This window comes from Perissodus microlepis, chromosome 17 (genome assembly GCF_051167445.1).
Source record: "Perissodus microlepis isolate ML-2025 ecotype Zambia chromosome 17, ASM5116744v1, whole genome shotgun sequence".
Classification (NCBI taxonomy): Eukaryota; Metazoa; Chordata; class Actinopteri; order Cichliformes; family Cichlidae; genus Perissodus; species Perissodus microlepis.
The window spans coordinates 9092407-9379078 of record NC_140477.1 but is presented as its reverse complement, the minus strand read 5'-3'; the positions used below and the strand labels follow the sequence as shown (position 1 = coordinate 9379078).

The window sequence follows — 286672 nt, the reverse complement described above, 5'->3', positions numbered from 1 at the left end:
ATGTAGATGAAGAAAGAAAGTAAAGATTGTCTGGCAATCAATTTAATAACATACGGGGACACAACAGAAACATAGAAGGGAATTCTAAGAATTCAGGCAAAGTTTACATCTGTTTGAAAGTACAAGTAAAAATCATTTGTGAACATGTAACAAAAGTGTTGTAAATCAAAGCAGTTTGCCATGACACAGACACAGTGAGGACAAATGTTTTCACTTCACCTTGTCATCCATCTTACGGTTAGCTACGGTTCCCCGGATGTAGTAGATCAAAGAATCGATGAGATTGTCACAATTCCTCATTGCTTTCCTGACATTTTGGCCTGCGGAACTCAGATTTCTAGAAACAAAAATGTGCCAATTAGATAAGCCCATTTTAATAAAGTCAAAAGTGCTATAAAATATTTTTCTGTCATCCACACAATTGTGCAAATTAATGGATGCACTATTTTGGACATCTTTCCAATGCCCGTGGCAATCACAGAAAAATTATATCACAGACTAGTAAGACTAGCCTGTTCTTATGCAGCCCAACCAACAGAGGGAAATAAATATGAAAATTAACATTCAGAATTCCCACAAGAGGCTCTTTGTGCAGCCATGGGGAACTCCCTTATTTCATCCACTGGGTGCTCAAAAGGCTTTAGAACATGATAAGGAGAACTCGATAACACTGGGTCAGAGAGGACTGAATGATTTCAGTTCAGCAAAGCCGGGGAAAGAGAGAACTCAATGAATAATTGAGTCTTTCACTCTTTTCATCTGGCTATAGTTGCCAGGGGAGCAGTGGCTCTTATATCTCCTGCTTTGCAAACAGAGAGATGATGTGTGTCTAAACAAGTCCAAAGCAGAAGTACGAGGCATAATCTCAGACCCCAGTAGATAAACTGTGGTTTGACATAATAACATGATAGTAAAGAAACTGTATAAAAATGGATGGTAGTTACTCTCTTGCTTATTATAATTTTAGTGACTAGGCAGTTCCAGACACTTTCACAGAGCTGCTAGATGAACCCCAGATGTTTCTTAAATCAACCATCATATGGTTCTTCTGCCCTTTGCATGCTCCTTCAAATTCTTGTACTGTTCACCTTTCTCCATCGGGGTCTCTACACATACCCCTCTAATCTACACCAATGAGAAAATTGACAATAGCATTAGTTCAGGTAGACCAGAGAGCCAAGCCTAGTGTCCTATCCTGGTAGATCAGCAGTCTACTTTGTCTGATGGATCAGCTGATACTCTTTGTTTAGGTTGCTTTTGCATCTTCAGTCATTTCCATCCTACATTGTAAACAAACAGTAAAAAACAGACAGACAGACAGACAGACAGACAGACAGACAGACAGACAGACAGACAGACAGACAGACTATAATAACCAAATAACTGGATGCTACTGCAATAGCTTACTGGCAATGTCAGAGTTTAGCCAGATCCAAAAAAAGCTGGAAAGCATTTTAAAAACACAATGTAACTATGAGCAGATCTAACAAACAAACAAACCTCTTCCGTTTAGAATCAGCAGATTAAGTGACACCTACAGTAGTTTTTGGTTTATCCCAATGAAAAACATCCCAGCAAGTACAGTTTTTTCGCAGCTAACAAAAGAGAACCTACCGCAGGCAGCCGGTGGCATTGATGAAAGTTTCATCATCCACTAGCAGTTCATCTTTCGGATTCTCGCCTTCAAAAATGCCAGAACTGGGAACAAGAACGGAGCGGCTGAGAGTGGATAAGGCACGTTCTGGAAAAGCCTCCTTCAACATGTCATGAGAGGAGAGGTTCCACAAAAGACCTGTGAGAGAGATTGAGATTTATTTTTTTGCAAGGAGATTAATCACAAAAATATAAATAAGCTAGTGCTGCATTGCATATATGAGTCTCAGAGCATGATTTCATATGTATCAAAGGCAATGGTTATTTAAAGCGAGCAAAACCAGTTTTGACGAGAGCTTGAAATTTGCAAACCTAATCAGATTAAAATTAGGACATGTAGCGTGTTTAAACACAAACTAACCCGTAAGATGCCGCCTGGTCTCCTTATCATGGCTGCTATTCAGTACAGTAGGAATCAAAGACAAGCCTGCGTTTTCCTTAAGTTTAAGCTTATTTCTATCGTTCTCATAAACAGCATTACGCAGTGCCCCGGCAGTGGCACGCTGCACTTCTTCGCTGTCATTGTTAAGTAGAAGCATGAGCTTCTCAATCCCGTTCACATGGCAAATCTGGAGAAAATAGAGAAAGCAAGAGTGGACCAACGATTGACAAATTCATGTATCAGGATTTTTAACCGCTCTGCATCCTTAACACATAAAATACCTGTGATTGAACATACCTTGCCTCTAGCAACGGCACTCTTGAAACATTGATTTTGTATGAAACTGGTTGCAAAGATCAGTTTTTCCTCTTCATTCTGGGTCAAAAGCTGCACAGCCTTCTCCATTGTCATCATCGGAGTCTTGCTTATTGGCATCCTGTGTGAAAATCCACAAATGTTTCAAAATGTAGATTATCAATACAGGATCATATTGAAATAATGAATGTACAGAACAAAGGTCTTACAGTTTTGTGACATTCTGCGTGTGCATCTGCTTAATGGGTAACTGCGTTGCTGCCCGCCTGCCAGCATCCGTCTCCACACTGCTGACAGAGGGCGGGTATGAGTTCACTCTAAGGGATTTATGGTGGCCCCTTTCCCTCTTCTGTTTTAGCCAGAACATGCCATCCTTAGGCTGGATAGAACTAAACATGGTGTCACCATTTCTTCTCTGCATTTTTTCTGTGAAAGTTGGTTTCACAGTACTTTGTCTGTAAGTCCACTTAGAACCATATTCTCCATTTTTCCAAAATGCAGCATTTGCAGGTACAGATTGCAATCCTAAGGTCTGTCTAAACGTCCTTTGCTGGACGTTCCCTTGTGCAGGTGTGTATGCACATCTCTGTGTGCTATGAGGTAAATCTGAAAAAACATGGTGGTGAAAGGAAGCCGACTTTGCCAAGTGAGTGCCAACTTTGGGTGAATGACTTGGTCCTGAGGGGGTGGGCATCCCAGAATAAGTACTGCATCTAAAGTACCTATGAGGTTGCTCTGGGCTTGACTGAGGGGACACTTCCAGCCTCCTGGATGGTTTGCGCTCATGGTCGCCAGAGAAGGAGTGACTGGAGAAGGGCGATCTATTTACCTGCGAGAAGGAAAAACAAAAACAGCTTTAATGCACTGGCCTGGTTACCCTGCTCTTTCACTGTATGGGACTTTGTACTTCCATATATATACTTGGATGTCATTATAGTCAGAAATACACAGCACAGCAACTACTTGTGCAAAAGGTCATTATGATGTCTTGGTAACCCCACCCCAATGCATTTATCACTGTGCACGAGTGAACAGAACAAACTTTAGCACAAAGAAATACTGATGTGGTTTAAAATATATGACTTATTCCTTTAATGCGTTATTGTCAGAAACAGCTCCATATGTTGTATATAAAGAGAAACATTATAGTCCACAATTAAAATCTATAGTAACTGCCTATTTACGCAAGCTGCTGCTACTTGTTTTTCTTTATAATAGGTTGAAAATACAGAAGTCACTACCCATAGACTTTTGTTAAAATGACCAACTTTAAACAAGACATAAGGATGTTCATAGACTCTTGGATTCATTTATTATTTTAATTTGTTTCTTTGTTTGTTTAATTTTAGCTCAGCTTTTTAAATTGTATGAGTGACAAAGTTGGTATTTGGGGTATGGCCTCGATGACTCACAGTGTCACTCATCAGCTAGGATTTATCTCACTGAACTGGAACTCTGATGTTAGAGTCACACAAGACTCACAAACTAGTACAAGTATAATCGAGACTTTACATTCAGAGTTCAGCTAGAAACTTACAGATCTGAAACAGAAATTTTAAAATTCCTCCACAAATCATGACTCCATCTGCGACATGACAATCAAACAATTCAACTGGTCTTCTTTTGCTAGTTTCCAAGTCTTTTTAATACCCTGAGCCATAATGCGGTTTATGTGACAAGTAATATGTTTTGATGTGCAGTTAATTAAACTAATAGTCTGTTCAGGAAGTCTGTGCTCCAGTTCTGGTGAGTAAAATGCTAATATTTTATTTGCATGACACTTAGCATTGGTGTGTAACGTAGCACTTGCTCTTGTTCAAATACACTCACTTTTGGCTCCAACAACCAAAGATGCCGATCGCTGTAACGCTTAATGCTTGTCAACAACAGGGCACGTCCATGTTTTTATACATAATCTATCCTTTTACCCTTCTTTTACTTTGTAAGGCAAAAAGAGCTTTTTATTTTTTCAGTATTAAATTGCTTTTTTTTTTTTCCTTCAAGCATCCACGCACATAAAGTAAACACTGTTGCATAACAGATAAGATACAAAAAGAATACAATGATTTATTATTCAACAGACTTGGGTTCTGTGAGCATGCATAAAGCAGCAGCAGGATACCACAGAGAACCATTTGCCTGTATTCAAATTATGGAGTACAATATTTAAAGTGCAGTATGAGGCCACAAGTTCAAGTAGTTTGTCCTTTTATAATCATTCTGTACAGGGACGACTAAAGCAAGCATGCTGAGCTGAATGCGCTTAATATCTGTGGAAGAATCTGCATAGTTCAGATCTGTATTAGCTCTAAAAAACAGAAGCAAGATGAATATTCTAGTGATCGATTAGGATGACAAATGTCCCCAAAATGTTTGGGTGCATGTGGCGTTGCGTAAGAATAAATAAAGGAGAGTCTTACCTTCGTGTTCGTTAAAAGTCCATCTGCATCATTTAAGCTCGCTGTTTCATATTTCTGTGAACAGACACCACCTGAAACAAGTCAAAGAGGTTTGGTTAGTCCGTATGATAATTCCCGCCATGCCTGTTAGTGTTCTCATATCTGGATCGTGATTCCGACTCTGGTTTCCTCAGCTTTGAAAGGACAGTGCACACTCACGGTGCACAGCAGACATCTGTGCAACCTGCAAAATAAATGGCATCTAATTTAAAAAGAAGATGGAAGAGAGATGGCAAAGCAGTGAGATTAAATGGATCGGACATTAAATGCTATCTGTTAAATAATGTTTCGTGACACATTAGGCACGTTTGTATTATGTATCATTGAAAAAGTCCTTGAACTCTGAGCAGGTGTAACATCTGGTTTCCACTTGGTGACTATCACAGCAGTAGAGCATGATTCACTTATCATTATCAGTGACCACTTGTGCCCTGTGCATGGGATTATTGTGATTCTGGGAGAGAAAATTCCTAGATATATTATTACAATGCAGCAGATATGTCAGCAGTACAGTGTACATTTTAGGACATCGCCAGGTCTCAGGAAAAAAGTTGTAAGGTATCAGGATAAAAGTCGGGTCTCAGACATTTTTTTGTCTGATACGTGACGACTTTTTTCCTGAGAACTGAGACCTGACATTTTTTTGTCTGATACCTGACAACTTTTTTCCTGAGAACTGAGACCTGACTTTTTTTTTGTCTGAGACCCGACAACTTTTTTCCTGAGAACTGAGACCTAACATTTTTTTGTCTGATACCTGACGACTTTTTTTTCCCGAGAACTGAGACCTGACAACTTTTTTACTGATACCTGACGACTTTTTTCCTGAGACCTGACGATGTCCTAAAATGTACACCGTACAGCAGACTTATTATAGGTTTGTATTTTCTAATTAGTTTGGTTTTTATTTCCATTTGGCGTTTCGTTTTTAATTTGGTTTAGTTCAAGTTGGGATGGATTTTCTTGTTTAGTTTAGTTTTTAATTGTTGGAAAATGTTTAGTTTTAGTTGGGTTTTTTCGTTAAGTATTATTGTAATAAGGGAACATTTTAAAAGCAGTTGACTCTCAGTCTTCTAGACATTCAGAGTAATAGTAACTTTGAAATAATAATATGAAAATTCTGAGCATATTTTAATGATGAATAAATGTGTGAATTTTACCTTCCACAATACTTAGTTAAAACGCACACACAGACACACACTTTTCATGTATTTTGAAAGTTGTTTTTTGGAGAGCTGGAATGTAAATGTGCCTGTCTCTAAATCACTTTGGATCAACTTCTGTTGTTTAAATATTTTCTAGTCTATAAATAAAATAAACAAGACAGCAGACACAAAACAGTTCAGAGATTTTCCTTTTTTTAAAAATGTAATCCATCCATCTTTTTCTTCTTATCAAATTCAGGGTTGTGGTGGTGCTCACCCTGAACCCATCACCAGGCTATCACAGGGCGCATACACAGAGACAACCATTCAGTCACATTAACACCTGCAGCAAATTTAGAATTGCCTGTTAACCTAACATGAATGTCTTTGGACCGTGGGAACACCTAACACAGCCACAGGGAGAACACACAAACTCCAGAAGAAAGGACTCGGCCGGCCGGTGAATCCAAACCCAGGACCTTTTTGCAGTGAGTTGACAGTGCATTATAACAACGAAATATTTTAGGGGGAAGAAGTCACAAAATAAATAATGCAAATAATAAAAAGTCTTGCAATCCCCTTTAATAGCACTCTGCAATCCGCAAAGACTTGAGGGGAAGCCAGTAAAAAAATTCTTTCATTTTTATTTACAGGGTAGTGTTGACTCATGTGGTTAACCATCCGTCTAAACACACCTAACAAACCTTTTAATAGTCAGCGATGCTTCATAAATTCAACCAAACCTGTCCAGATACAGGCAATATTACTTTTAATTTTTTATAGTTGTCAAAATTAAATAGAAGACCTCTTTATTTTTGGCTACCAATACTTAATAAATAAGGTCATCAGTGGATGACATAGTAAACTTAGGTTCTGGCAGTTATCACTTTTAGGGAACTGCAGAAACCTGTTAGACAAGAGGATTAACTAGGAAGTGTGCATTCCACTTACAGAAATGTCTGTGTTTACACTAACTAGACTTCTAGTAAGCTCCCCTTAATGCAGAGCACAGCCTCGGGACAGACAAAGCAGGGTCTGGCAAAGGAAAAGGGTTTCATAGTTTACTTTAGGGGTTTCCAGCTTGGACCCTTTTGAAAGGGTAACATAGCCACCAGGGTGGGAAAGGAGGAAAAACTCTGTACTTCTATTATTATTATTCATATTAATATTGTTTGTGGTTATTATTATTCAGTAAAACAGTTGATAGTTCACTAATCTACCTGTACATGTCCCTGACATCCTAAAGTTTAAATATTAGATTTGGAAAGTGGGAGGAAGTTATTTTTGCTATCACTCTCATTCACTTCATTCATTAGTACTACTTCATTAGCTTGTCTTACAGTGCACCCGGTTTCTCCCAAATGCGTCAAAGTATGATGCTGATTCATTTTCAAAATGAACATTACCATTTGACTGAGTCTTTTTAGACTTCCTGGACATTGTGAGCTGAACCTGCCGGTGAACCCGCTGGTTCCGGTCCTCATCGGGCTGCGTTGAGGATCGCAGATCGGCCGGCAAAGCCAGGCTGGTGTCATCCAGCACAGAGGAGTCGTGTGCAGGTAACGCCGACTTAAAAAACGGATCGTCCATTGTGAACAACAAAAGAGAGCAAAAGAAAAAAAAACTTGCCAAGAGTCGAGAGGTCAGTTTTTCCTTTTAACCATATAAATAGGGATCCTGGAATAATAGTCGACGCTGCTTTGTTTCTCCCACTTTCCCTCAGCTAGGTACAACCAGGAGGGCGGGGCTAAAGGCGCACCTGAGGTGTCAGGTGTCACCACGAGAGCACGTCAGGTAACAATGTGTGAATGTAGCTGTGTGCTTTAATTATTTAATTTTATTTCCCTGCAGACTTTTTTAAAAAAAAAAAATTCTAGCAGAGTTTCAGTATATTTAAAGGTTTAACGGCCGTTTTGAAATTGTGAACTAAATTACTCAACACCAATCAACATTTTTAAAGATTCAGCTAACACTACTTGGGAAAACTGATATATTTGTCCAGCAAAAGTTTTGCCTCTGTACACCACCATGATGGATTTTAAATCAGTCGATCAAGATGGGATTATATGACTTTTAGCTTGAACTCAAGAATAAATGTCTGACTCAGGTCAAGTGTGTCATATTTGACACCTTTTTGGGTGAGTTTTTTATATCTCTACATCATCAGTGTGATAAATTGCACTCTAAATTGCAAGGTTCAATAAACACTTGAAATAGCTGAATAAGCTACAAGCACTTTTTTAAACGAAAAACGGATTTTCTGGCCATTATTTCATGGTTCAGCCTTCACAAGGATAATTTTAAATATGGAGCTTTTTTTAAATAGTTGGATGAAAATCCTTTGTCATCAATAACTGCCTGAAGTCTAGAATCGATCAGATCAGGTGACCAGGCCATAGAAGAGCATCCTACTTCTTTGCCTTGGCACAAAATTCATCGTGCTTCTTCCATCAGCATTCACATCATCAGCAAACACTAGTGGCCCACTTCTACTTTCAGCCATGTCAGTGCCATCACACTGCTTTCACCATGTTTGACAGATAAGGTGTTATGCTTTGGATCATGAGTGCTCCATACTTTTCTCTTATTCTTTTTTTCTCCAAGATGGAAGAAAATCCTGTCACCATCCACTTTTATTAGCTGAAAGCGCATAATAAACCTAATGAGGGCCATCTTCTCACGCATAGACATGCCTTTGGGTAACTTATTTAAAAAGCTATAGAACACAAATTCAAATTCGGTTTTGTACTTTTGTTAAAACTCTTGAATTAATTTTGACGTATTTTTTACTCCTCTGTGATAGTGTAGAGAGTCAAAAAAAAACAACAAAACTAACTGTTAGTACGTTGGGGACTTTGTCAGCAGATCTCTGTGATGTGCACTGCGCTGTTGTGTTCAAAGGAAACTGCTGATGGCTACGAGGAACTGGGTCCAGCAGGTATGCCCTTCCAGACAAAGGAGCCGGCGTTTGACTTTCACAAGTTGTAAATTACGGCTACTAAAAAAAACTTTTACTGCCTTGACTTTGATCAGTGAGAGCTCCCTCACAATCATAAAAAGCCTGAGATTTAATTCTGTGTGAGTCTGACTCGATTCTCAGAGACATTAGCCTGTATTCAGCTGTGTTAAACCTTATGGTAAAGCTGCACTCAAGACTCAGGTACTTTGATGAAATGTGGATTTGCTGTACTCTCCAGACTGAGGGGCTCTGTAATAGTCACTCCATCGTGAAACTTGTTCTAAAGGTAATTTTTCAGCTCCTGTCATGTGAAAACTGTCCTACTCTAGTATATCAGCTAGCAAACACACATACATACATATATAAACGCACACACAAACACTATGGATTAATTTGACAAATAATTCTTGCATATAAAAACATTTAAAAAACAGTATATGCTGCAATCAGTTAAATAAATCCTCAACAACTGTTGAAATAAGATTTTTCCTCTTTAATGCACTCTTCTCCAAAGGTCTTTCCTCTCCAATTCTTTAACCCACTTTCACATGAAACATTGCTGTGCATATTAAGATAAACAATAACAAATCTTTAGTTTGCCTTGTTTACAGTAAGACCAATCACAGATCAGCAAAGATCCAAGCATCCAACAGCATCTCAACAAGCGGAGGGAGATGTGACTGGGAGCTGTAGAACATCAGGATTAATGGATTCAAGTTGGGCTCACGTTCAGATTGTGGTCTGACTCAGTCGCATGTGTTCAACTTCAAAACGGTGCAAGGTAAAGAATCACCGCCTCATGAGAATCTGAACAATGTAGGGTGCAGTTTGGATTTAGAAAGAGATTTTTCACATTATAAAACAATCATATTCTGAAATAACACAAAGATTTTATCAAACAGTGTTTGAGATGTTTTTTTTCCACCCTCTCGCTCTACGATATAGACGATTAAAACACTAACATCAAGTTCTTTTACCTCCCATAAGGATACAAACTGTTTTCCTTTAATTTGGCACATCATATTTCTGTCCAGACACACATAGAAACAGGCCGAGACTTTACGCGAGCTGAACCGCTGTATTATTTTACGATACTGCAGATAAGGTTTTGTGAAAGAGCAGCATCTACTGGGAAGATAAAGTGAGACGTGGCATGAAATCTGAAGATATGACTGAACTCCTACAAAAGAATGAGAAACGCCTAGATTGTACCACCGTTTTCATTTCCAAATGCATTCATCTGATCTTTGATGTTCGCACCAGCCCTCTGCATGTCTCATACATCTGCATTAAAAAATAATACTAATAAAAATAAATCCTTGTTTACTCTGGGTCAATACTTGTGTGACGTCTGTGTCTGTTAAAAAGGTTTTCAGCTTAAAGTTTCAGATTATCATCCATATAATCTCATTCTTTGCTGTCAGTCATTTTAATACAACTATTACATGATGCACCCCCCTCCATCACCTCAACACAAACACCAGCTGACCTTCACATCCTAAACCTGTGGCACGTCACTATGTTGTGATACAAATACCCTGTAGTGTGCGTACTCAGTGGGGGGTCAGGGAGAGTTCCTACAGGTCTTCTTTTTCTGCCATTTGTACATTGTTAAAAAAAAAATATATAAAACATTAAAGAGAGAAATTACAGCTTCATTTCGGTTAAAAACACATTGTCAGCGGTTCTCCTCAAAACTATTTACAAATCGGGTGTGTGGTAACTAGTCGTCATTCAGCCGTCAAAGCAGGAGAGAGTGGGAGTCTGTTTTCAGGGAGGAAACGTGACATTTAAAAGCTGGGGTGAGCCACTTTTCTTTGGCTTTTGAAAAGGAAGATGGATTTCTTTTATTTTTATACATATGTATGTGTATACGTATGTATACGTATGTATACATATGGGTTTTTCGGCAAAGGTTGTGTTGGAAATGGTAAGAATTATCACAGATTAAAAATGCACTGTTTCTTTCTTTGAATCAAACTATGTCACTGGATCATTTTACCTTTGCTTTGCATCACTTAACTCACTGATCCAGTAGATATTCGCCCCTCCCCCGGCAGCATTGAATAAACCAAGACATTAACAGATCAACAGGGGAAAAAAATGTCATTGTCAAGTCATTTGATGCATTAATTGCAGCCCTGTGCAAACACAGGACAAAGCAATCATAGTTTATGTGGAAATGTAATTAGTGGACGGTTTCTTCAAACAGCACCACGAGACAAGAGAGAGAAAACTGCTGCTGGTTAAAGGAAAAGCAGACAATCATTCAATTGTTTTCATTCAGCACAAATCACAGCAATGCACTTCCCTCCCTCCAAGCATCTCAAGTTGAGCCCGGCCACACGACCCCAGCAAGGTCGTAATTTGCACTTCTGAATACTTTTCAGTGGGGAAACACCGAGCACTGATAAAAAGGTATGTGGTCATAAACTGACATCAGAGCAGTGTTTGATCAGTCAAGGTTGGCTGACACTCAACTTCGCAGACACTGGCTCATGTTTAACTATAAACACAGCAGTGCTATCATTCTGTGACATGACCATGGCGATCATCATATCCAGTTTAGGCTCACTGAGGTAGAAACTTTTTTTTTTTTTTTGTTTTTTTTTTTGTTTTACAGGTTAATGGTTAACTGAAATACTCCAGTACCTTCACTCCAGCTGCATTTGTTAACACCAACATCCAAGTTTAAGTGAAAATACTAATTTAGATCAATTAACTGTATTTTGTCATTAGTTAATGGTTAACATGGTGGAAAGGAAATCACGCTTTAACATTAAAATACAACGTGTCAGTCTCTTACCAATTAACACTGTCGACTACGCTTTATTAGAGTTCACGCAGCATATTCGTTCAAATAAAATGACATAAAAAGGACCATCAGTGAAACAAAACAACCCCAATACCACATTCATACAAAGTTTCTGTAAGGCATTCCTTCACGAGGTCACTCGTACCAGCAGAGTCTGCAGCTTCTTCGTCCCAAACTTCAGCTCCTCATTCTGACGTTTGCCAGCAAAAGAAAAGTGTTCGATTTAGCCACAATCACAGTTTCTCTGCCAGAGTGTTCCCAGCTTCTCCTGCTCAGTCTTTAACACAGCTCTGGCAATGGCTTTGGTCTGTCCTGCAGCTAAGATTAGAAACTATACATACAAGAAGAGCCACAACTCTGAAAAAGTCTTTAGATTCATGCACGAGACTGTACAGACTTTAGGTGAACTGTCTCAGCTAGACAGGACAGGAGGTTGAGTTGCAGTCCTATCTGCAGGAGGAGCCCAGCACGCTGCCCGTCGAGGGTGTGGTGGGTGTAGCGCTGTAATGGGGGTAGTTGTCGTTTGATGAGGGGCTCGGGAGGATGGAGTTTCCATTGGTAGGAGAGCAGCTGAGCTGGAGCCTCCGCAGGTACTCTGCGTGAACGGGTTTGTGGCTCTGCAGCACTTTGATGGCCTCTTCCACGGTGAACCACTCCCGCTTACGACCTGCAGAGGGAGACAGAGAACTGAAGATCAGGTTTTCTTAATCACCAGCAAAGTGCACTGTCACACAAACTGTAACTTTTGTGCAGAACAAGCCACGTAACCCCTTCTTTCTCTTTTCCACAAGCTGATTTGACTTCATATCAAAAGACAAAATGGACTGAGCTTTAACAGCTTCTGCAGGTTACCCCATTTTCACTTGTTAGAAGAAAAAAAATTAAAAAACACAGTGCCACTGAATTGAAACATTTCACAGAATGTCACAATGAGGCAAACTTGCATACTTAATAAGATGCATTAAAGTAGGGTGAAGATACTATAGATATAGATGGATGCTGTATCTTGAAACTCAAATATATATATACCTGAAAACCTTCAAATATTCATGTACAGACCAAACTGACATCTGCTATAAAGGTTTTCAGAGTTCAAAGCAAGAACAGAGGGGATACATTAGGCTTTGGATTACACAGACTGGATACTGACGTCCGCCGCACTGACAGCTGTAATATACTGCAGCTAAGTACCACTGCAGTAATGATCAGTGGCCTAGATTTATAGGCACCTGTTGTAACTGCCAGTGCCTGTGTGGTTTCTGTGCAGTACTCTAGTCTTCACATAAATAAAAAATACAGAGTACGGTGTAAGCAGCAGCACTCAGAACCGCAAGTATTGATGCTTAAGGGGAGGACATGAAGCAAAACTTTACCTATGTTGACAGAGTCTTCCCAGTCCTCTAGGGTTTCCGTCACAGTCAATACGTACACGTACGTTCGGTGCTTACGATCTTGGTTTTGCTTTAAGGATCAGAGACAGATGTATATTTAATTACAATGCAGCGATGCAATAAATCATGCAATTCACACCTACATTTATTTGCCAATTTTAAAGTAAATAATTGCAGATTTTATACAATTTGCACATTTTGTCCTGTCCTGTGAAAAGCTTACCTCAAATACACCAAGCAAGCGTCCTAGTTTGCCCTTCACACCGGCCTGAGGAAAAGATAAAGGAGAAAAGAAAATCATTCATTTCTACTGGCTGTAGTGTTTGGGAAGCACAGAGTATACTTCTTTGTTGGAAGGCTCAAGTAGCTATGGCCTCTGTAGAAGGTCAGTCACAGAGATGAATAGAAAGTGAAAACAACAGAAAAGCAGTGTTCTGCATCAACACAGCGTTTCAACATTCAGGACAGTCCAACAGATAACTGCCCACAAATAAAGAATACATATATCAGGACTGAACAAATTAAACCCCTATGACAGTTTTTGCAGAAACTAGTAGCAAAGCTACGAGCTACACAGAGTCAAAGGTCGACATATAACATCAATATAAAAGATTTCACTGTCATTTATACTGTACTGGGTCATGAACTGGGTAAGAATACAATAATAATAATAAAAAGAATCTTGCTTGAATTCTGCAGATTGTTATTACAGTAATATGAGAGAGTCCCTTTCATAACAGTCATTTTATTAATTCAGATGTACTGAGTTCTGTTCACAGGCCTCAAATTACTGTTAAGACATATGACATCTGCTCAAGTGTCAGTCTGCCCCACTGATGTGTCCAGAAGGAAAGGCTACAGGGTTTGTGAATGCACAGGAATCCAGTGAAGAGCCAAGTTTAGACCACTGACGTTGCTGAGAACACAAGGTTCTCAACCAGGGGGAACTCTGAAATACCATCAGGCTCCTCACTCACCCAGCTGCTGACACTGTACCCCTTCAAAAACCTCTCACCCTTACCTTTAGACTTCAAACCTATTTCACTTTATAGACTTCAAACTTGACTTATATAACATTAAAACAAAGTCAGGGCACACAGATTTATTTACCTCCTCAAACACTTCTCGCACTGCTGCACCACATGGCTCCTCCTCTGGCTCCATCCCTCCTCCGGGGACGATCCACTGGTCTGGATGCCGACTGCTGCTGACCAGCAGAACCTGTCAAAGAAAAAGAAAAACTTTAGGAAATGCAGACTGAGTTATTATTTTTACCTTAAACCCCAATAAACCAAAGGAGTTAAAGCACACAGGAGCATACAGAGTTTCAGTGGCCTATATTGCAACTTGAGGACATGAACCATGACCCTTGGGACTCAAAACATCATTAAAAAAATGACTGATGGTTGGAGTTGCCTTAGCGTCGCTCACAAGATGCCAAAGACAGGATTACACTCACTCGCAGAACTGAACGCAGACAGCTGTGGACTATAGGGAGACACAGGTGGTCTTATTTCACTACTTTCTGATCTCTTTAAGAGGATCCATGCACATTTAATGCTCTTAGTGGAGTGACTCCATGGTGCATGCTTTTTTCTTACGAATGAGAAACACCAGATTCAAGACCACGAGACAACACAAACCAAGGCTCAGGAGCTACAAGCTAGTTCATAGATGGGATGATTGCTTTGTACCAAATTAATCAATCCAGTGTGGACTGATCCATTGTAGCGACCATTTAAATAAGGGACCAGGTGAAAGTACTTTCAGTGTAGTCCATATCCCCTTGACTTTATACAAAAGGGGTTTTTTTTGTCACGCAGACAAATTGAGTTGCATAAAGATGCTACACACATTTAGATAAATATATATTCCTTTGAGCAAATAATCCAGTTTTTACTCCTTTATTTACTCTTTTTTTCCCCCCCACCACTTCATGTGGATGCCCATTCTTGAAAATACTCAACCCTAATTAATACCAGTGTCCATGTGGTCCCGACACAACATGAACTCAGCGGACAATGCTTGTAAACTCAGCTGGGGGCCCCTAAAATTCTGTCAGTGCTCCCGAGCGGCCCGCTGGGGTTTGAATTACACGACAGTTGCAGTGTCCACTGATACGTACAGATCAGATGTGCCTGTGTGTGCGGTTTGCGGCAGTATCCACATACGAAACACGAAAACAGCTGCTATGAACATTATTGCATTTAGCTGTGTCATCATCATTAACACATACAGCCAACAAGTATGTTTAAAAAAAATAAACAAAGCAGGATTCTGTCACAGTCTCTGATGGTTCATTTAAGCGTGATTCTAGCACATTTTAGCATTTTTCCTTTTTCTGTCATAATCCAGCATCGACAAACAAGCGGGGGCGCCGGTCAGGGCAAAGGGGCCACACAGTGAACGTCCATGAATTAGTGTGAGAAATCTGTGAAGCAGCATGTGCAACAGATGGTGAACAACGCAACCTAACTGACTTCATATGCAGTAATCTGTGAGAGAAGTCAGCCTGTCGCTTAATCCCACCTCAGCTTTCGTATGGCTTCCCTTACGTTCTCTAATGGGATTGTGGCCGCGGCTACACGAGGCTTTCTGAGGCTCTTCTAAATTGCCTGGGCTGAAGACCAAACAGACTGTCTGACTGATACGGCACATGACTGGAGCCCTATCTGTCAGTTGCCGGCTGGTGTCTTGCTCACATGCCCGACTCAACCACCTGCTTATTCCCGGACTGCAGGTTAGGGTGGGGGTGAGGGGGAACTGATGTTAAGTGCATGTGTGCAAAGATTTCCCTAGTGATGAAAATGTTAAGAAGAAACATCACACAACAGATTTTTATGTTATATGACAGGTGTACAGCTTACATAATGGACAGTAAATGACGCGTTAAAAGAAGAGGCATTTACACAAATAGTACAAGCAGCATTGGTGCAGGGCCTGCCGTTCTCTCAGGAGGGTGCAAACTATAAGAAATGTGCAAAGCTGAACCTGGTAACCTGCCTCGGTAAGCTCCCTCAACAACAGGAGGGCTTTTGCCAGTGAGATCTTTTATTGTGTTTGTCAGTGTGCAGCAGTGATTTTATATGTCCTCCTTTACAAATGTGAATGTCACCTGCCAGAAGTCATTACTGTGCCAAGAGGTTCCATGCAGGCTCACCGACTTGGCGACTTCACGGGTGTGCCAAAAGGTCCTCACGTCTTAACAGTGCGTGTGCTGAACTGCAGCCGGCGAGGATTAAGGGGAGATCGCTAAGCAGTGAGTGCGCGATGTATACAAAACACAGTGTTTCCGGGGCAGCAACAACGAAGCTGATTTTAGCGTTTAGTTGTTGTTGAAGAGGAAATATTCATCCACCCTAAGAAAAGAGGGGTTGGGTCAATTTTGGAATGTAGAGACTGGAATCTACATTTTACAAACCATCTTTAATTAAAGAGGTTTCCTTCTTCACACTGCTCCATATTTCATACAGAAGTGCAGCAGTAGGGCACAATTTCACCTGTCCAATGCCAAATATGGACCTGCAATCTCTTTAGGCCATTCACCTACATTCAAGAATTTAGAGAATTTCCCAAACACAAGTCCTTTTGATCACAATAAAAAGAAACCATGTTACATGTTGTAAAAGAACTGGCAAAATATGTCCATTTCCTTTATATAATTATCATTATTACACTTTTATTTGAACCGTTTGTTCATTTATTTTCAGTAACTTGAACAGTCACGTGAACTGGTATTCCCGTTATCAACTAAAAAAATAATATATAGTATAGATTAACTAAGCTCCGCCTTCTGAGCTGTATAGCAACCCACCGAACAAAAAGACCAGTTAGTACAAAAACAGCACACAAGCTACAATTTAAAGAGGCCAAAAAACTCAAAAAACAAAATAACTCACACCTGGATGGCAGGTCAACAGTCAGCTGATGGTGAACTCTGAGCACTGAAAACCCACTTATGTTCAGAAAGAAGGTCGGGCTAGAGGAGAGGCCTCTGGGCAGAGTTATTACAGTTCCTCCAATTTGATTTTTTTGTAATTTTAAAAAATAACAAGCAAAACTAGACCGATTTTTCCAGGGTTAAGAAGTCAAAAACAGGCAGGGTATTTTAAGCCATCAAATGACTATATAAATAAACTTTACTTACTTACTTAAAATGGGTCTTTAGGGGCGGAATAAGCACGTAACCAAGATTGGTCAACATACAGTTCAAGCAGGGAGTCTTTCTTACCTTAGTTAACAGAAGCTGTTATTTTGCATAACATAAAAAACTGGAAGACTAAGACTGAAAACATTTCCTTCATGTTTGTATTTTATTATAGTTTTTTCCACCAATACGTATTTTTACTAACCTTTCCTTACACTGTTTACATTATTTGGTTTACATCTATGTTTACTCTCTAGCCATAAAAAAGAAGAGAAAAATTGCCTTGGGGGAGGGACTGTTTACTGCTTTTTTCCTCCTTTGACAACGTAAGACATCATAAAAGCATATTCCAAGTTTTAATTCTTTTATAGGAGAAGGAAGAGTGACAAACCTCCTTAAAGGTGGCAGGGCAACATTATTGATAATTGATGTACCATATGCATGTTAGTATCAAAAAGAAAGTATTGTTTGGTAAATATATGCCAATGGTGACACTACAAACGACAACTACAAAACCCTTGTGAAACCCTACAGTGTAATCTGGCGTGCATCTACCTGGAAATGTAAATAAATGAAAATGGAACAAATGGAACTATTGTGACTGGCCTGTTCGAGCCTATACATTTCCATTTGCTTTTTCGCCACAGTCTTTGATCAATGAGATAAGATTTACGCCCTAGCATGAGGAATAATAATCAAGCTTCGATATAAGGACTCACATATGAGGGACATTGCCAAACCAAAATCACTGAAATGGATGTGAGAGAATTCACAAAGAGGCAAAACATGAGGGACAAATCCATTAGGGAAGGGGAAAAAAGAGAGAGAAAGAAACAGAAAAGTCCTAGGATTTTATTTGTTTCTATCGTGGCTGGCATCACATAAAACAGTGGGATATGACCACAAGGTAATTAACGCCATGCACAAGCATGAATGGTTATATAGCTTACGATATAACCCCTACAAAGATTCACCACAGAAATCCAAATCAGCCATAAGACATGAACTGTTTGGGCACTTTGTAACTTTTTGCATGGTGGATGCAAATTTAGCAGCAACTTGCTCAGAGTTTTTACCATGTACATATAACACTGCATGTTTACCAGTGGCATACCACTTGTGTGTTCCACCAGTGTGAAAAAGGAAACAGGGTGTGTGTCTATAAGTCTCCTCTGGATAGCGAAATACACATGAGTCATCTTTAAAGACTTCAATGTAAAGACGTGTATGCTGTAAAGCCCAGAAGTCACTGATTACACAACCTCACTGAACACTAGTTAACTTCATGAATAGGCAAAAGATTTTCAGAACCACTGTTAGTTAAAAACAGAGTCGGTCTTCTGGCATGGCCTCAAAACAGAAACAGCAGGGAGGAATATTCTGGAGGACATAAACACCTCCTCCCCATGGGGAACCGCCTGTAGCTGTCAAATAAAGAAGGCTCCACATGCCAGGCAGGCAACCGGAGGACAGAATGATGTAAAGTCACAGACACCAAAGAAGAGGAGCGCAGGAGACATGATTGATGGTGCTGACACATTAATATAGTGGCTGCGTTATACGACAACTAATAAGAGTCATAAACAAGCGACTTCAGAGGAAAACAGCACAAAATACAAATGCAGAGAACACATGCGACTTCATTCTTGACGTTAAGACGTAGAGTCTTCTCAAACTGGTAACCGGCCACCACCATTTCCATGATGACAGCATTTGTTACTTGCTGGGATACTTTCAATATCAAACCACGGGGTACAATCTGAGAAACACAGAGGTTACTGCTAAAACTGTTATCCTGATAACACTTATGGCATTAAAATTCACTGTGTTAAAAGCCTCTGACGGCAACTGCTAGATTTGACATGGGGGTGGTGGCTTTCAAGCAAGAATACCATGTGACATCATCACCTTATAAAACTGCTTTGCATTTATATGGAGTCATAGTTTGTGACACTCAGGTGAATGCAAGAATATATTCTTCACTCTAAAGTAGGGATGGGTATTGATAAGATTTTCACGATTCCGATTCCATTTTCGATTCTGTTTAACGATTCGATTCTTTATCGATTCTTTATCGATTCTTTTTAAAAAAGGAGAACACTAAGGTCGATTAGCTTAGAACTTTGTTTTATATCTTCTCTTTGAACAAGATAGAAATTTAGGAGTAACATGGCCTTACAAACCCAACAGTGAGATCTTAAGAGATCCAGCCTACGGCTCTTCAATGGGGTGTCACAGGGTCCCCAGGAAAAAAAATTGTAAATGTAAAATAAATATTCTTCTGTAGCAATAACAAAGTATAAGATAAATTATTCTGTAGCAATTACACAAGAATATCCAGTAATGTCCCTGCCTACAATTAAACACATTCACTTACCGAAAATCGGGGCATCTGCTGTGGCAAATGGGTGCAAGCCTTTTACCACAAACTTAGTCACTGCTCGGTGACATTCGTCTATCCTGGCCTGAAAGGAGACGCTACCGGTAAACTGCAGCAAGAACTGGCAGCATCTGAGCCAGCCACTCTCTCTCTCATCATGGTCACCTAAATGCACAGTAATGGCAGGTTTTGTAATAAGGCAGATCGCGCTAACATAATATGCACTGTTAGTTGATTATTTACCTGCCGCATTAACGGGAGAGGACGTACAAACGTTACCGCTGCTGCTGGGTTGAGATTCACGAGTCCGGAGCGAAATTAAAAACACGACATTCCGACATTCATTTAAGGTCATCGCGTGTTTTGTGAGCAAATGCCTTTGCATATTCGTAGTGTTTCCTCCCTTAAATGAAATATCTACTTTTCAAGTATTGCAAGTCGCCCTGTTGTCATCCGTTCTGGTAAAGTATAACCAAACTTTTGAGCGTTTGAGCCGCCGTGTTTCCTGCCAGGTAAATGACGCTCCGCAACGTGGTGACGTCATTCGGGGCGACTGGAATCGATAAGGGAATCGTTTGCAAAAATGGCAAACAATTCCAAGGAATTGAAACAGTGGGAACCGGTTCTCAACAAGAACCGGTTTTCGATACCCATCCCTACTCTAAAGTGTTGATACTACTCCATTGCGCACACCTTTGAATAGCTGTAGCTCAGGGCCAAACAGCCAAGTAGTTATTCCTGTTATATTTCTGAGATGTTAGCTTAAACTTCACCACCTGGGGCGCACTGTAATGTAAATTCTCTGCGAACAAGTCAGCGCGGTCACGGAGAACCCCCAAAACTGACCGAAGAGACCCTGGTGCTAACCATGAGATAATGGTAGGTCACTGGAACCCAAGAACTGAATTCTGGCTTAGACAAAAGGGTCGACAGAGCAGGTAGCTCCCCTTGTTTGATTCGCCACCAGTTTTACTTCCCGACACAACCCCTGAAGAGATTTTTGTCTGCGTCTGGAAACGAACAAGTGACCCTTCGCTCGCCGAGTGAATGTGTTAAACACTAAACCACTGGAAGCACATTAAGAAGGTAGACAACTAAATTAGCAAATCTGAGCAACTGTAGCTCTAGTAGTTGAAGATTTTATGGCCCAGCTAGAAAGTATTGTACAGGCCTTTCTGTTAGACCAACAGCGGCAGACAAAAGGCTGAAGAAAGAGGGAGGACCAAAGCAAAGCAAAACAATGAAAATTTCAGGCTGGAAAGCCAAAATGGACTGAAGGTGACTGTAAAATAGCCATATTGCAGCTTTGAGGCAGCACGGACATTACATAATTCAGTGAGCACACAATTTGATTGAATTATACAAAGCGATGACCACTGGGGAAAACAGTGCTGAAATCCTTTTACTATGATGCATCACATTAACCACATATGTTAGCACACTAACATATGTGGCTTTCATATTACTGACATGTTTAGACTTAGAGTAGACACACATAAAAACACTGGCTCTTCTTGCTTAATTATTCGTTTTGACAACTTAGCACTGTGGTGATGAAATGTAATTCCACCAGCTCAACCAACTTGTCTGTCTCTTTGAATTATCAGCTTCCCATTTTTCACTGTTCAAAGTTAAACTATTGCTATCACAGAGTATCTGGCCTTAGGGGCCCTGCTTTCTCCTTTCCCTTCCAAAACAAAAACAGCTGAGCAGATCTAGAGCTCCTGTTCCACCAGAGTTAGGTATCCAATGTCTACATGTCTATATGTAGTGTATATGTGTGTTACTACAAAGCCTACACTACATGTGAATCGTCTTCAAAAATCACCATTAGTGCCAACCCAGTTACAGTAAGAGCATCACATCAGTTCTCTTACTTAAAGCTGAGTCATGTTTGTGGTTGCGAACCCAGACATGCTTGTTAAAGTCCTGAGGGTAGTAGTCACCTACATCCTTCTGTTGTCACAATATTACAGTACACTAATGCAAGTAAAAATGGCCAAACCAAAACAATTCTAAAGAAAGCAAAACTGCATCTCTGCACAGTATCTCTATTTCTTTTATGGCTACGCATTTAAAAAAAAAAAAAAATCTTACATAACAACAGCATACCACGTCCACATGTGCAAACAAGCAGATATACTGTTTGCATGCTTGTAAAATTCCTGATATAGTGTGTTTAACAGCCAAACACTGGAGAGCCAAGGCAGAGCTCTTAGTGGCTGTCTAGTGACAGCAGACAGTGATGTCTTTACTGCACATTGTGTAACACTTTGTTTATGCCAGGCCAAAAAAGGGCTAAATATAGTCAAGCCAGAATATGCAGGGGACAGCCTTGACTTTTGTCACTTACTGGTGAAACATTCATGCACGTAAACCAGTTAACCAGACCAGTTAGCAGACAGAGACATTATATAAACTCCATTTTTACAGCTTTTGATATTTATGGGTGGGGGTGGGGGGGGGTTTGTAGTTACAAAAAAATATTGCAAAAAAAGGGGGAGGAAACAGTCACCCCACAAAATAAAAAAATAAAATAGAAAACTATGGTAGTTTAAAATCTGGCAGACGTCTCACTAAAGCCCTGCTTTAGGTTACCTTAAATCTCCTTTGAGGTGGGTCTAAAGCACTGCCCATCAGAGCCTGTCACATCCATTCATTATTTACATGTGATGGTCCCTTTAAATCCTAATCAACAGTATTGCTACGCAGCAGCCCGCCCAAGGCCGGCGGGATGCAGCATAACCGTGAATGAAGCTGCTCGGTCATGGACGCTTACATTATTGTCATATTAAAATGACCCTACATCTGATGAATATATTTAGCAGTAGACCTGTGGCATATATTGTACCCCCCGCTCAGCCCACGCCACTGTTAAACCCTCTACTAAAGGAAACGTACAAGTGAGCGCCTCGCCCCCTTCTGCTCGTTGCTTCAAGCTAGCGAAAAGCTAACCGGAAGTTACTTTCACAATAAGAGCTCCGCCTTACTTGAGAGGGCAGTTTCACATTGCGCTGCTGCCCGTGTGTTTTATTTTGAAACAAACATACTATAATTCGTATGATGCTAGGTGAAGGTGGCTCGACAGCACCGCTTTTCCCCCCCTTTTCTCTACGTGCTCCTCAAACTAGCCTAAACTGGATGGCCCAAGGCACATCAGCAGCACTCAAACACAAACCAAAAAGACAGCGGCTTTGCCAGCAAACACGTAACTACACCTAGTAGGCAACACCATAAATCAAAGCCCGTGTGTCTTATTACGGATCGTTGTGCGTTTTGAAAACGAGCATCCCTGTGCACTTTGAATGGCTGCTAGATGCAGATTGATTAGGCCACAAAGTCACAGCACACAAACGCTGCATATTGTTGATAAGATGCAGGAAAACAGCGTCACACTGGGATAACCTTTCTTACCTCTTCTTCACGTTCATTCTTGAAACACAGACATGCCGCTCTCTTCTTGAAACCGTCGCCATCGTATGTCCTGGTCTGGTTTGGTTTGAGCTTCATCATTGATTTGGAAATGTGCCTCCTTGAGTAAGAACCGGCAAAAAAAGCAAAATAAAAGAAGAAGAAAAAAAGGTGGAGGGGGTGTCCAATTAGTCAACAGCACAGCCGCCGCATTGTACTGCTCTCTGCACCCGATGGGCAGATCAGGAACGGAGGATGTATGAAAGGTCTCGTCAGACAATCCTGGATTTAAGCTTGTCCTTGTGAAAATAAGCACAAATCAGAGCCTCTGATGTGTAAGTCAAGCCCCCAGATGCTACCTGTGATCTCCAGTCGGCAGTATGTGCGCGCAGTCCCGCAGGTTGAGAGCTTATGTAGAGTGCAGCCTACATAGCACAGCCCTCCTCTGGATCGATTTGCGTATGGCCGCTGACTCAGTACAATGAACAAGCAGCCCGGAGTTTCGGAAATACAGATCACTCCTCTGAGGAGGGGATGAGCTAATTGGATGGGCTTGTGTAAAGTGGGCGGGGCTAGGCGTCTACTAAAACATAGATTGATACGTAAGTTTATTATTTTGTTTCCAGTAGTACAAGAGGGAGCTTTTTTTCAAACATCCAGTGTGTGGTTCCTGATGAGAATTTTAGCAGGTCCTGGGGATCATTTTGTTGCAGTGAAAAAGAAAAAAATCATGCTGATTAGGACTGCCCCATATCCTAATCCAACAAAAACAAATCTTGACCAGGCACAGAGTATATCTACATATTTTCTGGTACCTTCTCCACAGACGTTTCGTTTTTTTCTTTCTTAAAGCCCAACACAGACACAAATGCAGATGACATGACCTCAGTGTCCGCAGTAGCTACAGCCTTGATGTTGGTGTGGCGGAACTTCAAAAGGAACGAGAAAGGAAAGAGAGAGACAAATCTGTCAGAAGACAAGATAACAATATTTATGCTCTGGTGGCAGTTTTACAGTCCATCGCAGACATAAGGTAAACAGTATTATATACTCAGACTCATGTGCGAATGAGAACCAGGGAGGAAGTAAAAGTACTGTTTAAAATCTAACTGAATTAATGGATGACTTGTCCTTGACAGAATCTAATTCTAATAAAGTGAAATGACATTTTTGATCTTTTGAAGTATGATATTTTGATAGAGGACATTACTGATTTCTGGCCTTTACATTTTCCTGGTATTGTTCATTGACTCACTGATTTCTGATCTGGGATATAAAAGACAGACTGAAAGTTTAAAAGTCCATCTTTTAAGGAAACACTCAAATTGTGAAATCACAGTTTTAAATCCCCCAGATATGTGCTAATCATATTAGTACCAGACCCACCAGACCTGGAGCTCTCCTTGAATTATCATGGCTCGGCTGAGCAATACCACCTCTCAGATCCCACAAAGGGAATGGATTTACAAAGCATTTTCCATGATATAGTCAGCTGTGTCAGTTTTATTGAATTGGATTTTATGGGTTTTCTTTTACAGGTTCCACCTTTTGTACAGCCACATGTAAGAAGTAGACATTCTGTCTACTTCTATGTACCTTACACAGTCTTCTTGCTGTAGTAAGTTGTTTTTCTAGTTCAAACGAACCAGCTGCTTAAAAACCTCTTAGATTTCTGCTTTTTGACAAAAGTGTGCACAAGATCACGTACAACACATTCTGTCCAGTGTTGGGAAATCAGTGAGATACTCCCTGCTTTCACTGACTTTATGTCATTACAGAGGTCATATTCTGAGTGTGTTATTCCCACTCAGCAGGAAAACAAACATGTAGGTATCAGAAGTATTTTTCTGAGTTACTTCTGAAAACTGGAATTAGGCATCTTGATGTTGCAACTGTTTTTTTGTCAGAGGTTGTGACAGCAAACTCCTGACCTGTTCTTCCTGGGAAGACTATCAAATAGCAGTTGCTCTCGTGTACCTGTGGGAAGTGCTAAGTTATCAACTAAGTAAATGTAGTCATTGTTTAAATGATGTCTTTTAAACTCACTCTAGATAATCAAATTGCAGTCTAATGGTGACAGAGTAGAGCACGTGTGCTGATGGCACACATTAACTGAGGGGAAGCCTGGCCTCGGTTTACCTTTGACCTGCAGGCCTGCATGCTGTATGCCTGCAAATAACAACATCAAAAGCAAAGTCAGCTCCGGAAGATAAAAATCCATAAATTAATGAAATTGATCAAAGGGGAACCGGCACTGTGATATCCGACTTGTTTGTGAAGATTTGTGGAGATAGTCAAGTGAATCTTTATTCTGTCTTTAAAGTTTCAGGAGATAAATGCTGGCAAAATGAAATTGTGTATCATAGATCCCTTTGACTCTCAGTTTTCTGGCAGTTAGGCCTTTGTGTAGTCATTAGGTCAAATACTTTGGCATTAAAGGAAATGCTACTTTAGCTTTCACGTGGCTTGCCATTCAAGATTTCCTTCACTCCTGTACTTTCCCTCAAGATGTAACTTATGGATGCAATGCAAAAACATTGGCTTCATACATTCTTGTATCCCTCAGGTTGCACTTTGAGAAGCGTTTTATTTGTTATAAACAGTTGGAGCAGGCTTAAGTTCTGCATCCACTAAGATTGCAAACAGGCTAAATACTACTTCTGATAAATACTGTTATGTTTAGCTTTTTAGGTTTGTCCATGGATGTCCTGATGTAGAATGATGTAGTAGAACGTGAGGCAGAGCCCTGAGATATCAGACCTCCAGACTGGATTCAGGAGACATACACTCTCTCTACTTCTGCACTCACATATTTTCACTTCCCATGTGTTTGTAAACCACTACTGCATCACATTAAGCTGTACCTCCTCTCTCTTATAATGTGTGTCACAGGGTTCTTCCTGTTAAAAGTGAGTTCTTTCTTCTCACTGTTGTCCATAGGGGACTGTGCGATTTTTGGGGTTTTCTCTCATATATGGTATGGCCTTAACCTTACAATATACAATCCCAATAATTTTTTTTTAAGTTTAAATGCTGTATGAAAGTGTCAATAAAATCTCTTAAACTCATATTCTATTCACAACAAAAGATAGGAAGATAACAAATCTTTACACTGAGAAAATGTAATGTAATGCTCAACTTTCCTGGCAGGCAGGTTAGTTCAGCACACAGACTCTTCTACTAAGCAGTGCTGTTGAAATACAGGGATAGACACAGTGTGCTGCTTAATATTGTCTTTCTGAAATATACAAGGTCTTCCCTCAACAAGATGTCGCTGGAAGGGAATATATGTTGCTCTAATACTTGCACACACCTTTCAGCATTGATGGTGCCTTTCCAGATGTGTAAGCTGCATACTCCATAGACAATATGTCTGTGAAGGTTCTCAGTCATCCAGGTCATCGTAGTCAAAGGAGCTTGCAAAGAAAGCGTCTGGACTTCTTTAAGTTGCTTGAAGACGTTTCACCTCTCATCCAAGAAGCTTCTTCAGTTCTAAGGTCAAATGGTGGGGAGTCCCAGATTTAAACCTAGTGGGAGTATCCCCCCAAAGAGGGACAAAAGGACCCCCTGATGACCCTCACACCTTGGCTCAGGCGATTAGGCGATTAGATTATGGGTCAGGCGATTAGAGGATCATCAGGGGGTCCTTTTGTCCCTCTTTGGGGGGATACTCCCACTAGGTTTAAATCTGGGACTCCCCACCATTTGACCTTAGAACTGAAGAAGCTTCTCGGATGAGAGGTGAAACGTCTTCAAGCAACTTAAAGAAGTCCAGACGCTTTCTTTGCAAGCTCCTTTGACTCCATAGACAATAATGCACCCCCTTTTCATTAGAGACAAAGGTCTTTGAATTGAATGCTTAAAACAAGCCAAATGGTCCTTCTCTGGAGGATGTGGCATCCATGTTTTCCAAAAAATGTCCAATTTCAAATTATCTGACCACAGAACAATTTTCCTCTTTAACTCAGTCCATTTTAAACTAGCTTTGGCCCACAGAAGTTTCTGAATCATGCTCACATGTGGCTTCTTCTTTGCATGACGGAGTTCCAATCTGCACATGTGGATGGCACGGCATCGTATTATGTACTTTAGATAATGAGATATTCAAAGTCGTTACAATTTTGTTCACAGTCTTCAGTGACCTTTGTCAAGAATCTCCGCCTCTCTAAGATGCTCTTTTTTGATACCCAGTCATGTTTCTGAGCTGTTTCAAATTAACCTAATTAGCTGCAAAATGTTCCTTCAGCTGTTTTGTTTTAGTACCACTTGCTTTTATAGCCTTTTGTTGCCCCAGCTTAACTTTCTTGAAACATGTTGCTGCCATCAAATTCAAAATGAGCTAATATTTTTCATGACATAGTCAAATGTTTCAGGTTAAACAGTTAATATGTTTTCTGTGTTCTATTGTGAATCATTGCATTATATTTATATTTATATTTTTGACTTTTTGGAGGGAGTAAAGCAACTTGAGGTGATAGTTGGGAAATGGTGCAGCATAACCACTATTCTGTTTCTTTCAGTTTGCTGATTTACTGAAAATCATTGGGTGTAGTTTTGAGATTGTGCAGAACTAACTGATGAGCTCACTAATGTCATGAGACTGATACTCAGTGAAACAGGCTAATCATGATGATCCCAGTGACCCCTTTTCACACGTTTTCCCCCATGAAATTGGGAGGGGTATGGGGACAGAGAACTCTTGACTCCCCCTTCTATTTAACCTAGAAACTTCTGTGTGGAAAAAAACAGGTAAACCCCAGTCATATTATCATTCAAATCACTGTTGTCATCAGTTGCTTCAGATGTAAATACAGCATCAAATGCAGGTCATCGTGTTACTGCAAGTCAGACAGCATCATCATCTTATTTTAGCAATGGTTTCCTGGCTTTGCACTGATCTGATCTCCTAGACCATAATTGCAGAGCAATTCCAACATAACCTATAAATAATTTAAAAGATAATCATTTATTTACAATATGCTATTTAAAGTAATGGATACAAAGGGGAAAAGCATTGTAGGGAATGTGTGGATTTCTTTAAATAGTCCAGATAACTGCATATCCAATGGCTTAAGTGGTCATCTTAAGTTTACAAATGACTACAGAGTTTCTGCAGGTTGTCATTTGTATCCATACCATCAGGGTAAAGGAGACGTGCTAGAAAATTTATGTATTTATAGACTCTTGATGTCATTTGCATGATATATTATAAGTGATTTATAATGGACTAAAATTAGAAACAGACCAGCTGAACCAAATCTTGCTCCTTAATATAACAACAGATGTTATCATCCTGATGGCATCAGTGGAAAATAAATCTTTCTGTCATCATATACTTAAAGTGGTTTATCATCGCCGTCTTGCATAGCAAAGGAGGGTAATTAAGAGGTCCCCATTTAGCCGAGGTGTGAGGGGAATATACGGATCCGGTTTCTTCTGGCTCATGCTGAGACAGATGGATGGACACAGAACTGACTGTCTTCACTTTATCAGGAGAGTCTGCCACAACATGCACACATGGATACACGTGTCACTTTTTTTAAATACAAAGAAATAGTGTATACATGTTGCTACATCTATAGATGCACACACATACACCCACGCTCTCACACACGGAGTCCAATCTGCCTCTTCATTTGCCTGTGATCCGCTAAGTGTTTGCAGCCAACTGTGATTATGCCTATAAAATCCTGAGCTGATTAGCTCACCCATAAGTCTCTTCTTTGACCTCAGCGCTGAGCCTTCAGTCATGAGCCATGTGAGGGACTGGCTACTGGCCAGATAGCACAATCCTGAAAGGATCTCTGATATAAAAGATGGAGATGTCCTCATCCAGATAAAGACAATGAGACATCATTTATCCCTTTCCTAAGTTTAGCTCATGGATAATCGTCATGCTGCAGCTATCAGGATAATTTTAGGTCCAGCCATCTGTTTTCCCATAAGGTCTCCATTATCGAACACTTAAGTAAAATGAGTTTTTTGCAACACATCCTTCCCTTAAATACAGTCATTATTACAAGCAAATATGCAACAATAGTTTTCAGGTACTGAGCGTGAAGTGAACGTTTAATGAGATGAAACTTATCTGATAAACTCCTGCTGGCTGGCCAAGGCTGACAAGATGGATGTGTGCTGCTATCAGCTGTTGAATATGAGCCTGTGCAAAGGTAGATCTATGCTGTATCTTCACCAAGGCAGAAACCGAGAACTTGAATCTGACTCAAGTTGGGAGTGCTGCCACTCCCAGGAGTGACTCCTTAAAACTTGAAATTTCTGACTTCCAACTTATTTAGGAATGCACCAAAAGCATTGATTTAAATCCAACTGAGATGCTTTGGCACAACCTTAAACAAGTCAATAATACTTAAACCTCCCTTGGCTAATATTAATATCTGTTTCATGATCTAACCATCTAAGGTTGACAAATACGTAAAAAAAGAGAAATCAGAAAAGGGTCGAATACTTTTTCACAGGCCTGTAAATGCCAACAACCACAGATATTGACATGATTGGCTGAACTGTGTGAAAATGTCTGATATGGTGAAGTGTATGCTAATGAAGTGGTAACTCTTCAAAGTGTCTTCCTCTTACAGAGTCTCAGGATTATTCTCTGATTGTGATTGCTCACTATGTTGTCAATGAGCCTGTTCTTAAAAAGTCGTTTAAGAACAGTAAATGTGTGAAGAAACAGTACTTCACACATTGTGGCCAACCCGTTTCACAGTTCAGTCATACAGCTAGCTCTTTGGTATGTAACGAGCACAAACATCTACTCCATTGTTGTGGGACAGAGAGTTTGCTGTAGAAGCAGTAATGGGTGTTTACAACAATTATGCAAAATAAATTCACAGGTCAGCCAAGGTAAAAGTCCCTCTACTCCCACCCCACCTTCAGCACACACACACACTCTCGCACCCATAAATAAACATCTTTGTCTCCAGAGTAGTTTAGTACCTCTAGCATTACCTGACAAGTAGCTATTATGTGAACAGAGTCACACAGGCAGCTGGAGGTTTGCTATTCTCTGAGAGAAGTCTGTCTATGTACTGTGCTTAGAAAGGGGTAACATAAGTTTCTCTAGATGTAAGTGTATGTATATGTGCCTTGGGTGAAAGAAAGAAATCTCAATTCCAGATCAGAGAATTCTAAAAACTTTTGATGACTAAGTGGAAAAGAGGAGCACACACGAGCCCTTTTTTATGATTCGTAACCTGTCCTTTCAGAGAATAGTGGTTTTTGTTGGGAATGTCACTTTTGTTTATGTCTACATAAACAAAGGAGATGTATAATATGTAATATATAATCTCTCCAGGGTACACTGGAGAGATTATATATTTCATTTCACCTGGAAATGCCTGGAATAACCCGTTAAACCCGCTGTCACCATGAACCAACTTTAGATAAGAAGAAGCTGATGGATGTGTACAGCGACTGAAACCCAGCTGTATGAGTTTTAGCTTTAGTCTGGACAGGAAGTCTGGATGAATGAAAAGTGCCCTTGTGCATTATTTTATTGTTATTTGAGGGCCACCACTGGCCCGCGGGACACAGTTTGAGAACCCATCTTTTAGATTAAACTGAGTGGAAACATAAAGGTGCATTGTTGGTAATGCAGCAGAATCTTAAAGGCTATGTTGACAGTACACTGATAAACTGTTTGCAGTAAAAGCCAAATCCACATTACCAGGATTCAGAAAAAGTAGAGATATCTTCCAGGACACAATGAAGCTTTAAAAACAACACCTGTCATTAAAAGCATGAAGCTGATATGGCATATGTATAATAAAACACAGCAAAGAAGACACAGTACAACACTAGCATTTATTAGGAGTTATAATTTGAGCCAGTGTATAAAAAACGTTCCCCAAATGTACATTTTTATCTCCCTCTTTAGTCTCCACTAGCTTCTTAAGAATTTGCCTGACCTCCACTGGGTTATTTAGCTATTAACTAACTTGATCCATCTTATCCTTATCGGATGGTGGTGGGTTGGCAGTGTTTTCTGGCCAAAGACTTACGCAATTGGAAATTTAACAAAGGAGAGTTAGCATTGTGTAAGTGTGCAACTTTATAGCTTTAAAGTCTTTTTGCAATCTTCACCCAAAAATCACATCAGCATCTTTCCTCCAGTCTATACAACAGGATAAATACAGGTCTCAAAGCCAAGGATGGAAGAATGACTTGCTTGTGAAGGCTGAAGGGCACAATGGGGACTTGTGGCTGCATATTCGAACCTGTCATTATGCTAGCAGGGGATAAAGCAGACTCAGTGAGAGTAAACATCACTTATGATGAATTGCTCAAAAAGACACAGAGAGATCTTGCCAGAAGATTAATCTGAAAAGGAATTATATATTAGGCATAGTAATTTACACAATGTGTAAATAGTTTTTCATGCTCTAGAGCATCACATTGAAGATTCATGAAGAATAAATACTTCACAATGATGTTATCTCACTACGTTAAACTGTTGTGGCTACCTGTGACCAAGTGTTTCTCTAACAATAATGCCTCTGTCTCCTCGAGGTAGAGCAAAAACACAGACACTCTATAATCATGTGAAGATTAGGCTTTAAAGGGGCATAAACAAACCCAGACAGTGACAGCTTGCCCAAATGTGGGAAAGTCGACTGAAACAAAACCCCACAGCCACGATGACACAAAGCCTGACAAAAAGAAGCAATCCACCCAAACAGTTCAAAATGCGTCTGGGAGGAGGGCATATGGCGGTAACTGACAGCAGGGAAGAGAAAGCCAAAGTTACTCATGACCCTTAGGAGTCATGTGAGTCAGTAACTTGAGCAAACTAAGTGCATCATGTTTCAAAAAGTTGGATATTCAAACAGATCTTCATCATGTGTTCATCTGGACTGCGCTGCTCTTGTAAGTTATGCTGAGAGAACGCATCGACCTTGTGTTTTGTTTTGTTTTTTACAACGTGAGCAAACACCAGTTTATTGATTTAACCCACTTAATCCCACTGGTCACAAAAAGGACCTGTAAAAAACCATTAAGCCATTAGAAGTTTCAAAGAATGTTTCTGAATTATGCATCAATACATTTTAAACAGGTACTGAAATACGAAAGTGTTTCAGTTAAATTTATGCAGCGTCACATGTTCAGCAGAACTTCTCACATGCCTGGAGCTGGTTATTCTCTGGTTAAACCATGAGAATAAGGTACAGCAAAGCGCCCAGATGAAAGGTTATTAAAGCATGTCAATATAAACATGTGGCCATTTGTTTTGGTACACATCAGGCGTCCAGTATTAAGGTCTATAGATGTTCAGTTCTTCACCTTCGTACATCTCATCAGCAATAATAGCGACCACACTCATGATGCAGTGTATCCGTGTACATACATACTCATACAGAGGTTTGGTTCTTGTGCTTACCATCACAATCACTGTCCTCAGTGACTGCGATGGCTGTGGTTCAGATATGGAGCATGAAGGGGACGTATGCATGTTGACATCCAGGTTGTTGAACTGCTGCAAACAGATCGTGATAGGAACAACATTGTCAGTGGTGATGATGCCCCCCTTCTCCCCCATACATCCCTCCCCTCCCCATGGCTAATAATGAAAAGGTGTAAGCCTCTACCTACCAGCCAGAAGCACAGCTGCAGGTGGTCCCTAAAATATATCTAACTCCACCACTTTGGGAAGCGACCCCTGAGTGGGCATTTCACTCAGACAAGGAGGAGCTAATAGTCACCTCAGGCACTTCACACGTGACTGCAAACCACCTCAGTGCAAACTGAAGGTCATTGCTCAAAAGCCGACTAAGGCTTCGTCCACACTAGCCCGGGTAGATTTGAAAACAGAGTTTTCGCCTGAAAACGCTCCGCGTCCACACTATGTTTTCAGTCATTTTCACAGAGTTGTGCGTCCACATTGAAACGTCCAAAAACGCTTACGTTCCAGTCCTGCACATGCGCGAAACGCAAGAAGATTCGGTCTACCTCATTTCTGTCTGCCGCTTATTTACTTTCCGGCTCTTTGAAACGTCGCCGCAAAATGTTGTTGAAAAGCACCGAGTTTTTTAAATGGACTAACAATGAGGTGGAGTTATTGCTGCGAGTAACACAAAAGTACAAAGTTGCAAAAGCGAATGAGAATTAAAGAATTTGAAGAAAAGCTGTCTGGAGCATGGAAAAACTGATAATAATCTTTAATAGGGCTGTCAAAATTGAAAGCAAACAAAACAACTGTTGTATAATGCCCTCCACTATCTTTGTTTAATTGGTCACATGACTGCATCACACGACTAAAATGCGTCATCGTTTTCGAAGGTCTGCGTTTTTGCTGTCCACACTGCAACGCGAAAGCACCGTCTTCAAATGTATTCGTCTTCGAGAGCGTTTTCGTTGAAGAAATAAACGCCGCCTCAGTGTGAACGGGAGGCCAAAGTGGAGAGAAAACGATGCGTTTTCAAACGAAAATGCATTAGTGTGGACGTAGCCTAAACCAGCGGTCTCCAACCCCCGGGCCTCGGACCGGTAGCGGTCCGTGAGTCGTTTGGTACCGGGCCGCGAGAGTTGAGGCTCAGGTGTGAAATGTATAGTTTTCAGGGTTTTTAATCGGTTTTCAGTGTTATTTTGTTATCGTTTTTATCGTTTACTCGGTTTTCCTGGGTCTTTTCACGTGTGTTATGAATAAATTTTCTTTTTTTCGGTACCGGTACTAGTTTTATTTTGTTGTATTTATCCGCGACACCTTAAAGGCCGGTCCATGAAAATGTTGTCGGGCATAAACCGGTCTGTGGCGCAAAAAAGGTTGGGGACCGCTGGCCTAAACCACATCATCTGCCAAAAGCTGAGGTGAGATCCTAAAACCTCTGAACCCAACACCTTCCACGCCTTGGTTACACCTAGAAATTCTGTCCATAAAAACTATGAATAAAATCAGTGACAAAGAGCAGCCCTAGTAGAGGCCAACACCCACTAAGAATTAGTCTGTTTTATGACTGGCACTATAGTGACGGGATAACTGGAACGGATAAAAACTGTCACAAAACCGTGATTACTTCAAAGGTTTACTGATGGCACATAATCTGGATATTCTTATGTTTGGGAAAAATCCTGGATTAAATGGGTTACAGGCTGCTGGGGAAAACAAAACACTGACACACAGTAGGAAGTTTAAAAAGATTTGGAATTTTTAATGGATAATGTGTGTTGAATTTTCATTAAAGTAACTGAAGAAGTAAAAAAAACAAAGCCTGTGTTCTCACGTGTATAATAAGATGTAATAAGTGGTTTTAAAGAGGAAAAACATAAGCAGACAGGAGGTTTTCCGCAGACAACATCAACAGGAAAAGTAGGTGGTCTGTATTGTCATTGTATGATCCAATGTTTTGCATTTAAAGTGCTCTATTAAAACCCTGTGATAAGTCATGATGAGCTAGGAATGTGATCTGTCAGGCCTTGCTTTGTAAGTTGCGGAAGTTAAGTTGGTGAAATTGGTATCATCTTCTTTTGTTTTATTCACCTCCTGACAGGCTGGGCTGAGAAAACAGCCAGGCCTGTCAGAACATGTGTTCTGAACATGCCAGTGTCATCAAAAGCCATGATATTGTTCATCCATATGCAAAACAGAACATCCAGACTTCTGATGTTGATGAAGAAGAGAAAAAACAACTTCTTTGTCTATTATTTGCACATTATCTCATCGGTCCTTTCTGTCATAAATGAATATTTAATATTCACTTAAGCTTTTGTAGTATTTTGCCTCATTTTGGAGTCTTTTTTCTGTGAAATCTCCGCACCATTCAGGTCTTTTCTTTTTTATCATGACCACATGTTCCCAGAGATCCTGGGCATCCAAAGCATGTGTATTATTTGATTAACCTCACATCCTTAAAATTCAGTTAGTCAGTTTATAAATTTCATTTTATGCTTTCCCCACTCCAAAATGTTTAGGCACAATTGTGAGCAACCCAGAACCTAATGCATTTTGTCTGGTGATAAAATTAGTAAATATCATCACAGACTCACTACAGTGAGAGTTAGAAGCAAATGTTTAAATGTCTCAGATATGCAAAAATGATCATCAATGTATGTTAACCTTTGCAGAATTTATGTAACCATGAGGTCTATGCTCAAATCAAATCAAACATAATTCAAATCATATCATAAAGCAAATATAGAGTGAAAAGAAGCATATCCCCAACACTAATCTTAAAATAAATACAGCAGTATAGATACAAGGAATCAAAGTTGCTCCACACTCCACATGACAAGCCCCTGGCCAATGGCCAGCTTCTTCTATCTTCACTTAAGATACAAGAGATTTCTGATCCAGCAGTTACAGTACAGTACATTGCACCATGACCTGAGAAAAATTCACACTGCAGCAAAACCCTCCCTCTGTAGACGTATTCTTTTTACGTCTCAGCACCCATCCAGCGTCTTCCCCTTATCCCTTCCCCGAGGCGCGGTGCTGTTTTATGAATGAGCTGTTATGCAAGAAAAAGTGACCTGAATACAGACAGACAAAGAGGAGGGAGGGGGAGAGGAAGGGAAGGGAAGGAGGACTAAAAGTGCTGCGTGGCTGCATTTCAGGTGACATCACTCTGTTACAAAGAGAAAATACCAAATCATATGATTCATTACAGCTGTAATTGTTAGTACTATTTGGGCATTGTTATAAGTACGTGTTTCACCGGCTGGCATAATCCTGCTAAAACTGGAGATTTACAGATGATTATCATAATGTTTAAGGTATAATCATCACAGTGACCTGATAAAGACCAGCACAGATTCCTGTGGTTATCACTGGATTTCTGCCAGGATGCAGTGACACAGGGTTTGGGCCCATGCATCTATTAGTAAGAGGGCAGCAGTTGCTCTTAAAATACAGTTTTTCATTGTAAATCCAAATGAGTGAGAACACGATTTTTTTTTTATCTTGAGAAGATAAAGATTTGTCTGTGAAAATGTGGAAATAGATGAGAAGTCGAAGCATCCTTTTCTGAACCGCTTATCCAGTTCAGGGTCATGAAGTTGCAGGGGCTCATTGAGTTTTCAGAAGGCAAAAGGTGAAGCGCAACCAGGCCATGTTATCAGTCTATCGCAGAACTAAGATGAAACGCTTTGCTCCAAAATCTTCCAAAATGAATATTTGTTTACAACAACTTAGATCCCTGTGGATCTTAGGATTACCAAGATGACAATAAAGCGTCCAGCTTCAGGTGCATAGACACATATCAAAAAACATCCTGCATGGCAGCAGCTTCACCAAAGCTGACAAAAAAAGCCCTTCAGTGTGTATTAGAAACAGCACAGGGTATTATTGGCACAGAAATGCCATCACAAGTACGTCCTCAAAGCACTCTCTGCATGATGAGGACAGAGGACATCATAAAAGACATTCCACACCCTGGACACCATCTGTTTGAGCTCCAGGTCAATCCTCACATGCACAACCAGGCTGGAGAAAAAAAACTCCAAATTCTGCAGCATGATTGAACTCCGAGTCTCCTCTATCTGACACGCTTATGTTTTGCTATCATTGAAGTGTGTCCAACTTTTACTATTTGACATGCTTATGTGTACAATGTGATCCCAGCTCAAATACACTTGATACTTTTCTACATCCTGAAGAGCTTAGTTGCATTCCTCTTTTTCAAAGCTGTATTTATACTTTTAAAAAACACTTGATTTGATTTATATCTCTGTATCATTGGTCTCTTTCTTGCCATGTCGTGTTCCTGACTTATTTATTTATTGAAATATGCACTAAAAGTGAGGATGACACAACTGGCTCTTGAATCCCAGTAAATGGACACCTGCTTTTTCTAACTTCAGTGCTTTTGCACTCGCTGTGTTATCTTCCACCTTATGGCACAGCTTATCTCTGATGATTACGAGAGTTCTGGGTTGAGTCAGTTCTCTGTGCAGACATTTGATTGTTGCGCACTTAACCTTTTCTAAAAGTGACAAACACATTTTAATATCAGAGCTGAAATATTAACTTAAAAAGTGATTAGTTGAGAAAATGACAGAAAACATGTTTGATTATCAAATAGTTCTGCAATTTTCTTATTAGTGAAAACACCGCAGATTCTCACATTTCACCGTGAATATCTGGATTTTTTCTTCTATTTGGTTTTGATTTTTGTTTTTAGATATTTATTGCTGTTGAACCATTTATTGGATGGACTGAAATAGAAGGCCATAAAGGCCAAGTACCTGTGGTTACCAATGTTATGCTAAAATTTTCCTAAGTTATAAACATAGCAAACAATATAGCTGCTAAATTATTTGCATGTGTCTGTGCCTCACAGCACTGCTGTAGACCATAGACTGATAACAAAACATAGATACGGCCACCAAGACATCACCCAGTGGTTTGTGGACTACTTATCAGAAACATCGAGTTGGCATTTTTGCAGTAGCCATTAGGCCTTTTACTGAAACACTAGAGCAGTACAACTGCATGGTCATATGATAATAATTAGCCAGACATGAATCATACTGCCTTTTTGTTGATTTTAATCTACATGGGGTCATAAATTAGAAAATTAAAATCATGTAAGGTTAAAGAATATTAGAAATTGGAGATCATGAACTCATTACCTTCACCAAAGAGGTTATGTGACCGATTCTGTTAGTCTGCCTGTTAACCAGATTACATAAAATGTTATGCAGCGAGCATGTTCCCAGACATTAGGACCGGCTCACTTTAAGAAGGGATCATGCTTTTGGAGTGAGTGCAGGTCTGGATTCAGGAATTTTTGAAACATAACTTCACAAATACATACTGAATTAAAATATGTAAAACTGGGAGACGTGCTCTTCTCAAGAAAATATCTAACGCATTTAGATCAAGCTACAATTCTGTATCCAGGCACTTGTTTCATTTTTTTGGCCAAGAGTTATGCATTCTCGGACTCGGAAGAATAACTCAGACAAATAAACCAGACGAGTGACAACTGTTAATTGATATTGAAGCAACAAGCCAGAACACAGGGGAAGGCCTCAGTGAGGGTCAGCAGCAGCTCCCAGTCGATGACTAACAAAGAAAAGGGACTGGGAGCGTGGGGCATCGAAACAATAGCAAATGGGTGTGTGCACTGATAGACGTATAATTGGAAGAAGAATGTTTGATGTGGTTCAGCTCCTGATATTCACATATATTATTATATATTATTTGCAGTAGGACTTCTTCGTCTCAGATGTTGCATATTGAAGATACTTCAGCTTTATGGTTACTTTTACATCCATCTTTTATATACAGTCTATGCCGCAGTATCCCTTTTTAGTTCTTTGGTTAACATTTTACAGCCCCAATCTGGAAGAAAAAACTGGATTAATCTGTACAGTAAAAATAGATTTTTAGGTTAAAAATTTAGAATATCACTCCTTATCTCTTCCTACAAGATGGTCAAAGGTCATAGGTCAGAATCTCAGGTATGCAGGAGCATACAGATAACTGATAAAATGCAGGCAGGTTGAACGTCCACTGCCTGAGATTTGAGCAGTACAATGGGGACACGGAGGAGGATCAGTCTTATTGATCCTGAAAGGGTGAAACATGGAAAACCACTACAGCTCAATTTTTCAACACAAACGTTGTGACTGCTAAAACCTCACTGTCAGCACTGTCTGGCAGGTTATCGATCAGCACTGTCACCACAAGGATGACTCCCTCTGATACAGTAACACATTATCTTTTAGCACACAGTTGTAGGTTTGTTTACCAGTCTGGGTGGAGGTTACCTTGCCCAGGCCCCATGAAGAAATTCAGTGAATGGAAGCTATTAATTATTTACATTTAGCACTGCTGAGTTGGACTACCAAGCCCCATCTGATTCTATCTATAGTCTATGAGTGGGTGTGGCTGTTTATTATCTGATGAGACAAAATTAAATGAACTGGCACAATTTCAGGGTTGAACTGTTTTGTTCCATTAACCTCAGCTCCAGCCACAGGGATCTGTGTGTGTTGGAAATGATGAGAAGTTAAACAAGTTCAGGCTCATTTCTGAGCCATGCTCTCCTGTGCCAGTGTCCATGCTATCATAAAGGCTGGCATAAATGTTTTTACTATTAGTTAAAGTATAATGGTGTTACAGGTCACACAATATTTCACAGCCACTACTGCTAAGTCAAAGTGGCATCAGTGCACTGGTATCTTGGTTAAATTCAGCGCAAGGCTGTCTTACATTTTGGAGCCTCAGCAATCATTTCAAGACACACACACACACACACGCACACACACACACACACACACACACACTTCACTCTTTCTCTCCAGTAGCTGTTACAAATAGATATCTGGAAGGATGGCCTGCAACAGCCTTGTGAGTTATAGATGAAAAACCCACAGGAATAGAAAAGCAATCCGTTCCACTACCTCACACAAACACGCAAACACTCATGGCTGCAGATATGAGAACATGCACTAGCTCATTTTTACTTGAGTCAGCCATTGAGATGATCTGTTTTATGGTGCGCTCTTTGCACCAGTACAGCTAAATGATGATACAAATGCATTTGGGTTAACAATTTCTTGAATGATGTGACAGAAAATGTGATGTACACTGTGACAAATGGTGGTTTAAAGGTAGAATTTGTGCAGTAATGCATTCTTTTGTGAATATAGTGTGTCTCGATGTGTTGTCATAATTTAAGGAGGTCGAACTAGATTCAGAGTACATGAACTCAGACATGAAGATGCAGCATGAGGACTGATGCTTAGGTATAAGTCTATAGTTCCTTAATACATTTTATTTTAATAAACTATTGGGACTGGAATGTACTGTAAAATTTATATTCATTGCATACAGTGGATACTGTAATATATTTTACTGTAACTGTTTAGATTACAGCGAGTAGACTTCCCAGCTGCCAGGACTTTGCCATAATTTATCCATAAAATAAATTACAGTAGCTGTTCATGTACTTTGTTAGGTACAGCCGTGCAACAGCTGATTGCCACAAATGTCTAATCAGCCAGTCAAATGACAGCAACTCAATGTTTTAGGCATGCAGACATGGGTCATATGATGTGCGGAAATTCAAAGTGAGCATCATCATGAAAATGAAAGGTGATTTAAGTGACTTTAAAGGTATAGAGGTTGTTGGTTCTAGACTAGTTGGATCGAATATTTCAGAAACTGCTGATCTTCTGAGATATCCCTCCATAACCATCTCTAAGGTTTACAGAGAATAGCCTGAAAATAAGATAATATCTAGTGAGCAGCACTTCTTTGGCTGAAGATGCCTTGTTGATGCCAGTCAACAGAGGAGAATGGCCAGACTGCTTCGGCCTGAGGAAGGAAGGCAACTGTAACTCAAATAAACAACACATTGAAGCAAATGGGCTACAGCACATGACCATAGTGAGTACCACTACCATCAGCTAAGAATAGGAAACTTAGCTGCAATTTCCAATGAATCACCAACATTTCGATGGCAAAAGATTGGAAAAGACATCCTGGTCTGATGAGTCGTGATTTCTTTTGCAATATTTCAGTGGTAGAGCCAAAATTTTGTGTGAACAACATTGCCTTGTTTGAATGCTTCATGCTGGTGGTGGCAGTGTAATGGCATGGGGAAATCTGGGCACACCTTGGGTCTCTTAGTAACAACTGAGTGTTGTTTAAATGCCACAATGTACCCGAGTATTGTAGCTGACCATATCCATGCCTTTAGGACCACAGGGAATCCATCGTGTGATGGCTGCTTCCAGCAGGATAACACACCATGTCACAAAGCTCAAATTATCTCAAACTGGTTTATTAAACATTGTATATAAACACAAGGATGTCAATAAAGCCTATGAGGCATTCTTAAGCATATTCATGGCCTTATTAGAGGAAAACAGCCTACTTATTGAAGTCAACAGGAAAGATAAGTATGCAGGAAGACCATGGATGACAAAGGGACTGCAAAATGCCTGTAAAAAAAAGAACACCTTATATAGAGAATTCATTAAAAAGAGAACTACAGAATCTGAAAAGAAATATAAAAAGTATAAAAATAAATTAACTAACATAATGAGAACTTGTAAAAAAGAATACTTTATCAAAAAGTTAGAAGATAATAAAGATAGCATGAAAGGGATATGGAAGGTATTAAATAGTATAATAAAAAATGGACCAAGGACTAATGACTACCCTGGGTATTTTATGGAAGGGACAAATACTATTAGTAAAATGAACGAAGTAGTAAATGGATTCAATGAATTTTTTGTAAATATAGGGCCAAAACTGGCTGCAGAAATAAAGGTTGATATGATAGAAAGGGAGACTGGAGGAAACATTGAAAGGAATGCAAGTTCAATGTTTTTAAGAGCAGTGGAAGAGAAGGAAACATATGATATTGTCAGTGGACTTAAGAACAAAACGAGTACTGACTGTCATGATATTGATATGGTAACGGTAAAGAGAGTAATTGATGGTATTGTAAAACCACTACAATATATTTTTAATTTGTCTTTCCAGGAAGGGGTTTTTCCACAAAAAATGAAAGTTGCAAAAATGATTCCTATTTATAAATCAGGTGAAAAGCATTGTTTTACAAATTATAGACCAGTGTCGGTACTCTCCCAGTTTTCTAAGATACTGGAAAAACTATTTCTAAAAAGATTTGATAGCTTTGTGGATAAACATGATTTGTTGGCAAATTGCCAGTATGGGTTTAGAAATAATAGATCAACAGTTTTGGCATTGATGGATTTAATGGAAGAAATAACAGAATGTATGGATAACAAGAGGTATGCACTTGGAGTCTTTCTAGATCTAAAAAAAAGCATTTGATACCGTTGACCACAAAATTCTAAAAATCAAACTGGAAAAATATGGGTTCAGGGGTGTGGTACTGGATTGGATAAACAGCTATGTGATGAATCGACAGCAATATGTACAAATAAATGAGTTTAAATCTAAATTGATGGATATTGAATGTGGAGTACCTCAAGGATCAGTATTGGGTCCGAAAATGTTTATTATGTATATAAATGATATTTGTAAAGTATCGAAGATACTAAAGTTTGTCATTTTTGCAGATGATACCAATATACTTTGTTCAGGTGCGGAATTTCAACAGGTTTTGGAGGTGATCACACAGGAGTTAAAGATATTAAAGAAGTGGTTTGATAGAAACAAATTGTCCTTAAATTTAAATAAAACAAAATTTATGTTATTCGGAAACTATAAGAAAAACATTAACATTGAAATTTGTGTCGATAATATATATCTAGAAAGGGTTAATGCCATAAAATTTCTTGGTGTGATCATTGATCAAAAGGCCTGTTGGAAATCACACATCACTTACGTGAGGGGAAAGTTAGCACGGGGCATTGCTGTCTTGGGGAAAGTAAAAACATTTCTGGATAGGAAAACATTGTATATGTTATATTGTGCTTTGCTATTACCATACATGAGTTATTGTGTAGAGGTTTGGGGAAATACATATAAAAGTAATATTCAGGCTATAATCATAATGCAGAAAAGGGCCATTAGACTAATAAATCAGGAGGGGTATAGGGCTCACACAAACGCACTCTTTATTAGGACGCAAGCTATAAAATTCCAGGATCTGGTGAAGTTTAAAACAGTGCAAATAATATATAAGGTAAGGAAAGGGATGCTCCCAATCGAAATAAGTAAATGGTTCTTAGAAAGAGAAGGGAGGTATAATTTTAGAGGGAAGTGGAATTTAAAATTACAAAGAGTAAGAACAACATTGAAAAGGATGTCTATTTCAATAGCAGGAGTTAAATTCTGGAATGAGTTAAAAGAAGAAATAAAGGTCAGTAGTGATATAAACCAGTTTAAAATAAAACTCAAAAAAGAAATATTAAATAAGTATAAGAATGAAGAAAATGCAATTAACCCAAGACAGCAGTCAAACTCATGTTTATTTTCTTCTGCAAATTAGCAAATCTAAATATAGTTTTAGTTGAACATGTGAAAATATTTTTTTGAGATGTTATGTTCTAAGTTGAAGGCATTGTATACGTTTTTGTTGTTCAAATTTAGATGATGAGGATGTAAACCTGAGGGGGTAGGGCTAAATAAGTATATACTTACTCCTTTTCAAACAACTCTATGGAATGATTTTATGAAACGTTGGTGAATGTATATGTTTGAAATAAAAACGAACTGAACTGAACTGAACTCAAACATGACGATGAGTTCACTATACTCAAATGGCCTCCACAGTCAGATCTGGGATTTGGGAAGTGGTGGATCAGGGTATCCTAATTATGGCTGTGCAGCTGACAAATATGCAATCATGTCAATATGGATCAAAGTCAATGAGGAATGTTTCCACCACCTTTTTGAATCGATGCCATTAAGAATTCCGCCAATTCTGAAAGCAAAAGTTGTAACCAAAACAGTGTAGATATACAAGTCTACTAACTGTGGGAGAGATAATACTGACTTTTAAAGAACATATGCATTTATAACTTGGTGGTCTCGTGTTTGTAAATGTCTAATCTGAATATCTTGTTCATGTGTGATATAAAGTAGCATTGTTTCATGTCATTACTTTGGACCCACTTATGCTAAATTATTCAGAGTAGCCCATCTTGTCCTGAAAATGAAAACCTGCTAACATGCCCAGCTGAAACGTGGGTTGATGTAAAAATGAAAAGAACCCACGAAGCTACTTCAGGTTCAAAAGGTTAAGGATTTATAAAACCCAATTATTCAAAAGTGGTTTTAAAAAAATGCCAAGTCCTAATTTGTATTCACAACAAGCTCCTCTAATCACTGTGTTCATTAATATTCCACTGCGGCTGTCTTGTATAACATCTCCTTTACCTAAAGCTCCTGGTTGGTTTTTGGGTACCTGCAGTGGCCAAAAGGAGGGATTCCCTTTTGGGAAGCTGACGTTTGTTTTTTACGCATGGAGGGTAACAAGAACAGTTATATAACTTCAGGAGGGTTCAGGTTAGATGACTCTGACTGCAGTCTCCCTATACTTCATTTGCAGTGGGATAGAGAGGAGGCGTGGGGAATTGGGAAATAGAGGAGGGAAGATGTAGGATGAAATGGGGAAAAAAAGGAAAAGGGAAGGAAGAGGAGGGGAAAAGATAGGGGGCGGTGAAGAGGATAGGGAGAATAAAAGTGGAGAATGAGAGAAAGTTGGAGAAAAAGAAGAAGAAAAGTATAAAGGAGACAATGTAAAGGGAGAGAAGGGAAAACTCGAGGACAGGAAAGGGCAAAGAAAAAACAGGAAGGAATGCAGAAGGAGGATGAAATGCAAGTATTTACACAGTGTGGAAATATGAGGAAGAAATGGAAAAGTAAACAGAAAAAGTAAAAGAGTGAGTGATTTCAAAGAAGACCAGCAAACTCACCACTTAGAAAACTGAACCATATCCTCTGAGTACTGACCGACACGGGGTTTGCGTTTCAAGTTAGCGGTGATTCCGATTACAAGCAACAGTCAAAACAGGAAGTCTGCCATCACCTGTTGGTTCAACATCACCAGCATGTGACCGGAATGTTTTCACCTGCAGTCAGCAATCCCCGTGAGACATGATCCGGTGTGTCACAGGAGCAGGGCTATGTTTAGGATTTTGGCTCCATGTCCTCTAAAGCAGCAATCACTGTAGATGTAACTCAGTATTGTCACGTGCTTATATCTGTACACTGTACTTAGTGCCAGAATAATGGCCTTTTGTAGTATAGGTGTACAAACAATTGTAGCTCCAAAGTGCAAAACAACAAAACCAAAAACCAAACAAAAAACAGAAAACATGACATTTTGCACAACACAATATTAAAATACCCAACAAACATGTTTGCTGGGCTAATTTTCCCTCCCATAACAACAATTATTTGCGGCTTGGTTGGTCTTGGACTAAAAATGAACACCATTATCTAAAGCCAAGAGCCCGCTGAAGTTTATGCTGCACTGATTTTTCAAATATTTTATCCATACATTGTACTCACTACTAATTATGAGGTATCTGTGTGATGCACCTCCAGAATTTACAGATGCATCTTGCTAAGCAGACATGCTAGCATTGGCAGCTAACATAGCTTTCCATTGACAGCCCCAAAATGGCTATGTTCGTCTTTAATAAACTCACCAGCCACTTCATTAGGTACACACATTTACCTGTTCATTAACTCAAATATTTAATGAGCCAGTCACATGGTAGAAACTCCATGGCACGTAGACATGGTCAAGACAGCCTGCTGAAGATCAAACTAAGGACTAGAATGTGGAAAAAGTGACTTTGAATGCAGTAAGGCTGCCGCTGCCAGACTGGCTTGAATGAATTTCATATTTTACTGAAAATCTTCTCGAGTTTTATCCACAAGATCATCTCTCTGGTTTACAGAAAATGATTTAAAAAGAGAAAGGATCCGTGAGTCAAATAATCACTACAAATCACACCAATATATTTAAAAATCTCATAAGTAGTAAAGTCTTTCAATATGTCCTATAAAGCTAGCTACAACAAACCATAAAATGTGGTTCAAGTAATACAAGGTCATATGTGAGGTGATGATTAACCATGTCTCAGAGCAGTAAACCGGAGAAGGAACCAGAATCTTAAAATCATAATCAACCAAAATTATATATATATTTATAAGAACATGTAATGCTTTTGATGCCGGCATGTTTGAACTCATATGTAAATGTGAGGCATGTGACAAGTTATAATGATTAAGACTTTGAAATCTGACTCCGAGCAGAGATTTTCTGAGGATGACCGCTGCAACAACAAACCCTTCCCTTTCCAGAGACAAATGCCTCTGTAACTGGTTAATGTTTTGCAGAAGCTACAGATAGCAAGAGGGGATCGTTTACTGCACATTCATTCAGAGAATGGCTACATACCCGCCTGAATGACTCACAGTTGTCATATAAACTAAGCCATGGAGTCATGAAACATTGTGAAACATTTTTCACAGGTGATGAAACATGAGGCCTTCAAGACAGGTGACTCCTGCAGGTAGTTAAGAAAAACTACTGAATGCATTCCATCAGGTATTCAGATGTTTAAAATACCTGTTAAGATGTGACCAAACTGAAAAGAACACAAATCTTGAGGAAGAAGTCTCAGGCTCCAGGTACCTTTGCTTGTAGCGCCATCTGGTGACAATGGTGATAATAAATGGCTGGCTAATACACACACAATAAATGATAATAATAAATTTAAAAGATTTTCTAGGCTTTATAAGATGCAGTAACCTTTGGATTATGTATACAAACTCTATGCCCACCTATTTATCACAAATCAACCAATCACATGGCAGTAATTCAGTTAATTTAGACATGACATAACTGCTAAAAATGCACATCAGAATGAGGAAGAAAGGTCAAGTGTCCTGATGTGAGAATTTCAGAAACCATTTGTCTTAAACTTGGACGTTGCTCACAGGGTTTCTGACTCAGTATTTCTGTGTGTGCCCACAGCGAAAAGGTTTTGTGGATGTGCATGCTCCCCCACCCCGAGTTATGAGTAAGAGTAAAGAGTTCACTTTGTGTAACTCAGCATGGTTAAATCTGTGGTTGTCTCCCTCCGCTGGACATGAATGGTCCTACTGCTTGCAAAAAATACGAAATGTCTTAAGGATGGAGTATTTAATACGCTGTTCAAAAATTAGCACTCGGTCATCAGAGTATACCTCAAACTTAAAGGGCGTCCAGTTATGAAGCAAAAACCAGTGTGAATCAGTTTCACCTACTGTGGACCAAAGGAAAGTGACAACATGTGCAGTGGAGAGACAAGAAAAGCCAGCTAAGGGAAAGGGGATTGTTTTACAGGTGTTGGCCACAGATCATTGCTTTCCCTTTATCCTAATGAATTTTTCTCTAGTTTTGTTTTTTCTCGGTGTGCTTGTCACATGCCGGACGATCTGATATCCTCGTGTTGGTGTTGTTCCCTCGTCATCATAAAGAATGTTGTTCCAGGTTCAACATTGCAAGTGACCAATCACCTTCTGCTGAATAAATACCTTTAAAAAATCTACTTCACTTGCGAGAAGAGAAACCGCCTCTGTAGGGACAATATGTATAATGCTTACCGTTTATGAAAGGAAAGTATCCTGAAATGCAAAGAATTCAAGTTCCTGGATCGGCGGACAGAAGCGGTTTCTCTTCTCGCAAGTGAAGTTGATTTTTTTTAAGTTGGTATTTTTCAAAGGCACAAAAGGGGGACGTCACAGCAATGTGATTGGTCACTTGCAATGTTGAACCTGGAACAACATTTATTATGATGATGTGGGAACAACACCGACACGAGGATATCAGATCATCCGTCAGATGCTATCCATGTGTGTTGTCACAAGGTTTGCTGTGTCTCCCGGCAGCAGGGCTGGTAACAAAGTTCCCACACGTGGGACTAATAAAGGTTATCTTATCTTAACATGAAAGAAACTCATAAGCCTTGAGCTCGTTTTGTGTTTTTTAGAGTGTAGAATAAATCTTAGCTGTAAGCTTTCAGCTCTGGGGTCTGTTTCAGAAAGCGGGTTTAGAAAACTCAGAGTTAAAAATGATACTCAGGGTTGAGTAACCCCGAACTGTCCAACTCGGAATATTCGGTTTCAGAAAGGCTGATAACAATTAGTTCAATCAACGCGGAGTTGCTTTAACCCCAAATTAAGCGCGCGCACGAGGATACATAAAGCCCTGATTAGTGGAGCACAGATTAAGCGAGTCACCATGGAGACGGAGGGAAAGAAGGCGCGGTCAATGTATTTTACAGCGCTTGAGGCCGAAATTCTGATGGCAGCATATGCCGATAACATGCAAATTTTGCGGAAAAAAAGTAACACAGCCTCAGCTGCAAAAGAAAGGGAGCATGCATGGCAAAACATAGCCGACAGAGTCAATGCGTGAGTGTTAATTTAAACATTGATCTAGGGATTTCCACCCATTTAACACGTTATTTTATTATATTTTATTTTATTTTGTATTTTATACATTTTATTTTGTGACGTGATGTGAGCGCAGGTGCAACCCAACAGGCCCCAAACGTTCCTGGCAACAACTAAAAATGAAATATAAAAATATAGTCCAAACAGGTAAGGTGTAATTGTATTATGAGCCATAGTGCTTGGTCTGTTTGTCCTATGTAAATCAATTGCAGTTTAGAGGCTACATTAATTTTCTTTCTGTAAGCACTTATTGAAATTATCTGAGCACATTACAAGTACATATTTGCTTACTCTGTATGCTCAAATGTGACCTGTTATAGCCAACAGAAAAAAAGCGGAGGCCCGAAAAACAGGTGGGGGTCCTCCACCACCACCACTCACAGAGGCTGAGCAGTTGGCCCTCAGCCAAAACAGTGGGCGCCCAGTGGCTGAAGGCATCTCTGCGGGGACATCCTCTGAGTCAATAACCCCGCAAGACACAAGTGCCTACATAAGAGGTAAATTCAAAATAATACATGATGTGCATACATCCTTTCTTCACAGTCACCTTTGCAGTGCTACTCATTCATTTGATAAACTCTTTACCATAATGAATTATTTTGTAGTGAAGTTATTTTCCTACTAATTTTGCCTTCCCTCAGTCTTGGTTGTCTTTGAGAGCATAATGACAATGAAGTGTAAGGTGATTGGTATATGTTTGTTAATTGCCATCTGGTCCCTTGTAAGTTATAAGTGACCTGTATAAACCTCGTATTCTATCAGTTGATGGTGATGGTGTACTGCATCTGGTGCAGCCTCCTGTTGAGCCAGACCAACATGCAGTTGTGAGTACTCTTAATACTCCACAGATTATATGAGTTTACAGTAGAACAGCAATGTTGTTAATTTCTTTACTACAGGAAAATAATGAAGAAACATTGACAGCTGTTACAGAGGAGGAAGCAACAGAGACACTTTATGAGGTTTACATCTTACAATGGAAAATATAACAATTGAATAAAATGTGGTACTATAATAAAACCATGGACTTTCTATGTCTCTAACAGAGTGATGATGGAAATGAAGAGGAAGAGGGTCCAGCCACTTCTCCAACAAACCTTTCCTCAGTAAGATGTTCAGCACTGATTTACAACCAACCTAAGTAGGCATGTACTATGAATGTCAATGCTATTTTCTGTGTTTCAATAGCTCCCTGTAAAGCAGCTGTACAAGACCTATTTGATCAAGAAAATAAAAAAATGCGACTTGGAAATGGAACACTTCAAGCAGCACATCCAAAAGACCAAGATTGAGATTTTACTGCTGGAACATCAGTTAAGGGTGGGTGAAGTGGTCAGAGATGGACGAATTATTTCAGTGTTTGAACAACATAATAATATACTTATTAATACTTTGTGTACAGGAAATACAGGCGACCAATAAAGCCAGTTGAACAAAAAATCTGTTTATTCTTCTTTCAACATGTTGAGGTGATGGGTCAAAGGAAATGATTGTGACATATGGTGTCTCTGACTGCTCTTCCATCTTGTATGTCCGTGGGAGGGTCAGGATGTTCATGGTTTGGATCACTGCTGATGTTTGGTTCAGAAGGACAGTGTTCTCCTCTAATTGTGGCAATGTTGTGAAGAATCACACATGCCACAATAATGTCACATGCCCTTTCTGGGGTGACCCTGAGTCTTTGAAGGCACTGGAACCGGGCCTTAAGCATTCCGATAGTCATTTCAACTCTGGCTCTTGTCCTGCAATGAGCCAGATTATATCGCTGCTGTGGGCCGGTTCAGGGTCAGGGTAAGGGGTAAGCAAATAGGGTAAACATGGATACCCCCTATCACCAAGCAAGTAGCCAGTGAACTCTCCTCAGACAGAAGGATACACTTCAGTTCAAATGTCCCTGTAGCAATTGGTCTTTATATATTTTAAAGTATTTTCAACTCACCATGTCCAAATTTTGTGCTCAGTGTACATTCACGAAAAATTCGTGAGTCATGACCAGAGCCTGGCCACTTGGCTTCCACATTTGTGATAATGTTGGCAGCATCACATATGATCTTCACAGTGCAGAGAACACAAATTAGCATCCATTACTATAATGAAATAATTTGTTAGTTTGAAATGCTACAGGGAACTATGTCCCTGTACATTAATGCTGTGGAAAGACTTCCTGTTCACATAGTCTCCTTCATTTACTGAAGGAGCAATGATTGGAATGTGAGTGCCATCTATACAGCCAATCATGCCTGGGAACCCTGAAAATAAATGTCAAATTTAAGTAGTAGTTCAAGTATCACCACATCATGAATTAAGTTTTGTTCATCCTGATACCTGCAATTTTGTGGAATCCCTCTTTGATAAATCTTGTGGGTCTATGACCGGGGAACACCACAAACGAGTACAGGAGACGTTTCAGTGCAACTGTAACATTCCTGACTGCCCGACAGACGGTAGCCTTGGAAACGTGCTCAGCGTCACCAATATTATACAGAAAGCTCCCGTTTGCAAAAAAACGAAGTGCAATACAAATAATATGTACAGAACTGAGAGAATGTCCGCGATGTGTCACATGAGCAATATTAGGCCTGAGGATGTTATTCAAATGAATTATAGATTGTGCTGAAAAACGGTAACGTTCACACAGAAAATCATCAGGAAATGATAAAATGTCCAAACGCGCTCTAATCACTCTCTCCCGGCGGAGAGCTCTGCGGAGAATTTGGGCTTCAACATCTACTGGCTCTTCAAGGAAGGGGCACGCCATGTCTGACACTTCCTACAGTCAGGTTTCCGACAGAGGCGGAGAAAGTCAGGGTAAGTTGAAGTAAACCTGCTAGGGGACAGGTTAGCTTCACGGAGTGTGTTGTCATAGTAACTCACTCAGAATTAATCTAAACTCGCTTTGTGAAACCGAAAACCCAGAGTTTTCGTTAACTCAGGGTATACTTACTCAGAGTTTGCACTAAACCCGCTTTCTGAAACAGGGCCCTGGAAACATCCATCCATCCACACATTAAACAAAGACTCCTCTTACTTACTCAACTCAGTTTATTACCAGAGTGTTTGAAGAGCCATGTATGCAAATGCACTGAAATTACTGACAGAACTTTTTTTTTTTTTTATTCATCACATGGGGAGTTGATTATTCAGTTTGAGCTCAGTATGTTGATCAATATATTTCAAAAATCCAGTGACTGTTTTTTTTTCCTTTAGATTACCATCAAGTCCCTCAGGGAAACAATAAATTAACCAGGTTTTAAGCCGTGCTCCATCTTCCAGGCTTCAGCAAATATAGCAGTTAGAGTTAATATTTCTGGACACCATCAAATCTAAGCAAAGCCTGTGATAATCCAAGAAAAAAAAATAAAATGAAAAGCTACAAACAGGTTTCGGTCAGTCCTCTCTCAGATGAGCCACAAGGAAGCAACATGAAGGGTACAGGCAATGTAGCAGTGAGCCTTTAACGTTATTTGATCCCTTTTAAAAGGAAAGTTTCTATATTTTCTGAAGTGTTCATCAAATTGAATCACACCCTGTGGGATTATCGTACAGTGTGCGTGACATCCATTCTCTTTAGCCAATCAAAAATCCTTTTGAAGTTGAACACGTTTTATTTGTAACACCGCTCTTCCTGCTTCCACAGTGACCAAATTTACCCACGGGAACTGATTAAATGTAAAAGCAGAAAACTCTGAAAACAACCCTGTAATCAATGGCAAGAACTGCAACTTCCCCCTTAAAGAAAACACCCCCCTTCACCTCTGGCGTCTAGTTTGAACCGTCCTGTTATCAGCTTGGTTATGATACATGAAGTAACACTGAAAATAAAATCGAAAACAGGCAACAGATACAGCATGGACAGATAGTTAAAAATGAACATAAAACCAACAAGTTAACTTCCTACACTCTTAAAAAGCTGACGTCATTTTCAACACACGCTACTCTGCTATGATATTTACAGTTTCTTTCAACACTGACCATCATCTGCCTCCCTTAATGTGTTGGGAATGACTTTTTAAGGCTGTGGAAGTACTCCGCCCACCCTCCCCAAACTAAACAGGTTCTGAAAACTGAGAAGGGAAAAAAATGAATAAAAGAAAGATTGAATCAAGTTTCTGAGACTTGTTGAAGCTTTCGGACAACAGGCTTACAACCAATCAGCAGCACTTGGATTACTGCAGGAATCCCCATTCAGTGGATTCTAATCAGAACATTTATATCATCTTTTCTACACATCTGACTCCAATGGTAAGGTGTGAATGAATACACAAAACCTGCAGGATACTAGGCACTGACTAAATTCTTTAAAACATGAGCTGTGGCTGTGAAGGAATATGTATTCCCCATTAGCAAACCCGGCACTTACATTAGGGGCAGCTTGTATAAAAGTTTGAGGAAGCATTTCCTGTGTGAAATCCTTCAGATTCACCCCTGCTGTGCATTTAAACTGCTGTTTTTGCTTTCCCCCCCTTCCAATTCTTTTGGGTCCCCCCCCCAAAAATCAAAGTTTTGGGAACCTACATTATTAATAGTTTATGTGTCATTTACTATTTCTACCGGTGCAGTGCTGAATTAACACATAAAGACATACAGATGTGTTGACAAATAATGCATGTGTTAAAAGAACGACAGCTTTAATGCATGTACACTTTGCAAACGTACCAGTATGTGCCTGGTTAAAGACAACACATTGTATTGTGAGTTTTAAGACTGTAATGGGGAGGGTCTCATTCTCTGTCCATGCATTTAAATAGCAACACAGGGGAAAGAAAACAAACAATCAAACAAAAAAAAAGAAAGAAAAGAAAAAAGAAAAAAAAGGCTAACACACATTTAACGCGTCTTAACATATGTCACCCAGAGGTCTGCTGCTCATGTCATTTCTTTCAGATAGATTTGGACTTATAATATTTTTTTTCTCTTTTTTTGTGTCCGTTAAATTCAAATGACAGAATAGGAGTATATTTTGTGGATCACATTCAGACGCCTCGATTCTCTTCTTCTATACTTCACTGTTGCCTGCGTAGAGCCTGGTCCATGTTCGGGCTGGGGAGGAAACAAAACAAGAGGGTTTTGTTTGGTATGAGGGCCATCAGCTGAGTAAATAACAGTAAATAAGTAAAGTGCTGCAAGGTCCCAGAACAGGCAGCAAAAGCACCTGAGAGGTCACAGGACTTCCAAATACAAAATTTTAATATTTAGGCTTTTCATTTCTGTGTTGCTTGTTTTTGATGCTTTACATACTTTACACTTTATTATGTTTAGAGTTTGGATTGTAGATAGAGGAAAACAAGAACATCATGTTGAGCCACGCGAAGCTGATTTCACACAAATAACTATTGATATCCTAAAACAAAACCAAAAAAGGCTTCTGATCTCATTATGTGTTTCTGCTTTTACAGTCAAACCACAAGCAGAATATTTAAATGATGTATTGGTTTGGTTAGTCACAAAGATTTCCATGGAAACTGGCAGAGAAACCCTGTTTTTACAGCCCATCTCAGACTGCCTTTAACAACACGTAAGAATTTGTTTCATGATTGACTGCTGCGCATACACGCATGCATTTTATTATCTCTCTTATTTAGCGGGTTTCAACTGATACCATCAAGTTAGACACGACCGAGGAATTTCATTGTCATTGTACACTCAGAAGTGGCATATCAGCCGAGACAAACCAATCAACTTCTTTTACTAGACTCTCCAACAAGATCATTAGGTGCAGACCTCCATAAGCATCAACTTATTTTCTTAAGCTGATAAAATATATGCACCACAAAATGTTTGGAGAATAACAAATATATGCAGCTCTCAAGTGCATCATCTGCCAAGCAAACTTGAGAACTGTTACTATCACCTGGCTTTATTTACAGTAGGTCAGCGAGCTGACCCCTCCCACAAAGTCACCAACAGGTTTGTTGTTTTGTTTTCTGGTTGCTATTCTTCTCCTCCCAGGAAATGAACCATAAAGAAAACCATCATCTCAGCTTTGGCTAATTTGCAGCTATTTGTAAAGTGGCTGACAGTTAAGGTCAAGACCTAAGCTGTTGTTTGTTACCATCTGTCACAGCACTTCTCACACTGAAACCTGTGACCACCTGTGGCAGCAGAAATACAGTTTAACAAGGCCCATCCCGAGTGATCTAATAGAAAAAAATAAATCTTCTCCTCACCTGTCTCAATGGCTTGGCTTTCATTTTTCTTCCACTGCTCTGCAACATCATTTGCCAGTGGATCATCTGGATTGGGAGCACTTAATAATGCCTGGATAGATAGCAACACTGTACGGATCTGCAGGGCTGGAGACCACTTGTCTGTGGGAAGATCAGGAAAAAGAGGAACAGGTTGGTGGGTTTAAAGGGAAAAGAAACAAATCTGATGGCAAACCTAGTGTTAACAACTTGCTAGTGGCAGAAAAGGAAAGCAGTCAATATCAGGGCTCAGCTGATCAGAAAGGCAAGGTAAAGAAAAAAAACATGAGGGAGTAGCAGTCCTTTAGTGCTGATCAGTTTGCTAAACAATCTCTTCTATTTTCCACATTCCCTTCTAAACATATATGCAAACACAGCTGCATGCTTTCCTGATACATTTTATATACCAATTTGCTTTCCATTACCACATAATATCAAGATAATAAAAATTAAATCCATGATTCTATCATTGTATAATAATGCTTATGTGCTCAAATAAATTCTAAATACATTTGTTTGCTCAACAGAAAATGCAGAGACTTTGGGATTGTCATCACCTACGCTGCATATGATTGTTAAAATAATCTAAAGAAATCAGTGAACACAAGGCATGAGAGAACTGAAACAGACTCGATTCTGCAGCAGAAATCAGTGCACGGGCTCAGGAACAACCACTGAACAAATTTTGTCTCTACACTCATAAAATAAAGAGAAAACTCAGCTGCTTAAAGAAAAAGAATTTAGAAGCAAGCTGTCGAATGGCAGCTTTCTTCCTGTGGACCTGAATTGTGAAATTTTATTTCATTTTTTTAATCAAATACACCTCTAAAGAGGAAACACCTCGCTTGTCATCGGAAAAGCTGATGCAAAACAAAGGCTTTGTCTCCAATTATTTAAAATGTGTTGCAGATATAAAACTTAAAATGAGCCTTAAAAAAATCTGATATATTGTCTTTGCAACAATTTCACTTAAATAAAATAGTTTAATCATAATGAAATCATCACATAAAATATGACTGTACAGTGCTCCAATCTAATGTTATCTATCCCATCCCCCAAATCGTGATCTAGAACACATGTCATGAATTAATCTTCCTTTTTCTTACAAATACAATTTAAAAACTCATATTTTGACGTTAACAATAAATCAGTTCAGTATAACATGAAAGTGGTTCGTATTATTTCCACGCCCTACTGAAAGTAATCACCTAACTTCATTCTTCTTTCAGACGGTGAGTTCTTTATATAAAACTGAAGGCATACTTTTCTCTACAACAGGCTTTAACATGTCGGACGTTCACTGCCTGCTCATTGCAAAAACAGAACAATGCCAATGCAAACAAGTGTTTCCTAAAGCATTATTATTATCTCTCTTATTCAGTGGGTTTCCACACAGGTACCACACATTTGTACTTGGAATTGCAAGTAAATGAACCTGTGACTGCTATAAAGGCATAAAAGCCATAAGCTTTAACTGTTTGATGCTCCTCACTTTTACAAAGCAATAAGAAAAAAGCTGCAATCAAGTCCTGCAGAATGCTGTCAGTGTTGTTTCCCACCAACATCAACCAGAAAAAGAAAACAGGATGCAAATATTTTAAAAAAAACAATCATGTAGATTATTTTTATCTCACGGTTTTCTTACCTTTCAAAATGTCTAAACATATTCTTCCCAGTTTGTCAACATTGGGGTGATAGATTTTGGTCATGAATCGCACTTTGGGAGCTGCCATGGGATACTCTTCTGGAAGAAATAGTTCAAGTTTAAATGTGCCTCCTTCAAAGGGAGAATCTTGAGGCCCTGCAATGAACACATGGAAGTAGCGTGCATTCCCTTCATCAGGCGTAGCAGTGATCCCTGGAACAGGCTCTGCCATCAACCGCTGCGTTTCCTGAGCAAGGTCATAGTGAGAAACACAGTTGTTGACATTTTGAATTTAAAAAGGAAGAAAAAGTGTTGCATGAAGAACTGTAGGAGGGTGTCAACAACAGACTTAAGTGCATAATGGTTCATAATACACAATTTCACCCCGCTTAGTCACACAAATACTTTCCACTTTACCCTATATATAGACAAGAAAACATTTCCACAAGTTTTTTAAAATGGAAACTAAAGACAGTCAAGTGTTCGTGCAGTGCCTCGCACTGACAAATAATTCAGTGGCTCCACTTTATTTTAATCTAAAAAAAATATTCGAAATTGAACCAATCATTTCACAATACCTAAAACAAGCCTTCTCTCTCCATTGCCTCCTTAATTTCTTGTAGTCTTTTTTCCTTCCTCACATTGTACTTCTGTTCGTGCTTTAGAGAAGTGGTTCTTATCTTTAATATGGAAATATTTTTGTGGCCGAGTACAAACATTTTTTTAAGCAAAAAACACAGTTGCAATAAAGAGTATGTGAGCCAAAAACTGTGGTTTCAGACTGCTCTAAACAAAACTGCAGTTCAAACCTTCCATTTACGAGGGGCAGCCAATCAGAATCACATTAGCTTAAAGGGAGCTCTTCAAATAGCTTTTCTTGCCCAAACTCTGAGACATTAACAAACAAACAAATTAGCCAATAAATAATCGCTGTTTAAAGAAGCAACCAGTTATCAGATTGACTGCAGATTTTTTTTGCCTGTCAGTCTGAACAAATTTGTCCAGATTACTTTTAGAAACTGTTTCAGTGCAAGGATTGTTCCACTTTACTGGGTGTATTAACAGTGTATCTGCTAGAGTTTTACCGCAATGAACACTGTGCGAAAATGAACAAGGAGGAAGTAGACAATCTATTTAAGATTTCTGCATTCGCTTGAGCAGGTGCACCAAAACATCTGCAATAAACAGGAAGGAAACTGATTCACTCTTAGAATTAGAAAAAACAAAAACGTTTCTTTGTTGTGAATGTAAAGAAAAATGCCATAGGTTTATAAACAGAAGCTGATTCCGGTTTTCCCACTTTGCCTACGGTCGTGTTACTGGTTGTGAAAACCTGTTAAACCTGAGAAAGAGCTGCTAGACGTAGCGGAAAAAGCTGATCGCGCCCACTGCCGGGCCTGGCCCAGCGAAGCTGCGGTGAAGCTAAGGGAGGAGACCGCAGCCCTTAAGGCCTTGCATTTCTGTTTTAGTTCCATATATTTTAATACAAAAACTAAACAAACGATGACATGTTGACATGCTCGCGTAGTTGAGCTGTACATATGCTTCGTGAGCACAAGGGCAGCGCTTCACATCAGCATCAGACATGTGTACGAATCGGCAACGCTAAAACTGCTAGCCTAGCTCACTTAGCAAATCCATTCATAGGGCGACTGGGACAAATTTCTACAATCAGTCGATTCATACTGAAAATGTAAGAAAGCAATAACTTTAACATTGCAAATTAAGCGAGTTAAGAATTCCTCACGTATAAAAAATTCAACCACCGTCACAGCAGAATTCACTAAACGGAAGTGGCAAACAAAACACAGACAAGCGAGCTAGCTCGACAGGAGCTAAATGTGCTAGCCTTGCTAACGCCAGGCTACACGCGAGATGACTGCACGTCTATGTCCATATTGGTACTGAATAACCGCTATAAAATACATTCAACGGCTCATTATGATATATACATATTGTCCGATGACAGGAGTACCTTTACAATCCTACGAGGCAGACCGGCCATCTTGTGTTAGCTATTATATTTTTAGCCGTTGACTCGCCTTCTCTTCAGGTTGGATTGACTGAGCTGCTGGGGCGGGGACAGATAACTCACGCTTCCGGTGGCTTCAGATGACGTAGACAAGTATGCTGATGTCTAAAGACTTCCATGTAAAAATATAAATGCTGCAATACTAAATAAATGAACACATAAAACATATTATGAATCTGAAATTTTAGTTAAATGTTTTCAAAGGGTTCTGAATATATATATCTTTTTAATGCTGCTATTATTATTTTAAGAAAACAAAAGGGCCATTCTACAATTGCAGGAAAATACACAAAATACAAAATACTAAAACTTTAATTTGTTGTGTAAATCACAGCTGCTCTTGTTAAATAAGTGGTTCACACATATAGTTTAAAATACATAACAGCCTTGGAGAATTCCCCAAATCCCAATTTGTCCCAACGTCTTAACAGCCAAACTGGTTGTAGCATTATTTATTATCTTTTCTGACTGGATTGCGTGTATTACCTTAACTAATGCAACCCTATTGCCATATTACCAAAGGAAGCTAAATGAATTTCAAAGATTTCTTCCTTTATTTGTATAACGACATTCATCTTTGACTTTCACAGTCCATTTCACTCCACAGCTTACATCTTTTTATGAGAAAACATTAATGCTAGCACAGATTTGCAACCTTGTTACTTATACTTGTTTCCACGCAAACTGCCATAGAGTTCATCTACCAACTGGAAGATAGATGGTTTGATTCTCAGCTCCTCTAGTCTGCGTGTCAAAGAATTTTAGGCACTAAATCCTGAGTTGCCTTGATGCATCTTTTGGAATCTAAGTGTGTGGACAGCAGGCTAAAAAAAATCCTCAGCTTGTATCAATATATGTATCTGAAAACAAATTGGTAACAAATGAATAGTCTTACCTGAAATTGAATGCGTGTTCAGTATGAGAGTGACTATGTGTGATATAAAAATAACTTATTAAACAATATATATTTAAATCTGTTTTTTTTTTTATGTTCCTGAGCATTTGTAAAAAGGTTATGTTACTTGAGATGGATGTATACCATTTTTTGATTTTTTTTTCTTAAATACATAACAGAAAATTATCAACTAAAAGAGAATATTGGAAAAAATAAATTGCAGAGTGGCCCAAAATCATGAATTAATATTAAAATTTTAAAACTGCCCTTAAATGGATGAGTGTTTGTTTTAATGTTTCTCTCCATCTTCCTCACAACGCTATATGTAATGCGTAATAAACAAACACACAAATAGAAACTCATTTGCATAGAAAACTAGAACTACCACCTCTCAGCTGCATGCTTCTGCTAAGCTCTGCACTACAATTTCCACCCGTGTTTCACACTAGTATACAAAAGCAGCCGACACATCAAAACCATCAGCCTGTCCAGCCTTGTGCTGATGGATTCTTTGGGCACTGTCAGGTGGAGAATTCAGCTCTGTGGAGTGGGCTTCTTCTATGTTACACTCAACAAGATTGCAAAACCAAGATGTTGTTAAAAAGCCTTAAAATCAATAGAGACATTTTTCACCCTGGACACTATCTGTTTGACCTGTTGCCCAACAGACTGAAGAACGTTTTTTATCCAAGTGACACATCATAGCCACAGATCTACCAAATGTGGATCAGATGTGAGGTGCATTATGACATTTGCGTTAAAACTGACACACTCATCACTTGCCACAACCCGCTTCAAGCGGGTGACATTCAGGCCACAGTTCACCCACAAAATACATCCAAAAGAGAATGACCTTTTCCCCTCTTCTTCTGCTTCTGTGTTGTACAGGTAGTTGTGATTTGAAAGTGATTCACTTTCCCCACACACGTTGTCTTTTATGCTAACCGTTAGGTAGCAGAAGTAGTGTCTCTTTAACGGGTTCCTATATTTTTCAGCATAGCTGTTCAGCGTACCTCTTTAATGAGAGCTAAATGTCTGCTGAGCACAAATATAGTACATTTAATTTTCATTCATTATGTTTACGTTGCTACAATACTGTTTGGTTGCTAGGCAACATGTTGACATCATAAATCGTTATTCATAATTAAAGTTTCAGGGATATGAACTAGATGCTACCATCATGAAATGAAAATGATACGACACCTTTATAAAAGGTGTTTACATGTGCATAAAGGAGGTTGGTAGGTGGCTGCTAGCCAACATAATGACATCACAATATCTGATATGGATCTGTACACCTGCACACCTGGAAACTCTGAAGACACACGTGTGTGACTTGCCAGGCTACTTGAGAACCCCTGCTTTATATCATCAGTCTAAAGAAAATTCTACTGCAACTGAAGTCCAGTGTAGTGGCTGCATAAAAAAAAATAGTAACTACTAACTTATTATTTAACAGTTTATTTAACATTATAGTGACAACAGAAGGATATCATTTGCTGTTTGGTAGCTATCTGTCCTTCGGTGGGTCCTTATTTATGCGTCGCCTTCGATACCTGTGAACAACAAAACAGAGGACGATCAATACAGAACAACAAGTACAGACGCATTTTTAAAGAGAGAGCACATTTTCTTTCAGCTCTTTTACACAGTTTCACAATCATCCAATGAATAAAAACAACAGAAGGAGCGACAGAGTCTCCTCATCAAAGTTGGCAACTCATCTAAATCTGCTGTGCTAACACTGTTAAATCAGCAAACCAGACGAAACAAGGTTGAGTAACCCACTTTCAAGGGAAATTTCTTCAATATGTTATTTCTGACCTCCAGCTTGCCAGTAAATATGGTGATGAAAAGCTTAAGACCACTTGAAAAATTACAAACAAACATGGTTGGATCTTAACAAGGTTCCAGGTAGAGCTTCCACATGCAACAAGAAGAAATGACAGTGAGACAAAACCTTTTTTGAGCATGCAAAAAAAAACAAAAGACCTGTAACCACCCCAAAACAGAAAACCCAAACTCAGTAATAAGTAGCTCCACCGTTATTGCTGATCACGTCAAACATTTTTCAAGTGGTCTTAAGCTTTGATCGGGACTGTGCAATACCAATAATACCTGTAACATAGATATAGCCAGATAAACAATTTTCTATACATAATTCATCTTGTTGATCCAAATGTAAACTTTGGAGGAATAAATCAACAATAAATTACTAAAGGGAGACCAGATGAAGAACATCTGGGCAAATCTCCCACCAACCTTTTCATCACAGACCTTTGCCTATGTGTGTGTTACTTGTGTACTTACTGTCCAATTGGATAAAAGCGGTGTTTTGTAGTGAAGAACATCTTGCTCAGCTCTTCTATTGTGGGGCCATTGTCCTTCAGCACCTCCTTGCTGAGGTGGGCCTTTAAAACCTGGTCGTGCGTCTCGACCTGGTTGGCCATTGGGTCTGGTCTTTCTATAGGCTGCAAAGATTAATTTCCCGTTTTGTAAATACACAGTGTTTTATTGCAATCCTGAAGCTTTTTCACTTGTTGTGCACAGAACAGTTACATCTTTTCTAATGGCTGTAAGTCTGATACTTCAAGTTTATTTGTTATAAAATAATAACAGGTCTAAAACTATATCCAGAATACTTTTGAAAAAACCTACACAGTAGTGCCTTACCTGGGTAAGCTCATAGGGAATGTCCACAGTGGGATGGTAGCACACTATGGTTTTTCCATCTGAGGTCACACCAATTTCCACATTACTAAAGCCAAAAAATTGAAAGATTAGTATCTATGTCAAACTTAAGCACTTAAGTAGTTCTCACATTTTTTTTAAACTTCATTAATTATTCCAACAACACAACTACAAAAATGTTAAATATTTCTGCAGCTACAGTGCTTTGCAAAAGTCTTGAAGTAACAAATTCTTTATATTTTGCTAGTTAAATGGGAAATATGTACACCAGTTTTAGGTTTGTATAATTCTAATGAGCTTGAAAGTCATTATTTTGTATGAACACCTTTATTCTTCAACACAGCCTGAACTCACTTAGGCAGCTTTCTTGCAATTTCTTTAAATATTCTTCAGGAATAGTTCTCCAGGCTTCTTGAAGGAAATTCAAAGCTCTTCTTTGGATATTGGCTGCATTTCTTTCACTAGCTGTTAAAATGATCCCACACTGCTTCAATAATGTTGATGTCTGGGCTCTGGGGAGGCCAATCCATGACTGATGGTGTTCCATTGTGTGTTTTGCCATACTTTTTCTGCATTGGCAGTGTGTTTGGGATCATTGTCATTAGGGCTGCACGATTAATCATTAGAAAATCGCGATCTCGATTCATACTTATGTGCGATCTCATTTCCAAATGACAACGATTAAAAAAATAATAATAATAAAAAAAAAAAAAAAAAAAAGACGACGACGATTGTACCGCATTTTGATCCGGGACGTAATCTGCATGAAAACAAGCGCTCACTCTTCCTGCTCAACAAATGACAAGGGCGTAGCCTTATACCACGTGATACAGAAGCTGTGCCGTGTGATGCTAAAATTAGCAGGGAAAAACAACGGAGAACACGTCAGGGATGACGAGAAAGTGACAGGAGAAAATCCGTCCCGGTCAACCACCCAAACATCAATAACGGGAACCTTATACAGCGCTTCCCTATACCCGTCGAACTCCCGCAGGCACAAAGAAATTACGGAGGCTATTACTTATCACCTGACCAAAGATATGGCTCCCATCAACACTGTGCAAAACGAGGGATTTAGGAAAATGATCAACACCCTAGACAAACGCTACACAGTGCCGTCCCGCAACTATTTTTCTATTGTTGCACTACCTGCTCTATACACGCAACGGTGGAGACGGAATTTCAAGCAGTACATTTTGCGGCAACCACAAAACGTGAGACATTTGTTTTTATGTTTATTTATTCTTTTTATGTTCAGTTTCAACTGTTACGAAGTTGATGTGCAGTTAATAAGTGCAATAAATATTTATATTGGAAAAGAAAATCGTGAGAGAATCGTGATCTCAATTCTAAGCCAAAAAAATCGTGATTCTCATTTTATGCAAAATCGTGCAGCCCTAATTGTCATGCTGAAAAGTCAAGCCGTTGTCTATCAGACTCCTTCCTGATGGTATTATGTGGTAGGCCAAAACATTATGATGCTTTTCTGAGTTTGTTTGTTCTATTTTGAGAAGATCCCCAACACCCCTAAACAACGACAGACCCTCCACAGTGGCTGTTGTACTTCTCTTCTGACCTCCTCTGCACATATTGATGATGATTTGAACCAAAGATTTAAAATTTGAATTCATCATTCCATAAAACCTGATGCCACAAATCTTCAGTCCAGTTTTTTTGTAATTTGGCATACCTCAGCCTTTTCTCTTCCTTAAGAATGAACTAAACTTCCACTGAAACCATTTCTGATGAGGCACTGGTGAACAGTAGATGGATCGACCGAGGCATGCTGTGTCAAGTCTTTGCTGGATTTTTTCTCCACTTGTTCAGTTTCCGTCGATCTTTTAAGGATACACTTCATCCCTTGAGTTGGTTGTCTTTATAAGGAATTTATGTTTCCTTATGTCAAGCACAAGAAAGGGAGTGAATTTACTGTGAAAAAGGCACCAATGACCAAAGAAAAACTTTCAAAGTCCTTCAGAAAGAAGGAGAACTACCAATTGAGGCCTCTTTAAAAATTACAACAAAGTCTGGCTGCTTGGAGTCAAAATTTAAAGTAATGAAATAAATTTTTGTTCACGACTTTTGGACAATACAACACGCAGTGCTAATTCTAATCCACAAGGTAAGCTAACTACTTTCGTATTTGTTCATCTCATCTTAATTTGACAAATACAAACCATTCAGGTCCATCAAGAGAAGTAGTACCAACACTGGACTTCTGGCGAGCTGGGACCAAACAAGCTGCAGCAGGAAAACAAACACAACCAACACAGATGTAACACAAGTCCAGACAACTAATGACACAAATGGACACGGTTCAACTTCTTAGCTATAAATGAAACTCTGAAAGCTTAGAGACCATAACACAAGGATGGAGGCAGCAGCAGGAACTACTAAACACAGATACTAGACATATGATGCTGCTACTGTGCCCAACATGTGTCACGTTTACAGTCACTAGGAAACGTATAAACTTTTAATATATTAAATTATTCGTAGCGAGTTTTTTTTTTTTTTTGTTTGTTTGTTTGTACAGACACACTGTGCTTTGGACAGTGAAGTCAGACTCGCCACCTAAACTGTCAAGGTTAGCCCGTTAGCTTTCACCGCTGCCATCGCTGTTAACCAATAAATCTGTAAACTCGCGTACACTCACATGACCGCCAAAAATGACAAATAAAGCATAAAACTTACTTTGTACACACGATAACCGAGTGCGACCGGAGAGTCGCGTTAGGAGACTGTTTAGTCTGCACAAGCGACCCGACGCCATGCTTAATTATTTTGTATGTGCAACACTGTAATATTTCCGTCTCTGCTTTCTGACTCGGCTTCAACAGTTCCGCTGCTACACCCATCTCCTTCAATATTTCTACTCTGGCTTTATTTGTAGCTCCTGCATTTCACTTCAAATTTCTTTGACATCTAACATGTTCGGATTATTTCAAAATCTCCAAAATGAACTGAACTTCATGCTGTTACATATAATCTTAGAAATGTTTTGTTTAAAATACAATTGAACCCTGGGATCCCCACAAATACTCACAGTTCAAATTCCCAGTGCGCACATGCATCATGTAGTACTTGTGATATCTTTATTTTCTATGTTTTTCTTTAATATGATTTAAAAACATTGATTGCTCATAGTCTGTTACTACTCAGCCCTGCTGGTGACTAACAGTAAACTGAAACATTTATGAATTCGTACGTTTCATACTTTACATTATAGGTGGTTATTTTTCCATATATTCTTAGTACTTGATCCAGTTTTTAAATGCACTACATTTTAGCACAAAACCCAAAAGAAAGTCTTTTACTTTTTTTTAAAGATTATAGGCTAATAATGTACAGTACAACGACATAAATATTTAAACACCGCACATCCATACACATCCTTAATACATCCATCTAGTGGTTCATAAGTGGTTTGAAAACCAAAGAACAAAATCAACACAAATCTAATGAACTGTGTTTATTTCTTGAATATATGACAGTTGGATGAGTCCATTAATTATTTATTTTTACACTTGAGCCAAATCAAATAACTGTACAGACTTTCCCCCCCAAAATTTTTATCTATTAGCAGAAAAGGGTATAAAACCACTGTTCAGATCAGTGTGCATGGCTTTCTTGAGAAAGTAACCTAAGCAGCATATTACATTGGTAATGTACATAAAAAAAACTGCCTTGATTTTAAATTTCACCCAGTCATTCAAAAATCCAAAGAAGTCCACTTATATTAATATAAGAGCAACTGTTCCTCGACTTTCCTGAACAAGTCTTTAAATGTTCTTGTCAGCGGCCTCATATGTGGAAAGAGAGAAGCTGAACTGAGCTCTTTGATTCCTTTGGGCCTGGTTTTCAAAGGCTGGCCAGCCTCTCAGTGGAGCTTCCACAAAGAAACCTCAAGCATGGCAGCTTGATGTGTTTCCACATTAGCTCAGTTTATCCATTTTAACCAGACTGTCACTAGGAGACCTCCATGTCAGATGTGGCTGCAGCGCTGGATGCCTGTGATCCCGTACTTGCCACCAAGCGTTCTCGACTGCCAAAGACCTCGGCCACTAAAAGCAGTCACAACAACATTATAGCATCATTAACTGAAACAGCATCAAAAATAAATGTTTGCCACTTTAGATAACCACAGAACAAGTCGTGCAGTTGCTTTTGGAACTAACTTCACATGATTTAACTTTACCTGCTGCAACATCACTTATATCCCAAACTCGCAGACCTTCCTTCTGTCCCCCAAAGGCATAGATGAAGGGCAGGTCGGGGCAACATGACCCGCAAAACAGCACACCCTGATCACAGGTTACAAAGTCAGGTTAAACATCTTTTAACAACCACTTTTTATACACATGGAAAAATAATCCACAACACACCACAAACTTACCATTTTCATATCCCGCGAGTGCACCAGGTTGGGTTTGTTGCCTAAAATGTCCCAAATCTTAACATGTTTGTCAGCTGAAGAGGTGACCATGCATCCTTTAATCTGGCTGCTGAGGGCCAACCCTGCAGGAATTCAAAGGGGGTTAGGCGTGGTTTCTATAGCACAGTCATTATTGTATCTTTTCAAGAACACAAGGAAAGGAAGGCTCCACTTGGTTGGGCTAAATCAAAGAGCCTCAGTGTTACCCAACTGTCTTCATGATTTCCTCCAGAAAGGAAGTGGTTTTGAGATGATGATGGAAAAAAGCCAACCACGAGTTTTCCCACATTTCTCTGGTATGTATGAATAATGTCAAAGAATGCTTTCATATGTTCCCAAATGACTCATTTCCAAGAAAAAAAAAAGCCACTTCTTCTTCAAAAGAAAAGCTTATCTAGAGTTTAAACTGAAAAAAAGGGACTGAACACACACACACCTGACACTTCTTCATCGTGTGCCCTCAGTGTGAACACCGGTTTATCTGAGCGTGCATCGAGGCAGTAGACAAAACCATCCTCTGTACTCGCCTGAAAAATAAGAAAAAAACCCCACACGTAAAGCACAAAGCTTATGAAGAACTGACAAAATCAACAGAATGAGATACGCAAAGTCATTTGCACAATGACCACACACCAGCTGGAGTCACAGCTGCTCAGCCGGGTTTTAAAAGGAATGTGATTTAATGCGGTTAAGCTTTGATGCTTTTGTATGATTTTTTTTTTCATCCTCTGATGAAAAATCCAAAAACTGAGCAGAAAAAAAAATCTGTAATTTATTGTCTGGTGAAAACAATGCGACTGAAACAAAAGTGGTTTCACTAGCATAAACCACATCTCCACATGTGATTATGCTGGTCGAGCTCTGAAAATGACCTGGACGTCAGCCAAAAACATCAATGTGAAGCACCAGTGCTGGGAGAAGGCGTAACAGATGGGTCATTCTGTGTCAGCTGAACAAATGCTTCCCAAGCCTGACCACCTTACATTTCCCTGAAAAATTCCAAGGGAGTGACACACTTCTTAATAGGGAAAATGCCAAATTTATCTCTCTACTGTTATGTTATGTTATGTTATGTTATGTTATGTTATGTTATGTTATGTCATAGCATAGCATAGCATAGCATTACTCCAAGTCAGCACCTTTTCAGGCCCAGGCAAAAGCTTCACCTTTGATGTGAGAGTCATTGTTACAGTTAAAAACAATTTGTATGTAAAGAAAATTTAAATAAACTGTCTTACAAACAGTGGCGATGACACTTTGCATATTCAAACATGCCCCCCAAAATTAAAAAAATGACATTTAATATGAGCACTGGCACTTTTATGGGAGCTGAGAATAGCACTTGTTTCTTAGAAAACTTGGGATGCTCTGTAAATTGAAATGCATTTTACTGTGTTCTGCACAGCTTGTCTACTAAAAAATTCTGGAGGATGTTTTAAGGACTCACCAGGAAATTGCAGGGTGAAAAGTGGTTCCAGACCAAACGTTCCACTTGGCCACTGAACCTCCACGTCCGATAGCTGCTGTCTGGACTACGACAATCATAAAGTACAGCTGTCCTGTAAAGAGAACATGTTAAGCCTCCAAACTTTTGTCAATCTAAAATTTTCCTATAAAATCTGGTGGTGAGGAGAACAAATGACACGAACTTGTCGTAAGATCCCGATAGCAAAGTCTGGGCTTCAAACGGGTGGAATGTTAACGTCTGGACCTGAAAGACAAAAATGTTTGTTACCCAGCAGCTCAAGGCTGTAATTTCTGGGAATGCAACACTCAATATAAACTGTGAATTGTATTTTTATTTCTCACTGAATACCTTATCAGTGTGTCTGCGCAGGGTTGTGGCTGGCTTGCCTTGAGACATATCCCACAAGATAACAGTTTCATCTGCAGAACCGCTAGCCAACACGTTCCTAAGAAAGAGGGGACTGTGTTTCAGGAAAGACCCACTGATGTACAGATACGTACAGTTATACCACATGCATCTAATATAAACAAAGTATATGCACATCTCTCAGCCTGACCCAGTATGAACCTTCCAGATCCCTCAGGTCATCTGGATCCGGTCTTTTATCAGTTCCCAGAGTCAGAACCAGACACCGAGAAGCTGCATTCAGCTTTTATGCTCCTTATATCTGGAACAAACTCCCAGAAAGCCTCAGGTCAGCTGAAACACTCAGTTTATTTAAATCCAGGTTGAAGACTCACCTATTCTCAGCTGCATTTGAATAAAGCACCAAATCCACACTTTTAAGCTTAAATTTCAAAACTTACATTTAACTACTGATTTTATCTACTGTTCTGATTTTATCTGTTTTGATTTTATATACTGTTTTGTTTGTTTGTTTGTTAATTAGTTAGTTTGTTTGCTTGTTTTAATCAATTTTAAATCATGCTTTTTATTTGTTTTTGTTTCTAATGTCTCTGTAAAGCACTTTGAATCACCTTGTTGTTGAATTGTGCTATACAAATAAACTTGCCTTGCCTAAACTTGCCTCAAGTAAAGGAATTCAAGTATCTCTGGGACTTGTTTACAAGTGGAAGGAAGAGTGGATCGTGTGATTGAAAGATGAACTGATGCAGCATGTTCAAGTCTGTTGTGGTGAAGAGAGACCAAACTGGGAAGGCAAAGCTGTCAGCTTACTGGTTGACTTGCTTTCCTACCTTCACCTATGATAAGAAGCAGGGGGTAGAGACTGAAATAATAAAAGCTCAGATACAAGCTGAGGAAATGAGCTTCATTTACAGGAAATCTGGGCTCTCCATTAGAGATGGGTCAATTTTCCGAGAGTAAACGGAGGCCTGTTCATCTCTGTTTAGACTCCTGGCACCACAACCCACATGAGAATAGGTGGTAGAAAATGGATGAATGCATATTAATGCAATCTGATACTGACCTGGCCAGCTGGTTCCAGGATAAATCCAGCACTGCATCTGTGTGCCCCTCAACAGGTTCTGCTGCTGCCCCCTGTTATTTTTAAAAGAACAGACAGAAACCGTTAATTACTAACTCAGTCTCAGCCTATATTAAACCCATCAGAGTTTACTAAATGGACTGGTACTAATATAGTGCTTTCTACTAGAGCTGGGTATCTATTTGATTTCTATAACTGAATCGATTCAATTCAATTTCGACTCAAACAGTCAGACATATTATAATTATGATCATTTATCAGTGCATATTCATATTTTTATATGTACAAAAACAAAGCTGTTGCTTGTGAGACTTCATTAGAGGTGCCAGCATCACAGCAGATGCCTTTGTGTCAAAGTAACTGAGGATAAAACACAGAAAAACATGAAGGAGATTTTCCTGGCCTGACTTTTTATAGCAGATAACCGCCTTAAAAATATTCTGCAGTAGATCAAAAACTGAAGAAAACCACAAATCAACATATGAATATTATCTGATACTGCTAAAGTGAAGCAGAGCAAGGTTACAACGGCCGACAGCACTGTACACAACGGTAGACTGGTGCGTAATGAGCAAATGAATAACGCAGAAAATGGAGACTTTTGATGGTAAACTGGTCTCTGAGTACACTGAGAGAGAGGGCTGTGCAGGAAGTGTGATTTTTATCTAGGTGGAAGCAAAACAGTGAAAGTAAGAGGGAATTCATGACAATGTTTTTCAAACGTGAAGCGTAGTTTTGATCTTCTTTTGCTGCTGGTTCAGTAAATTTTGGTCAGAGAGTGACGAAACCTGCAGCTTTCGAATCTGTAAGACGTCAGCTTTCACCTGATGGCGTGTCTATGTACGTGCTGTCCGGTGAACAGGGGGGGGATCCCCACTCTGTGTTTACATCTTTTTACCTGCTCTCATTTCCTTATTTAGTTGTTTGGCAGTTGTTGAAATAATTTTGTGAGTTTTAACCTGAGATTCTGATATTTCTGGTAAAATACATTTATATTTAAAAATCAATTCAGGATTTAATGAAAGCGATAGAAATTCACACACTCTCACTCTGATGGGCATCTGAGGGTTCAATTTCTTGCTGAGAATAAAACCACTAATTAGGTTTTTACCTTTTTGCTCTTCTTTTTCTTCTTGGAGGCTTTTTTGCTCCCCAGAGAGAAGGCCGGCTCTAAACAGTCCACCACATCCAGATCCCACACGTCTATCTGAGGGGTCATGTTGCCCACAGCTGCATAGTTAGCTGCAGGGTAACACACACACAAACAGGAGACAGTGTTTGCTAAAAGGTCCTATACAACGAAACAAGAGACTTTATCTATATTGCATTTATCATTGATGTTTTCTTACGTGTTCCTTCTGCAGGATTTGGGTCAAAATTTAGCCACTCCACACACAGTGGATAGGCTGGCAGCAGAATATTGTGATGAACATAAAGGGAGTCCTCCTCTGAGTTGTAAACTGCAAAGTAACACATTTAGCTTATTTTAAGCCACAGCAGCAGTATCCAATGAACAAAATTTCCTTCTATTTGCTGAAGAAAATCCTCTGTTATCTGTCCATTGGGTCAGTAAATGAAGGCATTTACCAAAGATTTCCAAATTGCAGCAATCCTTCTCTGCTTTGCCTGCCAGGATCAGGTTGTCAGTGGGTTTGATTTGAAAGTCCTCACGCTCATACTGGTCCTAGGAAGGAAGTTATCCAAAATAATTAACACAAATTTCTTGCACTGGAAAACAAATGAAGGGTTTTAAAGTTTATAGCAGCTCCTCAGGCACAACACAGAATGCATGCACTTATTTTTGGAGGCCACTCACTGTGTCTTTGATGGTGATGTAAGGATCCTCCTCATTAGAGCTGAACACTGTGAGTCCAGCCAGGCTGTCACCAAGATTAGCGGTCACTAAAACAGAGGCAGAACACCAGAAGATATGGGATGAAGCGGCAAATCTACTCAAATAACCAAAGAGCACCTTGCCCCTTCCTCACCTGCGTCCTCTTCATCATATTTATCCAGGCCATACTCTGCTAGCTCATCCTCCTCCTCCTTTCCTTCTTCACTCTCATCCTGTGGCACTTCAGCAGTATCACTCTCTTCAACAGGTACACCCTCAGCATCTTCTTCTTCGTCCTCAGCTGCCAGTTCCCTGGGGGCATTCAAAGAAGTAAACAAAAAGTACATGACAGCAGGCACAGTGTGGTGGGATACACGGGAGCAGTGAGCCTTTAACATACCCCAATTCTTCTTTCGCTTCAGTGATGATTCGCTGGAGCTCCTCCTGGCTCAACTCAACCTAGAGTTAAATTTTAAAAGTGTCTTTATTATTTTAAAATATATATGCCATTTGCTCGAGGTTAAATACGTGTAAAAGTTTGGGCACTGCCATGTTGACAGATTAGCCGCCGGTCGGCTAACATGCTAATGTTACTTACTTTATCCGGGGTTTCCTTGGCAACGCCTCGTTTTACCCACCCGATACAAGTAATCTGGGAGCTCATTGCGGACAAACTGTACGGTTTATGTACTCAAAACTTTATAAACTACACACTAAAAGACCATTTAACCTCAGGCACGCACACTGGGGGCGTACATGTGAGTTTCACTGGGTCCTGCGACGCGTCTTGATGGCGTTTGAGGAGCGTTGAAAAATCTGCCTGATCAAAAATGTAGCAGAGAAACTTGACACACAAAGACTTCTGAATTGAGATTTCTAAGAGGAATCCCTCAAAAGCAGAATGTCAAAGTAAGCCCACTTTGAAGAAGTTTAATTATACACGTAACGCCTAAGATTTATATAACAAAAATAGTGTAATTTCAACAGTATGTTTCAGTTTTCCTTCTTCATCAAGAAATTCTGCTGTAGTACATGAAAGAAATCTGTCAGCACGACTTAAATAGCAAGAAATAAATAAGCTCTAGTAGCTTTTTTTTAAATTCACAAAAAGAGTTCTCTTAAAAAAACCCACAAAAACTCTGGACCCATTGCTAACACAATTTCCATAGCAGGTAGTGAAAATGGGAACTTTTCTGTCATTTGTTTATCAGTTACTTAATTTGGTGTAATACGAATTGCCACGTGGGAGCCATTTATCAGTAGGGGAAACTGTAAAACTTAAATGAAAAAGTAGTAAAAATTCTTAACATTTTCCAAAGCCGTCTAGTAGGCTGGATTGTCTTTGCAGGCCAGGTCAAGCCCCCTGGCCTTATGTTTGACATCCCTGCTGGTTATAGAGTTTATTTGGTCAGGTGACCATTAAAATTAAGGATAATTTAGACAGTGCTGTGAGGCGTTTCTGCTAAGTATCACTGAGTCTTTGATTTGCCTTTCTGTTGTGATTTAAAGGTGCACCCCCCTCATCTCAGTATAATGGCCGTGCTTAATTTTACTAATGTGAGCACTACACTTGTATCCGTATCAGAGTTGAGGGCTAAATGAAATGTATGACTTAAGACACGAAATATGCTTTTTATAGATATATATAAAAACAATTTAATGACCGTATAAAACAACAAGACAATAAAGATATTGATATATGATACTGTTACTGGTGATTATACTTACATTCAGGACAAAGTGGATTAAAAGAGGTACTTTCATGACTGACACGGGATAACATAAAAAGGCCTGAACATTCATTTCAGAATAAAAAATGAAGTGCAGTGGTCATACACAAGACTTATATTCACCAAAGTTTTTTCATAGGATATATTATGTTTTCTCCACTTCAACATATTTTTTTCTATACAAAACTTGTTGATTATTCTCCTTACTAGAACCCCCACCTCACAAAATAAACACATGTAAAGTTTAAAGGGGACAATCTCCTGCACATTTATGCCGTGCAACATTGTGAGTTCTTTAACAGAGGTGACAAAAGCAAATACCAACACTGCATTCAAAAGTGGTGCAAATCTGTATTTTGCAATATTGGTGATTATTAAATGTGTGTGAAAGCTGTGCACACCCATGTGGAGGAAGGTGGACAGAGTGAGATGCTAAAGTGAGAACTGCTCTAGCCTGATATACCCAAAACAAGCAAAAAGAATAGCATAACTAAAAAAAATGCTTAAAATTAATGTATCCTTTGCTATGACTTGAAAGGTCATCTCTGTAACAGCCAAGAAAAATATGTGAAAGAGCTGAAAGAAGGGGGAAAAAACCAAACGATTCACAGTTGAAAGCACTGATTTGATGTCCTTACCTGCCTTTCCCCCCTTTTGAATAAATCCAGTTGCAAAAGTCAATGCATAAAACATACACCATGTCATTTAATTTAAAATTTAAAAAAAAAAAAATCACCAATGTGCTAAATGTTACTTTTTTCTTGATTTTAGTATTTGTGTTTTGGTCTTTAACATCAAGACGGATTTGTGGTTTTTTGTAATAAAAAAAAAAAAAAAAGATTACAATTCACATTTCTTGAGCCAAAAGTTCATATTCGGCATTCTGCTGCAGCCTTTTCCACCTGTGCTGTTATCTTTATATTTGAAGGGACAGCTAAATTTATTTCACTAGAAAAACAAGACTCTTAAAGTGCGTTTTCACCAGCAAACACATCAAGGCAGTCCAGGGCAAGAAAATAGTGGTTAGGGAAGACTACACATCAGTGGTTTTTCTGGTTTTTCCGTTCGCCGTCCTGCAGTTCCTCAAGGATGGTGTTTCCTGTCAGGCAGTTCATGCTTTATTAACTTGGTAATCATAATATTATTGTAGGGTCTACATTACAATATAAAGCCCCTTGAGGTGACTGTTGTTGTGATTTGGTGCTGTATAAATAAAACTGAATTGAATACAGAGAAAGAACACTCTTCTTGTGACACACTTAAAAGGTTCTGCTTTCGTGTCCCATCCGTTTTCATCCACCTCCAAGTCCCTCTTTTGTAAATGCTCAGCTTTCAGTTTCAGTTTCAGTTGCCTTTAAACGTTTGGACACCAGCTTCAGGTTGGTCTCGTGGAGGATCACCTGGGTCAGGTATTTTTCCCGTTTGATTTGTTCTTTAACAGCATACGGGACGTCGGGGATTATGTAGGCCAGGATGAACTTGGTAAAATAAACGATGTGCTGCGAACACACACACACACACACACACACACACACACACACACACACACACACACACACACACACACACACACACACACACACACAAAAAAAGAAGTGAACACCTCCATTGGCATGTTCTTAAATTATCCTTTTCTGACGTGATCGGTTTCTATTTATTTAGTTTCTACTCACCTCCACAACAATTATAAAAGCCATTTTGGCAGCGATCACATGCCAGTAGAACATGTTGTATTCGTACTGTTTTCGGTGCCCGGGGGGAAACCGATAATCTCGATACCTGTAAGAGAAAAGTTTTCAGTAGTTTTCTTCAAACCCGCACTGATTTGCCACACATTTGTTTCTGTATTTCTCAGCTTTAATCTTTTTTTATGACTGCAGAATATAATTTGTCTGTGCTTGATTTTAGGAGTATAAGTCAGGCCACAGCTGCTCTTCATCCTTCTCCACTCTTTGGTTCGAGCTCAACAGTTTTTCAGTCGTTTCTGGAATGTTTTGAAGCTCATTTGTGTTCACACGCTACTAAAGCCCGTCTCGTCAACCTCCAGCATTACTCGGTCCATTCCTCGGCTCTGATCTGGACTCTGTCTTTGCCCTGCTGAAACCAAGCCCTGCCCCCATGCCTAATACCAAAATAGCTTTGGTCTGCATTCCTCTCTTGTGCTTAGTCTTTACTCCCTCCCTCAGCTTAGTCATTCTCCTTGCATTTTTCAAGGCTACAGATAAAACTTCTTTTCAGTAAATCTTATAACTGTGATTAAAACAGGTTGTCTTGCACATACTTGCAGGGACTGTTTGCTATTTACTTGCACTTAAACATAAACACATATGCGTGTATAGGTTTCTGCATGTTTATGCATATATGATCTAACGAAGGTTAAATAAAAACTCACAGTCAACTCACTTAATTGGAACCTTTTTTTTCCCCAAGTTACATACATTCAAATACGCTCACTGGCCACTTCATTAAGTACATATTTTTCAACTCCTAATTAAGGTAAATATCTTATCAGCCAATAACCTGGCAGTGACTTACTGTATTTAGGCATATACACAATATCAAAATGCCCTGCTGAAGTTCAAAGTGAACACCAGGATGGAGAAGAAAGGTAATTTAAGTGGCTTTGAGTGTAAAAGGTTTTTGGTGCCCAATGGGATGATCAGAAACTGCTGATCTACTGGGATTTCCCCACACAACCATTTCTAGCTAGTTTAGAAGATGGTGTGAAGAAAATAAAATATCCAGTGAGCTGGAGGTCTCTGGGGAAAAAGACACCTTTGATGTCAGAGGTGACGAGTCAGACTGCTTTAGAAACTCACGATATTGGAAAAACATTTCCTGGTCTGATGAGTCTCCATTTGGAGGGTACGATTAGAACTGAGCGTAAACAACATGAAGGTATTGCTCCATCCTGCCTTTTGGTCAGTTTAGGGTGCTGGTGGTGTAATGATGTGGGAAATATCTTCTTGGGACACTGAGCGTCATTTAAATGTTACATCTTACCCAAATATTGTTGCTGCGGTCTCTTCTCATCATAACTAACCATGTCACAAAGCTCAAGCAATCTCAAGCCTAAAAATGACAATAAATTCACTGTACTCAAATGGCCTCCACAGTTACCAGATCTAAATCCTATAATGCACCTTCATAGTGGAGTTGATCAAATCTGCTGTGTGATGTTCTTATGTCAAAATGGACTAACAAACAAAAAGTTTAAGCCCTTGCCCTTCCAGTCCACCTCGCACTGTCTAGAAAGTGTGGAAGCTAATTTTAAATGAAAATGATGATTCAGTCTTTGTACCTGCAAGTGGTTAGGTTGGGAGGCGTGTGGATATATTCATCATCAACTGGGTGAAAATCGTTGGTACTGAATACCGACAGCGAGCTGTTGATGTAGCCCTTCATGGTGTTTTCAGTATTATTTCCGTAGGGGTACACTGAGAAAGACCAGTAGTAGACCAGCCGTGGGATCATGTCCGACGTGAAAGCAATGATCATGGCCTGTTGAAACAGACAAACATCAGGGCACAAAGTTAATGCAGAAAAAGCAGAAAACTGGTTGTAAAAGTTAAAATGTGAGACTTTTCTTTTTGCACAACATTTTTCTTGTTTTTTGACAAACATATAGTCATTTTGGGCTGCAGATAATAACTGTGGTACAGTTATAGTAGTTAACTAAACCGAAGGGCTGAGATTGTAATCGCCTGTAAAATGAGTTAAAAAAAACTAGCGTCTGGGTGTAATTATCAGCTTACATTTGTTACCACAGCCAGGATAGTGATGCCTTGAAGAATGGGCTGCCAGGCTCCTATGTGCTGTGCCTTCTCTGGCACATCACGGCGAAACTGAGTGGTGATTTTCCAAGCATCAACCCGAATTTCTATTATATTGTTGAGCAGCGCCAGGGCCGGAGCCAGAGGGAAGGAGGCCACAAACAGGGTCACAAAGCCAAACTGGATGGCTGTAAGGAACAAGAGGTTTCCCAGTGCACCAGGTATTAATAACATAATCGATTATTCTGTATATTCAGGTTCTGTTATCAACAACAGCAGCTGCAAATATAACAGACAAAGTGCCAATAATGTATTGCCATCTCACCCATCTCAAGGTATTCATAGAACAGTCCTAGTTTTGAGCTGGGTTGGAGCTGGTAGTCCTGCTCCCAGCGAGGAATCACTTTCTCCGATGTCACGTGGACGCAGTGGCGATAAATTAAATTCTTCAACCACCTTGAAAGGATGAAACAGATGGCGTAAAGTAACAGTAAGTAAGTATCGTTGCCTATTTATCTAGTCGATTTGAACACTGTTGTAAGCGACATATCGTGTTTATTGAGCTAAATCTTTCTGTGAAGTCACGACCTTTGAAAAGACATCCCTTTGTCTAAATTGAAAGAGATGCTCATGCCAGTTAGCAATTTTCTCTTCATTAGAGGTTTGGCAGCTGTCCAAATGGTTGACGTTTTAGTTCAAGCTTAAAATACGTAACAGATAAAAATGTAGTTGACATATAGACCACATCAGCTCAAATGGATGGGATTTAATTGAAAAGTTCGAGGGTCCCTTAACTTTTCAAGCAAATGTATACAGTAAAAGGACAGTTTTTTAAAAGATGGCTAGTTAGCGTTCAACCTAATCTCAACAAAAACAGGTCCTAGATTCCGAGTCCTTACGGTATCAAGACCTCCTGGATGTTGTTCCAGATGGCTTTTCCACCCATGATGATTGCCAGCTGAGTCGTCAGCTCAATCAAACAACCACCCGGATCACACTGCAAATCGAAGACACACATTGAGAGCCATGGATATCTAGCTATTTACTTGGCTATGTAAAAACTTTATGGACTAATAGTACCTCCTCATTTCTGTATTTTCCCAAAAGATAAACAGGCTTTCCTGGATAGCCAACTGCTTTCCCCTTTGCAAAGGCGATGTAGAAACACGAGGAGTAATAATTGACAAATTGAAAGAGGAACATCTTCAGAGTCAAGCTGTTCTCATAGTCCGTCTTGGTTCGTGGAAGCTCTGTTATTGTGTCGGATATGAAAAGACTGGATTAGGTTATTTTCCATTGAGGAAAGAGAGTACAGTCGGATGTTTAACTCACCGAAGTCTGTGATCCAGATGGCGACCCGCTCATATAGAATATTGAGGATCATGATTACAACAAAGCTAATCAGTGATGCTGTGACAGAAGTGGCCATCTGAGGTGTCACATACTCCTTTATTGGCTCAGCAATTGTCAAGTTTGTATTCCTCAGTTCACGAGAAAAAGTAAAGAAGACAGCCAGGCGGTATACAGTGATGGCCACAACAGATGCCAGGATCAACATTATCTAAAGGACAAAATCAGTAAAAATAAATAAATAAACAAAACAAAATTATTACAAATTCTTTCTGAGATGTGAAGAAAGACAGCTGGAATAACAGGATGCTTGAAAACATGTGGAGTCAAAGAGGAAACTGTTCCATGTACCCTAACTACTTTTATAGATCAATACTTCCTGCTGAATATTACATTGGTTAAAATGGACATTTTATTTTAAAGCAAAATTTGTTTTTTTGTGAACTGAAACCACATTATATAAATAATAGTATATAATTATTGTAAAAAGGAAGTAGTAAGTGAAATAGTTCCGTACATATCTTGCTGCAGCAAGAGTCCTGACAGGGACTAGAAAGAGAGAGCATATTTCTCCTGTTTTGGCTTCCCTTCATTGGCTTCCTGTTAAATCCAGAATTGAATTCAAAATCCTGCTCCTCACATACAAGGTCTTAAATAATCAGGCCCCATCTTATCTTAATGACCTTGTAGTACCATATCACCCTATTAGAACACTTCGCTCTCGCACTGCAGGCTTACTTGTTGTTCCTAGAGTATTTAAAAGTAGAATGGGAGGGAGAGCCTTCAGTTTTCAGGCCCCTCTTCTGTGGAACCAGCTTCCAGTTTGGATTCGGGAGACAGACACTATCTCTACTTTCAAGATTAGCCTTAAAACTTTCCTTTTTGGTAAAGCATATAGTTAGGGCTGGACCAGGTGACCCTGAATCCTCCCTTAGTTATGCTGCAATAGACGTAGGCTGCTGGGGATTCCCATGATGCATTGAGTTTTTCCTTTCCAGTCACCTTTCTCACTCACTATGTGTTAATAGACCTCTCTGCATTGAATCATATCTGTTATTAACCTCTGTCTCTCTTCCACAGCATGTCTTTATCCTGTTTTCCTTCTCTCACCCCAACCGGTCGCAGCAGATGGCCCCGCCCCTCCCTGAGCCTGGTTCTGCCGGAGGTTTCTTCCTGTTAAAAGGGAGTTTTTCCTTCCCACTGTCGCCAAAGTGCTTGCTCATAGGGGGTCATATCATTGTTGGGTTTTCTCTGAATCTAGTATTGTACGAACTACTGTACAATATAAAGCGCCTTGAGGCGACTGTTGTTGTGATTTGGCACTATATAAATAAAATTGGCTTGTAGAACAAACTTTCACTACAATAATTCATTTTTTTCTTTGTGACTTTATTAGTGTCTCACAGCACTGTGGAAGAATTTTGGCCTGCTCTTCTTTACAACATTGCTTCATTTCATTGAGATTTATGGACATTTGCTTGTTTACAGTTCTGTTCAACTCCCACCACCGCATTTCAATGAGGTCTGGGACATTGTGACACCTTGATTCTTTGGTCCTGTGGTTGCAAAACAAGCCCAAATCATCACCCATCCACCGCCATGCTTCACAGTTGGTATGGGGTGTTTGTGTTGAGATGCTGTGTTTGGTTTTCTCCAAACAATTATCTTGTGGATAATAGCCAAACATCTCCACTGTAGTCTCATCTTTACAAAAGGGATCGTTACAGAAATCATGTGGTTTGTACAGATACAACTTTGCAAACCTAAGCTGTGCTGCCATGTTCTTCTTAGGAAGAAGATACTTTCTCCAGGCAACCTTCCCAAACAAGCCATACTCCTTTGTCTTTTCTTTGGCTTTTACTTTTATAGTAGCGCTCTCACTTGTGTTATGATCCAATGTTGTCAGTGTTTTGTTTTATGCGTGACTCCTCCCACCAGAGGATGGCTGTGGGTTTTTTCCCCTTTTCTCTTTTAGGAGTTGGACACCTGGGCGTGCCTGCTGAGTAGTTGGGTGGAGTGTTTTCCTGTCCTTGGATTGGATAATTGGCTAATCACCTCCAGTATTTAGCTACCAGATGACAGCCACCTGGCCCTCTCTACTAGCCTCCACCATCCAACAAATAGCATGAGCTTTTGATTCGTTTTTTTGATAGTGTCTGTGCCCAGTGATTTGCAAGTATAACCGTGTGTGTGTATGTGTCTGGTGTTGGTATCTTAGTTTTGTAAATAGCTGTAAATAGATTTGTAAAGTAGCAATTGAGTATTTTGTTCACCTTGTATATATTGTTCACTGCAGCAGCCTAGTAGGCGTGAGAAGCCATTTTTGTTGATTAAGTTTTCTCCTGTTTTTCATGTAGAAAGTTAGGTAAGTGAGTTGTCTTTTGTTTGGTTTTCATTTTGTGTAGGAAAGCGTAGGGACCATTAGGGAGTTTTGTTTGTTATTTTTGGCACTGTTCACTGCTGAAGCAAATAAATGGCTGCTTAGCATTTTAGAAGATACTATTGTTTGGGTTCCTGCTTTGGTGGAGCGGGAGTGGGCCAATTTCTTGTTGCGTTCAATACACGTCTAGACAAAGAACGTAACACTTGCTAATGAGCAGTTAATAATGCATTTGACTAGCAGCACCTGGCTATATATTTAACCTCTTAATTCCTATAGAAACAATAAGGTTGTACATAGTTTTTCAAATACTGTTTCTTTGTTTGGCTTACTTTCTGTTAAATAAATAATAATCATTTTAAGGCCTTCTAGGGATTAGACGTTTTTCTTTCCATGCTGTTATGTAAAATAATAAAATTAAAAGAAGGGTATACCTTAAAAGGAGTTTATGTATTGTTCTCACTATTCCTGTTGTGTATTTCTTCTTCTTTGTAAAAAAAAAAAAAAGTGTTTCCAAAATAGACACAAAAAAGACATTTAATTCATGACTCACCCAGAAAATGACTGTTGTCATTCCTATCGACACACGGACACATCGTCCACAGGCTGTGTATGGCACCTTTTCCTTCACCTAAATAGCAGACATAAATAAAATGAAATTATGAACCTCAGTAACAATATTTGAAGAGGTGAAACTCACTGATGCAATGTAAATGGAGAAAATCAAAACTCAAGCTGAGATTAGCTGGAGAAAAAGTATGTGGGATTTACCCCTGTAATGGGGTTTTTCCTCTCATAGATACATTTGGCTTCATATTCTGGGCGAGGTGGCTCTTCCTGTTCCAAGAACTCCACAGTGTCCCACTCGTACTCCAGCTCTGCCTGGTAGCGCTTCCAGAACTCTAGAAACAAAGTCACTGCACAAAGCGAAACAAACACAGGAAACAACAAGCCAGGCAGTTATAAGAGAAGGAAGCGCAATATAAATAGGGTGTTCTATTAATAATACCAAAGATGATGCTAAAGCAAAGATAATAACAGAAGATAAAATCTGGTAGAAACTGTATCAAACTTACCCCAGACTGACATGAAAACTGCAAACACTAACGTTCCAAAGTTATCAAATATGCAAAGATTCTAAAAAGAGAGAGAAAGAGATAAAATTCCAATGGCAGCTGCAGCTGTGTTACAAAGTAAAACAGCAGCCACACATTTCACTATGCAAATCTGGCAACAGTGCTACCTACTGTGAGGTGAGCGCTGTGCTGCAAAGTATACTGAGCAACATTAAAGACAGGTAAAGATGCATTCAAATACAATGAAACAGAACTCACTTTCGAAGTGTTACAGGTGCTGTTTAATGTCCAGTATTGGCACGTGTCACACTGTGGACACATGACTATTTTTCCCCCAATATCAGGGTCGCACACTTCTTTGCTGCAGCATTTCAAAGACACAAGACTGTTAAGAAATATACTCTAAAACACTTCTTCAGTAAAGACTCAGAGAAGAGAAACACACAGATTATACTGACTACTAAGTACAATTTTCCATTGACAAAGACAGACCATTAAAGAGCATTTTTTATATATATTTAAAATAATTAAACAGAAATAAATTGTTTGTAGTACCTCCAGGTGCTGGTGTCCCGGGTATAGTACCCGTAGATGAAACAGCCGATCCCAACAACAGCAGCCCAAGTGAGCATTCTCGTGTAGAAACCCAACCAGGCAAAGTAGATGCCAATCTTCTCCCCGTAGTAGTTCCTGTCGATAAAAATAATTAGAGTTATTAATAATTACTACTAATTTTTCTTGAACAAACAGAGAAGACAATTTTTTATGCACAGAAAAAAGATTTACCGTATGAGGTCCAGCGGTTGGATCTTGTAGAAGTTTTTGGGATGAGCCCATTCTTCATAGAGCAGGTATCTTTCATTGGGACACTCTGGTTCTTGGGACTTGACATTGAACTGACACTGACATGACGAGCAGTGAAGCCATTAACATAACATAGTACAGCTTGGCTAAACAAGACAATACGCAGTATGCAAAATAAAGCAGAAAATATTATGGCTTACATCGTGGATGGGATAGGCCGCTTTGTAAACTCCACTGTCCAGCAGTTTGGTGATGCCAAACTTCTTTATGTTTCCTCGTATGTCATAGGGGGCTCGGCTCAGGATGTAATACGCCTAAGAAAAGAAAAAGAGTCAAAAAGTTATCATTCTACTATTTTATAATACATTCAGTTTGTCAGTGATTTTTTTCTTCATAGACAACACCATCTCTGTCAATCTAAAAGGAGTTCTTGACTTTTTCAAATCAAATAAAAAACTATAAGATAATTATATAATTTCTAACAACGGATATTTGTTATTTTATTTAAATGAGTGTCTCAAGTGTTCTAGGTTTGGAATCATCACTTTGGAAAAATAAACTAATGAGGAAATTGTCCAATTGCATGCAGTTCTTTCCGTACTGCAGTTGGGAAAAAAAACTGGATTCGACAGAGCACCCTGCGTCTCTGACCTCTTTGCATTTAATCATTAGTTATTGTATATCTCTGGCTCTCTTCCACAGTGTGTGTCTTTTGTCTTTTCTCCCTCCTCTAACCCCCAACCAGCAGATGACTCCACCTCCTTGAGCCTGGAGGTTTCTTCCTGTTAAAAGGGAGTTTTTCATTCCCACTGTCGTCAAGTGCTTGCTCAAAGGAGGTCATCTGATTGTTGGGGTTTCTCTGTATTATTGTAGGGTCTTTACCTTACAATATAAAGTGCCCTGAGGCAACTGCTGTTGTGATTTGGTGCAATATAAATTCAGTTTAACCAGAGCAGATCACTTTCCTCCACCTCTACTCCAACATCCTCCTCTGTCACACAAACCCTCTGCATGTCCTTCTTCTCTATGGTCTTGCTCTTTTCCTCCTGCCTCCCAGCTCCATCTTCAACTTTGAACAATGTGTCCACTATCCCTCCAAATGCAGAAACCACCTTCCTCTCTAGTTTTGTCTCCAAACTGTTCAACCTGAGTTGTCTATTTGACATACTCATTTCTAATCCTGACCATTCTGGTCACTCCAATGAAAATCTGAACATCTTTAACTCTGTTACCTCCAGCTCCACCTCCTGTATTTTTGGAAGTGCCATAGTCTTCAAACCATACATCATATCATCTTGTAAATCTTCCTTTTCACTCTTGCTGCTGTGCTTCTATCACAAATCACCCCTGACACTCTTCTTCACTTGCCTTGTGCACTGCCTGTTGCCTTGGATGCTTGAACCCAGGTATTTAAATTCATGTACATTTAATATCTGCACTCTTTAAACTTTAACATTTCCACCCGTCTCTTTCTCAGTCGCACATGCATTCAGTCTTGGCTCTACTGATCCCTTGTATCCGGTGCATACCTCCACCTCTCCAGAGTCTCTTACGCCTGTTTCCTTACATACCACTTCAAAATAAATTGTTATGACAGCAAACCATTTCTAAATCATTCACCTAGGAGCATAAAAGCTTTTGTTCTTGGTCCAAACTTGTATTTTCCAGTCCTGCTAACTTTTTCTCCACTATTTTAATGTGCGATTTGTGAAAGTATACGTAATATGTTGTACATAAGACTTAAATACAAATTCATGGAAAAAGTTAAGTTAAGTTAAGTTTTAAGATGACTATTATATCAAATATAGTTCCTTTAAAAATTAAGGCATTTTAAGGTTGTCTATGAACCCTGACTTTAATGATTTTAACATGAAATCCATAAATCCATTGACATATTTATGTGTAGGGAGAGTTGCAGGCAGCCTGAACTTATGGCAGCTACATGGAACAACCTACCATCCTGCTCCTCATCGATGGAGTGAAGAAGAGATCTTTGTCCTTGATACAGAAGAGATCTTGTCGATCCTTCTCAAAGGGGGCGGTGAAGAACTCGGACTCCTTACTGATCAGTTTCTCATTGGGATAGAAGTGCTTGGTGATGCAGGAGAAAAAGCGCAACGGGGAGGGGTGGGCCGGCATGTCGTTGGGCTGTATGGGAAGCTTGATATGCAGGACCTCGGCATAGGTGCACAGCACATCCCATGGCATGTGAACTTTCAAAAACATGAGTTTTTCATCTAAAACCTGCAAACAAAGAGAGAATTCAGTTAAAGTAAGATATACGGGGACAGAAACAGTAACTTCCAGGCAAGGACATCCACTTACAGACTGTGTGGCCTCCAACTCCATGCCCATCTTCATCAGGTTGGCCTCAAAGAATTCTCGCCGTCTCTAAAGAATAAGACAATAAAAAAATAAATATCAAATGCAAATTAATCGCTGGATACAGCAGATACTTTCATGGCCCCTTTAGTTGACTTGATTTATGTATTTATTATTCAAAAAGATGTACTAAAAACTCGATATAATACTGTAATACTGCATCATGTTGCTCTCCTGGTGCAGGAACTGCGCTCTGTCTTCGGTGTGTTCATTTGGTGAATAATTTGAGATCGCTAAATTGTCACATTCAGCACCTCATTGTTACTTTCAAGGAACTGTTAACGAAGCAAAGCTAAAAATAGCTTCAGTCTTTATTACTGCTAACTTTGTTAGCAGAAAGATTACTCATTGAGAAACAGGAAATACCACAATTGCATGCCATGTATATAGACAATCATAATAATTCCATTTAACCAACAACATGTGAAAGAACCACGCCTTCCCAGCAGTCAGAGCAGAATAAGGTTAAGCAACCTGTGTTTGACCAAAGTTATGCTCTGGAACAACAAAGTTAATCGAGTGACTTCTAGAGACTCTCCGCTTGCTGGATTTTTTATGAACATAATGTTTCCTCAGTTCTAACAGACTTAGGAAATTTGATTTCCTGTCATGTGCTAAACAAGGGATCAAAATAGGGAAGATATCAAGGGATGCTACAGATTCCAAACAGGAAAGCTCCCAGTAAGCTGCTACAGAGCTAGAGGGATGACTAGACAAATGTTAAAGGGAGACAATAAATACAACTAGTAATGTAGCAAGTGGAAACAAGGGAAGTATAACTAAACATAAAGTGCAAGTGACAAGACTATCAAAATGAAAGAGGAAGCAACTAAACACAGAGACAATGACCCTGACATCTGAACCTGACACAGAAGGGAAAGGCTAAAAAAAAACCCTCGAGACCAAAGCAAACAACCTAAAGCAGAATAGTAACTAAATCACTAAACACTAAATCAGCATTAACGGAAACACAGAACTAAGACTCAAGATATTCAGGAACGAATCAATCAAGAATAAACAGTCAAACTAAGAAACAAACGTAACATTAATGAATAGAGAGGAAATCAGAAGTCCGCAAACTGAGTCCAAAGCCCAGGACTGTGATACTTCCAGTAACTTTATAGGCAAATCTTTTCCACGGAACTCAGTAAAACTGCCTGATCAGCTTTTACGGACGTGGAGCAGGGTTGCAGCTGTCTACACCCACTGCCTGTATTTATTCACAGCTCTCATCTCAATCAAGTGGAAAACATGTGGCACTTCTTTTCTAACAACAACATATTCATTTCCAAGCTTTACATTATATACACACCTGACTGTAAACCTGTTGTGAAAGAGGACAAACAAGCCTGGATATGCCAGTTCATACTTCAGTCTAATACTAATAACAGAAACCAGACCAGGAAGAGTTGGTCTTCTTTCTTTCTATTTTTCCTTTTCTTCAGTTACAAACCAACTGACTTTGTTTTGTGGCGGTTTAACATTTTTGCACCACAAAATCTAAAAACATAAATTAAAAATTACTCATGACCAAACAGATCTGTTCTGATGATGAACTTTGAGCATCTAATTGAAAAAATGATGCTCTTCATTAGCTCTCTCAAGAAATATAGCCAGGAGCACCTCACAGTCAGAATCTAATGCTTCATATCCTGGATAATTAATATTTACAGACAGAGGGGAATAATATGAAGCCACAGACTGACAGACTAATCCAAGTGCAAACAAAAACTCCATTTACAAATAAGAAACAGACTCTGCCATTTGTATGAGTAATAAATCAAACACTGAGAAAATTTTGGCTATATACATTCGCATGCATGCACTCTGTGTATACGTTATGATGTTAGATTATTCTATTAGAAGAATGTTGTTATATAACTCATTAGGACAAATAAAGTGCAGTCAGATCTTAAAGTTAAAATGAAGGCATTCAGATAAAACCCATTGGGAATCGAACCAGAGAGTCACTGGTGAAAAGAATAGACGCTCAGAGATCAAATGTCAATACTAACACTCTAAATCTAACATCATAACTACTCTCTGTCGATTCTGAATGCTGGCATAGCAGGCTGTTTGCAGTCCCCGAGCCTTTAACACCACTGATCACACCGGTCTTATATGACAGGTTGTTGAACTAGGTTGGCATCACTTTTCTTAAATGGTTTTCATTATATTCTGATAGCTAAAAAATCATTAATAGCTAAATATTCTCACTAGAAGCGCTTTGGTCCAACTCTCCAACTATCTGCTACTCTCCTGGCCATCTACTTAAGAGCTTTAAAGGCATCTCATATGTTACTATGTTGACGATGACAACCTTAACATTACCATTAACAGTTGGATATCTTTAAATGTCCTCCATTGCAATTCTTTTTCACCCTGACAGCTTCTTGAAGGTCAGTAATCACACTGACATAACAGCTAGGCTTGCCCGCACTCACACGTCACCTCTATTCTTGCTTCCCTTCACCAGCATCCAGTGAAATTTAAAATTGATTTTATCATTTTATTAATGGGATATAAAGACCCGTATATCCAGGCTCCCACATACATACCAGAAACCACCGTGTTTTACAAAGAACTATGCAAATTAAGCTTTTTATTACTATAATGTCATCTCTCTGCTATGCACTATTTACTCCACTTCGCACCGTTTGCAGTACACCCAGTACCTTTGGATTTAATAGCATGGTGCGGTTTACTAAAATGCTCAATAAGGTTAAAAGAAAAACAAGCTTACCTTGCGTCTCTGGAACACATGCCTCTTCTCATACTCCTTCTTGTCCTCATCTTCATACGCCAGGACAAAGTCAATCCTCCTTACACCATCATTGAAGAACAGGGAGTCTGGTTTGTCATTAAACTCTACCTGAGGGGAAAAACAAGGCTCACTGGGTAAATCTACAGGATGAAACTCATACTCCTCTTCCTCCATAATGTCATACTTGTTGAACATAATCACAAGTAAATGTCCAGCTTGGAGACAGTCGCAGCAGAAACAGTGTTAACGCTGACCTGGACCTGCCTATTCAACGTGTAACGTAGGTCAACAAACACTGTAACGCCCTGCTCTCCTCTCCCTCCCCCTCTCTCACCACACAGTCCGACCCACTACGTTTCAGTAAAGCTCATAATATTATGTTGGGGGTTTAATGTTACTTCATTGTCTGTTGACTCACCTCTTGTGCTTTAATTACGTTTCCTCCTTCTTTGATAGAGTGATAAGTTGGTAAAAACTCCTCTGGGTATACTGCAAAAAAAAAAAAAAAAGAAAGAAGAAGAAGATTGCATATAAATAGGAATGCAAATGCAACAATGAACAAAGAACAGACATGCAGTTTTGGACAGAGGTTTGCATAAACTTATCATGGGCATGAATATCAGGGAATTTGGGGCTTTTAATGATTTCTTTGGCTTGTTCTTTCTCCAGAGTGGAATGGTGATACAGCATTCATCTTTAAAAACAAGAGTGTGGTGCACAAGTTTGAGTTTTTTTTGGATTTTCTCACAGAGTAAAAATTATACATACAGACTCAAATATTCAGATACTCAAATATATAAATGCGCTTCACTCTTTTAATAACTTGGCAGAGGTTATGTGATCGTGATTGACTAGAACTGGTAAATAGACTGATTGGGTGAATGAGGATTCATCATTCATATAAGCACTTTAAACAGTGGTTAATTGCTTTCTGTCTAACATTCACACTCCGATGGATGCATCATTGAGCAACTTGGGGTTAGTATCTTGCCCAAGGATATTTGGCACATAGACTGAAGCACCAACCGATTAGTGGATGACCTCGTCTACCTCCCGAGCTACAGCCACCCCAAAATGGTAGTTTCTCTTTGCTAGCACAACAATAATTTGTTTTTGTCAGCAATCTTGGACCAATACTTAAAACAAAATTGAAGGAACTCTGAAAATCTAAGTGTCACAGTCCTGGGCCAGTGACCCAGTGTTTTGAATTTAGTTTTTTCATTTTTGATTTCATCGTGGTTCATGACTATTAGGGGTTTCGTTTCTGTTTTGTATTTCTAGATCTTTAGTTCTTCTGGCTTTGTGATTTCTAGTTCTTCGGTTTAATTCTGCCCTCGTGTTTATTCTCTTGTTCCCCTGTCGGTCGTGTCTCATGTCATTCCTGTCCCTGTACTCCGTGTTCCCTCTGTTCAGTATCAAGTCTGTGTGTCTGTGCCTGTCCTGGTCCCACGTCTCCTGTCTAGTCATTTCTGTCCTTATGTTCCCTCTGTACCGTATCAGTTTTATCGTAGTGTTAAGCTTGTGTCTCTGAGTACGTGTCTGTGCGTACATGGTGTATTTCCTGTTTTATTTTGATAGTCTGTCTCCTATGCCAGTGTATCTAGTTTTGCGTTCCCTCGTCTCATTATGTCTGATTTGTCCCAGCTGTGTTTCTTCCTGTTTCCTAATCCTCACTTCGTGCTGTGTTTTCAACCCTCATTTTCCTGTAAATTTCCTCACTCTTAGTTCTGGTTTGTTTCCTCAGGTTTTCTAGTTTTAGGTTTCAGTGCCCAGTTTAGTGTCTAGTCCCGTATTGGTGATTTGAGTTCCTTTGGTGATGTTATTTCTATGAAGAATTTTCCCAGCAATAAACCTGCACTCTGAGTTTAACTCGCTAGTCTTGACACTAAGGAGGAAAACTGTCATTGTCACTAATTGTCACAACTTTGGAAAGACATTTCTAATTAATTGCAGATTCCAAGATCATGCAAATGCGCCCTTCATTTCCCCAGATTTGAAGGATGGGTCGGGTGTATACTTCGTGGCCCAACCTATCCCAGAATTCATAGCGCGGCCCAGCGCGGCCCTGCTCAGTTTCCAGCTAGTTAGTTTTAATATTACTCTTATTATTCTTTCTGGGTCACAAAATAAACGTTTAACATATTTTCAGGCGAGAATGTAGCTGTGTGAACTTCAAATATCTGCTCAGTTTATCAAGACACCACATATTTTCAAAAGCGCTCCGACGTTTTCGGAGGCGTTTGTTACTCACCAGCTCGATAGCTAGCCGGGGTTCAAGGCTCACTAGAGCCGGTGAGAACACCGGACTCCCGGTGTTGTGCCAAAAAGTGATTTCCAATGTTTCTGTGTGTTTTTTATGTGTAATATTGTTACGTATGTTGCTAAATAAACTTCGGGGAACAGGTATTACAAAGGGGTTATATATAAAATTAAAAAATTACCTGTTTCTCAAGTATCTTTGTAACTGTGTTATTGTACTTACATTATAATCAATCACCTTCCTTTTGTCCACTTAAAATATCTTAACAGAACTATTTTTGCATTTGTTGCAATTTCAACTGTCCTCTTGGCCAGATTACTCTTAAAAGAGACATTTTTAAAGTAAACAAGAATTTCTTTTAACTGCATAAATAAAGGATACATAAAAGTCACTGCCAAAAACTGATTGCAGCTTCTACCTTGTTACAGGAATGGTAAATGGCCTGTATTTGTATAGTGCTTTACTTAGTCCCTAAGGACCCCAAAGCGCTTTACACTACATTCAGTCATCCACCCATTCACACACACATTCACACACTGGTGATGGCAAGCTACATTGTAGCCACAGCTGCCCCAGCTTGCACTGACAGAGGCGAGGCTGCCGGACACTGGCGCCACCGGGCCCTCTGACCACCACCAGTAGGCAACTGGTGAAGTGTCTTGCCCAAGGACACAACGACCGAGACTGTCGGAGCCGGGGCTCGAACCGGCAACCTTCCGATTACAAGACAAACTGCCAACTCTTGAGCCACAATCGCCAAATGTTTGTTGCTCAAGATGACTTGATATAATTCATGAGGGATATATTTGACATATGTTTCACATATTATTAGGGCTGCCACGATTAGTCGACTAGTCACGATTACGTCGACTATCAAAATCGTCGACAACTGATTTAATAGTCGAGGCGTCGTTTGAAGCTTTGTAAGATCACAAAAGACGCAGGAATAAGTGGTAGGATTTAAGAGTGTAATAATGGACTGAAACAGAAGATGGCAGCAGTGCATGTACAAGGATGCCAGCTGCCGTTAAACCCCGAAGAAGAAGAAGTAGCTTTGTCCCAGAATTCATAGCGCAGCCCAGCTCAGTTTCCAACAATGGCGGCAGCTACTTAGTTTTAATATTACTATTATTATTCTTTCTGGGTCACAAAATAAACGTTTAACATATTTTCAGGCGAGAATGTAGCTGTGTAAACCTCAAATATCTGCTCAGTTTATCAAGACACCACATATTTTGAAAAGCGCTCCGAAGTCTGTTACTCCCCAGCTCGATAGCTAGCCGGGGGCAAAGCTCACTAGAGCCGGTGAGAACCCTGGACTCCGGGCAAATCGTTTTCAAACCCACCGCTGTCTTTCGCTACTCAGGTTAAACATGATATATAAGTCACTTAGATAACTTAAAAATTTTATTGTTTGGCTTTTTTCAGTATTTTATTTATTCCTGAGTAAATCAGTTTGGCTGAGATTAAAGTTATAGTTTTTACACAGCTGAATAAACGTCAAGCAGACAACTGATTATCAGAAGTGTGAGATGCTCGAGAATATACTCCGGTGTCCTGTTATATTTTAGATAGCAAGGAGTTTATTAAACTTCACCGAAAAAATCTGCAAATTTAATTAAAATTTAATAAACTATCATCTTGCCTTTATTTTTAGTTAGCACATACCTTAAACACTTAAAGCTGTAAGCTAATGATAGTTATATAAGAGCAGATGCATGCTGGTGCAATAAGCTGTACGTTTTACGTCCAATGGATGCATGCTCTGATTAGTCGACTAATCGCAAAAATAATCGGTGACTAGTCGACTATCAAAATAATCGTTTGTGGCAGCCCTACATATTATAGACCAACAAGTTTTTGGCAAATACCGGAAATCAGTTTTTGGCACAACATCAGCAAATCGTTTTCAAACCCACGGCCGTCTTTCGCTACTCAGGTTAAACATGATATATAAGTCACTTTGGTAACTTAAAAATGTTATTTTTTGGCTTTTTTCAGTATATTATTTGTTCCTGATTAAATCTGTTTGGCTGAGATTAAAGTTATAGTTTTTACACAGCTGAATAAACGTCAAGCAGACAGCTGATTATCAGAAGTGTGAGATGCTCGAGAATATACTCCGGTGTCCTGTTATATTTTAGATAGCAAGGAGCAGACGGCTGAGTTTATTAAACTTCACCGAAACAATCTGCAAATTTCATTAAAATTTAATAAACTATCATCTTGTCTTTATTTTTAGTTAGCACATACCTTAAACACTTAAAGCTGTAAGCTAATGATAGTTATATAAGAGCAGATGCTGCTGGTGCAATAAGCTGTACGTTTTACGTCCAATGGATGCATGATCTGATTAGTCGACTAATCGCAAAAATAATCAGTGACTAGTCGACTATCAAAATAATCATTTGTGGCAGCCCTAGTTAGGATTTTCAGGAGAACATACAAACCAAGGCGAAACACTGCTTTGAACTGGAAACTGCTGGAAAACCACAGTAAAGTCTGTTTTGCATTGCCATTGACTGAGAGGAGGTACAAGGTCAACTGAAATTTGCACCTGCCCACATAAACCAGATTACTCCTGGCGAAAGGTTTTATGGTCAGAAGGGGAAAAGTTGTATAGCCATGACAGCAATGACAAGAGGTGTGCTTGGAAGAGTAAAGGTGAGGCTTTCAAACCTAAGAACACTGAACATGCTCTGGGGGCTGTTATGCTGCCAGCGGTACTGGTGCATTACAAAAAGTGGATGGAACAATGAAAAAGGAGGACTACCCCCAAATTCTTTAACTTTACCTCAAATCTGTGGCTGGATTATTGAAACAATTGGGTGTTCCAACAGGATAATGACGCCAAACAAATACAGTAGCCTGTTTTTGAAATGGATAAAGCGGGCTAACATCAAGCTTTCCATAGCTCTCAAACCTATTGAAAATTTGTGGGCTATGTTTAAAGGCTGGATACATGCCATGAAACCAACAATTTTAAATGAATTCTAGCAAATATACCAAGAAGTGTAGTCAAATATATATATATATGTGTGTAATTTTCACCATGTGTAACCAGTTCTTGTTTATTTTAAAGCCATTAAATATGCATGGTCCATGTTGCCTACTGGTGGTGGTCAGAGGGTCCGGTGGTGCCAGTGTCTGGCAGCCTCGCCTCTGTCAGTGCGCCCCAGGGTGGCTGTGGCTACAATGTAGCTTGCCATCACCAGTGTGTGAATGTGTGTGTGAATGGGTGGATGACTGAGTGTGTAAAGCGCTTTGGGGTCCTTAGGGACTAGTAAAGCGCTATACAAATACAGGCCATTAAATACAGGCCATTATGCATGCTGTAAAATCATTCCAGTCAGATAATTCACTGAAAGCCTGAAATTATCCATGTCCAGCCAAACATCCAAATGTCCATGATTAAGTGGATGCAAACTAAGTACTGCAGAAGATGCATTACTAGCAGATTATATAGATTTTATATTGTAGCTTTTTTTCCAGAAAAGATTTGTACAGAGAATGTATTAACTTCTGTTGCATTTATAGCACAGAAGTTATGCTGCTACTATTTCTCTTTTAGTCTTTTATTTGCAGTTTGACCTGCATCTCATGTTTGTCCTAATACATATCTTTGTCAGCCACAACAGAGAGGATGAGTGTGTCTGTACGCCTGCTGGGGCATGCACATAAAAACAGACACGGATGTTCATATGTCTGTGAGGAGATTTTGATTTCATTGGAGTTCCACAAGATAAAATCATGGGAGGGTGCAGCTGTGAAGGCAATGACAGATATGGACTGAAAGAACGGTTACAACGCTGTTCTTTTACAGCTTTGTCATATGGTCATAAACCTGTTATGAAAGGGCTGATGCTCATTTACAACTTTTGCAGAGTAGCGCTTTATGATTTACAGTTTAGAATGGTCCTCATATATCTCTATATCCGAACTCTCTGTCACTCCAGTGTCTGAAACAGGCCATTTTGCGTCCCTTTAAGTTATCTTTGGCCAACAGGTGGGTGGGGACAGCCATGACTGTGTGAGGGGATTCCCCTTAAAGTAGAATTAAACAAACGTAAAAAACAGAATAAAAGTGTGTGCCCTAAGCTTTTGACTCATAGGGACTGGATGCACATATTCTGACCTTATTTTGTGAGACTTTTAGCCATGTTTAATGTGACTATCTCTCATAGTACAGCAAAAATGTGCCAGAGAATAAGGAAAAGCATTTGTGCCCTTTAAACTAAATGTGTCTAAAATATCAGTTTAGCCCATAAACTAGGTAAATTATGCTCTCTAATAGGTGTACATATATGTTTATGCATATACTACTGATTATAACAGTTCTGTATAGTTAAGTACAGTACAGTAACTTATAGTTACACTGAGTTAAGGTCCTACAGTACAAATGGTTTAGTCAACTAAGGTAAACAAAGCAAAAGGTAAGATCGCATATATTATATTAAGAAGGTATCTACTTATAGGAGCTTATTGTTGATGGAAATATGCATCAGTAGGCTGAAAGAGCAGTTATTCTTGAACGTTTTTTCTGGCATTCCCCACTTTAGAGCCCAGAAACAGCTCACATACTCCACCCAACCACTTTTTCAGATGCTGTAGAAAATAACTGAAGTTCATTTTCAATTAAATCAGTGAACTCTTGTTTGTTTTGCCTACAAAATGACTCAACTGAGCTTCATTCCCTATTTCATTCCAGCTTTTTATTCCCCACCAGTCTACAGCATTCTTAAGGGCTACTGACCCGCTTTTCTTTAACCTTTGTTTTCCACTGAGTTATAGCTAATGCTCTAGCTCTGCAGTGCTCACTGAAGCACCACAGACTGCTTTTCACTTCCTTTAACATCACACTCTCTCGCTGATTTATTGCTTGCACAAAACGTCCTACTCACCACAATTGTTCTATAAATCCCCTGATACAAAATAGCTGCTCAACATACATACTTTCCCACCACAGACTACATCAAAACAAGAAAATACATAATAAAAATAACACTGCAGCCTCTCCCATTTGCCTCATAAATCTTTTGTCCCTTATGTCGAAAAAACAGATGACCTAAAAATCTAATATGGGAAGTCTTGCAGTGTTTCCATATAAAGCGGAAAAGAAAACTAACTGGAGACAGATGTTGTTTTCATAACACAGGCCATAGTAACATGCTGAGGGAGCATGAGGAAGAAACACTGCTCTTAAAATCAACAATTTCTCCTTTGAAAGTCTTCAAGTAGGCTCACGGTCTGACTTCTATACTGCAGTCATCCCACAAAGTGCAGTGACATAACATACAGCCCGGGTTTTAAGCAGTTTAGACAGACACACATTCATCTGAAATCGTCAGTCTCCGAACACAAACGCTGTTACAGAACCTCTGCAACCATAACTGATTCAGAAAGTGTGAGTCATTTGAAAAGCATGCAACTGAAATCTTTTATTTTGTCAGAAACCACTAACCCAGTTGCAGGCTACTTCCTTCCTTAGAGTACATCCGACACATCAATGTACAAAAAAGAAAAAAGAAAAAAAAGGCACATGTAACAATGAGAGGAAAATGGATTATTCCTTAAAAGAAAAAAAAACAGCTTTTGAAGCATTGTGGTGCCTAGGTATGTGACCTTAAGGCGTACATAATAATAATTTTGAAGGCCGGAGATGGTTAAAAAAAAGTATCTTACGAAACGGCAGGAGTTGCTTTTCTGCATTGAGCTCAGGGGAGGTTTCACAACAGATAAGAACTGAGCACCAGCTCTATTGCAAGTCAGGACACAAATGTGGCTGTATATTTTACATGCAAAATAAATAAATAATTATTGGTTTTCATGAAAAGTACTTAAACCAGATTTTCTCATCTTCGTTCAATTGGTTCAGTAAAATACAGTACATCCAGTGCAGCTTCAGCAACTGTGTCAAGCCTGGATTGAGATCAAGCCTCATGCTTACTGAAGCATAAAAAAGAAAGCTGGGTAAGAAGCCAAAGTGACTGACACCACCTCAACCACAGCCAGTGTGACCATTTTACATTTGATTGATTCTAATGAAACGAAGCCTCCATTAGAATAGAGTGCCTTTACAGTGAGATGCTCTTTATGATCTATTTTATGATCTTATCTTATGATCTATTATCTAAGACATCAGTGAACAAAGGGAGAGAAAAAAAACATGTCATCGATAGGCCTGCGTCACTTTAGATGAGACAGACATGATATAGATTTCACAGAAACACTGCAGCAGAATCTACTCTGGGTACAGAGATGAAGACGAGCCCAGGAGACATTCTGTTCAGCAGCGGAGTTATGGTTTCGGTTTGCAGAGTCAGGAATGTGAAAAATCCGAACAAAAGCTCGCTGAGAGGTGTTTCTGTGTGGTAGCAAGGGAGATCTAGGAATACCGAGAAACTATAGTCATTTGTAATCTTAGGTTCTTGGAGATGTCCGAAGCTGTATTGTGCACCACACCTCCACTGGTGCTCAATTGTCTCTCTGCACATGCCCATTCCTGATCAATCTGTAACACTGCACACCGTCATCTATCCTTGAGCAACACTGTATTTGCGCCATACTGGGACTACATATTATAGAGTAAAAAGTAAATATCTTAACTATACCGGAGTGCAGAATACATAAGAGAAAGGGGACTTTGTTTAAAGGAGTTACAATAGTAATAATTTCTCCACTACAGAGTAGCAAAAGATGAGTTCCCGGAGATAACGTGGCCTAAGAATATCGACAGCTGTCTCGATAAGGACCCACAGCATCACGAGGATAAAACCCAGACCGAGTCCGCGCTCCGGAATAGCATGCAGACAACTGTTGCAAAAGACCATGTTCTCTCACCAACTTCCTCATCTATCATGCCCAGCTCTATATCCCCCAGATCCTCCATGTCGGACTCCATCTCGAGGATGTCGTGGTCGCTCATAGTCCTGCCGACAGCTCCAGTGTCATCACTTCCCAAACAAAAAGTTCAAAAAAAACAAAAAAACTATACAGCCGGAAACCAACAAGCGTGCCGGTTCTCACTGTGATTTCAAGGCACAGCCTGCGCGCATTCTTGCTTCAGTTCACAGCGTTGGTTCAGTGCGCGTAAAGTTTTCATACAGTGACTTGTACGAGTGTGAAACGGGTGGGGCTGGAGGGGGGCGGGGGAGGAGGAGGAGGAGGAGAGTGTTCAAATAAAAGTTGGTTATCTGGCCCTGTGTAGCTTTCTTCTGGTTTATACCCATCAACATTTTCATAATTAATAATTCTGCGCATGGACCTCAGCTCTCCAGGCCTTGACCAGATACTTGTTGATATAATACGCATTCAGTTTAAGAGAAAATCTTCTATCAGTTACAGAACTTTCTTTAAAAAAAGTCTCCAGTGTTTTTTTCCCCTCTAATGAAACCTTTTATTAGCAACTACAGTAAACAATGTCAGCAACTAATACAGGGACAGGGGAGTAAATATGTGATGTAATCTTTTATCATAATGCTCTGTTTCCTTTTTAAATGCTATAAACTGTTTGGAGTGACTGCATTTGGGTTTGCGGATATGATACAGCGCTGCGAAGAAGTAATTCCAGAGCATCTCAACGTGATTTAAGTCCAGATTTTGATCAGATCAGTTCAAAACATTTTATTTAACCGATTTATTTAACCTATTTAACCCAGGTGTGCTTGCGCTTCAGGGCACAAACTGATTTCAAAAAGTCTTGAGCATCATCAAGATGTCTTCTGGCAAATGTGAGACAAGCCTCTGTGGTTTTATTCTTGGAACTCTTCCATGGATGCCATTCCTTCCCAGCCTCTTTCTAATTGTTGAATCATGAACTCTGACCTTAACTGAGGCAAGTGAGGCCTGCAGTTCTCTTGATGACGATTTTTGTTTTCCTTTTTTTTGTTTTTAAGCCAGTTTTCCAAAAAAAAAAAGAGAGAGAGAGATTGCCAATATTTATATGGGCTTTTTTTGCCCATCCCCAGTGGCTCCCTGTGGCTTTGACTAAAACAAAAACAAAAACCCCTAGATATTATACTTAAAAATAATAGTATTTACTTTACATTTTTTTAAAGACATTAAGCTGCTATATGTTTTGTTTATTTATTAAAGTATCATACTTCTAATTTGATTTCTTTGCACAAATACAAGTTGGATTGAAAGTGTGCCCTTAGATTTTTAGGTGGGCTCTTGAAACAGGGGGCTCAAGGTAGGTGGTGGTGCATATGGTATTAAGGTGTCAGAGATGTAGCTGGGAGGAAAGGCCTTAAAAGTTCCAGTATCAAAAAGCTAAAACAGGAGTGATGTGATCTCTGAGTTCTGCACAGCCTGCACTCATTAAACATATTCTTTTGTTTTCTTTTTCTAAAGAAAAAAAAGGCTGTTACCACAATCCAGACATGATAGATCTTCAAAGTAGATCTTATTTGTGAAATATATCCTAAGATGATAGAAAAATGATTTGAAGAATTTCATGGTGTAATAATTTTTTTCTCAGGCACTAAAAGAAGTATATAGACTCTATATTTAAAGTAAAAGTCATATATGACTTTACTGCATTATAATGCAGTAGTAGCATAAATTTATTAGCATCAAAATACGCCTACATTAAATTACAGAGGAATTTGAACAGGGAAAATTCAATTTAGGGACAGACGATTGTTAGAGAATTGTGGATCAATATGGTTGTCATTACTACACATGTTCTAAACTATTATAGAGCAAAACAGGGCCCGATGGCTTGGGGCTAGAAGCTCCTCTTGAGTCTCTCTGTCCTTGCCCGGATGATGTGAAACCTTCTACCGGATTGCAGAAGTTGGAACAGTTTGTTGCCAGGGTGGGACGGGTCCTTCAGTATCTGCGCTGCTCTAGTCCGGCAAGAGGGGGCCAGGCCAGAGTTGGAGTCGTCTGAGGTTGGGTGCAGAGCTTGTAGCTCTGAGATCTGGGCTCCTCTTGTCCAAGTTAAAACCAACTGATCTCTGTTTGTCTTGCTTTGTTCACGGGAATAAGTCTCTGAATCAGCAAGGCCTGCAAGCGCAGACCTAAAAATGATTATGGGATTATATGGAAAGTGTGTCACTCAAACAGTGTTATAATCTGTAGGTGAATACTTCTGGAGTCAGTGCACATGAAAGAAAATCATAGCAGGATGTTGTTTACTACAAATTACAAAATAGGATGTTTTGATACCCAAGGATAACTCTGTTTCCATGCTGTATAGTGTAAAATCAGGCACCTGCATGTATGTATGTATATAAGCCAATCCTAACATTAAGTGCCTGCAGTGTTTTCATGAGCATTGCAAGCAACAAGAAAGGAAACAACAAGCCGAACCAACAACCAGCTAATCTGCTGAAAGAGAAAGGGCAATTCTAATGAATATTAAACTGTCCAAACCTGATGGGGCAGTACTGGAATCAACAGACAGAAAAGAATATGCATGGCACCGTGTTGGTTAAGAAACAGAAAAAAGTAGGCCTTAAAAAGTTTATTGGAATTTGGTGACCTTGAGAACTGGTCTGTCAATGAGAATTTTAATATATCTTGAAATGCTGATTTACTCAGAAAAAACTCCAGATTTCAGGATACTTGGTCAGTTAGTCGACTTTTGAGAGCTATATAACTCATAACCTTTGAGTTATGAAATTATATATCCTTATATAGTATATATTCTTTAAGTTACATTTAAGTTTTTAACTTACTGATGATGAAAAAGCTTTTTCTTCAGTGGCTTCCATAGAAGATAGAATGAAGAAGAAGAAGAAGAAAACTATACAGTGCACATAAAAGAAGTTTCAGAAGCTTTTAGTAATGACTTTCACGTATTAACACATTCCTTACGTTCACACAAGGGATTATAAACAAAACAATGTCAGACAAGCAAAAACAAACAAAAACAAAACAGACAAATAGGCGGGAAAAAAACTATGCGTGTGACTAATAAATCCAGAAGATGGCAGTAATATAGCGCCACCTCTGTGAGCTGCTTTAGAACGTCAAAGAAGAAGAAGAGGCGGAACACCTCTCAACACATTTCCGCCAATAACAAACCTGCTAGCTTGTAGCAACTTGAACTGTATTGTTTGTGCTTTTTTCCCCCAAGTGTCTGCAAAAAAATTGCTAGGCAACGGTTGTTTGGAAGTTGGTTAATTAGAAGACGTGTTTCCTGGAATTACGCAAATGCTACCATTAAATGTTTAAACCGCCGGTCATAAACGTGAATCAGCAAATAAATGGTTGCGACTGGTGTTAGCTGACAGGCTAACGCGCTGCTCGGTGACATGCTCTTTTTAGCAGGTCGTTGGACGTTCGCATATTAATTAACATGTCCTGAAACGCGTCAGGATCATCGCGCTGCAGACGGAGAGGGGGTTTAACAGTCAGAGTGTGACCTAGAAAAATACAGATACCGGGGCTTTTCAGACGATTCATGTTGTTTCCAGACCGGGAAGCGTTACCTTCCCAAGTTTTCCACCAGGTGAGTCAAAATAAATAGCAGTAAAACGGAGGTGGAAATTGACCCAACCTGAATATGAACAGTCATAGAGATTGCTTGTAGTAATATATAATCTATGCTGCCTACTTGGTTTAGGTCATATGAGGTCATAAATGTATTCTTTGTAAGGTTAGTGCATAGGTTTATTTCACTCCAAAGACATCTGGGTTATTTTATCTAGGCTTCTTGGGATGTTTTAACCAGGTTTTGTTTATTAGAAAGCTTGAGTAAGTGTATGTCCCAATTTAGAGATCATTTCCGGTCTTGTGTCTAAATAAGATACAAGACAGGACAAAACATAACAAAACAACTACTTCTTCTGGGTGCTCATCTTCCATCTCACCCTATTGCTGGCATTCTCGTCTGTGTAACATCAACCCTCTGTATCGCTAATCCTGTCTATTGTCTCACTTAAAATCTTAGCACCTTCAGGTCTGCCACCTCCAACTTGGCCTTCTGTCTTTTTGTTAGAACCACCATCTTTGAAAAATACATCATAGCAAGTCTCAATACCTGTGAACCTATCCTTCTCACCCCTGATACTCCATCCACTCCACCCTGTCTGCACACTATTCTTCACCTTCCTATTGCACTTTTAATTAAAGAAAAAAAACAACAACAAACAAGCAGGTTGTATTGGAAAGTGTTGGACTATGTAGAACCACAATAGAGGTGTGTGGCACACTGTCTAAATGTCAAGTGTAGGTGTTTTATACTGCTGAGATGTGGTGATGTTAAGGATAATAGTAGCCCCAGATCATGCCAGAAATAGACCCTTCTTGGGTTCTTCTAATCTCCTCACTGTAGGGGGTAGGTTCAGGTTGTTCCTTTAATGTGTCAGGGGCCTACATGTTTCCTAACAAAAATAAACAAACAACAAAATATATAGACAGCTAACATTCCTGTCTGGCTCTGTTTTTCTTATGGTTTATCTCACTCTGCAGATTTGCAAAATGAAGATGTTCTCTGTGGCACACAAGACTGTCTTCGTAGTGGATCACTGTCCCTACATGGCAGAGTCCAGTCGTCAGCAGGTGGAGTGTGATGTGCTGACAAAGAGCAGAGCTCAAGGGGTCATTCCTCTGGCCCCGGTGTCAAAGTCCCTGTGGACTTGCGCTGTGGAGTGCTCCATGGAGTACTGCCGGATCCTTTATGATGTTTATCCAAAGGACAAACTGGTTAGTGTCTGTTTTTTATTGTTTGTCCATCTAAGTGATATAATTATGAGACTGGGCATGCTGGATGTCCACCTTTTGATGTCATCCATGCCACTGACATTTTCTGCCTCCTCTTTATTTTCCAGGTTAATTACATTGTGAGTGATTCAGAGTTTCACATACTGAATAGCTGGAGGAGGGAAGATCAGAGCACTCACGAGGTAATCCACTGCACATTTAAACGGAATAAGCTGCCTGAATTGAATTAGTTGCAGTATTTAACATCAACTTTGTCACAATTTGGAGACATTTCCTTTGAACTCAGTCTCCCATCTTTCTTCACAGCTCATGTCAGCTCTGGCAGCTGTTGGGCCACCAAACCCTCGCGAGGACCCGGAGTGCTGCAGCATCTTGCATGGCCTGGTAGCTGCAGTGGAGTCATTATGTAAAATCACAGAGCTGCAGCATGAGAAGCGCATCGCTCTGATGGACACAGCTGACAGAGTTGCTAACAGAGGCCGTATTATCTGCCTAACTAATGCTAAAAGGTAAACAGAGGCCACGTGTTCAGTGCTTCAGCTCTTTATTTTGTTTGAGTCATAAGAATAACTTATACAACTGTATCACTGAAAACCTTGCGCAATGTGAGTTAAAGCCATAATAAAACTCTCATCTATATTTGAATGAAGGTTACCACACAGCTAATACAGTGATGGAAAGCCCATAACAGTCAGCTAGAAAAACAGTCCTTTTACACGCGGGATACTAAAACATATTAGCTTCACTTATCTGCTGAAGAAGCATGTTTTACCAAATGTGCAAGACATGTTGCACTTCTGGCAAAAAGCATTGTCTGCATCAACTCTAGTGAGGTGTAACCAGGCTTTCTAAACACTTATTTTTTATTTATTTTTTGTTTCCTCATTGTCGCTAAGAGAAGAGTATGTGCTCTTCCGTCACAGGCTCAGAGAGAGAGAGGTTTGAATGCATCAAAACAGATGCTGAACAGTTTCTGAACTACCCTAAGTCATTTTTTTTTCAAACCAGTTTTGTCAGGTAATATTTATTTAATTTTTTTAATGATAAGAATGTATCAACGGAAGAATTTTGTTTATAAAAAAAAGAAACTGCATTTCTTTCTCTCTGAGGTAACATAAAGTAACAAGAGTCAGTCTTAGAACCTGCATGTTCAAAAGCTGTCAGATGGATTGGAAGGAGTGCATGTCTGAGGGGGGCTTACATGGAAAATGGGTCCTTTGTCAGCAGATTTACAAACACATGTGCCTCTTTGCAGCCATGTACTCTTGTTACACTTGTCATTTTACTTGTCCATAAATGTCCATAAATTCCTGCTCTTTTTGTTTTTTGTCGTGCAGCGACACACATGTGCGCATGCTGGAAGACTGCATTCAGGAAACTATTATAGAGCAAAACAAGCTGGCAGCAGGCTCAGACAGGTCAGTACGCAGCAAAGAAAGACTTGTCCAGGTGATCCTGACTTGGTTATAAAAAGTGAAACTCTGGTATTGCTTGTAATATTAAAACTCATTGTTGTGGGTTTTAGGCTCATGGCCATCCAGCAGTGTGAGCTGGTTCTAGTTCACATCTACCCACAGGGTGAGGACACACTGGTGTCTGACCGGCCCAAGAAAGAGGTGGGTGAAAAGCTTGATGGTCAACGTTTAATTAAAATCAATCACAATAGAAAGTGAAGACGTGTTAACACTGGATTTCACCCAAACCCCATTTAATCTATCACAATCCAGCTTTTCACTGTGTCCCTCTCTTTGTGTCTCAGATCTCTCCTCTGCTCACCAGTGAGGTGCACAGTGTTCGAGCTGGGAGGCACCTGGCCACCAAACTCAACATTTTGGTCCAGCAGCACTTTGACTTGGCCTCTACCACCATAACGAACATCCCCATGAAGGTAAACGCCATCTTCGTCCTGCCTTTTATCTGCTCTTGCACATCTTTTGCCAAAATGTTGATTAAAATAACATGTTTGTCTTTCCATTCTGCTAGTATAGAAATCTTTTTTTAGAATACAGTGCACTTCTCACTTTTTTTTTTTATTGGACTGATTGGTTTTATGTTTTTTTTTATCCTCTTTTCTCACTCATATCCACATTTTGTTTCTTTGCTTGCTTATAAAGTGTGAACCCTTGCTTCACTAAAATAACCCAATGCACTCTAGTCGCATCTTTTGTTTGATCTCATCTGCATGTCGATGTGACTGTGAACCTGCTGCTGGTTTCATGCTGTATTTTCTGTTTTGCTAGCCCACATTAAATGTTTGCGAACAGGTTAGTACTCTGATCACACACACATCAAACTGAGGAAGGGGGCAGAGTTTGCATCATGTAGTGTGTATATTTTGAACGTTAGGGTCATGAATTTATCCTGATGTGTCAGTTGGATCAAGTAAAGGACGGGCAACTCTGGTCTCATGTGGACTTACAAAGTTCAAATGTAGTTTTAAAGGGATTTGATTTGTGGGGAAATCTTTTTGGTCTGATTGTAGAGATTCTTTTTATGACAAAAACTAAAAGAAAACTTCAGAATTTGTTGCATTCAAGTGTTCATAAGTGGAAACATCTGTGACCAGCGTTGCCTCTTCTGATTTATTAAATTCTGTCAATGTGTAGATGCCCTAAAAGTGTATCAGACTTCCCCTGCTCTCTATCCACCCCTTGAAAACGGTCTCTCTTCCCGAGATCTTCCATTTAGTGTCTCAGTGTGTTCCATTGTGCTTTTTTTTTTTTTTTTTTTTTTGTAACTAGTTTTTGAGCGCATCTATCCCTTCAATCTGGATTCCAGCTTTTCCAGCTATCCATGTACTGACTTTTTTTTTCAAATTGATAGTAATGTTGCCCATATTCAGAAGTAAACAAGTCCTATTATCAAAACAAACCTTTTAAACACATCAAAGCATGTTTAAACTGAATAATAATTTCTGCTTTAAAACTTGGGTCATTGAATGAACCAACATTTTTCCTTTTACTTTGTTTATCATTTTGCCCTTTGGGACATGAAATCAGCAGTGTCGATGTGTGTTTGTGCATTTGTGTGAGTTTGAACCTTTTAGGAGCTGACTTCACGCTGACCTTTGTTTGTTAATGTCTCTGTGGGTGGACAGGAAGAGCAGCATGCCAACACATCGGCTAATTATGACGTTGAGCTCTTGCATCACCGAGACGCCCACCTCGAGTTCTTTAAAAGTGGTGAGTGCCCACGTTACAGGTCTGCCTAGCTCTAAATGAGCCAGTTAAACAGGTCAGGAGGTTGAAACTGTTATTTTCCCATTGTAAGAAATGCTGTTGAAACCTCCAAACCCTGCTACACAAAATAAAGTATTTCAGAAATCTTGCAAGAATTAGGTGGAGCGTGTGCGTCCTAGCTTTAGTTGGGAGGTGAGGTACAAGCTGGACAGCTCAATGGGCTCCTTGTTGGTGTTTTGAGTTCTTAATCTTCGAAATAAATAAAATGTGTCAATGATGTGTTTGTGTTGTGTAGGAGACTTACACATGGCGGGGACCAGCACTAGAGAAAATGGACTCAAGGAGACGGTTACGTTAAAATGGTGTACTCCACGAACAAACAGCATAGGTGGGAAAAATTGCAACAAAGAATAACCTCACTCATTCTTCATTTAAAAGGTTTTACAACACCGTGATTTTGCAACACCATGCATTGTTTTTTTGTTTTGTTTTTTTAATCTCATAAATCTATAACTTATGTACAAAAGTACACAGAAAAAATACCACGTTTAAACTGAGACATGGTACTGTCTCTTCAAATGAATTCGCTCATTTTCAATTTGATGGCAGCAACACGTCAGTGATACTTAAAAGAACAAGCTGGTTTACAGCTATTTATTTTAACTGACTAACAGGTCAATTTTCAGAAAATTGTAAAAACCTCCACAGTACGTAAGAACAAAAACATTCCGAAAATGTGGAGAAATCTCTGTGCACAAGAGACGAGGCCCTCAGGAACGCCACTAGTTATCAGCCTTAGGCCACGCTTTCTTGAGTTAGAATATTTATCCTCAAGTCTAATTTAAGCAGCGACATTTGTTCAGTTTATAGTTTTAATGTATTTGTTCTGTTAATTTGCAGACTAGGTATACACAGTATATTTGCAAATATTGGGATTGTGGACTGATATTAGCATTTAGGCAAATAAAATAGCTTTTAATGATGACAGTGGCTGGTCCTAATATGTTGTCTCAGTGATTTATAGCTGGAGAAATCAATAAGAACAGAACCATAAGAAACAAAGAAAAACAGAACAGTATCTGACCAGAATTGTACAACCTGTGCATCTCTGTTACAGTGTCCTTCTGGGATCTTGTTATAAAATAACAATAATGGTTGTAATAGACAAATAGTTACCATCTAGGGGGAAAAAAAATGAGTCATCAGTGAAGGAGGCATTGTTCATGTTTTATGTTGTAATTAATGGTGGTCAAAAGATCTGTTTTTTTTTCCACTTCAGAGCTACATTACTGCACAGGAGCCTATCGCATCTCCCCCACAGATGTCAACAGTCGTCCCTCGTCATGCTTGACCAATTTTCTCCTTAATGGTAAACTGGATTCATCACAATTTGTTTATTTTTTGTGTTGAAGTCTTATTTTTTGACTGTTCCTGCAAACCGCTGATTATTCGTGTTGATGTGCTGATAACAGGTCGGTCCGTGTTGCTGGAGCAGCCGAGGAAGTCAGGTTCAAAGGTAATCAGCCACATGCTCAGTAGCCACGGAGGCGAGATTTTCCTGCACGTGCTCAACAGCAACCGCTCCACCCTAGAGGACCCGCCCTCCATCAGTGAGGGCTGCGGAGGCCGTGTGACAGACTACCGCATCACTGTATGTACAGCTCCCATCAGCTGTTCAGAAATATTCAGCAAAGTTGATCTGATCCTAAATGTTTTTTGTTTTTTACATTTTTTCCTCAGGATTTTGGTGAATTTATGAGGGAGAACCGGCTAACTCCTGTGTCAGAATCTTCCCACGATCCCTCAGGGAAGCTGCCAGCTGAGAGGGCCAAAGCTCAGCTGGAGCGCCACACTCGATACTGGCCAATGATCATCTCCCAGACGACCATCTTCAACATGCAGGCAGTGAGGCACCATCCAGGAATACTAGTCTTCCTGATTATCAGTGTTATTTCTTATTTCTACCAAAGATTTGTCTTTTTCCAGTTGGCCCACATCCCCCTTTAGCACACGTCTGTGTCGTTTTTGCTCTATTAGGTGGTTCCTCTGGCTAACCTGATAGTAAAAGAGACTTTGACAGATGAGGATGTTCTCACCTGCCAGAAGACCGTTTACAACCTGGTAGATATGGAGAGAAAGAACGACCCACTCCCCATTTCCACTGTAGGATCTAGAGGCAAAGGCCCCAAGAGGTATTACCTCAGTTTTGATCATTTTACACTCCCCAGTCCTGGCTTACCAGCGGAAATCAGCATTAATATTTCCACATAATTATTATCTCCAGGGATGAGCAGTACCGCATAATGTGGAATGAGCTGGAAACATTAGTGAAGACTCACTCCGGGGCGACTGACAGGCACCAGCGAGTTCTGGATTGCATCATCGCCTGCCGCAGCAAACCTCCAGAGGAGGAGGACCGGAAGAAGAGAGGGAGGAAGAGAGAGGAGAGGGAGGACAGGACAGAGAAAAATGGCAGCAAGGAGACGGACGACAAAAGCTGGCAGGACTCGGAGAGGTCAGTAGTGCCCGAGAACCTTCAGTTTGTTTTAGCAAAAATAATTTAGTCTATCATTTTTCCATGTGGATTCACAGCTTATTTTTATTGAGCTTATTGGATACAACAGAAGAAAGAGATAAAAGAACCTAACTTTAATATTTGTGATGTATGCTTCTCTGTCTCAAAGACTAAAGGGTTTGATGGATAAAGATGAGCAGGAGTCGGAGGTCATCAAGGATTCCCCAGATTCCCCAGAGCCGCTCAACAAAAAGCCTCGCTTAACCTCAGAGGAGATTCAGCCTCCAGAAAGATCGAAAGGTACCAACAGTTGACACCTGATCTCCTTTCATAACACGACACAGAAGCGCGGATACATTTTCACTAAGTTATTGACATTTTATCACAGTATAAGGCACATTTTTGAAGAAAATAACACCACACAAACTATTTGTATGTTTTTGATTCACTGTCTTTGCAGGTCCTGTCTCACTCCTCACTATGTGGAGCAACCGAATCACTGCAGTCAATTCCAGGAAGCACCAGGAGTTTTTTGGAAGAGCCAGCTCTGTGAACAGCAAGTTCGAGTTGTACCAGCACCTCAAAGATGAGAACGGGTGTGTTCAGTCATCTGTGAAAGTGTCATTATGCTGAATGAATACCATTCTTGTTAGTGCGGTTTGTGTTCATGCTCAGGATTTAAAAGAACTTGACATTGTCCTTGCTTACAGGATGGATGTTCATGAAAATGGGAAGGCCACCAGATGATGTTTCCACAGCTCCAGTGCGTCAGCCTTTCTGCAGATGAGATTTTGGACCACAGTGATTTTAAGACTGCCCAAAAAAGGACATCAAATTAAAATAGATGGTGAACTCTTAACAAGGAATTTCTAATTTTTTTACTCCTAATTTTGTAGTTATGCTGTTCACATGTTGCGTAACACAATAAAAACTGCCAGTAGAGAATGTTGCTGTTGGCTTTTGCACAAATCATGCTCAGTTTTATCTTGTCATTACTTCATTTGTCTATAGAGTATTTTGTTTTTCATTGAGGAAAGATGTCTGCAGTGTTCAGTGTAAGACTCTAAGTAGGAATTCATAATTCATAAATGTGTGTAACCGTCTGTAAAAGCCAAAATCAGAATAGAATTTGGCCATCTCATTTCTAGGTCATCTCCTTCAAAAAGCTCTGGAAAATAATTTTAGATTTCTCTCTGGAAATCAGGCTCTGACCACTTACACTTTGCCAGAATACCGAACCAGCGACTGATTGGATAGTTAAACTTCTTTACAGAGACGGGAAAAAAAGAGTTTCACTGGACCAGCCGGTTGAAGACCAAAGAGGCTGCACGAGTTTGACGTCTCTCCTCTAGGCTCCGTGTCTGAATGCAGTGACCGGCTCCTGAGCAGTAGGGGGAGCCACTGAATCAAAACATCCTTCAGATATTGGCCTTCTACTCCAAATTATTGAAGCTGCACAAGTTGCACTCTGCACTGCTTATTTTGAAAGACTCGTCTTTGAACATTGATGAGAATCAAGCCATTTAAAGGAGGTTTGATGAAGAAATGCTAATTGGCAAGACATATTACAGTAATAGTGACCTGAAGCCCTGAATTTAACGTCTGTGTGCAACAACAGAGATGATAGTACTTTGAGAGGGGCTACAGTTAATACCACATTTGGAACAGCAGATGTCTCAGGCTGTTCACTAAAAACGCCAGGCTCTGGGGGTAAGTTGGTTTAATTGTCCTCTATCAGGCCTTCCACTCTGTGCATGGCTGATTTTGAGATTAAAGGCTCCAGCTCAGTTTGTCTAGACACGTTCAGCTGATCTAATAATGTGGGCAATGACGCATCCCGAACATCAAATCCTGATTTGTCCCAGATGAAACTGAGGATAGATTATGAATTGTATCAGAGTGCTCATCTGGAAACAGCAGAGTAGGTGGTACATTGTTTTATGATGACAGTGCCTGTCATCCTCTTTTGAAAGTAGATGAGAAGCAGACAGGGTCTGTGAAGGGTGGATTTGGCAGTGTTTTAGTCTTTGGAGAGAAAATGCAACACTTCAGCTCAGCCCACTACAAACAGAAAGAGTGTAATATTATATTTAACCCTGGAATTTAGACTTTATAGAGTCAATGTTTTTACATAAATTAACACAGAGAAATTGCTTTTAATTCAACTCGTACACCTTGAGTGATTTTTGGAGCGTTCCAGCTGTTTGCTATTTCATCAACTGCTCTCATTTTTTCTTTGGAAAAAAACAAAAAAAAAATTAGCTCAACTTATTCCAACATGATCGTACTGTTCATTCACTATTACAGGTTTCACAGCATAGGTTAACTATCATTTTATAACTATTTATTTTATTATAAATCAACATTGAGAAAGACTGCCATCTGTTATTCACCAACAAAATGTTTGCTGGGAAGTGTTGGAAGATATTTTGTCACTCCTTTGTTTTTCTTTCCCCCTGGCAAACATTTCAATGTTGAATAACTGTAGGCTGTTGGTCTGCTGACATTACCACAACGTCGGTTCAAGGTGGTCATCCACCCATCCATCCATCAAAATTCCCTAACTCTCATGCTGCCATTATAATTACTAGAATAACAACTCAGTGGTGCAATCGTAGCTTAAAAGTGACTGTGTTAGTGTGGTAATCAATCTTTATGTGATTCTCAATAAAAAGGCAAGACTCTAACACAGTGATCTGTTTTCCACGTGTCCTATGCTTGTCGTATTTTTCTGACTACATTAGGCCACATATGTGCCTCCATTCATTCATCCACTGAGCTCCATTCAGCTGTGGGCTCTCTTTCAAACAAGGTCAAGTCATTACAACATATGATCTGAATGACTAAGAACCTGGAACAATCCTACATAGTCATATAGAAGTCAACAGCAGCACACTTACCACGTGAACTCACTGTGGATTGGCTCTCTGAGTCAGTGTGGGTTGTTCTGTAAGATTCTGTCTAGTGGGGGGTTTCCATCTTATGAGGTCCCGGGGTCAGACAAGTGGTGAGCGGTTCTCCGCTGACTGCCCTCTGTGGCAGCTTGGAAGTAAGAGGTTGAGGTCAGCGGCAGTGAGGGGTGAATACTGTGTGGTCTACAGGATGGAAACAGTGTTGAGAGAGCTTTGGTATTGCAACTTTCCCAGTCATTATGTGAGTCTTGGACTTTGAAATTGGAAACTTGAATTCCTGCCTTTTGGGGTACATTTAGGTACAAAAAAAGAAGCAAATACCTTGGGTCTATAGTGTGACTGTAATTTCTTCTGTGCAATAAGCTGGCTGATTGAGAGTTCTTATATTTGCGTGGACAGTGTATGTTGGCTTAGCTAAATCAGACAGTCATTCCTCATCTTAGCAATGAGAAGGCCCCAGAAGCTGAGCAACCCTATCTCCCATGGCATCTTGCTTCTCAGCAAGCTCACCTTGCCTATAAACTCGGGGTTTCTCTTGTTTTAGTAAGTGAAAACAGGGAGACAAAACTGAGGAGCAAATGCAGGCATAATTCAAGAGTTGCAGAAGGTCGGCCCAGACCAGGGGTGCCCAATCCCAGTCCTCGAGAGCTACCGTCCTGCAGCTTTTAGATGCATCCCTACTCCAACACAGCTGAATCAAATAGTTTGATTACCTCTTCAGCATGCCATCAAGTTTGGCAAAGGCCTGATAACAAGCCATTCATTTGATTCAGGTTTGTTGGAACAAGGATGCATCTAAAAGCTGCAGGACGGTAGCTCTCGAGGACTGGGATTTGGGCACCCCTGGCCCAGACGATCCTCTCCCTCTCAAAGCAGGACAAAATGTCTCTATTAGAGACGGAGGCAAAACAAACTTATTTTTATTGACTTTAAATATCTCTGGCAATATTCCAAAGATAAAGTGATGCTACTAAAAAGTATTTTATAATTTCCCACCCTCTTACCATGCTGAGCTCTTCTCAGTCACTCTTTTGTTCCGCATTAGCTAATAAAAGTGGGCAGTGCACTTCTGTCCATTGCAAGACACTTTCATGTGGTATCCCGCAATCCTTTATCAAAGGCAGAGCAGATAGACTGTTGGTTTATTGACTGAATATCATCCAGTGGGTCAAAGTGTTACTTTCATCAGCCAGTGATAGCTGGAGGTCAAAGGTAAACTTGATGTTTAGCAGTCTGGGAGACCAACACTTCTGGTTTCAAACCTCCTGGTGATCAGTTAATCAATTAACAGCACCTGGCTGCTACTTACCCTCTTAATTCCTGTGGAAGCAGTAAAGGTGTACCTATTAATTATTTATACTGCATTTAACGCCCATCTACTTGAAATTATATCAAGAAATATTAACATATATGGTTGCTCCTGATAAAATCCTTTTTGGAGTTCATGGCTGCGACTGTATATTCCACTGGCTAAAGATGAGACGAATCTGTCTTGTGTGAATGCTTCACCACATTTGTGGTGGTACGAAGTTGCACATGGCAAGGCTAATTAGCACATCCATTAAGGCACCATTAATAATGAATGACATATACTGTCATCCAGGTAACATCTTTGTTAGAGAAGCTGCTGCTTATTTTCAGCAGGAATGGGAAACACGGGAAACTCTAGCAGTTGGTCTTTTAAGTTTCTAAATTCTTGGAGTAGTTTGGAGTTATATTATATTTAGAGGTACGCAATAAAACAATAAACAGACAAATAGAGTTTGAGCTTATTTTGGGACTTGCTGGTCAAAAACAGAATTTTGCAAAGGAACCATTAACCTTAAAAATTAGTTTTTGAGTTTAAATCTTGTTGGCTGCATTTCTAGTCGAAAATAGGGCAGTATATAAGATATAGAGAGAGTAAAAACAGACAGACAGCACTGTGATATGAGAGCATATGAGAGCTTGCTCCTGTGCTGCCATGATTAGTGTCTTTCAGTCCAGCTTTGTCCAGCCATTGGTAGGATTTTTGGATGTCAGCCACTTCCTCTATCTACCGGTGGTACATACCGTGTAGGGGCTTCCATGATGGTTCTTGGGTTTCTGCTACCTGAGGTATTCACTGAGTACACGGTCGGTTGGGGCCATCTTCCTGATGTATTCGTGGATGTTCGTTGTCTCATCCTGGACTTTGATACTGACATGAAGCCCTGGTCCCTCGACAACTGACACAGACCTTGTTGATCCGGGCGACGTCCATTCTTGGCATCCCATCGCTCATCATTGGGGCAGTGGCGGCATCTACCAATACCTAGTCATTTCTTTCTTCTCATTGTCTTTAGCATCGCTGTCAGCCTGAGCAAGCCTAATCAACAGTTACAGCTGTAAGCAGTTGAAATCAGTCTATGCTTGAACTCTTTAATTACGTAGAAACAGAACACAGAAAATGGTGTTGAATAAATTAGATTACATTTATTTTAATCATATATGTTTTCAGATTGGAACCAGACCACATATGGTTCACCCAGCTCATACGAAGAGGGCAAAGCTGGCATGATCTTGCCAAATGCCCTTCGGCATCTTTGTCCCTTCTACATGTCACTGATTTGCATAGGAGCGCTTGCTGCCGTTGTGATGTCATCAGCTGACTCTGCACTTAGTCTGCTTCCTCTTACCTAGGCTGTAATATCTTCAAGAATGTGATTTACAAACAGGTGGGTATCAGTTTTTAACATGACCAGTATTTGTGGTACGGTTTGGGGGTATGGTAATTTTTCATAATGGGCAAATTGAAAAATGTTGCAGCTCTGTTGTGTCAAATCAAGAGTCTTCATATGCATTGCTGCTACAGCTTCTATATCTATTCCCAATGTCATCCATAAATCTAAATTTTAGGCATCAAAAAAATGGATTGTTGTGGTGGTTAAGGTTTCAGTCATCCTGTGTGGACTGGTGGGAGCAGGCCTTGCTATGACAAGTTCTGTTCATCTGTTCTGGATCGTCAATGCAGACGTCTTGTATTCAATGAGTCCCCCCCCCCAGGTGATATGTATATTCTTCTTACCCTTCTGGGTGACCCGGTACTGGGCCTGTTGTGGCTTTGTGTTGGGTGTATTGCTAAGAACTCTGGGTGGGGAACCTCTGATAGGCCTACCTGACGTCCTGCCTCTGCCATGGGACAACATCCAGGACGGCCACCAATATCACCTGTTTTCTTTTCGCACTGCCATTATGCTCATCAACACTGGAACTATTTTACTAATATCACAACTCACTGAGTGGCTGTATGAGAAGAGCTTTCTGAAAACGAATCCTCATACCGACTACAACATACATTACACAGCACCAGTCCAAACAGATATAGAGGACAGTGTCTCGCTGATCCTCTTAAAAGCACTAAAGAAAGGGAAAATTGTTGTGATGCAATTTTCATGGCAGGAAATAAGCACAAGTGGAAAGCAGGCCCCTGAAATAAATCATTGGGAGACCTAAGAGTCACATATGTTTCACATTTTTCAAACTGCTAAAATTTATTAATGTTTTTATTATACAGATTAATGATTCAGAATGTGAATTTCTTTGTGTCTTGTTTTCCTTTGAAAACATTGTGTTGATGAGACAAAGAGAAGCAGCGGATCAGATGTTGAACCAGAGATTAAGAACATCTGTGGAGAATCTTGATTTAGATATTAGATAGTTGACTATTTAGAGATTTTGTTCTTATAATTTGGCTGAACTTACCTTCTGATAACTATACACTTATGAACCCAAATAAAATTGACATTTAAACTTTTGTTATTTGATTTTTACTCAAAGTAGCAACAGCTTTTATTCATTAACAAATAACTTCAGTTTGTAGCTCACACAAACTTTTAAAGTTACCTGTGTGCTAACCAGACTGCTTATGGAATATTAGCTTTACATAGTTTTCAAAAACTAGCCTAAAACCCAACAGATCCCCAGTTTGAGACCAGGAGGAGACACAAAATGTGCCCTCGGTATTACAGAAGTAGCCGAAAGAAACACAGAGTTACATTGTTTCCAGCAATTAAGCTGGTTCTTTAAGCAATAGTGGAGTTACAATAAGTGAATGAGAACTTTTAAACTCAACTGCTGAAACTAAAATATTTTACACTGCCATTTTTTTAAAGGGGACCTATTATGCTCATTTTAAGCTCCATATTTTTAATCACAGATACTGTTAGAGCAGCATTGAATGACTTGTAGTTGAAAATATACATTATATATCTCTGTGCAGCCTCTTAGTTTAGTCACTGTTAGCTCTCTGTTGGCTCCTCTGACTGTTTGCCCCTTGTGGGTTTGCTCTAAATGACATCATAAAGATCCAAGAGAGGAAAAAAAAACCCCATTGGCGCAAGCCAAGCATTTATAGCAGTCTAAAGCCTGAGGTTTTGGCTTCTTTGTCTGTTTGAACGCTGACCTCACAACTTGAAAATTTGGACAGAAAATAAGTAGTAGCATAATAGGTCCCCTTTAAATCATTTGTGAGTCTCAGCATGTGTTTTGAAAGTTTCCTCTTGCCGGAATATTTTACCACACTTCAAACACTGGAAAGACTTTTTGCTCGAGTGTATCACCAGGTGTCTTTTCTGCGCTCTCAAAGTGCGGAAGGACTTCGGACACAGCGAGCACCTATAAGGACTCTCCCCCGTGTGCTGGCGGGTGTGAACAGTCAGCAGGCACTTTGCGATGAAGCCTTTCCCGCAGTGTTTGCACGTGTACGGCCGCTCGCCTGTGTGAAACCTCATGTGAAGCCTCAGCTCCCCAGAGGACAGAAAAGCCTTCCCGCACTCTGTACACAGATAGTTCTTTTCCCCTCGGTGCATGCGCATGTGTCTCGACAGATGCTGGATTGATGTTTTTCCGCATATGGGACATTTGTATCGGCGGTCTCCTGTGTGTATACGGACGTGCAGAGCAAGGATATTTGAAGACCTAAAGCCTTGACCGCAGTACGAACACAGATATGGAGTCTCGCCTGTGTGAATCCGACGGTGCACTGTCAGCGACCACTTGGAGGAGTACTTCTTGTCACACTTGTCACAGTGGAATGGAAGAGTGTGTGTTTTAATGTGGCTGGTTAGGGCTGATACATCCTTAAAGACCTTCCCGCAATACTCACAAGTGTCCGTTATCCTCCTCATCTTAGGAGTGAACATTTGATCTTTGACTCTCTGAAAGACGCAGTCTTTCCCAGGATCTGTGATGGGAAGATGGCTAGATTCCTGGATCAGATGCTCCTCTCTGATGTGCCTGAGAAGTCCTGACACATGGCTGTCAGAGTAGGGACACAGAGAGCAGGTCTGCAGCTGCAAAGGTGCACAATTTAAATCTGAAAATGGGAAGATAATGAGGACTCATAAGAATGTGGAAATTCAATGGAAAACAGTTATTCTCAAAGGCGTCAGTGCTTGCATACCTGAGCAGTATGAAGATGCCATGCCATCGCTTTGTTCATGTTTTAACTTTAGGCCTTTAATTTCTTTCCCACAGTCCTTCACAGGTGCTTTGCAATCAGCTGGCTCTTCGGCCTCGCTGTAATCAAACTGTCTTTCATCTTTGCTGCTTGAAAGCTCATCCAGATGTGCTGAAACATGCTGGAAGTTTCCTTTGGGATTAAACAACAGCTTTGGCAAAAACATATTCTCATCAGCCTGAGAACAGCCTACGAGAGACAGAAAAACTCACATTAAATACTGATGTGCAGCCTTCCTAATACAAGTTTTGTTGTATTCCAATAGATTTAACTTCTGAATATTTTTATTTCCAGACTGAAAATTTAAAACTTGAGTTAATTTTGAAGCTTATTTACTTATTAACAGTTTAGCAAGCCCAGTCAGCTGATCATATTTTAACCACGGTAGTAACCTATTCACATTTGTTTGCGTTTCCTGACTGTTGCTGATGGAAGTTCAGTAGCGCCTTCAGCTGATCAGGTTCCAGAATAAGCCGTGCACATTCTTCTGTGAGAGAGGGAGCGGAGCTGAGCCACTGTGCAGTCTGTGAAAGGTTTGCAAAACACTTCATGAGAGTGTGGTGCACAATCAACAGAATAAAGCATGCTGACACATCGATGATCAATTTGTATTCAGTAGTTTGCTTAAGGTCATGGAGCACTACAGTGTGTGTGTATTGATATGAAAGGCCACACATTTAAACCTTACCTGTCTAATATCAGGGATTGGTAAGAGATTATCCAGCCTGGAGATGAATTTCCACACCAAAGTTTGCAATGTGACATCATACTGTTTGCCATAGTATATGGAGAAGACCTCCTAGAACAAACGGGAAAAAGGTCATTTCATCTCACTTTACCAAATTTGAAACAACTCACCAACTCAGATTTGTCCAGTGGATAGACACTTCTTCACAGGAATTTTGCAAAATGTCTGGATAATCCAGTTAATCAAGATAATCTAGTTTTCTAGTTAAACAACATCATTCTTCCATAGTGATAGCAAGGACTGGAAATTTTTGTGTAATTCTTATTAAGACGTGTATCTTTGTCCTGGATGTTTTTCATGAAAGTCTGAGATGGTAAAGTGGAAAGAATTGAACTAACAAACTGAAACATGAACTTGTTGCAAAAACTGAAATGGAAAAAATAGTTGAGCTCTTTCTTCTCTAATAAAGTTCACTCGTTACATATTTTTCAATTATGATAACTGTGTTACTGTGCGTCTCACCTTATAAAACCTCTGTCTCTCCTCTGGGTCCTCCAGTATGGCATGAACAACCTCCACAAAGTTGGACTTTGAATTTTCCAACTCGGTGGCATCCTGTCAAATGGTGTCAAAGACAAACATGTTTAACATGTGCATGCTGGGTTCTTTAAACATTAAAAAAACAACAACATGTTTTTAATCATTTGATAATTGATAATAGAGTGTGAGAAATGTAGTTTAAAAAGTGGCTGCTGAGATCTGGTCAGTGTGTATTATAGCTGAAGGACACAGCCCACAGTCTCAGGATTAAACATTTGGAGGCTACTTTTAATTTGTACAGAAATATTAAATAAACAGAGTTTTCAATTTGAATATGTGAAACTAAACTAGGATTTTAAAAAACAAACAAACATCAAAAGAGTTTATTCAAAGCTCAAAAGCTCAGTGAAACATCAGTAATAAATATGCTATGAAAAAAGCAGGGAAAAAAAATCAAAGAAGCTCAGCATAACTGAACAAACATGGGACCAACGCTGAGCTTAAATGGGAAAGGCGTGTTCAGTGTCTCAGGCGAAGTATAGACTAGCCCTACTTTTTAAATGTTCAAGGGGGTTAAGGAAGGAATGTTACTTAATTTGAGCAGGCAAAGAGCAAAGGTGCAAAATAGGGGTGCAAAGACTGAATGAATGCATGTTATACACATGTTAATTTACCATTTGATAACAACGGGGCATCCATTTAATGACCACTGTGTTTGCAAAATGGGAAATCGAAATAACTAATGCGACTACTTCTTTGTTGTTTGTTTATTTTCATATTTCACTAAGGTCAGTTGAGAAACACGATTGTTTTGATTTAAAAAAAACATGTTGCCCAAAGTTACTAAAAGCTCAAGGCTTTCAGCAAAGAGCTGGAAGCCAACCTAATTTCATCATTTGTGCTAAATTCTTTGGTAAAGATGTTTTTAAAAGTCTGAAAGAAGATAAAATGTATACAGAGTGAAACTGTACCTGAGAAACCTACCTCCTGTTCACAGCTTAAGGTGAGGTCTCGGATGACATTCAGGTGGGGCTGGATATTCAGCAGGTCAGTCGTGTTCTCGCTGAGACACAACTCCAGCACAAGCTGAAAGAGACATTTTCAAATGCTAATTAATGATCTACACTAATAAAGTATTTTTCCCCTTAGTTTGTTGTTGAATATTCATAAAATATACTCTAATGTGGGCTTCTCACCCTGGCTCTCAGTCTGAGTAGGAGTTGCACTCTCTCTCTGGTTGTCAGCAGCTCTGGAGCCACCTCCGTCACTAACTTCACCAGCTCCTCCACCTTTCTGTACTGCGCCACATTACAACACTGAACCACCTGCCAGGCAAAGGCGCACATCAGTCGCAGAGTTGGAACCAGGAGGCACAACGAGGAGACGGACAAACGGCAACCTGCAGAGAGAATAAGAAAGACTGAAAAATCTAAATTAACAAGCAAACGAAATTGGCATATTTAATTATCAAGCTATTATTTTGTGTCTGTAAAGTCTAAAAAGAGCATGTTTTAAATTGCAGGAAGTGAAAGCGGAGTTAGTGGATTGAGAAAAGGTTAGTTGATGTGTATGAAAGCAGGGGGGGCTTTGAGATTTGCTCACTGGCTTGTTTTTAATTATTACCGTGTTACAACAAGGTTGTTTGGAATTCACAGGGTGAATGCTTTGCAGGAATGCAGCGTTGAGTTTCTATTCATGGATCCTGCATAGTTTAGGTGGAGCTGATCTTGCTTAAGAGGTGTCTTCAGTTGTGGAAGGTCATTTAATCCGTAAAAAATTAATTGTAAAAATAACACAAATATTTGATCGTACTGTAACTCACTTTACTGAAAGATACAGCAAATTTAGTCATCTTGGCTGCGATAATCCCTTCCACACAGAGACCCACATCCCATCATGTTTACTGCAGCTGCCACTGTAAAGTGAATAAACAGGAGCTCATTTTACCCTCCGCTGTGTCAGGTAGGCTCTGCTGTGATGTCTGCAGAGATGCACGCTGTGAATCTCTGACTGGTTTAGTTTCAGTCTCTGTCTTGCTGCGACTGAGGACTTTATCCATGATGGCAAACCATCTGCTTTTTTGCTTTTCCGGGTCTTCCTGTGCCTTGATCCTTCTGTACTTTTGTGTCAGGAGTGCTATTTTCGACCTGCATTGACTCGTGGTCTTATCAAAACCCTGAGTGGCGAGCTCGGAGCTCAGCTGAGCGAAGGCTCTCTCGTTTCTCGGATTTGATCGAAGCTGCTCCTGGACGCTTTCCTCTGCCCATCGACTGAGCAGAACTCTGACTTCGTCTGGTGTCCAAACAGCCCGCAATTTATCTGCTGGAATCAAAAAAAGAATATAGCAACAGATCACCAAATTTTTTTCTGCACAAAACCATTTATTATTAAGTTTTAAACAACTTACCATCCACGTGCTCATGTTGTGGTGATTTAGGCTTTTTCTGCACAGCGCATGAATTCACCTCTTTCAATGTCGCTCCATCAGCATCAAAAACACTATCCAAAATAGCAAACCAGTCGCCTTTAACAACTCCATATGGCTCCATGTGCTTAATTTTTTTGTACTCCTCTTTAAGCTCATTCACTTTGACGCTGCACTGACGTGGTGTCTTGTTAAACCCCACCAGTGATAGCTCACTGCTGAGGTACGTGAAAACCTGATCGCTCGCTGCGGTGAGAAGCTTTTTCTGAATGTTTGGTTGTGCCCAAAGTGTCACCAGCACTTGGACTTCATCAGGCAACCACGGTGTTTCATCTGAAAATGCACAGAAATTTAAGAATAAAAAAAGTGCATGAATTATGACTTATGTTTACCTAAGAAACACAAAAATATTATTTATTATAGAATTAAAAGTAATCAATTTGAGAGATAACTTGTCAAAACCACAGTTATGAGGACACAGTTAGGTCAATAACTACTCTTAATGGTTGGAGTTATTTCATAGTAGTTTATTTCCAACTTACCATCTGTATCCACATCCAGGACAACTGCCTGTACAGCTAGGGAGTGCACTGTAGAGGAATTCTGCACTGTCTGTGAACGCTTTGCTGTGAGAGCCTGGGAACTGAGGACTTCATCCATAATGGCAAACCACACACTGCTGCTTCCACCCCTGTATTGGCTGTTCTTGATCCTCTTGTACTCCTGCTTTAGCTTTTTGATCTTCTCCCTGCATTTCTTTGGTGCTTTGTTAAAACCGAGCAATGCCAGTTTGGAACTGAGGCAAGTGTAAACTTTATTATTTCTCACGTTGAGGAGAAGCTCCTGTTGAACCTCGGGGTTTGCCCAAAGCGTCAGCAATGCTTGGACCTCTTTACTCGACCAACAGCACAAGGGGGTGTCTGTGAAAGTAACAGAAAATTATTTATTCAAGCCGTAAAGCAGCCTTACTTGTAAATATGTTTGGCTTGATAACTACTTGCCTTTGATTGATGTTTGTACAGCAGTGGAGGTGACTGGATTGCTTGTAGAAGGACCATCAAATTCATGAAGCTGAACAGAATAGAAAGAAGATACTTGTGGGGTCCCTGCAGGACAAGCTTCTGGTCTGGGCAGAGTGAGTTGCAGTGAATGGGTGGATGTCGTACAGCTTTCTGGAGTGTCTGTTACAGCAGGTGGACCTTAAAGAGACAAATAACTAATTAAAATTGGCAAAGCTGGGAAGTTAATGTGTTATTCAGTACTGTCCAAAAGTCTTGAGCCACCCTCAGTTTCTTTGTTTTTCTATGTAAGTGCCTTCTCTCTCAAATTCACGCACATTCATAGTCCGATGGATGCATCGGAGAGCAACTTGGGGTTACTCCAAAGACATTTGGCATGCAGACTGAGGATTGATGATTAGAAAGAGTAGTAGCTCTACCTCATGAGCTACAGGCACCCCATATAAGGCATAACAGAGTTTGTACATTTCTAAGGTGCTTGAAAGTCAATATTTGATATGACCATCTTTATTCCTCAAACACCTTTTACTCTCTTACGCAAGCCTTCTTTTGGAAATTAAATGAAGAAAAAACTTTTCCTCTGAATATGGTCAGGTCTGGATTCAAAATAAGTGAAAAAGCAGCCAGTGCCCAGAGAAAAAGTTCAGAAAACCTGGAAAACTGTTGCTAAAGACCACTTTTAAAAAAAATTAAGAGGTGAGGAGTGACTCAAGCCTTTTGCACAGTAATGAGCAGCAAAAACATTAAACAGAAACTATAACAAAACAGCTTGCATCAAGTTCAACAGCTCAGTATACTAAAATACAATATAACATACAAAAACAAACTAAACAGACAGTAAAATAGAGAAGAGAAGCAAGAATCCATATAAAATCTAACTGCTGTTAGTATTTGCTGTACTTTGCATCTGTATTTAATTTATTTCTCTCCAACTTACTTGCTTCCACATCAGGAACCATGACTTCCAGTACCACAGAAGACGGCCGCTCTCTGCTCTGTGTCCGGGCACTCTTGTCACCCATGATAGTGTCCATAGCATCATACCACCTGAAGGTCTTTGTGACTGCCTCACTCCTTTCACCGTGTCTCCTCGTGTTTCTGTATTCTTGTTTAAGTTTCTTTATCTTGGCTCTGCACTGTTTAGCAGAGCGGCTTATTCCCAGAGCAGCCAACCTGCCTGACATCTCCCTGTAAACGGTCTCGTTTCTGAAGGATTCCTCCAGGTCACGCTGGATTTTCTCCTCTGACCACACACCGATAAGCGCTCGGGTCTCTTCATGAGACCAGTGCACCAGCGGCTCCATGATCTCTCCTTCCTTGCAGTTCAGAAATCCAGAGCAACTAAGAGAAGCTGGAATGTTTTCACTTTTTTTTCCAACATGGCGCTCCTTCCTCCTGTCGCCTAAATGACGTCACCTCATTGGAGCCAGTGAAGTAGAGCGTTGCCTGGATACGGCTCGGCTGAGGGCGGAGATAGTGGTTGATTACGGTTTGGCTCGTATAGCGGACCAGAGGCGTGCCATCCTGGGCCAGTGGAAATGCGCGGTTAGGTGCCAGATTGGTGACGGAAACCGCCCCGTAGTTATGGACTGAACTGAGACCAGTGTTGCCAACTTACCGACTTTGTCGCTATATTTAGCGACTTTTTTTTTCTAAAAAGCGACTAGCGACAAATCTGGCGACTTTTTCTGGTGTTGTTGGAGACTTATTTATGACGACTTTTTGGCGTGAAAGCGCGTATCGCTCTTACTCTCAATAAGCAGCGGGTGCACCTCGCCCGTGCCAAAGCGCTCACAGGCCGAGGATAGTCCTCCCCCAGCTGCTATCAGGGCAGGAGATGTTCACACCTATGCGTCCAAACTGCAAATGAATCGCGCATGAGCGAAGCCGCTGCTCGCGCACTGACTGTAACGCAGTCAGTTCTTCTTTTACTGTTATGTTGTTTTGTGGACCACAAGGTTTAAAACTACTTATAAACACACACACACAAGGTAACTCCACCAGAGTGCCTATTTCGGGTCACTTTTGCCGGTCCAAGCCCGGAAAAGGAGCAGGGTTGGAATTGTTACATAAAAAAAAAACAATAATTGCTAAAAGAAATTTAATTTGTAGTTCTAAATAAATTATAGATGCATTTAAGACGTTTTTTCTTTACTGACTTTATGTCTCTTCCACGATGTTATTTCTCTCTCCAACAGCGTATGTTACAATTACATTAGCATGACCAATTATGCTAATTAGATGACGATGACGTCATTTAGCGACTTTTAGGACAGCCAATAGTGATTTTCCTTACTGAGGAGTTGGCAACACTGGACGGCACCGGACAGGGCGTTTCCATGAAGTTAAAAAAGAGCAAGCAGCATCATTTTTACGATTTGGTTGGAAGTGGCACACTTAAAATCCGACGGTTTCTTTAGTTATGGTTCCGGCGATATAAATAAATAAAATAGGAGGACCTGTAAGCGGTTTCACCGTGCTGTCGTACAAATTGTTACAAGAAAGCGAGCTAGCTGTTCCTGGACCACTGTCTTTAATAGGAGGCTTACTATAGAGTCACATAAAACTAGGTTTAAAACATTTTAACATACTTTAATACACATAAAAACATTTGTCTCAGGATAAAAGAAAACAGAAAACTAAAAAAGGAGTGGCATTTCTTTACATTTTACTAGGTGAATGGGAAACGGTTGCAGCAATTTATTGAAACATATGCAAACATACTTGGTAATACAATAAAAATAAAAAAAAAAGCAAAAACAGAGTTCAGACACAGTCTGAACGCTCATAGGCAAGCCTTTTATTTTCTTGAAGTAGTCTTCAGGAATAGTTCTTTAGGCTTACACATCCCAAGCGTTTGGTTATTACCTCTATTGGAATCACAGTTTTGGTGAACAAGTTTTGTTTGTGTAACAGTCTGCTAGAGTGTCTAAAATTCAGTTTAAAATTGTTTCTTTGCTAACGTGTCTGTTACGTGTAGATACAACACTGGTTCATCTCTTGAATTAGGTGCATTTTGATGCTTGAATGACTTGAATTGATGAAGTGGCTTAATGGAAGAACTCATTTGACAATGGTCAGACATGGTCAGGTCAGAGAATGGTGGAAAATGACTGAAAATGCAGCCAATATCCAAACTTTGAAAGTCACTTTAAAAAACTCAAGAAAGCCTATCTCGTTGGAAACAATGAGGGGTACTCAAGCCTTTTGCACAGTACTGTTTTAAAAAAATGTAGCTCTTATACTTGTTTGAATACTTGGGCAATTATTTTGAAGTGCTGTTTAAAGAAAATCCTTAAAATGCCCTTAAAACTAAAACTACTATAATGGTTACTAGGCTATTAAAACTGCTTCTATGCATATGGAATCTCATTAGTTATACTTCTACCATTTTTCCTTACATTTAATAACATATTCTGCATCTCTTAAAGCCCCCCCCCCCCAACTATATTACACTAAGAATATAAAACAATACTGAAACTAATAAAAAGATAATATATACTTAGTATAGTAGTTCAACACTACTAGTAAGAACTATAATAAATCTCCTGCCTGTATATTCAGATACACTAACAGAGGCATATTTCTTTATTATAGTTATTTTTGGTTTTTTAAAGCATGTTATTTACATACTAAAGCTATCTCAATTCAGGACATTCAGAAGACTGTATGGTGGGCATATTGTTGTCGTGAATTAAAATTTAACAAAATACACCAGTGAGAGATATTTGTCACACAAATATTTATTTTACTGAAAAACATCACAAAAAATACTGAGAGTAGGTATATTTCTTTGGGGGTTACATAAACAAAATGGAATTCACAGAACAACCTCATCACACATTTGCACAAGGTTAAATGGTTGTGCACAGATGAAATAAAGGTCGTCTATGTTTCTTGATATTACATGAACACACACACAAAACAACTATCAGTTTTAAATCACAAATACATGAATTATATCACTAAAACTATTTGAAAGGCTTACAGTTCATGTTTCATTAAAAAAAAAAAAAAAGCATGTGGTGGAAGTAGTTTTAATTACTAAAATTTCCACAAGAATAGGACAAGTTAAAGTGTTTCGTGGCAACACTACAGCATTTTATTACACAGCAGTTTATCTACAGTCACATGCGCTGAAATACTTTTATTGTTTATATGATACTCATCTCTTAAGTGTTTGCTATATTTAGATCTCTTCAATAGCATGATGCTGGGAAAACATTTTTATCAATGAACATGACTTTTTTTCTACATAAAATGATTAACAACATTTTAATTCACAATCAGAAATGCTCTTGGCTACCTTAATTTCCAGATAATGAGACATTTTGGCTAACTTCATCACCTAAAGTCAATTTGTCACATTGCCTTATTTTAAGAACATAAACAGTGGATTCTTCATTAAGATGCTCCAGCTAGTCAGGCACTGATTATAGCACGCTATAACTCTGGTCTGTAGAGTCAATGACTCCTAACATCACTTTAATGACTCAGTTGCCTCAACATTAAAAACACTTTTATTTAAATGTCAGCGTTTCTTCAGTTAATAATCATCGCTGACCTCCTCTTCCTCATCAAACTTCCTCTTGAGGGAGAGCTTCTTTTGCTTACCCCTGTGCCTCCGCTTACCGGAGAAATCAGGGTTGGCTTCCCTCGTGTGCAGCTGTTCGTGTTTCTTCAGAAGCCCGGGGACAGAGAATCCCTTCCCGCATGTGTCGCACGTCCAGGGCTTCTTGCACGTATGTGTCCTTTTGTGGACGTTCAGGTGGGATGCCAGCTTGTAAGTCTTCCCGCACACATCGCAGCTGAAGGGCCGCTCATTGGTGTGCAGCCTGATGTGGACCTTTAGATTTCCAACCTGAGTGAAGGTCTTTTCACATATAGTGCACCGGTAGGGTCTTTCTCTGGTGTGGATCCTCAGGTGAACCCTCAGGCAGTACTTGCTGGAGAATTTCTTTTGGCAGACAGGACATGGGATCTTTGCTTTGGGGACATGGTCCTGCTGGTGTCTCTTCAGGTCAGACAAATAGACAAAGGTCTTTCCACACTGGGAACAGAGATACTGGCGGTCGCCAATGTGGTAGCCCATGTGTCTCTTCAGCAGGCTGGGGACGAGGAATCTCTTCCCGCAGCGCTCACACATGTGAGGGCGATCTCTGGTGTGCCAGCGCTCGTGGTTCGACAGCTTGAAAGCTGTAGGAAAAACTTTATTGCAGTGCTTGCAAGGAAACGTCATCTGGCTTGTGTGGCACTCCATGTGTCTTTTGAAGTAGGTGGACTGCGTGAAACCCTTGTTGCAGATGTTACAAAAAAATGGCTTTTGCCCACTGTGGGCGAGAATGTGCTTCGTCAGGCTCTGGAGTTTTGTGAAACACTTCCCGCACTGCCCACAAGCGTAAGGACGAGATGCGTTGTGGGTCTTGAGGTGGTTGTTGAGGAAAGCCTGTGTTCGGAAACTTTTGTTGCATGCTGAGCAGAGGAAAGGCTTCTCTCCTGTATGAATTCGTTCGTGGTCCATCAGCTTGGACTGATAGGGGAAGCTCTTATCACACACGCTGCAAGTAAACCTGTCGCCCAGAGGCCTAAATTGCTTTTTTCTTCTTATGCTTGGCCTTGCGTCATCTCCAGCACTCAGCCTGGGTGGAGGAAGAGGTGGCAGGGCAGGGAGTGACAGAGAGTTGGAGGCTATCTGTGACACCCACTGATGCAAAGTGACACGCTGAGTCTGGGGCTTCTGGCCATCTTTTGTTCCCGCACCATCTGCATTTGGTAAAGTGGGAGCAGTTTTGCACGGCACCGTAACTACCCTGAAAGGGATTGATTTCAAAGGCAGTGGCTGTGGTGCTGGTTTCTCTGCTTCTGATGGTGGCGGTTGGGGTGCATTATTCTCTTTGCTCTGTGGAGTTGGAGCAGGCTGTTCTTGTGCAGAACTCTCTTTCTGCACCAAATTCTCCTTTTGAGCTGCTGTTGTGACACTCCTTTCCTTTGATGCAGAGCTATAAAGTGTTTTAAAATCATACCGCCCCCTGAGCGGAGGACTGTAAATGTTGACTGCTGGGCTGTCAGGGTCATCTGAAATTACAGCCACGTCTTCGGTGTCACTGACAGAAGTTTGGTTTGTTTCTTTAGGTGTGACCTCTACTGTTTTTGGAGATTCTGGTGGTGGATCAACAGGTTTGGGCCGGAAGGCAAGCGAAGAGAGGACACAGTCGCCCACTGAAGACGAGATAGTGGCTGCACAAAAAGAAGTGCACATTTTTTAAATTGAACTGAACGAGTTATAATACCAACAAGCTTAGACACCCATATATCTGTTGTTATATTTTGATAAAAAAGGAATAAAAATTAAAAAAAAACAAAAACATTCAATCTTTACACAGCCTAAAGTATACCTTTAACACCAAGGAGTCCTTTGGCCTGCTGGTGTAGAAGGAGTGTCTTCAGATCCACTGGATCAGGGATAAAGCCTCCACATGCCTCCAGAACACTGGGCTCCGTTGAAATCATGGCACCAAGCTGAAGTTCAGGCATTAAAATTAATTAATGCTTCTTTCAGTTGCTTCCTTATAAGAAAAGACTCAGCACAGTGGATGGATGCACATTAGGGCTGGGCTATATCATACCGTTCACGGTAATACCGGTGTAATTTTGGGCAATGATAGGAAAATGAAATATTGCGATAGAATATGGGTAAAACGCGCATGCGCAGTGCCTAGGTTTACATACGCACATGGCGGCGACGTAGAATGAGAAAAGCGAAAGCGGATCGTTAAATGAAACGGATGAACCAGAATTGGTTTGTAAAAATGCTGCAACTTCAGTGGTGTGGAACTGGTTTGGCTTTCGTCCGTCAGATACACAACAAAGCACTATTTTTGGTAGCGCATGCTAGCGGGCCGTCGTTATTACCGTGTTGTTTGGAAAATACGGCACACTTAAAATCAATCCTTTGATTTTTCTGAAAATCGACAGTGCCCCTTATAATCCCGTGTGCCTTATGTATGAATTCTGGTTGTGTTTACTGACCTCGTTTTATGTGGTACACGGCGCTCGAAAATCTGTCAAATGTTTTAGTATGACTTTGCTAAGCTACGAACCCGCACCGCTTGATGGATTGTCGGAGCATTACGGCTATCGTAGGCAGGCGCCTCGCGGAGTGATACGTACTGTGCTTCAACACAATATTACCGTATTTTGTGTTTATCACCTCTTTTTAAGTTTTGTGGATATTATACATGGTTATGCTGAGGATATGTCGGCCAATTTCCACTGGAAATGCCTTTTGGTTAAACTGTCAGTAAGGAATTTGCACTGTTACATTTTTATATAACTTTAATGCACATAAAAAACAGCTGCTTGTTTAAGTGAAAATACATTGATGGGTTTTTTTGCACTAATAAAGTTGTGGAGTTGTAAAGTATTTTGTCTAGTGTCAATTATATCGTCAGTTATATCGTTATCGCAAATTTTCAAATGTATATCGTGATAAATATTTTTGGTCATATCACCCTGCTCTAATGCACGTATTTGATTTGGCACAGATTTTTATACCAGATGCCCTTTTTGACACAGCCCTTCCAGGGATTTGAGTCTCCTAAGAGTCCTAAACTGGGGGAGCTTTTGTGTATGCAGTCAATGTGTTAAACGTGACACTACACTTTAATTCTCAGACTAAATCACATTTGTCTACATTTTCACATTAGACAAATAAAAACCTTTAAATAGAGACTTTAAAATTTCTGTTATCAGTGTCAAACAGACAGACAATTAATTTTCTAACTCTGACCTACATTTATGATAAAAAATAAGTGGGTGCTCCATTATGCATGGCGTAGAGACATACAGCAGACACCCTAGCGTGTCTGGACACTTTAATGAGTGTTAAGATGAATAAGAATTACATTCTGCTTTAGTTGTGGCCAATTACGGCACCGGATAAACACTCTGAAAGTCTGCAACAGCATGTTTTGCAACTGAATTTAGATCCTGAAGACATGTCGGATCTCTAAACAGTAGCCCACCCTGCTGTGAGAGCCCTGGGATAAATGTCATAAATGTATCACAAAGGCATACCTGGGACAAATTGGGCATAGGAAGAAGTTGCTCCAGCTTGCACACTAAGCCTGCAATCAGAGTCTGCAGTGCTGTGTCAAACTTTGTGCCATACTGAACAGGGAACACTTCCTATTGAGGGAAAAAAAATGTTCAACCATATTGTAAACAGTAAATGGCATATCTCTAAACACTATACTGACAACAAAAGAGGAAATACAAGGGTTACAACCAGTGCCTGTATAATACCACATTAGCATGTTTACCCTGAAGAAGCGCTTCCTCTCAGTAGGGTTTTTAAGCAGATTCTGGACCAGTACCATGAAATTTGTTTGCGATTTCTCCACTTCTGCATCCTTCTGCAGCAGAGGAAACACTTAAACTCAGATTTAATCCATGCATTTAAAAAAAAATTGCAAATGAAACTTTCAAGCAGAATAGTTTTTTCACACCTACCCCTGATAATGTGGAGACCTTTAATTTATTTATAAGAGTCTGTATCGCCTTAGAATCCGGTGGACCGTCTTTACGAAGCAAATCCAAAATGATCTGCAGCACAAGAGCACATTAGTCACCATACAGATTGTATTAACTGCCCCCCGCCACCACCACCAATTGTAGTGTAACGGAGGCTTGTAAAAAATAAATAAATAAAAAAAAATCACTAATCTAGACTCATACAATTTATGGATTACTCTCAGCTTCATAATCATCAACTAGCATTTGATGCAGACACACAAACAGCTCACCCTTGCTCTCAGCCCCAAGATCAGCTGGGCAGTCTGTTTGAAACTCATGAGGTCAGGAACAGTCTGTACCACCATGGTCACAAACTCCTCCACTTTCCCATACTGCTTAACGTTTTTCTGCCGTACGACCTGCCAGATGTACGAATACGTCAGCTGCAGAGGAGATGCCATAAGGCGAAGGGAGGCCAAGGGAAGGGCACCTGAAAACGAGTTTGAAAACATTACGTTGCACAATGTGGCTCTTACTGTGCTGTTATGAGGCCAATATTAAAAAAATTTAATCTCCGGCATCCACACCCACAAACTTGGCACAAATCCGCCCTGTGTCAGTGATAGCAAATTGGTGAGTTTTGGTCATAGAAAAACTTCAGACGTTGTGCCATTTGTGGGGTTGTGCCATTGCTGCCTGTAGGGGGCGCTGTAGCGCAAGCGGGAGGCTTTTGAAGGCTGCAGAGAAGCCGCAGAGGGTCTGAAAAAGTGCACGCCTGCGTGTGCGTGTGCAATAGTGTAGAGAATGAGCGCCAATTTTCTGCAGAGCTGGATTCAAACTTCAAGTAGATGTTGGGCTCATCTTACCGTTATTCGTGGGAGTTAGCGTAAACGATAATATACAAAGACAAACGAGTGCATCCGGAGGATGGATGTTTTAATTTAAAAGCTTTAGCCTCCTGAGCTAGTTAGCCATGTAACTACCTGTCAAACAGCGCTCAAAAATATCCTGAGAGATGTAACTGCATTCAGGGTGGCTATAGGTTTAGAGGAAAGTGTCTGCTTACTGCAACAGATGGATGGCGTTGCATCTTCTTTTCTCACCGCCTGTCTCGGTGGCGGATAGCGACAGATAGCTTACAAGCGTTAGCTTAGCAACTTACTTGTAGTATGAGAGCGTTTTTCCATACTGTGCTCAGGATGCGTCACCACTTCAAGAGACGGTCAACCGACAGCACCAGACAGACTGTAACAGTTTATCTCGAAATGTAACGTTTTTAAAGTAATAAACCGTCTTTAGCTTGAGCGTCAAGCCAGGAAGAATAATGGCGACCGCTTAGCAGCGGCTTTCCAAAACAAAAGTCCGGGTACATCCGGCGGATGTTCCTAAACAATATAAAAGCACCAAAATCTTCATTGTTCAGGAGGAGGAAGAAAAACTGAAGTTTCTTTAAATTATTACATTAGTGGGTCAATTGACAAGGAGGCGAGCTTCATATAATAAATCCAGTGCAGTGCAAACCAGCATTAGGAACAGGCTGTGTATAAATATTTAGTTGGAATTTTTTTTGTTTTTGACTGGGATAAAAGAGGAACAAAACACCCCCCCCCCCCCAAAAAAAAAAAAAAAACAAAAAAACTAGCTGATCATATACACTCACTTGCCCCTTTAGTAGGTACACCTGTTCAACTGCCTGTTAACCCAAATATCTAATCAGGCAATATAAACCAAGCATTATATTGAGAGTCAACAAAGCAACGTAATATAAGTAACTTTTGCATGGTTTTTGCTACCAGACAGGTTGTTCTGAGTACAGAAACTGCTGATCTGTTGGGATTTCCCCACAAACATCTCTAAGGTTTATAGAGAATGGTGCAGAAAATGAGAGAAAATAACCAGTCAGCAGCAATTTTTGTTTTTGCACAATTTGAACCTTGAAGCAGATGGGCAACAGCAGCAAACCACACCAGGTACTAATCCTGTCAGCTAAGGACAGGAAACTGAGGCTATAGTTCACACAGGTTCACCAAAATTGGCCCAAGATTGGCCAGTGATGAGTACAAATGCCTGGGTAATGTCACTGATGACTGTCATCAACATGACAGTCATCAGTGACATTAATTAATTTTCATTAATTTTCAACATTTTAGATTTTAAATATTCTAAGCAAGTCTCTACCAATTCTTGCTAAATCATCACACCCTCCAGCAGCGAAGGGCTGCTTCCATCTGGCTGCAGACACAAATTACCACGGTGCAGGACTAACAAGTTTTCCTTTGTCGTTGCTGCCATTAATGTTTTAAGTGACAAACTGTGGAGTCCTGTTGTTGTTTTTCTTGTTTGTGTCTGATATTTTTCATTGTGTGCTTGTTTGCCGCTAGTGTACCACAAACTGCCCTTTGGGGATAATAAAGTTGACCATTTTTGGTACTCGGATGATATAGGGTCAGAGTTTGGCATAAACAACATAAATCCATCCAGCCTTTTATTAACAGCTCAGGCTGCTGGTGGCAGTGTAGTGCAGTCAACAAATCTGCAGTAACTGTGTGATGCTGTTATGTTAATATGAAGCAAAATCTGAGAGGAATGTGTCCAGCACCTGATGAATTATTGCCGTGATGAATTAAAGCAGTTCTGAAGGCAAAAGGGGGTTGAATCCAACACTACCAAGGCGTACCCAAGGAAGTGGTGATTTAGCATATACACTATTTGCCCTATAAATTGAAAGGCTGAATAGAATATTTACCTAAAGCGTTTCAATATAACCCAATTTCTGCTGGCCATGGTCTGCAAGTAAGAAAATTAAATGGTCAATTAAAAGTTAATTATTCTATATTATGTGTGTCTTAAAGACATGTAAACGTCAAGTAATTCATCTTGTGTACACCAAATCTTACAAGATCTTAGGTGCTTTGTCGAAAAATGTAATCATTTATAGTCTAACAACATTTAGCCCAAATGCACTGTTTTGTTGAACATAACAACTTCATGAATTCGTTTTATTGCAACAGTCACAGAGACATTTTATGGGTGGTAGTGTCGTTTGTGAAGAAAAACAGAATGTGGAAAAATTCTCCAAATAAACCTCTGTCCCTTTGGAATAACACCATTCTCTCTGAATACAATACTTTGTTCAGAGGTCATGCATGTCGAAATATTCCCCGAAGAAGAAAAAAGAAAAAAGAAAAGAAAAGAATGGAGGCCTTTTATCAAGCCCAGTGTTAAATAAACTTCACATGCCTAAACATGAAGTCTACCATTTCAATTACAAAGATTTCAGGAAGGCAACAAACTTCACTTTGATGACAAATCAGAATATATGCACAATACTGGCAGAACATCTGCTTAGTAGCCATTTATATGGATTAGCAAAAATCCATAAAGTTCCTTAAAAAAAAAAATCTATTGCAATGAAAACTACAGTAAAAGGCGACAGTATCGTATACAATTTATGCTAATTACAGATGTTACATCCAGCTTTTCCCCACTTTTGCCTCCTCAACAACAGAATAACCAAAAAAAAAGGGTGAATGACACGAGGGAGATAAAACAACATTTTCTGATTATTTCACTGCGGTCACCCTATAGACAACAAACACAGCCACACCTTTACACACCTTTGCAGCAAGGTGCAGCATTGCCAGTTGGCCACTCTGCTTTAACTATGTGCCTCTGGAGGAACAGATGCACAGACATTCACAACACAGACAGAAAGCAGAGGAGAGAGACGGAGGCGTGTAATGTTGTCACCACGTTTCCCCACCCTCAAAGCCAGAAAACTTTTATTGGTTGGGAGTTAAACACCCACTGCTGGAGGGCTGAAGCCCAGAAACCTCCTGAGCACAGCAAAATGTGGAGAAAATAAGAAACTACAAGCAGAGGAGAGTGGAAAGGCTCTCTGCAAATAATTACACTGTAACAGACTTATAGTAGGTCCAATGTGGTGACTGACATCTTGTAAAATTTGCTTTCGTCTGGGTATAAAAGATACTGAACAATCAACAATGTTGCATGTGAATTATCAATATGAGGGAAAAAAAAAACAGTTAAAATGCTCCTCCCAAGCTGCAGCCATGTCAGTCAGATGAACTGTATAGGTGAAAAACCTCAGGAAAAAACAGAGGAAATCCAAGACAAACAATTTTCAAATATGGGGACAGTATCTAAATATAGTAATTTGTAAATGTGATCAGACCCCTGCAGTGCAAAATGATGGATTTCTGAATTTGGTGAGAGTTATAACGCGCTTTCCTTTCTGCGTTCACAGTATTTTGTCTAGCTCCTGTACATTCACAATATAATTGGGCGTGTTCATCATTTGCATCACTAAAACAGCTGGAAACATTTTTGTAAGTGAAACACGTAACCAAATAACTTAAATACTTCACACACAAATAACATGTTTTCACGAAATACAAATATGAAACCTTTACAAACGGTTCACTATAAAGACAACACTGTTTACACGAAGTCTACGACAGAAAGACATTTTACCAAAGATATATCCATATTTCATGGGTGTGTTTTGGAAGTTAATCATTCAAATACAGTCAACTGTTATTGAATACTAACCGGGCTCTGTAGGGTGCTTAGCCTGCGGTCTAGAAGGATTCTTAGCCTGTTGATTCATAGGGATCTGTGCACATCAGTCGTGTTTGTAACTGGCATTTCCTCCAGCCTACGGCCAGTTCTTTTGTGACGAGAACAAGCCCTCCTTATGCTTCTCACTGAGCTCATCCGTCCATCCATCTATCAGTCCCTATCTCCCTCACTTTCCCTCGTCCTGTCTGCACTGTCTCTCGCTCCGTCTGTGACACATGCACTACAAGAGCGCTCACACTCGGGGAGTCATGTTCTCATGACTGAACATGATTGACCCAGTGAATAAGGCATTAAAACCTCTAACACACTCACTGCGGCTGAGCAGCAGCTATAGATCACTGGGCAACGGCTTTGAAAATACAATGACTGGATTCAAAGTGCCTCTGGCAATGGCTATCTGCCATCTGGTCAGATCTTTGATACACAAAGTGGGACACTTGTTGAACTGCTCAGTGTGTTGTTTGTGAGTAGCAGGTTTGCAATTTGCGACAGATCGCAGATCATAATAATGTCAACAAGAAGTGAGATAAAAGGCAGCAACAGCATTTTAGTTGTTTCCTTTCAAGATAGCATTAATGTGACTGTACGTCTTTTTCTGCTTGTAGAAATCAGGTTGTTGGTTGCGAAGCAGTGAAAGGGCGGTCTTGGCAACCGCCCGGACAGAGTCAACAAGTGGATGACGTGTGATGATTACATGATTTTAAGCTCCAGCGATACTTTTTTTTGATTGCAGCTTCAAAGTGAAGCATAAACCCCTTAAAGATATTAGTCCAGAGTGTGAGGAAAAACAAACTGAATCTGGTTGTCACAAAATAGGCCAGCGGAACCCAAGGCAGGAAAATCTGTGCTTTGCCAGCCATTTTGAAAGATAACCAGCTACCATAGAAGTGCCGATGGGGAATTTTGTAGTACACCTGCCTCCACAACAGCTTGGGTTTGCTCTTGCAGAGTAGCTGTGGACCCTGCGCTCAGATGAGTGAAAGCAGAGGAGACCACTCATTTATCCAGCTGACTGGAGAGTGAGTTGGTATGCTGCTGTCCGAGTTTTTCCTTCTTTATTAAACGTCCTTCATCCACTTTCATGTTCAGCAATCGCTTCCCGCTCTGGCTGAGCGTCAGCAGCGTGGGTGAGTGTTTGAAGTGGGATGGAGATAGACACAGTTGGGATCGTGTCAGAAGGTTCCATTTGGCTATTTTCAGTGTTGCATACTGGTAAACGCTTTCCAGACTTGACCTAAAAATTTAAAAAACAAGGAAAACAAGAAAAGCACCAAGCCTGTGTTGGTCATACAGTTTCATATGACAGAAAGTAAATCTGAAAAGTGGGTTTTATTACGTTAACAGAGTCTCAGATTACTAATGAATTTTTGATGAGCTGTTAACCTTACAACTTCCTTCCTGGAAGTGCTCAATATAATGAGGGCACATTAACAGCCAGGCTTTTTTGGCCTAACCCACAAAGACCAGCAGACGCAAGCCTCAAGTCTAAATTCACTTACCAACCACACTATGAGAGCAACACAAGTGATGAAGGGGATGAGAACCAAAAGCAGGGGAGATCTTCTCGACCAAGCATCCCCACGATTCCCTTCATGAACCCCTGCAAGGAGGACGTTATTGACAATGTAACCAATCACACTTACACCTTAGAAATATGATAGAGGGCAGACCAATCCCCTTATTGAATGTGTGACAGAATACTCTGATGGAAATCAATCTTAGTTACAGCTAGGGACTGGTCATTTCAATACCTTTTGTTTTTGAGAGGTCATCAAATTACTTTTTTTTTTTTTTTGTAAAGAAAAGCTTCTGCCTTAAGGCTGCATATCTGATTACTGTACACAGCTGGATTCCTAATCCTAAACGAATGCCTCCCCCTCCAATAATCTACTTTATTTTGGAAGCTTTCACAAAAAAAATCTGAACTTTAAATGCAAGTGAGGACTGTACCTGGTGTTTGTTCAGTACTAAGGCATGGTGGTGGCTCACAGGAGAAGTCAGTTGGTCCTTGAGCAGCAGTGTGTAAAAAGTCTCTGATGTAGTCAAAGTAAGGACCAGTCAGTAAGCCATGTTCCTGATAGTGACACTGGAAGCTCTGCATCGCCATTTCCTGTGGGAAATCAGACAACAAGCCAACCTTAAATACCTCAGTTATTCAATTAAATGTTCCTTAAAACAGTCCCTCACTGTCTAGGTTATTACATTAATTTGGCCTAAAATTAAGCTGCAGGGCTTATTTGCAAAACTAGCATAGTGTTAGTGTGTTTCCACATGCCCTGTAGGCCTGAACATTTCTAAGCGTTACCTGATGGAGATATACATACGAGTGCAGGCACCCAACGGTCTGCACAATATCACAGGTAACTTTGATTTTACAGCATGTCGTGCTACACGCACACCAACACACTGCCAAAAGGGCTTTCTACCTGATCACTGATACTTTAAATTTTACAATCAACAAAGGCACAAATTCAAGTACTGTTTGCAGAGAAGATGAGCAGCATACACCACAGTGTCTGATTACCCACCAGCCTCTCGTGGTCTAAGGTGAAGCGTAAACTCTTGAGCATTGCAATGAAGAGCAGTATGTTGTCTTTGTTGGTGGAGATGGTGCCAAACGTGCTGGCCAGCTTCCGAAGACTTTGCTCCAGTGGATAGATATTCAACACCACCCAGCAGGTGCCAGCCTGAAGACGGAGAAACAGAACTATGAGCAGCTTTGATTCAATTCAAACCAATTTTATATTTGATTCTCTCACGTTGCCTTATACATACCACTTCTTTGGGAATGTAACTAACAGGAATCTCATAATCATAGGGGATATTCTGCTTCTACAGAGGAATTAATGACAGGGAAGGATTTTTGTTTTTACTACAAATGATCAGGAATGGAAGCTCTTACAGAGATAATAATTTAACATGAAGCACAAAACAGAAGTTCATGTGTCAACGCACTATAAATATGATATGTATCAGTCTTGTAGTAACTCACCAATACTGGCAGCTTGTTCACATCATCAGTTATTGGTGACCCAAATTTTCCAGAGCAAAGATTCAAACTTGTTACCAGACTCAGGAGGAGACAAGGTGCTTTCAAGATCTGAGGGGGAAATGTATACCTTACATTACATAAGGTACAGCAATCGACATCTGCTGCGGTGTTGAGTTGTTACTGAGCATTGATTTACCACATCCCTGAAATGAAAGTTGACCAGTTCAACCTCAGTGTTTTGTTTGAGGGTAGTGTGGTTGTATTACAGGATAATCAATTTCCCCCCTTACTTAAAGGTGAGGATTCCAATGTCTTTGCCAGGCATAAAAGCCATTAAATAAAAGGCTGGGCAACATTTTGAGACTAGAAATGGAGCTAAATCTGTGGATCCAATTATTATTATTATTATTTTTAAATTTGATCTATAAACTATTTTAATGATCTACTTTACCTAGTATAACCTTTTTCTCATTTTTGTCAATATTACAGTAAATTTACGATACATATATTTTTAGACTGTCAGTGAAGTAAAGTGACACTCCCAGTTTAAAACTCACTGCTTCAAACGATAAACAATGAATTAATAAATAAATGCGCAAACTCGTTAGTGTTACATTTAATGCAAAATGCATTTGATCCTTTTAAAAAAAAAAAAATCAATTTTTTTTTACTCCTCTTAGCGTGTCACGTTACTGCCTCTTGAAGAGTGCTGCAGCAGCAGTACGTGCAGCATTTACTGTAGATCTCTTAATAACATTCAACTGCTTTTAAATGCAGCTCCAAAAAGAAGCATGCTTCATAACATGAACTTTTTGATGTAGTCCTGTAATGTTATTTGATTGTAATATTCCCTTTATCAGTTTAGCACTTATCAAATAAAACTGTCAGCTTGACGAAAACCACAAGGCTACATTTCTTTATAAAAAGCACACAGTGGCATTTCATAACAAGTAAGCAGCTGACAAAAAACAAAGAATGCAGGAAATATTAATATAAAATAATATTCCTGTTATTTAATGAGCAAAGATAAGAAAAATCAATGCCAGTCTGGAAGCGTATACAGTTACACATATTACATATGTTAAAAACATAAAAAAAATAAAGAAATTAAAGGACATACTTACTTTCTTCCTCATATGGAGAAAGAATCCCAAGTTTCTCAAATGCAGTGCATGAAATTCAGTTTTCTCAGTCCAAAGACAGAGCTCATCTCTGTGTGTCTGTGGGTGTAATGTCCAAGCGTGTAGTGAAACTTGAGGATGGGCCGGCAGTCTGCTTTCACTTCAGACAAACTGGCGGACTTCTGACGTGTTGGAGTGGCCGCCTACAGGCTGAGTCATTATGTCGCACACTGACGCTGTCTGAGACTTTTCCATAAACTCCCACATATCAATTTGTTCGTCAGGATAAAGTGGGTGCTTGTTCTCTCGAGAGAATATTTCGCTTAGAATATGTCAAGGTTATTCCTCAAGCTGTTGTTTGGAAAGTGAAAATCAGATGAGGTAGTTCAGACGTTCAGCCGTGCTCTTTGATGCAGTACTTTTTGCTGTAACCTATTACCGTTTACATATTTTGATTATTTTGGACATACTTGGGCTCAAAAATACACATTATTGCACGTATAGGTGTTGCATAACCCACTTGTGAAGTACATTTTTATACATTGCATTTTAGAAAGCCAGAATTCCATGTGTGGACTTGCGTAAATATACTCCAGTTAAAGGCTGATCTCTAACCACAGGGAAACGGCCAGTTGATGACAGTGTAATGATATTTTGATTTGAGGTTTCAATGATATTTTTAACTGCGACTCCCAAACTGAATCACCACCTGAATGGCTCCAGTTCAGAATAGCAGATAAAGAACCTGGTCTTTTCAGAAGCGTCAGACAAACTGATTTAAACTGCAGCCAGGATGAGAAGCAATTTTTGACAACTATCCAGCCACTAATTTCTCCATTTGTGCCTTGTCCTGCCTCTGACCCGGAAATCATCTCAGCGCACAATCATGACGAACAACGCTATGACTGTACGAACAAGTTAATTTGCATTTAAAAATATTTGTCATTCAAAGAGATCTATTCTCAGTTTGTTCATGACAAATAAACATATGACATCCATATTCTGTCTTCTTGTGCCATACAAAATGCAAGAACTTTCATCAACTCCATTATGTGGCAGCAGTAAGCTACTGGAGAGAAAGAGACACATTATGCAGCTGTGCATCATCTCATATTTAATTCACATTGGTTCAAACACATAACTAAAGATGTCCCGTTTTGTTGCCACGGTTCCCCTCTTCTTGCTTCACTTGCTCAGATATCAGGTTGGAGGAAAAGATTTGAGAAGTAAAAAACATAAGACCGGATTCCTGTGGCGTTGTTTGCGAGATAGCACCAGTTGAATTCCACAATCTCTCATACAGCAGCTTTAGTCTGTGCCTTGAAGCCATCAGATCACTCATTTATCCAGCAGACTCGTGCCAACAACAGAACAACCTGGAGAGTGAGTCGTTCTATTGCCGTCCAGTTTTTTTTCCCCTTCCCTCTTATTAATCACGCTTCAGAGAGGCAGTCGGAGTTTGGCTCATTTTAGTAGGTTGCATTTGAATATTTTCAGTGCTGCAAACATGTAAATGCCTTCGGGACCTGGACTGGAGAAAAGAAAAAAAAGAGCACCCAAATAATGTTTATCATACAAAAACAACCTCAAAGTACTGCTGAATTTTTGATGAGCTGTTGAACTTTAGAAGAATTGCCTTCCTGGAAGTGCCAACTAAAATGAAGACTCATTAGGAAATAGGCTTTATTAGACCACACAGGCCAAGAGTCGGTACAGCTGAGTTGAAGTTTTAACACTAAGGGCGATTCTCTTTAGAAGAGGTTCAAAATAGATACCCCAAATTAGGGTTTCTTTATCCAGAAAGAACAGTGCAGTCCTCTTTGAACTGTTAAAAAGCAGCAGCACAGCTGTGGTCCCGTGCTTTCTCAGCTTGCATTACGGACCATTTCTGCACTAATGCAGTTATCTGCCTGAATAACTGAAAGCCAAGAGTGCACTTCTGGAGAGGTTGTACACAGGAAAAAGAGTTTTGAGCTTAATGCTTATGCCATTGTGCAACAAGCCATCCATCTTTCACTGCTTATCTGGGTTTGGGTTGCAAGGATGTTGGAGATGTAGTCTCTCCAGCAAGTGTTTGGTCTGTCCATCGGCCTCTTCCTGGTGGGACATGACCACAACAACATACCTAGGAGGCCTAGTCAGTAGCTTGAACAATCTCAACTGACCCCTTTCAATGTGTAGCGGCTCTACTCAGAGTTCCTCTCAAATGACTGAGAGCCCATTCTTAGAAGGAAACTCATTTCTGCTGCTTGTATCCACGAACTCAAACTTTTGGTCACTACCAAAAGCTCATGACAATAGATGAGAATAAAAGTGTAGATTGATCAGTAAATTTAGACAGCTTTGCTTTTATGCTTAGCCCTCTTATTACTGCAAACGCTACTTCCAACCAACCAGACTCGTGGAAGTAATGCTTCCTGTGAAGCTACATAGCATGTCTTAAAGGAGGTGTTACACCAACATGCACACAATTTTAATACCAAATAGGAATGTCTGGCAGGTTTGTTTAACATATTGATCATATTTTACTGATAAAAGCACACCACTATAAAGTGTTTTCTATCGGTATTAAACTCAAACATTTTGTTGGCATTTATCCATAAGCCAGCATGGATGAATGAAATTGTTGACTTAACAGTACTTGCTGGAAATTAAAAAAAACAAACAAAACAAAACAAAAAAAAAAACGATTTGATTTGCATTATAATTTTTTGGGAATTTCAGGGTAAGGAAAGTTGATAAACTTACTGGGTTAGGGGTTTGATGGTTTACTCACCAGCCACAAAAACACACAAACAATGACACAAACTGCGATGGAGATGGTAACAAAAATCAAAGGCGTCAAGTTGTCGTCCTCCAGACACTCTGCAAATGACAAAAAAACAAAAAAAACAAAAAAAACAAAAAAACAAAACACTGAGTACACTTTTCCCCCATTATTTTCTAAGTTACATAAAGCATCCAAGTGCGGTGCATTAACTGCATTAACATTGTACCTGGTGTTTGTTGAGTTCTAAGGTTAGGTGGTGACTGGGATGTTTCTTGAGGAGTCGTAAATGTTTGTTGAGTACTTGGGCACGGTGGTGGTTCACATGAGAAATCAAATAGTCCTCGATCAGCTCCACGTAAGAGGTTTTCCATGTAGTCAAAGTAAGGGCCAGATGGTATGTGCTGTTCCTGATAGTGGCAATCAAAGTACTGCATCAATATTTCCTGTGGGAATCAGATAACATGCTCACTTGAAATAACCAAATTATACAATTAAGGGTACAAAAACAAATTACTTCTGCCTAAAACTGAGTTTCAGTGTTTTCTTGCACAGTGAACCAGTGTGCTTCTACAAATTAAACATCTCATTTTAAAACTATGCATGTCACCATCCAAACGCTATTAAAAATAAATATGCTGTCAGAAATACATATGATGAATGAGGTCGATGATTACCCACCACTTTCATATGGTCAAACTTCAGCCACACAGTTTGGAGAATTTCAAGAAAAATAAGCAGGCTTTCTCTGTTGGTGGATTTGTCACCGAAATTGTTGGTCAATCTCTCAAGACTTTGCTCCAATGGATAGATATTTAGCACCACCCAACAAGTGCCAGCCTGGAGAGGCATGTACAAAAACCATGAACAACCTTTGTCAAACAAAAATAAAATTAAAAATAATAAAAGAAATTTGCTCATATTTCTTCATTTCATACATACCACCTCGTTGGGAACATAACTAATGGGAATCAAATAGTCACTGGGAAGATCCTGCTTCTATAGGGGAAATAGGGACCATCAGAGAGGTTTTTGTGTAAAAAAAAAAAAATAAAATCCAACAGAATTGTGATTAAAAATTAAACATTTATTTTATCCAAGCATAGCAGACCTCTTGGTTATCAGATTGTCAGAAATAAGAAAATAAATATCTTCTCACCTCCCCAGAGGTTAATTCTGGGCCAAGAAAAGCCCCACAACATACAACAAATGTGACATACATCAAGCCTGTAGCAACTCACCAACAGTGCCACTCTATGGAGATCAGTTACTGGTGACCCATATTCAAAGCAGAGAGTCAAATTTGTCAAGAGACTCAGGAGGAGACAAGGCACCTTTGGGATGAATATGAAAGTATTGCTACATCATATAGTGCATATGCTTTACATTATGTATAGTCATTTAGAGTTATAAAAATAAATTGGGGATTGGTGATGTTTGTGTGCAGCAGCAGAAAACGAGATTTCTCCATAGTCTCACATTTAAGTCTAACAGTCCCAGTGTTGTTTAAGCTATATAAATGTGGCTATATATAATTTTTTAGGGTTTAAAACCAGTATAAAACTAGCTGATGACAATAAAATCTTGCTCTAAGTGCCACCCCTTAAATTTACTGTCAAATAGAGCATAAATAGTACAGTTTGACATAAGCATGGGCCACTGTTTTAAAAATTAAATTATAAGGGAATTAACTTATTAACACTGTAAAAATTTACACAAGCAGAGCTACTGCCAAGTTAGCTGGGATTACTTATAAGAGTTCCTCTGATATTTTGTTAAAACCAAGATAGCTAGCTCTAGTTTACGTTGAACTTGCCAGCGGGCAAGCTAGCAGCCCATCCCAATTACAGTAGCATCGTTTTAAGTAAGATATGAGATCAAATCCCATCAAACAAGGTCTCACTGCCCGTTTGCCTTACCTTGACATCCATTACCAACACCTGCACCTGACTGACTGACAAAAGTGAGAGGGAGGAGCTGCAAACGACCTTTTATGGAAACCCTTGGACGCAGGGAGGGAAACCCCATGAAATATACATTACTCTAGTTGCAAGATCTATGCATCAAAAAATAAAAAAAATAAAAATTATTTTATGACAATACTGTTTATAGCCACTTTATATTGAATGATTAACCATGTTTTTTTTTATTTTTGCTTTGTTAAAGTTCTCATTAAAGTCATTAAAAGAATTTCATTGAATAAAAAAATATTGAAATGATTTAATTTCAATATGCCGTTAACATAATTTGATATTTAATTACATTTTTGGTTATTTTGGATTTGATTAAAGCTATCTTAAATTGTTTGTTTCTTTGTAGTTAGTTAATTTGTTAATATCTATTTCCCTTGTGTATCTATTTTTCCAAAAATTCTCCTATGTCAGTTCCCCAGACTTTGGCAGCTTATGGTTTTTAAACAGTTTGCTGTACCTGCTTTCCCTTTTATTACTTTATGATCAAATTTTACTATGAATCATGATCATCAAATAATTAGGGGGCAAAATAAAACCCACTTTTTCAAAACTTCAAACAGGCCAAATCAGCTCAGTCCCTTTCTGCTAAATATGGGCATAAGTGTAATATACTTAAGGTTGAGAGACTGTTAATGTGGAGATCATTCTGGGCTTTGAGAAATTACCAGTGACATTTTCCACTACTTTTTTTCCAACATTATACAGGAATGAATTATGCAAATCAATCAGAAATCAGCTGCAGCCATGTGTCCTTTCACTGTCTTTCCATGTAAGCAGCTTTGGAAGGGAAGTATCCCTTCTTTTGTATACATCTTACCTACATCTACATTATATGTAGAACTTCTTCATCATTTTATTATTTTGAGCTAATGCAATGAATGCAGGTTTCCAAAAGTCAGGTCTCAACTTCTCACAAGCTTGCGTGTTTCAATTACACGGGAACAAATAACTTAATTCGACTGAACACACAGTGCAGAAGTACTTTGTCTGCTGCAGTTGTAAGAGAAGACGTGGAAGGCATAGTCTGAGCTGAGGCAGGTCATCTAAAGCAGGTCACATCTAAATATAACCCAAACAGCTTAACACACTGCAAAACAAAAACACAACCAGGCTGTGAGCTGGAGACCTCAAGGGGACTTATTCAGATCAACCGGTGAGACCGACTAATATGACTAACATGAAATGCAAGTTAAGTTTGTTGTGTAATTTCCAATAGGACTGCTTTACAGTAGCATGCTTATGTCCTGCATGAATAGTGGTGATACCGTGCCAGAAACCCCTCACTAATAAGCAAGTTGCATGCTGTGCAGAAAGCACGATCTACAGACTGATAAGGTTTCAACATTGTATAATTCACCTTCATACTGTACGCAAAACTCCTATTTATGAAAAGAATTCAAATGCCCCTTTCTCTTGCTTTTGTCTCTACATATAGAAATGGATGACTTTGAACAGGAGGCCATAAATGAAGACTTGATTGAGTTTGCTATTCGAGAGAGCATTCAAGATGCCTACAAGCTGCCATGCTCAGTGCAAACAGATAGGTATGGAAAACCAAGAAGGGTGTTTAATGTTTATTATTAATGAAAATTAACAGTTAGGTCAATAAGTATTTGGACAATCATACAGATTTTGTAATTTTGCCCGCATACAATGTCACAGTGGTTTTAAATGAAACAATCCAGATGTGATTGAAATGCAGACTTTCAGCTTCAGCAGCGTTCCCAGTATGCTTCAGATCACGATCCGTTTTCATTGTGAAGCATCATCCAGTCACTTTTGCAGCATTTGGCTGAATCCGAGCAGAAAATACAGCCCTATGCACATAATTCATCCTGCATCTAACCAAGTCAGAACACTGTTGAGGAGGTAGGCGTACCATTGTCAAAGTCTACAATCAGCAGAATGTAAATACAGAAGGTTTACAACAAGGTGCAAACCACTGGTTATGCTCAAGAACAGGAAGGCCAGATTAAAGTTTGCCAGAAAACATTGAAAAGAGCCTGCACAATTGTGGAAAAAAACAAGATTATATGAACTTTTACTATACTTAACCTGTACTTATGGACCTAACTGTATTGTTAGGAGTTGTTTATGTTCCAAATTAACAAAATTTTAAGGCAATCAGCCTCAAAAGTATAATGAAGTTCTATCATAGTGTTTCCAGAGTAAACGCTTTCATTTTCATAGGAAAAACACAAATAGTGTGGAGTTTATGAAGATTATGGCAGCCATTCAGAAAGGTAACGTTCCCTTTAATCATGTTTGCCTTTTGCATGCGGCATTAAGCAAAGACGTACAAGGCCGGCGCGCCTACATTTAAACTCACTGTTGGTCAAAAATATTAAAAATGTTTCCCTATGAGTCTCCTTGTGACTCTTGTTTGTATCTTGGCAGGTGATGTGGATGCGCTGCAGGAGCTGTCAGGTTGTGCGTCTGCCTTCAGAGAGAGTGACAGTAGGGGCTGGCTGCCTCTGCATGCAGCAGCTGTGCAGCTGCAGCCAGATGTCCTCCACACAGTGCTGCAGGGTGAGAGTGAAAACCAGTGTGATTTCAGCTTGATCAAACTATTTAGTGGAATGTAAGCTACAATTACTGGAGCAGTGGGCTGAGTAGATTTCCACCTTTAACGCAGTCTTAATGGTGTTCTTGTTGCAGTGTTAGAATCCACCGACCTGACCCTGGAGGAGCAGACGGAGGACGGTGATACGGCTCTGACTCTGGCAGCTGAGGCCGGCCAGGTGGAAAACATCAAGCTACTTCTGAAGCACGGAGCTTCACCGCACAACAACAACAGCAGGAATGAATCACCTCTGCTAATCGGTAGCACAACACACTCAGACAGCTGACGCAACACCTTCATTATTATGCTTTTTTTAATGGAATCATTTTTTGTTTTCCATTTTTGCAGCAGTGAGACAACGCTCATATGACATGGTTCTTTCTCTCATCATGGGTGGGGCCTTTGTAGAGCAGGTTTGTCTCACCAAGTGGAGGGCCATTCACGAGGCAGCAAAGGTGAATGGAGCTGAATCTAAACTCAAAAGTTCAGGTTTAAGCACAAAATTTTCTTTTTCTCTAGTTTTTATTACCTTTCTTTCCTTCTGTGTTCATGTGTGTCCTATCCCTCACCCCAGGAGGGTTGTGCAGCTATTTTGATGCTGTTACTCCGACATGGAGCCAAAATAACAAGCAGAGACGGTCATGGCGTGACACCGCTGGGGATCGCAGCTGAACATGGCAACTCTGAAGTTTTAGACATACTCATACACCACGGTAAAACAGCATATGTTGTATCATGCCTCATAAAAACCTCCTGACGGGTCAGACATGGCTGTATTTTCTCTGAACTCCACTAGGTGGTGATGTGAATGCCCAGGCAAGCAATGGAGACACAGTCCTGTATGATGCAACCGGATCTGGAAACCTGGACTGTGTCAAGCTGCTTTTGGAGCATGGAGCCAACCCAAATGTTGCCAGCTATGCCTGCCAGCTGCCCATCCATAGAGCTGCGTATGAAGGATACATACTGTGAGTTTATGCAACTTTAAGCTCACTCTCAAACCCAATAACATCTGAATTCTAACTAATAATCCCCAAAATAAATAACTTGACCAAAACACTTTCCTCTAATTTTGCAGCCAATTTGAATGTAAAGCATCTGTCTCCGCAGCTGCAGTGCTTTCTCTGTACTCATCGCCACAAAGAGCCCTCTGTTTATCACTGTTTTTCACTTCTGTCACTGAATAACAGTAGAGCTCACACCACGATCTAATGAACATTTTTGTCTCTGTTCTGTTTTGTGTTTTGCCCCGCTCTCTTCCTGTTTATCTCCAACCCACCCACCCGATCTCTCTCTCCTTCTTTCTCTTCAGAATCCTGAGGACTCTCATCCCTATCACCACAAAGAGAGCTATTCGCCTCTCAGGCCAGAGCCCTGTCCACTCTGCTGCAGACGGGGGGCAGGTTCAGTGTCTAGAGCTGCTTATCCAGAAGGGTTATGATGTCAACGCCCTGCTACATGCACACATCTCTGGTACGAATCAGCTGGATGCGCACGTGCACACAACATCAACTCAGGCCATTTAGTTATCATAGTGAGTTTCTAAATTATGCAGGACTAAAGCCGTACACGCAAATACACACGTTTGGTAAATGCAAAGATGCACGCACATGCAAAAAACAAGTGCAGATGAAAACATCTCTTCAGTGACTGTGAAGGGTGCTTCAGCCCCCATCACTGATAAAGTTGTGGTTCATATTTGCGACATTACACTGCAAAAAATGCAAATCAGTGTGAAGTTTATCCATCTGAACACAGGACTAAACATCTATACACTGGACTATATATGTAGAGCAATATGCAAAGTCAATGCTTGGTGATGTTGGGATTTTCTAAAGCGATGAAGTTTCCAGTCCTCTTAAAAAAGTCGTTTATATTTGTAAGCACAATACTGTAAATGCTGCAGAGAACTACGGGGACCTCAGGAAGACTCCTCTCTACTTCGCTGTGTCCAACGGTGATGTGACCTGTTCGGAGAGGTTGCTGGCAGCTGGCGCGAGAACTGACCTGGATCCACTGCGATGCATACTGGTTGCTATACGTGCTGAGAGGTAAATAGCGTATGTACATACAGTGCTGTAAAAAAGTATTTGCCCCCTCCTGATTTCTTTGTCACACTTGCATGTTTCCTATCGTCACACATTTTAAAATTAGACAAAGCTAACCCGAGTAAATACAAAGTACAGTTATTTAACAATGATTTAATTTATTAAGGGAAAAAGCTGGTCCAACCAATCTGGCCCAATGTGAAAATGTAATTGCACCAAGCAGCTGAATTTAGTCACTATTCACTATTCAAACCCAGGCCTGATTATTACCTACTGAATGAGGAATTTGTGTGAAAAAGTAAAGGAGGCTAAAGGATCTCAAAAATCAGCTCATTGTTTTAAAATTTAAAGAAACTTAAGAACAGATGAGAAACAAAGTTATTGCTATATATCAGTCTGAAAAGGCTTTGTAAAGCCAACATTTCCTGGAGTGCTTGGCCTACCAAAATTACTCCAATGATCATGTCACCTATTTACCAAAATGTGGCCTAGTCAAAGCCAACCACTTATTAGATTTAGAGGACAATTACTGTGTCAAATATTTAGTGTTTACACAGGTTACCTTTGTCTGTTATTTGAAACATGCTCACAGGCAGTGTGACAAATATGCAAAACAGTAAGAAATCAGGAAGTACGATTAGGCAAATATTTTTTTAACATCACTATAAATGTAATTTGACTATACAGTACATGTAATTTCTGACTATTATCATTTCTGGTATTGGCAGCGCTGTGTTACAGCAGAGGCATTAAAATCTTCCTTCTTTCTTTCTGTAACCAGGTTCGACTTGGTGGAGCTGTTGCTGTCCCATGGAGCAGAGGTTAACTGTTATTTCAGAGTGATCAGCAACACGGTGTTCCCCACAGCACTGCAGTACTGCTTCAGAGACCACGTCATGCTGCGATTGCTGCTCAGCAGTGGATATCACGCTTACAAGCACGTATACCTGCTGTGAAATTAGTCGATATTTGATTTATTTACAGAGGATATGTAGTTCAGATTCATCAATTTCATTATCGGATTTCTGCAACCGTACAGGTGTTTCCAGTGCGGTCATGGTGACAGTGAAGAATTGGATAGTACCTGGACTGAGCTGCATAACCAAGCCTATCAGATTTACAGTCAACCTAAAGTCATCTCAGTAAGAGACACTACAGGCAGACACACAGAGCATCTGTTAGCTAACCTCTACAATATGTCACTTCCCTTTTCTCTTCTTTTTCAGTTCTGTGAGTTTGTGTCAGTATCATGCCTTGCTCACGTTGTAGGCAAAGTGGTGAGGATGCTACTGGACTACGTCAGCCATGTCAGCATTTGTTTTAAGCTCAGACAAATCCTGCAGAGGAGGCCGGAGTGGGATGAGATTTCTGACATACTGGGTAAAACTGCAGAGACAAGTCTGTACATAAGAAAAACGTGCAAAACATGCACTCTAAAGCAGAGAAAAACATGACATTTTGAAAAGTGATTTAAATAGCTGGAGGTTATGTGTGTTTCTGTGTCCAAAGGGAAGCCACGGTCTCTGCAGCACTTGTGTCGACTGGTAATCAGAAGTCACATGAGCCTCAGGACCTTGAATGACCCTGAAACAATGGCTGCTGGTCCCTTCCCCCCAAGGCTGATGAACTACCTGACCTACAGAGAGCGTGACCTGTATGGTGACCTGTTATCTGTGTGAAACACATTTTATTTATACATGTGACTAAAGTGTGAAAACAGCCAAAGTACTCATTTAATGCAATACCTTATTTCAGTTGTTTTTTTACAGACTGAATTAAAAACCAAAAAATGAACGTCTAGTATATGAAATAGATGTCCCTCACACAAGTGTTTCAGTTCATGCACAAGGAGAGCTGAGCAAGTGTGACCTGGTCAGAAAGCTTTGCAGGGTGACGCGTGTTAACCCTTGGATGCACGAGTGACTGGACCCAACATTCTTCCATAAGTGGGTCAAAAATGGCCTGTGTTAATTATGCCGCTTTTGTTATTGTGATTAAAAATAATCATTTGTGTTATATTTTATACTATATTTTGGTTCAGACAAGAATGATTTGATGTTTGAAATATTTTTTTCACATTTTGAAAATTGGAAATGAAAAAAAAAAATACAAACCAGCAACAGAACAATGTCAACATCCATTTTGTTTGTGTGTGTGTATGACAGATACTTCCTCTCTTTTTATTTTCTTTGTCCTCCTGTCTGTATGAAGTTTTGACCTATTTCTGGCCGTAATCCCTTCACACAGTTACATTGATTTTGTCGCACCGACTGCTGACTTTATGATCTTCGTTACTTGGATCTGAAATCTTGTTGTCTTTGATTGGCTTTTTTTCCTGGGGCCCAGTTGTGACTTTTGTCACTGTGATTGTGGTTTGCCGTTGGGAGCAACCTTCCACCCGGCTTCTCATATGTGATGCAGCAAGCCCCTTTGAGAGCTCGGTGAGGACGACCCGTCATGCAGTTGCGATACCAGATACCAATGTCAAGCTGCACCACAGCACCATGGGCCACCTCTGTGTTTTACACTGGCAGGTGTAGGTGCCAACAAACCGTAGAATGTGATTAATTGTGGGTTTTTTTTAATCCTTTCTGGTATTTTCCTCCATGCCGTACCGCTGAATGCAAACTCTGTGCTGTAAACCTCTTCAGAAGACACTGCACAGGAGGCAACATTATCTGTGGTGATGTTGCGTCTTGTCTTTTTGAACCTAGTGCAAAACTGCTGGACAGGGATTTCCACCAGATTCTGAACTTCTTCCCCTGACTGTCTCCCAATATAAACCCGTCCAGTTCTTGCATAGGGGATGCATACATCACAGACTCAGAAGAACTTTTGGCTATGACAAGCTTGTTTGGCATCTACTGTAGAAATTTGAACCTCCCCCTGAACAGCACAAGCTGTTTGTCTACAGTGACACAAACACTCTAAATGGTAAATGTGTGCTGCCTGCTAGTTCTTGCTGTTTAAAATAATCTTCTAAACGTGTTACACTCTTTGTGGTAAAAAAAAAAATATTTTCCTGACAGTCGCAATTGACAATAATCAAAGGTTCCCATGAAATTCCATAGGAAATGATTACGGGTAATTTTTGGCCCACTTATGGAAGCTTGGGGTAGTAACACAAAAACTAAAACTTTGTACATGTATAAAAGGTAAGTTAAAAATGTCATTGACGTCATATCAAAAACACTTTTTTAAGGAATAGTTGGAACATGAAAATATAACAACTTTTCATTAATTAGATATTGCAAGGAAAAGACCACACCAGATCCTTTTTGACCCACTTATGTGTCTAAGGGTTAACAAAATCTCAAGCCCACATGACCATTAAAGAGATGACGGGTAAACCTTGCATTTGTGTAAAAACACATAATTGTTTTATCCTTCTTTTTTAGTGTCTTGACAATCTGGTGTCTTAAAATGTAAACATAAATGTCACAATATCAGTGAAATATAATAAACTGTGACATTTACAAAGTTGTGTAACCTCTGTGTCTTTATGATCTGATGACATCCAATTACCAAAGAATTAATTTATTGTTTTCTGTTTGAGTTAATAGTCAGGAGTCTGTGCACAACCAAAAGAAAAGAAATCAAAAGAAATCAATTCTTGCAACTGATATTTTTAAAACCAAAACTTTTAAACAAAACAAGGTTTAGTATTAGTGGACATTAGTGAATGAAGAGACAGAATCCGTGGTGAGCACTCTACTGAATTTAAAGCCTGATTTCATGACCAGTAATACCCACTGTTCACCCCCTAACACAGTTTAATTTTCCTCTTGGTTTGAATTATTGGGAGGTATTGAAAGGCGGGATCTGAGTATCTCAGATAGATCCTGACCTGGTGGTTTAGCACTAACTGATGGGGTTATGTGTGAACTTTCACATTTTCCCCCCTTGCTTGTGTGGGCGTCCTGCCGCAGTCCACAATGTTGTAGTCTGTGTGTTTGATTGTAGTACTTTTGGATTTTTGTGAGATATTTTGACGTTTCTGGTGATTGCTATTTTGGGAGTCTTTTTTCCTTCTTATTAGTTTTGTTAGTTGTTTGGTTTTGAATTCTCAGTTATTACTTGTGTTTTGAGTTTTCAGTTCTAGTTATATTTAAGTGCCATTTGTATTTGTTCCCTAAGTGTTATCTGTCTCATCATCCACTGTCATTTCCCCTAGTTTTAGTTATTCATGTGTCTGCATTTCCTTTCCTATCACCATTCTCACTTCCTGTTTTATTTTTATAGTCTTTTGTCTCTTGTATTCTCTTTGGCTTCCTCCCCTGCCTTATAGTATTGATTGTATTGATCACTTGCTCGTTTGCCTTTCTTCCCTTCTTACCTGGTATCTGTGTAAGTTTGCCTTTGTTGCATTTTACTGTTTCCCTGCCTGCCTCTTCCATTGTGCGTTTCAGTTTCAGTATCACCCAATGTTTCAAGCCTAAACTTAAATAAAAGTGTTTTTGAGATAGAGGGTGGGCATTATTACTCTTGAAATTGGGATTTAGTCCATAGAGGGTCTTTTTTTATTAACCACCTAGGTCTGGCATCCACATATGTGGACATCACATTTTGGGTTGTCTAGACCACAATACTAAATTTTGCTCTACAAGGGCCTGATATCCTCTTACGAGGACATTATACTGTCCCTGTTCTATCAAAATAGAAAACAAACGTCCTCATATGTGGATATCAGGCCCTTGTAAAGCAAAATCAGGTAAAAAGATATTTCTTGGTTCTTACATTCATCAGATCCCAATCAGCCCAAATAGCAAAGAGAAATTGATGATATACACCCATCAGTCTTTTCCCATTTATCCAGGACCATGCCTCTCTGAAACAGCTCACCAAGAAGGCATCCACTAGTCATCCTAGCTAACTGTCCAAAGCACTTCAACTGGCTCCTATTGATGTCTAAGAACATCATCTTCCACATTGCAAGGGTCCTCCCCATGTCCCCAAGGGAGAGCCCAGCCACCTTTTGAAGGAATCTCAGTGGCCACTACCCAAAACTTGTGGCTAATAAAATATATGTTACATTTTAGGTCCCATTTCTTTGGTGGGTAAACTAACTAAAGTTGGCAGAATTCAATATAAATAAGGCTTTTGTCCCTCACTCAATATGTTTAACTACTATTTTATGTGTTTATAGAATCATCAAGACTGGCATAAAAGAGAAAGAGAACTTTTTGCTGAAGGATATGTAGCGGCCAAGCCGGTGCCATTTTTTCAACTATATGTCATGTGTCTTACTTCTTGTGTTGACTATATGCTGAGCCTAGTTGGCTATGAACAAAGGTGACAGACTACTACATTGACAGGACACATGGTCTCTGAGCTCACAGGCTTTTTGTGTCTCTGCCTCTCAGAGCAGCACCTCCCAAAAAAAGATGCTGCATCATGGTGCCTACACTTTAGTACGTTCCCCTCTGATCCCTCTCTTAAGGCCTGAACAGCAGCTGTGGAGATTAGAGAGGAGAGGCCACGGACACACACGGAGGATCTCCGTCACATAAACTCGGTTGGCCAGGACAGATCTGGTTCAGACTGGAGTGGGCTTCAGTGGCAGAAGACTGGATCCAGAATGTGCAGACAACTTTTTTCTTTGCCATTAAAGACCTGAATTAACTTTGAATTTCTACTAGTTTCATAGTGGACCGTATCTTTTGTTGGAATTTCCAATCCCAAGCGTCTTCATTTTGGGGTCTACACCAGATCATAAGCAAATCAAGAACCGGTCTGTCTGCATTTCTGTCACTTCTGTGCTTATCACACTTTGGCCATGAGCTGTTTTGGGTATCGTCGAGAGCTGAGTAAGTATGAAGACCTTGATGAAGATGAGCTTTTGGCTTCTCTCAGCGCCGAGGAGCTGGCTGAGTTGGAAAAGGAGCTGTCGGACATCGATCCTGATGCCAATGTGCCCATAGGACTCAGACAGCGAGACCAGACAGATAAGACCCCGACAGGCACCTTCAGCAGAGAGGCCCTCATGAAGTACTGGGAGAACGAGACACGTAGACTGCTGGAGGATGAGTTAGGTGGAGCAAGTCCAAAACTGGTTAGTGTTAACATTTATTTTATTTTTATGTTTTTGTGCTGGTGTTCTATTAGTTTTGCCAAAGAACAGAGTAACTTAAAGTAACATTATTACAAATTCTTCTAGTAAGACGCTGTCCATATCACATGATCCTGCTAGCATTTCAAGATTTTATTAACTGTATTAGTCTAAAGAGATTGGAAAGAAAAGCATCTTCAGTTCTAAGGTCAAATGGTGGACAGTCCCAGATTTAAGTCCTAGGGGAGTGTCCCCCAAGAGGGTCATGAACCCCCTGTTGATCCTCTACCTAGATCTGACCTTAGAACTGAAGAAGTTTCTCGGATGAGAGGTGAAACGTCTTCAAGCAACTTAAAGAATCCAGACGCTTTTCTTTCCAAGCTCTTTAGACTACGATGGTCTGGATGACTGAGAACCTTCACAGACATTAACTGTATTAAAATACAGGATGAAGAACAGGAGGAGGACTGTGTGACAGAAGAAACCAGTGAAGGAGAAGAGGACAAAGATGATGAAAATGAGAAGGAGCAAAAAAAGAATGAAAAACAAAGTGAGGAAGAAGAGGAAGCAGAGAACAGTGATGAAGAAGAGGAAGAAGAGGAAGAAGAGACGGAGAGTGAAGAAGAACCTGTAACAGAAGAGGAGGAAGAAGAAGACGAGGAGGAAGAAGAACAAAATAATAAATCAAAACCTGAACCGTCAAAAAATTCAGGGCAGGTGACGTCGTGGGCCGAGAACCTAACCCTACTCAAGCCCCAGAGGGTGGAGCCTATTAGGCGGACTCCTCCTCCTCCTCCTCCACCACCTGCTGACCCAAACACCACTGGAAACCCAACTGTCGTCGATGACGCTCTGCAGCGAGTGCTTAGAAATGACTCTGAACTCACTGAGGTTAATCTCAATAATATAGATGACATCTCACAGGTACAAAAAAAATTTTTTCATAACAAACTAATTTCACAAAATATCTTCACCAACATGTCACAGGAAATGCAGATAACTATGGTTATAATAACAATAATAACAATTAGCTGCTGACTAAGAATTGCATGAATCACAACATTAGGTTCATTTAGGTTTTGATCCTTCTGTGTGTTGCTTCACTTGTGTTATCATAAGGCAATCAAACAAAACAGGTTTGCAATCAGCTCTATCGTGAGTTAAACAAATTTGTGACTTTGTGAAATTTAAATCTATAAGCCTTGTTTCCAAATCCAGCAGTTTTGCTTAACTTTTAGCTAAATTTCACAACCAGGCAGATGAAGATACAGGAAGTTCTTTACAGGAAACTTTGCAGGCCTTTTTTAGCAAAAAGGAAAGAATTGAGCAAAATGCTAAACAGCTATCTTCTTTTTAAATTTATCCACATTAGCATCCTAGAAACGAAGTCATGAGACGATCACGTTAGTTTCCAAATTATTTCTCATTGACTAAAATAGATGCTTGCAGCTGTCACCCTGGCTGAGGCTGGCAAATCCAAACCACCCATGAGATTCAGGGGTCGGCAATCGATTTTCCTAAGGAACCACATGAAAAACTGAATGTATTGGAAGGCTTGGAGCGGTGTGGCTTTCCAAAACAGTCCCAGTTTCTCATGTGCTCTAAAATCTGTGTTTGATGCTAAAGCCATTCCGGTGGGTTGCACAATAGAAGCAGGAAAGTTACTCATACAAGTTGCGGCTAATTTTAGTATTGTTGTAACAGCAGCTTGGGACCAAGGCTTTGTGTCAGTGTGGTAAACACTGGCCTTTCTGAAGTGTCAGATGACTTCAGGAATGTCCTGGCGTCTATGTGGTGGTGGCAGTGCTGAAGGGAACAGAATCATATTATCTTTCACTTTTTATAATGCTCTGTGCTTCAAGGTTCTGATATGTCTGAAGAATATAAATACTAATAATTTACTTCTCAGGAAACTCTCATCCGATTTGCTGAAGCATTGAGGTCAAACACACACGTGAGAACCTTCAGCCTCGCAAACACCCGAGCTGACGACCCCGTGGCTCTGGCCATTGCTAAGATGCTAAAGGAGAACTCCTCCATCATCAGCCTGAATATAGAGTCTAACTATGTGTCTGGAAAAGGCGTGATGGCTCTGGTTCAAGCACTACCAGGAAACAACACCTTGACGGAGCTCAGGTTTCATAACCAGAGGCACATGTGTGGAGGACAGGTTGGATTTCTTCTTTCTCATTCCTATTCTGTGTCTGTGCTGTGATAATGACATCATGACATCATCACGTGCAAACACGTCTTGCAGGTGGAAATGGAGATGGTGAAAATTCTGAGGGAAAACTACACCTTGATCAAACTGGGTTACCAGTTCAACCTACCTGGGCCAAGAATGAGCATGACAGGGATCCTCACCAGGAACCAAGACCGCCAGAGGCAGAAACGGCTGCAGGAGCAGAGGCAGCAGCAGCAGAACCAGCAGGGGGCACAAGAAGGAGCTGTTAACCCCAGAACCACTGAGCTGGTTTGCGGCTTTACTTTGTCTAGCTGGACAGCATCCCGCACCCCACTTATACTAAAATTTATACTAACATTACTGTTTTCAAAGTTCTTATTTTTGTGAAAAGGAGTAAGGGCTTCATCATAAATTATTAACTCCAGAGCTGAGGATCACTCCAAGGTTATCGATGACACTAAACTACAGAAGGAAAACTGGGGAAGCTAGAATAATAATGAAATTTAAACAGGGAATGCAAAAATTAAATGAACACAAAAATCTTCTGAAACCTCATTAAAATGTTCCCTGATGGGTTTATGATTTCAATCAGACGTCATATTTAATAGGTCATGGTATTTATTTTGAAAATTATGTCCAATTTTAGAGTAAAATAAGCAATAAATCAGGGTATGATTGAGGGTGTAGCTGCCTTGTTATTGATAAGTTGCTACCTCATTAGTCTGCAGTGATGTCACAGTCCGATACTACTTATTTTCGACACCTAGTTAAAAAAAACCAAAAAAAACCCCTCACTTTTAAAAGTTGGACGTCACTAACCTCTGGGTGAATGTCTTGTTGGCCATATATTCTATACGTATTTTTACTTTTCACAGTTCCTCTACTTTAACTTTAGCTTTGTAACTGCTAGCACTGCTTGCATATAAATGAACACCTGCTCAAACTTTAATGCGCACCCTTTCACCTGCACAGCTTTTCCAGAAATATTACTTTTTCTGTTTATCCATTTATTTGTCTATGCGCCTTTCTCTGCCAGCAGAGAGGAACACCAAGTTCATCACCTTACAGCTCACCCAGGGCCTCTCCCTGGTCCTCACCTAAACTGCCTCGAAACGACCTGGCTAAAAAACAGACACCCCCTGCGCCACCTCCTCCCCCACCTCCACCCCCGCCTCCTCCGCCACCTCCTCCTCCACCTCCTCTCCCGCAGCAGGAGAAGAAAAAGCCCACGAGGATGATTGCAGAGGTCATCAAGGCGCATGAAGCGGGCAAGAAAAAGACGGTGAAAACAAAAGGGAAGAAGGGGAAGAAGGGGAAGGTGTCGGGCAATGATGAGACAAACGGCATCCTTAAGGAGCTCAAAAATGCCCTTAGGCCAGTGTCGGTAGAGAGGAGAGGGGAGGAGGGCAGCAGGCCATCAACGCCAATGAGGTCAGCCCATGATCAGCTGATGGAGTCCATCCGCAATAGCAGCATGCGCAATCTGAAACGTGTAAGTGGTGTTAAATTGATGTTTTTCCAGCCCCAAATTTGCTTCTAATTACTAATATTCACATTAAAAGTTGTATCAGACTGAAACTTGATTATTTAGAAGAGCACTCAGCCAAACGTTGTGTGAGGTTAGAGTGCTTCGAGCTTCAGTGTGAGAAAAGTTCAAAATTCAACACTCAAGCAGAAACACAAGCAGACGAGCAGAGCTCTTGAAGCAAAATTGCAGAGTCTCTCGAAAGCAAACTGAACAAGCGGGGAGTTTAATTTAGATGTGTATGACACAGAGTCAGCGGTGTCTGAGTCATCTCTGTGGCTGACATGCTATGTTCTGTCTGTAGAGGGTAGGCAGGCAAAAGGCTACTTGCTGCCATCCAGCACTTTGGCGTGATCACAACGCTTTTACAGCCAGTAAATAATAATGACGGCCAAACAAGTCAAGTATTTTTATCTTGAAGAGGCAGATTAACTGATATGGAGGAAAATATAATAGGACAAACAAGAGGGAACTGCAAATGAACCCATCTGGACTTTGTTTTTCTGCTATTATTCTGAGAGCTAAACTATTTTTACCTCCGAGAAAAGAGATGCTTTTGAAGCTTTATTACAGCTCTTCACATTGTTAGAGTGGAAAATTAGCTCTGCCCTCAGATAGCAGGGTCTCCAAGTGTAGCTGTGAAATTCCAGCCACTTAATGCAGGTATTTATAGAAACTGTTGACTGAAACTTAGATAAAGACAGACACAACACCTTACCAGAACACAACACGGACCAGCAACACACATTTAACACATCTACTGACACCAGCGAGGACATTACGCACATCACTGATGCAATGCTCCAGTTTGTGTTAGTCAGAAATCATAATGACACAATGAAAATGCTGTATCCTGCTATTACAACTAGGAAAAGAGTTCATCAGTGGTAGCCAATGCGTCTGGGTGATGAAGCTAATAGATGTAGCTAGCTAGCTTAGCATTAGACTGGGGAAGGGAGAAAACATTAGCTAATGTACAATACCAAACATTTCATAAATATGTGAACCGATAAAATTACTTGTCGTCATGAGTTGACCACTAGATTGCTTTAGATGCTAGCAGGTTGCCGCCATAGCCTATAGTGTGCATGAAAGACAGCAATTTGTCTGCAAACACTTTCTAACTACTTACCGGGTGGTGGCAAACTGTGAAAAAGTGCAGCGCAAAGTGGAAACAGAGAACGTTTGCCTTCAAAGTAAAAGTTGTGCATCCAACAGATTATAAAAGGTGGTTTACAGTTTGCGAGGGACTCTTCACAGTTTCACTACTGCTTGTGGAGTAGTTGGCAAGTGTTTGCAGACAAGGTGGCATCTGCCATGGAAAACAGGCAATCTGCTAGTGACCAAAACAACTGCAAGGAGGTTTTTGCCAAATGGTTGGGGAATAAACATTTTTGCCCAGGCATCCAACCACCGTGCTTTCTTGCTTGATTTGGGTCAAACAAAATGTCAGACAAATGAAAGTCACGTGGTGAGCAGTAATGTGTATTAATACCTCCTAGCTTGATTATATCATTGTCTTTTCCAGGTGGAAGTCCCTCGTCATCTACGATAAAAGTGTCATAAAAGACATCATCTTGTTATCATTTGGATACTGATGACGATGGACTGACCGACGGTGGTGAACAATGACAGGTGAAAACTTGGGTTTTCTAAGGAGGCCGACGTGAATTCTTACTCATAAAAAATACACTGGAAATTTGCACTGCAATGACAGCTTTACATTTTAAAAATGTTGAATTTGTTTTTTTTTAAGTATTCACAATAGGAATTAGGTACATGGCATTTGTATTTTAATTTGTGGAAGGAGTGAACTAATTTGTTTACTGACAAGTTTTCTAAATCGCTGTTTTCTTAACTGTAAATATGATTTGTTGTGGTTGAACTGATTTAAATATAGCTAAATATAGCCACCTGCTGTTTACAATACCACTTGTGGAAGGATGCAGACTCTTTTCTGACTCTTTGGTTTCTGGATGAGCTCCATTTGAAAGAAAGGGGTCAGGCTGTTAAAGGGAAGAATGCAGTCAGTCCCACGGAGCCACTGTTTTTGTGTTTATCAGTGAGTCAGCTTACTGGTCAAGCGCCACTGATGCATATTCCCACTTCAACACACTCACAATACACCCACTCAAGATAACACGCATTAAAGCAAGGCTTTTGCGCTCTTTGAACAATTCACAGTGCATGACAAGTGAAGAAACTACGCAAACAAGCGTGATTCAAAATTTTATAATATCAAATAAAAACCGATGAGCCCCATATTTGTTCAGCCCAGTGAATGGCACAGCCTATGACCAGTAGCCTAGCTTGGGACGACTAATGACAACTAATGTTTGCTAATGTTAGCCACCTTTAAATACCTTTTTGTAAGTACCAGCTGTTTTTTAGCAGTGTGTGCTGAAATGTATTTTTTGGATGTGTGTTACTTTCTAACAGTTGGTGTTTCTTTTAAGCTACACCGAGTTTCTCCAGAGGTTTTGCTTTTTGGATAGGCTGCCACTGTAAACAAGAACGTGCTCTTCATGACTTGCCTGGTTAAATAAAGGTTCAGTTGACTCACTACACCATTTTGTGGTACAAAGTGGTATTACACAAATGTCCAGCCCTAGTTCAACTTCAGCTGATATCACTTCAACCCAACATGCAGATGTTTGAGATATAAAGTTATAGAGCAGCTTTAGTTAACTTTGGAAGGGTTTAATCCTCTGAGGTGTAAGTCATCATAACCTTAAATCTATTCAAATAAACCCTGTTGAATAGATTTAAAAAAAAAAAAATTTGAATAAGAAATAGAATAGTTTTGACGCATGTCTGTAATTCAATTCAATTCAATTTAATTCAATTTTATTTATATAGTGCCAAATCACAACAACAGTTGCCTCAAGGTGCTTTATATTGTAAGGTAGACCCTACAATAATACATACAGAGAAAAAAAACAAAAATCAAGTGACCCCCTATGAGCAAGCACTTTGGCGACAGTGGGAAGGAAAAACTCCCTTTTAACAGGAAGAAACCTCCAGCAGAACCAGGCTCAGGGAGGGGCGGGGCCATCTGCTGCGAGCGTAAAAAAGGATGATTTCTGTTTATCTTGATTTGAAGACTTGGGAGAGCATTTTAATAAAAACAAGAGGTGGCATCATGAAAGTAACAATAAATATTTTTAAATGCAGGAATTTATTGTAATCCTCCGTAAATTTAAAAGAATAATACTAATACAGTGCAAAAGTGGCATAAGTACATTCACCAGTACTTTGTGAGGTATATCTGACGTGTACTAGACTGAACTCCCTTTTAGAACACTGCCTCAGTTCTCAGTGGTATAGATTCAAAAACCTGCTGGAAACATTCCTCAGAGATTTATAGTCCATATTAACTGTCAGCATTGCACGGCTGCAGGTACACATCCATGATGCGAATCTCCTCTACCAGACCCCAGAGGTGCTCTATTGGCTTCTATCTGACTGTGGAGGCCGTTTTAGTACAGTGAACTCATTGTCATGTTCAAGAAACCAAATTATCTGAGCTTTGTGACATGGCAACAGTATCCTGCTGGAAGCAGCCATCACAAGATTGGTAGACTGTGGTCATAAAGGGATGAACAAAGGGCAGAATGGATCCATTCTTTAATGTTGTTTACACCAGAGTCTGATCCTACCATCCGGATGGCGGAGCAGAAATTGAGATTCATGAGAGCAGCCAATGGGTTTTCCCATATTCTATTATCAAATTTTGAGAGCATCAGTTTCCTGCTTTTAGCTGACAGGAATGGTACCTAGAGTGGCTTCTGCTGTTATAGCCAATGTACTCCAAGTTTCAGTTAAATGCATGCAGAGATGCTCTTTTGCATTTGGCTGTAACAAGTGGTTTTTGAGTTACTGTTGCCTTCCTATGACCTCAAAGCAGTTTGACTATTTTCCTCTGACCTCTAACAAGAAAGTTCTCTCATCCAGAGAACTGCCACTCACTAGATGTTTTGACCTCTTTTGGGTTACTTATATTACCTCTCTTCCCCATTCTGATCCTCAGTTTGAACTTTATCAGGTTGTGGTATGCCCTGTTAGAGCAGTCACACTGACATGATAGTCAGGTGCTAGTGAGATGACAAATCAGACATGGAAAGAAGGAATGACGTGTCAAGAAGAAGATCATATGAGGTGGGGGATGAGAGTTGAGAGAGTGACAGCAAGAGACTGAGAATTGTGATCTATTAGTGTCAGCCATCCTAATCCTGGTCTTGTGTTTGTTTATATGTCTTGGAAGAGTTCCCCTACTCCTAAATCCACAGAACAGCTGTTCAAAGACAGCAGTGTCAGGCCCTGAGAGGTGGCAACGGCCAGAAAACTACAGATTTGATCAGGACCGACAGTCTCCAAAGCACCAGTCACTTGATCATTGGGTTTATTGTGCATCAAATTTGCTGAAAAAATATGTTTTTTATTTCACATATAGCCACTGAGTCTGAAGACTTATTCTCATTGGTGGAAGACTGGATGGAAGACATAAAACGTATTTCAATAAGCTCACTACATTGCACAAATTTGCACAAATGAAACCTCCAGAAGTAGCAACAATAATCTAGATGTGAGAAGTCTGAATATAGTTAAACTGGGCTCCTATGGAGGAGACCATTTATACTGGAAACCATTCTATCAGTGGCATCTGATGCACAGCAGCTCAGTATGCACAATACTAGCTAAGTGTCCTGCAGTTTAAAAAAAAGAAACAACTTCCTCTACTCAAGCACAGCACTTTGTCATGTCTGTCAAGCTGTAAATAGAGGCATTCTTCCATAAAAATCATCGATAAAGAGCAGAGACTTCCTGCTTGTAGATGCACTCAGGGTGGTCACTACACTATCCCATATGGAATTCTTGCCATGATTTTAAGGATGTACACTGGGTTTAATGCTCTGCAGAGAATTTTAAAACCCTTTTCTGAACCACAAAAAATGTTAAGCAGGCAAGTTTTCATGTATCACATATTTTGCCAAAGCCACACATAACCCAGAGCTGTTAGGCCTCTGAGTCACAACATTCGGGTTGTTTGAAATATTAACATAGGCAGCTACTGCTGCTGTTAGAAGAGTACAGTTAACTATTACAATGATGAACTCCATTGATAAAATGTCAGTGGTGAGTCAGGGGTGAGCAACATTTTATTTTTCGTAGGGTCAAAAGCTGACACACGTAGTGCCGAATTATGTTAACGTGGTAGATTATTTTACAATAGACTATTTACTATCGCAGAAAGGCTGACTGTTTAAGGAACACTTTTAAAAACAATTTTATGTGCTATGTGCCAATTCTGATATCCCTGTGTTGGCTTTGTTCTATATCATCATAACAGTGTCGCTCCAGGATCAACTTACCAAGAAATTAGCTAATGGTTTTAGCTTTTTCCACCAGATCTCAAACTTATGACATCACAAGAACGTGATTGGTCAGTGGCTTTTAATCTTTTAATCTGGCTTTCAATGCTGAACCAACATTATTATGATATAGAAACAACACCAATACGGGGATATCAGATACACCGCATTTAGCTGTGCTGTCACTGTGTACAACAATCTGTGGGTTGATGGATGGGACTATCACATTTAATCTTTGATAAAGGAATTATATCGGCATAAATACATTTTTGAATAATTTATCCAGTTTTTCTCATTGGCCAATGAACTTGCCCAACATCCTTTTTTTTTCAATAAACTGGCTCAGGGTCATTGAAATATTAGTTACAGTGAAAGTGGTAAGGACATATTTAGTGGTCCTCTGCATTCACTAACTTAAAAATTCCATATTCAAAGGAAGAAAATGACATATCTTTGAAAGCATTCCCATTAAACACACAAAAACTTCACAGAAGTGCTTCTGCTTATATAAAAGCTTTTTCTCTCTTTGTGTATGCTGGTCTCTGTGGCAGTAGTCTATCAAAGTAGGAACACACTGATGGAAAGTGCCATACCTGCCCTAATCCCTTTCATAAGCTCAGCAGAAGACAGGGAAGATAACAGACCAGCTGATGTGGCTATTTACTAAAAATAAATGACCAAAGCACAGAGCTGTTGTGGTCAATACATGTCTATAAATAACATGGAAAGGCCAATTATTATTTCCTCAGTCTTTCTTTCTTGTGTTTGTTTGTGTCTGTCTTGTGTGTGTATATAGCTTTCTTCATTTACTTAGAGTATAATGCATTTTGTTATTCATCAAATGGCACCAAATACAAAGAAATGCATGCTTAGATTTACAGACTCCTGTCAAATAAGGTAACACAGCCTCAATGGACTGGACTACTATTATCTTGTTACCTCACATGAGCTCATTCTGATCACAAGGGGGGGGGGGGGAAGTCTTATTTTCTTTTATTTTAAGAATCAACAGCTGAAATTCACAGTCAGGTCTGCAGCCATGTTTTGCCCTTTATTCTACCTGGGTCAGTAAAGGCTGCGATAATCCTCTGTCCAGCTGTTTCCAGATCTGTAGGTGATGGGACCTACATTCCTTGCTCACATTACATGCTGGACTGACATGATTGTGATCTCCTTTCATTTTACCTCTTCATTATGGAAAAGGAATGTTACCATGTCTTGTGAGACCTACAACAAAAAATTTACCAGTGGTTTTGTACGAAAGGCAAAGATTGGAGGAGACATCCATTGTGACAAGATGTGAAGGTTAAAACAAACAACAAACATAACAACCAGCCCAAATAACAAAATACGTATATATCAACCTTTTATTGGAGTGTACATTGTAAGAGTCATTATTCGACCAGCCTTTTTGGTAAGACTTGGCATTGACGATGTCTTATTAACCGAGTTAACTACAGAAGCTAACATCAGCAAAACATGGCTAGTTTTTCTCCCAAGAAGTATCTTAGTATTTGACAAAAAAAAAAAAAGAAAAAAAGAAAGAAAAAGAAGAGGTCAGTTAGAAAATCAAGCAAGTGGCAATTTGTCTCTGAAAGACATAATTTGAAGGAAATATTTGTTTTCTTAAACAGCAAACAGAAGAAAATATAGTTTGAAAAGCTTTAAATGTTTTCAATCACAGTATTTTTCAAGAAACTTCACGCACTGCGAGTGTTGTATTGGTCTTTTTTTTTTTTTAAATTATCCAGAAACGTATTAGCAAAATTACCCAGACAGGAATGCTAATATGCTTTTTTAAGGTTTAGTTACTAAACATGACAACTCATGGCACAGCAACAGGTTTTAGATTTTTCCGCCTTTCTTGGCGAGCGGTACTACTCACCCTTACTTAGTTCGGTTCACGGTTTTCTCTGCCATGTTTTTTGTTCTGACATAAGCAGCTAGCATATGGTTAGCTAAAACTTGAAGCCTGAAACCATACCAATCAGTCTTCATGATGCTTCACTGATTATGTACAGGTTGGAAGTCAGGTTATCTCTATTTTTGAGGCCAAAGGTTTAATGTGTGCTATAAACATATGCTAATGGCTAATGTTAGCCAACAATAACAGAAAACATATTACTTTATGATAAATGTTAGCATTTTCCATTTATGGCTGCTGTTAGAGCTAATTTTATAATACAGGGTTTACCAATAACTGTCATTTGTCACCAATGCTCATTAGTAGAAGTGACTTGCCTTCTTTATTTTCCATTATCTGTCATAATTTTGTTTAGCTTTTAAAGCCATTTTCTGCCAATGCAAAAATTTTTTGTTTGAAATTTTAAGATATATTTAAATCAAAATTTTGACAGACCCAACTTGAAACTTAGAGTTACGAAGTTGAAATTTTAACTTGATTTGTAATTAAGACCTAAATTTGTAGGAAATAAGCAAGCTATTCCATACATTCAGGAAAAGATGGTTTGTGCTGACGGATAATTTTAACCATATCTTGCAGAACCTTTCAGACAGAAAGCACTAAAGGAAAACTTATCAACTGCTGTTTAGCAAAAGTTGTTATACAATATCACTTTAGAGACAAACGGGTTAGAAGGAATTTGCACAACCATGGAAATTACAGTTCTCTAACAATTAAGCAGATTTTTAACTAGTTGTGACTGAAGTATTTTGTCCTATTTAACATTAAATAAAAAATGTTAAACTTGCTGATGACCGTTTTCCTTTTTTTTTTTTTAGTTCAGATCAAATGACAGCTTGGATCTTTAGTCTTTGTAGAGAACTGTTAACCAGAGTTCTTATGGAAGTGATTCCTATGTTACACCTCATGATTTAGTTAGCTAAAATAATGATACTTGTTAGAAGAATGCCATGAATGCATTTCTTCCTATAGCAGGAAGTACATGATGTTAGCCCTGGTGTTTCTGCACAGTAACTTTGCATATGGACCCATGATAAGCATCAGGTATGAAAACTAAAATGTCTTTATTCCACAAGTTTTACATGATGAATGACCTGATTTCAACAAACAGGCATTTATTAATACTCTGCTTGCTATTGTAAAAAAACAGAACACAGATTCAGCTGAATCTTTAGTGTTGTTGAGAAAGAGAGAGAAAAAAAAAACAAAAAAAAAACAAAAAAAAAAAACACACCCCAAAACCCTAAAAATCACAACAGATAGCCTGCCATAACACTGTGGGCTACCTCCATTCATGTACTCTATGTAGTGTTGTGTGTTTAAAAACAAATGAAATAAAAAAAGCTTCATGTTCAGGTGTATTTCTGTCTCATTACCTAAAGCGTATGTAATTTCCATAATGAAGCAGACCTGAAAAATGTCCTGTATTCATGCAGCGAGTCTCCTCTTTTTAATCTGTGCAAAAATATAACAAGACTCAAACTCTGGAGAAAATTTACAGTCCACAACAAATGAAGCTAAATATTCCAAAAATCCTCTTTGTTTTAAGAAAATATGAGTGCTAAACTAGGATCATTTGAATACGTAAAAATAAACTACAGAGCAGTAGGGTATGAAAATAGTTAATTCTTTTCCCTCCTAATGAACAACGATGATACGACTAATCAAAAGATCTGTGGCGACCTGTTTTGTAAGTCACCACCCCAAAACTACATTTAACTCTGAAGTTTGAAGGACAAATTGATATAAAATTGCACGTTAAACTGAGGACTGGGAACGTGTGCAATGGGAGGCAGCAGATATGAAAGATGCCTGAGTGACAGATGAGGGGGGTGGGGGGGGGGCAAGGGACACTTAAAATGAGAGATGAGACATATTGCTATCAAGAGACAGATCCAGACAATAAGGCGTAAAGGGAGAAGATGAAGGGCCGACGACCGAAGATGACAATGACAAACATTTACAGATTAAATGAGGTATTGCACAGATTAATAAAAAGGCATGAAGGCAACAAAAAATATACAGCAAATCAATAGAACATTTACATTAATAATTTTGAAATTAACGATTTCTTTTTCCAAATACAATTTTAGTGTTGTGATCATTTGGTTGGGGAATTGAGGAAGGGGGGGTTTGGGAAGGGGAGAAAAAGAAAAAACACAAACAAACACTAGTCATCCCACTCATCCTCCTCCTCAAAGTCTTCATCATCTTCATCATCATCATCCTCATCTGTAGAAAGAAAAATCATGTTATCTAGGCTGAAAGAGATGAAAAGTGCTTAATGCAGGCAATAAAACAGCAATATTTATACAGAGGCTATGTATGGTGAATTATACTGTTGTTCAAAATTCTCTGAGGGTGACTTTCATGTTTGTTTTGTTTTTAAATGAGAAAGTGAAAAACAAAAAATCATGAGGATGTTCGACTGATGAAGTGGTTCCACAATTTGGTTGTACGTGTACAATGACAATAAAGGGCTACTCTATTCCATTGTATTCTTTAAATGTCATCAGATTTAGAGTAAATGACGTTCAAATGACTGCAGTTGGTGTAAACTTGGTGGTGCTGACAAGCCTCTTCAGGGAACTCCTAAGGGAAAACGCTCCGAGATCGATGACAAGCTTTTTTGTCCTCGTTGTATTTCAGTTTATAAAACAGTTTGATGACTGGGTAGCACAAGAATAGCTTAAGAAAAAAAAAAAAAAAAGTTGTTTCATTACTTTGCATTGACTTCATGTGAAACCGTTTTCGAAATATGGAGCTGAATTTGTGTGAATGCCAACTAAAAGTGGAAAAACACTAAGAGACTGAAGGCTGCCCTACCTTGTTCCATGTAAAACAGCCAATGAAATTAACTGATAAAGATCACTTCCATTCCTTTTTTGCAGGGTGATTTACATCAGTACTTATTATAGGCTGCTAACAGTGTGTCAGGTAAGCTTGAATTTAAATGCTTTACTAATAAAATCATGTTCAATACGGGTGGAAAACTTGATCTCTGACCTTCAGGTCAAGGCCACTGAGATAGAAACTCATCTGAGATTTTTAGTAGATGCATCTAAGGTATCAGTTTGAAAATCCTACACTGCCTCATAGTCAGTCAGACAGGTTTTTTTCAGTCATCGCATTCACAAATGCCGGGGTCATACCCCATTGGCCTTTTCTGGCTGAGAGGTAAAAAATGGTAGTCAACAGGAAACAAAGATAGTCCTAGTTTTAACTACAGATATAATATATGTTGTAGCGATAGCTGAGTAGGTGATAAAGACTGATATATTTGAAAGTACCTGAAGAGTGAATAGCCCTTTTCCTTTTCTCCATCACCTCCATGAGGGCCCCAACAATGCCTGATGATGGGGCTGGTGTGGCAGGTGCTGAGTCATTATTATCGTCCCTCTGTAAAGACAATACATAAACATGGTGGTTAAAGCACGCAAAGAAAGCACAGCGGATGGAGAGATGCAGTGTGGGATGGATGAATACTCACAGTTTTAAGTTGGATTCCTTGTCGGATTTGGTCCAGAAGCGCGTCTCTGCCCACGTTGGATGCTGGCCTCTCTTTCTGCTCCACCTTTTTGAGCTGGGTTCCTTCTCTGATCTGACTCAGCAGCGCCGACTTGTTTCCAGATGCCGGCAGGCTGCTGTCCCCTCCGTTAGCTTCTGTGGCGAGTGGAGGAGCTGGGGGTGGAGGGCCAGGAGGAGGTGGCGGGGGAGGAGGAGGAGGTGGTGCGCCAGCGCCGGATGAGGGGGGAGGTGGGGGCGGTGGGGGAGGTGCGGCGGGAAGGGATGCGTGGACCGGTGGAGGGGGAGGCGGGAGTGGGCCGCGGCTGGGAGGAGGCGGCGGTGGAGCAGATATGCCTGGCCGTGAAGGAGGGGGAGGCGGGGGTGCAGAGACGGGAGCTCTGGAGGGGGGAGGAGGTGGAGGTGCACCTCGTCCCCGTGCGGGAGGTGGTGGTGGGGGAGGGGCGGAGCCGTGATGTGGGGGTGGGGGAGGAGGGCCGCCTCTGGATGGAGGTGGAGGTGGAGGTGCTGAAGAAAAGGAGAAGAAAAAAGTTAAAGCAGAAACTTGTGATTGAACCATTTGTAGTTCACACTGTATCCCCTACAGGTTTTTTTTTCCTTTTTATTCTCTACATATAATTTTAATGAAGGGCAGAGGAAAATCTGGACAATTTCTAAAGATTTTAAGGAATCTCAGTCAAAAAGTGCTCGTCAGGTCCTCTTGCGCAAAGCCATGCAATTACAGAGTTGAATGAAGGAGCAGCCTTCTTGCAAATAACTGGTGGGTTTTTTTGTTCACAAAATCTGTATTGAGAAAAAAAAATGTCCACAAACTTTCAAAGAAAGATGTTAATACTCCCAAATTGGACTTCATATCCCCATTCCAAGTATGTGAACACCATTTAAAAACATGCTTTCCAAAGCTCAAAAAGCTAGTTTGGCTGTGCTTCACTGATGACTAAAGCCTGGTTAAACAAACGTAAATCCACGTGCAAAGTGTTTAAAACATGACGGGCCAAACATTTACAAGTGTGGCTGAAGTTCATGTGAGAGGTTAGATAGAAACAAAGTATTTAAAGTAGTGTCATTGCAGGACAATGTTTCCGTGAAACAAAGGAAACCTGTCTAACGTGACAAACAGCTGGTATGTCTCCAGAGAGTCGACAGCACATCCAACTCGAGAACAATCAGGTGCATAACAGCAAACATCTTACTAAAAAGACTGAAGACCTGAAACAGCTCAGATTCATAGTTTGACTCTACATGCACAGTCACAGCAGGTCATGCATAGAAACCTACCACTCCACCTGGGCGGACCTGGGGATAAAACCACCACACTAGTTAGATTGTCTTTAATTGACAATCAACCCATTAAACACATTTTCAGAGGGTGAGTGTCCTGCACAAACACGCACATACATCAAATTTAACAGTATAGTTAAATTCCTATTTCTTATATCAAGATATGAAAACCTGGGCTACATATTCGTTTCTGTGGCCGTACCTTGTTTCCGCAGCTCATCTTTGACAGCATCTACACCTCCGTTCTTCTCGATGAAATCATAGATGACCTTAGAGGTCTCTTTATCCTTTAGCTGAGCCTCAGAAATGCCACACATATCAAACAGGTTTTTCAGCTCTGGGTCCAAGTTATTCAGCTGAAGAATAAACAGAGATTTAAACATGACATTTAGCCTCTGCACCTACACTTTAGGTTCAGGTTATCCCACAGGTAATCAGATTATGTGCAGCTGCAAATGTACAAACAGGAATTTCAGACAAACATCAACCAGAAAAATACCTTTATCGTTCACGGAAATAAGATTATAAGGAAATATTTTCAAGAAAATATCAAAGAATATTTTGAAGTTTTAGGAGATGCACTCTGAGCCAAATCAAAAGCTGAATGTGAGGAGTAACTTTCTGTCAATGTCATGTTGTTTTGGGGAGACATTTCTAAATAAAAAGCTGAAATAAGAGTGGGCTCGAGAAAAGGCCAGAATATCAGCCGTTATGGTGCCACCTGGTGGTTTCAGTTCTGAGCTACCAAAGGTCTGCGTAGGGACTTGTTACAGGAGTAGTTGAATCTGAAAGCAGAAAATGCTCTGTTGCAAGTCGAGATCAAGTTGCAAGAGATGAAGACCTCAATATGACATTTAATCTGGCTTTCTAATAATATGACAGGTTTGACAAGTTGATTCAAGCAGACTATTAAAAAAAGACCTTCCCTTTAAAGGGAAGTTCTTTACTTTGACTTTACTAAAAAGTACCTGAAGAACAGATTATAAAATATATCCCTTACCCTTTTATGAATCCTCCAATTTGTGCCTAGGCTTTAAAAGCCTGAGGATTTAAGAGGTGAGCAGGTTTTGTTTGACTGACGTCACTCATTAAAAAAAAAAATCTCCTTGAAAGCATTAACTTATGAAACCAAAATCATCTGAAATTCATTTTTTCATTTACAGGGAGACCAAGTCTCTTTGACCTGTATAATCTCAGAGCTATCATCCAGAGTCCAACAGAGTTACTGATGAAGCTTTTTGGGAACGAGTCCATGGATTATGCAGATGTGGGTTGATTCCCTACATCACCAAAAAAAAAAAAAAAAAAAAAAATCTCCTTGTGTAACACTCCCGATGGCTCAGTCACACAGCTCAGATTAATATTTGGGAGCCAGTATTAAAATTTAAACTATCTGTCAAGAAGAGGGATGCCTACCTGACATATGGATGAGCTACACACAAATGTCTAGAGGTCACATAGCTGACATGTGCAGACACACACAACAAACATGTACATATTAGTGTTAGGTTCTGTGGATGCTGCTTACATCAAAGCCTGTGTTTGGATCCCATCCTACATGTCCAATGTGCCTGTGAGAAAAGGAGAAGAGAGAGCATGTGAGACATGATGTGTTCAGGAAGGGGGCAGAATACATAGAAAGTACATGATGTTTCCTATATTCAAATAAAAAGCAGACACATAAAGATCCATTAGCTATTAACTGCAAAGCCAATCTGTGTTTGTCAGGTAAAAGCAAAGATATTTGTGTTTATTTATTCTGTAGGATGGCACTAAATGGATTAGTGCTGCCACCCCCTCACCTCTTCTTCAGATGCAGAAGTTCATCAGTGCAAATGTGTCAAACTTTTATATCAAATTTTAAGACATCTGAAACTCATAGCATAGCTTTAAATGCTACTTTTGACTTTCTCAGAGGACTACCTTCAATGTTAGCACTGCTTAAAATTCATTTAATTATTCCTGCTGTGTGTCTTAAAAACCACATTATAAAATACAACGTGTAATTTCTCCAAGTGCTGCATAATTAACTAAATGTATTATTTATAAGGGTAATTGGGTGATTGACTAATGGCTATTAAAATTTTGGAAATGAAGTAATAGTGCAGCAGTTCATGCTGGCTGTGACGTGGGATTATTAGGCTTTGTAAAGAGCAAATTGTCAAAGCGGGAACCAGGATTACAGCTGACCTTTTAAGCTTTTTGTGCTGCTGTAGCGCCACCTAGTGCTGTCAAACTCTGCAGCGCTGCTCTGATTTAATTTATGCATTACAGTCTAATTTGTTGCACTTATGTGAACTCCAGGCATTTGTGTAGGAAAAGTATGGCACTTCATATCTTATATGAAATTCATGGTAAGTGGTGAAAACACGACCTACAAAAAAATACAATACTGGAAAAAGCACAAAGTCCAGGGAAAACAGTTTACCAAGGAGACCAAAGGTCAGCGTTTACCTCTGACCTTAAACAAACAACCCTGGGCTGACTCACTGGAAGTTGCTCGGTGTGCCGATGTCTGCCTTTGTCAACCTCTTCTTCTTCCCCCCTTTGACTTTTTTCTCCCTCTTAGGAAAGGAAGAGTGCACGATGTTGTTCATCTGAGAATTGTTGTGATAACGCTGAACACTGTTGATCTCTGGGTTTTTGATATCGACAGTCGCCATGGGCAATGCGGGTCCTGGAAAATGAAGAAGACAGTACTAAAGTTACAGCTCATATAAAACCACAAAGGATTTTCCTCCTACATCTAAAGAAGTGCCTTTAAATGCCTAATGCATAAACTGTCTTCATATTAAAATGCCATAAAAGTATTTAACAAGCCATAAAACATGACCTGTGACCCTGGCTCTATATAGAAATAAGAGTTTGTGCTTTTACTTGGGTAAATCATCCTTTAATGACTATTACAGACTGTGTGGAGATCTGCACATGTTATTTAAATTGGTTGGTGAGAAAACAATGTCAGAATATTCAGTATATGATAAATAATAGCATTTTTCATACTTCCCTGGGGTATTTAAACTAAATAATCACATTAGTTAAGACAGAGAGATGAAGCTAAACATCATTAAGACTAAAGACTTCGTACATTTTTGTCTAAAACGTGTTCAAAAACTTGTTCTCTTCAGTTTTGGTCCTCATCAATTGTCTAGACAATGGGTCTCAAACACAAGGCCCGGGGGCCAGAATAGGCCTGGGGAAGACCCCAATCTGGCCCACTGGATGACTTTAGAAAATGTGAAGGAGCACATAAATTCTAGACTTTTAACTGTATTTTCACAAGTGTTACACCTTTTCCTGCTAATAAAGACATCCCTAATAGCAATTCATACTACACTGAAATAATTAAAAAAACTGAGACATACTGTTCTTTTTTTAATGCAGCAAGATATCTCATTGATTAAATGTGTAGCTAATTCTCTGTACACTCACAGAAAGAGGAGTTTCACTGCTTCCGCCAACATAAGATTAAAGTAGCCTGTGTTTGACCTGTGAGGTAAAATGAGTTTGACATCCTTGGTCTAGACAGTTAATAGATTTGCTCTTATTATGGATTACATAACCAGGCAGGTCCAAGTGGAGAAGGCATACACAGAACAGAGAGCACACTTTATTTGACCACAAACAACGAAGAATGTTTGTTTACATACTAAAGTAATGAACAAGTTCATTTGTTTTTTGTTTTCCAGCTATTAAAATGAAGCAGAATGGACAGAGGCAATGCAAGATTACCAATATAATCAATAAGTCACATGGTAATTTTATCTGCAAGCCAGCAGTCACACAACAAGCAAGCACTACTACTGTCTCAACCGCAGTGGTTCTCAGAATGGGGATTTGGGAACCCAAAGCTAAGAGGTGTGTAAAAACATTTACTGATTAATGCTAATATTGTGCTGTGTAACTGAAAGCTGCAAAAAACGGTTTCCATTACTCTCCCAGGTTAAAGTAGGGATGATATGATGACACATCATGTCATCAAATCACTCACTGCTCTTAGGCTGCAATAAAACACTCTTGCTGCTGTGTAGCTTGGACTGTTAATAGCTAACTGGCATTGAAAACCATTTGAATCACTCTGGTACAGTTAAGCCCAAGTCAGCTACATCAGTGGTGGACTTTTCAGGGGTTCCTTAGAAATCGGCTCTCCTTTAAAGGATCCTCCACCAAAGAAACCACAACATACAGTCAGGACAATGCAAAATACCTACAATCACTATTCCTAGCCCAGCAGTCAGCATCTCTGATCCCACCGTGCGAAACAAGTCCAGCCTTTACAATAGAATTGTACAACTTTCAATTGGCACCTCAAATGAAAGACATACCTCCGACACGCTTGCTACAAGGACTGTTGGGCGTTTTGCTGGGTGAAGGCGATGCGGACCGACTGCGTCGCCTTCTCAGGTTATCCCAAATACACCTGCTGCTTCTTGCATCGCAGGTGGTCACACTGATGTCTACAAGCACTTTGTCCACCAAGTTGCAAGCTCGGTCTTCAGAGCAGATGGAAAGTCGAGCAGTGGGGTCAGAAAGAGATGGGTACAGTTCATCCTGGGGGAGAACCAGGCAATGTAAGGAAGACAGGCAGCTACCTGGGCTCAGCCCTCCACCTCCCATAGTTGCTCCTCTTACAGAAGCTTCACAATTAAGATCCTCAGAAGGAGCAGAAAGAAAGGTGGTGCAGAACATCATCGTAGTTGTTGGCTTGGCATGAAAGATAAGGCGGGAACGAGGTCGGATTTAAAGGCAGCAAAAAGATCTCAGGTCTTCTTTCTCAATTTAGAAAAAAAAAAGGTGCAGAAATGTCTGGTGAACAATACGTCTGAGCTATCAATCAAAGACTCTCCACTTGTTGCCCTTGTGTCAGATGTGAATCCAGTTCAGAAGGATGTTTCTGCTTCCAAAACGATACAAGAAGATGTGATAGATCTGACTCTTCATTTACTGAATAGATTTCCTGCATCTGGTGATGATTATATGGTTCCTTCCTCAGCTGAAAAAGCTAACATCCAACAATGCATTTGGAAAGGGGGAAAGAGCCAACACTTTGCCAGCCAGCGGCTAAAGCTTATTCATCCTCTTCGACTCCCTACTGTCAAGATTGTAATGCCCAGATTGGCTGGCTGTGATCATTTCACCACCAGTCTGTCCACTACCTCCTCCCTTTTCCTGCAAAACATATCTAATCCCAGCAAGTTATTCTGGATTTTGTGCCTCTGTTTTACGTAACCATTAAAACCCATCCATGTCATAATCCCACAATAATCTCTGGGGTTTCTAAAACATGATGAATCGGCGGAGAGAAAGAAAGATGGAGAAGGGCAGGGCGATAGATAAAAACATGAGAGAGAAAACAGACTGATTAAATGAAGAGAGAGGGAGGGCAGATGAGGATAATTGATGAGCAGGCGAGTGCTCAACCAGGCAGCAGGAGTAGTGGAGAGGACAGCAAAAACCAGACTAGAGATGACAGTAACAGAGTGATGATGCAGTGATGGGAAATGAGAGAAAGACAGTTAGGAATGGAGAGGAAATTCCAAAGGGATGCTTTACTGGGCACAGGTATATAGAACAAGCTGCCTTTAGAAACCAGTTTTTGAATTGTCATTTCCAACTCTGACCTTGAAAAACCTGCATATGAATACCAACTCAAAGTCCAAAATATGAATCCTGAGCTGATTTACATGATGTTTATGTATACAATCAGAATACCATCATGCCCAATTCCATTAACCTACCCCCAATCTAAGCATCAGCCAAATACTTGTCTAAGTTAATACCTCTTTATGCTGGCACACACACACAAATATATGGGCCAAATCTTCCAGTCTAAAACTACTTCATCACTGCTGTCTCAAACTAGGCTGTGTGTCTTGTGACACATGTCCAGAACACAAGCGTCTGCACATCCACAAATGTATTCCATCTGTTTACTCAGACCATACTAAGCGGCAGAATGACGCTACACCGAGGGCATGACTCCACTACGGGGCAATGTCGTGTCATGTTATGGTTTTACAAAGATGAAGTCTCTTTTGCTCTACATTCCAACACCGACCAGGATTAAAAATACCAAATCAGACATTTCTTAGAAGTTCTCAAGCCTTCATTCAAAGAAAATAGTTATGAAACTTCCTTGAATCGCCTCACAAAATGTTGATGTTTCTCAGGCTGTTTTAAAGCTAATTTAAAAGGAGTAAGACAAATAATAGGAAACAGAGCATGTAGTTTCTTTGCTGTGTTTTTGATAACACCCAGCAATGTGTTGTGTACTGTTTATACAGTAAATCATTTATTATTCATTAAAAAACAAAACAAAAAACAAACAAAAAACACCCCCAAATCAAAACAAATAGCAGACAACCATTGTTTATGAGAAAAAAAAAAAAAAAAGACACCCCAAAAAACAAAACAGGCAACATCAAAAACCTTGAGATGATTCATGTCAAACACTTCACTTCTTCTTGAGCTGCTCCTGGAGCTGTTTCACAACTAGTTTTTCCAGCTATAAGCAGCTTCTCTATTTACTTTGTACTTCACAAAGGGGAACAGCTCTACGCTGGCAAAATGTTCTCAGGATGCATACTGGCTGTTTTGACTGTATATTATTATCACTGTCATAATACAAGCAGCGAAGCCACTCAATCTTAAAAGTATTAAGGATTACAAATGTGTTTCAAGGAACTTAGGGGTTTCGTAGGGGAGCTTTGGGTTTCTGGAATTTGTGCTTGTTGGGACTTTTGATAAAATTCTAGTGAGATTTCAAGTTTTTAGTTTTCAGGTTTGTTTCGTTTTTTCCGTGCCATTTTCATTAAGTTAACTGTAGTCTTGCGCTTCTGTACATCCCCTTTTAGGAAGGTCATCTGTTTGGGTAACCAGTGCATGATAAAGGTTTATTGTTTTTGTGTGGGAAGTAAGCAACTCTCCCTCATTGTCACAAGTGTTTGAGAACTAACGTAGCAAAGTATGAATCCATAGTGTCACACATTGAACAGCATTCCTCTTCACCTCTTTTTATCACAACAGAATTGGTACCAAGTGAATTCTGGTTCCCAGCTATGAGCTGGGCTAATTAAAGACACTTAAACCAAACTAAAACCAGATATCGCCCAACTATGGTTAGAAGCCATAGATCAGGAAAGGGGGAAGCTTGTTGAAAGTTTTGCCCTATGACTTGTCAACTGGCAGGTCATTCCAGCTGATAGCTTAGACCTCAGTCATATAGGCCCAGAGACCAGTTGACAACCTTCTGGCAACCTCTGGTTGCTAGGGAAAAAACCCCAGTATATCCCCTGAGTGGTTGCTGTGTGACATCGGTCGCAAAGTGATCAGTTTTCACCTTGTGACTACTGGCAACTTCGAGTAGCCACTCATCAACTAGTAAGAGAATACACATTTTTCCCAAGCAACCACCAATTGCCAGAGGGTTGCCAATCAGTCTGTAGGCCTGATGTTTTCCTTGTCTGTTTCAGACCAAGTCACCTCTTTTTGCATTTCTTGTCAGCATGAATTTCAGTAAAATAGACAGATGCTATGCTTAAGTCTTTCTATGTGACATATCCCACAGCTTATGTCTTAATAAACTATACAGGTGTATGTAGTTTGCATATGTAGTTAGCATTTTACATTTCATGTAGGTATTATCAGCTAAACTGCAATGTAGCTATGTAGTTTCCTCCACAGTATAAGAAGAAATGAACTATCGTTGAAACCATGAGCTACGCAGAAACCCTGCCAGTACGACACAGTGAGCAGACTGTCACAAATGTTTGCCAACACCATCAGACACAAGTCTGACTCTGGCTTTACACTTCTTTTCTGATCATTTCAGAAAGAAACAGTGGAAAACATACCATTTGCAGGGTCGCGTCTCTTCTCTGTGAACACACAGACAAATTAAGTCATTACACTCCTGTGCTAAGTAGTGGGCTGTGTTAATGTGAAGCGGATGAGTGTGAGCGCGTCAGAGTACAGACGTTAAAAAGAGAAGAGAGCCGATTTGTAGGTTTCGGCGGGATTGTGCGTGTATTGCACTGAATGGAGGGTTATTCAGAAAAAAATTAATTGCCAAGCAGAGTTCAGTTAGTGTGTTTAGAAGGAGTAAATCACACATTCTTACACACACACACACACACACACGCACACCAGCTAGAGTCCACACTTAAACTATCAACAACTCAAGAGGGCTTTACAAGAGATGTTGCATCTCATATTAACAATAATACATTTAGTTTCTAGAAGTTCAAAGGTTGTTAATTAACATGGGACACACACACACACACACACACACACACACACACACACACACACACACACACACACACACACACACACACACACACACACACTAATGGTTTGAGTTTTCCTGAGGTGGAAGATCAAAAAGAGGAAGCCTTGTTGATAAGATTAAGCACCGAATGCAGCGGGCTGAGGGGGAAATATGAAAGAGAACGATCGATTCAAAGGTCAGGAAATGACCCGCAGAACAAGCAGAGTGGAGACGGCTCGGTTTTAATCAAGCACAAGATAATCAAAGTTAAGAACTGAGTGCCAAGTCTGAGAAGGCATCTGGATGGCTGTGGATAAGAATCTCTTCAGTTTCATGTTCAGTCTGAGAGTCTGTGTGGATGACTTTGTCTTTAGGTGGAGAGTTTTAGAGTTGTTGGTGCATGAAGAAATGAACTGAAGGAAAAACTGCCTGACCCTGTTTTGTTTTAATCTGGAGCTATTCAAGTGTTACTGTAAATACTGACACAATAGTTTAGGGGTACAATATTTAAAAACTGGTTTCTCAAACCAATCGCCATGTTCAGTAAATTACAAGAAAGCACTGGAAATGCTCTACTCCTGAGAGATGAAGCAGGAATCATTGATTGGTTCTGCACATTTCATTCTGAAACTGCAGTGCCCCCCTTGGGACAGTCAGCATATTTCTTCCCCAAAAGCCTGGGTGCAGTATTATGATGCATTTGTTTTGGTTGAAAAGTCATGTGATGGTATTTGTGTCAAAAGAAACATTTGGAAGAACCATTTGGAAGTACGTGGGGAAAACCCCTAAAAGCTTTCAATTTCTGTTAACATGTTTGAAAGTTTTTTGGCAGCACCAACTTTATGAGGTTTCTGTTAAGATGACTCTGAAGATCTGTTTTTTTTAAATAACACTACGTCACAGTAGGGCAGTATTCTGATCGTACTCTCCCTGAACGTGTTACCAACAGCTCTGAAAACTTTATAAGATGAGGAGAAGAGCAGATGATAACAGCAGACAGACCCAGGCAAAAAAAGACAAAGGAAAAAATTAAAAACATAAGGAACAGCTAAATGTGGCCCCAAGGCACATCTTCCATCAATTGACTACCTCTGATTAAGATTGCCTATGTATTGAAATTTAGACCTTTTTTTGCCCAGTTCTGTCATCCAACAGTTTCAAAAATGACAAGTTTAGAAATGTATTTGATCTTGTGCTCCCACTTAATGATGAATGGTGATGATTTGGCTTGAAATATAATCAGACAAACCAGATTGTTGAGCATGAGACAAAACTTTGCTAATCATGTCATTTTTCTCTCCCCCCAGCAAGTTAGATCAGTAGTTAGGACCTAAGGTGAAGCAGTGACAGCAATAAGTGGGTACCGGTTTTCCTCTGTTTTCTCCCCATTAGCTCTCCCGCAGTGTTCCGGAAACGCTTGCACTCATCTTCACTGGAAAAGTTCAGACCCACTTGGCATGTCTGTGAACACACAAAACAGAAAAGAAATTAAAAAACTGTTATAAATAGAATTTTGGTACTTCTGTATATCTCCCGGTTTCCAAACACACTTCCATTATGCGTATACTGCAACTGAACAACAGTGCCGTAAAGCTTACGGTCTGCTCAAGTCTAATCCACCGTGCTAACCAACAGTTTGTTTGCTCTTTAAATAAAGACGTCTTGTGACATGAAAAGCTTTAGAAGTGACACAAAGCTCAAATTTCTAGTTCCGTCACTTTAATGGTGGTGCCTTTTGGTAAGCACACCTGGAAGTTTGGTCACACATGCTTTCCATGGCAGGTTTCCATCAGAATTTCTGGACTGAATGAAGATTATGATGAAGGAAATATGCTCTGTGGTAAACTTTAACTGATGTAGACATGCTTTCAGGAACATTTGAACAAAAAATAAGGCACCAAAACACAAGCGTGTGGTTTTCAATGCCACATACTGGCTACAGAAAGTACAACTTGTACCTACTAATTCCATTAAAATGTGAGACTGCATGGGTATAATGTTTACTCAGCAGTACACAAAAACAGAGCCACACACAGCTGAACAATCCCCCCAAAAAACAAACAAAAAACCAAAAACCCACATTAGTACATTACTGTGTTAAAGTCTTGATCAATAGAGTGATTAGAACAATACCAGTGTAGGTATCGCTAAAACCTTATCGATATCCTTTCTTGGTCACACACTGCAGAACAATCTAAATGCTGACTTTGCTCTGCAAGAGACAATATTTTTCAGCAACACTAACAGTTAACACAAAAGAAATTTAAAGCAGGGGTCTAAATATTATCAACTAACCTGAGGTTGAGAAATATAAGTAAAAAGACAAATGTAACTGCCGAGGGAAAAAACTTACATCTCCAGCAAATGTGATGAAGTATGGCTTGGGGCCACTAATGCTAAAGTTGTTGTACAGCTCCTGTTCATACATCACCTTCCCATCCTGTGGAGAAACAGAAGCACGGCTGAATACACAATAAATAAACAACCAACTAATAAGGCAAGTAGAAAGTTGAAATTTATTATCACGATAACTCAATAAGAAGCCATCTTTTACACACAGAATTGCCCCTTGCTTCCCATATACCTACCCTGATGTCAAAGACCCTGATGAAGTAGGATCGTTGGGGGTTGTCTTTAACCAAACAGGCCACCCCGCAGCATTTCTTGTTCCAGCTGGAGCTCCTATCTGCTGTGAATACCTGGACCACACCTGAAGACAATGTCTGGAAAAAAGGACAGAGGGAGGAGGAGAGTGAGAATCGCAAATATCTGTGTTAATGTTCTATACAAAGCATGTTTTATACAGCCATGTGCCAGAGATTTACAAGCTGGATCCTAAAAGAATAAAGCAAAATTAGAAATGTAATACAGATAGAGAACAGAAACACCCCACTTGCCTTAAAATAAGTAAAAAAACAACAAAAAAAAACCCTGATAGTTTCACTAGTTTTTAATGATATGTACAATATAGACTCGATGCATAATTACTCCAATTATGTATTATGAATATTGCATGCATTTCAGCATCTCCTTAAATTAAATATTCCAAAGAAATTCCAGCTATATTAAGCATAACCCATATACACGCCCAATAAAAGGCATAGAAAAAGGCAAAGAAGCCAACATTTGTTTAAGACAAAAAGGCATCATATTATGTGCAAACACACTAAAAACACACCTGTAGTGCACACAGAGACATGATCATAAGGCAGGGTTAGACACCTGCAGTTTTTACAGGTTGCTGCAGGGAGTTTCTAACACTGAGGGGGTCCACGTTCACAGCCATTAAGACATACATGAAAGCAATACCATCACGACAGGAAATGCCTGGTGAGCTTCTCATCTAAAGTGAGTTCCAGGATGTACTGCAGGTATTAAGACAACATACGGAGGAGCCCTTAGATTATTCTTTGTAATTTAGTGGGAATGAGAGGTTTTGTTAAAAAACAAACAAACAAAAAAAACCCTAAAGAAAAAAAAAAAAACAAAAAAAAAAAAAAAACACAGGGCAAGTAAATCACCCTTTTCTAATATACAAACATTTGTTGTGGGGGGGGGGGGGGGGGGTTTGGGAGGGGGGTATTTTTCTGGCTTTTGTGGTTTTGTCCATCTCTTCTTTTCTTTTTTGGACAGATCCTCGAAAGTCAGTCACAGTACAAGATCAGTATCATCAGAAAAATTCCTATTCTACATGTAATACTGAAACTGGTAACCACCACACCACAAGGCTCGTCTTTGCAGTACAGCAGACGTCATCATGATGATTCTTGGAATATCTCGATGGACACCTCATTAGCTTCCACTTCCTTCTACCATTGAACTGAAACTAAACGTTTGATTTTGCAGTCAAAATGCAGATAAATTTTCTTCTGCAGATGAAAAAAAAAGCCCACTGTGCTGGGTTTAACTGCTAAAATAAAACACAGGGTACTATTGAGCATTGTTTATTGCCCTCATAATGCCAATTTTGATATCTCTGCAAGAAAAAGGCTTCCAGTCAGTGACTCCACACACCACACTCATCCTACAAGCTGAGTTTAGCTAAACAAATGGCAGTCCTGGCCTTTCAGAGGAACTGCTGCGATACTGGGACAAACTGATCTCATGTTAGGATCTGATACTGATCCCATCCTGGTTTTAAAAAAAAATATATACAGACATCTGACAATCTATTCAATTCAATTGTATATTAGTCTGTCTTTATCATGTCACGGATCGGGAGCAGTGACTGGGTCAATAGCGGGAGAGACAACTCAACATTACAATAAAGCATCAACTTAAGTGCAATTTGTGTTGGAGCCTCTCTTTCTTGCTTATTCACTCTCACTCTGGTCACTCTTAGACACTTTCAAAATCTGTTGGAAACCCCACTTTTGTATGAGAATGAGTTTGTACTACTTTTGTCTTACTTCTTACTGAAATCTCTTTTTATGCTTCTTTTCTTAATTTTGTCATGCACCAAGAAATACTTGTCAGCAAACCTTTACTGTACTATCATGGCAACATAATGTGATGTCAATATGATTGACATCATTTCCCTTCACCTGTCTCCCATTAGTTCAACTAATAGACTAACAGCAGGGAAAGGTAAGGCTATTGTTACACTCAGTTGCAACCGTATCACAGCAGTATGCAGTATTGTAGTATGACTCAATCTTAGCTGAAATGAGCAAAGTGTAAATTATGAGATGCGACATTAAATTAGGTAAATAAATTCTTAATTTATCATAGCACTTGTTTTGAGCCTGTTCTAATTTATTGTTTTAGTGATGAATGCCAATTTAGTACATTTGTATTGCTGATTGCATTCATTTGATACAGTTTAACTTAAAAAAAAAAAAAAAAAAAAAAAAAATTACACATAAAAGATGATTCACAGTTTCTTACTCAGAGTGAAGAACACAGCTTATTAAATTAAAGCTCCTCTCTAACTGGATACCTCTAGCTTAGCTTAGAAGTCTGTATTGTTCAAACTGGAAAAAGCTGCATCAGCCCATTCCTGAAGTGGCCATGATAGCCACACTAACTGCATGACTAAAACACAGCATTAAATGAGACAACAGAAAACAGGCAGTTTTTTTTTCAGCTCGTCTGCAAAAGATATTTTTATCTGCATTTATGTAATCATTACATTTCTTAACACTACAACTCTTGGTGGATTAGATTTTGATCAGAAATAGCCATGATTGAAAGAATCATTTAAATTCTGTTTTGTAATGCATTTTCACAGTAACAGGGCCTGTGTGGTATCCAAGGTCTGAGGCTCTATGGATTCATCCTCCCATAGAGCGCTGATTGCTCCTGACAGGGCCAAAGGCTGCAGGAAGTGGGGCTCTGACTATGGCATCATTAAACCCCGGCCAAAAGGACCCTACACACCAAACCATTCTCTCGTGAATTAATTCCCTCTTCTTCTCTCTTATGCACTTATCCTCAAACACTTAGTTTCTACATGTGTACTGACCTCACCATGCAATTGCCCAGGCAGCACACAATCTAATGCAATATAACTATAAACATGGGGTCGATTAAAAGGAAGAAACAAAAGCTAATATAAGCAGGTAATGACAACAAGTAAAAGATCAAGTAACATAGTGAACTATCTGTATTAGTAACACATTACAATTTTGCTTTCTATTTTAAATTCCTCAGGAAGCAATTTATGGTTAAAAAGCACTTCCACCCTTGGTGATTGCAGGAATCAAATGCAAAAATTTAACAAAAATTTAATAGAAAAATCAGACCACCGCTGACCGCTGTGATGAATCAACAGGAAAAGAGAAAGCATGTGTAATGTTTCAGAAGTTGGACATGGACGTAGATGTTTTTTCTTTATGCCGATTCTATCAGAACATATAGTTCCGTGTTCTTTTTGCTTTACACAGCATGTAACAGTCATCAGCATTTTACATAGCATGACATATGGCACAAATTATGGGATGTTTGCACAGAAAAAGGATGGCACTGTTGTGGTAATCAGAAAAATTGAATTTCTATGAATTCAATTTCTGCTATTTGTAGCCTCGACAGTGAAAATAACTGCTAGTGATTCAAAACGAGCAGATAATGAGTTAAACGTATCTCAGCTTTGAGATGAGAGATTACAACAACTCCCAAAGAGAGTTAAGGACACTGACAGGTATACACCAGAATGGTAAATACAACTGGAGCCTAGAATCTGCATTATAGTGACGAACAATCAGCTACGGAGCAATGAAAGCAACTGAATTGCTTTATATGTGAACTTGGCTTTAGGCAAAAATTTAAAGAAGATCCTATAGAGCCTATAGAGGGAACAAACAAGACCAAATATGTAGCTTAAGCAGAAAGTGCAGGCAATGCAGAAAAGATGAGGAAGGGTTTAGCCCTTTTCAGGCATTGGATGTCTAATATTTCTGCCATTCAGACATAGGGCTGCTTTTACACCATTGTTAACTAATGTACCTTACAGTTTTATTTAGAATTTTCCACAACAGTAATGTAATAGGTGACAGTATTCAGGCACTATTATGTACTTTGAACCAGCTCTGACTGCACTTTAACATGTAATGCATAAAGTCAGAATTTGGTAGTCAGCTATAGTGATAATTAGAGAGGCCATGTCACAAACTATCCATATTAGTAAGATACCAACAGTGTATCAACTGTAACTGTATGACAAGTCACCTGTCGAAAGTAAATGCAGCGTATTCCTTTTAGACTGATAGGCCCACAAAAGTGTGGAGTAATAATTACGTTGTTTTTGTGCCATGTGTGTAACACATGTACAACTACTACAAATTGATTCTGCTGCTGTGTGAGTCTGTCTGTATTATGACTAATAAAAACAACAGAAAGACTTCTAAAAACAGCAGGAAGCAACAACACTGAGACTCTGCTCCTGTAATTATTTTGTTAAAGCTTTTTCATTATTGTCATTACTAGATCTTCTTCCAGCTGGTAAAGATATGAAGGTAAAGTACAAAAAAACCCAAACAAACAAAAAAAATCAACATGGAGAGGCCTGTGTCCACACCTCAGACCACTAGGCTCATGTTTATCTGTTAAACTGTTAAACATTCAACCCTATGTTTAACAGTGAGTAGGAAGAATACAAGAAATACAAAAGACAGCCAAGGAAAAGGGAAAGAAACAGATGACATAAGAGGTAAAGTGAGACTAAAAAGAAGGAAAGAAGAAAAAAAAAAAATCACAAAAGGGGAAAGGTGGAGTGAAAAAGCACAAATCACCAGAGGAGGCCGACCACGGGACTTCCTGTAGGACAGGACTGCTGATCAAGCAGTCTGTGCATGTGCACATGCACACACACAGCGTGAATTGGACGCCTTCCACCTTTTGCCAAGTCAGTGTTGCTGATGGTAAAACAGCACAAGGAATACCAATGAGTAAAACTAATGAGTGAGACCACTGTGTGGGAACCTGTAGGTGTCTCTTTTTCTCAATGCATGATTTTGGAGGATGAAATGTGTTTAATACACAAGGTTATGCTTCAGGTGGTTTCACAGTTTTAAACCAGGGATTTCTACAGTTGATAATCCATATGCATGTGCACCACTTCCATTCTTATTTTGTAAGATTAAACCACTTAACACATATGGCATATTAGGGCTGGGCGATATGACCCAAAATTCATCTCGATATTTTTTAGCTGGATGTCGATATAAGATATATATCTCGATATTTTTTTAAAGCCATAACGTAAGAACAAAAAGAGAGTTCTTAGTCAAAGCTGCGTCCCAGATGTCACACAGGCACTTTTATTAACATACAGCATGTTAATATAGAGCTAACCACGCTAACGCCATGCAGCCCATGGCGTTAGCGTGGTTAGCTCGTTAACATGTTGACGCCGTCCAGCCCCACGCACGGGGCGATGTGCAGTAACTCGTTAACGGAGATTTGCCGTGTCCGTCTTGTCTCTGCCTGCAGGTGAAGCAATGAGGGAGGAGGGGGAGTTGTGTTCAGTGAAGGACAGAGGCGAGGCCGAGTAAGGTTGCGTAAAGACAAAAGTGGACGAAAGAGAGGCAAACTTGTGGCTCCACAACTATAATTATAACGTAACATAGACTATATCGATATAAAGGATATTGTCACATCTTATATCTCGTATAAAAATATATTGATATTTTTTTTAAAAACTCGATATATCGCCCAGCCCTATGGCATATATTACATTTTAAACGTTCATAGAAGCAGGTAAATTCATATTTTTAAAAGGTATTATAAGGGAAACAATCTGAGGGAAACTTTTGAGAATTTTCATGCTTTAGATATATTTTATATATAAAAAGGTCTGTTAGTTTGTAACAAGGAATAGTATACAAACAAGGCTGTTACAGATACAGCAACTCTGGTAGGTAAGAGCTGTCTCGATTAGAAAGATGATGGTGCTGAAAAAGGTTAAACAACAGTTACTGTGGTTTTTACATTTTCTGATTAACAATTGTGTTGCATGAGCGCCAACCATTCGGTCAGCCACTACATCACTTGGTGGATATTCTAATTAGATTGAGACACACACAATGTCTGTCTCTTCCAGCCTCCCTCTCCCCCGAGCCTCTCTAACACACACACACACACACACACACACACACTTTGTCTCTTCCAAACTCACTCTTCAATGAAAAGACGTGTAGAAACACACAAGAGCGTAGGACTGAGGAATGTTCCCCAGTGCACGTCTCTGTCACATGCTGTATGACACAACTGCCAGAAAGCCAGATGAAGGCTGTCACTGGGGTTTAAAACTGGTTACATAGTTGTCAGGCACACCTTAGAAACCTGTGTCTAAGGCGGAGGCGGGACATCCAACCGTGTGACCTCATACAGGCTTGATATACTGTGTCATGGGACAGGAAGTATGGCCTTTCCAAAGCAAACATGTGTGCATACGCACACACAAGCATCTCAAACAGCATGGTTGGTTTAGTGCAGCAAAGAGGAAGACACATTTGTATGTCAATCAAGCACAACACCTTTACTATGCACAATTACAGGAAACAATGATTACTATGAGGAAGTAACCCAGGAACAGATTACATGCAAGTCACTAAGAAAGGGCAGTGGAGAATTTAATATCCCTGTTGTTGACCTCGCCTCCCGTAGAGCGCACAAAAACAGACCACTTTATTGAACTGGAAAACCTGGACTTTAAAACCAGCCTCCTCTGCAACGGTAATCAATAACAGGTGAAGGTGTGCCATTCTTTCATGCGGAAATCACAGGGTAACATTTGCAACATAGTGGGACCAAACTGCTCCACAGCAATACAAAAAAAAAAAAAGTATAAATCAAACAGTAAAACTGAAACTCAAAATAACCTGTCATACGCTTAATTTTCAACAATTTTGTTGACCTTAATTAGGAAGGAAACTAAATACTCTTTGCCAAGATTACCCAACTCTGGAGTGTGATAAGTGGTCTAATAGATTAATTTAACAGATAGCAATATGGGTGTAACACTACCGAACATTAACTAAATGTGGGCTGTGGTAAGCCACAGACTCTTTGGAAGGCAAATATCTACTGATCTAAGCCCCCAGTTTCTTTTATGGTCAGCTGATGGCCATTCTGTTGTGTCAGCCCACAAAGAAATGAGGAATCATAATGTCAATAGAATGAGACATGCAACTTTTAGAAGACATGCAGACATTGCTGTGGAGAAGTGAAGGTGCAGCTGCATATCTGTTACTTGAGATAACACTATGATCTACTGGATGTGGGTCGCTCCAAGACACGGTGCTTAATGAGGACATAAAAATGAATCAGCTGAATGCTAAACATGTTACGTAACATTAGGCTATTTTACAACATTGAGTCGTGACACTGCACTAGTGGTCTTGACTGCAGTCCCACCGGTACATCGGGCTACTCCCACAGATTCTCGTCAGATTTTTTGTGACTGACAAGTGCTGCATTACCAGAGGGCTTCTCGGCTCGTCAGCTTTGTCAAGAGCTCAGCCAAGCCTGCTCGGCACATTCTTTTCGGGGGACACACTTCCCGAAAACAACCTAGGTTCAGCCACGTTATGCAATGCTAGTGCAAAAAAAGAAAAGAAAAATCATTCCTTTGCCCCGTTTTCCGCTGATGGGTTTAACAGCTCCAATACCCCGACTATTAACTACACTCTGCCAGTGCTAAGCTCGATGCGGTTAGGCTAATGACAGCGGAATTTCAGGATTTCCTGAGTGATTTCAGGTGTGTCCAGCCTTCAAGATAAAAATCATACCGGCTCAGGCCGGGGGGTGAAATTAAACTTGTCGTTTCCCAAATGTCACCGTCGCAAACGGGACGTTTGACACAATCGCTACACCTACTTGCCCTCTCCGGCCGCCTGGACTGTCAAAACAAACCTTATAAGTTAGAAATCCCAAATGTTTCTCAGTCAACTCATACCCTAAAATCAAAACAAAAAACTGTAGGCCATAAACGCACTGTTACACCTAACAGCTAATCTTTATTTTCCTTCTTGGGACGGGATACACGGTGCAAGTTAGCTGCATTAGCCTTTTTTTTCTTAGCCCGCTATCATAGAACAAATTAATGGGAAAACTTACGATGCATTTCCTGCCGAGGTGGTTGAAAAGACATTCATTCTCCTGCGAAGACAGTAGTGTCGAGCCGACATTTGTTTGCCGCCGTGGCGGCGGATGTCCACTCATTATTGGCGATCAGTTTATAAAGTATATACGGACTCTAACTCGTTAAGAGATCCAAAAAGATACATAAACAATCCCTCGGTCATCCGTGGCCTGGCTCCGACCCCGCACACCGGTTCACTTTATCCCAGGGGTCGGCAAGACTGCAGAAACAAAAAAAATATGCCGCTCAGGAATGTAGTGCGAGGTCCCCCTCCTCCACAAAATAAGGTCAAAACTGGAGCAACCGAGCGAACACGGAAAACGGCAAAAACTTTCCTGGGAAGTCCGGCCGCCAGAGAGCCCAGCGCCAGTTCCATCCAACATGGCAGTGTTAGGACGAGTCCACTATCCGGGAATGGGGTGCAGACGTATCCCAACTGTGTGCCGCATAACCACTAAACGAAAACTTTAGAACAGCAAACAGGTAAAAGTTTATTTATACATATCCATTTTTTTTATCATTCACATTTTGGTGAAAGCCCGGTTATCAAATTCTATTTAATGAAATCACAAGTCCAAGCCGTCTACATAGAGATGGTTTAGTCCAGTCCGCCCCTGGTTTTCATGACAGGAATGCGAGTGCAGAATGGGAGGAGATAAGAAACAAGGTACAAGTTTCACAAATACAATGACATAATGCTGTTTACCAGAGGAATTATTTAGTTCAGAATTAATACAAAGGTTTACCCTACTCGTTAAACCGATACTGATAAGGCTAAATAGGTTTTTATTTTTTAAAAATACATTCCGTCTAATGTATGTTTCTAAATTCTTGAAGTCAGAGAAGTAATGCATCCAGTTATTCTGGCCTTATGATGTTAAACATCCAATGGGAGATGATGACGCCGCCCCCCCCCCCTTGAACGGAAACTTTTTAAAGGCAATGCAGGCTGGTTTCATCACACTACAAATGACCTATAAATAACACAGGGTAAAATTAAGACTGCTCCAGTTACTATATATACCCTCAGGGGTAATGCCCAAATTGTGCTTACATATGCTGTAAACTCAAAGTCTGTTCTCTCTCTTCATCCCATGCCAAGTGACTGCCATATGGCCCTTAATGTATGGCAGAGTATGGCACAATAAAAGAAGCCACACACCCAATAAGCAGGCAGTTTGAAACCACGGTAACTAGCTCTGAACATTGACAGCATGCATGACTTGTTCATATTTTAATAATGCACCTAAGGGGATTTGTTATACTCATGTTCAGCCAGGCTCATAAACAGGTCTGTCTGCAGTATGGCAGTCCTAGCGAGTGGATAAAAAAAGGGGGAACTACACTGTCATGCAGGAATGCACTCCTGACGCTACTTTGCATTTCTGATGCTTGTGCGAACATCATGTATTTACTTAAACAGTTCACGACAGACCTGTAGTTGTGGTCAGACGTTTTCATACACTCATTGTGGGCATGAATATCATGGTCATTTTGACCTTTTAATGATTTCTTTGAATTTTTTTCAGGGTGGAATAAATGTACAGCTTTAATTACTAATTTTCTCTGGGTCACAATTATATATACAAGCCCAAATATGTATGCTCACTTTAATCTTTTAATAATTGGTGCTGGTTCTATAACGGCTTTTAGCTTGACAAGACCAAGGCCTATTAACTTCTCATTAGTGATCATGATTGTTCTATAACTGATTTCTTTTTGAGACCCAAACTCTCATATGTGAGTAAACTGGTTAGGAAGTTCAGGAACAACCCAAGAACCATGAAATGGAAATGGCTGGAACACCAGCCTCTCTATCCACAGTGAAGCCAGTTTTACACCGTCCCATCATGCAGACCAAGAAAGAAGCTGCTCTAATATTGACATCTTCAAGCTTGACTGAAATTTGCATGCGCCCACATGGGCAAGCTAACTGCTTTCTAGAGTAAAGTTTTATGGTCAGATGAGACAATTATGGAGCTACTTGCTACAATGACAAGGTGTGTGTTATTGTGATATTGATACATTGCACAAAGTGGATGGAATAAAGAAGAAGGAGGACTTCTCCTTCATATCTACAGCTAGATGTTTGAAACTTGGATGCACTTAGGTATTCCAATAGGAAAATGATCTCAAACACACATCAAAACTGCTTTTGGAATGTATAAAGCAGGCTAACATTAATCTTCTGGAAATGAGTTCAAAAACCCCAACCTCAACCCTATTTAAAATTTCTCAGTGATGCTTAAAAGCCAGGTCCATGTGAGAACACCAACCAATTTAAATTAACTTCCCCAGTGCTGCCAAGAAGATTGGTCAATTATCCAGCAGGAATTATCTCTTAATTATGTCTTCAAGCAACTTAAAGAAGTCCAGTTCAGTTCCAGCTTGTTCATGGATACCAAATCATCTGGCCAAGGTGCAACTTGTTAAGGCGCATATAAACAAAGAGTAGTGTGGGTGTATGTTTATCTTTGAGCCTGTATGTAAACCTTTATGTAAACTGTGCCAATGAGAGAAAAAAACAACCCAAAATCCAAACTTGTACACCCAATACTCGTTCTTCTATGTAATTATTCCACCCAGGGAAAAGCCCCAAATTACTATGACATTCACGGCCATGATGAGGCAAGATTTAGGCAAGCTTCTGACTAGAGCTGTGCATATAAAATAATAGTTACATCACCACTACTGGTGATGTACACCACAAAGCCTACACTTTGAAAAGACTTCCTTTGGTTAAAATTTTCACTGGTGTTTTCCATATAACTAACGAATAAAGTTGTTCCAATTTGCATTTTGATTCATATGCAAGTACTTCATATTCACTGGAAATAAAGATCATCCATAATCTCGCTGACTCGGATTAGAAATCCTGTTTGACTCTGATATATGCGTAGGTGGCACAGAACTTTAACTCCTATCATCTTCATACTCGTGTCCTTGTCTAATTGTTGCATTTATTTAAATCACTGCAGATGCCTTCAGCTGTAGAATAATTTAAGCAGTCTGCCTGAGTGGCATGAAATGTAACCTCACACTAAGTTCCTTAAGCATAAACCTTGACAAAACTGTATCTAACCTGGTACTCAGTTTGCAAAAGAGGCTTTTTCGTTTGGACACATTCTGCATGCCTATTCTTGTCATCAACATTACACAACACTTAGTTTTGTTCTTCTCTTCAAAGAAGAACGTTCTGGTTTTGCTCTGAGATTCCCGAATAGGAGTGTGTGTATGTTATTGGTTTGTGTCTGCTTGTTTTACTGCATACAAGAACATGTGATTCTTTGTGCGTACGTGTGACTGTGTGTGTGTGTATGTGCACAGGTGAACAAGTATGCCTTTCAGATCAATCATCCTCTGCCTGGGTCAATGACAGGCTCAATTATCACTGTTGACATCTGCAGTGTAAAGCAAAAAACCAAAAATCTGCCTTTGGCTTGCTGTCTGAGTTACGACTATATATTATAGAGTTAAAAGAATATGTTTGGTCAATTATTTCACTTTGTAAATAAAGCAGAAGTGATAGCGTCCCAGTAAACTGCGGTAATATAGTGCCACATAGATAAGAACAGTGAAGGAGCTGTTTCTCAGCATAAAACACCTGCAGGTATAACTGCTTCTCCTGTTTTCCCACTCTCTGGTTTCCATTTCCCACCCTTCTTTCTCAATCACTGCTCCAAAATCCTTTTTCCTCCTCTATTTTTTAAAAACGTGTCTGCATAAGTGACCTATCAACTGAGGGTGAGTCACATATAACACCTCTATTGCGCATTAACCAGAGACAAAGTGGAGCAGTGCTGAGTTTCCTTAGGTGTTTCTGTGGCTGTCAGTCAGGTTTTTCAAGTTCAACAAGAGACTGGTGGAAAGCAAGGAGTTTGTTTTACCCATGTAGAAGCAAATGCAGGTCAGAGCCCATGCAGGACAGGTTGAGTGTGCTCAAGCTGAGGTTTTGAGAATGAATTCATACATTGAGTAAGAGGTATGTTATCTATGTGGCCACGCAGCTTGTGTCTTCCTGGAAGACACAAGGTGTTTTAAGTTGACTGATTACATTGCTATCTGGAATCACTCTGAAGATGTCTGTGATGCTTTTGCCAATATGCCAATATGGTAATCTTCAATAGTATAAAAAGCAACCACAGTCTTGCTTACTTTATTGTTAATAAAAGAGAACTCAGAGTTCTTCGGTTCCTTTTGGTTTGTGAGACTTCTGCTTTTAAACTTGTGCTTTACACTTTCAGTCAAGTGCAAAAAAAATCATCTAAAATCTAAAATCTAAAGACTGAGTAAGAGATAACATAAGTCAGTACAGTCAAACATAAGGAAGTGCATTTTGCATCTATGAACACGTCAGAATGAATAGACATGCACTATCCAGTTAATTTTACAGAAACTGACAGCTAATATTGATTGGTATGAACTCGCTCAATAAGACAATTGAATTGGGCAGATCCTGCTGCTGCTTGTGTGAAACACCTTTGGGACATTTCTGAGCAATGAAAACAGGAATGTGTGAAACACAAGCATGAGCAATGCACAAGAAATCAGGTTTATATGCGGGTTTCACGTGGATTTATATTTAAATGTGTATTTTCTCCCATCACCCCCAACCGATTGTAGCAGATGGCTCCCTTTCCTGAGCCCGGTTCTGCCAAAGGTTCCTTCCTGTTTAAAGGGAGTTTTTCCTTCCCATTGTTGCCAAGTGCTTGCTCAAAGGGGATGGTTTGATTATTGGGCTTTCACTTTATCATTTTAACGTGACTATTGTTGTGATTTGGCGCTATTTAAATTGAATTGAATTTAAAGAGAGAAACCCTTCATTACGTAGGTGCAGTTCTACTTTATTATGCTGAAAGTGCTCTATTTTGTTTATTTTGCTTTGGGTTTTTTTTTTGTTGAGGGGTATTTCTAGTACTGCTAGTAAACCTTCTAGGGCTGCCCTCCCAACATTTGTTTTGACCCACTTTTTACAGTAAGCTGGGAATCGAGGTTATGAGAGAAAGAGGGGGAGAGGACAGCATCAATATTATATTTTGGATTCTGGAGGAAGGCGTTCCCCACAGGCCTTTTTATGAATATTTAACAGAGATGGCCTTTCAACATCCCTACAGAATCTTTCAAATGCAGTTTTAGTTTGGAAATATCACAACGGGGTCAGCTAAACAAAAATATTTATTCAAACTGGCAGGTGTGTTCTGCCGAGGGCTCCGCAAATTAGGCATGGCAGCACACACACAAACTCATGCATGCACACACATATATACACACACTCTTATAGCAGAGTTTTATGGGTCTGATATGACTCCAGGCCTATAAAAACTATTTAAATAAAACAATTATGTTAAAATGCTCACAGTTAATTGGCAGACAGAGCTGTTATTCGTCAGTACTCTGCTCAAAGTTAAGTGAGAACGTATGCAAACCAAGCACTCATCATACTTGGCCTTACCCATGTTTGTAGGTCCTGCAGTGACCTAATAAATTAATTATTTGCATATAAAATGTTAGAAAACTCTCAGAATTTTTTGTTTTGTCTGCAGCTAAATTGTTGTTTTTTAACTTATTAAAAAACAACAATTTGACAATTTAATTATTACTAGATTAACAATAAAAAAAAACCCCAAAACAACAACTTTGTGTTTGGAAAATTGTTGTGGCATCTCTAGTTACCAGCCCTAACCATTAGTAAGGCCCATCTATTTTCTTCTACTTCTACAATTCAGGGTAACGAGGGTGCCAGAGCCTATCCCTGCTGAAACAGGGCGTTAGGCAGGGTTACACTATGGATGTGTCACCAATCTATGTCAAGCATGAGTACTCGGAGAGCGTGCAGACTCCACACAGAAAGGCCCAGCCCGGCCAGTGAGTTCAAACCCAAGACCTTCTTCGAGGCAACACTGCTAACCACTGCACCACCTTTTAGTAAATATTAGAATCATTAAGAATCAGACATTTATAGTTTATTAACCAGGTGCACTGTGAGATTTTGGGTAAACCATGCACTTTTATTACAAAATACAACTGCACAAAACATGACCAATCAAATGAATTTACTGTGTCAGTACTTTGTGTACATACATTTCTTATACTGGGCCAAACTCTGTCCAAGAAATCCTTTAAAAACAAGCATCAAAGGAAATGCCATTCCGTTCACACAGGTCTGGATTTGGGAATTAGGAAGTAATGAGTGCGTCATCTGTTGGAAGAATTTGGTAAATGCTGGTGTGGTGCCAAGCAAACAGACTAATGAGTCACTCAGAATCCAAACAATCCATTAAAGGAGAAACTTGAATGTCAAACCACAGGCAGCTTTGTTGGACTGTGTGAAAGTGATATAGAGGTGGAGCTTCTTGCAAAGCCAAAGAATCTTTAAGCAGTAGCAGCAATGTTCTAAAAAAACTACCAAATAGTTGCTGCCATCAGGATGCTCAAGATGATGCAAACAAGCTCTCAAACTGCTTTCATCTTTAAGTAATCAAAAGAAGAACTCATGCAGCTATACATTGCTGGTGGACCTTGAAATTTTGGATTGCCCTTTGGTGTTCCATAGACACTGATTTACAAGAATGACGCCATAAAGCCAACCTGCTTTTAACAAAACTAAATCCACATCAATGTAAAAGCAAAGACTCTTTCGCATGGCAACTTAATTGAGTAGGAAATTTAATTAAAGAATAGAAATAAATGGAAGATTGTTTATTTTGTAGCCTGCATGGACCCCACTGTCCAGAGTTCTGGCATGAAATTGGATGCACATGAGAATAAATTTTGCCTTTACAGCTTCATCACTTACAGACTGGGCAAGAAGAATGTAAACTGTTGTGTGTAAAGCCCATGTTACCTGTCTGAGACTCCATGTCTCTGCTGCTGTGTATGCAAAAATCAATATGAAAAATGAAAACAAATACGCACTTGGTAAAGCTGTAGTCTCCTCAATGTCCCACCTCTACCGTGTCTGTTTTAATCCACATAGTGAGGACTGGTGCTCATCGATAATTACTGTTAACACTGTAAGAGACAGATGAGAGCTTTTACAGCTACGCCACAAGATGGCAGCACTCAACTAGCTATTATGTTACTTAAGCTGCACATTGGTTATTGAATCATGACACAGTACATTAACCAAACATGCATGTCAGGATGCATTCCATGCTATTCTGCATACATGCATCATCATGGGAGGCTGACAAGTGGATGAGATGCAGTGATGCAGTTGCTTTGTCTTGAAGGAAACAATGCAGCTTATGCAACTGCTCAAAGCTTTTGGTAGACATGGATCTTATGGTTTGGAGCTCCTTTAAACTGCTGGGCTGTTCTTGACAATGACCAGCTGCACATACCTTGGAATAAGGAGCTCTCCTGTAGCTGCCATTGTGTAAACCTATTGGCTGACTGCCCACGGCATCCACTTCAAGGATTACAGTGTGAAATAAAAATAGTGGTAAGCATGTACTCATGCTGTTGAACCTTTCTATAGAGCAGCTGGTTTCTTATCGTGAAGAAATTCATGTAATACAATTTTCCTTGATATAATTTATCAAGGAAAATGTTATGATGTAATGGGGATGTGAAAGTGGCCTGTGGGACATAAAATAGCTTTCCTAAAGATCCTTTCTGGCCCACAGGATGGGTTTAAAGAGAGTAGAAATCACAGAAAAGGAAAGTACGATATTTGACAATATCGATACTCTGGCTTCCTCCCACCGTCCAAAGACATGCAGTGTGTGGGGATAGGTTAATTGGATAATCCAAATTGCCACTAGGTGTGAATGTGCGAGTGCATGTGAGTGTGAATGGTTGTCTGTCCTTGTGTGTTAGCCCTGCGACAGACTGGCGACCTGTCCAGGGTGTACCCCGCCTTTCGCCCTATGACAGCTGGGATTGGCTCCAGCACCCCCCGCGACCCTGAAAAGGATAAGCGGTAGCGAATGGATGGATGGATATTTGACAATTTCACTGTAGGAAGCATTGTGCTGCAAGTTATTAATGGATCACAGCCTTTTACAGCCTCCTTTTCACTCCTGGCTTTTCACACCACACCAGGGGCGATATTAGCCCATTTTTGGGGGTGCTTCAGCACCCCTAGCTACCCTCCCAAAATGGTTTATTCCAGCTCGCCTCTCCCCTGCTCTGGCTCTAGTGCCCTTTCTGCCAGAGCGATGGTGGCTGAGAGGCAGCGGAGCGGTGGTATGAGTGCCTGGCTTAAAACAGGACATATTAGCTGCATTTAACCTTCAGTTACTCTTTATATAGTTAGGTAGGAGTCAGACCATGTTTCTTTTTAGCTGAAAAACATTACACCCAGGTAACCTGCAGTGTGGGAAACGTGTTTTCCGACGATGTTTGTTACCCTGCAATTCGTCCTCGTGTAGTAAAATCAGCGACATTTGACCAGCAAAAGTGATTTGCCAATCTCAAGGTGAGGCGACATAGGTTAAAATAAAAGAAAAAAAAATCTGCAGAGCCATAGTAGTATCTGCAGTAAAGATCTTTTCATACATTGTATACATTGTACCATAGGCAAAGTTGCCTCCATTTTATAATGTTTTTATCAATATTTTGTACATTTCGAGGACTCTATTTTTGGAGTGTATTTTTATGTATCTGTATTATATTATGCATTAGGGCTGCCACAAACGATTATTTTGATAGTCGACTAGTCACCGATTATTTTTGCGATTAGTCGACTAGTCAGATCATCATCCATTGGACGTAAAACATACAGCTTATTGCACAAGCAGCATCTGCTCTTATATAACTATCATTAGCTTACAGCTTTAAGTGTTTAAGGTATGTGCTAACTAAAAATAAAGACAATATGATAGTTTATTAAATTTTAATGAAATTTGCAGATTGTTTCGGTGAAGTTTAATAAACTCCTTGCTATCTAAAATATAACAGGACACTGGAGTATATTCTCGAGCATCTCACACTTCTGATAATCAGTTGTCTGCTTGACGTTTATTCAGTTGTGTAAAAACTATAACTTTAATCTCAGCCAAACCGATTTACCCAGGAACAAATAAAATACTAAAAAAAAAAAAAAAGCCAAACAATAACAATTTTAAGTTATCTAAGTGACTTATATATGTTTAACCTGAGTAGCGAAAGTCCGCCGGGAGTTTGAAAACGATTTGCCGGGAGTCCGGTGTTCTCACTGCTCTAGTGAGACTTGCCCCCGGCTAGCTATCGAGCTAGTGGGTAACAGACGTCTCCGAAAACGTCGGAGCGCTTTTGAAAATATGTGGTGTCTTGATAAACTGAGCAGATATTTGAGGTTTACACAGCTACATTCTCGCCTGAAAATATGTTAAACGTTTATTTTGTGACCCAGAAAGAATAATAAGAGTAATATTAAAACTAACTAGCTGCCGCCATTGTTGGAAACTGAGCTGGGCTGCGCTATGAATTCTGGGACACAGCTTCTTCTTCTTCGGTGTTTAACGGCAGCTGGCATCCTTGTACATGCAGTGCTGCCATCTTCTGTTTCAGTCCGTTATTACGCTCTTAAATCCTACTACTTATTCCTGCGTCTTTTGTGATCTTACAAAGCTTAAAATGACGCGTCGACTATTAAATCAGTCGTCGACGATTTTGATAGTCGACGTAATCGTGACTAGTCGACTAATCGTAGCAGCCCTATTATGCATACATATTAAAAGTGAATCTCTGTCCAGTAAATGCACTCAGTTTACTTCTTACTCACTATGATCATCATTCATCATTTTCCCCCAGTAATTAAGGTTACCATATGTATTTTTTTTTATTCCAATCCATTCTTCTTTTGCAGCATTTAAATAACCTTTATCAGATTTGATGGTTTTGTTACAGACTTTAAAAAAAAGTGCTTTTCTTTTTTTTCACAAATGTGGGGATTGTGTTAAAATGTACAAAACAATGCTGTCATGTTTTGTGACGAGGACCCAGGCAGAGAGAGACTTGATAAATTTAAGAATCTTATGATTTAATAAAGAAATTTGCAGACTTGCACAGAGATGGTAAAATTATGATGACTGATAACGGAGATGAAGACAACAGACGACGAGGACAGGGAGGAACAGGGGTTTAAATGCACCAAGGAGACAGTCAGAGGGAACTCGGGACAACTGGAGGCATTTAAGGATCCAGGGACTCACAGAGACAGGGAAGAAGTCTCATCGTGAAGAGTAGAGTTTATCTTGCCTGGCTGGGCAGCCCAAAGCTCTGATCCTAGAATCGCCCCTGCACCACACCAAAGCAAGATGGTCAGGCCAAGAAGGCAACAGCTTCCTTTGATTTACAGCAGCAGTGTTTCTTTGTGATGACAGAGAACTGACTCTGGAAAGTTGAAGACGTATTGTTAAAACTGTGCTTACGTTTCATGCTTTTCATGATCTGTAAATTTTTGAGAATGTGATTTTCGATCTTTTCTTTATATATAGGGGTGCAACGATACACAAAATTCACGGTTCGGTTCGATACTTTGGTGCTCGATATTTTTTCAATACAAAAAAATGTTCATGCCTTTTTAATTTGTCATTTATTAAAATTATAAATATATATTTTAACTCAGAAGTACAGTTTTTAAAATTTAATGTTGCCGAAACAACAAAATAATAATAAAAAAAAATCTGATCGAGAAATCACTCATCTTTGGAAAAGAGAGTTTATTACAGAGAAATGGCTCTTTCCGAAATAAAAGCTATACTATACGCTTCTTCTGGGGTATACTCTCAGCAGCATATTAAACATATCAGGTCCTCATAAGGAGAATCATGTGCTAACGCAGACCTTCCCAAAGTGTGGGGGGGCGCAGAGCCATTGCGGGGGGGGGGCTATGCCAAGGGGAAGAAGAAAAAAAACAATGCTTGGACACTGCTAGCACGGGGCGCCCACACAAACGCAAAGCAGGAGATGAAGCATAGCTGAATATGTTTCCAAACCAACTTCATTCTAAGCCAAAGACCAGAAAATATGGTGAAGCATATTTTCCCTTTGGTTTCACCTGCACAAGTGCCAAGGTAGGTCTCTCCTGCATAATTGGTTTTCCCTTAGTCGGAGCATGCACTGGGGGACAAACAGTATCCCACATTCTTGATTTTTAGTTCACAAACACTTGTTGTAATGACTAATTACTCCTGACATTTTGGAGATGTTAGCTCTTTATACAGTAAAGTTACAGTGGGATACAAATAATATCAGGCTGATCCTGCCACAATTTGTTCCCCCTGTCAAAATCACGGACTAACAGTATCCCACAGTTGTTTATGTTTTTAAACCCATTTTGCACAGAGAGGCTGTTAGATTTGTGTTCTCACGAGTAAATATATTAATTTATCTTATGTTGTAAAAGATGTTTTCTGATTGTCGTTTTATTTTGGAAATGATTTTATTTTGGTGATTATAGGTGACTTCACTTCCTGTTCCGTATGTTGTGAAGCGCGAACTGCTAAAAATGAATGTATGGTTTTCTCTCCGGTGTTGCTGTCAATAAAAGAAACGGGAAAAGTAAGCAACAAACAAAGGGTGTGCATTATTGAGAGAACATGGCCGAAGAAGAAGAAAACTCTTCGAGCTCAACAGAGGCATTTTTTGAAAAATGTATTGATAGCAATGTTGAATATTATTACACAGGAAAAAAAACCAACTACATATAATTACACCATGACGCCTCTGCCTTTCTAAATAGAGGGACAGTAACTGCGCGTGTATAAGTAAGCGTGTATAACCTGAAGACAGAGACAAAATACTGTTAATCTGCCATTCTGCAATTCATCTCATGTAAACAATAACATGGCGCACAGCGTGACGTTGCCTGACCAACTGTGTATTCCTCGTCCACACGTAAACGCAAAAAAGGAGTTTTAAAAAATCTCCGTTTTCGGTGATTCGAAACGCCGTTTACGTGTGGACGAAACAGCTGCGTTTTAAAAAAAATACCCGTGTAGGTGTGGACGTAGGGTAAAAGAGTTGGTAGTGTATTTCCTTTCTACCTGTAATTTATTGCAGATTACTTGTATTTGCTTAATTGTTTATGGTGTGTTTGAGGTGTGAAATAAACCGCAATGGAGCAAAATATGGGTGTGTGCAGTGTTGCCAACTCTTCAGTAAGGAAAATCGCTATTGGCTGTCCTAAAAGTCGCTAGAAGTCGCCAAATGACGTCATCGCCTAATTTGCATAATTGGTCATGCTAATGTAATTGTAACCTATGCTGTTGGAGAGAGAAATAACATCGTGGAAGAGACATAAAGTGAGTAAAAAACGTCCTACATGCAGTTTGAATTTATTTAGAACTACAAATTAAATTTATTTTAGCAATTATTGTTTTTTAATGTCACAATTCCAACCCTGCTCCTTTATCCAGGCCTGGGCCGGCAAAAGTGACCCGAAATTGGCACTCTGGTGGAGTTACTTTGTGTGTGAGAGTGTGTGTTTATAAGTAGTTTTAAACCTTGTGATCCACAAAACAGCATAACAGTAAAAGAAGATCTGACTGCGTTACAGTCAGTGTGGGAGCAGCGGCTTCGCTCATGCGCGATTCATTTGCCGTTTGGACTCACAGGTGTGAATGTCTCCTGCCCTGATAGCAGCTGGGGGAGGACTATCCTCCGCCTGTGAGCGCTTTGGCACGGGTGAGGTGCCCAAGGCAGCACCGCTGCTTGTTGAGAGTAAGAGCAATACGCGTTTTCACGTCAAAAACTCGTCATAAATAAGTCTCCAATAATACCAGAAAAAGTCGCCAGATTTGTCGCTAGTCGCTTTTTAGAAAAAAAGTCGCTAAGGGGGTCTGAAAACTCGCTAAATATAGCGACAAAGTCGCTAAGTTGGCAACACTGGGTGTGTGTGGTTGGAGGATGTGTTTGTGCGTGCGTGTGTGGGGGGGGGAACATTTTTTTTTGTAAAACAAATAGTGATGGGATTTCCGGCTCTTTCTTTCAGCTCCGAACCGGCTCTTCAGGTTGTTTTGTTGCTTTAATTAATTTATTATTAACAATAATATAAAATTATGCACAAAAGGAATTACTAATGTAAAAAAAAAAGTGGTTTTATTTATATATGTTTATATATAAATATATGCAGTGGCCCCTAGAGACAAAACGCGTACAAACTCCAAAAAGCACATACAAACTCCAAAACACATTTCTAGCATGAACTGAACTTCCAAAACAGAGCTACCTAGATCACTTAAATTACACAATTGAAAGCATGAAAGCATATGTGTATTGTTTGTGTATTTATACACAAGCATTCATATATAGTCAAATAATTAAAAAAAAAAAAAAAGTTCATTTACCTGTTACTACCACACACCAAATCCCGTCGTTGGTACTTGCTGGCTTGTGTAGCCACTAGGTAACAAAAGTCAACACTGCCCCTAGCATCCTGGAGCACTTCTGTTGTCTTTTGTACGTGTTTTGAGTTTTTATGTGCTTCTGAGTTTTTACGTGCTTCTGAGTTTTTACGTGCTTCGGAGTTTGTACGTGTTTTGGAGTTTGTACGTGTTTTGGAGTTTGTACGTGCTTCGGAGTTTGTACGTGTTTTGGAGTTTGTACGTGTTTTGGAGTTTGTACGTGCTTTGTCTCTAGGGGCCACCGTAAATATACTTTTATTTATTCACTCCACATAAAATGTAATAAATAAATCATATAATACAAAAATCAACTATTCACATTTCAACTTTTAACTATTTGAATTTTCAGCTTTTTCCTTTTACAAATTTAAAGTGAAACAACACAAAACACTGCAAACCACAACACAATAAAAGAGTCGTTTGGTACCGGGCCGCGAGAGTTGAGGCTCAGGTGTGAAATGTATGGTTTTCAGGGTTTTTATCGGTTTTCAGCGTTATTTTGTTATCGTTTTTATCGTTAACTCGGTTTTCCTGGGTCTTTTCACGTGTGTTATGAATAAATCTTCTTTTTTTCGGTACCGGTACTAGTTTTATTTTGTTGTATTTATCCGCGACACCTTAAAGGCCGGTCCGTGAAAATAATGTAGGGCATAAACCAGTCCGTGGCGCAAAAAAGGTTGGGGACCGCTGGAGTACACGATGCTCTGTGCAGACTCAGTACAGACTCGTGTACCCTAGTTCAAAGAGTTGATTTGTAGTGTGTCACATCAGTGGGAGGGACAGTATGTGTATATGTGTACGTGATATTAAATGAATGTTTAAGTGCAGGTTATTGTGCAGACTCAGCACAGAGCATCAAAGAGTTGATTTGCAGTGTGTCACATCAGTGTGGTGGCAGCTGTCCTGGCAGCCATTTTTGGAATTCCATAAGATACTATGATTCATATCAGTATGTCACACATAAACACATTGTATTGAATGACACAAAAACAGAATCTTATGAGAATTATAAGATTCTGCTAACATTCTGTCCACATTTGATAACCTCCTTAGTGATGTGAAATCATCATCAATGTGTGTGGGCAAAACAGAAGCAACTTTGGATTTCTAACTACAAATCCATTCTCTCTTGTTTCTTTTTGTCTTTATCCCACTCTAAAAGTTGGATGTAACAGTGAGACCAAATTCACAACCTAATAGAAACAGATCCAGGTACATTTACTGCAATATTCAAACTGAATACAGGCTGCTGGCCATTGACATGTAGTATCCTTTTGACTTGAAGTCACCTAGAACTGTAGCTGTGCTGGAGACAAATAATGAAGCACAGTTTGACCAGAATAAGAACTAGAATCTTTAACACACTAAGATAATAAAATACACAAGCTATTTGGCTGGTAACTGGCAATAAGCCAGAGGACTAATGGCCCAGAAGGCCCAAATGAAACTAGTAATGTCCAGACATCTAGCCTATATTACTTAATATTCATTAACCTATTTAAAAAGCACTTTTGCTCTGTTTCAGGTAAAGTGTAAATCTGCACCTCTGATTTGTGTGATTACATTTTCTCTTTGTCTTTTTCTGCTGCAGCAGCCAAAGTCTGATTTATTAATGACAAACCAGTGGCAGAAGCATCATAACATCAAGAAAACTGGACAGTTAAAGGATTTTCTTTTTACATAAAAAAGAAAAAAAATGTTTGATGATCTGAAATGTTTAAGTGTGACAAACATACAAATAAATAGGAAAACGCTTTTTCACACCATTGTCATATAAAAGACTTACTTCCTTCATTCTGTTCATTGACCCCATTGTGGACCACTAAAATTTTGTATACTATGTAGTATATACCTTATTTACTTATTAAATTTTGGGTTTGTTTTGTTTTTTTGCACTACATTAGACAACATCAAAATAGCGTTGTCAAAAATGACAATAGCGTTGGCATTTTTGTTATTTGTGTTTTGTAATCTTTATAAAAACCTAGAAAAAAACACCTCTTAATCTTTGGTATATGGCGAGGCGCTGTGGACATCCAAGTTTGTGATTGTGTAGATTTTTCAAATCAATACCATGGTTGCATCTACTGAAAATCTCCGTGAAGCTTAAATCTCAGTGACCTTGACTTCAAGGTCAGAGGTCAACTTTTCTGAAAATCGGAGGAGTTTCACATTTATAACACAGGTATGTCTACTAGGAGGCTGAAGGGTAGCACTATATATTTATAAACAATCAAAAACAACAATTTATTTCCAATTTGTATGGAATTTATTTCTGTAAACATGGTGTTTTAGGTTGGATTAAAGGACTGATGTGATGGTAAGGTGTCCGTTGCTCTGCTTTGAATATTGGTAGGCTTTTTTTTTTTTTTTTTTAATTTTCACAAGAATTGCTACTTCCCCTAGAGTTTTGGCCACCCCAGCAATCAGAAGATTCCCTATGAGCAAGCATTTAGCGACTGTGGGAAGGAAAAACTCCCTTTAAAAAGGAAGAAACCTTCGACAGAACCAGGCTCAGGAAGGGACAGTCATCTGCCGCGACTGGTTGGGGTGGAGGGAGTGAAAATTTAAAAAAAAAAAAAAAAGCCAAAGTGATAATTATTGGAGCAGCTTAATTAATATTTCCAGTGTAATTTGCTGTTAATATCCTTTTCCAACCCCAGTTTGTGTTTTTATCACTTTTGTCCAGGGTGGAAGATGCCATGCTGGAGATTGACTCTGTATGGTTTTTCAATGTTGATACTTGGGAACCTGTTGGAGAGGCCAGGGTTGAAAAAGGGATGCCGGAGAACCTGAGAGGGTGTTATCCGCTGGTGTGCATCCAAGGCCAACATCTCTTTAATTAGGCTGACAAATAAGCGTTGGCCATCTTCTGGTCCTCGTCTAAACATCATTATTTGTTCGAGGTCATCCAGACGTGTCAGTTTTATGTATCTTGTTTCCAAAGATTCATATCCTGTCTCCAGAGACCACATGTCACATGCTTCGTTATAAGGAAGGCCAAGCATAACCTCAGGTGCACTATAACCAACTGTTACCACACGGTCACCAGGCATCACTGCAGACGCAGGACATGCGAGGCCAAAGTCTATAAGTCTGACTTTGACTGGAGACTCATAGCGATTTACAACCATGATGTTTCCAGGTTTGAGGTCAGCGTGCACTATTCCCAAAGAACCCAGGTGGGACAGAGCATTTGTGAGTTGACCTAAAATTGGCCTGACTTCGCTTATGGGGAGACGCCGGTTATTCGGGTCCTGTATGTAGTCCCACAGGCACTGGTCTAGGAGTTCAAATTTCAGGCAAACCCGCTCTCTGTCAAGGAAAAAGCCGTTCCATTGAACGATGTTGGCGGCATCTGGATCCAACCTTCGCAGCTGCTCCAGGATGAAAATTTCCTTTTTTGCCTGTTGTAGAATATCAGTGCGGTTCTTGTTCACCTTAATAGCCACAGCTTGGTTGGTTTTGGTATCACGGTATTTGGCTACAATACCAAAGCCCCCTTCTCCGAGGAAAGCCTCTACCTTGTAGTGGTTTCCCAAAATGCTCCCTTCAACTATTTCAAGCTCATCTGAGCTGAAGGATGGGCTGGCTGACGTGTGGACAAATACTTGCTGAGAAAATTCAACCGAGTTTTGAAAACTGCAGTTGATTTTCTCTGATCTCTTGCATTTCAAGTTTGAAGGGTGCTGAAAGACCACAGGGTTTTGTGGTCTTTCAGCACTCATGTCAATGCAAGGGGAACTCTTAGGGTTGAAAAAGGGATGCCGGAGAACCTCCGATGGTGTTATGCGCTGGTTTGCATCCAAGGCCAACATCTGTTTAATTAAGTTTACAAACAAACGTTGGCCATTTTCAGGTCCTCTTCTAAACATCATTACTTGTTCGAGGTCATCGAGACGCGTCAGTTTTATGTATCTTGTCTCCAGGGACTCATATCCTGTCTCGTACTGAAATTGTTGGTCAGTCTTAAATGTCCAGCGCTGTTGGTTGTCGTTGTCTTCAATGAAATAGTCTTCAGTGTACACGCCAGAGTCTAGAACATGATCTGGTGGCTGACCCTGAGTCTCTATGATGAATTTCAAAACATCATAGTCTTCATTTCCAGGGTAGAGTGGCACCCCTGTACCAAGCTCCACAGCTACCAGCCCCAGAGACCACATGTCACTTGCTTCATTGTAAGGAAGGCCAAGCATAACTTCAGGTGCACTATAACCAACCGTCCCCACACGGTCACCAGGCATCACTGCAGACGCCGGACATGCGAGGCCAAAGTCTATAAGTTTGACTTTGATGGGAGACTCATGGCAGTTTACAACCATGATGTTTCCAGGTTTGAGGTCAGCGTGCACTATTCCCACAGAACCCAGGTGGGACAGAGCATTTGTGAGCTGACCTAAAATTGGCCTGACTTCGCTTATGGGGAGACCCTGGTTTTTCCGGTCCCGTATGTAGTCCCACAGGCATTGATCAAGGAGTTCGAACTTTAAGCAAACCCGCTCTCCGTCGTGGAAAAAGCCGTTCCATTTAACAATGTTGGCGGCATCTGGATCCAACCTTCTCAGCTGCTCCAGGATGAAAATTTCCAATTTTGCCTGTTGCAGAATATCAGGGTCGCTCTTGTTGACTTTAATAGCCACAGCTCGGTTGGTCATGGTATCACGACATTTGGCTACAATACCAAAGCCCCCTTCTCCAAGGAAAGCCTCTACCTTGTAGTGGTTTCCCAAAATGCTCCCTTTAATTATTCCAAGCTCATTTGAGCGGAAGGATGGGTTAGCTGACATGGTGAAATGTGTCGGCTTGGTCAGTGAATTGCTAAGTAACGCGAAATTCTCTCAAAACTCTCCAAAAGGGTTTGCTTACTGTCAGGTCAAGGTCCGTTGAGCAGCAAAGTTTAACAGAGCAAAGCTCCTACTTAAGGGTTTTGATGACATCACAAAGGATCAAAGGCATTCAACTTTGGATCAAAGGCATTCTAGTTTTGATCAATGGCATTCTATTTTTTTCATTTGAAACACTGAAAAAAAAAAAAATAGTGTTTCAACAGTGCAGGCTGGCGCCCTGTGGGAGGCAGAGGTGATAGGGTAAGGATGCAGAGGATAATATCCAAGAAAAGATTTACTTATCTGTCAGCTCATCAGCGAGCAGCCGCAGAATCACAGGTGCAGCTTGGCAGAGGATGGACTCAAGGTGAAGAAACAAAATCAATAATGACTTAAGGCAAAGTTACAGTCTCAATGTTATTCTTTATTTTTTCTCAGTGTCTTCTTGAGGGACATTATGTGTATATGTGTACGTGATATTAAAATGACATTAACGCCATAACGCGGCAAATCTCCGTTAACGAGTTACCGCAGATCGCCCCGTGCGTGGGGCTGCACAGCATCAACACGTTAACAAGCTAACTGCGCTAATGCACTAGTTCCCACCAATTGAGCATTGCGTGGCACATCCGACATACTGTTTTACTTTTGTCCATGACGCGCTTACCATCAGGGTCATACTTCACATGAAAACCAAAATAGTTCCAAACACCAGATCTGAATGAGGGTGGGGGAGGTTCATTTTCGGGTAGCGTTGAGGCAGTTGCCATGTTGCAACGAGCTTAGCTTCTGTCTTGCTAGCTTGCACTGCGCTCAGTGGATCTGCACTCGACAGTGCAGCCTAGGTGGAGTAGCCAAATGCAGATCCACTGAGCGCTCAACACAGACAGCATCGTCAGAAGAAAAGTTGATAAAATAAAAAATTTTGTATTGTTCGATACATATGTGTACCGAACCGAAAGCACTGTATCGAACGGTTCAATATCGATACGAGTATTGTTGCACCCCTAATATATATATAACATGACCAGGCCCACGTCATATCAAATTCAGCTCTATGTGGCTCTAAAGAAGTCACAACTTTAACAAAAACACACGTTGTGCGTGTATAGCATCTGTATGTGTGTCAAAGAAGTACCTGTGTTTACACTGTGCCACTAACGTGTGAAATAACTACCACCAAATGGTGTATTGCACATGTCTGTCTAGACACATAAATACATAGAGCACATACAGAGTAAACAGGGTTAACATTTGTAACATGGAGGCAAAACAGTGCAGCCGTCAGTTACATTTTTCGTTACTTGTTCCTGTAAACTTCAGTGATTGTGCCCATATATTTATTTATTTTTTTTGCCTGTGTTTCCTATTAGGAGAAATGTGTCCTAATATTTATTTATTACTCTTCTCTTGGCACTTGGGTGTCAAACTTTTGTGTCTCCTCACTGCAGGGACAGAATGAGCTGCTGGTCATGATAGCATTAGTGTGTTATGCTTTTTTAGTTTCTTTTTTTAAACTAGCTCGCTTATATATTTACAAGTAAAAATAAAAGTAAAGCCAGTGAACACTTTTTTACTTTGCCTCAATTCTGTTCTCAGCGTTGGATCAGTTTTTTACTGTATCTTTACAGTGTGCAACCAACAAAGCTCACACTGAAAAACACAAGACAAAACCCCCAAATCAAATGAGATGACAGCGTATTTTCATTTTTTTTGTTTTAAATGTATATTTGAGTTATGTACCTTTGTTTCTGTTGTTTTAATTGTTTCATTATAACTAACTCAAGGTCATAAGCAGCCTAAGCTGTGCATTGAAACACTATGCGTGCACTATGAAACATGGCACGCTCCATAACCTCACACCCAGGTGTTCCCCCTTTCTGCTCCAGGTCAAACTTGGCACTGGGCGATCAACACATTTTCTTGTCTTTCCTGAGTCTATCCCAGTACACAGTGATACTCATCATGTTACACCGCCTCCTTCATACTTCTGTTTGTCTCTTCCACCTTCATAACATCGGTGCCCTTCTTGTAAGGACGTTCTCACTCTGTGAGACACATGCAAAGCTGGGACATTTGGATAAAGGCATGTCCAGGTACTGTGCTTCTTTTCTTTACATAGTCTAAGTCAGTCTTGAGCTTGTATTTTGTGATTACTAGTCTATTTATATATGTAACAGAAATCATCATGCATAGAAGTAACATGCTTTGCAGCTTGAGGTTATTTTTAGCAAAGCAAGGGGATTAAAATCAGGCCAGGTTTGTCAGGTTGGATTAACATTTGGGAGACTTCTATGCTGGAGTTATTAGAGAAAAAATGTGATCCATGCTAGAACTGACACTGATAGATGTGCAGAATTAAAAACAGCCTTGACATATTCACGAATACAGTACAGTAACTAAAGAAAGTGTAGTAGACACTCAGACAAAAGTAGACATTATGCACAGAACTGTGCTCTGAGCATCTTAGTGAAATATGCACTATACTGATTATATATTAATATTGTGGGGTATGAGTGTTTCTTTTGTTTATGTTCTGTTTTTAAGGCAGGTTAAAGGATGGTTTCGGTTGCACAAAGCAGCAGAAGATGTGTGCTGTTGCTTCTCTTTCGTACCCGGTCAGTCTTTCCCATCTCTTTCTTCACATTAGCGTTAGCAGCCCTGACGGCGCCAAAAACCGTGGCACTTCCTGCTGCTGACATTAACAAATCAATCTTAATCCTGCCTGCTACCATTTCCACTCTTTCAGTGGAAAAATCTTCCAGCGTATCACAGTCCTACTCAACCTTCTCTTCTCCTGCACGTACCCCACAAACTTTGTCAAAACTCCCATTCAAGACTGACTCAAATGCCAAGTCCTCTACCTCTGAAACATCAGTTCAACTCATCAACCCAGCACCCCACAGAGATGTTGCAAACTCACCTATAACTTCTAAAAATATCCATCTGTTTGGCAAAGAGGTCTCTCCTAGTCCTTATTCAGGCCATTGTCGCCACACATTTTTCTATCCTGTTCAACCCCTAAAACTAATTTCATGGTTGCCATCTAACCCCTGCAAACATCTGAATTTGTCCCACAAAGCTACAGCACCTTTTTCACACAAACACTCTCAATCACCTCACACCAAGAGCTGCTTGTATCCTCTTTCTACTGGAAAAGTTCATCTTCAACTTGCGAAAACTTCTAAAACTCAATCTCCTTTGCCGCCAGCCTCACTGTCTCCCCTTTCCAACTCAACCTCACCTCAAAGTGCTTTAAAAAAGCGTCTGGCTCCTCTTCCAGTGTCACCCCTTTCCGCAGCTTTAACCTTCAAAACAACACTGCCCGCCCTTTCTAAAACATCACCCCTCCTTCCCTACAACACCACGTCATCTCCTCCGGAAGCAACAACCCCTCGCCTTGCACCTGCCCATCTTCCCCACACCGTAGGCCCGCTGTTTGAACACCAGCCATTCATTGTTACTTGGAATATCCCTGATCTAGTGTGTAAAAGGTATAACGTCTCACTGGACACCTCAGCCTTTAAAGGAGTGGCCACACCTGCCAAGGTAAGAGTGAAAAGATGATGGATAATCAGCAGCTGTTGTGTTTTTATACAACCTTTAGGAGGTTATAAAACTGTCTTAAAAGGCCAACTTATTTATGAGTAGTGGAGATAAGTTTATTGGGTCTTGTTCCTGCTGCAGGTTCCAGGGCAGTTTCTGTCTCTGTTCTACACAGATCGACTGGGTCTTTATCCACACATAGACCTCAAAAGTAGGAAAGAATTCTACGGCGGCATCCCTCAGAGAGCTAACCTGAAAGCCAGCTTGGAAAAGGCCAGAGCAGATATTAACTACTACATCCCATCCATGTAAGTAGGCCAGAGTATACTGTCTTTGCCCCTAGTGACACATTAAATGCTGATATTGACCTCCATCACCCTCCTCATTCCTTCCAGGACAAACCAAGGCCTGGCTGTGATAGACTGGGAGGAATGGCGCCCCCTATGGGACAGAAATTGGGGAACCAAAAGAATCTACCAGACTTTGTCAGTGGCCCATGTAATGCAGGCTAATCTCTCCCTCCCAGTACAACAGGCCACAGTAAAAGCCAAACAGCAGTTTCAGGTCAGAGCGCTTTGCTTGAGGCTTAATGATAAATTATATACAATACAGAGCTCAGAGCACCTATTAATTATTCATGCCATCGTTCCTTCACTCCTGGCTTCCTTCCTCTTAGGAGGCAGCAAGAAATCTTATGTCAGGGATGTTGGCCTTGGGCAGAGCTATGAGACCCAACTATCTTTGGGGCTTCTACTTGTTCCCCAACTGCTATAATTATGGCTGGAAGGACCAGCACTACACAGGCCAGTGCTCCAAGGAGGTGAGGAGGCAAAATGATGAGCTGCTCTGGCTATGGGAGTCAAGCACGGCCCTTTACCCCTCTGTTTACTTGCAGGTTGGTGATTCTCCTATATGGATGACATACTTCTAATATTATTATTTTAAGCAGTAATTTTCCCTGAATCTGTTTCAGACCTCTCTAGCAGACAATCCAAAAGCCGCTCTGATGGTGAGAAACCGCGTCCAGGAGGCTTTGAGGGTGTCTGCCCTTCCTGGATGGAGTGCTACTGCACCCGTGTTCGTTTACATGCGTCCTGTTTTTGTTGATGACAACAAACGCTTCCACAGCCAGGTAACAAAGACTAATTTAAATGTGGATTTGTTTAACACTTTATTCATAGGCACATTACGTAATAGTCTGCAGCATGACTTTCTGACCTGGTTGGGATATTCTTGGGAGGCATTTGCAAATGGCAAGCACTAAGCATACAAATTAAATGACTTTGCAGCTTAAACAGATTGCATCTTTTCCAGTAACTCATTAGAGAGTAAATGCAAGCACACTTGACTAGATTACATCTTACATCTTAGGTTACTTTATCCATCCCTAGAGTGGAGTGTTTCCAGCCAGGAGGTCCAGTTTTAAGGGGAGTTCAATTTCTTTGGTGTAACAACATCCTTCTCAGGTGGTAACCGCCACACGATGTTGTAATCCTTATCTTCTGTTCTCATTTGTGTGAGCATGCTGCAAAAAAACTCAACTCAAAACCATAATGCAATGCTTTGCAAACCTTTTTAGTTTAAAAAGTGCAGAGCAATAAGTCACATGTTGCAACTGAGAAAATATTCAGGAAAGTTTGGACATGGACACGTTTCTGTCTGTCTTACATCACCTCTTCTTTAAGCTCTTTAAGAGAATATGAACTGCAGAGAAAGCAAAAATTCTCCAGCATTTTTCACCAACACTGAGCCGCTCAACAGTTTGGGCGTCATTTGCCATATTTTTAATTTCATAATGTCCGAAATGCTTTCAATGATTGCAAGTATAGGCCAGTTTAGCACCTGGACTGCTTTACTAACAATCAAGTACTATATAGAACACTAATTTGGTAATGGTAATTTTCATACCAGTAAAATCTTTTTTAGGGAAGTTTAAGGACATCTCTGTAAACGGTAAACAGTAAAATTCAATGTGTTTTTAAAACCTCTTTAAAAACTGAAAATGGAAAATTGCTTAACTTTGAAACAGCTCAACATTCATCAAATCTAATCTTACATTTTTAAATATTGGCTCAGTCTTTTTACATGTGTAACGAACAATTAGTGAAGATGATTAACTATTTGCGTCCAGGGGGATCTGATCAGCACCTTGGGGGAGAGTGTGGCAGTGGGGGCATCTGGTGCTGTGCTATGGGGGGCCAGCGGTGACTATGATGACCAGGTAACATCACACCACAGGCCTCCATTGGACTGCTGAAAGATATAACAATGTATTGATGTCAGTCAGATGGAACAAGACAAAGACTTTAATTAGACGATACAGGAAGCGGTTTATCTCTTCAGCAACTGACAATATCTGCTGAGTGATTGTGGCGGCTGGTTTAGCAACCACAATAGTTAATCCACAACAGCAAAGCCAAAATTAAGCAATGATGGTACATTTAACTGGATGTTTAAATTGCTCTGACAGAGACCTCACCATGTAATTAATATTCTTGTAGTTACATATCTTAATTGCCTTCTATTACATATTACATGCTGTTAAATAACTTTATTACATGTCCTTAGTGTCTGCTATTCAGTGCATTAGGCTTTTTATAGCTGCAAGATATTTTTTGTTAATTCTGCCTGTTCTGCAGCTAATGAACTTCTTACTCCACACATTACAAACCTATCAAAATAATACTCTCAGTCAGGAATAGCTGGTTTTCTAATATGTAAATATGCTAGTTTGTTTTCTGTTGATTATATCAAAAGGTAATACCACTGATACAGTTACCAGCTGCTTAGCTTATCACAAATATTAGATTTGTAACATTACAGATCTATCAAAACAGTGCTCTCACACAGGAACAACTGTACATTTTATAATATGTATGCTAGTTCAGCCCGTTCTCACTCCCGAGGCGTAACATGCCGACTTTTTGTCACGTCCCCCGGCGTTCCTGAGGAACGCGAAAGGAGACCTTCGGCGTTCTTATGGTACGCGGCGGGTTATGGCTGAAATCCAGTGCAATGACGCTCCCGCGGTAATAGACGTTCCAGCCCTGTATTCCAGCCCTAAACCTAACCTTATCCCTAGCCCTAACCATAACCTTTTTCCTGATCTTAACCAGGACTTTAATGATGTTAAATAGCGTGTTTCTAAGCGATTTGAAGAAAAAGAGCGAACATGTGTAGATTGAGTCCATACGGTTGTCATATTTCCTCATTTTTCCGAGGTCGTCATTTAGGAACGTGGTGGGTAGCCGAAAACGTAATATGTTGACGATTTGGCACCTAGCGTAAAATGTTACGCTTTGGGAGTGAGAACGTGGTGGCTAGTTTGCTTGCTCTTGAATGTATAAAACAGTGACACTGCTGCTACAGTTAGCAGCTGCTTAGCTTAATTCTCTGCAGAAACAAACTTGCCAGATCTAGCCTTGTGAAATTTTTGCATTAAGTCAACATAAAGTAAGAAAATCAATAACATCCTATGCCTCATTAGAATTAATCTGTCCATGTTATTGAACCACTCCAATAAACGTCAACCGATATAGTGTCTTCAGTCTGGTCTTAACAAAACTGACCTAACACCACCGCCACCGTAGCCCACTGATGTCATTTAGTAATCATTAAGGCTAGCTAAGCAAAGCTAAGCTAGCTTTAGTCTTGTTTTTAAGGAATAGGTATGCAAGTGGTATTGATCAGTTTTTTTTGGTTTTTTTTTCACATGGACATGTTAATACAATTCACGGTCACTGAATTATTGTGATGCTGTGCTCTGTTTTAGGCGACACAATTGTGGTCAGAAGTTTAAGGTACATGCACACATCTCAGGCATGAATATCATTGTAATTTTGAACTTTTAATGGTCTCTCTGAACTGTTCTTTTTCCACGGTGGAAAGAGTGTACAGCATACATGTTCAGTGACGTTAAAAAACAAGAATTTGCATACACAAGTTTGAATTTATTTTGCCTAAAAGCTGGGCCAGGAAACCAACTAATTTAAATAAATTCTACCAATAATGCCAAGAAGAGGGGTCAAATAACCAGCAAGAATTATACCAGAAGCTTGTTGATCGCTACTGAAAGGATCTGGTTGAGGTGCAACTTGCTAAGGAATATTTTACCAAATATTACTGGGGATGTATCTATTGTACTCTGGAAAAAGAACAGTTGAAAGAAGTCATAAAAAGCCTGAACTTACCGTGACATTCATGCGCACGATGAGTGCATGTAAACTATAGTGATCTTATTTATTCCTCTTTCTATTTCTCCTCTCCAGCTTTCTTGTGAAGCCCTCTCCTCCTACCTCACCTCCACCCTGAACCCTTACATCACCAATGTCACGACAGCTGCTCAGCTGTGCAGCGACTTCCTGTGCCGAGGAAATGGCCGCTGTGTCAGAAAAAACTACAAGTCCAGCCATTACCTCCACCTAAACCCTGAAAGTTTCAGGGTTGTGAATACTCAGAAACGCTACTTTGTTCTAGGAAGTCCAAGCTTGGCAGACCTGAAGTCTTTAAGCAGGAGATTTAACTGTCAGTGCTACAAAGGACTGAAATGCACTCCTAGGACATACAAAGAGCTTGCCAAGGCCCTGATGTTCAGTGTTAAGCGAGGGCAGTACCAGAACTCCCACACTCTGAGTAAAGTTGGATTAGATGACACCGAGCAGGCCAGCACCGCTAAAGATAAAGTTAATAAGAACTTTAATGCAGCTGACAATTAAATTTGGTGTTTACAAACTAAATTGTTAGTCTGGTCTAGAACCCAGAATCAAACTTCTACTCGCATAGAAGATGAGCTTATAGTCAACGATTAACTCAATTAATATTTTTGAATAAATTTATATTATATATATATATATATATATACTGCTTCCTTTTGCTGTGTCAGCAAAAAACGACTCAGTAAGCATAGGGCTACTTCATGTTCTATGAATAAAACCACTGACAGAATCTATAAACTACAAGCACAACACCAAATCACAGATGTGTCACCTGTGCCTGACAATATTACAGCCAGTTGGTATTTGAATATGATTTGACTGCATATGCAAATGGAAAAAAAGAAAAACTGCAGCAGTTTTTTATTTCTTTCTCTGCAATGACAAAGTACTGAATGAATGAAAACATTTTTCATTTTAAATTCTCAGTAATTTATTTAATTTATCTCGGCTCTTTTAAAAATGTGTCTGTGTATGCAAGTGTATAGCGAATATAATTTGTGTGAGAAAAATAAACATAAATCAGCAGACGCACTAACCTTTATTCCAGTTTAGATCGTTGTCAGTTGCTTTTGATTGCTTGAGAGAAAAGGTCTGACAAGCAGCGGATTATTTAAGTCTATTAATGACAAATGAGGAAAGTGCTGGAAACATTCCTCAGAGAAAGTTGCCTGTATTTCTATGACAGCATTACACATAGCATCACAGAGTTGCTGTAGATTTATCATTCGATCGCATTCCAGAGGTGCTGTTGGATTGAAATACGGTGGCTGTGAAGGCCATTTCAGTCCAACAGAGCACCTGTCATGTTCAAGAAAACATTTTGAGATGATTTGAGCTTTGCGAAATAGCATGTTGTCCGGCTGGAAGAAGCCATCAAAAGATGGGTGGTCATAAAGGGTCTTTCTCGGCTCAAAAAAGCAGCAAGTACTTGGATCAGGATGCTTTTATATTGATTATGCCAGATTCTGAACTTACAATCAAATGTTGAAGCAGAAATTGAAGCTCATCAGAACAAGTAATGTTTTTCCAACCTTCTACTGTCTAATTTTGGCGAGTCCATGCAAAATGTAGCCTCAATTTCCTGTTCTTAGCTGAGGAACGGTACAAAATGTGGTCTTCTGCTGCTGTAGCCCATCTTTAAGTTTGTTGACCGTTCAAGATGCTTTTCTGCATGGCTTGGTTGTATCAAGTGGTTATTTGAATTATTGTTGCCTTCCTATGAGCTCAAACCAGCCTTGCCATTTCCTCTGACCTCTGACATCAACAAGTCACTTTCACCCAGAGAATTGCTGCTAACGGGCACCAACAAACAACTTACATTCAAAGAGTCACTTAAATCATCTTTCTTCCCCATTCTGACAGTCAGTTTAAACTCGCTTTCATCATGTCTACTTGTCTGAATGTACTGAGCTGCTGCCATGTGATTGTCAGATTAGACATTTGGATTAATGAGGACATAAACAGATATGTAATGTGGCGACTATTAGAGAAATATCAATTAATGGAATTTCCTGCTGGTCTAGTAACGTTTTAAGGACCATATTATAATGTTTTATTATTCAGGTGTTGGAAAGGAAGTTGCCATAATAATCAAGTCAACTGTTCAGTTTCACTTCCTAGTATTAGATACCAAAAGACATGTTGAAAATGCATGTTCATTTTTATAAACAACAGTCACAGATTACTTCTGATTGAACGTGTTAATGAGGCTTGGTGTATATTGCTCCCATTGTGATTTACAGTAAATATTGTAGGTCACTGGTGTATTCACTCAGAATCCTCTGGGTGGTGTGTGTGATGTCTAAATGTTTGTATTTGCTTATGTCACAATGATCTCCATGGTGTCGCGGAGAGAAAGAGAGGGAGTGAGAAAGTGAACACAACCATACAAAAAACCCCAGCATCACATAACTAAAATTTTAAATGAATTACAAGGCTTTTTTTTTTTTTTTTTTTACAAATTTCTCTGTCTTATTTGATTTATATCAGTGCTAACTCAACCAGAAAGCAGTAATTACAGATAACACACATATTATCAGGTTGTGCCAGGAACTATTATCATATGCACGAAAGAAAATGATTTGCAGCCATAAAATCAAGATTGCCTTGATTCTGTTGCTTGTGTGCCTGGACCTGCTGAGATTTGTTCAAGCTTGTGGTATGGAAAACGACAAGTATTTCCTATAGTCACCAGTGTCTGGCAGACCTTTTTTGTTCCTAGCCTTTTAGCAGAATGCAAACACCAAGTCAGTAAATAAAAAGAAACCGCACCCTCCACAGGGCAAAACCTCTGTATAAGGGTTTGATTTACCCTTTCACTTTACGCCTGGACTGCTTTTAACTTTTAACCTTGACTCTTCAACAGGAAGTAAATATTTCCATAGATATGGTGTAATTGCGCCTCTGCTGAATAATGCAAATGTTAAAGAAATGAAGGAATACCAGCTGCGTCACAGGAAAATTGTATTTTTATTTAAAATTCTAAGTCATACAGTACATGCCATTGCAAGTTAGAGATATCTTTTTTTTTTTTAATTATTGTGCAATTTCTTTCAAACTTTCTTTTTTTTTTTATACCTTTTTAAAAGTAGTTTGGTCATTTTTTTTTAAATCTTCAAAAAGTGCACAGCCAAACACGAAAGTTAAGTATGATTAAAATACAGTTATTCTGTCATGGAAAAAAACTGTAAGTTGTACAAAGTTATTCATGTGGGACAGAGTGTAAATGTTTAAGAACACCAGTGTAGCTGCCAGGTTAAACAAGAAAAAAAAAAAAATCAGTAGCCAAAGTATTAGGCTGAGTAGGTTTCAGTTCAGCTCTCAGTGCTAATCATATCAGTAGAATTTCACAGGGCTTTAAAACTAAAAAAACAATTAATATGAATATTTGTTAATAAACAAAATAATAAAATAAAGCACCTGTGCAAAGTATGCTTCTAAATTTGTATAGACAAAAAATAATTTGTCCCCTAAATAATCAATCAATCCCAGAGAAGATCATCGTGTTTCTAATTCTAAGTGCAAAGTGACTGATTCTAATATTTTAATGGTGTTCAAAAAGGTCACAGAGCAGAATCATTTCTTTGCAGTTCATTGAAGCATATTACTTCTAATGAGGCAGCATAGGAGGTTAATATCTAGAGAATATAGATGATATAGGTGATACATATAGGTGACTGGCTGCTACAGTATGTTGGTGAACCGGTATGGCCTATATTATATCAATATTATATTAACCCATATATCACTAAGTCACATATTTTGTATATCAATAAAAAAATCAATATTGACATTGGCCCCCAAAATCCATTTTCAGTCAGGCACTTCCTTTCGACCCACAATTGTAGCACTTGCAGATAAAAAGCTGAGTTTTTTTTGTGTCGCTTGGACTCAGTTTGCACAGGAAGGCACTCGAGCAAATCAGTGTTTGGGTCATGAAAAAGAAACTGCAACATCTTGTCTCCTCATAATCATTTAGCTACGGATTCCTTTGCTACATATACCACTGGGTTTATATCAACTCTAAGAATTGCCATGCATTGCTCTGTGATCATGTTAACAAGCTGAGTGGATGCAGTTTGTTTTGAAATGTTAAGGAGTAGAATAAAAAGGTGAAAAATTAACAGATGACTCTGTCTTAAAAATACTGACTTTGGAATATTAGTTGACACATGTGAGTTAGTGAATAAAAGAAAGCTTTACTGGTATTTTAGCATGCAGATAGGACACTTAAAGCATGCTGATGTATAGGTGAATAACGTAAGCGATCAAATCCAAAACACATCTGCCATATGTGAAGAACGGGAAATCAGTCACTGCAATCCATACAAAACTGAATCTTCACACTTTCAAAGTCATGAGGACATGTAAAAGTTGTTCATGTTACAACTGTATTTTCCACTAAATGGGTAAAAACGGCAGTAATTGAATTTAAACAGTTGGGGTCCAAAGTTTTGAATTCCTTGCTGTACCCTAAAATATCAGGCAGAGCAGAATAAAAGCACAGGTAACGAGGGTCCACAGCCTTGCGAAACCTCGACTCGTAACTTCCAGAAGTTATTACCTCCACAGAAAATCTTGTTGAACACACCCATCTTCACCTGCCTGAAGAAAATGAAACGTATTAAAAATCTGATAGTATTTTATAATACAGAGCGCAGCTAAGAGAGCAATAACTCTAGAATTAGAATTGGTATGCCCATGTATTTTATCTGAAATGACAATGTTATTATATTAATCTAGATATAATTAGTAGTAGACTCATTAGAATTAGGGGTAATAATTCAAGTTTTTACAGGGAAGAAGAAATAATTATACTGTATATAATTTTAGGTACTGCATGAATGATAGTGGTAAACGCACAAATGATAATACAAGTACTTTTAAGTAATGCACTACTTCCTTAACCTATTATACCTATTATTTACCTATAAGTACTTAGCAGTAGATAAACTAGAATTAGAGCTAAAAGGTCAAGTTTTTACAGGAAAGAAGTAATAGACTACTAATTTTAAGTAGTCTATTATGTCCAGGTATTTTCTTTTTCTCTGAGTTTCACCATCCTGTACTGTAAATATGCTGTACTTTTTGCATTTTTTTCTGGATTATATTCAATTGTCCATTTATATTACCTGTAAAAGTACCTTTCCCACTTAGAAGAAAAAACTAAAAGTTGCAAATACTGCAGGCCACACAGGTGGCCCACGTGATCTTTTAACAATAGAGTAATCGGGCTGGTGTTTACTTTTCCTTGGAGTCCAATCTAGAAACAAAATATCAATCCTATCACACTAGTATCAATCCAACACCAATACTAGCTTCGGTATTATATCTAACAGTATTTGGATCGATCCGCCCACTTATACTCTGAGGCACACCAATGCAATTCACAATATCAATATAAAAAGTAGAGCATAATTATAGAATAAAATTTGGATCTTTTTTTGTTCACTAAAATACATGGAAATAATACACTACTTAAAATGATTGATTTCTATCGTATTTCCTGTAAAATACCCAGATGTTGTGCACTACTTAAATTACAAATGCAGTACTTAAGAACATTTTTCTGCTTTCCTGTAAAAAAAAAGTTGAATTATTACCCTCTTATTCAAGTTTGTCTACATGTAAATTCCATTTAAGTCTATTACACCCCTGATCGTGGACTGTATTATAAAGTGCTACCAGTATTTTGATATATGGACAAATGTTCATTTTTAGAAGGTGTAACGTAGACTCAGATTTTTGTTGTTTACTGCCTGATAATAAATAGATGTCCCTTATTAAATTAGAAGGTTGTATTTCTTCCTCACTTATATATTAGTTTACAACCATCAAACTTAGAATTAAAGTTGCTTTTTGCTTGGCTCCAGTTGTCCATTGACGTCTCCATTCTCTTCACTTAAATCATGCACATCTTTGGTGCACTTGATTCTCAGCAGGACATTGGACAGCACGTCCTGATAGAGACTCAAGCAGATCCACCCGGGCAGGTAGAGCAGGGTGATAAGTCCCATGAAGTTGTGAGGATAGTGGGAGTAATCCCACGAGCAAGCGTTAAACTGCCTCAGGACCAGACCCCACGAGAATTCCCACGTGTAGATGAAGCAGATGTAGATGGGGAGTCGTCGCCAGGTCCCCCAGCCCAGGCTGAAGTGCAGGTAAAGGTAGAGCTTCTCCACCACGAAGCTGCAGCTTCCGTACATCAGGAAAGACCACAGAGACGTGTGACCGCTGAGGGTCCTGTCAGACTTCTCCACCAGGTTGAACAGAGAGGTGAAAAGGACCTCGTCCAGAAAGCCGTGCATCCCGAAGAATAAGAAGCGCGCAAAGCCGGGAAGACCGTGCGGAGGTCTGCCTTCCAGCTGGAGGTCGGCGGAGAATGATGGGCGATACTGTAGATGTGACAGCTCTCTGTGAAACACCTGAGAGAAGTAGAGAGCCAGGATGTAATGCACTACCAGCTGAGTCCCAGAAACCACCCTCACTTGCTCGGCCAAAGTGTTAATGTTCCCGATCAGAATCTGCAGCCCGATGTAGATGGACGGGTAGAAAACAAGATGAAACACCACAGGCCGACCTCGGAAGCACCTCTTCTGTGAGTAGATCTTTTCCAGCGCAAAATGGGTCAGCGAATGCATGATGCAAAGATACGGAGAGGAAAAGCCCATCAGCTTAGGGTCCCGTGAGTGCAAAAGCCCCTGTAAGGATGACAGCAGGACATCCAGAGTCACGCCGTGCATCCCGTAGAAGTAAAGCCGCATCCATCGCGGCAGTCCCCGCGGCGGCTCCGTCGCGTCCCCGGTGTCTGAGCCCGGTTCTTGCTGCTGGCGGAGCTTTCGTGCCGGTTTGAGGCCACCGTCCTGCTCTCCCGAACACACGCGAGCACCGTCTCGCCACCGACCGGCCATGATCACTCTGTGTGGAGAGCTCCAGCTGTCCCCTTCCTGTGCATTGTTTTCTTTTATGTTGTGCTGCAGACGCGCAGTGAGCGAGCTGCGACTAAAAGCATCTCCTGCAAGAGTACGGAATGCTGCGTTCACGTGCTCCCCAAAAGAAACAGTTTTCTGAGTAGACTTTGACAGGCTTTTAATTGTCCTACGTACCATAAATGTGCTGTTTACGCTTACTGTTTCTCATCAAGACGCCCTTTCCGCGGGCTGTACTTGAGGTTTAACTAATTTGTTTAGCGGATTTCCTTCCCGATAAGGCATTTGCAAATCCAACTTTGAAACTGCATTGTTTATACATGTTAATTACCCGCCAGTCTTCTCCTTTCCTTTGTGGGCACAGTGATATTTTTCAGCATAGTACATAAATGACAGCTGAATTACAGACCAGAATGAAGCCAGTGGTGGGATGTATGTCCTCGATGTGTGTTCTTTCTGTTGTTACGACATGAATAAGACATGTACCCACTTATGAAAATATGTCACAGTAGGCCTACATTTTAAAAGGAATGCATTGGTTGCTTTAATTTACAAACTGTTTAAAAGAGATGTGAAAAAATGTACAGGTGTACATTCACATTCACTACAATGCAACATTGAAAATGTCATGAAGAACCCACATTTTCCAATATTTTGCAAGGAAAATAGGAAACAATTCCAGACATTTATTAATACACGTACAAACATACATAGAAATACAGTCTATAAGGCAAAAAACAAACAAATAAAAAGACCCCGAACAAAATAAAAACAGATTTTGTACAATTCTAATGAGCTTTAAAGTCACCGTTTGGTATGACCACGTTTATTCTTCAACATACCCTGAACTCTCATAGGCAAGGTTCCTTGTAATTTAAGATGCCCCCATTTGTTATGTTTAGGCCTCCCACTTCTTATTTTTGTTTTCCACTTGTTTCAGTATCCTCATTTTTTAAAGGCTACAATACAAACAATGCCAAGAAATCAAAATCAGAATCAGAATACTTTATTGATCCCTAGGGGAAATAATTTTTCGTTACAGTGCTCCATTATAAACAAACATTAACAAAGACAGACAATACCCTAACTAAGAATAGCACAATATATACAGGCATATACATACATAAAAGTCACTTATTAATAAATAGCTGAAAAAGAACACATGCAAGAAAAAGAACGTGCAAGAAATGGCAGATTTGCAGCTTCTTGTTGGTTCAAAAATACAAATTTATGTCTGTAAAATGTGTCACTTTTCCAGGTTTATCTAAAAAAATTGTAATAAATTACATGTTTCTGTGACAGACTCCCAGTAAGTTTCTACAGATACAGCTAAGTCCTTTATGTCTAGATAAAACACTGTCTCATCGCTTGACTTTGTTGCTTAATAGCTGATCAATTCACACGTCAGTGTTTAGTGCCTTAAAAAAGCAGTGTCCAGACACAAACTTTGAAAGACCATTAGGCCAGGGGTAGGAAACGTTAGTCCTCGAGAGCCGGTGTCCTGCAGGTTTTAGATCTCACCCTGGGCCACCACACCTGAATCAAATGATTAGTTCATTACCAGGCCTCTGGAGAACTTCAAGACATGTTGAGGAGCTAATTTAGCCATTTAAATCAGCTGTGTTGGATCAAGGACACATCTAAAACCTGCAGGACACCGGCTCTCGAGGCCTGGAGTTCCCTACCCCTGCCATTAGACTGTTGCTCAAGATCACTTTTAGAGAAATGAGGGGTGATCCAAGACTTTTGCACATTTGAACAATAATAGAATAAAATATGAAACCAACTGTATACAACAAAAACGCTACAACCCACAGTCATGCTAGAAATTATAAATATGATGATCACGCAGTTTGATGCGCAGCCACTGATGTCAGTGAAGAAACACAGTGCTGATTTTGCAAATTTCCAATAGCAGCTGAACGCAACACGAGCTGATGGAGAAGGCAGCATGGCTGCAGACGTGGTTAGTAATTGAGCTCACGTCCCCCTGCGACGTCCTGACGCTGTATAATTACGACTCATTAATGATAATTACAGCCGATTACTCTGCTGTTATGCTAGGCTAACTAAACTCATTTGTAAAAGCCACACAGTAAAGCAGTGTATCGTGAAGATTGAGGGATAACCTTAATCCTAAATCACGTGTTCAAATTAGTTTTATGTATTTATTTATTCTTACATTAGAGTAAGAAAACAAAACAAAAATGCAGTCATTAGATTCAGGCTGCATGCAGACTAACCATGATGTTTCTCTGCTTCCTCTTGAGGCTTCCTTCACTGTTTCGTTACTGCTGCACTGTCGTGATCTTTAATCGATAAAAAGATGGGTTAAAAACGTCGTTCTCAGTCGTTCAGGGCACTACTCCAGCAACAGTTACTCACAACATAGCAAACGTGATAGTGACCACAATGATTTTATAACTGAACTTAGTGGAAATATGAGCAATAGGCTACGTGATAACCAGTAGACACAAAAATATACGCTCTCAGCTTGCACTGTGCTGTCGAAATGCCCACAGCCTTCGCAAGAGCTTCGCGCACAGAAAGCATTTTAGGCTTTCAACTTTTCGATCAGGAAGTGAAACTTGAGTTTATGAGTCGCATTTAACAACGCTGTACAGGCCAGACCCAGGCTGCACTAATCCTACATGTAGCCAGCACCCACGAGTGGTCTATATGCTGGCCAACATTACATTTGATGACATTTTTTAATGCAGGAAAAGATCCTTGGGTGATTTAAAAATGGTGTGATCACATAGTGTGTCCAGCAGAGAGGTTTCAATTCTCAGAGACTTGTGTAAAATGTTAGCGAGACAACTTTAAATCTCAATCCCTTGCAAAGCCTTCAGTGTTGTACAATGCATTATTTTGGTCTTATGGTCATATACAATGCAAGAATGTGCTCGGTGTCCCTGTATGACCACACGGGGGCACTGCTGAGCATGTTACTGTGGAGCTCATGTTCACTAAAGAGATCTGAGTGCATTTTCATCGCAGGCTTTGATGTGAATCCAGGCGGTGTGGGTGACACGGTGGAACAATTGTTGACGCAACTACAAAAAGTCTCTCGTGAAAGATGCCGCGGCTCGCTTATCTCTTCTCGAGATGTGTGTTTTCATTTGAGCCCTGACTGTTTCTGCCTGGGGTGCTTTACTCAGAGGACGTCTGTGTGTGTTTGTGTGTGTGTGCGCCTGCTGAGACAGAATGAATATGCCACTGTTTATATTCCACCTATTTCAGCAGTCATGGTTTCACAGACAGAAAATGAAAAAAAAAAAAAGATTCAGCGCAAGTTGTTTGTGCTGAGTGATTTCTGGGAGTGTCGGCATGCATCTGTAGGTTGCACTTTTGGGAAAGAAGTGTATCTGTTTATGCATGTGTGTGTGTATTTGTGCGCACGCACCCGCACAGGAAATAGAGATATCAGTGGTCTTTTTAGGGCACGGAGATAACGGCGCTCCTCTGCTGGCTTAGTATTATCTCAGTCACAGAATAGTGACAGCAGATTTAGAGGCGAGAAAGCAGAACACATTTCAAATAGTCTGGGTCAAATATATATGCCAGCAGAGAGATATCACTCCCTCTATTACATACCTCACTCCATTACCTCTTCTTTAACAGTAACACACCCTCCTAACTTTATGTGTAGAATGGGAGCCGCCAGCTTTCAGACCATTCTTCTATGGAGCTAGCTCTCAGTTTGGATTCAGGAGACAGACGCCCTCTCTACTTCTAAGATTAGGCTTAAATCTTTCCTTTTTAATAAAGCATATAGTCAGGGCTGGATCAGGTGACTTTAAACCCTCCTTAGTTATGCTGCAATAGGTCTAGGCTGCTGGGGGGTTCCCATGATGCTCTTAGTTTTTCGTCTCCACTCACCTTTTTTTCCATTCACTATTTGCTTACACAACACTCTGCATTTAATCATTAGTTATTAGTATTAACCTCCTAAGACCCGAACTCTTCCACGGTATGCATTTTTAATTTCTCTTTGATATTTGGGCATATTGGGGCCCAAGAACGTCAAAACAAAGAATTACCAGATTTTTTTTTTTTACCTTATTTTTGTTTTTAAGAAAAATAAGAGCCACATATGAGGATATTCGTTTAAAAATTTGATATAACAGTAGCAGTATAATGTCTTCGTAAGTGGATATCAGGCCCTTGTAAAGCAAAATTGAGTATTTTGGTCTAAATAACCCAAAATGTGATGTCCACATATGTGGATGCCAGGTCCTAGGAGGTTCACCGCTTGTGCTCCTTCTGGTGCTTGATACTTCTCGAGCTTCTCTTGTTCCTTCTTCCACGTTGCTATCACTTGCTATAGCTACATCTATCACTACAGCCGTCTCCCACATAGCAAAATTGGTATGGCCCGCATCTGGCCCACACAATGTGCTTACAGATGGCCCACATACCGCAAAGAATGACGGCCCTTTGGTGGCCCAGATCTGATGATGTGGCCCACACATGGGCCAGCACAAGGCCAGTTGCAGACACACTGCTGGCCCTGTCCCTGGCCCAGAACAGTTTCAGCTCTGGCCCCAGATGTCAGCCTAATGTGTACCTTAATCAAGCCATGTAATAACAACATGTGCCGGAACATAATAGTGCAAAAGTAACATGATGAAACTCTGTTCAGACACTGAATGGACTGATTCTTATATAGCACTTTTCTACTCTCCCAGATTACTCAAAGTGCTCTATACAACATGCCACATTTATACACTTTCTCTAAATTGAGTGCTTCTTAACTACAGCCACACACATTCTTACTCTTGATATGCAGACTGGAGGAGCCATGTATCGAACCACTAACCTGATTAGTAGGTGCCCTGCTCTACCTCCTGAGCTACAGCCATCCACCAGCAAAGGTGAGTAAACCGTCACTAGGTTTTGGATAAAGTGCACACTCACAAACCTGTCAAACCTGCATTTGAAAGGTTGGCTACCATAGCAGTATAGTATTGCAACATGGCATTTGGGTCTTCTAACTAAAATAGGAAAATAGGAACATAGACAGTGCCATCTATTCCAGGCCTGGCCCATATCTGGATGACATACCACTTACCATGCCAGAAGTCAGCCAGCAGTGCCGGCTTGATACCAGATCTGGGCCAGACCAGCTTGCTATGCGGGCTTCCTCTGCTTGTCCACCACTTATCTGAAGTCCACAGGGTCTTCGCTTGGTCATTCTCCATTACCCTAGTCGGTGTTTCCCATTTTGACCTCAGGACTTCCAGGTCATACTCAGCACAGATTTTTCTCTTACCTATTATCTGCCGGATTATCATTCAGTCCAGCTTTGTCCAACCACTGGTAAGATTGCTTGACATAAGCCACTTCTTCTATCTGCTGGTGGTACATACCGTGTAGGGCCTTGTCCTTCCATGATGGCGCCTCTTCTTGCTCTTCATCTTTCTCAGGTTATATTTATATGGGGAAACCTCAACCCTTTCCCAGGCCAGCCAATGAATGTAATATCTCCAGCACGCTAGGGCCTCCTCACAGTAGGACATACTCAGCTGGAACACTTTAACCAATAGGCAACACCTTTAGCCGTCTCCTTTCAATGTAGAGGACTAGCTGCTCAACTCTGGACCCCTCCATAATTACTGAACTCCTCACCCTATGGCTAGGAAGAGCCCAATCACCTTTTGGAGGAAGTTAATTACATTTAGGACACAATAATTTACCAGCCCTGGGCATCAATTAAAATTCTAACAATTAGATTAAATGCCTAGCAAGTTCAGTACCGACTAGTGACAGCAACAACGATTAGTCGGCTAGTCAGCTAGTCATGCACATCCCGACAGACAGAATAAATAGAAAGAGTGCAGTGCGCCTTCAGTGCATGAAGAAAATTAGAGATATTTATTGATTAAATAGGCACTTGCATTGATCTCTGCTCTGAATCTTGATGCTACATTTAACTAACTTAGTAGGTGCAGCTCAGTAACAGATTGCTGTATAAACTTAGCGACTATGTAAAAAAAGAAAAGAAAAGAAAAGAAAAGACTCAAAATCCATTCTGATTTACACTAGTTGTTAACAAGTCTTGGCTTTTGACAGACTGAAAAGTTTTTTATTCAGTAGACTTTGTGTTTGCAGGCAGTATATTACAAATATACGGACCATTCTTTAATTAACAAGGTTATATATAAGCCAAAGGCTCAGCATGATACTGTATTATATTGTAAACCTCAGTGAGAAAGATCCTGGTAATAGAAATCAAACTGAAAATGATTTTCTTCATATCATTTCTGGATTTTCGAATATTATTCTGTGTAGTGAAGCTTCCATTTGATCTCATCTGAGTCCACAAAAGAGATAGAAAACGCCAGCGCTGCCTCCTATATTGGATTTCTTTGTATTCCTCCATGCTCTCACTCATATTTTACAGTTTAATTTCATTTATCAGAGAACACAGAAAAGCAAATATTTGTTCTATCATGAGAAGAAAAAAAATAGATGAAAGTTCATTACTAATCCAGATAAAAAATGTTTTTGTGGGGTTGTAAATGATCTCAGGGTGTTGCAAAATTATTTTGAGTAATCCTCATTTATTACAGCTCCAGCACATTTGACATTTCACAATGCCTTGGTTATTATAATCATGCACATAAACTATTCAGTGCCATACTTCACTGAGGAGTCAAACAATAAAGCTGGCTTCTTTCCCCCATGAGCAGTTGTCATTTAAAATCAGTCCAGCAAAACAAATTCCTGCAGATTTATGAGACTTAAAAGAAGTGAGTGAAGTGCCTTTGATCTGGATGCTTCATGCAACCATTACCACACTTCGGCCTGTCCTTCAGTGAACTATCAGCGTGTCTGATGTCCAGCGTGTCTGTGTTTAAAACTCTGTAGACCTTGAGCTTATGTCCTACAGTCTGTCAGTCTTGTCTCTTTTGTAAATGTGGTGCATTTTAATGCTTTTTCAGGAGAATCCTAGTAAGATAATAATAATAAAATAAAAAGGAAGACAGAGGAAATGATGTAGAAAGTATAATGAATATGATTATAAAAGGGTGTGTCAGCACAAAACATAAATATAGCCTGTCATGCTGACTCTAGAATCTGACACAAGTTTTGTGGTTTTTTGCCTGTTTACTGAAACATATTCCAGTTATAGATGTATGATGGACACGGACATAATGTGTAGGCTCTCAGCTTTCATTTGAGGGTATTCATATTTAAATTAGATGAAGGGTTTAGGAATTTCAGCTCCTTAACATGTGCCATCCTCTTTTTAAAGGGACCAAAAATAATTGGACAATTGACTCAAAGGCTATATTATGAGCAGGTATGGGTAATTCCTTTGTTATGTCATTAATCAATTGAGCAGATTAAAGGCCTGGAGTTGATCTGAGGTGTGGTTCTTGCATTTGGAAGACAACATGCGGCTAAAGAATGAAACAAGCCATCCTTCAGCTGCAAAAACAGAAAACTCAAATCTGAGAAGTTGCTATAATATTATGAGTGGCAAAATCTACAGCTTGGTACATCGTGAGAAAGAAAGCAAGCACTGGTGAAATCAGCAATGCAAAAGACCTGGACGTCCACAGAAGAAAACAGTGGCGGGTGATCACAGAATCATTTCCATGGTGAAGAGAAAGCCTTCCACAAAAGCCAACCAAATAAAAAACACTCCAGAGGTAGGCGTATCGATATCCAAGTCTAGCAAGACTGAAAATAAATACAGAGGTTTCACTGAAAGTTGTAAACCATTCATAAGCCTCAAGAATAGAAAAGCTAGTTTGGACTTAGCTAAAAAAACATCTACATATGCCAGCAGAGTTCTGGAAAAACATTCTTTGGACAGACGAAAACAAGATCAACCTCTATCAGAATGATGGCAAGAAGAAGGTATGGAGAAGGCGTGAAACATCTCATGATCCATAGCAACCGCATCATCTGTAAAACAGGGTGGGGGCAGTGTGATGGTTTGGGTGTGCATGGCTGCCGGTGACGCTGGGACACTAGTGTTTGCTGATGATGTGACACAGGACAGAAGCAGTCAGATGAATTCTGAGGTGTTCAGAGACATACTCAAATCCAGCTAAATGCAGTCAAATTGATTGGGCGGTGTTCCATAATACAGATGCACAATGACCCAAAACGTTTAGTCAAAACAACCCAGGACTTTAGTAAAGCAAAGATGTGGAATATTCTTGAATGGCCAAGTCAGTCACTTCTTAACAGAATTGAGCAATTCACTTGTTAAAGAGTAAACCTTGGACAGAAAGGTCCACAAAAAACAGCAACTGAAAGCTGCTGCAGTAAAAGCCTGGCAGAGCATTAAAAAGAAGGACGCGCAGAATCTGGGGCTGTCCATAAGTTCAAGACTTCAGGCTGTCATTGCCAGCAAAGGGTTTTCAACCAAGTATTAGAAATTAACATTTTATTTTCAGTTGTGCAAAGCACTTTGAGTGCTCAGAGTAGAAAAGTGCCACAGAACCAGTCTATTTATCACTGATTTAATTAACTTTTACTTTTGAGCCCCTGAAATGAAGGAATTGTGTTAAAAACAATTTATTTCCTCATATTTTTATGCAATCTTTTTGATCAGCCCACTGAATTAAACTGAAAGTCTGCACTTCAAATACGTCTGAGTTGTTTGATTTAAAATTCATTGTGGTAATGTACAGAACCACAAACAGAAAAAGCTGTCCCTGTCCCAATTTAAGGGCCCTAACTGTATCTTAATTTCAGAATGCATTTCCTCTCTCCTAATGCCACATGAGATCCTTCGCTCTGCTGCTGTTTTCCATCACACCTTACCTTTTAAAGTGCATATTTATTGTGGATTTAGTGACTGTTATGTGTAATGTACATTTATAACTTAACTTTGACTTGACTTGACTTTACTAATGTTCAGAGATTTCAAGTATTTAAATGACACACAAGCAACAACATGCATGCATATCATGAACAATAACTTGTCTATTATTATAACCAATATAATACCAAAATGCAGCACCACCAATGCAGTTCCTGTACATATATATGTATATATCCCTATCCTCTTTGTGCTGCTTCAAAACATTGTCTCTTTGGAATTACACACTAGATGGCAGCAGTGTGACACAGACTCCCATGGCTTGGGTGGGCCCCTCTGACACCAAAATTTTTTTCTTTTAAACCTCCTCCCCCCCCTCAAAAAAAACAACAAAAAACCCCAAAACAAAACATGATGCTCACCCTCCTGGGCACGTATGGCTCAAATAATGGCCAAACGCTCACCGCACTGTGCTGGCTGGAATCATTCTGCTCCTGCTGTCATCGTACAGGACGTCACTCCATTTGAGGCACACAATCCAAATACGTTTAGTCACTCACAGGACATTTCTAGCACACTCGCTTCACATGAAAAAGGCGCTTGTAAATGAACAAAATGGACACACCAGGTGTTTGATAGCCTCTCTTCGATTGGGCAGAAAAAAAAAACATTTTCTCGTCCCGTTAAGCTCATTACAGGTTGTGAATGGCTGTAAGATGAAACTGCGCTACGCCTGATTGATGTGACGCTTGACCCCACCCCCTACCCACACCTCCGCCTCTGTCCCACAGGAAATGAATGCGAATCTCCAGTCATGCACTTAAAATGAGAACCTGAAAATGTAATTTCAGAACCCATTTCCTCCAATTTGAGCTGTTATTGAATGGACTGCTGGCCCTATGTTCTCATATTGTCTCACATGGTCAGGTTGGGTATAGTGATGTGTTTGTGTATCTAGCCTGCGCGTGCATTTTTCATTTTATACTTTTCTCATCTCGAGATTTCAAAAGCAGGCCTGTGCCTGTCGCTTAAATGTGGAAATCTGCATGAGTACATGGGAATTAGTAGTGCTCCTTACGGAGTTGGGAGAAGGGGGAGAAAGGAGGTGATAAAGATCGTCTAACTGATTGGAGGTTTGCACCGTTCCCGAGTGTCGTGACAGCTTTTGTTTGCAGTTTCTTCCTCATTTGAAATTCTGTGCAACCCTGAGACCCTCCGGGCCTCACCTGGTCACACAGCAACATAACAACCTGACTCACCCTGTGTCACCTTGCTTTATACCTCTCTGCTCTCGCTGCGTCTGCCTCTGAATGCTCGCTCCTCTCCTCTTGATATTCTAATTCATTTGTGACTGACTCACACTCGCCCAACTGGTATTCACTGATTGCTTCTCCTCCGCTACAATTTTATGAACCACATCTTCTCCAAGGACGATGGGCAATATTATTTAAATATTCATTTAACACTTGCTACATAATTCTATTGTTGGAGACTTTCAGCTTTCCTCACCTTCTCTTCCAAGCTTCCTTTATTTTTGCCTTCTCTTCTCTTCTCTTCTCTTCTCTTCTCTTCTCTTCTCTTCTCTTCTCTTCTCTTCTCTTCTCTTCTCTTCTCTTCTCTTCTGAGTAACTCCCAGTAGATTTCCTAGTATAATTAATCTGTGCTTCCTAACCATCATCACCCATCTCATTTCCCTGCTCACCCCCTCCTCCTCTCTCTGCCCCGCCTCTCCCCCTGCTGTAACCTTAGTGACCCCTCCTTTACCCTTGTCTTAAATAGCCTCCCTCCACCCTTTTCCACCCTTAACCTCATCCTAACCTTTGTTTTCCTTTTTTTTGTTACCTGTGCATAGCTTTTGCATTTCGCATTGCTCTTTTCTTCTTTCATGTTTCTTAGACTGATATTCTACTGACTGTGGCAGTGCTTGTTACCTCTTCTCCTCATCATCCTTCTCAGGATTTTTCTTCCCTTGCTGTCATAGACAGAGCGCAAACAAGTGCTCCTCGCTGTCAGGATAACGCTGTAAATTGTGGCTCTCTACTTACATTATATATATTTTTCATGTCTTTCTATTCATCAAAGAAGTAAAGAAAAGACAAAGAAAGATGTAAAAGCAGCACTGCTACAAGGTAAATCTTTTTAGTTAGGCAAAAGCTGATAAAGATGTGAGACATCAGCAGGACGAATCACACAACTGTGACAATCCTGATCCTGTTATGTCCACATTTGTAGGTTTTAGGCTAATTACCCACCACTTCATTAGTTGCACCTTCATAGTACTAGTTTGGATCCCTTTTGGGCTTCAGAGCTGTTTTAATTCCTCTTGTCCCCTTACCCTCAACCAGTTGTGGCAGATGGTTTTGCCTCCCTCCTGGTTTGCCAGAGGTTTCTTCCTGTTAAAAGGGAGTTTTTCCTTTCCACTGTTACCAAAATGGTTAATATAACTGTTGTTTTTTCCTGTTTTCTTTGTATGATTGTAGGGTCTTTGCCTTAAAATAAAAACAAACAAAATTGAATTGAATGCATTCTTCTTAGCACAGATTCAATAAAGCAATGGAAACATTACACAGAGATTTTGTTCCATATACTGACATGACAGCATCATGCAGTTGCAACAGATTTGCCGGCTGTACATCGATGAGGCAAATCTGCCACATCCCAAAGGTGCTCTACTGAGTTGAGATCTGTTAAGCTTTGGAAAGATTTACTCAGAGATTTAGGAAATTCGGAGTGTGCTTTTCTTCTGTTTACAACTTCCTACGATAACTACTGTAGCTTGCTAACACATACAAAGTGTGGTCAAAAATTTCTGGGCTTCTTTAAATACAAAAACTTTATCTTATTCATATCATATTTGTGCTCCCTGACCCATTTCTACTCATATTATGGGGGCAACTATTTTCTCCTCCAGTGTGCACAGCTTTCAGAGTATAAAGCTGTTATTACTGTCATTGTGAGCTTGCCGATATTAGCATTTAGCTTAGAGCTCTACTGTGACAATATACTGAATTTGCAGTGTGTGATTTGAAAAACACGAACATACGTCTGTCTCTTTGTGTTAGCCCTGCGATAGACTGCTGATCTGTGTGGGGTTTACCCCACCTCTCGCTCTATGAAAGCTGGGATAAGCTCCAGCCATGCACGACCCTGAATTGGATTTAACGAAATGGTTGGATGGATGAAACACAAACACTTCTTTCTTTACAAGCATTATAGCCTAAGATTCTCTTTTGTCAACCTGACTGCTGCATGTTCTTCGTCTCCCATTTTTTTCTTTTTTTTGGTGACATTTCAAAAGTCCCTTCAAAAACTCGCTCAGCACTCATAGTAACATTTTCAACCTTGAGTGCTTTGCTTTGAAATCAATAAACATGTTATGGCCTATGTGAAGTGGGTTGTTTTTCCCCCTCTTCCTCTGTCTTTCTCTCTTGTGTCTCATGGTGCTGGTGGTTCAGGTCCAGCTGACTCCACTCAGCCATCAGCTCAGCAGAGAGGGGGCACGGCTGATGTCAGTGGACCATTGTTTTTGTCAGAGTTTAAGCTGCCCACTCCTTTCTGTGGAAAGGAGCGTTTTCTTGTTTGGCTTACTCCTTCTGTTGACCTGCAGACCAGGTTTTGCGTATGTGTGCGTATGTGTGTGTTTTTCCTGCAGCCACACTTATGTAAGCTGTTTTAAAATGTTGATAAACCTCTTGCTTCTTTGTCTCGTTTTCTTTCCAAAACACTGCAGTTGTTTTTCCCCCTCATCCCAGTTGAATCTTTTACAAAGAGTTGTGACTTTGCCGTAACCCTTATGTATTGTTGCAGATTCAGTTTGACCTGGTTTGACATTTGACAGCTGCAAAAATAGTCTAAATTTCTTTTCTTTTAGTCTGAAACTTTAATACTTTCTTATAGTGACCCAAAAAAGCCCACAAAAATCAAAAATATTTAAGGTTTTAAACAGTTGTACAGGCTGTTCTGCGTCAAATTTGATTCACAAGTATTGCATTGGATTTTAGATGCACCAGCATCAGTCAGTTCAGAGGAAATTGTGTTTTTAGGAAATGTTTGTGTGTATTTTCTATGAGACAGTGGTGGCAGGATTCAAGGGGGACCTTGATTCAATCACAAAAACTGTCTGTGCTTCAACCACATTTGCTCAGGTTCCTACAGATGTGGTCGCCTGATGGTATCTGGAGGATCATGGGATCATGGGCAAAATCTCCAAACAGTGAAATAGTAGAAAAGCGTAGAAGTGATCATATGTGGTGCACATAAGGAACAGATGCCATACAGAGTATCTGGAGTGGGTTTCCTCCAAGTACTCTAGCTTCCTCCTGCAATCCAAACACACATATTATGGTAATTGGTGATTCAAAATTTGGATAAAGTGTTGAAAGCACGAATGTATGGATAAAATGTGACTTGTCATTACAAGCTCTTTCAGTGGTCAGTAATACAAACAACATACAAGGACTCTGCAAGCATATCTGTTGGTACGTGTGTTTGCACAAATACTTTTACTTTTTTTTTTTACATAAATTTTTCTGTGATTTTTTTCATGTCTTGGGTAAAACAGGTTTTTTCTCTAAAGATAAGTGCTGTAAAACCTAAAAGAAAAAAAAAAACCCCTAGGCTATTAATACATTCTTTTGTTCTCAGCACCTATTGTCCCATACCATGAAGTTACAATAATATGAACATAGAATATGAACAGCGTCATAGGGTTAAATATGAAAGACAGAAACAGCCTCTCTAAAGTTCAGTATGCACCTTTCATAGCATAGCAACAGCAACCTCTCATACTTCGTCTCCAAGCTAACTTAAAAATGTAAACATCATTTCTTATTGCCCAAACTCTATTTCAGACTTTGACTTCTCCTCTTGTGTCAGATAATTTTAAATTTCTCCCAACTTTTGTGGGATTTCTGGCCCCACGTGGGTGTTTGTTTATGTAGCTCTTCGGTTGCAGCGGGCATTTTTCATTATTTCTAACTTTCGGTTTTATGTATTAAAAAAGAGACTCTTTTTTAATACAGTTTTTCTCAAATGTTAAAACACAAAAGCCAATCCTGTAACCCAAATGACCAGTAGTCTAAACACATTTACTAAATGTAGCCACCATATTCCAGTACCATAAACACATGTCACATGAAGACACAATTCACAAAACACAACCCTCTGTACTCATAAATCTAAACACATTTGTCCTTGCTAAAACACATGTTGCAAAACAACTCTGCTCATATTCTCAAATGAAAGCCCATGTGATGCAAAATGCTTGCCACAGTCACCAATCTTTGAACACAGGGAACACACCTGGCGTCAGTCACTACACACAACGACTCAAAATTGAAGACACCTGTTGCTAATGATGTGACCCCACCTATAAAAGCATAGTTTGGTGAAGATGCCAAACAATCACAATAGATGAAGGCATTCGAGCGTGCGGAAGGAGAAGAGCTGCAGGCCAAAGAGGAAGAGGGGTTGAGATCAGAGGAGTTGAGATCAGAGGAGGAAGAGGTGAAGGCCTAAGAAGAAGAGGAGTTCGGAGTAGAGGAGGAAGAGAAGGAGGCCAACAAGAGAGAGGAGAAGGTCCAGGTGGGAGAAGAAGACAACCTCGCACCATCATAACAGATGATATGCGAGCAACAGTAATTGATCATGTCATTGGCCATGGCACGACAATGGCTGAAGCGGGACGAAGAGTACATCCAAACCTGAGTAGGTTCACCGTGGCCACCATTATCAAGGCATTTAGACAACACAACAGGTATAGTACGCTATTGCTTTCTTTGTCACACTACAGTTTTACAGGCCTGTGAAAGTGGTCTGTTACTTTACATGTAGTTTTACATATAAATCAGTCAATTGACAACACATGTTTCTTTCTTTAGAGCTGAAAGGATGCCACATAGAGGTGGGAGGGTTGCCATATTCACAGCGGCACAAGAAACCCTCATTGCAGATATGGTCCGTGAGAACAACTGCATTAGACTCCGAGAGATCAGAGACAAAGTCATTGCAGATAATGTAAACTTTGAGAACATTGATGCTGTCAGCGTGTCCACAATAGACCGAGTTCTCCGGCGCCAACAGATGAGGATGAAACAGGTCTACAGGGTTCCCTTTGAGTGCAACTCTGCGCGACACATAGAACAACGTTACGAGTATGTGCAAGTACGTATACATCCATGTCCACAGTACAGTTAGTGGACATACTGTGTTGCTTAGTGGCCTACATTACTTCTGGACAATACTGTGCTACCTGATTGACCGTTCTGAACACCTGTACGCTTTTCCATGTTCACAGAGGATAATGCAGTTGGACGCGATGGCCAGACCCCATGAGTACCTCTTCCTGGATGAGGCTGGCTTCAACCTCTAGAAACGAAGGCGAAGAGGCCGTAACATCATTGGCCAAAGAGCCATCACTGAGGTTCCTGGCCAACGGGGGGGTTACTCTTTGTGCAGCTATGGGTACGGAGGGGCTTGTCCACCGGCATGCTGTCCTTGGGTCTTACAACACCCAACGTCTCCTCACCTTCCTAGAGGAGCTAAAAGACATCCTCCTGGACCGTCAACAACACCATCCTAGGCTAGCACATCACATGTATGTAATCATTTGGGACAACGTCTGCTTCCACAAAACACACCAAATCAGAGAGTGGTTCACCACCAACAGTGACCACTTTTTAAACGTCTGTCTGCCACCCTACTCCCCTTTCCTGAACCCTATAGAGGAGTTCTTCTCATCATGGAGATGGAAGGTGTATGACAGACAGCCATACACAAGAGAGAACCTCGTACGGGCAATGGAGCTGGCCTGTGCTGACATCCCAGTGGAGGCCTTCCAGGGATGGATTCGCCATTCCAGGGCGTTTTTCCCGCGGTGCCTAGCAAGGGACAATATAGCCTGTGATGTGGATGAGGTGATGTGGCCCAATGCAGCTCGGCGACATGATGCCGCACAGTGACTGTGTGTAATACTGTAAAAAGACCGTGTAGACAATAAAAAAGACTTCACACCCTGATCATGTTTCCGAGAGTACTGTTGTGTGCGATAGATTCTGTTTTTGCATTGAGTTGTGTTACAGTAGTGTACGTACATGCAGGATGTTTTTATAGATTTATAGTCTTCATGTGAAACTCACAAATCTAAATGCCTAATCCTCTGCAGGGTTCTATGACGATCCGTTACTGTACAGTTTATAAAAATATGCATTGGCAGTTATGAACCAAAGAACCTTCTCACAAATTGAGCATTGTGTTTTCAATTGTTTTGCTGTAGTGTGTAATGCTGTGTATAGTGTTTACAGTTTTGACAGCTTCGAGCTGCTCTCTTGGTGTGGGAGTTTGAGTTTTGCAGTGGGAAGGTGTGGTTGTGTTTATGTAGCTTTAGAGAAGGGTGTTGTGTTTGGACATTGGGGGACCTGGTGGTAACGTTTGTGACATGTGTTTTAGCATTTGAGAAAAACTGTAATATGACTTCTAGGGATGGGTATTGATAAGATTTTCACGATTCCGATTCCATTTTTGATTCTGTTTAATGATTCGATTCTTTATCGATTCTTTTTAAAAAAGGAGAACACTAAGGTCGATTAGCTTAGAACTTTGTTTTATATCTTCTCTTTGAACAAGATAGAAATTTAGGAGTAACATGGCCTTTCAAACCCAACAGTGACATCTTAAGAGATCCACAGCCTATGGCTCTTCAATGGGGTGTCACAGGGTCCCCAGGAAAAAAAATTGTAAATGTTAAATAATAAAATAAATATTCTTCTGTAGCAATAACAAAGTATAACATAAATTATTCTATAGCAATTACACAAGAATATCCAGTAATGTCCCTGCCTACAATTAAACACATTCACTTACCGAAAATTGGGGGCATCTGCTGTGGCAAATGGGTGCAAGCCTTTTACCACAAACTTAGTCACTGCTCGGTGACATTCGTCTATCCTGGCCTGAAAGGAGACGCTACCGGTAGACTGCAGCGAGAACTGCCAGCATCTGAGCCAGCCAGACTCTGTCTCTCTCATCATGGTCACCTAAATGCACAGTAATGGCAGGTTTTGTAATAAGGCAGATCGCGCTAACATAATATGCACTGTTAGTTGATTATTTACCTGCCGCATTAACGGGAGAGGACGTGCAAACGTTACCGCTGCTGCTGGGTTGAGATTCACGAGTCCGGAGCGGAATTAAAAACACGACATTCATTTAAGGTTATCGCGTGTTTTGTGAGCAAATGCTTTTGCATATTTGTAGTGTTTCCTCCCTTAAATGAAATATCTACTTTTCAAGTATTGCAAGTTGCCCTGTTGTCATCCGTTCTCGTCAAGTATAACCAAACTTTTGAGCGTTTGAGTCGCTTAGGCGCCGTGTTTCCTGCCAGGTAAATGACGCTCCGCAACGTGGTGACGTCATTCGGGGCGACTGGAATCGATAAGGGAATCGTTTGCAAAAATGGCAAACAATTCCAAGGAATTGAAACAGTGGGAACCGGTTCTCAACAAGAACCGGTTTTCGATACCCATCCCTAATGACTTCTGTTATATTGTTGGCAGAGGCTAAGCTAAAGGATAACTAACATCATACACACAAAACAAGAGTAGCCCACATTACCTGCTCTTACGCATATTTTTGACACTGCTATATCTCTTTTTTCCTACCTGCTCTTTGCATATCTGTTGACTCACTCTGACAGTTACAAGTCTTTTTATCCTTCCTTTGACCTTTGCTCATCCTCATTATTACTTATACTGAGTACCAAACAGTCTCTGCTCTACGTTCGTCTGGTTTTTTTTATCCGGACTTCTCCAACTCTTTCTGTGTTTCTCTTTCTTTGTCTAGACAGCCAGGGCAGAATCGGATGGCATGATTTAATTTTAGCTGCCCAGGGAAAGAGCTCAGGCTGTTGGTGGGACTACTTCTGTGGTTATTTTCAGGGATGGAACAAAAGAAGGAGGATGGATAGTAATGGACAGACAGACTCTGTTATGTGTTACGTATTGTAAGCCTGTGTGAATCCTGTCAATTTTGTTTACCATCCTCTGTAAGCCACAGGGGAGGTCTGGAAAATTGCAGCCATGGGATACTGAGACTCTATGAATGTATGTCATGCTCTGATTGGTTCAGCCTTCCACCAGCTGAGGCATGTATTAGACCTGCAGTAGAATAGATATGGATCATTTATGAAGCTCCTTTTGTGTCACTCTCCAAGTCCTTTGGTTTTGCCTTTGTCTGAATCCTCAGCCAAGCCTGCTTCTCAGCTGTGTTTACAGACAGCGCTATCCCTGCCTGTGCTGTTATCCACATACAGACAGACAGAGTGAGACAGGCAGGGACTGAGTGATCACATGAGAGAGAATAAATAAAGATATAAGAGCGCTAGAGTACAAGAGGGAGCTGTCGGGTCAGTGCTTGTGTGTGGATGTGCAGTGAAAAAGCAGAGTGTAGGATGTTGTTTATTAGCTATGGCACCAGAAGGTAAACAGGAGAAAGCCGCAGGTGGCTTGTCTGCCAGGACATAGATGACCTCTGGCCTATATGACCTAATTCAGCATGAGCTGTTCTTTATGTAGTTTCCATGTTCTTTGACCTGGCGATGGAGCTAAGAGATGATAACAGGTGACTAGGGTTGTCCTTGGCCACCTCAGACTAAAACCTTGCTAAAGCCTGATTGGAGGTTATGAACATACTCTGTATACTGTATAACTGGTGTTAACGCCGGTAACAGGGTTTTTTTGGGAGTCCTTACTCATCCATCCATCCATCCATCCATCCATCCATCCATCCTCTTAAACCAGAGTCAGGTCACAGTGGCAGCAGCTAAGGAGGTTACTCCAGGTGTCCTATTCAGCCAGTTTCCAGTTCCTCCTGGGGGATTCCAAAGTGTTCCCGATATACAGATAGATATAGAGCATAATCTCTCCATTGTATTTTGAATCTACTCCCAGTTGGGCGTGCCCAGAAAACCTTCAAAGGTTAGGCACCCAGGAGGCATCGTAACCAATACGCATGAGCAGCAGCTCTGCTCTGAGAGGTATCTCAGAGTCTGAGCTCCTCACCCTAACCCTGAGGCTGAGCCCAGTCAACCTACGAAACAAACTCATTTTAGCCACTTGTACCTACAACATTACTTTTTCAGTCATAACTAAGATTTCATGTGGCAGTTTTTTGACTCAGCACCAATCCGTTGGCCCCACTCACATCTCCATCTTCCCATCACTTGTGAATAAGTACTTGAACTTTGCTTGAGGCAGACTCTCTGCCCCAGCCTAGAGGAAGCATTCCATTGTTTTCCAGAAGAGAACAATGACCTCATACTTGGAGGTAGGGACTCTCATCCTGCTCCAGTGAGTGCTGAAGCACAAACTCTAAAGAAACCAAGAGAACTACCGCAAAACTCTCAAGTTCTCAAAGTGGAGACCCTTCTTACCCTTGCTATGCCTCTCCACAAAGATCAAAAACAGGTTTGGAGACAAAGGGAGTTCTCAAAGATTTTTGTGCTCATTTGGGGAGCCAGCTTGTGATTGAAGTTGGTGGCAGACCTGCAGGTGCTGCTGGATGTGCATCACTCCAAATGAGCCTCACCTTTCCTGTGTTGTTCTAAACACACCTTTAGTAACACAAAGCTTTTGTTGGAATAAACCAAAGGCTCAGATGTCAATGAGGCCAGCCTTGACTGCAGAACAAAAACATTCAGCATCATCTGCAGCAAGCACGTCAGTCTGAGCTCTTAAGAGCAAAGATGTCACTTCTGCAGATGACCTCAACTTTTATATCTCTGTAGAAGCTGATGAAAGGAGGAAACCCAGTGAGTGTAGCATTATCAATTTCCATTTATAGCAGTGTGAGGTCTTTAAATAAAAAATGCCACAAAATGAATATGAATGAATTGTTATGATTTGGCACAATATATTACAAAAAATGTAACTTTTTTTCTTGACAGAACTAATTTAGCACCTACACAGGATGCCACAGGATACAGTCACTGGGTCTAGTGAAAGATAAAGCCATTTTATCATTAAGAATCACTTTTCAAGAGAAAGCTCTCTCTATTGTTGCTCTGTAAAGCCTATTCTTGGCATCTTTGATAAGCATAACAAAAGCTCGGATATGGAAATAAGACACCGTGCTCAACTCCGCGATGTCAAAATCCCTCCGAATCCTAAAATAAAGATGTTAAACTTAAATGAAGGTGGTTGTCAAGATGCTTCTTTGCTGTTGATGGAAAAAAAATTCAATGAGGGGAAAAACAAAAACAAAACCTTTCCCCCTTAATGAGGTCCCACGGTGGCCTGCCTACATGGGTTAACAAAAGAAAGTCTCCAGTGGGTTTTCTTGAATGTTTCACCCTGAAACTTGAATGCTTTACACTTCATTTGTTTAGCAGGAGCAGCCATAAAGGGGGTTAGAAAGAGGTCATATTCCTATAGACCTCTATACATTAATATACTAGTTATTTACTATGATTACTAAATGATATGATCATACATTGATATTTTAGGTCAATTAAAAAACAGGGAAGAAAATCTTTTGACTTATTTTAACATAAATAAATCAGTACACCGCAAAACTCTTTATAGTATATTTCTATTGGCTTCCCATTCATTTAAATTGACTTCTTGTCTGATTAAAAGCAATGAGCAGCTGCAGGCAAGACTCCAACAGCGCCTCATTGTATTAATATTATTCACAAATGACCAAGCTTTTTCAGATGAATCGCTGGGGCCAATCATTACTTCTGGTATAACAAAATGATTGTCATTAAAATGATTGCTTCAAAGTGAATGTAAATCACGCAAGCTGCACTCTAATGTGTTTCCTTACAGGTGATTTCCTGAAGGAGTCTGCCACTTTACAGATAATCAGCGTGACGTGTCTTGAGCGTTCCCTGTCCCCAAGGAGCTAATGTTTATGCCATGTATCTGCCTGTGAGAAGCACACTCATTTCCTCATCTGTCTTTCTTTCCTTCTGCCTCCAGTCACCCTTCTTTCTTCTGTCAGATACCAACAACTCCTCAATCACCACCCCCACCTCTCCCACTGTGTCTGTTTTTCTCTTCATTCTGCTTATTGCTCTGTCGCTCGCTCCCTCTCTTGCTCCTGAGGGTCAGCTGTGAAATTCAGCCTCCCCTTTGTTACTGTTTCCTCCAGAGAAGATGAATGTTTAAGAGGATGCAAATGCTGCATGACTGTATTTGCATACAATTTGTATGGACGTCATCAATTTAAAAAAATCTATTTTTTATTTCTTTTGCCTTGTGATGTTGCTTTTTTAATTAAATGTCCATCCATCTATCCATTCTCTTCTGCTTATCCAAATTTAGAGTTGCAGAAAGAGAAGACGAAAAGGTAACAAATCAACACATCACACTCCAATTTTTTCTTCCTTTTTTCAGGTCAGACTTTTATCTGTGATAGACACAGCTGGTCGTACACTCACAAGCCGCTTTATTAAGTACACCTGTTCGACTGCCTGTTAACACAAATGTGTAATCTGCTAATTACTTGGTAGCAATTCAGTTAGGCACATGGACATGACCATCACTTCTGACAGAAGTTCAAAGCGAACATCAGAATGGGGAAGAAAAATGATTTATGTGACTTTGAATGGACCATAGTTATCGGTGCTCAAAGCCAAGCCTGTATATTTCAGAAACCGCTGATCTGCTGGGATTTTACCATGCAATCATCTCTAGGCTTTGCAGAGATTGGAAAAAAAGAGAAAATATCCAGTGAGTAGCAGTTCTCAGGTTAAAATTCCTTCTTGATGTTTAGGAGAGAATGGCCAGGCCATCACTCACAGTCACTCAAATAACCACTCATTAATGTTGCCTGAAAAACATTACTCCAGTCTGATGAGTTTCGATTTTTCTTGCGACATTCAGATGGTCCAAATTTGGTATAAACCGCTGCTGGCAGCGTAATAATGTGAGGTAGAGTTTCTTGGCACACTTTGGGCACATTAGTACCCAATGATAATTTAAATGCCACAGTGTACCTGAGCATTATTGGTGGTCATCTTCTTCCTGCTTCCAGCTGGATACAGACCATTTCACAAATGTGAATCTGGTTTCTTGAACATGATATTGAGTTTGCTGGACTCAAATCGCCTCCAACAGTGACGAGACCTCAATCCAAACAAGCACCTTTGGATTGTGGAGAAACAGGAGCCTCTGTATGGATGCACAGTGTACGAATCTGTAGCCACTGTGCAATGCTATCATGTTAATATGGACCAAAATGAATAAATGCTTCCAGCACCTTGTTGAATGTAAGCCATGAAGAATTAAGGAAATTCTTAAGGCAAAAGGGCGTCCAGCCTGACTGCAAAGTCTACATCAGAAGGTAGTTATACTACAGGGCCTTCTACATGTATCTCCTTAAAGGGGACCGCTTGACATTTCAAACAATATAATATGTTACATTGTTTTTCATTAGTATTACATTTGAAACATACTGAGTCATAGTTAGATCAATACAAGATCAGATTACTTTGTGACTAATGAGCAATGTTGTTGCAACGCCACCAGGTGGTAATGTAGCAAATCACCAAAATATGACCAAACGCTCTGATTGGAGGGTGACCGCGGGCTACACTTGAGGAGCCTGTGGTCTTCAAGTGTAGCCTCTGGCATGTTTAATGCTCATGAATGAGATTAAACATGCGGTGAGCAGCTCATAATGCACAATATCCAAACATCTTATGTTGATGATGATAAAATGATAACAGACCCATTAACTTGATTGCTTCATTAAACACAACAGCACAGCACTAAGCTCCCAGCTTAGTGCTGTTCCACTGGTTTCCTTGTCTGCGAAGGAAACCAGTGGAACAGCTTGATCTATCAAATCTACAGTAAGTGCCTCAAGTGTGTTTTCAGATGATATAAGTGGATTGCCAATCACAGCCGACCCACAGGCAACTGACCCTCATTATTCTTATATTTCTGAAAGCATACTGAATGCAGGAAAAATCCCTGTTAATGTAGCATGTGAAAATATGTGAAAAGTTTTCTTAACCAGAAAGATGAACTTATGGCCTCTCCACTGACAGCAAGGGCACTGACATGTTGCTCTGCTACAGTACTGATATAAAAAATATGTTGCTGAACTCATTGACCAGCCTTCTGTGAAAAACTTCCCCAGATGGTTACTTGACCTCTGGCCGCAGTCTCAGCCTGCGGCCACTCCAGCTGAGGCAAAACAGTAATTAGCACACTTTTCCATATGACATCCTCATTTGTTGAAGCTTGACAGACTGGATAAAATGTTTAGGCTAAGAGAAAAGTTCAGGAAATGCTTAAAGGCAGGCTTAGGTATCTCTTTGTTAGCTGTTTTTATCTATGGGGAAAAAAAACACATCTGTAGTCTAAGCACAAAAAAAGCACCCACAGTAAATCACAATCCAAAAATCCAAAACTCTGGTATCCCTGGCAGTTTTTTCCTCCTTTGTTTTTCTTTTATCTTTTTTCTTTCCCTCTGAAGCCTATCACAGAGTTTCAGGTGAAGTCGTGGATTGGCATTTTCTCACTGATCTGCCCGTGGGCAGAGCTTCTCCTTCCCAGGATTTCCTTCCAGTACCTATTCTGATTAACTTTCCAGGCTCATGATATTTAAAAGCTGGCTTGTGCTACTGCTCTCTGCCAGATTGTTAGTGCCAATATGGTGGTAATCAGGACCACTTTGAAACCAGCAAGTTTTTGTGCTTTTCGTTCTGTAACTCTCTTTCTCCATCTGCTTTCCTTTTTACCCATCTGAAGCCAGTTTGACAAGCCTGTTCTCTTGGATCCAGTTTCTCTGAGGAGTTTTACATTAACCAGCTACTCTTACCTGAGCCTAACCGCTGATCTCCATACTTGCAAAGGAGAATGCTTACCTGAAACGTATCCTCCTGCCCACTCTCCACCGTTGCACTTCCAGCCATTTTGAAATTCCACCTGACTGCTAATAACTCCTATGGAGCCTCCGCCCAAAAAGACAAGTAAGGCCCTTGAATCAAGTTGCAAATTCAGCATTATTTCTTCATACTCACCAAGGTCAACTCCTACTGTAACATATTCACCCTTCCCTGGCAGAGCTCCTGCTGAGAAATCTTCCTCTTGAGGCTATTACCTCTTCCGAGAAAACTCGCCCTTGCTTTACAACAAGAACTATAAAACTGGAGTTTGTCATTTGAGAATGTTTTTGAATCCAATTTGAGGAAAAACGTGACAAGCCTGTCTCCAGGGGCCATAGAGTGTGGCAAAAACATTTGAAGAAAAGTGCTTGAACAAGCAAAATCTGTATATAGGAAGGTACAATTTCTCAACAACTGGAGATAAACATACTCACGGAAGATCTTTGGCTGCATATGTTTTGTTTCCCATTTTATTATTTTTTTCAGTAATTTCCCAACTTTCACCATAAATAAATATCTTTATTATTTAATTAAAATATACTTTATCTATCCTTGTCTTAAAACACAAGAAATGACTGAGAGGTCAGTATAGAGGGCTGTCCCTCCCTGAGCCTGGTGTCTTCCTGTCAAAAGAGAGGTCTTCCTTCCCACTGTTGCCACTGCTTGCTCACAAGGGACTCCCGGATTACTGGCTTTTTCCCCATCTTTATACTTTATCTTGAGGTGACTGTTGTGGAATAAAACAACAACAAAAACCAAAAAATGAAATATAGCAACTGGCTGACTGATATCAAAATAGCAGAAGCACAGCGCAAAGCCTGAAACAGGGTTTCAAAATAAAACAAGAAACAATGGAAATATAGGAATGATACCGATGGGATTTACACTGATTACGTTGATTGATTGGCACCCACTATCGATGCAGGCCAGCGATGCAGGGGCTGCATGGTGTTGTGCCTCTAGCACAAAATGACACAAGTGACCCAAAGGAGAAAAAATATTAAAATACAATTCATATATCAATCAATTACCTTCAGGTAAGTGGGACGTGTCTTAATAGGAAAAGTGATCAGCCTGCTAAGCTGCTCTGCACAAAGCCCTGACCCCTGTGAAGAACACCGACAAGGTCGTGTTGTTTTTTGTTGACATAATGAATTAGAAATGTTCTCATTCCAAATGCTAAAGAAGTGGGAAGCTTTCATTATCATAATCATTCCTGTCATTATTGTGAGAATTTAAAGAAGTGCAGTAGAGGTCTGCAAGTGCATTTAAGCCATAATGGCCCTGTTATCGTGCTGCACGAGACAACTGTGAGGACAGCACTACCCATGATTGTTGCTGGGGGGGGTTGGTAGGAATCATATAGATTCTAGCATGCATACAGTATATTGATACACCGACCCCCTCCACCCCCATCCCACCCAAAGCACCACGCTCACTACAATCTCAGTGACTAAGTGGGTTAGGGGTGGGTACAGGGCATTTCAGTGTGTATCCCTGACCCGCATTAAGTTCCATCCTTTTCCCCTGAGAGAGGATATGATCCTCTGTGTCACTGGAAAATGAAGGGTGAAAGGAAGTAGTGGGGGGAGGAGGAGAAACAGCAGATATGTTAGAGTGGAGAAAGAGGGAGCTTCCATGTGAGGTATGACAGAAAAAGGCAGACAAACACAGGGAGTCCTAGACAGTGACAGAACGACCTTCAGAAAATATACATAAATCCCCCGAGAAGAAAACTGGCACACTTTTTGCACAGATTGTTGCGTCTTTTAAAAAAAACGCTTTATACGTCTGATCTCAGTCTCAGTCACATTTGCTTTTAATTAACATGCATTTTGAAAATCTGGCTTTTTACATCACCCCTTTTCCTGCCATGCTGGACTGTTATAGCAATTACATGTATGTGTTAATTACCTCGTGGTTGTGTCCTAGAGTTTTATATGGCCTGCCATGCATAGGAGGATATGATGGTACCTAACAGGCCAATCATAATCAATGGTAGCTGCGTCGATGTGATGTGTAGTTCCATTTCTAAGAATGCGGACATCAGCTTTTACTGTAAGAATTCAGATGAGTTTGCTGGTTTCTCATGGTATCAGTTCAACACAGAGCAATAAATCCCCTTTAAAAAGTAGGATGAGTAGGATGGTCCCTGGATGTCTGGAGCCGGATCTCCTCCATACCTGCTTCATGCCCTGGAGGACGGGGCTATGGCTCCTCACACCCTCTAGCAGATCATTACATGAAGGAACCTTTTGAATACGAGCACGCTCATGCTCACAGGTGTACACACGGGTGCTCACAGACACAAACTACACCCTTTTTGGCTCCTATCTCAAAGCACACTGTGCGCTGTTGATCCTACGTGCTGCACAATAATGTTTAATATTCAGTATTTACTGTTATATTCACATAGATTATTGCGATGATGTTATTTATTATATTGCTCACCTTTCTTGCTTGTTTTCTCATTTTTCTTTCTCAACAGGTGATCCAGGTGACTGATATATGTATTTTTTGTCTGTTTTTTGCCCTTTATCACCGTTCCTCTTCCCTGCTATTTTTCTTTCCCTACCTCTCTTTCTTTCTCCCTTTTCTTTCCCCCAGTCATGTCTGTCCCGTGTGTAGCAAGTGAAAATAAAATAAAATAAACAATAAAAACAAAGGTCAATCAAATGGACCAATACGGCAAGGCCGGGATGGCATTTGGTAAAGTAAATCCGTTGGGCATCTTTCTTGGCCTTTAGACAATAATTCTGATGGCAAAAGAACTAAACGGGTAAGGGTGAAAAAAAAAGAAAGAAAGAAGAAAAAGAAGAAGAAAATTAGAATGAAAGGATATATAGTGGTCCTACAAGGTCAAATGCAACATCAGTATCTGGGATCACAAACTTCAAAAGTAGGAGTATTTTAAGCACAGTTCTAAAGATAAAAGAAATGGATTCTTCTTTTATGTTGCCAGTACAAACAATGGCAGTAAGAAACAAAGTTTTGATTAGCTCTCTAGACGATTATTATCATTTTGACCTTCAGATCAATCTATTGACGTTAAAGGAGGGGTCAGAGGTCAAAAGTGACATGATATACATGTGTACAAAATTTTTATATGGTACTTTCTATATGTTGACAATACACACCACATTTCAGAGTTTCTAAGTTGTAAGGCTTTTTGTCAGTTTTGACGAAAATTTCATTAAGTTGACTCTAAAGACCTTGGAGGGTGTTAGCCAGATTTTATTGGATTTTTAACAAGATCCCACTGTACACCCCTTCAAAGTTTTGCCAGATTTTTCCCCAAACATTTTGAGCTATTGAGTTTACAAGCAGAAAAAAAATGACACACACACACACACACACACACACACACACACACACACACACACACACACACACACACACACACACACACACACACACACACAATCACTACTAAAAACATAACCTCTTTGGCAGAGGTAAAAATCCTCCCAAAACACAACAGAAGTGTTATTAGGGAGACAATGTCAGCTGTGTTTTGTGGGCTTTTGCAACATATTTCTGATTGTTGGTGTTTTCTTAAACTGCAGTGTGTGTGTGTTTGACCTCTTAGGGTCATTGTACTATGGTTTCAGGGCATCAAATACACTTTACAGTTTTTTTCTGATGGCTTTAACCCTAACTGTGATTCTTATAGCACAATTCCTAAAACTATTAATACTTATAGCAAAACCACTCACTGAGTTTGCAAAACTAAAAGCACAAACACTGCTTTGCACTCAGTTTGCAATTTTGTAACACACACTTTGCAAAACTGTAGGCACAATTCACTGCACAACACTCTTTTTGCAGAACTTTAAACACAACTCACTGCTTACACTCAATTACCAAATTTCCAACACACTCCTAGCAAAATTATACACATGTATGGCTATCATTAACACTATTTTGCCAACTGTCTGGCACACTTTCACATGTGAAAACTGTTTTAGATAATTAGTCCACTTTGCAATCAGCCTAAGCACTATAAACAGGCCACAGGTAAGCTGTCTATGTGGAGTACAATGGAAGGAGCAGTAAGAGTGAGAAGAGTGAGAATCAGAGGAGGCCGAGGGAGAGGACGTGGAGGTGAAGAAGTTGGAGGAAGAGGACGTGGAGGTGAAGAAGCAAGAGGGTTAGAGGAAGTTAGAGGAAGAGGACAAGGAGGAGCAAGAAGAGGACGAGGAGGGGAAAGAGGAAGGGTAAGAAGAGTAAGAAACAGAATAACTGATGACATCAGAGCTACAATAGTGGACCATGTAATCAACCATGGGATGACCCTGAGGGAAGCTGGCCAACGGGTTCAGCCTAAACTGAGCCGCTACACTGTGGCAAGCATCATTAGGACATTTCGAAATGAGAATCGGTAAGTACTTTGTAGCACTGCCATACTCTAATGAGAAACACAACAGTACCATACATGCAAAAATACTGAAATTGTTACTTTACAGAATTGCTAGACGTCCAGATGTTGGGGGCAGAGGCAGAATGTTCACTCCAGAGCAAGAGACCCATATAGTGAACATGGTGATTGCCAATAATGCAATAAGACTGCGCGAAATACAGCAGTGCATAATTGATAATGACACCATCTTTCAAAATATACACAGTGCAAGCATTTCTGCACTAAGTCGTGTACTTGCACGCCACAGAATAAGAATGAAGCAAATTTACAGAGTTCCTTTCGAGAGGAACACAGAACGTGTAAAGCAACTGCGATATGACTATGTGCAGGTAAGCTAGTGTCATTGGTTCTGAATTTGGAAGTGCATACTGTAGTGCTGTGCATGGGCCTGCTGTGCTGAATTTGTTTTGTCTTGTCCAGAGAGTGATGGAACTAGAAGCAGATGCAATGGGACATGAACTACTTTTTGTAGATGAGGCCGGTTTTAACCTCAGTAAAACCAGGAGACGTGGCAGGAACATTATTGGACACCGTGCCATCATCAATGTCCCAGGACAACGTGGTGGTAACATAACCATGTGTGCAGCTATAAGCCAAAATGGTGTTGTTCACCATCATGCAACCATAGGCCCATACAACGCTGCACACATTATTGCATTCCTGGACACCTTGCATGACATGCTCACTGTTCAGAGACCAGAGCAGACCCGATATGTCATCATATGGGACAATGTTAGTTTCCATAGGGCTGCTTTGGTCCGCAACTGGTTTACAGACCACCCATCCTTCATGGCACTCAACCTCCCTCCATACTCTCCATTCTTAAATCCCATCGAGGAGTTCTTCTCTGCCTGGCGCTGGAAAGTGTACGACCGTCATCCTCATCAACAGGTAGCCCTTTTACAGGCAATGGAGGAGGCATGTGGAGATATTGACCAGGCATCATGTCAGGCCTGGATACGGCATTCAAGGAGATATTTTCCCCGGTGCCTTGGACTGGAGGATATCGCATGCGATGTGAACGAAATTTTGTGGCCGGACCCAGAAAGACGACATGATGTAGGCTGATTGTCTTTTTTTTCCCTTTTTTTTGTGAAATTCCTATTTTGTGTTCTGACTTTGTCTTGGTTTTGATGAGTGTGAATAAACACCAATACTTGAAGTTTGGATCCTTGTATGTTTACATGACACTATGACAAAAGTGTGACCTCAAATTGACATCTGTACACAGAGAAAGCAAAAGCCAGATGTGTTTTGTATTCATACCATCAGTGTGCAGTTGGCGCATTGTGTGCTTAGTAGATGATGGCTTGTGTGTACTGTTTGATACGAAAACACCATTTTTACGAAGGTGTGAAGAGTTAATCTAGCTGTGTTCGCTTTTGCAAGAGAACTACAATGTTTTGATAATTGGGTGACAGGTTTTCTTATTTGTGTGTAGAGTTTTGCAAAAATAGCCAATAGTTACAAAAAATGTGCTTAAGCAATCAGAAAAAACTGTAACTCAGTGAAGCCTGGAGCTTCTGACAAACACAAGCTGTAGTTTGACACTGGAACCTTGACACCCCAGCCACAGCATTATTGTATGTTTAAAACCCACGGTCCATTTTCTTACAGTGTCCAAATCCTTAGCCGGAGTCAGCCAACAGACTCTCCTCATGCCCCATATGGAAACTTTTGTTTTTCCATTTCTTTTTACTTTTGCTTTCACGTGCTGTTTGGTTAGATTTAGCCTAACCAAATTGCAACAGGTAGTTGAATTTTATTGTGAAAGTCTGCGTGGAGCTACACAGTGGTTTTACTGCTGTCGCTTGCCCGTCTCTGCTGTGGTTATTTTAATCATAGGATAAAATAAGAACTGTTATTAACCCTTTAAATCCGGTCAGAGCAGGCACGCTCTGTTTTGCGCAACTACTTTTAAATCCTTGTAGAACTGCAACCACGTAAGCTAACGCAATAATTTTTTTTGCATATGAAACCGGAGGAGTTGTACTTACATCTTATGCCATCAGCTTGTCCTAGGTCACAGTTTCCTTCCACATATAGCTTTGCAAAAATTGTATAAAAAGCGCTTGCAGCAACAAAAACATAATATTCCAGAAACACGCTTTGCCGATCCGATCAGCTGTTCATAACACTTTAGAATAGACGTCAGCGTGAACTATCGCATGTCCGCCATTACCTGCCCGAAACCGAAGTGACGTCATTTTCGAGGAAATGTAGTTTTTTACCATCAGGGCCTCATGAGTTATGTTTGACTTTATGACTTTCTGTGTCGTTTCTGGGATGCTTAGGACTAATATTGCACTGCTGGAAATAATTTATTTTGATGCATATGCTGCTTTTTTGCAAATTTGCACTATAATATTTATTTTCGTTTTTCCTGCAGGATATAAAAATTGGTGTATTTCAAAAATAAAACTATGAAGACACTCAAAATAAATTTCCTGTGGTGGGAAACTATTTTGTGCAACTTTTTTGTATTTACAGTTTTGAGGGATAAGCCTCTTAAATTTCTCTAACTAGAAATATATGTTAAAAAAACAAAAACGATTTTCAATTCTTTTGTAGTTTATTGCACTTTCTTGCAATTTATGTAATTTCTATGCACTTAATGCATACATATTATTAAAATTTGGGCTATAATGGTTGTATTGATGTATAGCAACTTGAAATGCTCCCAAAAATGGCACTACAGCATGTAAAAATATAATATAAGCTCTGGCGGACTTGGTTTTATGGTAGGTCTTAAAGGGTTAAGATGGCCACTGCAGCTTCCAAAGGACACCCTGCGAATCTCTGTCTGATATCAGCAGGTTTGAAAAAAAATGCCAGTATTTTAAAATCAGAACCAAGTGAACTTATAGAGCAAAGTCTAAACAAAATCACCAATACTGGAACCTATATTTTAATGAGATACACAACTTGGCTACAAAGGAGAATCAATGAATATTTAAGACATGCGAAGGCAACTGGATTACATTCCATTCATCCTGGCTGATGAAGAAGCCTTTGGCTTATCCAGTTAGAGCTGGGGGGCTTCTGCTGGGAGAATAACGTTAGGTACTTCTTTATCTCTGTGTCCAATTTCCTCTTTCCTTCCATGACTTCTACCTTTGCTCTCTATGGTTCTTTGTTTTGCTGTCGGCCTGTAACTCTCCCTCTTTCTCCCCTCCTCTTGCCGTCTCCAGCTCTGCCGCCTCTACTGCATTGCTTCGACCTCTCCCACACACCACCCACACCCACTGCTGTCTGCCTGTCTGTTCAGGCCCTGTGAGCACTCGCACATATTCACACACAGACACACGCACACTCACACTTTCAGCAGCTGAAGCTCTTTTCCAGTGAAATATCAGGGGACTGCTAAGCTAATGCCAACCATTAGATTCTACCAGCATTCAGAAACTGGCAGACCATATGAGTGTGCACATAAGCTAAAATATGATAAGGATGCATGTGTGTGTGTGTGTGTGTGTGTGTTTGTGCCTGTGAGAAAATGCCCATGGGTGTGTGAATGTATGAATGTATTATGTGTATATTAATATCTGCCATCCATCATCTATCATATTTGTCATGGAGGTCAGAGGCAGAAGGACGCAATGTTGGATGAAGAGATGAGAAACAAAAGATGTGTTGAGTCCCTGAACTCATCTTTTTCTTTCTTTTTTTCTTTTCCTCCTTTCAAATGGTCAGAATGATTCTTTATTTCAGTATTTCCCCAGGTGATGCCCTGCTTCAAAGAAAAGAAAAGAATGAGCTGAGAAATCTGCATTCTTGTTTGATATACCAAAATTACCAGAGTGGTGTCATCATGTTGCCCTCTGTGCAATCAGTAGATCGTAAAACTTCAAAATGTAGGGACAGATCCACAGAGTTATTTTAGTTTTTCATGCGACAGAGATAAAACATCTGTGTGTAGCACAACCATTTTATAAGGTGGGAATGCACATATACTGTATCCACTGAAGTATTTTCAGATGTTATGTTATTTGACGTTCATACTATATAAATTTCAAGTTGGTAGACAATTAAATCTTATTATTAATTAAAAAAAAAAAAATCAAATCTTATGGCAGCAATAAAATCACATTTAAATATTAAGCAGGAATGCGTATAAGCACTGTCATGAATAAAGTGTGCTAAGTGTCTTCTGATCTCCATCTGCCTTGGCTCTGGCTTCTTGACATGTGACAGCTGATAAACTGGAAATGATCCAATGCATGTCACAGGTGTAAAATAAATCTGATTGCTCTAAGGTTTCACTGCCGGGGAAACCAGAACAACCGGTAAACCTTTTTACTAGTGAGGACAGTGTTGCCAACTCCTCAGTAAGGAAAATCGCTATTGGCTGTCCTAAAAGTCGCTAGAAGTCGCCAAATGACGTCATCGCCTAATTTGCATAATTGGTCATGCTAATGTAATTGTAACCTACGTTGTTGGAGAGAGAAATAACATCGTGGAAGACACATAAAGTGAGTAAAAAACGTCCTAAATGCAGTTAAGAATTTATTTAGAACTACAAATTAAATTTCTTTTAGCAATTATTGTTTTTTAATGTAACAATTCCAACCCTGCTCCTTTATCCGGGCCTGGACGGGCAAAAGTGACCCGAAATTGGCACTCTGGTGGAGTTACTTTGTGTGTGAGAGTGTGTGTTTATAAGTAGTTTTAAACCTTGTGATCCACAAAACAGCATAACAGTAAAGGAAGAATTGACTGCGTTACAGTCAATGCGGGAGCAGCAGCTTCGCTCATGCGCGATTCATTTGCCGTTTGGACGCACAGGTGTGAACGTCTCCTGCCCTGATAGCAGCTGGGGGAGGACTATCCTCCGCCTGTGAGCGCTTTGGCATGGGTGAGGTGCCCAAGGCAGCACCGCTGCTTGTTGAGAGTAAGAGCGATACGCGTTTTCACGTCAAAAAGTCGTCATAAATAAGTCTCCAGTAATACCAGAAAAAGTCGCCAGATTTGTCGCTAGTCGCTTTTTAGAAAAAATGTCGCTAAGGGGGTCTGAAAACTCGCTAAATATAGCGACAAAGTCGCTAAGTTGGCAACACTGGGTGAGGATCTGTCTTCTTGAGAAATTAGTCATAAAGATAATTTAGATTCTGGAATTAATTTGTCAAAGATATTTGCATCATAGCCGGATGGGAAGTGTTCTTCTATTGCTAATGCAATCACAATGAAGGCAGGCAGATGGCACATTTCTTACACAATGCTATCCATCCGAAGAAGGGTACGCTGTGGTCAGCAGCGACACTCGGGTGAGCTTTGCCATTTCAAATGATGCTCAGTTTGTACTAAAGGGTCCAAAGTTTGCTAAGAAAATATCCCCCACACCATTACACCACCAGCAGCCTGAATGGCTGATCCAAGGTGAAATGGATTCATGCTAAGTTCTGACCCTACCATTTGAAGCAAAAATACAAACAGACCAGGCAACGTTTTTCCAATCCTCCGTTGTCCAATTTTGGCAAGCCTATATGAGGTGTAGCCTCAGTTTCCTGTTCTTAGCTGATATCAAATCAAATCAAATCAAAATTTATTTATATAGCACATATTAAAACAACAGTGTTGACCATAGTGCTTCACAGTCAGTAAAAGCATGAGACAATTAAAACAAACAATAAAACAGGACAACAAACAATAGGTAACAACACAATAAGCTAAACCAGCCAACTAGTTACAATCAAAAGCCAAAGTAAAAAGATAAGTTTTAAGACGTGATTTAAAAGACTGGATAGACTCGGCAGTACGAATATGAACAGGGAGGTTATTCCAGAGTCTAGGTGCCATGGTTGCAAAGGCCCGGTCTCCTCTCGACTTCATTTGAGACCTAGGAATGAAACCTGCTGTGGTCTTCTACTGCTGTAGCCTATCTTCTTCATGGTTCAGAGATGCTCTTCTCCAGATGTTTTTGCAACAAGCCGATATTTGAGTTACTATTGCCCTACGATCAACTCTAAGCCATCTGGCCATTTTCCTCTGACTTCTGACATCAACAAGGCATTTTTCTTCCTAGAGAATTGCGACTGGCTGGGTAGTTTATCTTTTTCAGACTATTCTCTGTAAACTCTGCAGTTGGGTTGGCAGAAAAGTACCAACAGACCAGAAGTGGCTGAAATACTCACACCAACAGCTATGCCACCTTCAAAGTCACTTAACTCACCTTTCTTCCGCCTTCTGATGCTTAGTTTGAACTTCAGTAGCATATGTTGACTATATCTATATGCCACACATTAATTCCTGCAATGTTATTGCCCCCTTTTCCTTGAGCCTCTTATATCAGCAGGTTTCACCTTCAGCCGCTTCGTCTGCCAAACCACAAAGAACTGGAGCAACAGCCAGGTAAGTCAGACAGGAAAAAAACGAATGCTAAAAATACTGCAGCTGAGATAACTGCCGCAGGGAGTGAATGTTGAGGCAGCAAACAAGAAAACAGGTAGATAGGAAGATGTGCTGAAGCCAGAATCAGGCCACTGGTGATTCTGCAGGATTTATTCCAAGTGTAAAAATTTGCAAACACATATGAGCTTTTTATAGGTGCATTACACAACTGCATTGTGACTTGCCAGATTTCAGTTGAAAATTACTGTGGAAAAACACAATAGCTGAAGCACCAGGAGATGACCATGAAATACAGCACAAACTTTGGAAAATGGGAATTCTGGCAGATATTTAACAAACGTCTGTAATACCTAGATGTACGTTACTTTAAGCTAGAAATCCCTCATTAAATGATTTAAGGTTTGAGTCTGGGTTTCTGGAACAGGAGCTCCACTCCAACAAAGAAAAGTAGACTCAGCAGTCACAGCTGGAGAAGCCAGTGGCCTGTGCATGAATGCATCTGTTTGTGGGTGGTAATTTAGGACAGCTCTAATGACTAAATTATAATTCAGCTCATGCACACAGGCAGGAGAGGCACATGGTCTCAGAAGCGTACGCACACTCAGATATAACTGTGCGACTCAGTGTTCGCCCATGTTTGTGAGTGTGCGTGTGTGCACATGCATTAGTATGAGTACGGGAGCGCATACCGCACGTCGATCTGTCTGCATACCCGTTCCCTGCCTGCTCGAGATGACGAGGTCACTGGGCCGAGTCTCTTAACTTCACAGTTCAATTTGGATTTGCATAATCCTGCCGTTAATTTCCACGGGGTGCATTCATCCAGCATATCTCGACAGGTGACGGGGGGTTAGACAGCTATCCCGTGTTCCGCTGCTCCACCGACAGAGCGGAGCAAACAAACATGCAGGAGAAGAAGAATGCAAGACACGAGGGATAAAGAAGCGCTGATGATTGATCCTTGGAGTCAAACAAATTCTGGAAGGAAAACTCGAGCTGTGAAGTGAACGATTAAATTGAGATCATGTAAAATTAAAAGACAAACAGTGGAAGGAACAAAAATAATTATTACAGGAGAATACATTGCAAATAAATCAAAATGTTAATTCTGGTTTATAAGCGCACACAGTAATGTGCAAAAATCTTGAGTCACTACTCAAGCTGACAAGTTATCTTTTTCTTTTTCAGCATTTGTATGTGTGTCATTCTGTCTCTTTGTAAATATGATATTGATATTGATAAAGTACCGTATTAAGACTTAAAATGTCATGTCACATTTGACCTTTGATCTCTCCTTCAAGGTCAATAGACTGATCTGAAGGTCAAAGTGATAAGCATATGAAATGACACTGTTATATAAAGATTATAAACATCACATGATAGTTTACATCCAAATATGGTGTCACAATTGAGCTCTGACCTCACTTTTACCTACCACTGCATTTCTTTCCCCAAAAATGTGTTTTATCTTTATAAAGAAAGTATTGTCAAGAGAACAAGAATGAGCTGCCTAGCTATTTGATTTTTTACTGCACTAAAAACTCCTTAAAGTATTTTTAAAAGAACAAAGAAACAGGACTATATGCAAAATACAATACTATCCCCTTAAACCTTCACCAAGGCAGAGTGTGAGCTGCCTCGCTGAAGGTTTGCACTCTCAGAGTGCTTTCTTTTTTGCTAGAAAAATGGGAAATAGGTGAAGGCATTTATCAAAACATCTGCAAACGTAAATGGACATACAATATGTAGGCAAAAAAAGAGTCTATAAACCTTTTGGGAACATTGTCATGGTGAACATGGTATGACATGATGTTTGAGTCTGTGTTCATAAATTCTATCAGTACTGACTGACAGCTTCAAACCTCCATCGAGCCTCCATCGTGCTGTACAGATGTCTGTAGACACTCCCTGTTGTACCTCTCTCTTGAGCTTCTCTGTTGATTTCAGATCTGAATTCATCACTCCATGAGACCTGTTAACTCTGATCTTCAGTCTGGTTCTTGTGTAATTTTGCATACTTCAGCCTTTTCTCTCTGTTTCCCTGACTTCTTGACCCCCTTCCACCGATTTCTGATGCAGTTTCAGTGAACAGTAGACGACTCAACTGGAGGGCCAGCTGCATCGCTCAAGTCCTGTTTTCAGGTCTTTGTCGCATTTGTTCTCATCATCTGCTGTAGATAGTTTTTTTAGGCCACTTTTTCAGTTTCCTCAAATTTTATAAGACACACTACACACCAAGGTTCCAAGTTTTTAGTACCTTCTTGATCCAAAATTATTATCATATCCCTGCCAACTGTGGTGTTTTTTTTTTTTTTTTTTTTTTTACATTTTTCATAAGTTCAATTAAAGAAACTAAATATGTGTTTTTTGGACACTATACTAGCAACAAACAAATATACAATTTAAAATTGCTTCATTGCTAAGTTGTCTGATATGTGTAGACTCAACCGTGGATCTGTGGATTTAGGCACTTTTATTTTTTTAATCATTAACAAGCAAGTTTTAAGTGGTTAACAAAGAACCAAATAAACAAACATTCCTCGGAAAATGGTCAACGAAAAATGCACTCCACTGTTGGCGACAGTGTTCATTTTTTGCTGCACTCATACACGAAGGAAGAATTAGAGCATGTATTAAGGCTTTGTGTAAAACTCTCACTCTCATCCCTGTAAGCTGCTCATTTTGCCAAATCTTGGCTCAACACACAATGAAATTCATGAACATAAACATATTGAGACCCAACTTCAACAAGGAAGTGTCATCGAGAACCTCTATAGCAAACAGTCATATGCTATGTCAGTTCATGGATTGTGAGTCATTATGAAACATATTGCAGACCATGTTTTTAAGATGAATCATGTCTGTAATAGGTTTTTAGTGCATGAATGCATTAGTCCAGTAATAAAATAGTTTTTATCCTTCATGCTCTCTCGAAGTCAAAAAAGTTTGGACACGGTTCTAAAAATGAAAGAAATCTTGGACTTTCCATTGCTTTTATTAGCCCCCACGCACTGATTGTCAATTGCCAGTTCTCCACACCCTGATTATTTGGGCTCACATTTTTCTTAAAAGAACAATTTACCACTAAGGCAAAAATGTATTTGGTACAAAGTTCCTTAAATACACCTTGCAGTCACTTTAAAGCTCGCTAATTAAGTTGTTATATCTCATTTCCCTAATCCCAAACAGAAACGTGAAAATAATTTGTTGCATTAGAGAAGCGTATATTTCCTAGTGAAAGCAGCAAAGACTTCCCAGGGTCTTGCCGTCACGATGTGATTGCACCGCACAAAAACATAAACTGTAAAACTGCCAACTCACTCTCAAACCACAAATTGCTGTTTTTTTCTCTCTTTTTTTTAAACCAAATGTGATAAAGAAATTAATTAGTGTGCTTTAGAGATGTTGGAGTGGAGTGCAAGGCTGGCTGTCTTTACTCTAAAGTAATTTTTCCTCCTGGCGCTGGCTTTACGTGTGATGTGCAGAGAATTGGTTTTGAATCTTCTCATCTAAATCTCAGCAAATAAACCACCAGGTGTATTTTCTGTAACGCTGAACAATTCCTTTGGTAAAAGTCATTATTAATAGGCTGTGAAGAACAGTACACCATGTCCCTAATTAGCCTCACATTGCCAAGTAAAGTAGAGGAGGGCACATTTATTACAGTTTTGCTTCTTCGCTCAAAATCCGTATATGTCTTGTTGACTTCGCCCTCATAACTCTGAAAGTCGGTTCAAATTCAAGCCAGTAAATCCTCTCCACATCAATAGCGATTGCTCTTGATGGCAAGTACTGATCTCGATTAAACACGCTTCATCAGATTCCGTTTGTCATCACTTCACCACAAATGCAGGAGAACTGGAAGCCTCCCATTTGTTCCAAGATGGCCGCCCGCAACAGTCTTGAGGTTGACCCAGTGACACACTTCCCGTCCCATCTGTCTGCATGACCCAGAGGAGGGGAGGTTCTCACTGAAAACGAGCAGGAGTTTGTGTGCTCATCTGCGTTTCTATGTCGGCTTAATGTTTGCTCAGTGAATAATTCAGTCTGGTTCATGCACACACACACATACATAAATTTGCCTTCCCAGTGGCGCCGAGTGTGTGCTGACAAACCATGTTGATAATTTGTACCAGACATGCCAAAAAGAAAGAAAAAAACTGCAGATATCTCGGCTGCCCTTCTTGTTTTGTACTTGCATCTTTTTCTCCTGCTGTCTCTTTGACCCCCCTTATCTGCTCTCTTTTATCTTACTCTCTTTTTCTGCTTCATCTTTTTCCACATCTCTTTTCCTCTGTTTTGCTTTCATGCCTCCACCTGACTTTTTCCCGTCTCCCTCTCTCATGCATAAATGAGAAGCAAGGAAACACTTTTCTCTACTCGAAAGTTCTTCATTGAGGCTTTAAAGATGCATAATTGAGTGGTCTGGAAAGTGAGCCACAAAGAAAGGAGACCTGGCTGTGTGACACGCATGTCACAGAAGACTGACAAAGGTGGAAAGGATAGGAAAAATGATGCTATTTAAAGATACTGTGCAGTCACAACAGTGTCAATCATGGGTGGGAATGAGAGTAACGCACGATGCGATACAATGTTAATCACGATTAGCTGTGTGTGCTCATGACAACCAAACAGACAGTTTGATAAGACAATTCAAAAAAGCAGCATCTAAACACAAGTAAAGGGTTAGGAGAGACAATCAGAATTTATGGGAAACAAGTAACTTTCAAAATAAAATGGGAAGCGGGAAAAAGGGAAGAGAAGAAATCTAATGCAGATAAACCAGAAGGAGACTAGAAAACACAGAGGGAACACCAGAATTAATATCAATTCAAACAAAAGAGGTCACAAAACTTTAATACTGGATAGGAAACCACGGCTGTTTGCAAAGTCAGTATGTGTTTTTATAGCATTTTTCCCCCCATTTTTATGATGAGTTCCTTTAATTAAATAACACTTTGATTTGTCAAAGGAGCTTGCAAAGAAAAGCGTCTGGACTTCTTTAAGTTTACTTGAAGACGTTTCACCTCTCATCCGAGAAGCTACTTCAGTTCTAAGGTCAAATGGTGGAGAGTCCCAGATATAAACCTAGTGGGAGTATCCCCCCACAGAGGGACAAAAGGACCCCCTGATGATCTTCTAATCGCCTGAGCCAAGGTGTGAAACTGGGTGTGGGTCCCAATCAGCCAGAGTTTCGGGTGTGTTCATTGTGAAACCTGGCCCCACCTTATCATGCGAATTCCTGAGGTCAGATGGCCCAGGATGTGAGTGGGCGTTAAGGCGTCTGGGAAGGGATCTCAAAACTTGAAAAGTCTTGTCCTGTGGAGGTGGCTCTTCTGTGTTGTGCCATGCGCTTGTGAAGTGGCTGTTTGGTCTCTCCAATGTAGAGAGCGCAGGGCACAACACAGAAGAGCCACCTCCACAGGACAAGACTCAGCAGTCCATCTGCATCTTAAGGATAAAGGACACTCTTTCGAGGATGCCAATGTTCACATTTTGGACAGAGAGGACAGATGGTTTGAAAGAGGAGTGAAAGAAGCCATCTATGTCCACTGTGAGCGACCATCTTTGAACAGAGGCGGGGGTTTACGACACCAACTCTCTGCCATCTATAATCCAGTTTTGAGATCCCTTCCCAGACGCCTTAACGCCCACTCACATCCTGGGCCATCTGACCTCAGGAATTCGCATGATAAGGTGGGGCCAGGTTTCACAATGAACACACCCGAAACTCTGGCTGATTGGGACCCACACCCAGTTTCACACCTTGGCTCAGGCGATTAGAAGATCATCAGGGGGTCCTTTTGTCCCTCTGTGGGGGGATACTCCCACTAGGTTTATATCTGGGACTCTCCACCATTTGACCTTAGAACTGAAGAAGCTTCTCGGATGAGAGGTGAAACGTCTTCAAGTAAACTTAAAGAAGTCCAGATGCTTTTCTTTGCAAGCTCCTTTGACTATGATGACCTGGATGACTGAGAACCTTCACAGACATACAACACTTTGATTTACTCTGCTGTTTATGCTGTCTTGTCTGCCATTTTCCTTCTTTAGGTTTCTTCTTCTTCGGCACAAATGAGTTAACTTCTGGTATCCTTGTCCCTATTCATTTGATTAGAGCCAGAAATAAGTTGTGTGTTTTTTCTAGTAAGACAAATTAGCAGAAGATTTACTTTAGAGAGCTATCTTTTCATATTTAGCATTGGTGTCCATATATATTGTTATATAACTGCTTTTTCTTCTTCTAGTTTACACTTAACATCTGATAATATGTTATTTTAATCTGACCTTTATGTCATTTAGTGTTTGGAGTTTATGTTATTTCAGTCACACAGGCCTAAAGTTTGGCAACCACTGGCTGTGAGGGAAGAATGTGTGGGCCTTATTCCTCTTCCCTTTGGTGATTGGTAGCAGAGAGGTGTAGTCATAAAGAAGGCGCTAGACCTAAAACCACCTGGTCATTGGTTTGGTCGATTGGATTGTCATGGTCACCCATACTTGGAAGATGCTCAATTATCTGTAAACAGTTACTAACCAAGCACTGTGTGGTAGTGATACTTGAAAAAAGTGTGACGAAAATCGGGAACTGAGAGCATTTGCCTTCAAAGTAAGAGTTGCACCTTTTGAAATGTATCCGGTCGTTAAGTCTGACGTCACCAGCCGTGTCTGGGCCTAAACTCTGCTGCAGGTCCATATATTAAACGATCACTATGGCATTACTGAGAGTTGAAAAACTGTCTAAAGTCTTTCATCTTTAATAAAATGATCAGCGTTCTGCTCTATCAGGTGTAACAATTGAGTTTAACATCCAGGCATCCATGAAAACGGAATTTATGACATTTAACGGAGTTAGAGGTTAGCAGGAAGTTAACTCGCTAGCTTCTATCTAAATACAATATAGCATGTCCTGACTGCGGGGTTTTGGAAACAAATTAAAACGTACAGCTCTGTTATCACTTCCAACATAAATGAAGACAGAAAACTAAACAGCAGTGATGTTTGTAGGGTTACTGAAGTTTGGCTAGCTGGTATATAATGATGTGCTACGTGACCGCTAGCGACACAGCTATGTTAGCATAATATAAACAAGCTAACTTTTTTTCCACTCGATAAAAGTCGCATGGCAGGATGCTGTAAAAGGACCAAACTATAGCCAGGAGAACAACTGAGATAATCCATCCACAATACGAAGTTAGTCATTCATATACTGCTGCATGGGCTGGACTGTAGTTACATCCTAAGGTTTTAAAAACTGAGCTTAAATAAATGATTAGCGGTAATAAAAGCCAAGGGAGGTCAACAGTGATCACTGACTGTTTTAGGAGCTTTTTGAGATTAAATAGAAGAAAATACAAAACATTAAACATGTTAACAACACAAAAGCCATATTAAACGCAGACTACTTTAGGCCCGGAAGTAGGATTCGTCATGTCATCATTTAACGACCGGATTGGTTTAAAATCGGTAAAAGACAATTTTCATTTTTAATGGCAATTACTTTCTACTTTGACTTTACTCTTCAAAGTTTTATTACCACTTGCAAGTGCTTAGCAAGTGTTTGCAGAAAAGTTGGCATAGTTTTTTTTTACAAAATACACGTGACTGTGACAACTTTCTAGCAACCAAAGCAATCACAAGACGTTTTTCAGCACTATATACCATCTACTGGTCATTTCTTCTAATGACTGGCAGCTAACGTTTGCCAACTGGTCAGGGAATTTATATTTGTCGCTAGCAACCGATGGTTAACCAGTTCAACTGTGTGACTGGAGCCTTAGCAAAGAAATCTTCTTAAAATAAAGGCGGCTGTAGTTACAGGTCATTATTTGTCACATTGTCATAACAATTTTGAATATTGTTATCAAATATCGCAAAGCAGGCCTGTATGATATAATGAAAATGTACTAACTAATTGTTATAGAGGTCTGTTGACATAGTAGCAAAACTACTCACAGCTAAGCTAACGCTAATATGCCACAACTGCTTCCATAGGCTTGCTTTGTTATCTTTTTACCCCTTTATTCACTTTTCTTTCATTTTCATTTCATAAAGAAAATTTATAAAGAAACATTTGCACTTCATTTTGTTAACCTCACCTGCTTTTAGGGTTTAAATAGAGCATTGGTAATATTCACATTAAAAAATATAAATAGCTTATTCAGTCTGTTCACAGAAACACGAGTATCTAAATTTCGTTAAAGTTCTATTGTTTTAGAAAAAATCTTATTTAACTCTAACTGCAATAAATATTATTTCTCGCCTCAAAGAATATTATTGTGCTCTGAATTGATTATCAATGCTATGTCTGGATGGAAGGAGACAAAGGAGAAGCAAGAAGGGAAAACAGGATGAAGAATGTAAGAAAAAAATTCAGACAAGACAGAAAAAAGGGTGATCCCATTTTCAATGTCTCTCCAGCAGCCATGCTTATAATCTTACAAGCCTCAGAAATCTGATAAATCAAAGTATCATTCTCTCATCTCCTGTTTGTTACCTGGAGATGAAATCAAGGCTTAAGCGTGAGTCTGTGTGCATGCGTGTGCGCCCACTCTCGTTTCTCTCTCCTTCCAACCATCCACCTACTTCTTCAGTCCATGATACAGCAAAAAATGCAAAATGCCTCAAACCATTCCCTTCATCCCCTATTTATTCCTCCTTTCTCTTCTGCTTTCTGCTCTGTAGCTCTCTACAGTCCATCCAAACCTCTATTTTGCACCCAGCAACAGAGAAATAATTGAGACTGAGCAGTTTACTCAGCTTCACAATGCTATACTCTATTTATAGCCACCTTCACTTACTGTACTGTAAATCGAAGTGCCTAGATATGTTCTGCATGTGTACTGGCCCTCTCCATTGTGTGTGCACACGTGGTCATAATCGATGTGAGTACCTTTGTATGCATGAGAGGTTTTCTGTGTGCCACACTTGGTCATGCATAATGAAAATCCCTCGGTCTTGTCTGGACTTCCCCGTTGTGATTGGGTGTAATTGATTAAATGGTTACTTTATGATGATCTACGATTATACATGCTGTCTATACAGCCATGCTTTGGTGTGTGTGTTTGTTTGAATGTGTGTTTGCTCTGCATCTATACGCAAATATAATATGTTTTAACAGATATGGGTCTGTGAACAGTAAGTGTGTGTGTGTGTGTGTGTGGTGTATTCCTGTCCAATTAGCCGGTGACCCAATTTTTTGAGTGCATCTCCGAGTCATTCTGTGGTTGTAATGGATTCCCTCTGTCATCATATCCCATCTTCCTGTCTGCATTTCAGTGGAACGCCACTCAATTGAATGTGCACATGGCGTTCTTCTTACCAAGGACAGTTCAATCAATGACTGTGGCTGTGACACCTCCCATCAGGAGCCAGTTAGAGCTACAACTTAAGGCCTTTACACCCCGGCTGATCTGTGCAAATGTTTTGTGTGTTGCAAATATGTTTTCATATTCACCCACTCTTAATGTGGTGCTTCACATCGACTGTGTATTTTCTCATGACAAATTTAATGCTGCCACAGAGGCATTTATTTTTTCAGCTCAAGCTCAATTTTTCTGATTTTTCACATTGAATAAACAGATCTGACCAATCAGACTCCTCCATTTGACAACAAATGCGAAATAATACTATTTTGCTTCAGACACACAGCTAGATGCCTCTCCAGGTCAGTCAGCTCTGACTTCTCAGACATAGTCCCAAATTTGCCTAAAAGACATCAAACTGCACCACTGACATTGTGCGTTTTTTACCCTTGGTGTGTACATATATACAGTATATATGTGAAAAGTAAAAAATTCAGAATTTAGTGTTGTTGTTTTTTGCAACATGCTTCAAAATTATGTTTCATGCATCCACAGTTACAAACGTGCCAACACATCCATCACCATAACTAGCAAATACTTACACAAGGCTTTATTTTAAACAGATGCTTAATGCAATGTCCAAGCAGTACATGAATACCTTATTCATGCAGTGCCAACACTTTAACATCCATTTCCCCCCCACAGCAACGTGACCAAACAGTATTTTCTGTTTCTTCCTCAATCATATTTACTACAGGTTCCATTAATTTAAGCTTATCTTGTATTACTGTTAATACCTCAGGGATAATAAATTCTGAAGTGAACGCTCTCCTCTGAGGAGTGTTCCTTAATAGAAAGAGAATTGGAAAACACACCTAGGTACTTTATATTAGTGAACTTATTTTCTTCTGAACTTCCAGCTGTGGTGAGAAAAAATAATGCCACTAACATGGATTTTGTCACGGACCCGGCTCTGGAGGACTCGGGGGTCCGTGAGCAGGATGGATTATTATTATTATTATTATTATTATTATTATTAGTGTTGTTGTTATTTGGGGGTGTGTTTTTCTGCACTATGCTGTGTTCGGGTTTCCACTCATATGTAGAGGCAGGGTGTGTACATGTGTGGCTGGAGGGTGGAGAACAGCCACATGCAGGCCTGATGGGTGTGGCCCTGCAGGAGGACTGGTCACACCTGAAGTTCCTGCCACACACCTGTTGGTGATCAGGGCTCGTCGGGGGAGCTACTTAGGAGAGTGTTGGAGCTCCCACCGGCGTGGGATCATTAAGCTAAGACTCCAAGTCTGTGTGTGTGTGTGTGTGTGTGTGTGTGTGTGTGTGTGTGTGTGTGTGTGTGTGTGTGTGTGTGTGTGTGTGTGTGTGTGTGTGTGTGTGTGTGTGTGTGTGGGGGGGGGGGGTAGTAGGAAGTGCGGATCGTGGGTGCGCGCGGGTTTAGAGTTTAACGGCTGCTTCTGTTATTGTCCTGCAGGTGGAACGAGGGACCAGAAGGGCAGCACGCACAGGGTGTGCAGAAACACAACTGCCGGGAGCACGAGCACGGACGTCGGAGGGGAACACACACATGGGAGTCTAGGGAGCAAAGGGGATTTATTGTGCATCTGTTACCTTCACTGTAAATAAAGTGCACTGTTTGCATCGCAGAACCATGCGTTTTGGGTCCTCATTCCCCCATATCCCCACGGTCTGGCTGGCAGACCGTGACAGATTCATACTCTTTACTTAAGTGACTGCAGGAAGAATCCTACCAAAAAGGAGCTGAAGTCAGCATCATTTCCTTGGCAGCTCTCACAGACTATCCCTTTACAATGCACCATAATTTTCTTGAACTATTTAAAGCACGTGCATTTATTCCATTTTCTTCTGTGTGCAAAATGACAGCATCCAACACAAGAGTATGGAACAGTTAAAAAAAATCACATTCCCTGTTTTAAATGATGTAAATTTGACTTTCAGACTGCTCCTTTTATCTTCACTGAGCTCTCCCTCACATACGAAACAAATAATCTTCCACGATTTTGATAGATGGCTTCAGAGTGACAGCACAATCGCTTCAGTATGGATGATTTTGGATGCAAGCCAATACACAGCTCTGCTACGTATCTGTGACGTTGTGTTGTGGGACATTTATAGCTCACAGGCTCCTGATTGGCAGCACACACTCATGAACAGAAGCTTTATGGCTGTAATGTATTTTTAGTAAAAACTTGCTCACTGCATGTGGCAGACATGCTTATTTGGGCCATATATCTGCGTCTCAGAACAAGCCATTTTAATGATTTTAACCATAGACTGTATATAAAAGATGTGCCTAGCCAATAGGACATCAATTGTTGTTTTACATTCTGGACACCACTGTGCTGTTTAGAACCAGACGTGCCCATATTATCCAAAGGATAAATGGAAGCAGATGGATGGACCAAACAAGTAATATCTCAGAAATTTAACATCTTCTTGGGCGGCTTGTTAGCAAAATCAACAGCACAGTAAACCACATCATTTGTTAGGTAAATGCATTCAAATGCTCCAAAAGGCATCAGTCATGGATATGAGATTGGGAAAGGTACTTAAATAACCTGCGTGAGCACAGTTGAAGCTTAGCATCTACCTGGTAATCAAAGCAGCAGTGCACTCAATTAAAAGCATTAGTAAAGTATAAAAAACCACCACTTACGTGCAGTTTTTATGAAGATGGAAATTAACTATAGTGATGATGACCGTGCTTGGTACCAGGCTGTAAACTTGTTTTCTTTCTGCTCTAAAGCTGAATGTTTAAACTTAGACGATTCACTTTTGTCCCAGCCTCAAGTGGCCACTTGAGGAACAGGCTTTGGCACTTCTATTTTTGGCTTTATTTTTCAGCCCAAGGGGTGGCCACTTGGTTGTAACTCAGAATAAAACAAACAAAAAAGCATTAAAAAAAAAAGGCTTTTGCTGTTCAGATACTGGGAGCTGATGCTGCAGCTGGGAGTTAATACCTCTCATGAAGCTTGTGTATTTGTGGATATGCATTTCATGTGCATTTATGTGTGTGTATGTACATGCACTTGTTATCTGTTCACACACCTGTGTCAGCCACAGACTCCAAGCTGCTGCCCCACTCTCCTGTTGCCATGGTGAACTCCTTTGGCCTACAGCAAGTGCACAGTATGTGTGTCTTTCTATGTGTGCAACTTCCTGCTCTGCTTAAAAAAAACATGTTTATATGCCAGCACATGTGTCTTTACATGTAAATGCATGCTGATATATCAGGATATCATGTAGCTCTTTGTGTGGCCCTTCCTGCATGTGTATGTGGACACATTATAGGTGTGCGTGTGTGCACAGCATGAGAGTCTGTGTTTTATTGGGTGCACGTGTCCTCTGAGATTAAGCATTGAGACAGATGTGGGAGGAGGGGTACGATGACTCACAGAGATGGTGGGAGGAAGAGGTCCTTGTCCTCTTTTAGTCAAGCGCTTTGTCATCCAGATGCTTCTCCCTGTCTCTCCAACCTTCTTCCGGACACTTTTCAAATAATATCTCTTCACAGGCTGTTATGAAAAGCATGGTATGAAAAAAACCCCAGTAAAGCAAAACCTGTATGTTCTACCATGTGACCAATTACAGCTGTTATCAGGAAATGAGCTTGAAGAAGTGGCTGTTAAATAGTTTCTCACCAAAGTGTGGCACAATCAGTCAATCGTGATAATTTTTCACTGATTCATCATTTCAGAGAGCCATCATCTCACTTCAGATCAATATTTCAGTACTCACGAGCTACTATTGACTGCCAATTATTTTCTTTAAAAAAAGAAAATTTTGATGCACGACTTTCAAATTAGCACATCTGGCGTATCTACTCAGCCAATCACACAACAGCAACCAAATGCATGTAAGCATGTAGACAGGTCAAGACGACACACTGAGGTTCAAACTGAGCATCAGAATGGGGCAGAAAGGTGATTTAAGAGGCTTTAAGTGTGGCATGGTTGTCGGTACAAGGCAGTATTTCAGAAACTGCTAATCTACTGGGATTATCCCACACAACAATGTCTAGGGTTTACAGAGAATGGTCTGAAAAAGAGCAAATATCTAGTGAGCCGCAGTTCTCTGGGTGAAAATACCAGTTGCTGCCAGAGGTCAGAGGAGAATGCCCAGACTTCTTTCAGCTAGGAAGGCAGAAGTAATTCAAATAACCACTTGTTACAACTAAGGTATGCCTAAGAGCATCTCTGAATATGCAACAAATGGAAACAAAGCAGATGGGCTACAGCAGCAGACCATGCTGGGTGCCACTCCAGAGTCCAGAGAAGACTGGAAAAATGTTGCCTGGTCTAATGATTCTGGATTTCTGCTGTGACATATATGTGTCAGAATTTTGAATAAACAACATTAAACAAATGGATCTATCCTGCCTAGCATCAGTGGTTCAAGCTGGTGGTGTTATAATGGTTTGGGGATATTTACTTGGCATACTTCGGGCTGCTTATTCCCAAGTGAGCATTGTTTAAACACCACAACCTAGCTAAGTATTGTCACTGACCTTGTTTATCCCTTTATGCTAATAAAGTACCCATCTTCTAATGGCCTAACAGTGAGTTCACTGTATTCAAATGGCCTCCACAGTCACCAGATTTGCATGATGGATGTACAGCAGGTAAATGTCTCATGCTATCATATTAATATGAACCAAAATCTCTGAGGAATGTTTCCAGCTCCTTGTTCAATTCACATCACAAAGAGGTAATTATCATAAATTAAAAATAGCTCATAAGTGTAAATAATTTTAGAGTAAATATTTTATTATTAACTGAGTCAGTGAGTTATGATTTCTGCATTCAGACAAACATAAAAATAAAGATACCTTTATAAGGTAAATACTTGATATAAACGATAAGAAACGAGAACAAACATGTGAAGCAGGTATGGGCATCCCTGTTCTGAAGGTTATGGATTTTCTTTACACGCCTGTCCTGCATCTGTTCTTCTGTTCAGATAAGAGAACACAGTGAGCTTATGCATTATCAACAAACACCCAGAATTACTTTGAGGTGCTTAGGAAAAGCATAACCGAAGATATCAAGCAGAGGCTGGCCATGCCTGACCATTTTAAGGATGCCTAAAATAATAAAACTCACCAAATACAAGAGGTCAGTAATAATTGGAAAATAAAAAAAAGCTCAAGTAATGGGTTGTACATGTTCAGATTTAATCAAATGCATCGAGAATTAAAACTGATTTACACACAAAATGCATTTCTTCACTATTACTCCAACTCAGAAAGATGTGGTAGGTAACTTACCTAAAATGAAATGGTTAGCACAAATACATAAATATGTTTAAAAGTGCAAAGAAAAATAATTGAACAAATCTGAAAATGAGTTAATATGTAACATTTTTCAGATTGATTTTAAGCTATTTTTCTACGACTAGCTAGTATTTAGTAAGATTCACTGTCAATACCAGAACATTCACCCTAACTAGCTTATGCTCCAATTCAGGACCTGCATCCTTCAGATGCTGCACTTGAAGGCTGATTACGTCACAGCTAGGCGACAAAGGCTGTCCCAATTTGATGACTGCTCCAAATGTGGCCAACAAATGCGTCCTTCATTTCCCCAGATTTGAGAGATGGGTCAGGAGTATCCTTTGTGGCCCAACCTATCTTTCTTAGAATTCATAGCACGGCCCAACCAATTCCAGCTACTTAGTGTTAATATTACTCTTATTACTCTGGGACACAAAATAAACTTTTAACATATTTTCAGGCGAGAATGTAGCTGTGTAAACTTCAAATATCTGCTCGGTTTATCAAGACATATTTACAAAAGTGCTTCGACATTTTCAGAGATGTCTGTTACCCCACTAGCTCAATAGCTGACCGGGTGGTCAAGGTTCACTAGAGCCGGCATGAACAGCGAACTCCCGGCACATCATTTTCAACCCCCCCCCACACACGCAGTCTTAGTCTCAGATTAAACAAGATATGTAAGTCACTTACATAACTTAAAAAATGTTATTGTTTAGCTTTTTTCAGTGTTTTATTTGTTCCTGAGTAAATCGGCTGAATAAACGTCAAACAGAAAACTGATGGTAGAGAATTTACTCCAATGTCCTGTCATATTTTAGGGAACAAGGAGCAGGATGAGTTTATTAAACTCCACCGAGAACAGCTGGTGACGCACATCTGAAGGCTAGACTGTCCCATTTCAGAGCCTCGCACTTCCGGCCTTCTCAGTCTTCGAAGGACGTAGGCCGCGTAGGCCGCGAAGGCTGGGTCCTCCGAAGTATGCAGCCCCTGAATTGGGACATAGCTAAAGACTAGTTGGCCTAGCTTGTTTGCTAACAGTCCATAGCAGCTCTTCCAAAGAATGTATGAGGCAGAAGGACAGCCATGGATGCGGTGTCCATGCTCTTTGACAAAGGGTTAAACATCTTGTTGCTATCACTGTTCTGACCAGCAGTAAAACAGTTGGGTGTTGACCCCGTGTTTCCCACCAGTGCCATGCAAATGTTAGCGTGTATAGCTGCAAATTCAATTTTATGTGTCTCTACTTCCTTGCTATAATGGAGTGAGAGCAGCTGTACATTGGCGCTGCTACTGAACCCATTCAACTCCCTTTACTCTGTTAATCTCATTTTAGTCTTTTGTTCCCCAGTACTTTTTTCTTTTGCCTGTTTTTTGTCCATCTCCTAGCATGCTCCCTCTATTTCTATCTTTGCCCCAAATCAACTAACATGGCTTGTCTACTTTAACATAATCTTTCTATCTATGCTTATTGTTGCGTTCTAGCATTTTATTGGCTCTGTTGCTCATCTATTTTTCCAAACCTCATCTCATGTTCTGGTATTTTGTGTCTCTCTACGCGAGCTCTAACTTCCACAAGCCAGTGTGTATTTGTGTTATTTAGTTTTAGGAATGCGGTGGCAGTGAGTGTATGGAAAAGTGTGTTTTCCTGGGTTTTTTTTAATGTTGTGCACATTTTTGCGCATTTGCAAGAGAGATTTTTTAAGTGAAGTCAAAAACATCTCTGCTTCAAAGCACCAGCCCTGCTCCACCTAGCAACAGCATTGCACTCTTGCACAGTATGCTCTCTCTCACTCTTTTCTTCTTCTTCTCTCAAATCTGCCCCCTCTCCTCTCTCATTGCCTGTCTCTCTTCCAACTCCCCCACCCATGCTGTGACCGGGTATACCGGAGATTAATTTACATGCACACATGCAGGTATACTGGCACTGGCGCACACAGTCACTCCCTTTCTGGTCTATAAGGAGATCTGATGACGTTGGTTTCGGCAGCGTGGAATCATTTGAAGAATAATGTTCGAAAAGAGGCTTTCTGGTTACTATGGCAATGACGGCTAAATGAATGTGATAAGTTCCTGATAAATGCAGCCAGATTGAGCACGTCTCCATGTAATTATACCTGGGCTGAGAGCTCATCAACTCTACACAGACACACACACATACGCTTAGCTGTGCCCTCTCAGACTGTGTCTTTGTTACTGTTACACTGCTTTGGGACATACACACACCACCAGCCTACGACTAAATATTGTAAGTGAAGCCTGTTGTGAACACCTCTGAAAATTGTGGATTTGTGACCTTTAATTTTAACATGTTGTATTGGTTTGTCCTTTCTCTGTCACACAAATACACGTGCACGAACACAAATTCCATCTTGAAATAATATACATGCATTATGAAATTACTTTTATCTCATGAGCACACACACTGTTTTTGTAAAAATCGAGACAGAATCTACACCCAATCAGACTGCAATAACACAGGGTCATATATTTAAAAGTGAGGCATACATCGCTCCATGCTATTCTTTTTTTTTTTTTTTCCGAGGTAAGTTTATACGGTGGAGAATGAACGTTTTTCGCATGATATTGTGACCACATTGCACATGCTACAACAATCAGTTGCAAGGCAAAAATTTGTAATCCGTCAATGGCTGGCGAGTGGTTTATTGAGCTTGGTGGCTGTCAGTGTGTAAGATCTGTGACAATGATGATTTTACACCAAAACCCTCCCTGCGATTGCTTTGGTTAATCTTATTCACTTGACCTTACATTGTTGCACATCTAATCTGGTGGACAAGTTAACGTCGAGTGGTTAGTGGTCACGTGACTGGGTAAGTTTCAGTGCAATCTAACGTGATTTTAATCGCATTTAAATACAACAACAAGGTATGCTACATATCCTGTCCAACTCATAGCCAGCCTTTGTAAGCTGACAGTAGTATGATATTCACCAACCTGTCCCATATGGAAAAGAAATAGTAAAAACTTATATGCGATTACTCATGAAAGTGGCCACTTTCATGAGTAAATCATATAAGGCTTACATGATTTACTCATGAAAGTGGCCACTTTCTCATTACTTTCATATATTGTTTTAGTAAGTATCCAAAACATACAAGTTTCATTATATAATTTTTCAAGGGATCTTATATCTGTTTTCACTCTTATATGCTTTTCATACAAGTTTCACACAAGACAGATACAAACTTTATAAGATTTATATATATCTTTTCCATATGGGGTGGCCGGCTATTTTTTCCCTGGCTGTTGCAGAGGAAGCAGACACTTACCACTGCGATAAGACGTCCACTTATTCTGAGGTGAGCTGATTTTGGAGGCACTTTGCCTACTTTGTGCAGCCTGCTACATTTGATCTAACACGTAAATTTAATTTCTAGGTCTCTGCTTGCCGTTACGCCACGCCTCAGTCGGCGGTCAGTGTTTCATTCATGCCTTCAGGCTCGTGGTTGCACTCATCCAAGGTTGTAGAACTCTTCACTGTCCATTATACTTGCGGCTTGACTTCCCCAAAGATCTGCTGTCTTGCCTCACGTGGGTTTGCCAGCCATTGTCTTGTCTGACGTAGCGTGCCTGCTGCTGTCTGGCCTGAAACTGTCCCGTGTGGTGAATATACCTGGCGTTTTAATGGTGGACTTGAACTGGGTTATTGTTTCACCTGCCCCTCTGTAGCGCAGTCGGCCATTTCTCCAGTGGGTGGTTTGCTTTAACAGATAAGTGTTGGTTTAGCTGGCATCATCTTTAGCTTTGGCAGTGATACACATTTTGACATTTTATTGTGGCTACTGCTGTGCAGATATGTACCTTTCTCTCCTGTGTTATGAGGGCTATTTTTATTATTATCTGTGATGCATGAAATCATAAACCACTGAATTCAGCTGATAACTAATCATGTTTTTTCCTTGTTGCTGGATGGGACTGGGGTAGACAACTAGTTGTAGTGCTACCGTCTTGGCGGTGGTTCTTTTTCACAATCCTCCTTATTTTACAGCACCTTGGGTGGAAAATTTGGTGTGCAGTGTGTGTGTGTGTGTCCTTATCCCCCCCCTCCTTTCACGGTCTCTGCACTGCTGGTAAGTCCCATCCGATTGCCTTTTTAGTCTTCAGGGCAGCATTTAGACCTATAGATAATGTGCCACATTGTTTTTTTTTCTTCCCATTTGTTTTTGACAATTAAGATGTTTTTTAAAATAAAGTTATAATTATATTTGAACCAATGTCTCTTATTAAGGTGTATTTCTAAACCCGTGAAGGCTTTCTTTTACTACTATGGTGTTAAACTAGTAGATTTCAAAACACAGATACCGAAATATAGCTTTGTGGTACTTTGCAGTGAGGACTGCGGACATGTAAGACTTATGCTAGCCTGTTCAAAAAGGGGTATAAAATGGCAAAACAGTTCAGATGCAATATTAAAACACTCTCTTAATACTGTTCAGCCTCCCAAGGTGTCTCTGAACTGTGTTTGGAAGGACAAAGGACCTCCGGGTGTGTGCCGAGGTGTGTGTCATCTGGGTTATGGTGTGCAGCTCCATGGATCAAGCTTGCTGCTGCAGGTGTGTGGTACATTCCAAACTAATATATACCAGATTGCCAGCTCCCAAGATTTTTGAGATAAGACTAGATCTGCATTATTTATGTCACCTGACAGTGGTTTATATCTATCTATCTATCTATCTATCTATCTATCTATCTATCTATCTATCTATCTATCTAATCTGATGCAAAACAGTGTTATAGCCAATCTGTAAATCTTAAAATTGGTTAATTTTAAAATGAATATATATTTTCGAGTCTTAATGTTGTCAATGTTTCTGACACCAGCATTTATTACAGATTATGTTTTGGTAGCATTCTGTCTTTAAACGTGGACATAAACCATGAATTCTGATAAAATTCTGTAGGGGTGTAGAGTGGGGTTATGTTAACAATCCATTAAATTTAATCAAAGGTCAACTTGATTATTTATTGGTTTAAAATGGATGAAAACAAGTGTGGTGTTTATTGTCAACATATAGAAAGTACAGTATAATATTTAAAATATGTAATATTTGACGTCATGTCTGATCTTTCCTTCAAGGTCAACAGATTGATTAAATGTTAAAATGATAATAAGGCTTTATAGAGCTTTACAAAACAGTTTCTTACTGCCATTGTTTGCACTAACAGCTACAAGGCATATAGACTTTGGACCTTTGACCTCTTCTTCAAGGTCAAACTTTCCTAACATGTATTATTTTTAAAATGATCCTTATAATTCTACTGGCTTTGAACTGGCAACACGTATTTTATTATGACTTCATTACATGAACAGTGTATAAATAATTAAATACATAACAATTTGAATAGATGCTGCTGAATTATTTTTTGGAAAACAAAATAAACTTGTGATCAAAAATGTTTTTTCAATTGATACTAAACACTGAAACGGATTTTACTAAGCAATGAATTGAATGCAACATATGTACTTTTTTCATGTAACTGTCAGATTTGTTTTTAGCATGTAAGGTTCAGGCACTGCGAAGAAATTATACATCTTCATGTAAACTTCAAAGGTAAACTGCTCTATCCACTGTGTGTCACATTTTTGTGCATGTGTAGAAGTCTTTTCTTTTTCTTTTTCCTAAAGGAGATTATGTGTTGTTAAAAGACTGAAGATGACTCACTTTGTCTGTTGTCTAGGTGGGATGTAAGACAAAAGGGCACATCAGACAGTCAAACCTTTACAGCCAGGCTTTCAGGCTTCTGGAAATTTTGTGAACATGACCCAAATGAGACATGCTGCAGTCTTTAACCTGTCAATGCAGAGAGGGCTCTGTCCTATCTGCTGAAGGATGGAGACAATTCTCAACCAGAAACTTAAATGTTTAGTTGTCAAAAACAAAATGAGCCTCTCTTCTGTTCTGTTCCCTGTACTCCTCCACTACCATCATGAAATGACTCATGAATTCAACAGAAGCTTGTGATTTACTTCACTTTTATTCCAGATATCTTCAGTGAGAATTGAGCTTTAATGTTTAAAGTGCTCCAAATTTGAAGCTTCACTCTGGAACAAAACCATTTATAGTACGTCCAGGCCATATGCTTATCAGAAACTACTTGAAATCCAACGTCAACCAACTTGAAAATCATCCCTGCAGATGACTTTGGCAGTGTTCTTATGGATACATGCACAGATTGCAAATCGAAATTTTGAAGTTATGAAGGATTTTTTGAAAAGCTAAGGTCTATTGATTTCAAATTTCATAGAATTTCAATATGATTAATCTCTTAATCATAATGACTTATGATTAAGAATTCCAGCACTAAATGCCATGGCTATCCATATTTTTTGGGATATTTCAGCTGCACCAAAGTACTAAATTCACTCAGACATTCCCACTTGGGTCGAGTCTTCAGGAATCAAAGGGAGATACCAGTGTATTATCAGCATAACAGCAAAATAATACTTTTTTTTTTTGTAAAATAAACCCTCAAAAGATTATATACAAAGCAAATAATAAATGCCCTAACACTGAAGCTAGTGGTGCTTGAAAAGTGTTTAGAGGATAGCATGATGAGAAGCTCCTAATCATAATAGAAAAGCAGCTGACTTATAACTATAAGCACTTTTTGAAACACAGATTCTCTGCTTTGGTGAGCTATTGCTGAAATAGGATAGAAACTAACCCAATGGATCAACATCAGGTATCTCATGTTTGCTGATTAGCACTAACTTTTCCCATAATACGGGGCGATCGTGGTACAAGAGTTGGCAGTTCGTCTTGTAATCGGAAGGTTGCCAGTTCGAGCGCTGGCTCCGACAGTCTCGGTGGTTGTGTCCTTGGGCAAGACACTTCACCCGTTGCCTACTGGTGGTGGTCAGAGGGCCCGGTGGCGCCAGTGTCCGGCAGCCTCGCCTCTGTCAGTGCGCCCCAGGGCAGCTGTGGCTACAATGTAGCTTGCCATCACCAGTGTGTGAATGGGTGGATGACTGAATATAGTGTAAAGCGCTTTGGGGTCCATAGGGACTAAGTAAAGCACTATACAAATATAGGCCATTTACCATAATTGAGGCCTTCTTCATCCGCATCTCCCAAATGGCAAAAAAATATGAGTAGCTATCCTTAATTTGCATGCTGTGATAGTCCTTTAGTGTTTTTAGTACTATATTAATACTATAGCTGGTTTCTTAAAGTGAGATTGCAAGTTTCCAATACTCAGTCACATATCTTTGTTTTTCTTCTTTTGTGTGGTAAATTTTCAAGCCGTGCAACAGAGAAAATAATGACCAACCTGTTCTGTAGTTTGATGGAGTGTCCATTGTGGGCTGGCATGTTGAAGATACTGGTCATGTGGCATGAAACTATGAATAGAGACAACATTAGAAGAAGCTTCTTTTGGCAGCTTTCTTATTCACAAGGGCTCGCCACAGCATGTAGCTCTGCATATTTGATTTGACAGATTTTTACGCCGGATGCCCTTCCTCATGCAACCCCCAAGGGGTTTTTGTCACCTTCTGGTCTTGAACTGGGGAGCAGCATTAACCGTGTTCAGTCAATGTTTAAACCACTATATTAGCATTGCTAAAAATACAGTATTAGATCCAGCTTTAGAACTTCAAATATATGCAGCTGTAGAATAGATAAACTGCCAAGTGGCATTCAGAAATATGATAATAATGTATTTAATGGCTGAGCTATGCCATGCATGGTTCCCCTGTTGCTTTCTAAGAAATAAAGTTGGCTGATTAATTTTTAACAAAATGAATATTTACCAGAAATTATGTTTAAGAAAGAATAATGAACTTGCCTGGCCACATAAATCTTAAATCTGTCTTTCACCTTGAAGAGTAAAACTGAGGGACCATCTGGGGAGACCATATGTCTTCACACTTTCATGACGTTAATGAGGGAGGGAACTAAAGGTACTAAAGTGTGTCCGTGTGCTTGGATATGCTGTTTAATATTTGTTTGCTTTAATATGGCCAACCTTGCTCAGCTACATCTGGATCTGGTGCTTTAGGAGCTTTGAATGTAAGCTTTTTTAATTTGGGTAGGGTTTCCTTTTTAAAGAAGGTTCACCGTTTAATTAGTGGATTTCTAAATAATCTATTGTGTTTTCAAGTGGTACCTGGCCTCATTCTGAAGCTTTTTCCTCACAGCCACCAATTAGTATATTGATGCTCTGATGAACAAAGCCAATATGTAGAATGCAAATAATCACACACCAATTCACAGTCTATCATTTACTCATTTTCTCAGCAGCAATTTATACAAACTTCATTACAATATAAAAAGGAAAAAAATATTCTTGATTTACAATTTTACACTGAATAAAATTCCTTGTTGGCAAATCCTGGCTGTATAATTTATTTAGGCATAGTAGGGGATTTTACATAATAGGGAGTTCATATTTTATGTCACCACCCCCAGTTTTACAGATCAGAATTGCTCACTAACATGCACTACAGCATTTAGGGATATTTTTAGCTAATTATTCATCCCTGCATGAAACTAGAAACTACAGAACACCCTACACAGTTCCAGGCACAGCCTGTTGTGTGTGTGTCTGCTGGCGGCGCTCGCACGCTCCAGGCATTTCTTTGATTGGCTGGTGGCTGCTGGAATAAGACTTTGTCCATTTGTAGCCCCAGTGGGAGTAGAAATAATGACTGAAGCAGTGTGACCACTGAGCTTTCTGGAAAAAAAGACAGCAAGAACAAAAAGGGGGAACTGTGAATGAATAAACAGACGAAATAAAGACACAAAATACAGAGATGAAAGCCAGAAATGTGAACGCACGATAATAAAAGGTGACAGACAGAGTGAGAGGAGCGGGATAATGATACAAAAAAAAAAAAAAAAGACAGAGAGCAAGGCTGTTGTGTGTCCAGCACCGCCCACTTTGTCCTTGGTCGCACCTCCCCTATTCATCCATTCACGCTGACGTACGTGCAGGACACAAGGCACCACACACACACACACGGGACAATGCATGCCACAAAGTGAAAACCACTAAAGAGAAACTGTTGTAGGGGGTCCAAGCTTAAACTGAATGCTCCAACTTTCCTTACTTCCTTCCTGTTTTGTCTTTTGTGCGTGTGTGTGTGTGATGGGGGTTGAGTGAACAAGACTGACTTTGATTAACAGATTGTTCATGTGTGCATTTTTCTCTTCCTTTGTCTTTATTGTGAGTGTGTGTGTGTGGATGCTAGAATGTGTAGGTGGTTGACTTTCTTGGACAGACATGCTTTTAGCATTGGTTCATTCGGATCCCCCCTACTCACACACACACACACAAACCGACATTCACCATCACACCACACACACACACACACACACACACACACACACACACACACACACACACACACACACACACACACACAGCAACTTTTGTTCCAACTTGCCCATGTGACTGTGGAAATGACACTTTTTTTTTCTGCCACCTTAAGAAATGGCTGCAGCTGAGTGTGAATTCACACTGTGAGACATATAAAGCATGTCTCAGAAATCTGACAGCCATTTCTACATGTTGCTCACACACTATAATACTCTAATGTTACAGAATATCTAATACATTTATAATGAGAATTAGCGGTTCATGTCACGTGTGTGGGACTAATAAAAAACCTTTTTTTTTTTTTGTTTGATGATTACGTTCTTCGCATCAAGTGCCAGGAAATCAGACTTTTGAAGTGCACGCCGCATACAAGTTGGGGAAAGATGTAATATTTGTCTATTAATCCGATAACATCTGATTCTGCTTCCCTTCCAGGCTCTGTTCTCCATCTGCCAGTGTGCTCAGAAACATTGCACAGGCCAGTATCACAGAGTCTTTACACAATGTGCCTCTAGAAATGGCCAATAAGAAATTTCCTTTTTATTTTCACCTGTAGCATAATAACCCAGGAAGATGCTAGTTTAAAAGTACAAATATTCTCCAAAGGCCTAAGCCTCATGCAAACTGTATGAGTGATTTAAGTCAAATGCCTTGGTGACGCTTCAATGTTTGCAACACACGCTATATGAATAAATTAGAATGAATTAACCAAAGTTCCTTTAGAAGAATGTCCTGCTTTTCAGAGGTCATCTTGGCAATGCCTGAGCAGTTATTGTGGGTTTCCAAGACCAATCCTCTATCAAAATGAACAATGAGAGAGGCATAACTTTAATTTCAATAGTCTGTGGAACCTGAAAAAACGCATGTGGTGAATCACCAATCAAATCTGATTAAAAATGCCTAAAAAGTTTGCTGAATTTGCCACAAAAGAAGTTTAAAAAGCTCCTTCGTGCATGTTATATGTATCGCACCAGAGCATTAAACACTCCACGGGGAAGATTGATCCAAATACCGATAGTATCGATTTCAATTGACATCATATTGATGCAGCTGTGTTTCTATCCTCTAAAATCAAAATGCAGCTCAGCGATATGTGTAAAATACTAGTTTTTTAATGAAAAACACAAAAAACACCTCAAACATGCACTATGAACAATGCCGGAACCTTTTTGTGTTGACTGTCACATCTATTTTATGTGTAGCCTGTAGCACATTTTAACAGAATTTGAATCAAAGTGCTTTAGAGACAGGCCCATTTACATTCCAGCTCTCTAAAAGACTCAGTTTTAAAATATGTGAAAAGCTGAACGCGGTGTTTTATTGTATTAATTGCGGAAAGTAAAAATCACAGTGATTTTTGTGTTTGTTAAAATGTATTCCGAATTTGCAAGTAGATGATGATTCATCTGTGTGAATCCAGGCACAGAGCTTTCTGCCCAATATAAGCTGGCCTTATTGGTTAAAAGCATCAGTATCAGCAGTACTCGCCCTGTATTTATTGGCATCAGATTGATCCATTATTACTAAACACCTACCATGCTAATGGTACACGTTATTGGAAAGCAAGCCAACAAAAATGCTCTTACCTACATCAGTGGATACGCCGGCCACCACACAGCTGAAACTGTCATGACATCTCTGCAACAATTGATTAGCTCATGTTTTTACTGGTTTGGTTGCGATAAAGCAGATGGCTGGCTCTTTGAGTGTTGTGTCTGAGCCTTATAATGTCTTTGCCCTAACCCTTTCCTCCAGCTGCGTCCTTTTCCAAGTGCATTAAAGAAAGTTTGACATTCCCATTAGCTCCATGCTGCATGGTGAGAATGGTAAACACTATACTTGCTACACTTCAGCATATTCGCAGTAATAACATAAGCCTCCCAAACCAAGTAGAGTGGATTTAAATAAACAAAGGATCTCTATGCGCATTACATTTTAGCCCTCACTGAAGTTATCCTAAGGTTTTTAGATCCTTTGGGCATTGTTTTGCCTGGAAGAGTGATCCATAGGCTTATAGAAAATGTGAAAATGTAATCAGTTCTGATTCTAATTGTTTTAATCACACAATATCACTTTGCTGTCACACCTAATATTCTATTTTTTCAAATTCAGACATTAAATTTTATCTTTCAGGTACCATTCATAGCAATCAGTTTCGTTTTACATAGTCTGTTAGCATCTGTATGCTTTATTACCAGTTTGGCTTTTCATTTGACTTAATGGGAAAGCTGTAATGTCAAGGCTGTGTAGATACCAGTGTGTTGAATACAATCAGCTTCAGTTTATCTCTAACAACTATTATTGCTGCGGAGAGGCTTTTGTACGGCTGCAGGCGAATGGTCGCCTGTTACACTGAGTTAAAGTACTTTACATCTAGCAGGAACACGAACGATGACACCCAGGGTGACCCCTCCCTTCTGACCAGTGGGCACACACAAACCACGGCCACACACTTTCCAGCAGCCTATTCACACAACCAGCTCAACCGTCATGTAGTAGTGTGAGCACACACACACTTTCTCCTTTTTGTCCTCCCCTCCATCCCCTTCTCTTTCCTCAGTTAGTTTTCTACCACAAACACTTCACACAGAGCAGCACAATGAGCAGTCTGTGACGGAGGGAAGCCTATGTCTGCATTGTACTGCAGCGCTTTGTCTCTAACCATCATCGCACATCTTTCTCTCTCTCCATCTTTGTGTGGCTCTGTCCTTCCTCCTATGGTGTGGGCTGCAGACGTGAAATGTGTTGCTCCTCTGAGGCCTATATCCATAGAAGTATGATGCTGAAACACACTACTTTGGCTGAAATTGTACAATAAAGACTGAGAGGAGTTAAAGAAGCACATGTTTCACAGAATAGTGTCCAGAAACAGTTGTGAAATGTCAGAACGTTTTGCAGCGCTCTACATATTCATGTCACTCTTTCCTACAATGGATACTCTGTCTGCCTCTTGTCCTTATTATTCCATTGTCATCCACCTCTCCTTCTCTGTATCTATGTTCACATCAAAGTAGCTAACAATCAACTCTTTCTTTCTTTTCCTCCATCTTTGTTCTTTTTTTCCCTCTGTCTATCACTCCGAATCAATGTCGACACTAAATCACATGGCTGCCCAAGCGCTCTGTGGCCTCCCAATTTGTCCCTCTCGTCTGTTTCTATTTGTGTTTAATTAGAGGGGGGGAAAAGATGGATAACTGGAGGATGTGTTCTGCTGTAGGGTAATGTGATTGAAATGGTTTTGACTAGCTATTTAAAATATCAAAATCCATATGCTGTATATCAAATCACATACTTCCATACTTATTCTCGCTATTTTAAATATATACGTGTTGTTTATAGTGTCAAGTATGGCTACAAGAAGCGCTCTACAAGTACCTGTGTGTTGTACTCAAATGGTTAAAAAGTCTCCGTGGCTGCTATCTTGTCTTTGGAGGCCAACAAACAATTGGCACCATTAATACAAACAGAACTAGAATAGAGACATGGTGATAGAATATACCAAATTTTTTAATATGTGAGACTAATAACTATTTTAAAACATTAATTAAAAGGCCAAAGGTTCATAAAATAAGGTTTAATAATTATTTCTTTTCTTTCTTTTTCAACTCATCCATTAGCACCTAGGTCTAAGGAGATTATTTGATGGGAATCCATTGGTCCATCCACCTACAGTCCATGCGAATTGCTACTCCTCAAGAACTTACAGTTAGATCCAATGATCACTTAATCTTCACTCTAACCATCCTGATGTTCAAGGTCATATGTGTCATTCAATGGGCACTTTTGCCCTTTTATGAATATGGCTACTGCTCTTTCAGTATTAGGCAGATTGTAGTTGTTCAGGATGCAGGTGAGCAACTACAGTAAGTCATTGACAAACTTTTTCTTTATCGAAATGATAATGCAGTTCATCTGTTATTTTTGGTCTTTTATAGCAGCGGTCCCCAACCATTCGGACGGGTATGTCCGACAATATTTTCACGGACCAGCCTTTAAGGTGTTGCGGATAAATAAAACAATATAAAACCAGTACCAGTACCAAAAAAACGATGATTTATTCATACAGTGGAAAAGACCCAGGGAAACCAAGTTAACGATAAAAATGATTAAAAAAAAATAACGCTAAAAACCGATAAAAACCCTGAAAACCATAAATTTCACACCCGAGTCCAACTCTTGTGGACCAACCAAACTACCCACGGACCGATACCGGTTGGGGACCGCTGTTTTATAGGATAATGAAATATACTCCTCATATACCAGAAGGATCATTATAGACCTTTTCATTTATATAAGGGACTGTAAAGCACCACTAAAGTGGAATTACTGTGGATATTCTGCAGTGCCTTTGACTGGCAGCCCAGACTAATGAGGTAACTGGTTCCTCCACTCTGCATGGGAGTTTTTATGAAGTGTCATGCTAAGGAAATTCTTTTTTTTAATCACTGTGAACTATGCTGTGTTCATATATGCGGGTGAGACATGAATTAGCTTATTAGCTTGGTTTGTTTAGTTTCTGGTGAGCGCATCTGTGTCTGTGATCTCAGCACTGTTATTCCAAATAACCGGGTACACATTCTCAGCGTGTGTCGATGTGAGCGAGTGTGTTTACAGGGCTGTGAATATTCTCTCTTTAAATTCATATTTTCTTTTTTCTTTCCAAATTGATGTTATTCATTTACATGTGTGTGCACATTTACCTTGCTACAGCAGCGTGTGGGGATTTATAGGCGCTACAGTTTCATTAATGTACTCAATTCAAGTTGTGCATTACTGCACGCATGTGTCTGATGTGTGTGTTTTACATGGTTCAGTAAATCTCTCCTCAGTCTCACTGCTCTTCTTTCCCCATGACAACAATGAGTCATATTTTTCTGAGGTTTACACACAGACACATGCACGCACAGTCAATCTGTGTGGAAATAACGTGTCCGTTTCCTTTTTCTGGGTAAACCAGGAGGCCGAACAGTCAGATAACTTTGTGCTCTGCACACAACAGTTTCATCCTCATACACGGTTCTGTGATCTAGATTAAATGTACAAATTTGTTAGTCTTTGTGTGTTTAATGGTTTTGAATATATTCTGACCTTTCTCCGTTCATTCAGATGACATGCACATGAAAAGGGAGCCCATTCAAAAAAAAATGTATTCATCTAATTATTTGGGAATGTTATCAGAAAAGCTTAAATAGCCAGTACTGCTGCATTAAATTTATCTAATGAAAACTGAAAGTTTAAAGGTTCCACTGCTACTAGTTTTTGTTTCATGTCTAATAACTACCACTATAAATACTGCAGGAACGCGTGTGCGTTTCATATTTAAATTATGATGTCTGATTGTGTTAGGGCTTCGGTTTGCTCAAATAGCACACACATTGGTGTTGCACAATGAAAACAATGAGAAACAATAAATTAAAAATACCCCAGAGACAATATATGCTGCAATAGATGACTCATTGTTTAACTGGGAGAATTGAAGAAAAAAAGATTAGAAGACAATACTGTGCTTAGTCCCGGACTGCTGACAATAAATGTACACATGTAATGACTAATTATAGTGAATTAAAAATTTGTAAGTCTTTTTTCTATGGGTGACCTTTCTGTCGCACTCACAGAGAGAGCCTGAGACAGATGAATGCTGACCCAGAGGGAGGATAGAAGCCAAGGTCACACCGAGGGCACAGAGAGAAAAGTATGTGGTGAGAGCGCATGGTTGAATGACTAATACTGCTGTATAAGTGCATACACAACTGTCTAGGTGTGTTTCAAGCACCTTTCCACTGTACTCCACTCCGGTTGTTATTTTTTTAAGTCTATCTTAAGCTTATATTAAGCATAAAACATACACCTGACAAAAGCGATGAACCACTGTTATCGCTACACAGACAACAAACAACTTAGGGAAAAAAAAATATTTGAAATTGAATCTTTAGGCACTTTGCTACCAGCAACCTGCTCCAAAAAGATATAATTTATATAGTTTAATTTATATAGAAGCAATTCACAGCAACAGTTGTCTCAAGGCGCTCAATATTATATGGTAAAGATCTAATAGTATCAGAGAGAAAAACCCTCTCTAAAAAAACAACAGCACTCAGAGAGCGCAACTCCCCCCAAAGAGTGAGGGCTATAATAACCTTTGATGCTTTATTATGTATTTATTACCACATGCTGACATCAGCCTGGTTTAATTACAGTATGATGTCCCACAAGGTCTAGTATATTGTTGTGATGTTTGAAGACAATCCATGAAAAATTGTGTATAAAATAAAATTTACTGATTTTCAAATCTTGTGCGAATTTGACCTTGGCCCCAATTTTCACTCGAGTTGTCATTGGTATCTACCATCACACAAAATTTGAAAATGATAACTTAAAAACTGTGGACTCTAGACTGATAACAAACAGACAGGGAGGGAAATATGCACAGGTGAGATTATTAAGTCAGACACCATCCATGATTTTGACCTGTGTGGTGTGACTGATTGCATGTGGGTGAAGTGATTAACATTTTGTAATGTTTTGCAAACTATATTTAGGGTGCACACATGAAAATGATTTTGCAGGACTAGACATCCACACACACTAGTTTGTTCCCAGCCTGCCTCTGCCTCTACAAAACACCACACACACCGACCCCGGAGACGGAGCTCAGCAATACTAGGTCAAGCTGTCCATATGTCATTAAAAATGGATAACCATTTGACTCACTGAGCCGTGTGTGTGTGGGCGTATGTGTCTATTGCTGTGAAGTGTTTTTTATTGGACTGGCACTGAGGAAATAAGAAAGTCCCTCATTCCCTGATCCATTTTCAGTGAGTCATATTGGCAGGTACGAACAGGAGATTAGACTAATGCGTGGGGGGGGAGTAAAAGCGTGTGTTTGTGCGTATGCGCGTGAGTGCGTGTGTGGATTACACGGACCTGTGGCGACTTAAAGTTAGAGGAAGAGAACCTGAGAAAACAAACAGAAGGAGGTTGAGCCGTTAAATTGAGTTTTGAATATGTGCCCAGGGGGCAAAAAACAGAAAATACAGGTGGGCTGCAGAGAAGATAACTCGGATGAGGAGCAGCCATTAAAGGATATTAAACTCATATGTACGTGTTTGAGTGTTGTTGGATGCCAATAAGCATTATTAGGATGTAAAATTCTAAGCCCTTTACAGTGTCCAGCAAGGGTTCTAATGATATGAATGTCTCGTTAATTGTTACTGTGCAGCCAAAAAGCATTTCCTTTATCTTAAGACTAGCATAAAAATGCTTATGTATTATATTATAGTGGAAAGCAGTTACTGCTGAGGTGGCTAACATACTGCTTGTCATTTGCATAAATTAGTTGTATATGAAGCACTTTTACATGCGCTCAAGGTCCAAATTAATATCCCCTGAGAGCCAAAATACATTTAAGTCTTCCATTGAAGTGAATATTAGAAGGGTGTCAGCCACTCTGGAAGGTAAATGCTTGTCATGCATTAAAACAACTGTGCAGAGTCTTTACTTGATTTTGTTGTCACTGATGACTGCTCTTTGTATTGGAGTTTGTCACACATGAAGTATGACTTTTATTTCACCCAGAAAGACTCCTGGTCTTTTGATTGACCTGATCTCAGCCTGTTTTTGGTATTGTACTGTAACCATGTAATGGAAGGTAACCAGTCCAATGTACATGCAACCGAAGAAGGCCAATTATATTTTATATGTTTTTAGTATTTAAATAATTGTAAATGACTCAGTGCCCTGTAATCTGTCAAATAGAATTGCAGGGATATTTGCAAAGTGAATTATTTTCTTATTTCATATATAACCTTTTGATAAATCCAGTTGACAGCCTACATTTTAAAGAAGGATATTAGACATTAAAACACACGTACAAGCATCAGCAATCACATTTTGGTATGTCAGGGTCTGTTTTAGAAGTGGAGCAAGGGAACTATATTAGACTGTATTGAGTTTAGCTTGACTGATATTGGTTTTTTAACACTGATACAGATATCAATACCAATACCAATATCCGGTACTTAATCCGGTACTCTCAGGTCAGCTAGTTGTTTGTGACGTTCCAAATGTTTTTTTTCTTGCCTATAGACAAGTGCAGTCTCTACTGTTTCCGTTGTACTTTAGTTAAATAATTATAATAATAATAATAATAATAATAATAATAATAATAATACATTTTATTTGAGGGCACCTTTCAGAAACCCAAGGTCACCTTACAAAAGAAAAAAATAAAAGGGGCAATAGTTATAAAATACATAAAATAAATTAAAATTGCAAATTAAAATTAAAAGTGTTTTTAGTTTGGTTTTACTTGACCATAAGAGCCTTAGATGGTATATTACAGTAGGTTTAGTGTGTTGTGGTGGAAATTATACACACACAAACAAACTGCCAATTTTGAAATGGCCGACAGAAGATAAACCATTGACTTTCTGCACTGAGATAAACCACTGTTTGTTTCCTTTGCTCACTGTTAAATTTAATGAACATCCTCTGGGAAGTTTGGGCTGCACTTTTGTTTCAGGCCACGTTCCAGAGGGATCAGCTAGCTACCAGGCCTGCTGCTCTGACACTTTCACCGCATTGATATTGTCCGAGACTTTAACACAGTTTTTTTGTGATTCAGTCAAAAACATATG

The 286672-nt window shown here is 39.9% G+C and overlaps 17 protein-coding genes and 1 pseudogene across 27 annotated transcripts in view; 6 read left to right on the top strand and 12 right to left on the bottom strand.

The window, feature by feature from the left end:
- pkp2 (plakophilin 2) overlaps positions 1-8075 on the bottom strand; it is a 13960-nt gene extending 5885 nt beyond the window's left edge. The window contains exons 1-7 of the mRNA XM_084910286.1: positions 7361-8075; positions 4771-4841; positions 2560-3179; positions 2333-2471; positions 2015-2222; positions 1615-1792; positions 220-337 (exon numbers count right to left, since the gene is read on the bottom strand). Of these exons, the coding sequence (XP_084766412.1) occupies positions 220-337; positions 1615-1792; positions 2015-2222; positions 2333-2471; positions 2560-3179; positions 4771-4841; positions 7361-7544 (1518 nt within the window). The 5' untranslated portion in view covers positions 7545-8075. The remainder of the gene's footprint in view (positions 1-219; positions 338-1614; positions 1793-2014; positions 2223-2332; positions 2472-2559; positions 3180-4770; positions 4842-7360) is intronic.
- Positions 8076-9391: 1316 nt separating this feature from the next.
- On the bottom strand, positions 9392-23560 carry nudt4b (nudix (nucleoside diphosphate linked moiety X)-type motif 4b). Its single transcript, XM_084910303.1, has 5 exons — positions 23061-23560; positions 14230-14340; positions 13343-13387; positions 13102-13189; positions 9392-12395 (listed from the first exon to the last, which is right to left on the bottom strand). Exons 1-5 carry the CDS (start codon positions 23157-23159, stop codon positions 12175-12177), a joined length of 564 nt encoding a protein of 187 aa, XP_084766429.1. The 5' UTR covers positions 23160-23560; the 3' UTR covers positions 9392-12174.
- A 24672-nt stretch (positions 23561-48232) lies between these two features.
- On the top strand, positions 48233-49679 carry LOC146369202 (uncharacterized; the record flags this gene model as incomplete). Its single annotated transcript, XM_084910646.1, has 5 exons — positions 48233-48413; positions 48679-48740; positions 48816-48878; positions 48963-49022; positions 49105-49679. Coding segments are annotated over 5 exons (600 nt in total), but the record flags the coding sequence as incomplete, so codon positions are not given.
- A 1261-nt stretch (positions 49680-50940) lies between these two features.
- ube2nb (ubiquitin-conjugating enzyme E2Nb) lies at positions 50941-57854 on the bottom strand. The gene is made up of 4 exons (XM_084910304.1): positions 57722-57854; positions 55747-55993; positions 54084-54224; positions 50941-52956 (listed from the first exon to the last, which is right to left on the bottom strand). The coding sequence occupies exons 1-4, from the start codon at positions 57749-57751 to the stop codon at positions 52913-52915; spliced, it is 462 nt and encodes a 153-aa protein (XP_084766430.1). The 5' UTR covers positions 57752-57854; the 3' UTR covers positions 50941-52912.
- Positions 57855-60118: 2264 nt separating this feature from the next.
- mrpl42 (mitochondrial ribosomal protein L42) lies at positions 60119-64192 on the bottom strand. Its single transcript, XM_084910305.1, has 5 exons — positions 64059-64192; positions 63542-63605; positions 61347-61431; positions 60984-61144; positions 60119-60229 (listed from the first exon to the last, which is right to left on the bottom strand). The coding sequence occupies exons 1-5, from the start codon at positions 64135-64137 to the stop codon at positions 60184-60186; spliced, it is 435 nt and encodes a 144-aa protein (XP_084766431.1). The 5' UTR covers positions 64138-64192; the 3' UTR covers positions 60119-60183.
- A 629-nt stretch (positions 64193-64821) lies between these two features.
- Positions 64822-71349, bottom strand: pwp1 (PWP1 homolog, endonuclein). The gene is made up of 15 exons (XM_084910301.1): positions 71147-71349; positions 70949-71007; positions 70703-70860; positions 70531-70616; positions 70302-70398; positions 70064-70174; positions 69826-69956; positions 68697-68767; positions 67616-67712; positions 67449-67510; positions 67247-67358; positions 66236-66326; positions 65761-65882; positions 65563-65668; positions 64822-65428 (listed from the first exon to the last, which is right to left on the bottom strand). Exons 1-15 carry the CDS (start codon positions 71210-71212, stop codon positions 65334-65336), a joined length of 1464 nt encoding a protein of 487 aa, XP_084766427.1. The 5' UTR covers positions 71213-71349; the 3' UTR covers positions 64822-65333.
- A 564-nt stretch (positions 71350-71913) lies between these two features.
- On the bottom strand, positions 71914-96184 carry ano6 (anoctamin 6). The gene is made up of 20 exons (XM_084910285.1): positions 95908-96184; positions 87226-87296; positions 86787-86915; positions 83987-84052; positions 83618-83905; positions 81862-81975; positions 81644-81759; positions 81413-81547; positions 81116-81218; positions 80858-80918; positions 80553-80698; positions 80335-80412; positions 77384-77612; positions 77132-77301; positions 76951-77048; positions 76377-76507; positions 76034-76239; positions 75580-75779; positions 73952-74057; positions 71914-73777 (listed from the first exon to the last, which is right to left on the bottom strand). Exons 1-20 carry the CDS (start codon positions 95990-95992, stop codon positions 73604-73606), a joined length of 2706 nt encoding a protein of 901 aa, XP_084766411.1. The 5' UTR covers positions 95993-96184; the 3' UTR covers positions 71914-73603.
- Positions 96185-99055: 2871 nt separating this feature from the next.
- Positions 99056-107406, top strand: ints13 (integrator complex subunit 13). Of its 2 annotated transcripts, XM_084910290.1 has the most exons (18): positions 99056-99526; positions 100489-100722; positions 100848-100922; positions 101047-101249; positions 102078-102158; positions 102266-102356; positions 102500-102628; positions 102981-103004; positions 103838-103922; positions 104215-104307; positions 105199-105288; positions 105392-105570; positions 105660-105824; positions 105957-106111; positions 106204-106434; positions 106604-106734; positions 106895-107030; positions 107145-107406. In XM_084910290.1, exons 1-18 carry the CDS (start codon positions 99479-99481, stop codon positions 107179-107181), a joined length of 2187 nt encoding a protein of 728 aa, XP_084766416.1. In that variant the 5' UTR covers positions 99056-99478; the 3' UTR covers positions 107182-107406. The 2 variants fall into 2 exon arrangements, with proteins under 2 accessions (XP_084766416.1, XP_084766417.1); XM_084910291.1 differs by lacking the exon at positions 102981-103004 and having other exon boundaries at positions 99057-99526.
- A 96-nt stretch (positions 107407-107502) lies between these two features.
- Positions 107503-150613, top strand: asb15b (ankyrin repeat and SOCS box containing 15b). The gene is made up of 14 exons (XM_084910306.1): positions 107503-108144; positions 142902-143010; positions 143657-143709; positions 143864-143995; positions 144125-144289; positions 144378-144484; positions 144604-144742; positions 144826-144997; positions 145342-145502; positions 145936-146080; positions 146859-147014; positions 147117-147219; positions 147304-147457; positions 147587-150613. Exons 2-14 carry the CDS (start codon positions 142904-142906, stop codon positions 147754-147756), a joined length of 1764 nt encoding a protein of 587 aa, XP_084766432.1. The 5' UTR covers positions 107503-108144; positions 142902-142903; the 3' UTR covers positions 147757-150613.
- On the top strand, positions 111816-112820 carry LOC146369196 (high affinity choline transporter 1-like; annotated as a pseudogene).
- LOC146369195 (uncharacterized) lies at positions 112831-121417 on the bottom strand. Of its 2 annotated transcripts, none has more exons than XM_084910284.1 (12): positions 120435-121417; positions 119480-119677; positions 119021-119398; positions 118461-118811; positions 118001-118372; positions 117250-117452; positions 117038-117139; positions 116036-116128; positions 115514-115624; positions 115226-115349; positions 114769-115014; positions 112831-114681 (listed from the first exon to the last, which is right to left on the bottom strand). In XM_084910284.1, the coding sequence occupies exons 1-12, from the start codon at positions 120799-120801 to the stop codon at positions 113828-113830; spliced, it is 3399 nt and encodes a 1132-aa protein (XP_084766410.1). In that variant the 5' UTR covers positions 120802-121417; the 3' UTR covers positions 112831-113827. The 2 variants fall into 2 exon arrangements, with proteins under 2 accessions (XP_084766410.1, XP_084766409.1); XM_084910283.1 differs by having other exon boundaries at positions 118001-118375; positions 120435-121416.
- Positions 123225-129383, bottom strand: LOC146369194 (uncharacterized). 3 transcript variants are annotated; one of them, XM_084910288.1, is made up of 7 exons: positions 129174-129383; positions 128302-128501; positions 128009-128101; positions 127819-127908; positions 127574-127684; positions 125893-126016; positions 123225-125734 (listed from the first exon to the last, which is right to left on the bottom strand). In XM_084910288.1, the coding sequence occupies exons 1-7, from the start codon at positions 129196-129198 to the stop codon at positions 124044-124046; spliced, it is 2334 nt and encodes a 777-aa protein (XP_084766414.1). In that variant the 5' UTR covers positions 129199-129383; the 3' UTR covers positions 123225-124043. The 3 variants fall into 3 exon arrangements, with proteins under 3 accessions (XP_084766414.1, XP_084766413.1, XP_084766415.1); XM_084910287.1 differs by having other exon boundaries at positions 127819-127911; positions 129174-129382; XM_084910289.1 differs by lacking the exon at positions 129174-129383 and adding an exon at positions 129078-129167 and having other exon boundaries at positions 127819-127911.
- LOC146369193 (uncharacterized) lies at positions 130997-136947 on the bottom strand. The gene is made up of 7 exons (XM_084910726.1): positions 136730-136947; positions 135606-135713; positions 135389-135445; positions 135142-135300; positions 134564-134723; positions 134113-134213; positions 130997-133847 (listed from the first exon to the last, which is right to left on the bottom strand). The coding sequence occupies exons 1-7, from the start codon at positions 136739-136741 to the stop codon at positions 133683-133685; spliced, it is 762 nt and encodes a 253-aa protein (XP_084766852.1). The 5' UTR covers positions 136742-136947; the 3' UTR covers positions 130997-133682.
- Positions 137606-141479, bottom strand: LOC146369192 (uncharacterized). The gene is made up of 7 exons (XM_084910728.1): positions 141413-141479; positions 140735-140827; positions 140436-140492; positions 140175-140333; positions 139723-139939; positions 139503-139591; positions 137606-138257 (listed from the first exon to the last, which is right to left on the bottom strand). Exons 1-7 carry the CDS (start codon positions 141422-141424, stop codon positions 138156-138158), a joined length of 729 nt encoding a protein of 242 aa, XP_084766854.1. The 5' UTR covers positions 141425-141479; the 3' UTR covers positions 137606-138155.
- A 605-nt stretch (positions 150614-151218) lies between the features above and the next one.
- Positions 151219-164388, top strand: lmod2b (leiomodin 2 (cardiac) b). Of its 4 annotated transcripts, none has more exons than XM_084910295.1 (6): positions 151220-152129; positions 152574-153050; positions 154036-154296; positions 154384-154599; positions 155348-155803; positions 157365-164388. In XM_084910295.1, exons 1-6 carry the CDS (start codon positions 151854-151856, stop codon positions 157389-157391), a joined length of 1713 nt encoding a protein of 570 aa, XP_084766421.1. In that variant the 5' UTR covers positions 151220-151853; the 3' UTR covers positions 157392-164388. The 4 variants fall into 4 exon arrangements, with proteins under 4 accessions (XP_084766418.1, XP_084766421.1, XP_084766419.1 ...); XM_084910296.1 differs by having other exon boundaries at positions 151221-152129; positions 155351-155803; XM_084910292.1 differs by having other exon boundaries at positions 151219-152129; positions 155348-164388.
- LOC146369189 (actin nucleation-promoting factor WASL-like) lies at positions 162558-187186 on the bottom strand. 4 transcript variants are annotated; one of them, XM_084910297.1, is made up of 12 exons: positions 186765-187186; positions 178796-178930; positions 178561-178647; positions 177572-177668; positions 175792-175815; positions 170429-170615; positions 169467-169509; positions 168141-168294; positions 167936-167953; positions 166623-167164; positions 166423-166531; positions 162558-165364 (listed from the first exon to the last, which is right to left on the bottom strand). In XM_084910297.1, exons 1-12 carry the CDS (start codon positions 186867-186869, stop codon positions 165303-165305), a joined length of 1563 nt encoding a protein of 520 aa, XP_084766423.1. In that variant the 5' UTR covers positions 186870-187186; the 3' UTR covers positions 162558-165302. The 4 variants fall into 4 exon arrangements, with proteins under 4 accessions (XP_084766423.1, XP_084766424.1, XP_084766425.1 ...); XM_084910298.1 differs by lacking the exon at positions 167936-167953; XM_084910299.1 differs by lacking the exon at positions 175792-175815.
- A 20322-nt stretch (positions 187187-207508) lies between these two features.
- Positions 207509-213210, top strand: LOC146369188 (hyaluronidase PH-20-like). The gene is made up of 7 exons (XM_084910546.1): positions 207509-208498; positions 208637-208803; positions 208891-209059; positions 209172-209390; positions 209469-209627; positions 210627-210716; positions 212764-213210. The coding sequence occupies exons 1-7, from the start codon at positions 207509-207511 to the stop codon at positions 213208-213210; spliced, it is 2241 nt and encodes a 746-aa protein (XP_084766672.1).
- A 2450-nt stretch (positions 213211-215660) lies between these two features.
- Positions 215661-220261, bottom strand: tmem229a (transmembrane protein 229A). Its single transcript, XM_084910547.1, has one exon. It carries the CDS (start codon positions 219816-219818, stop codon positions 218556-218558), a length of 1263 nt encoding a protein of 420 aa, XP_084766673.1. The 5' UTR covers positions 219819-220261; the 3' UTR covers positions 215661-218555.
- Between the last annotated feature and the right edge of the window lie 66411 nt (positions 220262-286672).

What these genes read in the sequence shown, in the direction of transcription:
- nudt4b (XM_084910303.1), bottom strand. Translation starts at nt 23,159, where the DNA reads ATGATGAAGCTCAAACCAAACCAGACCAGGACATACGATGGCGACGGT. An exon ending in TGCGAGAAGTGTTTGAGGAG is followed by an intron (nt 13,388 to 14,229) that starts GTAAATAAATCT and finishes TCTTTTCCTCAG; the next exon opens with GCCGGTGTGAAGGGCAAACT. An exon ending in GCTTGCTTGGTGTATTTGAG is followed by an intron (nt 13,190 to 13,342) that starts GTAAGCTTTTCA and finishes TGATCCTTAAAG; the next exon opens with CAAAACCAAGATCGTAAGCA.
- ube2nb (XM_084910304.1), bottom strand. Translation starts at nt 57,751, where the DNA reads ATGGCCGGTCTGCCTCGTAGGATTGTAAAG. An exon ending in TGCCTCGTAGGATTGTAAAG is followed by an intron (nt 55,994 to 57,721) that starts GTACTCCTGTCA and finishes GACCTTGCTCAG; the next exon opens with GAAACGCAGCGGTTGATGGC. An exon ending in ATGTTTAGACATTTTGAAAG is followed by an intron (nt 54,225 to 55,746) that starts GTAAGAAAACCG and finishes ATCTTCCCACAG; the next exon opens with ACAAGTGGTCTCCAGCCCTG.
- mrpl42 (XM_084910305.1), bottom strand. Translation starts at nt 64,137, where the DNA reads ATGGCGTCGGGTCGCTTGTGCAGACTAAACAGTCTCCTAACGCGACTC. An exon ending in TCGGTTATCGTGTGTACAAA is followed by an intron (nt 63,606 to 64,058) that starts GTAAGTTTTATG and finishes TTCCTGCTGCAG; the next exon opens with CTTGTTTGGTCCCAGCTCGC. An exon ending in TCTCTTGATGGACCTGAATG is followed by an intron (nt 61,432 to 63,541) that starts GTTTGTATTTGT and finishes TTTTGGCTTTAG; the next exon opens with TAATGTGGAAATTGGTGTGA.
- pwp1 (XM_084910301.1), bottom strand. Translation starts at nt 71,212, where the DNA reads ATGAGCTCCCAGATTACTTGTATCGGGTGGGTAAAACGAGGCGTTGCC. An exon ending in GAAGCGAAAGAAGAATTGGG is followed by an intron (nt 70,861 to 70,948) that starts GTATGTTAAAGG and finishes GAATGCCCCCAG; the next exon opens with GGAACTGGCAGCTGAGGACG. An exon ending in AGAAAAAGAAGAGCAAAAAG is followed by an intron (nt 68,768 to 69,825) that starts GTAAAAACCTAA and finishes TAAAAATAACAG; the next exon opens with GGGGCAGCAGCAGAACCTGT.
- ano6 (XM_084910285.1), bottom strand. Translation starts at nt 95,992, where the DNA reads ATGAGCGACCACGACATCCTCGAGATGGAGTCCGACATGGAGGATCTG. An exon ending in ACGTAATTAAAGCACAAGAG is followed by an intron (nt 86,916 to 87,225) that starts GTGAGTCAACAG and finishes TTTTCCCCTCAG; the next exon opens with GTAGAGTTTAATGACAAACC. An exon ending in GGAAAAACCCCATTACAGGG is followed by an intron (nt 80,413 to 80,552) that starts GTAAATCCCACA and finishes TCTGCTATTTAG; the next exon opens with GTGAAGGAAAAGGTGCCATA.
- ints13 (XM_084910290.1), top strand. Translation starts at nt 99,479, where the DNA reads ATGTTGTTTCCAGACCGGGAAGCGTTACCTTCCCAAGTTTTCCACCAG. An exon ending in TAACGAACATCCCCATGAAG is followed by an intron (nt 102,629 to 102,980) that starts GTAAACGCCATC and finishes CTGTTTTGCTAG; the next exon opens with CCCACATTAAATGTTTGCGA. An exon ending in AGCTGGCAGGACTCGGAGAG is followed by an intron (nt 106,435 to 106,603) that starts GTCAGTAGTGCC and finishes TCTGTCTCAAAG; the next exon opens with ACTAAAGGGTTTGATGGATA.
- LOC146369195 (XM_084910283.1), bottom strand. Translation starts at nt 120,801, where the DNA reads ATGGAGCCGCTGGTGCACTGGTCTCATGAAGAGACCCGAGCGCTTATC. An exon ending in TGTACAAACATCAATCAAAG is followed by an intron (nt 119,399 to 119,479) that starts GCAAGTAGTTAT and finishes TTACTTTCACAG; the next exon opens with ACACCCCCTTGTGCTGTTGG. An exon ending in CCTACCTGACACAGCGGAGG is followed by an intron (nt 117,453 to 118,000) that starts GTAAAATGAGCT and finishes TTCTCTCTGCAG; the next exon opens with GTTGCCGTTTGTCCGTCTCC.
- LOC146369194 (XM_084910287.1), bottom strand. Translation starts at nt 129,198, where the DNA reads ATGGAAAAACGCTCTCATACTACAA. An exon ending in TCTTGGGGCTGAGAGCAAGG is followed by an intron (nt 128,102 to 128,301) that starts GTGAGCTGTTTG and finishes CTTGTGCTGCAG; the next exon opens with ATCATTTTGGATTTGCTTCG. An exon ending in AGAGGAAGCGCTTCTTCAGG is followed by an intron (nt 127,685 to 127,818) that starts GTAAACATGCTA and finishes TTCCCTCAATAG; the next exon opens with GAAGTGTTCCCTGTTCAGTA.
- LOC146369193 (XM_084910726.1), bottom strand. An exon ending in TGAACAAGCTGCCAGTATTG is followed by an intron (nt 135,446 to 135,605) that starts GTGAGTTACTAC and finishes ATTCCTCTGTAG; the next exon opens with AAGCAGAATATCCCCTATGA. An exon ending in TTGCTCTCATAGTGTGGTTG is followed by an intron (nt 133,848 to 134,112) that starts GTAAGTGAATTT and finishes TTAAATTTTTAG; the next exon opens with GTCAAGTCTGGAAAGCGTTT.
- LOC146369192 (XM_084910728.1), bottom strand. An exon ending in AGTTTGACCATATGAAAGTG is followed by an intron (nt 139,940 to 140,174) that starts GTGGGTAATCAT and finishes TGATTCCCACAG; the next exon opens with GAAATATTGATGCAGTACTT. An exon ending in TAGAACTCAACAAACACCAG is followed by an intron (nt 139,592 to 139,722) that starts GTACAATGTTAA and finishes TGTCATTTGCAG; the next exon opens with AGTGTCTGGAGGACGACAAC.
- asb15b (XM_084910306.1), top strand. Translation starts at nt 142,904, where the DNA reads ATGGATGACTTTGAACAGGAGGCCATAAATGAAGACTTGATTGAGTTT. An exon ending in AGACATACTCATACACCACG is followed by an intron (nt 144,743 to 144,825) that starts GTAAAACAGCAT and finishes GAACTCCACTAG; the next exon opens with GTGGTGATGTGAATGCCCAG. An exon ending in TGAGATTTCTGACATACTGG is followed by an intron (nt 147,458 to 147,586) that starts GTAAAACTGCAG and finishes CTGTGTCCAAAG; the next exon opens with GGAAGCCACGGTCTCTGCAG.
- lmod2b (XM_084910292.1), top strand. Translation starts at nt 151,854, where the DNA reads ATGAGCTGTTTTGGGTATCGTCGAGAGCTGAGTAAGTATGAAGACCTT. An exon ending in GGCACATGTGTGGAGGACAG is followed by an intron (nt 154,297 to 154,383) that starts GTTGGATTTCTT and finishes CACGTCTTGCAG; the next exon opens with GTGGAAATGGAGATGGTGAA. An exon ending in ACCCCAGAACCACTGAGCTG is followed by an intron (nt 154,600 to 155,347) that starts GTTTGCGGCTTT and finishes TTTCTCTGCCAG; the next exon opens with CAGAGAGGAACACCAAGTTC.
- LOC146369189 (XM_084910297.1), bottom strand. Translation starts at nt 186,869, where the DNA reads ATGAGTGGACATCCGCCGCCACGGCGGCAAACAAATGTCGGCTCGACA. An exon ending in GGCACACCGAGCAACTTCCA is followed by an intron (nt 169,510 to 170,428) that starts GTGAGTCAGCCC and finishes CTTTTCTCACAG; the next exon opens with GCACATTGGACATGTAGGAT. An exon ending in AAGGGCTATTCACTCTTCAG is followed by an intron (nt 165,365 to 166,422) that starts GTACTTTCAAAT and finishes TTCTTTCTACAG; the next exon opens with ATGAGGATGATGATGATGAA.
- LOC146369188 (XM_084910546.1), top strand. Translation starts at nt 207,509, where the DNA reads ATGGTTTCGGTTGCACAAAGCAGCAGAAGATGTGTGCTGTTGCTTCTC. An exon ending in ACCCCTCTGTTTACTTGCAG is followed by an intron (nt 209,391 to 209,468) that starts GTTGGTGATTCT and finishes AATCTGTTTCAG; the next exon opens with ACCTCTCTAGCAGACAATCC. An exon ending in ACAAACGCTTCCACAGCCAG is followed by an intron (nt 209,628 to 210,626) that starts GTAACAAAGACT and finishes ATTTGCGTCCAG; the next exon opens with GGGGATCTGATCAGCACCTT.
- tmem229a (XM_084910547.1), bottom strand. Translation starts at nt 219,818, where the DNA reads ATGGTACGTAGGACAATTAAAAGCCTGTCAAAGTCTACTCAGAAAACT.